General features: G+C 39.3%; 1 protein-coding gene, 1 non-coding gene and 1 pseudogene across 4 annotated transcripts; all 3 read left to right on the top strand.

Annotated features, from left to right (window-relative positions):
- Positions 1 to 17,701: 17,701 nt before the first annotated feature.
- Positions 17,702 to 17,774, top strand: TRNAG-CCC (transfer RNA glycine (anticodon CCC)). The gene has a single exon. It is a non-coding gene; the product is annotated as a tRNA-Gly (tRNA).
- Positions 17,775 to 63,320: 45,546 nt separating this feature from the next.
- Positions 63,321 to 286,127, top strand: UNC79 (unc-79 subunit of NALCN channel complex). 3 transcript variants are annotated; one of them, XM_055417627.2, is made up of 52 exons: positions 63,321 to 63,423; positions 64,306 to 64,426; positions 73,074 to 73,378; positions 77,336 to 77,506; positions 86,706 to 86,798; positions 96,252 to 96,307; positions 96,980 to 97,109; positions 119,997 to 120,061; positions 125,381 to 125,469; positions 126,089 to 126,129; positions 128,680 to 128,708; positions 134,875 to 135,104; positions 136,971 to 137,142; positions 138,676 to 138,906; positions 153,010 to 153,200; positions 153,891 to 154,014; positions 154,473 to 154,613; positions 157,111 to 157,332; positions 159,308 to 159,535; positions 163,800 to 163,941; positions 169,463 to 169,542; positions 169,627 to 169,775; positions 174,344 to 174,501; positions 178,186 to 178,367; positions 180,431 to 180,632; positions 181,275 to 181,454; positions 182,870 to 182,935; positions 191,986 to 192,272; positions 195,998 to 196,180; positions 196,720 to 196,882; positions 199,385 to 199,534; positions 200,117 to 201,334; positions 209,752 to 209,859; positions 213,453 to 213,569; positions 216,150 to 216,233; positions 221,224 to 221,326; positions 223,471 to 223,611; positions 228,639 to 228,677; positions 232,559 to 232,671; positions 232,760 to 232,845; positions 233,950 to 234,123; positions 237,106 to 237,174; positions 242,327 to 242,437; positions 248,421 to 248,525; positions 256,515 to 256,592; positions 261,719 to 261,808; positions 264,439 to 264,614; positions 265,792 to 265,978; positions 267,712 to 267,909; positions 269,703 to 269,780; positions 283,593 to 283,634; positions 285,262 to 286,127. In XM_055417627.2, the coding sequence occupies exons 1-52, from the start codon at positions 63,321 to 63,323 to the stop codon at positions 285,460 to 285,462; spliced, it is 8,202 nt and encodes a 2,733-aa protein (XP_055273602.2). In that variant the 3' UTR covers positions 285,463 to 286,127. The 3 variants fall into 3 exon arrangements, with proteins under 3 accessions (XP_055273602.2, XP_088685900.1, XP_088685899.1); XM_088829774.1 differs by lacking the exons at positions 63,321 to 63,423; positions 64,306 to 64,426; positions 73,074 to 73,378; positions 182,870 to 182,935 and having other exon boundaries at positions 77,404 to 77,506; XM_088829773.1 differs by lacking the exons at positions 63,321 to 63,423; positions 64,306 to 64,426; positions 73,074 to 73,378; positions 182,870 to 182,935; positions 199,385 to 199,534 and having other exon boundaries at positions 77,419 to 77,506.
- LOC148774493 (NADH dehydrogenase [ubiquinone] 1 beta subcomplex subunit 2, mitochondrial pseudogene) lies at positions 171,263 to 171,695 on the top strand (annotated as a pseudogene).
- Positions 286,128 to 288,358: the final 2,231 nt, after the last annotated feature.

Genomic DNA, 288,358 nt, shown 5'->3' with positions numbered 1-288,358 from the left:
GGATGTGAGAGTTGGACCATAAAGAAGGCTGAGTCCTGAAGAACTGATGCTTTTGAAATGTGGTGTTGGAGAAGACTCTTGAGAGTCTCTTGGACTGCAAAGAGATCCAACCAGTCAATCCTAAATGAAGTCAACCCTGAATGTTCATTGGAAGGACTGATGCTAAAGCTGAAGCTGCAATACTTTGGCCACCTGATGCAAGAAGCTGACTCATTGGAGAAGACCCTGATGCTGGGAAAGATTGAGGGCAGGAGGAGAAGGGGGGTGATAGAGGATGACATGGTTGGATGACATCACCAACTCAATGGACAAGAGATTGAGCAAGCTCCAGGATAGGGTGATGGACAGGGATGCCTGGGATTCTGCAGTCCATGGGGTCACAAATAGTTGGACATGACTGAGTGACTGAACAACAATAAATTGTTATATTAAATAAAGGAAATGTGTGTGTGTGTGTGAAACAGGAATCTTAGTAAAACAGTTACCTTTAACAGTTATCTTGGAAAAGCTGAATTAGTAGCCCTTAGATAGAATGGGAACCATTCTGACAGGCTGAAATAGAACATGGAGTGAGAAGGTCCTTCACAGTCCTGGCAGTTTTAGGAACATTCAGACCAAATTCTGTGAATAGCTGTGTGGTTGCCTATCATTAATATAAGTCAGGTAAATGTCAAGGCTGTATATTGTCACCTTGCTTATTTAACTTATATGCAGAGTACATCATGAGGAACGCTGGGCTGGAAGAAGCACAAGCTGGAATCAAGATTGCCGGGAGAAATATCAATAACCTCAGATATGCAGATGACACCACCCTTATGGCAGAAAGTGAAGAGGAACTCAAAGGCCTCTTGATGAAAGTGAAAGAGGAGAGTGAAAAGGTTGGCTTGAAGCTCAACATTCAGAAAACAAAGATCATGGCATCTGGTCCCATCACTTCATGGGAAATAGATGGAAAAACAGTGGAAACAGTGTCAGACTTTGTTTTTTTGGGCTCCAAAATCACTGCAGATGCTGATTGCAGCCATGAAATTAAAAGACGCTTGCTCCTTGGAAGGAAAGTTATGACCAACCTTGATAGTATATTAAAAAGCAGAGACATTACTTTGCCAACCAAGGTCCGTCTAGTCAAGGCAATGGTTTTTCCCGTGGTCATGTATGGATGTGAGAGTTGGACTGTGAAGAAAGCTGATCGCCGAAGAATCGATGCTTTTGAACTGTGGTGTTGGAGAAGACTCTTGAGAGTCCCTTATTCTGCAAGGAGATCCAAGCAGTCCATTCTAAAGGAGATCAATCCTGGATGTTCATTGGAGGGACTGATGCTAAAGCTGAAACTGCAATACTTTGGCCACCTCATGCGACGAGTTGACTCACTGGAAAAGACTCTGATGCTGGGAAAGGTTGGGGGCGGGAGGAGAAGGGGACGACGGAGAATGAGATGGCTGGATGGCATCACCGACTCTGTGGACATGAGTTTGAGTGAACTCCGGGAGTTGGTGATGGACAGGGAGGCCTGGCGTGCTGTGATTCATGGGGTCGCAGAGAGTCGGACACGACTGAGCGACTGAACTGAACTGAACTGAACCCTCCTTTCTTATTTATGTTTCCTTTCTCCTCTCTTTTTATGATTAAGTGGCTGATTCTTCTACTTTTTTATTTACATTTCTGTGGGGGAGATCTTTTGGGGAGTAACTTCTTGCACTCTTTCAGCAGAGGCTATTTGGGGTCAGTTTACCAGAGAAGAAACTGTGAGGGTATCAGGCACAATGGTTGACAGATTAAATACTTAGAGAAATTTAGTATGCCCAAGGTCAAGCAGTGGCAGAGCCTGGATTTGAATGACAATTTATCTCTAAGTTTATATTCTTTATACTGTTCTTGTGGGCAAGACTTTGTTTTAGGCTTGATATGGCTATGTAAATAACCCCTGTTCACAAAGAGCTGACAGTAAGTAGATAAATGTGGTATAAGTTAGCAGATAAGTGCCGTATGAATGGTACAGGCAGAGCATCCTGGGAGTCAGATGAAGGAGAAATTTCTCTGAATAAGTGTTGAGGATTTATGGCTGAAGTAGCAATTGAGCAGAAAAAAGGTAGATTTTTAAAGGAAAGAATGTAGAGAAATGAATTCCAGGCAAAGGAAATGACATAAGTAGAGACTTAATGATGAGGAAGTTGAAAGGATAGGTTTGACTATAGGAGTGGGTACTGGAATCGATGGTACATACTACTGCAGGATGATTCATATGGCTAGATTAGAGTGGAGTGAGATTGACACTAGGGGAACTACTCAGGGAGGAGTTTTAGTAATTCAGATGTGAGATAGAGAAGAGATAAATTAGCCTTATAGCAAAAAGTATGGAAAGAAAGAATTGAGTTCAAGGACAGGTCTGAAAGAGAAATGGTAAAATTTGAAACCTGTATTAGTTTACTACTACTATCAGTTCTGAGTGGCTTCAGTTCAGTTCAGTTTCAGTCGCTCAGTCGTGTCCGACTCTCCGCAACCCCATGAATCACAGCACGCCAGGCCTCCCTGTCCATTTCCCAATACCATTGTATCAGAAATTAGGATTTCCACATATGCATTGAGGAGGGAGGGGGACACAACACAGTATGCAGCAAAGCCTGATTAGGTTATATGGATGAGAATACTGGAGAGTAAAACACCACTGAGATTTCAAGTCTGGATAACAGTGAGACTAATGGCCTCAGAAAGAGGCGCTGATTGGTGTAGGAAAATAATGCATGATTGATGTATATTGAGTTTAAGGTATTAATTGTACAGTCAAAATACCATCTATCAAACAGTTAAAAATAAGAGCTTGAATCTTGGTAGACGAGTTGGGACACAAAAATTAAAGAATTGAGAATCTTTAACATGTAAGTTGTAGTTGAAGCATGGGAATAGACAGTATATCTAAAGAAGAAAGATTTAGAGGAAAGATAAGAATTCCAAGGCTGAAGCTTTGAGAAATAACTCATATTTTGGGGGAGTGATTCAGAAGATGAAGGAAGGGTCAAATGGAATAGACAGATACTACTCATTCAAGATGGCAGTATGTACGTGTATTGGGCCTAGACTCAAAGTAATGACAGATAGGACATGGCTGAGTTCAAAACAAGATAAAAATCAATTTGTATTGGAAAGTGAGCAGAAATTGCAAATTTGTGAGTAGGATTGATGTTAGAAACATGCTGTACTCCAGACTGGAAGTAGGTAATGATATTTAGAATTTAGCTCCTGTAGGGTAGTGGGGGTTAAAGTGTTCCCTGTAGGACAGGAACTAGAACCACACAGCATACTAAAAAGCAGAGACATCGCTTTGACGACAAACATCTGTATAGTCAAAGCTGTGGTTTTTCAAGTAGTCATGTCCGGGTGTGAGAGTTGGACCGTAAAGAAAGCTAAGCGTTGATGAATGATGCTTGGATGCTTGTTGTCCAAGAGTCCCTTGGACAGTAAGGAGATCAAACTAGTCAATTGTAAAGGAAATCAATCCTAAATATTCACTGGAAGGACTGATGCTGAAGTTGAAGCTCCAGTGATTTGGCCACCTGATGTGAAGAGCTGACTCACTGGAAAAGACCCTGAGGCTGGGAAAGATTGAAGGCAGGAGGAGACGGGGATGACAGGGGATGAGATGGTTGGATGGCATTACTGATTCAATGGACATGAGTTTGAGCAAACTTTGAGAGACAGTGCAGGACAAGGAAACGTGCTGCAGTCCATGGGGTCACAAAGAGTTGGACACGACTGAGTGACTGAACAATAGCATATAGCATATGGAGCTATCCTATCTAAAATTTACCCTGTCCAAAATTCCAAGTTCTTTGAACATTTCCTATCTCTTTCCCTTGTTTAGTGTTTTTTTCTATTGTATAATTATCAGTACCTAATAAGCTCAACACGGGGTCGCAAAGAGTCGGACACGACTGAGCGACTGAACAGAACGTAACGGAATAAGCTCAACATTCAGAAAACGAAGATCATGGCATCTGGTCCCATCACTTCATGAGAAGTAGATGGGGAAACAGGGGAAACAGTGTCAGACTTTATTTTTTTGGGCTCCAAAATCACTGCGGATGCTGATTGCAGCCATGAAATTAAAAGATGCTTACTCCTTGGAAGGAAAGTTATTACCAGCCTATTAAAAAGCAGAGACATTACTTTGCGAACAAAGGTCCGTCTAGTCAAGGCTATGGTTTTTCCTGTGGTCATGTATGGATGTGAGAGTTGGACTGTGAAGAAAGCTGATCGCCAAAGAATTGATGCTTTTGAACTGTGGTGCTGGAGAAGACTCTTGAGAGTCCCTTGGACTGCAAGGAAATCCAACCAATCCATTCTAAAGGAGATCAGTCCTGAGTGTTCATTGGAAGGACTGATGCTGAAGCGGAAACTCCAATACTTTGGCCACCTCATGCGACGAGTTGACTCACTGGAAAAGAGTCTGATGCTGGGAGGGATTGGGGTGGGAGGAGACGGAGACGACAGAGAATGAGATGGCTGGCTGGCATCACCGACTCGATGGACATGAGTTTGAGTGAACTCCAGGAGTTGGTGATGGACAGGGAGGCCTGGCATGCTGTGGTTCATGGGGTCGCAAAGAGTTGAACACGACTAAGTGACTGAACTGAACTGAAATATACTATTTATTTTGCTTATTTAATTTTGGGGAGGATTGTCTTCCCGACTATGATACTGGCTCCATGAAAGCAGAGGTTTGTGTCATACATGTTCATGACAGTATCCCCAGTGCCTACAACAGTGTTTGGCATATGATAGGTACTTAGTAAGTATCTGTTGAATCAATAAATAAACAGTATAAAAATATGAGTGTTTGATTAACCACAAATGAGGTTATGTTTTTTGGGGGTTTCTAGTGAATCTAAAATGCTTTTTTATTAAAAATAAAATATTACCATAAATATGACAAATTAAGATTTGATGGCAGTGAAAGTGAAAGTCACTCAATCGTGTTCGACTGTTTGCGACCCCATGGACTTTACAGTCCGTGGAATTCTCCAGGCCACAACACTGGAGTGGGTAGCCTTTCCCTTCTCTAGGTATCTTCCCAACCCAGGGATCGAACCCAGGTCTCATGCATTGCAAGTGGATTCTTTACCAGCTAAGCCACTGATAGTAGTGGGCAGAGGGAAAATTAATGTTTATGGCACTAATTTTCTTTATATTTCTTTGTTGAGAATACTTCATTAAACAATACCAGCACCAAAAAGCTTGGAGAAGATTTTCAGAGCATTATAGCACTGAACTTAAGGGAAAAAGGAGTTTCAAAAATGAATAGGTAGATATTTGATATGTGGAATTAGTCACCAAGAGATAAGATAATTGTAATTGACTATTAGGAAATTATTAGTGACTACTGAAAGAACCTGTTTCAGCAAGGAGATGATAATGGATTGGATGCTAAGAAAATGGAGGCAGTGGGTGGGAAAATGGAGATCACTTATTCAGTGATGACAAGTACACTGTTTCCAGGGTGTAAAATTTATTCATGTCTGTGAGCACAATGGAACAATCTACTGAAAAAAATATAGACTTAAAATGCTGGAAAGAGAGGATGATTAATGGCAGCATTTATAATTAGAGGTATAGATTAAGAAGAAAAGGGCACTTCACCTGGCAATGTAGAGGGTCACTACTTTTGAAATAGAAGAAAAGAAAGAGAGAAAGGTTAATATTGATAAGTGGAGACAAGGAAATATGAAGGAGTTCATATTTGTTTCTTTGAGGCAGTAAGTCAGGCCATCTGACTAAGGGATATGGTTCACTTTAGTGAATTAGCCCAATGGACATGTTAGGAGTCTGAACTTGTAGAAGCCTAGGTTGATAATTAGGCTATCAGTAGCATGAATGATAGGAGAAGGCAATGGCACCCCACTCCTGTACTCTTGCCTGGAAAATCCCTTGGACAGAGGAGCCTGGTGGGCTGCAGTCCATGGGGTCACACAGAGTCGGACATGACTGAGCAACTTCACTTTCACTTTTTACTTTCATGCATTGGAGAAGGAAATGGCAACCCACTCCAGTGTTCTTGCCTGGAGAATCCCAGGGATGGGGGAGCCTGGTGGGCTACTGTCTATGGGGTCGCACAGAGTCGGACACGACTGAAGCGACTTAGCAGCAGCAGCAGCAGCAACATGGATGATTAACTGAAGCAACAGATACTAAGAAAAGGTGACAAGAATACACAGAAGAACTATACAAAAAGATCTTAATGATTCAGATAACCATGATGGTGTGATCACTCACCTAGAGCCAGACATCCTGGAGTCTGAAGTCAAGAGGGCTTTAGGGAGCATCACTACAAACAAAGCTAGTGGAGGTCATAGAATTCCAGCTAAGCTATTTTCCAAACCTAAAAGATGATGCTGTGAATTGCTGCACTCAATATGCCAGCACATTTGGAAAACTCAGCAGTGGCCACAGGACTGGAAAAGGTCAGTTTTATTCCAATACTTAAACTGATGCTAAAGCTGAAACTGCAATACTTTGGCCACCTCTTGCAACGAGCTGACTCACTGGAAAAGAGTCTGATGCTGGGAAGGATTGGGGGCAGGAGGAGAAGGGGACGACAGAGAATGAGATGGCTGGATGGCATCACCGACTCGATGGACATGAGTTTGAGTGAACTCCGGGAGTTGGTGATGGACAGGGAGGCCTGGCGTTTTGTGATTCATGGGGTCGCAAAGAGTCGGACACAACTGAGCGACTGAATTGAACTGAACTGAACTGAAAGACAATGCCAAAGGATGTTTAAACTACTGCATAATTGCACTCAACTCACATGCTAGCAAAGTAATGCTCAAAATTTTCCAAGCGAGGCTTCAACAGTACATGAACTGAAAATTTCCAGATGTTCAAGTTGGATTTAGAAAAGGCAGAGGAAGCAGAGATCAAATTGTCAACATCCGCTGGATCACAGAAAAAGCAAGAGAGTTCCAGAACAACATCTACTTCTACTTTATTGACTAATTTACTGACTATGAGTCTTTGACTGCATGCTTCTGCTGCTGCTGCTGCTAAGTCGCTTTAGTCGTGTCCGACTCCGTGCGACCCCATAGACGGCAGCTGAACAGGCTCCACCGTCCCTGGGATTCTCCAGGCAAGAACACAGGAATGGGTTGCCATTTCCTTCTCCAACGTGTGAAAGTGAAAAGTGAAAGTGAAGTCACTCAGTCGTGTCCAACTAGTAGCGACCCCATGGACTGCAGCCCACCAGGCTCCTCTGTCCATGCGATTTTCTAGGCAAGAGTACTGGAGTGGCTTGCCATTGCCTTCTCCAGCTTTAACTGCATGGATCACAACAAACAGTGGAAAATTCTTGAAGAGTTGGGAATACTAGACCACCTGACCTGCCTCTTGAGAAATCTGTATGCAGGTCAAGAAGCAATAGTTAGAACCGGACATGGAACAACAGACTGGTTCAAAGTCAGAAAAGGAGTACGTCAAGGCTGTATATTGTCACCCTGCTTATTTAACTTATATGCAGAGTACACCATGAGAAATGCTGGGCTGGATGAAGCACAAGCTGGAATCAAGATTGTTGGGAGAAATATCAATAACCTCAGATATTCAGATGACACCACCCTTATGGCAAAACGTGAAGAAGAGCTAAAGAACCTCTTGATGAAAGTGAAAGAGGAGAGTGAAAAAGTTGGCTGAAAACTCAACATTCAGAAGACTAAGATCATGGCATCCGGTAGCATCCATGGCAGATAGATGGGGAAACAATGGAAACAGTGACAGACTTTATTTTTTCAGGCTCCCAAATCACTGTAGATGGTGACTGCAGCCACAAAATTAAAAGACACTTGTTCCTTGGAATAAAAGTTATGACCAACCTAGACAGCGTATTAAAAATCAAAGACATTGCTTTGCTGACAAAGGTCCATTTAATCAAAGCTGTGGTTTTTCCAGTAGTCATGTATGGATGTGAGAGTTGGACCATAAAGAGGGCTGAGCATGGAAGAATTGATGCTTTTGAACTGTGGTGTTGGAGAACACTCTTGAGAGTCCCCTGGACTGCAAGGAGATCCAACCAGTCAATCCTAAAGGAAATCAGTCCTGAATATTCATTGGCCACCTGATGCAAGAAACTGACTCATTGGAAAAGACCCTGACTCTGGGAAAGACTGAAGGCAGGAGAAGGGGACGACAGAGGATGAGATGGTTGGATGGCATCACTGACTTGATGGACATGAGTTTGAGCAAGCTCTAGGAGTTGGTGATGGACAGGGAAGCCTGGCATGCTACAGTCCATGGGGTTGCAAGAAGTTAGACATGACTGAGCAACTGAACTGATTGAACATGGATGATTTAAGACTTTGAGGGGTCTGAAGCAGCTGAAATTAACCTTAATGAAATGGGTGTGCTTGAGTGGCTTGGACAGTAATGCAGAAAAAAAAAAGCAAACACTCATATGTGCCAGTGATTCTTCTAGGTTATCCTATATCATTTAACAGCATAGATTGTTCTTGATCCTTTGTTTTTAAAATTTTATTGACGTGTAGGTGATTTACAGTGTTGTGTTTAATTTCTGCTATACAGTAAAGTGATTCAGTTATAAATTGTTTTCAATTATGGTTTATCACAGGATTCAGTTATATATTCTTTTCCATTATGGTTTATCACAGGATATTGAATAGAGTTCCCTGTGCTATACAGGCTATACAGTAGGACTTTATGGTTTATCTATCCTACATATAACAGTTTGCATCTGCTAATCCCAAACTCCCAATCCTTCCTTCTCCCACCCTCTGCCCTCTTAGTGATCACAAGTCTATTCTCTATATCTAAGTCTGCTTTTGTTTTGTAGATATGGTCATCCGTGTCATATAGTCGATTCCACACATATGTGATATCATATGAAATTGTCTCTTTCTGACTTACTTCACTTAGTGTGACAATCTCTAGGTCCATCCATGTTGCTGCAAATGGCATTATTTCATTCTTCCTTATGACTGAGTAATATTCCATTTTGTATGTATATATCCCTCATCTTCTTTATCCATTCATCTGTCAGTGGACATTTAGGTCGTTTCCATTTAGATTGTTGTAAATAGTGTTGCTATGAACATAGGGGTGCATATATCTTTTTGAATTATAGTTTTGTCTATTACGTGCATTCATTTAATCTAAATAACAACCTTTGATGTAGCTCTGTTATTATGTGTATTTTGCAGGTGAGGAAATTGAGATATGGGGAAGTAACTTGTTCAAGGTCACACCCAGGCAGAGCTGGAATTCAAAACCAAGCTGCCTGACTCAACCTGTTCCCCTTAACAATATTATACTTTCTCAATGGGGCAGTAGAAAGTTTAATAGAGATGGGGAAACCAGATCACCTTACCTGTCTCCTGAGAAACCTGTTTGTGGGTCAAGAAGCAGCAGTTAGAACTGGACATGGAACAATGGACTGGTTCCAGATTGGCAGTAAATCAAAGCAGTATATTGTCACCCTGCCTATTTAACTATTATGCAGAGTACATCACGTGAAATGCTGGGCTGGATGAAGCACAAGCTGGAATCAAGATTGCTGGGAGAAATAGCAATAACCTCAGATATGCAGATGATACCAATCCAATGGCGGAAAGTGAAGAGGAACTAAAGAGCTTCTTGATGAGGATGAAATAAGAGAGTGAAAAAGCTGGCTTAAAACAACATTCAAAAAACTAGTATCATGGCGTCCCGGCCTATCACTTCATGGCAAATAGAAGGGGGAAAGTTGGAAGCAGTAATAGATTTTATTTTCCTAGGTTCCAAAATCACTGTGGACAGTGACTGCAGCCATGAAATTAAAATGATTGCTCCTCAGAAGGAAAGCTATGACTAACCTAGACAGTATATTAAAAAGCAGAGACATCACTTTGCCTACAAAGGTTCCCATAGTCAAAGTATGGGTTTGTTATCCATTATTAAGACTTTGGCTTTTACTCTGAATGAGATGGGAAGCTGTTGTGGAGTTCTGTGCTGAGAAACAGGATGTTCTGTCTTAGGTTTTAATTGGACTACTTAGGAAACTTGAAAATCACGGATGGGGGACTAGGGAGGATTTCATACAAAGAGTCAGGTGAAAGATTATGTTGGCTTGGGTCAGACCAGGAGTTACTTCAGGCCACTTGTGGTTTGAAAAGCTCTAAACACACAATAGCATATGCTGAGTAGACAGTAGTGGACCAAGTGTGGAATGAAAGGAATAATCTGGGCTGGAGGTAAACACAGGGAACTGTTACCAGGAAGATTGTATTCAAAGCCCAAAATGTGTTTACTGAATGACTCAAGGTTGTTGAGGAAGAGCTTTTTATTGAAAAACAAATGTGAATGGTAAAATGTTAGAGCTTTTCAAGAACTAGAGGGAGAATTCTCAGCCTAGGCAGAGAATGTAGAACCCTTGGAATATCACCCAACCAGGACCCTAGCCTGAAGGTAGATATTACAGACATGGCTATGGAGTAGATGTTTCTTTGCTCCTGCCCGCCAACAAAGTCATATATTGAAATCCTAGTCCCTGAGAAGGACGTGCACTTTTGGGAAATGGATTGGGACTGGCCCACAGAGCTCCCTTGCCCCTTCTGCCATGTGAAGTCACATCAAAAAGGCACGGGTTGTGAACCAAGAAGTGGGTTCCTTACCAGATACCACATCTGCTAGTGCCATGATCTTTAGTTTCTCTTAAGTGTCAAAAGATTTCTTTTGAATATTTTGTCCATATCGTATGTAATTTAACACTCTTTTACCTAAACTAAGAATTTTTGAGATGGAAAAACATTGATTTAGTCACCACAGTGATCAGTATTAAAAATAATTGGTCAGTTCTCTCAGTTCTGTTCCCAAAGCTTTTGCTAAACCAACTTAGCTAACACTAGCTATTGAAATTATTTGAATTAAGAATCGTCATTTGATTGGCACTTGTACAGTACTTTCATTTTAAAAGGACTTGGACATCCATTATATCATTTGACCCACCCACTAACTCTTTCTGTGACTGTAGGTTTTATTGTTCCCATTTTACAGAAGAAGCAACTGAGGCTTAGTGAGATTAGGATTAGTTCTAGAATGAGTAAGTGTCTTGAATCTGATGAGTCTTGAATCTGATTCTTCCTGACTCCAAGTCCAGACTCAGTGTCTTTCCACACTGTACTTGTGTATTTAAGTATTTTCCTATTAATATGCTTAAAGCGTGTTTCCATCGCCTTCTTTTTCTATAGGTTTTGTTTAGTTTCCCAGCAGAGGGTCTTCCTAAGAGGAAGAGGGTGCCTGTCTCCCTCCTGGGTGGTTGCATGGGCGAACAGCTGGTTCCTCCTGTTTCCAATCTTGCATTTCCCTTTTCTGTGGTCCTTTCAGCCACTCACCGTCGGAGGAAATCTCCTCCTTCCCTAAACCCGACTTCTAAAGTCTTCTCACAGCCCCCTGGCATTGGGACCTCCCATGTTAATCACCCGCAGGAGAGCCCATCTGAGAGGGGAGACAGAGGGCACGGACCGCAGCACGCCGGGAAGCCATGCTGAGGGTTACTTCTGCATTTCCTTCCTCGCGGTCCTCAGGAGCATCCTCGCCACCCTCCGGCCCCGGTTCTCTCCAGCCCGCCCCGGATCCGCCTCCCTCTCCTTCCTCTAGGAGGCTGAGACCAAGCGTGGGACGCACCTGTGTCCCTCTCCGGTCACCCCGTTGAGGCATCGGGGGCTACTCCCGAAGCAGGATTTACAGGCCCGGAAAACGCCAATGGGAGATCCAAATGGTCGGGGACTCCGGCACTTTAAGAGGCTTTTCTCTGGGAAACACCCGTCCCCTCCGTGCGCCTTATGAATGGAAATACTCCTCCCCCGGTCGAGCCCATTTTCCCCATTTCACCAGGAGCCGCAGCTTGCTCTCTTCTTTCGGTCTCCCCGCCCACATCAACGCGGGCAGCTCCAGGAGGGGACGGACAGGAAGCCTTTGGCCGCCTATTAAATCCCACCCATTTCTCCGGGGGCGATTTCCTAACCTTCCGGGACCGAATTCTGCAATTTGATGTGCGTTTTGTCCGAATGGTAGCGACACGGGCCTAAGGGAGGGGGAAAGCGAGGGGGTGGGGGGTGGGGGGTATGCGCTCTTTTCCTCGCAACATCGCTGGCGGAGCGAGGGAGCTCACACGACACAGATTTTGGGGCAAAGCCTTTCCATCTGGACAGCACCATGTCCACCAAAGCGGAGCAGTGTAAGTAGCAGCCGGCCCGGCGTTCCGGCCCGGCCTCCGGCTGGGAGCTATTGCAGTTGCGGCGTTTGCGGCTGCTGGGAGACCTTGGCATCGTGCTGGTGCGGGGGTGGGGGCTGAGGTTGGGGCGGGTGGGGGGGGTGGGGGGTGCAAGAGAAGGTGGGGGAGGGTGGACGTTAATGGGAACGCGGCGCTGTCCCCGGTGCTGAAAAATTATGCGGGCTTCCTCGGCTGGTGGTGGGGTTTCGCAAGACTGAAAGACCCTGCGAAATGAAATTAAAATGGGGTCATTCTTGAGGAAAAGAGGCCTCGTATCTTTCAGATAAACATTTCAGTATCTGTTGTTGGAGTGGGGGAAGGGGGGCAGCGGCAAATCAGGGGCGGGGAACTGTCAGTGCAACCAAAGCCTGCTTGGCCTTCTGAGCATGCCCAGTTCTCGTTGCTGGAGCCATAGGGGAGTTTGAGTCTGCAGTTTCCACTTTGGGTTGGAGAGGCTAAAAGGCAGAGAAGGGGGAGGAAGCCGAAAGCCAGCAGAATTCTGGATTCAGTGTGAGAAAAAAATCAACAATATCAGCACTAATGCTGAAACTAACCCCAACCTTATGTTAAAGCAAGAGTCAGTGCTGGCAAGAAAGTGAAAGGGGCTCTGGGAAAATGATCAAATTATTTTTCCAAAGAGGTTTCTTTTGTAGGGCAGCTCACACAAACTATAACAAATAGCAGGGGGATTTTAGTTGTCCCAGTCATGACTGGCTGTGTGGTTGGAAACAACCTGCTAACTCCTTGTGGACAGAGGAAGTTTCTAATCTGTTTCCTATAGCTTCTCTTATTGCAGTGCACATTAGTAGGCCTTTGGTATGTACTTGGCAGGTTGATTATCATGTAACCTTTTCCTGAGTGCACTTGAAGGATTCAGGAACTTAAACTTCTATAAATAAAAGGTGTTTTTACTAAGCAATGCTTTTGAAATTTTAACAAATGTACCAAAACCTGTTCATGGAATTGACTCTTGTTTCTTTCAAAGCAGTACACAGTTATGTTGCTAATGCTGTTACTGCTTAAAAGTCTTTTAAATTCTTTGGAATGACTATTAAAACCATTTTGTGAAATGCTGAAAACAGTAGTCTCAGTATTTTGGGGCAGTAGCTTATGCTTGATAAAATTTAGTGTGTCACTTATTCACCAGGTAGATTAAATTAACTGAAGACTCAAAGAATTCCCAGATCGATGGTTCATTAGAGATCCTTTATGTTCACCTACCATCTAGTGCGTGTACCTTTATATAAATTTTTGTATGTTTATTTTTGGATCCTCATTCTGCTGTTTACTATTTGACCTTGGGCAAAATAATTGACTTCTTTGAACTTTATTTCCTCATCTGTAAACCTGGGGTAATAATGCCAATGGGATTGTTGTGATTATAAATGAGAAAATATGTATAAATGTTGAGTGGTGAGTCAAGCATATAGCAAGTACTCAATAAATGATAGTTATGATACTGACAGATGTTCCCCACTTATTAGTCCATCTCTTCTAAATCATTAGGAAGTTCTTTTGTGACTTTTTTTGACCTATTTTGACAAGTTAAATCTAAACCTCAAAGACAAATTTTGCGCCTACAGAGGTTTTTGAAAAAATTGGATGCATTATATCTTGAGTAATGGTAACATAGTTGGAATTGGTGCAGAACTTCCCATGTGAGACTATCACTCCCTTGAAAATTTTATTTTAGTACCTGTAATTTGCTTTTATAGTTACATATTATATAAGTAATATCAGGTGAAAGCCAGTGAGTATCACTGTCTCTTCCTTGTTGTATTTTCAGATGCACTGGATTCTTTGTCTTGTCTCTTTCCTGGGCAGTTAATGCCAAGATGAATATAGTTTGTATTTGACTTGGTTGTGTAGTGCACATAGTATGTAGTTTAGGTAATTTAGAATTTTTGTAAAATCAGATTTTTTTTTTCCATCAGTAGATGATAGTAAGGATGCCATATTTGAAGTTAGAACATGTGGATTTGAATTTTTCATGCTCTTCTGATTAACTGTGAGACACAATTAACTGGGCAATTAACCTAATAGTTTTGTGCCTCAAAGTTTCCATCTGTGAAGTAAGGAGTAAGTAGGAGTAGCAACTATCTTTGTTAGCTGTTAGCATTTTGGAGGGCAAAGGAGGTAATATGAGAGTAGGCTGTGAAGAGGATTAAGATGCTCTGGGTGTTTTTAGGTATCTTTATTCAGGGTGAAGGGAAGTTAAGAATCTCTTTCTGTCTCTCTTACATGTACTAACATGGATGAGTTGACACTCTAGTGCACATTAGATACCTGACAATAGAGCAGACACACGGAAGGCTGTGTGGTTGCTGTTTGCAAAGGGTGACTACTTTTTAACAAAGAAGTTGCAAATCTGTGATATATTATTCTTGGACTCAGTAGGAGTATGGCTAGGAGGAAGGGGAAAGAGCCCAGAGGGCCATGAGATTTTTCTCTCCGTTGGATATGAAGACCACCGGAACGAGAATAAGTTCATTTCTTTTCTGCATTCAGAAGCATGCACAGTACCACTTGCCTAAGGACCAAGGGTGAATGGAGGCTTAATGCAGTGTCAAAATATTATTTCTGTTATTTTTCTTCCTGCGCCTTCTTGATGTAGGTAGAGGTTTCTTTGGTACAGGAAGTAGACATAGTTTGGTTGAGCTATCAAGAGGAAGTACTTGCATTTCAACCAAACAAATTACGTGACTTACCTTTGAAATGTAATGTATCCCAGATGTGTGAAAGATGATTTTATTTTTATGTAGCAGCATTTTCTTTCATAAAATTACTAATAATGATCAAAGAGAGGCTAGGTATAATTAAGACATAGTTTGGGGCCTGTTTTTATACATTCAATTGGTTTCCTATGCTTTGTGCAGAACATCATAACAGAAGGTGAAAGCTGCCTAGCAATTTCCAGGCAACTGCACAGAGTTACAACTTTTTTCCTCCAAATGCTGTGTTTTGTTTTGTTTGTTTGTTTTAACGTGAAACTTCATTATAGTGAAAATGTTTATGTGGCTGATATAGAATGATAAAAATAAGAATTTGTAGTTCTTTTATTTGGGATTCTAAAGAAGAGAAAGAGGAATCCACTTCCCTACCCCCCAGTTTCTCCTGTCTTTTAAGAGTTAAAATTTCCCAATCTGGAACTTTGGGTGTGCTCTTTCAAGAAAAGCTTGCTTTTGATAACAGCAGAAGTGAAAAGAGTCGGGATTGTAGAGTCAGACTGCTGCTTGGGTTTAAATCCTAGTTCTGCTTCTTAAATTCTCTGTGACCTTGGACAAGTTAACTTAACCTCTCTAAACCTCAACTGCATTATTCATAAAATGGGGATAGTCATAATTGTTATGAGGTGACCCATGAAAAGTGCATAGGACAGAATCTTGATACACAATAAATCAGTAAATGTTTGTGTTCATGCTCAGTTGCTCAGTTGTCCGACTCTGCAACCCATGGACCGCAGCCTGCCAGGTTTCTCTGTCCGTGAGATTTTTCAGGCAAGAATACTGGAGTGGTTTGCCATTTCTTCTTCCAGGGGATCTTCCAACCATAATAAATATTAGCTATTAATATTATTATCATCAAGTATAAAACCTTGTGCTTACTGCTAAAATAAGGATAATTATAATGTTTGTCTCTAGCCCCCCAGAGTGCAGCAGAAAAAAAGAATAGCCATTGTTTAAATGGTTTATAGCCTATTAACTATTTTTTATTCTCCTTTCTTTGTCTCCAGATCTCTTTTATAGCACTCATCCTAATCCATTTTGAATGGGAGGGAATCTCTGCATGACACTTCCTTGACTTGATATATCTAGCAGAGAACTAACTGATCATCTATACAGAACATTTCTAAGGCATGAATTGCCTATCCATCACCTTTTTTATTATGATGATAGTGTAGCATCTGGTTACATAAATCACGTACATAAATATCCATCAGAACATTTGTCAAGTTTGGAAATTAACCTGCTGATACTTTGTGTATAAACTTACTATAATAATTACAAAAATATGAATGTGTGCCATTTTTAATGTGTTTACCCTATTCAACATATTTATCCTGATAACTAAAAATTACATCAAAACAAACATTTTAAGAGTATAGCTAATTAGCACTATGATTTGAAGTTGAACTTGCCCCATCCTTTACATATTTAAGGGTTATGCTTGGAGAAATCAAAAGACAGTTTTATTTATTTTTATTACATTATTTGATAATATGACTAAAATATAAAAACACTTCTTTAAATAGCACTGCAACCTGTGCCATTTAGAAGTCTTTGCACAACTTTGCTAACTTCTTATAGAGGGAACTCTAGTTTTATTCACATGTGTAAAAATTAGAGTGTGGCTGTTAACCATGTATGTGGTTGCAAAAAGAGCACCTGATTTTCAGCTCTGATTTCTCTTCATGGTTTGACACTAGCTTTTCTATTTCCTATTTAATCTCTCCCCTTCTTCTTTGCTGATCGTTCCTGTTCAGATTTTTTTCTTAGGGCTACCTTTCTTCTCATATTTTTTAAAAAAAATTTATTTATTTATTTATTTAGACATATGGGCTTTCTCTAGTTGTCGTGTGCTGGCTTGTCATTGCAGTGACTTCTCTTGTTGCGGAACATGGGCTCTAGGCATGTGGCTTTAGTGGTGGTGGCTCGTCGGGTCTAGTAGTTGTGGTGTGTAGGCTTAGTTGCCTGGCAGCACGTGGGATCTTCCCTGCCAAAGGATCCAGTCCGTGTCCCCTGCACTGGTGGGTGGATTCTTATCCACTGGATCATCGGGGAAGTCCTCTTCTCCTTATCTTTAAAAACAGGGTTCTGTCATTAGTCTTGTTTTTCTTTTTCAAATCCCATGGATTCTTTCTCTCCTTCACTCTTGAGGTACCAACTCTCACTTCTATGTGATGACACTCAAATTCAGTTTTCTAGTCTAAATGTGTTTCTTGGCCCCTGTCCATATTCAAGCATCCTACAGGGAACTCAAACCCATGTGCATTGTCTTTGGTCCTAAACTTGTAATTCTCTCCTATCGTACTCATTTTGGTGAATGGCACTATGATCTACGCATTCACCTAAGTCAAAAAATTGGGAGTCTTCCTAAACTTCCCCTTGTGTGTGTGTGTGGTCAGTGTGACTGTTTGCAACCCTATGGACTGTAGTCCACCAGGCTCCTCTATCCATGGGATTTTTCAGGCGGGCATACTGGAGTGGGTTGCTGTTTCCTTCTCCAGGGGATCATCCTGACCCAGAGATCGAACCCAGTGTCTCTTGCATCTCCTGCATTGACAGGCGGATTTTTTACCACTAGCACCACATAGATGATATTATGTTCATATCTATGTCATAAGCATGTAAATCGTTGCCTAGGGCACAGGGTTGCACAAAAACTGTTTCTTGAATAAGTAAAAATGGTTGAAGGTGAGGTAAGTGTCTTCTACAAAGGATTACAGGGACTTCCCTGGTGGTCCAGTGGCTAAGACTCTGTACTCCCAATGCAGAGGGTCTGGGTTCGATCCCTGGTCAGGGAACTAGATCCCACATGTAGCAACTAAGAGTTCACATACTGCAACTAAGACGCAGTGCAGCCAAATAAATAAATATTGTTTTTAGAAAAAAGGATTGAATAATTACGTTTCTGGATGTCACTCATTTGAAGATTTCATATTTTCGTTAATGTGAGGTTCCATATTATATACAATTTTCACATGCTTTTCAAATGGATTTACAAGTAATTAAAAATACAGTTATCAAAAGTACTTAAAACATATTTGCTCTATCAAATTTTATAGTATTTCATAACAACTGATACTTTTCCTGAATGTTCATTGTATTTTTGGTTCTTTCTCCTAGCTAAAGTTTTCTGTTAATATATTCAACTTAATAATTATGATTCGTAATTGGTAGGCTATCTTATCACACAGCAGCTTTTTTTTTTAAGATAAAGTGACAATACACCTGAAGTCAGGGACTCTTCATGTTGTAACTTGGATCCTTTGATAACATATCTGTTCAAGTTTTATGTGTTGATTACTCAATCAATAAAAAGGTTTAAGCTGGGATTTTCATCTTACAGTATTATTATGTTGGAAATTCATGTGCATTTATTTCTCATATTCTGAAAAGATATTAGTATCTCAGCATAAATGAACACATACATTGGCTTAGAAATGAAATGTTTATTGCATCAAAAGCTACCTTAAACAGAAATGTATACTTATCAATAAGCTCATTTCCTGTAGTATGGAAATCTCAACCATTTCATTTAGAATTTTTAGCTTTTTTTTTCAATCTATACATTCCATTTCTGTCTGGTTTTTCTCTCCTTTTAGACGTTTCTCAAAAGGACAACACTTCTAAACAGCATATAGTTTATCATGCGTGTCTCATTTCCTGTTTAATGTGGGATTAAAATTGGAGGGAAATCAGCCTTTTAGAGTGTATTTCTTCATTGGTCTCAGAAACTTGATCTGACACTAGGACAAAACCTAAAGAATGTGTGTATCTGTTTGTAGACATAGGTAATTATATATGTGTGTGTTTATATACCTACATATTTATATATATAATGCTATTTGCATTTTAAGAAGAAATGAGCTTGACAGGGAGGCCTGGCGTGCTGAGGTTCATGGGGTCACAAAGAGTTGGACATGACTGAGTGACTGAACTGAACTGAACTGAGCTTGCCTCAGAAGTGACAACAGATAATTCCTAATCATATAACCAGTTTGTCTTGTCAGAGTTCCATGTATTTGAATCTTATGATCTCTAGAAAGGAGAGTTTAGATGTCTGTTGTTTGTGCCTATTACGTATTAAGCACTTTGACATATATTAGTGTAATTCATTCTCACAATAGTTTTGAGAGTCAAATGTTACTGTATTAGTGCTCTGGTTTTATGTCTTAAATATTCCTCAGCTCCTTCACTTCCTATTAATTCTTACTGTCACCATCGTAATTATGGGATTCATCATTTCTCTATTATTGCAGCCTTTTAATTTATCTCCCCTTGTCTGCTTTTGTCCTCATCAAATCTATCCTCACATAGTTCCCTTAGTAATCCATTCGAAATACAGAAGCTTCCATGTCATTCTCATCATTCTTTTCTTTAAAACCCTTTAGTTGCTTCCTGTCATGTTTTACCCATGTTAGAGCCCCACCTTATTGGGAGTTGGGAGCTCTTCCTAGATGTTAGACTGTATACTATATGTGTAGAATTTTTGTTGTTTTTCAGTTGTTAAGTCATGTCTGACTCTTTGCAACCTCATGGACTGCAGCACACTAGGTTCTTCTGTCCTTCTCTGTCTCCTGGAGTTTTCTCAAACTCATGTCCGTTGAGTCAGTGATGTTATCCAGCCATCATCCTCTGCCACCCCCTTCTCCTTTTGCCTTCAATCTTTCCCAGCATCAGGGTTTTTTTCGATGAGTCAGCTCTTTGCATCAGGTGGCCAACGTATATGTAGAATAATTGCTCAATAACATTGGGTGATAACATGACTTAATTTTGAGGCACTTTTTACATTACATTTAAAAATGCATTCCAGATGCTTCTCATTTCCTCCTTTAAATGTGACATCTGAAAAAGACTCAATACCTTATACATACCTTCGCTAGTGCAGAGCTGTTGTTCAGTCATGTTGGACTCTTTGCAACCCCATGGACTGCAGCACCCCAGGCTTCCCTATTCTTTACCATCTCCTGGATTTTGCTCAAACTTATGTCCATTGAGTCAGTGAAGCCATCCAATGATTCATTCTCTGTCATCCCCTTCTCTTCCTGCCTTCAATCTTTCTCAGCATCAGGGATCTTTTCCAATGAGTCGGTTCTTGGCATCAGGTGGCCAAAGTATTGGAGCTTCAGCTTCAGCATCAGTCTTTCCAATGAATATTCAGGGTTGATTTCCTTTAAGATTGACTGTTGAGCTCCTTGCTGTCCAAGGGACTTTCAAGAGTCTTCTCCAGCACCACAGTTTGAAGGCATCAATTCTTCGGTGCTCAGCCTTTTTTATTGTCCAGCTTTTACATCCATACATGACTACTGAAAAAAATCATAGCTTTGAATATACAAATGTTTGTAGGCAAAGTAATGTCTCTGCTTTTTAATATGCTGTCTAGGTTTGTCGTTACTTTTCTTCCAAGGAGCTATATTTCAAAATGTAAGGATCTCTTAGCTTTATGTATTATAATGTCGAGCCTCTGGTCTGCTGAAACTACCAGATCTTTTCCATAAGAATACCTGTTAAGCCTGTTTTCCTTCATTCTCCATCATGCAGTAGGAAGATACAGAACTTGGCTTAACCCTGGATTAGTTTCCTAGGGCTGCTGTAACAAATTACCACCAACTGGGTGGATTTAAACAAGGGTAATTTATTCTGTCACAGTTGTGGAGGCAGTTGCTAAATTGTGTCCAACTCTTTGTGACCCCATGGACTGCGGTACTCAAGGCTTCCCTGTCCTTCACTGTCTTCTGAAGTTTGCTCAAACTTCAAGTTCGTTGAGTCAGTGATGCCATCCCACCATCTCATCCTCTGTCGTCCCCTTCTCCTCCTGCCTTCAATCTTTCCCAGCATCAGGGTCTTTTCCAGTGAGTCAGCTCTTCGCATCAGGTGGCCAAAGTATGACAGCTTCAGCATCAGTCCTTCCAATGAATATTCAGAGTTAATCTCCTTGAGGATCGACTGGTTTGAACTCCTTGCTGTCCAAGGAACTTGCCAGAGTCTTCTCCAGTTCGAAAGCATCAATTTGTTGGCACTCAGCCTTCTTTATGGTCCAACTCTCACATCTTTACATGATTACTGGGCTGAAAGTCCAAAGTAAAGGTGCTGGCAAAGCCTTGTTTCCTCTGCAGGCCTTCCTTGCCTCTTTTCAACCTTCCGGTGATTGCTGGGGACCCTTGGTATTCCTTGGCTTGTGCTACATCACTCTAATCTCTGCCTCTGTCTTCCCAGGGCCCATGTGATCTCTGTGTCTGTGTACCCTTCTCTTTTCTCTTATAAATGCCCCATTCATTGGATTTCGTTCAGTTCGGTTCAGTCGCTCAGTCATGTTCAATTCTTTGCGGCCCCATGTACTGCCAGGCTTCCCTGTCCATCACCAAATCCCGGAACTTGCTCAAACTCACGTCCATCGAGTCAGTGATGCCATTCCACCATGTCATCCTCTGTTATCGGTTTCTCCTCCCTCCTTCAATCTTTCCCAGCATCAGGGTCTTTTCTAATGAGTCAGTTCTTCCCATCAGGTGGCCAAATTATTGGAGTTTCAGCTTCCACATCAGTCCTTCCAATGAATATTCATTGGATTGATTTCCTTTAGGATGGACTGGTTTGATCTCCTTGTAGTCCAAGGGACTCTCAAGAGTCTTCTCCAATACCACAGTTCAAAAACATCAATTCTTCCATGCTCAGCCTTCTTTATGGTCCAATTCTCACATCCATACATGACTACTGGAAAAACCATAGCTTTGACTAGACAGACCTTTGTTGGCAAAGTAGTGTCTCTGCTTTTTAATATGCTGTCTAGATTTGTCATAACTTTTCTTCCAAGGAGCAGGTTTCTTTTAATTTTGTGGCTGCAGTCACCATCTGCAGTGATTTTGGAGCCCAAAAAATTAAGTCTGTCACTGTTTCCCCTGTTTCCCCATCTATTTGCCATGAAGTGATGGGACTGGATGCCATGATCTTAGTTTTCTGAATGTTGAGTTTCAAGCCAGCTTTTTCACTCTCCTCTTTCACTTTCATCAAGAGGCTCTTTAGTTCTTCTTTGTTTTCTGCCATAAGAGTGGTGTCATCTCCATATCTGAAGCTATTGATATTTCTCCTGGCAATCTTGATTCCAGCTTGTGCTTCATCCAGCCTGGCCTTTCTCATGATGTACTCTGCGTATAAGTTAAATAAGCAGGATGACAATATACAGCCTTGATGTACTCCTTTCCTGATTTGGAACCAGTCTGTTGTTCCACGTACTGTTCTAACTGTTGCTTCCTGACCTGCATACAGATTTCTCAAGAGGCAGGTATTCCCATCTCTTTAAGAATTTTCCACAGTTTGTTGTAATCCACACAGTCAAAGGCTTTATGTAGTCTATGAATCAGAAGTAAATGTTGTTCTGGAACTCTCTTGCTTTTTCTATGTTCCAGTGGATGTTGGCAATTTGATGTCTGGTTCCTCTGACTTTTCTAAATCCATCTTGAACATCTGAAAGTTCCCAGTTCACGTATGTACTGTTGAAGCCTGGCTTGGAGAATTTTGAGCATAACTTTGCTAGCGTGTGGGCTTCCCCTGTAGCTCATATGGTAAAGAGTCTGCCCGCAGTGTGGGAGACCTGGGTTCAATCCCTGGGTGGTATGATTCCCTGGAGAAGAAAATGGCTACCCATTCCAGTATTTTGGCTGGGAAATTCCATGGACAGAGGAGCCTGGCAGGCTATAGTCCATGGGATTGCAAAGAGTCAGAAATGACTGAGTGACTTCACTTGCTAGTGTGTGAGATGAGTCCAACTTTGTGGTAATTTGAACATTCTTTGGCATTGCCTTTCCTTGGAACTGGAATGAAAACTGACCTTTACCAGTCCTATGACCACTGCTGAGTTTTCCAAATTTGCTGGCATTTTGAGTGCAGCACTTTCACAACATCATCTTTTAAGATTTGAAATAGCTCAACTGGAATTTCATCACCTCCACTAGCTTTGTTTGTAGTGATGCTTCCTATGGCTCACTTGACTTCGCATTCCAGGATGTCTGGCTCTAGGTGAGTGAGCACACAGTTGTGGTTATTTGGGTCATGAAGATCTTTTTCATATAGTTCTTCTGTGTATTCTTGCCACCTCTTCTTTATATCTTCTGTTCTGTTAGGTCCATACCATTTCTGTCCTTTACTGAGCCCATCTTTGCATGAAATGTTCCCTTGGTATCTCTAATTTTCTTGAAGAGATCTCTAGTCTTTCCCATTCTATTATTTCCCTCTATTTCTTTGCTTTGGTTGCTGAGGAAGGCTTTCTTATCTCTCCCTGCTATTCTTTTGAACTCTGATTTCAGATGGGTATCTTTCCTTTTCTCCTTTGCCTTTAGCTCCTCTTCTTTTTGCAGCTATTCTCAGACAATCATTTTGCTGTTTTGGATTTCTTTTTCTTTGGAATGGTCTTGATCACTGCCTCCTGTACAATGTCACAGTTTGGTTAGTTTTCTGTGATTGTGGTTTTTATTCTTTCTGCCCTCTCATGGATAAGATGATTGGATTTAGGGCCCAGCTGAAACCAGTTTTACCTCATTTTAATCTGTTTATATCTACAAGGACCTTATTTCCAAATAAGTTGCCAGTTATGGGTATCAGGGCTTAAGACTTGAACATAGTATTTTTGGGACACAGTTCAAGCCACTACAGACTGTTGAATTTCATCTCTTTAGTGTCATCTCATTGTTGTGCCTGATTTTATCATTCAGCATAATAACCATTCCTTCATTAGTTTTGCATCAGTTACCGAAGTGACATGCATCCCTAAATAAAATACCTCCCCCAGTGTTGGTCGAGAGTCTTCTCCAGCACCACAGTTGAAGAGCATCAATTCTTCGGCGATCAGCTTTCTTCACAGTCCAACTCTCACATCCATACATGACCACGGGAAAAACCATACCCTTGAGTAGACAGACCTTTGTTGGCAAAGTAATGTCTCTGCTTTTTAAGATGCTATCTAGGTTGGTCATAACTTTCCTTCCAAAGAGTAAGCGTCTTTTAATTTCATGGCTGCAATCTGCATCTTCAGTGATTTTGGAACCCCCCAAAATAAAGTCTGACACTGTTTCCACTGTTTCCCCATCTATTTTTCATGAAGTGATGGGACCAGATGCCATGATCTTTGTTTTCTGGATGTTGAGCTTCAAGCCAACTTTTTCACTCTCCTCTTTCACTTTCATCAAGAGGTTTTTGAGTTTCTCTTCACTTTCTGCCATAAGGGTGGTGTCATCTGCATATCTGAGGTTATTGATATTTCTCCAGGCAATCTTGATTCCAGCTTGTGCTTCTTCCAGCCCAGCGTTCCTCATGATGTACTCTGCATATAAGTTAAATAAGCAGGGAGTCCCTTGGACTACAAGGAGATCCAACCAGTCCATTCTAAAGGAGATCATTCCTGGGTGTTCATTGGAAGGACTGATGCTAAAGCTGAAACTCCAATACTTTGGCCACCTGATGCAAAGAGTTGACTCACTGGAAAAGACTCTGATGCTGGGAGGGATTGGGGGCAGGAGGAGAAGGGGACAACAGAGGATGAGATGGCTGGATGGCATCACCGACTTGATGGATATGAGTGAGGCCTGGCGTGCTGTGATTCATGGGGTCGCAAAGAGTCGGACACGACTGAGCGACTGAACTGAACTGAATTGAATGTTGATCGGGAGAAAAGATGTAAAAAAGGCCTGTGATATGCCATTAAATAGCTTGTTTTGAGTGACTTTTGCACCATTAATCAATACGTCTGAAATAAGACAGTTTCATCAACTACAGTGCATTCTACTGTGGTACTACCCAATTGTATTTCATCAAGTTGTCCGTTTTCTCTCTTTTTCTCTCTCTTTTTTTTGGGCATAGCCTAGAGACAAAAGGGATTTCAGTTCCATCCAGGGATAGAAACAGTACCCCTTGCACTGGGCACTTGGAGTTTTAACCACTGGACTGCCAGGGAGGTCCCAGCTTGTCCATTCTCTTAGTCAAGAAATATTTTTTGAGTGTCTGCAATGTGTCGGGCTCTGTACCAGGCTCTAGAGGAGTTTACAGTTTGAGTTCACTTTCAGTTCAGTTCAGTAGCTCAGTCGTGTCTGACTCTTTGTGACCCATGGACTGCAGCACGCCAGGCTTCCCTGTCCATCACCAACTCCTGGATCTTGCTCAAACTCATGTCCATCGAGTCAGTGATGCCATCTAACCACCTCATCTTCTGTCATCCCCTTCTCCTCCTGCCTTCAGTCTTTCCCAGCATCAGGGTCTTTTCCAATGAGTCCATTCTTCATATCAGGTGGCTGAAGTATTGGAGTTTCAACTTCAGCAATCAGTCCTTCCAATGAATATTCAGGACTGATTTTTTTTTTTTAGGGTTGATTGGCTTGATCTCCTTGCAGTTTAAGGGACTCTCAAGAGTTTTCTCCAATACCATAATTCAAAAGCATTGATTCTTTGGTGCTCAGCTTTCTTTATAATCCAACTCTCACATCCATTTATGACTACTAGAAAAACCATAGCTTTGACTAGATTGACCTTTATGGGCAAAGCAATGTCTCTGCTTTTTAATATGCTGTCTAGGTTGGTCATAGCTTTTCTTCCAAGGAGCAAGCATCTTTTAATTTCATAGCTGCAGTCACCATCTGTAGTGATTTTGGAGCTCCCCAAAATAAAGTCTCTCACTTTCCCTTGTTTCCCCATCTATTTGCCATGAAGTGATAGGACTGGATGCCATGATCTTAGTTTTCTGAATGTTGAGTTTTAAGCCAACTTTTTCACTCTCTTCTTTCACTTTTATCAAGAGGCTTTTTAGTTCTTCTTCGCTTTCTGCCATAAGGGTGGTGTCATCTGCATATCTGAAGTTACTGATATTTCTTCTGGCAATCTTGATTCTAGCCCAATCTTATGCTTCCTCCAGCCCAGCATTTCTCATGGTATACTCTGCATAGAAGCGAAATAAGCAGGGTGACAATACGCACCCCTGACGTACTCCTTTCCTGATTTGGAGCTAGTCCATTGTTCCATGTCCAGTTCTAACTGTTGCTTCTTGACTTGCATACAGATTTCTCAGGAGGCAGATAGGTGGTCTGGTATTTTTTGAAGAATTTTCCACAGTTTGTTGTGAACCACAGAGTCAAAGGCTTTGGTGTAGTCAGTGAAGTTGAAGTAGATGTTTTTCTGGAACTGTCTTGTTTTTCTGTGATCCAGCAGATGTTGGCAATTTGATCCCTGGTTCCTCTGCCTTTTCTAAATCCAGCTTGCACATCTGGAAGTTCATGGTTCATGTACTGTTGAAGCCTGGCTTGGAGAGTTTTGAGCATTACTTTGCTGGCATGTGAGGTAAGTACAATTGTGCGGTGGTTTGAGCATTCTTTGGCATTGCCTTTCTTTGGGATTGGAATGAAAACTGCCCTCTTCCAGTCCTGTTGCCACTGCTGAGTTTTCCAAATGTGCTGGCATACTGAGTGCAGCACTTTCACAGCATCATCTTTTAGGATTTGAAATAGCTCAACTGGGATTCCATCTCCTCCACTAGCTTTGTTCATAGTGTTGCTTCCTAAGGCCCATTTGACTTCACATTCCGGGATGTCTGGCTCTAGGTGAGTGATCACACCATTGTGCTTATGTGGGTCGTGAAGATCTTTTTTGTATAGTTCTTCTGTGTATTCTTGCCATCTCTTCTTAATATCTTTGGTTTCTGTTAGGTCCATACCATTTCTGTCCTTTATTGTGAGTTCACTTTACTGAGATGTATATATTCTTCCTTTAGCTTTCCTTTGTTACTCTGTCCAGATTCCCCCAAAGAAATAAGACACTGAAGTGAACTTGGCATGACTTACTCACTGAGAGCCAGTCCTTGCTCTTTATGATCCTTGCTATACTCTCTCTCTTTTTTAGACTGTAGGCTAAATTTGTTTTTGTAGAGTATTGTACTGGAATCTCTTTTTCCTGATTCAACATTGTTTTTATTTTCCAAATTTTTCTGGCTATTATTTTTTATTCTTTCAAACTAATTTTATAATCAAGTTGCATAGCTCCAGAAAATTCTTGATGACATTTTTGAGTATCACTTTAAATTTATAAAATAACTTGGGGAAAACTGACATCTTCAGGATATTGAGTTTTACTGTCTAGGAACATGGTATGTCTTTTTATTTGTTTTCAAGTTTTTTTGGGTGGCTTTTCAAAAGGTGCTTTAGAAAGGGTGTTTTTCTTGTTAAGCTTATGCTTAGCATTTTTTGAATATTTTTTTCTATCATAATTGAGGTTTGTCTTCTATATTTTTGTGTTTGTACATGAATGCTATTAATTTCTGTATGCCAATTTTATAACCCTACTTTACCAAATTATTTTATTTTTGTACTTGTTTTTCCGTCTATTCTTTGGGTTTTCAAAATATAATTATATAATCTAGAAATAGAAAATAAATTTACTCTTTTCTATCCAATTTTTTATCTCTATTTACTTTCTATTTTATAATTACATTGGCAAATATTTCCAACACTACTTTAAATATAGCATAGAGAGTGAGTATTGTGTTGTTTTGAGTCTTAGTAGGAAAACCACTAATTTCTCTATTATGATTTTTGGAGGTGTCGAGGTAACATATTAAGGTATTAAGGAAGTGCCCATCAATTTTTGTTTCATTGAGTTAAAAAAACTTGAGTGGTGTTGAATTTTGTCAAGTTCATTTTATCTATGGAGACTATATGACTTCTGTTCATTAATATGCTGGATTGGAGTTTATCATGTTTTATTTAATAATTTTTGCATTGATATTTGTAAGTTAGATTGGCCCATTGTTTTTTGGAGGGATAGGGTGGGGAGTGATTCTAGTCTGTTTCTGGGAACAATGTTATACTCACTACATAAAATGGGTTTGGAAAGTTTCCTTTTTTTCCGTTATGCTCTGGAATAATTAAAGTAACACTGGAAGTTTTCTGATCTTTCGTTCCCATGTGAAATCATCTGGCCTAGTGTTTTTTTTTATAGTGAGACTTTTTAACTTCTTCCTTTATTTTCTTTATGATCTTTATTCTATTTAGACTTTCTGTTTCTACTGGGGTCAATTTTGGTAAGTTTTATTTCTCTAAAATTTTTTCGATTTCATCTAAGTTTTCAACTTTGTTTGCATAGAAGTAAGAAAAAGAATCCTTTAGAAAATTTTTAATTTCCTGTTTTGATGTTTTATTTTTTCATTGTCATTTCTGATGTTGTGTACTTAATGTTGTGTATTTTGTTTTTTCTCTCCCAAATCCCCACGCCCCTTTTTTTTTCCTGTATATTTAATTAGTGGTTTGTCTATTGTGTTAATTTTTTTCTAAGGAACCAGTTTTGGAATTATTTATTATTTCTGCTGCTTTTTTAGAGTTTATTTTCTCCTTTTATTATTAATTCTCTTTTCCACAAACATCTTTTTTTTTTCTTACTTTTTGTATTGGGTGTTTAATATTTTTCATATAGGCATTTCATGTCATATGTTTTCTTTGACATTTCATTTAGGTGTAGCCTACAGATTCTGATAATATCAGGGTTTTATTATTACTTTCACAAAGTCCTGCAGTTTAATTTTGTATTTTGCCTTTGACTCAAGTGTTGTTTAAAAGTGTGCTTGTAAATTTTCATGTGGAAGGGCATATTTGTTTTTTATTTCGTATGTATGTTTCTGTTTCTTTTTAAAATTGAGGTTATAATTAAAATGTAACATTAGTTTAAGTTGTACAACATAATTCAGTATTTGTGTGTAGACACTTCCCTGCAGTCCAGTGATTAGGACCCTATGCTTCCAATGCAGGGGGTGCAGGTTTGATCCCTGGTCAAGGAATTAAGATCCTGCATGCTGTGCAGTAGGGCCAAAAAAAAAAAATCAAGAAAATATTTGTGTATATTGCAAATGATTACTGTAGTAAGTCTAATTAACATCTTTTTATTTTGGCATTGATTTCGACTTTTATTGCATTATAGTGTGAGGATGGTGTTTGCATTATTTCTATTCTTTGGAGATTATTGAGCTTTTCTCTGTGGCATACGATTATCAGTTTTTGTGAATGTTCCACGTGTACTTGAAAAGAAATTGTAATCGCTATTATTGGGGTTCAAAATTTGATATAGATCTCAAAGATCCACCTGACCTATGTTGCTTTGGTCTTCTATATCCTTATTAATTTTTAGTCAGTTCAGTCTTGGATTTTGAGATGTATGTTAAATCTCCTAACATTATTGTGTTACTGCCTATTTCTCCTTGAATTTCCTGTAGGTTTCAGCTTATTGAAAGTTATTGCTGTGTTATTGGGTGCATAAATATTAATGACCGTAATATCCTCATTGTGAATTGTAACTTTAAGCATTATGCAGTGGCCTTTTTAAAATACATTGTAATGGTTTTTGGTCTCACTTCCACCTTGTCAGGTATCAAGATTAAGACCCCTGTTTTCTTTTTATTTGTGTTTGCCTGGTACATCTTTCTCCATCCTTTTATTTTTAACTCTTTTGAATCTCTTTGTTTTAGGTGTATCTCTTGTTTTCTGCATAGTGTTGGATTTTGATTCATTAGCCTTTTCTTTCAATAGGGGAGTTAAGCCCATTTCCATCTACTGATATGATTAATATGTTTGACATCATTTCCCTATCAAGTTGGTTTTTTTTGTCTTTTGTATCTACGCGTTTTCATTAATCTGTTAGTTTTATCTGTTTGTTTGTCCTATTGGTTAACTATATATTTAATACTAATACTTTTATATAATACCATTAATATACTTCCTTTTGGGCTTATTGGTTCCCTGCATTGAACAATATTGAAATTATCTTGTAACCTCTTCTCCCTTTCTCCTCTATTCCAGTATCTGATCTAAAGCAATATCCTATTATTTCCAGTTAACATCTAATGGACAGTCATATCTACATGCACTCCTTATTCTCTTTTCCCCAATTTTTGATCATTTATACTTGTCTACCAGCTTCCCTGGTGACTCAGATGGTATCTGCCTGCAACGCTGAGACCCATGTTCAATCCCTGTGTTGTGAAGATCCACTGGAGAAGGGAATGGCAACCCACTCCAGTATTCTTGCCTGGAAAATTCCATGGACAGGGGAGCCTGGCAGGCTATATCCATGGGGTTGCAAAGAGTTGGACATGACTGAGGGACTAATACACACACACACATACTTGTCTACTATATTCTCTCTTTTGTGACCATGGGTTAATTTTGTTCTATAGGAATATTTATATTTAGTGCTCACCAATCATTCTTACATTACTGTCTCTCAGTCTTTGGTTGTCTGAATGTTTTTTTCCTACTATTAATAAATTCTTTAGTAAGGGTTCACAGGATCAATGTACTATGAGTTTCAGTAAGTTTATTTTTTGTTTGCTGCTTTGTACTTGGAGGCCAGCTTGGGTAGATGTAAAATCCTTGATTAATATTTCTCTTCCTTTAGTGTCTTAAATTTGTCACATCATGTTCTTTGTTCATCTAACTCAGTGAAACTGTGAGCTGTGCCATGTAGGGCCACTGAAGATGGACAGGTCACAGTGGAGAGTTCTGACAAAACGTGATCCACTGGAGAAGGGAATGGCAAACCCCTTCAGTATTCTTGCCTTGAGAACTGCAGGAACAGTATGAAAGGCAAAATGATAGGACACTGAAAGATGAACTCCCCAGGTCAGTAGGTGCCCAATATGCTACTGGAGATCAGTGGAGAAGTAACTCCAGAAAGAATGAAGAGATGGAGCCAAGGCAAAAACAACACCCAATTGTGCATGTGACAGGTGATGAAAGTAAAGTCTGATGCTATAAAGAGCAAAATTGCACAGGAACCTGGAATGTTAGGTCCGTGAATCAAGGCAAATTGGAAGTGGTCAAACAGGAGATGGTAAGAGTAAACATCAACATTTTAGGAATCAGCAAACTAAAATGGACTGGAATGGGTGAATTTAACTCAGATGACAACTATATCTACTGCTGTTGGCAAGAATCCCTTAGAAGGAATGGAGTAGCCATCATAGTCAACGAAAGAGTCTGAAATGCAGTACTTGGATGCAATCTCAAAATGACCGAATAATCTCTGTTTGTTTCCAAGGAAAACCATTCAATATCACAGTAATCCAAGCCTATGTACTCACCATAATGCTTTAAGAAGCTGAAGATGAACGGTTCTATGAAGACCTACAAGACCTTCTAGAACTAACACCCAAAAAAGATGTCCTCTTCATTATAGGGGATTGGAATGCAGAAGTAGGAAGTTAAGAGCTACCTGGAGTAACAGGCAAATGTGGCCTTAGAGTACAAAAGGAAGCAGATCAAAGGCTAAAAGAGTTTTGCCAAAGAATGCATTGGTCATAGCAAACACCCTCTTCCAGCAACACGAAGAGAAGACTCCACACATGGACATCACCAGATGGTCAATACCAAAATCAGATTGATTCTAATTTTTGCAGCCAAAGATGGAAAAGCTCTATACAGTCAGCAAAAACAAGACTGTAGCTGACTATGGCTCAGATCATCAACTCATTGCCAAATTCAGACTTAAACTGAAGAAGTAGTTCTAGTAGAAAACCACTAGACCATTCAGGCATGACCTAAATCAAATCCCTTACGATTATGCAGTGGAAGTGACAAATAGATTCAAGGGATTAGATCTGATAGACAGAATTGCTGAAGAACTATGGACGGGGGTTCATGACATTGTACAGGAGGCAGTGATCAAGACCATCCCCAAGAAAAAGAAATGCAAAAAGGTAAAATGGTTGTCCAAGGAGGCCTTACAAAAAAGATTCAAAAGGCAAAGGAGAAAAGGAAAGATATACCCATTTGGATGCAAAGAATAGCAAGGAGAGATAAGAAAGCCTTCCTCAGTGATCAATGGAAAGAAATAGAGGAAAACAATAGAATGGGAAACACTAGAGACCTCTTCAAGAAAATTAGAGATACCAAAGGAACATTTCATGCAAAGATGGGCACAATAAAGGACAGAAACATTATGGACCTTACAGAAGACATTAAGAAGAGGTGGCAAGAATACACAGAAGAACTGTACAAAAAAAGGTCTTCATGACCCAGATAACCATAATGGTGTGATCACTCACCTAGAGCCAGATGTCCTGGAATGTGAAGTCAAGTGGGCCTTAGGAAGCAACACTACAAACAAAGCTAGTAGAGGTGATGGAATTCCAGTTGAGCTGTTTCAAATCCTAAAAGATGATGCTGTGAAACTGCTGCACTCAGTATGCCAGCAAATTTGGAAAAGTCAGCAGTGGCCACAGGACTGGAAAAGGTCAGTTTTCATTCCAATCCCAAAGAAAGGCAATGCCAAAGAATGTTCAAACTATCGCACAATTTCACTCAACTCACACGCTAGCAAAGTAATGCTCAAAATTCTCCAAGCGAGGCTTCAACAGAACATGAACCGTGAACTTTCAGATGTTCAATCTGGATTTAGAAAAGGCAGAAAAACCAGGGATCAAATTGCCAACATCCATTGGATCATCAAAAAAGCAAGAGAGTTCCAGAAAAGAATCTTTTTCTGCTTTATTGACTATGCCAAAGCGTTTGACTGTGTGGATCACAACAAACTGTGGAAGATTCTTCAAGAGATGGGAATACCAGACCACCTGACCTGCCTCTTGAGAAATCTGTATGCAGGTCAGGAAGCAACAGTTAGAACTGGACATGGAAGAATGGACTGGTTCCAAATCAGGAAAGGAGTACATCAAGGCTGTATATTGTCACCGTGCTTATTTAACTTATATGCAGAGTACACCATGAGAAATGTTGGGCTGGAGGAAGCACAAGCTGGCATCAAGATTGCTGGGAGAAATATCAATAACCTCAGATATGCAGATGACTCCACCCTTATAGCAGAAAATGAAGAAGAACTAAAGAGCCTCTTGATGAAGGTGAAAGAGGAGAGTGAAAAAGTTGGCTTGAAACTAAAGCATTCAGGAAACTAAGATCATGGCCTCCAGTCCTATCACTTCATGGCAAATAGATGGGGAAACAGTGGAAACAGTGACAGACTTAATTTTTGGGGGTTCCAAAATCACTGCAGATTGTGACTGCAGCCACGAAATTAAAAGACGCTTGCTCCTTGGAAGATAAGTTGTGACCAACCTAGACAGCATATTAAAAAGCAGAGACATAATTTTGCCAAAAAAGGTGTGTCTAGCCAAAGCTATGGTTTTTCCAGTGGTCATGTTTGGTTGTGAGAGTTGGACTATAAAGAAAACTGAGTGCCGAAGAATTGATGCTTTTGAACTGTGGTGTTGGAGAAGACTGTTGAGAATCCCTTGGACTGCACAGAGATCAAACCAGTCCATCCTAAAGGAAATCAATCCTGAATATTCATTGGAAGGAGTGATGCTGAAGCCGAAACTCCAGTACTTTGGCCACCTAATGGGAAGAACTGACTCACTGGAAAAGAACTGGATGTTGGGAAAAATTAAAGGTGGGAGGAGAAGGGGACGACAGAGGATGAGATGGTTGAATGGTGTCACTGACTCGATGGACTTGTGTTTGAGTAAGTTCCAGGAGTTGGTGATGGACAGGGAAGCCTGGTTTGCTGCAGTCCATGTGGTCACAAAGAGTGGGACATGACTTGCAACTGAACTAATGTTCTTTGGGTATTAAGGGAAATTGGTTGAAAAGTCAGGGGACAATCTTGTTTTCTTTCTCTTATTGGTGTCTTAGCCTTTTTGCATGGTTGTCCAAATGATGTTTTATTTTCTTTTTAAAGTAATTTAAACTGTAATATGATTCAGTGTTGGTCATGCTGAAATGGTTGTGCTGAAACATGATGTATAAATTTGAGATTTTTTGTCTTAATTTTAGGAATGTGTTCTGAAATTATAGAGTATAATTTAATATTTATTTTGGCTTATCATTTGACATTCCTTGTGATTCCTGTCATATGTGTGCTTTTGCTTATCTTCTGTATGGATCACTTTCTATTGGAAGTTTTAAAAATGTCTCTCTGCATTTCTTTTGAGGTTTTAGAGAGTCACCCATGCGGTGTATCTTTATTAGTCTTTATATGAACTAACCTATTCATGGTGATTCCACATGCATATATATTTATTTAGCTCTTAAGTTGAAATGTCAAATATAAATAAAATTGACAGTATTTAGTTGAATATTATTGCCTTACTTTTCATAAACCCAAGCTTATTCACTATAAGTAAGTACAAGTGGCTATATCATTCTGTCTTCTAATGTAGCATGCCCAAGTATCTCCATATTCTAGTATGTGTTATTTTATCCTCTTTTTGTTTATTATGGAAATAGTTACATATAATAAAATTCTGTTTTCAGGAAAAAAAACTGTTTTCAAAGCACAGATCAATGACTTTTTTTAAGCAGATAGAATTGTGTAAGCATCACCTTAAACAGTGTATTGAGTAGTTCTCTTACCTGAAGAAGATTCCTTTGTGCCCCTTTGCTCTTGATTTCCTTCTACTCCTAACTCCAGGCAGCCATTGATTTGCTTTCCATCACTATAGATGGAAAGGCATCACTATAGATGTCTTTTCTAGAATTTCATATAAATGGAATCATTCAGTACATAGTCTTTCAGTTTTAGCATAATATTTTTGAGATTCACTAATGCTGTTGTGTGTATTTATATATATATATATATATATGCCCTATAGTGTTCCATGATATGTATATATTATCTGGGTTGTTTTCAGTTTTTGGCCATTATGAAAAATGCTGCTAAAATTTCTGCAGACATGTTTTCAAGGGGACATATGTTTTTATTTGTCTAGGGTGAATACCCAGCAATGGAATGGCTTGGCCACTTGTATTTAGTGTTATAGTGTATTGCCATATTGTTTTGCAAAGTGGTTGTAACATCTTGCGTTTCCACCAGCAATGTAGGAGATAGTTCCAGCTGTCCCGTGTTGCATTCTCACCAACACTTGGTACTGACAGTGTTTTTTACTTTAGTCATTCCAGCGTGTGTGCAGTTGTATTTCACTGTAGTTTTAATTAGCATTTCTCCAAGGACTAGCAATGTTAAGCACATTTTCGTGTTCTTATTGTATATCTTTTGGGAAATGTTTGTTCCAATATTTTGTCCATTTTTTTATTAGCTTTTTTTTGGTTGTCTTATTGAGTTCTGAGTTCTTTATGTATTCTGAATAGCAGGTTTTTGTTGTGAAAAATTTTGCTTCTGCTCTGTGTATTACCTTTGTGTTTTCTTAATAATCACTTTTGAGAAGTGAAACTTTTAAACCATGAAGTCCATTTTATTATTTTTTTCTTTTATTATTTGTGTTCTTGGTCTCCTATTTAAACGATGTTCGCCTGACAACAATGTAAAGATTTACTTCTAGAAATGTAACAGTTTTATCTCTAACATTTAGGTCAGTGAACACTTTTTTAAAAAAAATTTATTTAGCTGTGCCAGGTCTTAGTTGTGACATGTGGCATCTTAGTTTTGGCAAATAAACTCTTATTGCAACATGCAGGATCTAGTCCCTGAACAGGGCTCAAACCCAGGTCCCCTGCATTGGGAATGAGGAGTCTTAGCCTCTGGAACACCAGGGAAGACCCTCAGTGAACATTTTTGAGTCACTTTTTATGTATGGTATGAGGAATTCTCCAAGCCAGGCTTCAGCAATATGTGAACCATGAACTTCCAAATGTTCAAGATGTTTTAGAAAAGGCAGAGGAACCAAAGATCAAATTGCCAACATCTGCTGGATCATCAAAAAAGCAAGAGAGTTCCAGAAAGACATCTATTTCTGCTTCATTGACTATGCCCAAGCCTTTGACTGTGTGGATCATAACAAACTGTGGAAAATTCTTCAAGAGATGGGAATACCAGACCACCTGACCTGCCTCTTAAGAAATCTGTATGAAGGTCAGGAAGCAACAGTTAGAACTGGACATGGAACAACAGACTGGTTCCAAATAGGAAAAGGAGTACATCAAGGCTGTATATTGTCACCCTGCTTATTTAACTTATATGCAGAGTACATGAGAAATGCTGGGCTGGAAGAAGCACAAGCTGGAATCAAGATTGCTGGGAGAAATATCAGTAACCTCAGATATGCAGATGACACCACCCTTATGGAGAAAGTGAAGAAGAACTAAAGAACATCTTGGTGAAAGTGAAAGAGGAGAGTGAAAAAGTTGGCTTAAAGATCAACATTCAGAAAACTAAGATCATGGCATCCAGTCCTATAACTTCATGGCAAATAGATGGGAAAACAATGCAAACAGTGACAGACTATGTTTTCTCGGGCTCCAAAATCACTGCAGATGGTGACTGCAGCCACAAAATTAAAAGACACCTCTTTCTTGGAAGAAAAGCTATGACAAATCTAGACAACATATTAAAAAACAGAGACATTACTTTGCCAACAAAGGTCTGTCTAGACAAGTCTATGGTTTTTCCAATAGTCATGTATGGATGTGAGAGTTGGACTATAAAGAAAGCTGAGCTCTGAAGAATTGGTGCTTTTGAACTGTGGTGTTGGAGAAGACTCTTGAGAGTCCCTTGGACTGCAAGGAGATCCAATCACCCCATCCTAAAGGAGATCAGTCCTGGGTGTTCATTGGAAGGACTGATGTTGAAGCTGAAACTCCAATACTTTGGCCACCTGATGGGACGAGCTGACTCATTTGAAAAGACCCTTGATGCTGGGAAAGATTGAGGGCAGGAGGAGAAGGGGACGACAGAGGATGAGATGGTTGGATGGCATCACTGAATCAATGGACACGGGTTTGGAGTTGTTGATGGACAGGGAGGCCTGGCGTGCTGCGGTTCATGGGGTTGCAAAGAGTCGGACGCGACTGAGTGAGTAAACTGAACTGAAGGCTTGAAGTTTATTATTTCCATATATAATGTCGTTGTTTCAGCGCATTTCTTACAAATCTATCTTGTCTCCAGTGAATTACTTTGGTACCTTTGTTGAAGATCAATTGACCATATATATGTCTAGCTATCTCTGGACTCTATTCTGTTTATCCATCTATATGTCTATCTTTATGCCAGTGACATACTGTTTTTATTTTGTAATTTTTTCGTAAGTCTTGAAATCAAGTAGTATAAGTCTTCCAACTTTGCTCTTATTTTTAAAAATCATTTTAGCTATTTTAGGTTCTTTTTTTAATATAAATTTTAAGATTAACTTGTCACTTTATTCAAAATAAGCTTGTTTGTATTTTGGTCTATAGATTAATTTGAGGAGGATTACTGTCTTAACAACATAGAGTCTTTGCTCATTCTTGGAATGATATATGTGTATACTTATTTAGATATTGTTTACTTCCCCTTTGTAATAGCTTGTAGTTGTCACAGCATTCACTGCTAAACTTATTTCCTCATTCATTTTTGTGAATGAAGTTGTTTTTCAAATTTCATTTTCTTATTATTTTGTGTTAGTATAGAGAAATCGGCTTCCCTGGTGACTCAGATGGTAAAGAAAGAATATGCCTGCAATGCAGGAGACACTGGTTTGATCCCTGGGTTGGGAAGATCCCCTGGAATAGGAAATGGTTACCCACTCCAGTATTCTTGTCTGGCAAATCCCACGGACAGAGGAGCGTCGTGGGCTATGGTCCATAGGATCACGAAGTGTCGGACATGCCTGAGCAACACTTTCAGTATAAAAAAGATACAATAGATTTTTGTATGTTGACCCCATATTCTGCTCTCTTGCAATGTTCACTTATTAGTTTAGTCTAATTCTTAGGGATTATTTAAAGTGTTCAGCACACATGTTGTGTTCTTGGTCTTATGTAGAAAGCCTGAGCCTTTCAAAATATTAAACCAACCGTTCATCCTTTGAAATAAACTATATTTGGTCATAATGTATATCCTTTTAATATTTTGTTGGATTCTATTTGCTATTTTTTTTTCTGCCTGTGGTGCACAGCTTTGGGATCTCAGTTACCTGATCAAGGATTAAACCCAAGCCATGACTATGAAAGCAAAAAATCCTAACCACTAGATAAAGGAAACTACTTATTTGCTAATATTTTGTTAAGGATTTTTGTGTCTGTGCTCATGAGAGATGTTGGTCTGCCGTTTTATTTTCTTGTAATATCTTTGTCTGGTTTTTGGATCAGGGTAAAATTGACCTCAAAATGAGTTAGGAAGTATTCCTTTTTTCTACATTTTCTGAGTTTGTATAGAGTTGATATTCATTTTTCCTTAAATTTTTGATAAAATTGACCTTTGAAGATTTCTTTTTCTTTTTTAAAAAAAGCTTTAAATTTTAAATTGTATTTATCTAATTGATATAGAACTCTTTGAGGTTTTTTTTTTGTTGTTATTGCTTTAATTTATTCTTAGTCACTTTTGTTATTGGTGTCTTTTGAGAATTTGTCCATTTTGACCACTTGCCAAATTTGTTCAGTTGTCCATTTATTGTCATAAATTTGTTTGTAATAATCCCGTATTATCCTTTTTTGTACCTCTATAATCTGTTTCTGTGTCTCTCTTTTATTTCTGATATTGATATTTTACATCCCTCTATTTTTTCCTTGATCTGTCTGATAAGAAGTTTATCAGTTTTATTGATCTTCTCAGTGACCTAGCATTTGATTTTGATTATTTTCTGTTTTCTATTTTATTGATTTCTGCCACTATCTGAACTGTTTCCCTCCTCCTTTGGTTTGCTTTAGATTTAAATTGCTCTTCTTTTTCTATCTTCTTAAAGTGAAAATTTATTGATTAAGGCCTTTCTTATTTATGAATATTGGCACAAGGCCATAAATTTCCATGTAAGCCCTATTTTAGCTGCGCTCCATAAATTTTGATAGGTTCTATTTTTGTTATAGTTCAGTTCAAAATATTCTCTAATTTAGCTTGTAAGTTTTTTCACTGACCCAAAGTTTCTTTAGAAGTGTATTATTTCCAAATGTTTGGAAATATTTGGATCATCTTACTTATTGTTTTTGATTTCTAACTTAATTCAACTTTTGTCAGAGAACATATTCTGTATGCTTCAATATTTTGACATTAATTGAGATATGTTTTGTGGCCCGGAATAATGCCTAGACTGATACATTTTCAATAAGCACTTGAGAAGAATGTATATTCTGCAGTTGTTTGATGATGTGTTCAAATCTTCCATGTCCTTGCTGTTTTTTTGTCTCTTTTTCTGTCAGTTGCTGACAAAAGCATACTGCAGTTTCTAATTGACTATGATTATGGAACTCTCTATTTTTCCCTATAAAACTGTCATATTTTGCTTCTTGTGTTTTGAAGTTCTGATACTTGGGTCCTACTCAATTATGATTGTTATGTTTCACTGTTGAATCATCTATTTTAACATGATGAAGTGTTTTTTTCTATTCTTATTAATATAGGATAGATTTGTTTTAGAATCCATTTTATCTAATATTAATGCTATTCCAGGCTGCTTTTGTTTACTGTTTGTGTGGCATATATTTTCTACCCCATTTCCTTTTAATCTTTTATAATTTCCTGTTGACTTCCTAGCAACTATAATGTACATCTTTAATTTTCACAGTTAACTTATCGTTAATAACGTACTACTACTACTAAGTTGCTTCAGTTGTGTCCAACCTTGTGTGACCCCATAGACGGTAGCCCACCAGGCTCCCCTGTCCCTGGGATTCTCCAGGCAAGAACACTGGAGTGGGTTGCTATTTCCTTCTCCAATGCATGAAAGTGAAAAATGAAAGTGAAGTCGCTCAGTTGTGTCCAGCGACCCCATGGACTGCAGCCTACCAGGCTCCTCCGTCCATGGGATTTTCCAGGCAAAACTACTGGAGTGGGTTGCCATTGCCTTCTCCGAATAACGTACTACTTTATTTTAAATACAGAAATCTTTCAGCCTTGTACTCTCATATCTTGATTTTATAGAGATATTGTATGTTACATACAACACAGGACATTGTTATGACTTTTAAAGTTGTATGATTAATAAGGAAATTAAGAGCAAAAAGAAAATATAGTTTTTTATATTTACCAATAGAGTTGCCATTTCTGATGCTCTTCATTCTTTCCTGAGGATCGAACTTTCTATCTGATATCTTTTATCTTCAGCCCCAAAATTGCAATTGGAGAGCTGCTTATGGCCAAATTTCTTAGATTTCTTTGGTCTGAAAATGTCTTTGTTTTGCTTTTGTTTTTAAATAGTATTTTTTCTGAATATAGAATTCTGATTTGACAGCTTTTCTTTTTCTTTCAGTACCTTAAATTTACTAGTCCATCTGGCCTTCATGGTTTCAGAGGGGAATTCAGCCATGGGTTCTATTATGCCCATAATATGTATATAATATATTGTTTTTCTTGCTGCTTTCAAGATATACTGTTTATCTTTGATTCCAATAGTTTGATTATCATATTGGCTTCTACTTGCATAGGATGCTAGATTTTATTTTGCTTGATGTTTGCTTATCTCTCTGTTTGAAAATTTCTGTCTTTTATCAAATTTGGATATCTTTGGCCATTATTTCTTTAAATATTTTTCTGCTCCATTCTTTCCATTCTCATTTTCTGATATTCCAATTGTTTAGTCGCTAAACAAGAAGATGTTTGCATTTTTGGCAGGAAAGCTATAACAAACCTAGACAGTGTGTTGAAAAGCAGAGACATTACTCTGTTGACAAAGGTCCATATAGTCAAGGCTATAGTCTTCCCAGTGGTCACGTACTGTTGTGAGAGCTGTACCATAAAGAAGGTGGAGTACCGAAGGGAAATTGATGCCTTCAAACTGTGATGCTGAAGAAATCCTGAGAGTCCCTTGGATAGTAAGGAGATCAAACCAGTCAATCCTAAAGGAAATCACTCCTGAATATTCATTGGAAGGACTGATGCTGAAGCTGACTCATTGGAAAAGTCCCTGATGCTGGGAAAGATTGAGGGTAGAAGGAGAAGAGGGCGTCGGAGGATGAGATGACTGGATAGCATCACTGATGTAGTGGACATGAACTTGGGCAAGCTTTGAGAGATGGTGAGGGACAGGGAGGCCTGACATGCTGCAGTTCATGGGGTTGCAAAGAGTTGGACAGCACTGGGCAACTGAACAACAAGTTGCTGAATTGTGTACAACTGTTCTGTGACCCCATGGATTGTAGCCTGCCAGGCTGCTCTGTCCATGGAATTTCCCAGGCAAGTATACTGGAGTCATTTGCCATTTCCTTCTGCAGGGGATTTTTTTGACCTATGGGTTGAACCTTCATCACCTTCTCTAGCAGGCAGAATTTTTTGCCACTTAGCCACTAGGGAAGCCCGATATTCCAATTGTTGTTTAGTTGCTAAGTTGTGACCAACTCTTTGCAACCCCAAGGACTATAGCCTTCCAGGCTCCTCTATCTGTGAGATTTCCCAGGCAAGAATACTGGAGTGGGTTGCCACTTCCTTCTCCAAGGTATCTTCCCAACCCAAGGATGAAACCCTTGTCTTCTGCATTGCCACAAGGATTCTTTACCATTGAGCTACCAGGGAAGCCCATTCCAGTTACAAAGCCTTAATTTTACTGTTTGATCTTTTGAACTGTGGTGTTGGAGAAGACTCTTGAGAGTCCCTTGGACTGCAAGGAGATCCAACCAGTCCATTCTAAAGGAGATCAATCCTGAGTGTTCATTGGAAGGACTGATGCTGAAGCTGAAACTCTAATACTTTGGCCACCTCATGCGATGAGTTGACTGATTGGAAAAGACTCTGATGCTGGGAAGGATTGGGGGCGGGAGGAGAAGGGGATGACAGAGAATGAGATGGCTGGATGGCATCACCGACTCGATGGACATGAGTTTGAGTGAACTCCGGGAGTTAGTGATGGACAGGGAGGCCTGGTGTGCTGTGATTCATGGGGTCGCAGAGTCGGACATGACTGAGTGACTGAACTGAACTGAACTGAACTGAACAGGTGTGTAGGCTCAGTTCATTTTGTTTTTACAGTCTTTTCTCTGTTCTTTTCCTTCGATACTTTCTATCGCTGTATTATCAAGTTAATGTCCTCTTCCTTCTGCCACGTCCATTTGGCTGTTAAGTCCATCAGGTGAATTTCTTTTTTTATTTTTGGCCGTGCCACATGGCATATGGGATCTTATTTCCTCGACCAGGGATTGAACCCATGCTGCTTGCAGTGGAAGCACAGTCTCAACCACTGGACTGCCAGGGAAGTCTCTGAGTGAATTTTTTATTTCAGAAATTATATTTTTCAGTTCTAAAATTTCTATGTTTTTCTTTTTACTATTTTAATTTTTCTGCTGCGACTTCTTATTTCTCTGATGAGAGCTTCATAAATTAAAAGTATGTTTTGTTTTACTTCATTAAAGATAGTTATAGTAGCTATATGTACCTTGTCTCTTTTTCCAACCTCTGTTTCATGTAGTGATCAAACTAGACTAATTTTCTTTTCCTCTGAGAATGTGTTTTATTTTCTTGATTCTTCATGAAAGTCACTCAGTTGTGTCTGACTCTTTGCAACCCCATGGACTATATAGTCCATGAAATTCTCCAGGCCAGAATACTGGAGTGGGTAGCCTTCCCCGTCTCCAGGGGATCTTCCCAATCCAGGGATTGAACCCAGGTCTCCTGCATTGCAGGCAGATTCTTTACCAGCTGAGCCACAAGAGAAGACCAAGATTACTGGAGTGGGTAGTCTATCCTTTCTCCAGGGGATCTTCCTGACTCAGGGATTGAACCCGGGTCTTCTGCATTGCAGGTGGATTCTTTACCAACGAAGCTATTAGGGAAGCCCTATGATTCTTCATATGTTGGGTAATTTTTTATTGTATCCTGGACATTATGAATGCTAAGTTGTGAAGACTCTGGATTCTGTTATTTCCCACTGACAAATAGTTTTTCCGGTGTTTTAGTGAGTCATTTTCTTGGCAGGACTTGAACTGTAAAACTCTGTTGCTTATGCAGTAACTCCTTACTCTGCTCCGATCTTTTGCCTTTCACAGGATGACTTTGAGTCTGTTTTGTACTCTGTGGTTCAGGGTTCAGTCTGGGAGGTAGATTCCCCTACTCTCTTTCACATTCACGGTTTGCCAGCTTTTCTTTTCTGTTTCCCCAGGCTAGAAAGCTTGTGGAGTTTTTACGCTTGTTCTCGCCACTGTGCATATTTCATGGGCAGCGGTTAGCCCCAGGCCCGTGGAGATGGAAACTTGCTGGTATAGTTGTCTGTCTTCCATCTTCCTTAGTAGCTGTAATGTCCCCATTGGAGTCCATCTGCTTCTGTTCTCTCTTCTGTAGCTTCAGGTGGTTACTTTCTCATTATGTCCAATTTTCTTAGTTGTTTTCTGTAAGAGGAAGAGGGATTAATGGTAGAGGTTTGTTTTATCACAATGCAAAGTCTCTTCATTTCTTTTTAATTTTTAAGAGTTCCCTCTTCCTATGTTTTTTCTTAAGCATTATCTGTTGTGTTTATTACTCCTAGGTTTCTACTGATTTAGTCTGCATTTAAAAACTATTTTGTCTTTTACTTCTAATTCTCTCGAGTTCTTTTACCTGGCTCTTCACAATCTCTTTTTTCTCTCATTACCTAATTTTAGTGTGTTAATAACATAGTTTTGATCATTTTCTTTGCTTAAAATTTTTTTTTAAATTGGAGTACAGTTAATTTACAATGTTGTATTACTTTCTGCTGTACAAACAATTGAATCAGTTTCACATATACATACATCAATCATTTCCTTAATTTCTTTTAGCTTGTTTGGAAATATTGGGTTACAGTTTCATCTGCTCAGTGCATGTGCATCTGCTTCTTATTCTCTTTCTCTTGTGATAAATTCACATGGAATTTTCTTTTGCTCATTTTTAAAGAAAAATAGTTTTTCTATTGATACGGTTTTAAAGACAGGGGTGGTTCTGGATAACTTTAGGGCACCTCTTCTATTTTTATTTTTTATTTTCTGATCAAAGTGTTAAAAAATATACCTGTGTATTTTTTGAGATCTATTTCCTTTGGTTTTCTTTCCCGTTTTAATTTGGACTCTTTTCCTCCTTTGTGTCTAATATCCTGACACGGTTCAACTGGGATTCTATTCCCAGCAGTTTCTTCTGAGCACAGAGCTTTATTTTGAGGGTAGGCTTGGTGTGTTCGTTTTTAGAATTGAGAGTCTGCTCCATCACTCTCAGATCTTTTCATCTGAAGAGCTCCCTCCTTGCTTTACTTCTATTTTCAGATTGGGACCTCACAGTTTTCAGTGAGTGCATATGGGTGATTCGGGTGTTTTCCAGACCAGAGGACCATCAGAGGCCCAACTGTCTTCCTTATGTATCTTTCATCATGAATGCTGATGCTGTGATGTGCAGCTACCAGATGATTGTCCCTATCCACTCATAATTGGTTTACTGGGCTGCCTTGTCACTAATTTTGTTGTAGATTTGTAGATATTGTTAGCCTGTCTTTGGGTTTTTTCACCCTCATTGACCTGTCTGTTTTCATTGGAGGGGCTTTGGATGATTCAAAACTTACGCTGTTGCCACTGATCTCTTTCTGGAATCCTCCTCATTTAGCATATTTAACCTGACTCTTTTAAAAACCCTGTTCTCTGGTATTTAAGATCCATTTCTTGAATAAATGGCTGCTGCCTTTAGAACCAGGCTTGTGATTGCTCACCCACTCTCTACATCTGTGTCAAGGTGAAGTCACAGCAGACAGCAGTCCCTTTAGTCCTTTCTTCTTTTCTTTTTTCTGTTACCATTAAGAGGAGGTGACCAAAACAGATACCAAGGGAGCATCTCATGCAAAGATGGACACAATAAAGGACACAAATGATATGGACCTAACAGAAGCAGAAGATATTAAGAAGAGGTGGCAAGAATACACAGAAGAACTATATAAAAAAGATCTTCACGACCCAGATAATCACAATGGGGTGATCACTCACCTAGAGTCAGACATCTTGGAATGCGAAGTCAAGTGGGCCTTAGGAAGCAACACTACAAAGCTAGTAGAGGTGATGGAATTCCAGTTGAGCTGTTTCAAATCCTAAAAGATGATGCTGTGAAAGTGCTGCACTCATGCCAGCAAATTTGGAAAAGTCAGCAGTGGCACAGGACTGGAAAAGGTCAGTTTTCATTCCAATCCCAAAGAAAGGCAATGCCAAAGAATGCTCAAAGAACCACACAATTACACACATCTCACACACTAGTAAAGTAATGCTCCAAATTCTCCAAGCCAGGCTTCAACGGTACATGAATCATGAACTTCCAGATGTTCAAGCTGGATTTAGAAAAGGCAGAGGAACCAGGAATCAAATTGCCAACATCTGCTGGATCATAGAGAAAGCAAGAGAGTTCCAGAAAAACATCCATTTCTGCTTCACTGACTATGCCAAAGCCCTTGACTGTGTGGATCAGAACAAACTGTGGAAAACTCTTCAAGAGATGGGAATACCAGACCACCTGATCTGCCTCTTGAGAAATCTGTATGCAGGTTAGGAAGCAACAGTTAGAACTGGACATGGAACAACAGACTGGTTCCAAATTGGGAAAGGAGTATGTCAAGGTTGTATATTGTCACCCTGCTTATTTAACTTATATGCAGAGTACATCATGAGAAACGCTGGGCTGGATGAAGCACAAGCTGGAGTCAAGATTGCTGGGAGAAATATCAGTAACCTCAGATACGCAGATGATACCACCCTTATGGCAGAAAGCGAAGAAGAAGAAAAGAGCCTCTTGATGAAAGTGAAAGAGGAGAGTGAAAAAGCTGGCTTGAAACTCAACATTCAGAAAACTAAAATCATGGCATCTGGTTCCATCACTTCATGGCAAATAGATGGGGAAACAGTGGAAACAGTGACAGACTTAATTTTTTGGGCTCCAGAATCACTGCAGATGGTGACTGCAGCCATGAAATTAAAAGATGCTTGCTCCTTGGAAGATAAGTTGTGACCAACCTAGACAGCATATTAAAAATCAGAGACATTGCTTTGCCCATAAAGGTCCGTGTAGTCAAAGTTATGGTTTTTCCAGTAGTCATGTATGGATGTGAGAGTTGGACCATAAAGAAAGCTGAGCACCGAAGAATTGATGCTTTTGAACTGTGGTATTGGAGAAGACTCTTGAGAGTCCCTTGGATTGTAAGTAGATCCAGCCAGTCCATCCTGGAGGAAATCAGTCCTGAATATTCATTGGAAGGAGTTATGCTAAATCTGAAACTCCAATACTTTGGCCACCTGATGTGAAGAACTGAGTCATTTGAAAGGACCCGGATGTTGGGAAAAATTAAAGGTGGGAGGAGAAGGGGACGACAGAGGATGAGATGGTTGAATGGCATCACTGACTCGATGAACATGAGTTTGAGTAAGCTCTGGGATTTGGTGATGGACAGGGAAGCCTGGCGTGCTGCAGTCCATGGGGTTGCAAAGAGTCAGACATGAATGAGCGACTGAACTGAACCAAACTGAGCTGACAAAAATCTGTAAATATGGGGGCCTCCTGATCAATGACAATATTGAACTTTCCTTATCCCACTAGGCTTAGGCTTGCTGTTCAGTTTTGTGAAATGAAAAATCTATGTTTATATACACCATATACATGCTCAGGGGATAAAACTATAAAGAAATGCAAAGGAATGATTCAGAAAAGTAAAAGTATTTACCTTCATGGTGAGTGAGAAGGATGAAAATATAGATAGCTGTAAGATTCAGGAAATGTTCATTTAATCGGAGTGGTGGGTACATGAGTGTGCATTTATTGTTGTTTTAAAATCTGTATATATAAATTTATGTCCATTTTCATAACATCAAGATAATCTACACGGAATCTCTGGAATACAGTCTGAGTTCAATATCCTTCTACCCCTATTCAGAGTTTCTTTTGGGGACATCACTGAGCAAGGTCAGGAGTGAGTCGAGAAAAAGAAGTGTTCACCAGAGTTGGGGATTTTGTTGGATGCAGAAATGTGAGCCAGGTACTGGACCTCTGGCAAAAATATAATTTGTGAGGGAGTTGCTCTGTATTTTCTGCTTAAATTCAGCATGACCAACCCCTAGATCTTAGATGCAGGTCAAAGAACCTTTCTTTGGTAGCAAAAACAGTGTTTTTAGCTGTTCTAGGAGACTGTGGAAGAGAGTAGGCTCTTCGCTGGCTCAAGAACAAAGAAGAATCTGAGGCACACTCACGCAGGCCTTCTGCCTGGGTTGAAACCAGTACATAAGGTGAGGGGCTCTTTGTGATGACAGCCTTCAACACTCTGTGTTGGACCACAGTGCTCTGGCTTGGTTGCCCTGGATGCCTGATGTATAGTTGGGTCTTTCCAGGAGAAAGAATGAATGGGAAATACATGTTTTGAAACTGTGAATTGGAAGGACTGAAGCTGAAACTCCAATACTTTGGCCACCTTATGCAAAGAACTGACTCGTTGGAAAAGACCCTGATGCTGGGAAAGATTGAAGGAAGGAGGAGAATGGGACGACAGAGGATGAGCTGGTTGGATGGGATCACCGACTCGATGGATATGAGCTTGAGCAACTCTGGGAGTTGGTGATGGACAGGGAAGCCTGGCGTGCTGCAGTCCATGGGGCTGCAAAGAGTTGGACAATACTGAGCGACTGGGCTGAACTAAACTGAAGCATATCTTTATTTTTGATTTATAGTCGACCTGAATATTGAGTAATTTATTGAGAATAATTTTTTTCTCAGAGTTTTAAAGGTGTTGCTCCATTATTGTCTTGATTCAAATGTTGCTTTTGAGAAGTCCAAAACTCCTGATCTTTCCTAGGTGATATAACTTAAAAAAATCTCCAGAGGCATGTGGAACTTTGTTTGTCCTCAGTTTCTGACATGTTCATAAAAAGACGTGCTTTATTCTATATATTCACTTTGATGTATGTTTTTAATCTGGCATTTTCTAAATTTTTAAAAATTAATTTTGTTAATTTTTTAGCCCTTCCGGTTTTGCTATTTTTTCCCCCTCAAGTTCCTTTTATTCTCATGTTGGATCTCTGGATTGATCATTTCTCTCTTACTTTGTCTCTGTATTTTTGCTGAACTTTGGGAAATTTCCTCAACTGCATCTTCTCCCCTAGTATTGAGTATTGATTATTTATTTCTGGGATCATGTTTTTAATTTGTAAGAGCTCTTTTCTGTTTTTTGTTCTCTGTATATTGCTTTTTTAACAGCACCTCAATATTCATCTGTGGTAGAGTTTGTCATATTCTGATATTAATAACAGGTTTTTAAAAAAGGTTTTCTTCTCCTACATAGATTCTTTTTCTCTGAGTTGATTTTTCTGTTTCTTCAGTTTGTCTTCCATGCTAGAGGCTTTCTTTCTGATGGCTGGCCATCCTTTGCTATCTATTCATTGATTACAGGTTGGGACTGAGGAGCTGACCTGAGCATGTCGTTGGGCCCTTTATTGGGGAAACCCCTTTTGTCACTGTCTGTCTGTAGTTCTTTCCTCTTTGACTGGTCAGAGTCACAGAAGGAAGGAGTGAAAAAGAGGCTTCTAATCTCCAGCTTGAAGAGTAAGAGTCTAGCTGCTAGCTGTGTGTGGGGAGAGGGGGCAGAGGTTGGCTTATTCACCGTTCAGTATTCACACTTAATATAGGCACCAGTTCCTCTTGTTTAAGTGAGTTACCCTGGTCTTCAGCTGTGTTTGGTTTCTTCCATTTCTGAGACCCTCTGGTATATGTTCTCTTTAGGCAGTAAACTTAAGAAGATCTGCTAAGTTGGTGAGAGGTAGGGAGAGAATTTAGGGATCTAACTGTTTTGTAAACAGCTTTCAACCAGTTCCTCTTTTTTTTTTCCCTTTTCTTTTGGCTGTGTGTGCAGCATGTGGGATCCTAATACCCCAACCAGGTATAAAACGCATGCCCCCTGTATCGGGAACTCAGAGTCTTAACCACTGGACTGTCAGGGAAACCCCTGAATCCCCACCTTTTAAAGTTCCTATTCCTGTACCCCCCACCCCATCCACTCCCAGTTCCAGAGCTAACTAGAGCTGACAGTTCCATGACTTGAGAATCCTAAGAGGCACATTGTCGTTTCTCAGCTTTCCTCACTGCAGGCCTGGGCTTTGATTTTTTTTCCATCTGCCAAGTCAATGGCTGCTTGTCTATTGGTTTTCAAGCTTCCAAAATTATGTTGCGGTGTGTCTTTTTACCTCTTGTCCCTTTTTTCTTGTGTTAAAACAATTCTTCTACTGTAGTTTGGTAGCATTTCAGATGTGCATGATTTAGATGTTTGTATTCGCTTTTGTAGTCTTTTTTTTTTTTTTTAATGCACCACAAGGCATGCAGAATCTTATTTCCTCCACTAGCGATTGAACCTTATTCCAGCACCAGAAATGCAGAGTCTTAACCACTGGACCATCAAGGAAGTCCTTCACTGTTGTAAACTTAAGCTAGAAGCTTTCTCCCACTTTTTCATGTCTATTGTCTTCTCATTCTTTATGTCTTAAATATAATCTCTTCTGAGAGGTCTTCTGAAACCACCATGGGGGCATTCCTTATCCTTTTATTTTTTCTCTGTTTTAGCTCCATCTCTTTATTAGACCTTTAAAGATATTTTTTATACTTTCAATTCATCTTTCACTCTTTACCATAAGCAACATCGAGGGCTGTAGCTTTTTTAAATTTTTATTTTTTAGCTTTTTCATACACTGATACACACTCAGTATTTGGCACATAGTTCAGTAAGAGAAGGGGACAACAGAGGATGAGACGGTTGGATGGCATCACCGATTCAATGGACATGGGTTTGGGTAGACTCCGGCAGCTGGTGATGGACAGGGAGGCGTGCTGCGGTTTATGGGGTTACAAAGAGTCAGACACGACTGAGCGACTGAACTGAACTATCTGCTGAATGAGTGAAAGGACAAGGTATACGTAGGGCTGAATTTTTAAACTTGATAGCAATGTTCTCAGTTTTTACATATGTAGGAAAAGAGCAGGGAAATAAAATAGCTCCTACCTCACTGGATTGTTGGGAGACTTACAAATACTAAGAGGAGAAAGTGGTTAGAACAGTGCCTTGCACATAGAAAATACCACATAAATTTTGTGTTTTTTTTCCCAAGGTTTTCCATCTATTTTATTTTTTTTCAAAAACAATTTTAGGAATCTTTACTTAAAAATAACCTTATCTTAAAATGGAGTAACTTTGGTTTTACGAGCAGCAAGCAAAGTACAGAAGCAAAAATGCATTACAGGAGCATTAAGTTCTACATTAGGTCACAGCATCTAATCTGAAATCACACCCGTAATATCATTTTTCAGGATATCTGGGAAATAGTTATTTCCCAGGATGTCTGAGCCACAGCTACTCTATTTTGACTTTTAATTGTAAAAAAAAAATTTTTTTTTAATAGCCAAAGCAGATTTCACCATTAATGACGTCAGTGTTTTTCTAGGTATGAGAAGAGGCAAGAATTGGAACTCATAAAACCTTTTTCTGAAAAGATCTAACTATCTGAAGGCCTGTTCTGCTAGTTTTTTGTTTTTTTTTCTTCAGAGCACAGAGTGCCTCATTCCTGATTTTCACCCTGAACTTCTTTCAGGGGGTGTTGAAGGTCAGCAGCTTGCAATGGTCATGATGTAATCTTTGTAGAGGCAGCTGGCAAGTACCAACTTCCAGTCAGCAGGGTCCCTTCATAGCCACATATCTGACCATGTGACACCATTTCATGGCCATTGTGTCCCACGGTGCTGGGAAGGCTCATTCCCAGGTCTAGGGAAGTGATGGGCCACTCAGTGTGCTAAAATTGGACCAGGCCTTGCAAGTAGCAAAAGTCTCTGGACCACTGTCTTACTAGCCTCCTGGTCCAGGAAAATATTTCCTCTTGTTGCTTCTTCCCATACCCAGAGTCACATTATTATAATTATTGATCTCATATGGAACTGTCAGTTCAGCATTATATCACAGGCTCAGTGAAACAAGTGACATAGAAAATAATATAGCCATAGCTAGCAGTTATTAGTCAAATAAGAATTATAAGTCAAGAACTTTCATTAGATAAAGCCTGGTACACCCCAAGTCACCTGACTTCATTCGTTAAATGATTATAGTCTGGTGTTAATCTCCTGGTTGTACATTATGGAGCATCCGACCTTTATCTGAAGATTGGTTACTGAGATAAGCCTTAGAAACTAACCTAGAGTGTCCTTTTTAATAACTTAATTAAATCTTTTAGCAGTATCACGTAACAAGGAACTGTCTCAGCAGTGAATCTTAGTAAACACTGCTGCTGCTGCTGCTAAGTCACTTCAGTTGTGCCCAACTCTGTGTGACCCCATAGATGGAAGCCCACCAGTCTCCCCCATCCCTGGGATTCTTCAGGCAAGAACACTGGAGTGGGTTGCCATTTCCTTCTCCAGTTAGTAAACACTAGACATTAACAAAACTAGAAACTTAATTTAACAATTTACAAAACTTAATATTCCATGATTTTTCATTATGGAGGCCCTGTAGCCAGGGAGGCTTTAACCCATCAAATAAAAAATGAGGTTTGTCAGGGAGCTGGGAAAAGCCAAGCAGCCATCTTGGATTTCCCATAGCCCTGACTCTGATTTCCAGCTATTGTTTTTAATTTTCCAGTTTAGAAGCAGACTGTTGCCATGGTTTAAGGACATTAGGATGGCACAAGTCTAACAGAGTGTTTGTATAAGCAGAATGAGCTTTTATATGTCTACAAACCCGACAATTGGATGAATTTCTAAAACTAGCATAGGATCAGGCCTATGGTAGAAAAGCATTTGATTTATATGCAGAGGGCTAAGAAGTCAAGAAAACATTATAAATGATCATACGAATCAGGTCCAGCATCTTGGGCAAGCTGTCTACCTCTGATGTCGTCGTCTTCTCATCCTGGTGTAGTGTAGTTTCTTCTGAAAAAAGTCCTTCCATCCAGGTTGGAGACAGTCCTTTAAATTATGTCCTTCTTTTAATTTTTTTTAGTCCTGGTTGCAGGTCACGAGGCATCTGATCTTCATCCAAAGATAGATCACTGAGATAAACTTCAGAAACAAACTTAGGGTGTTCTTTAAGAATTCAATTAAATTTTACATTAATATCACATAACAGCAAGGAACTAGCCAAGAAATGAGTCTTACTACCTCCATTGGTAGACCGCCATCAACAAACTGGGATTTACCATTTATTGAAACATCATTTTCTCCCTAAAATCACCCTCATTTTTACCAAATATAAACAAATTAAGACTTGTTTAAAAAATAGATCTGTTCTCAATAAACTTGACCTGATTATTTATATAACCATAGACCCCCTCTTTTTTTTTGAGTCTTAAAAAAAAGAGTCTCTAAAGAGTTATCAATTTGTATTTAAATGTTGTTTTATGATGGACTGAATTATTCTTTTCTTTAAGGTATTTTTAAAATTGATTTTAATTGGAGGGTAATTGCTTTACCATGTGGTGTTGGTTTCTGCCATACAACAACGTGAATCAGCCATAAATATACATGTGTTCCCTCCCTATTGATGAATTATTCTTGAGTATTGTGTAGTATGTTCTGAGTCATAGCACATCTGAATTTTAACTCCAGGTTGATCATGAATCTCAATTTAGGTTGTAACACTATCATGGAAGAGAATGTACTTTACCATGAAGGTAGGAGCCCAGGTATTTTAAAGGGTTTGTCCATGTAGCCAGACACTTAAATTTCAGGATACTTCTGTCTATACTTCAGGTTCTTGTTTAGGCAGTTCTGGGGTATCTGCATCTTCTAAAGGAGTGTAATATATTTTTGGTACAATCATTTTTTAAAAAATAGAGCCACATTGATTGGATAGGTGGTTGATAATTCACTTTGATGTAAAAACTTAAAGAATGATTCATGTCATCAACTACAGCATATCTCTGAAATTATTTAATTTCTACCCAATAACTCCTTAGTTCCTGAAAAATTTGTAATTATAAAGAGCTCAATACAATTTAGCAACGAGAGTTAAAATATTCTTTGGTTTTCTTCTCCTTAATCCCTATGTCTAGATTTATACTTCCTTGAGAAAATCAGTAATACTCTTGTTCCTCTCTGTCCTTGCAATTTCAAGTACAGTACTCAGATGTCTCATCACATCAGGAAAAAAGTACAGGCTTATGAGTCCCTCTGTGGTTTGGGTGGGAAGTGCTTAAAATTTGGCCTCTTGATTCTTCAATTTCAAAATCTTGATCTGAGGAAGCTACCCAGTAAACTTCTAAAAAACAAGCTTCTGTCACCTAACCTGATTGTATTAAAATAAAATAGAGATTCATATTCCATTTCAAATGTTACTAATATCCAACAAGCACTCAACTTCAAGAAGATTCACCACCTTTGTCACTTTCTCCATCACAATGTGAAATAAATTTCTTCCACCGTTCCTAGCACAAGCTCTCCTGATCAACAGTGCAATAGGAACCAAACAGCAATCAATCTTCTCTTTCCACTTGAATAAATTATTTTTCCCCTTTTCTTTATTTCCAGTGCCCCATTTCTGACAAATGAATTGTTTCCATGTTAAGGTGTTTTCCAGTTGGCAAGTGGTCAGGTCCTACTAATTCATGCCTGAAAACCTTTGATGATTTTATATACCTATGTGGGTTTTTACAAATATGCTAAAAAATGTATGGTGGGCCACAACTTTTTCAACTGTTTCTCTTTATAGGTGACATGTAAGTGCTCTATTATTTGCCTCCTCTGTGACCTTGGGCAATTTATTTACCCTCTCTAAGCCTTGGTTTTCTCACTGATAGTATGGGAATAATAATGATAACAAAAGAACTATTATTTTTATATTTACTGGCACAAAGTAAACCATCAGAATTTAGAATTATTATTGTGACTGTGACCCAGAGGATGAAGATTACATCTTTTTTTAATCACTGATTTACCCATGCCACAAGGTGCCTGGCACAAAAGGGTGTGTTCAATCAACAATTTCTGATAAATGACTAAAAACATTAGTATCTTTCCCTTCACCTTTGCTGCTTAATTTTTGCTTAATGTCTAAAATTCCTTAGAACACCTGTTTTTCACAAGTTAACTGCTCAAAAAAATGTAACAAATAATGCATGTGGAAATGCTTTGAAAAATGTAACTGGCTAACAAATGTGATTGATGATGATGGTGGTGGTGCTGGTGGTGCTGGAATCACTTGCCTGAGAATGGGAGTGTTTGCTGATCTCTCCTGTCTCCTGAAAGTGCCAGATAAAGTTTGCCTCCCAGAACTAAAACTGACTGAAGATTATACATGTAAGTATAATAATATTTGGAAGAATTAACAATGAGATTTGTAATATGTGACATCCTTTTGCTTTTGAGGGGAGAGTTGACTGTTTTGGCTCTCAAAATATGTGTGTCCTTTCCCGATCACCCTTTGTTTCTTTTATGAAGCTTTGCTTTCAGTTCAAGAGGATGACCTTCCTTAAAGAAGGAGGATCATCCTTTGATCATGGATTTGCAAAGAACTCTGATTCCTCGTTAGAACTCCCAAGCCATGTGCTGTTGCATTGTTCTTCCCACGTCTCCATTTCTGAATATGTTTATTATTAGCTGTATATATTCTTTAAAAAAGATGAGTTTCTGGATATAGAACCGGATTTCAGTACCAACTGCAGTTATTATATTGTCTGTGTATGTAGATGTGTGTGGATGTGTATAGGGGATTATGCTTGATTTTGTTGATGAAAGATCACTTCTGTATTTTCCTTACTCTATAGATCATTCTGTTTTGAGAGACAGAGTATTGGCTTGGGAAGGGGGATGGAGAAGGATCTCACATGTAACTGCTAATTTTAGTAGCAATTTATTATCTACTATGTGCTAGTCATTGTGCTAAGTAGTTTATATATGTAATATTTAAAAATCTTGTATCAACCCTGTGAGAGCTATCATTATCCCCATTTTATAGGTTAGGAAATTGAGGCTCAGAGTCTTAGAGGAGGCAGTGAATTAGTAATTATAGCATTTAGTAATGAGTGCTATCACAGAGGGAAGCCCTGTGTGCTGTGAAAGTGCCAATAAGATCATTTAATGCATCTTGTGGTAGGGAGGGTTAGTTATCTACAGCAGAAATGGTTATAGTTGATATTTGGAATTCTTGGGAGGTGGTCAGTCAGGGAAGCATGGGTTGCATTTCTGTAGAGAGAATAGCATGTGAAAACCCATGACAGGATGAGAGCATCGTGAGTTGGAGTTTTTGCACGTCAGTATGGCTGAAGTATGGTATATAGGGAAGAGATGGAAGATGAAGCTTGACAGATGAGTAGGAATCGATTCACTCTGTACTCTATGTGCTAAGTTAATTATCTGGATTTCAGCTAGCAGGAAACGAGGAAGATTTTGCATGTTGGAAAGATCACTCTGTCATGTTAAAAAAGGATCAGAAAAGAATCAGTCTAGATATGATGGCAGTAATCTAAGAAAGAAATATTCAGGCTTGAATTCAGGTGAGGTAGTCTAGATCAAGAAGAGAGTTGATTTTAGAGATTATTTCTAGACAGAACCAATTGGGTTAAGGAGTTGAATCTATTGGACACAAGAAACACCTTGAGAGGCACAAAAATAGTAAGTTAAGACAGATCTGTAGAGTGATTAACGAGAGTTTCTGATTCCTTACTGATCCTCTAATCATGAGAAGAAATGAAAAAGGAACCAGGCATAATTTTTACTTTAACCATTGAGGTGAATATTTATAGCAATCCAAATTTGTGAAGTGTGTCCAAATACTCTGTATTTATACCTGTCATTTTTCAATGAAAGGTGAAACTGAAAAGAAGAGAATTAGTTTCAAAGGAAGCAATGACATCAAATCTATAAAGTCTTAGACTTTATGTAATGGAAGAGAAAATCAATGAAAAATAAGATGAAATTAGAATATATGCTTTCAGATGTACAACATAAATAATCAACTTTTGCAAAGAATGTGGATGTATTTAATTTCTCATTTGACAAAAACAGAACAAGACAAAAAAGCAAACAAGAACCCCTGAAGTTCAGAGATATTAAATGGTTGATTGAGGTCACACCTAGCTGTAGGTGAGAATTCACTGCATCCTAGAGCTTTCTGCTGGACACTGCGATGATTTCACCTCATGTACCCAGCATGTTTGGGGTCCAAGTCATGAAGACTAAAATAAGTGGCCTCTTTGAAGAAAAGAAATGAGTAAATACTGCCAAAACAGGCAAGAATCTATGAAAATCTTTGGAATATATGAAGTGAAATGATTATTTGGAGTTCTATGAAATGAAAAATGAGGGGAAAATAAATCAGGAAGTTGTGTTCTTTATTATTTACATGTTGTACAAAGTTTTTTCTGGAACTTGTTTATTTGTATGTGGGAGACGTGGGTTTGATCCTTGGGTTGGGAAGATCTCCTGGTGGAGGGCATGGCAACCAACTCCAGTATTCTTGCCTGGAGAATCCCCATGGACAGAGGAGCTTGGTGGGCTAAAGTCCATGGGGTTGCAAAGAGTTGGACATGACTGAGCAACTAAGCACAGCACATAAATGATACTAGAATTTTAAGGAATTTATTTAGAGGATATTGATATAATATAGCTGATATTTAAAATTTTAACTCCTTTCAACCCTGTGTTAAGGTGACCATTTTTTGTGCCCAGAGTTGTGATAAGTTCTAAGGGCATTACAAATGATATATATATAAAAGAGAGTTATGTCCTCAACAATCTCAAGGGAAACTAGATGTGCAAACATGAAACTAATTTAGAACCATCCAGAACAGTTTATTACCAGTGATAATATAATAAAGTGGCAAAACTTTTGAGGCAGACAATGAGTGCTTTGAGTCGTCAGGAAAGGAAGGAAGTGTCGGAGTCAGTTAGAAGGCGTCTTAAATGGAATGATTCTTAAGATGGGTCTTCAAGAATTAAAGGGATTTAGTTTTTCAAGGAGAAAAGTCTGGGACTAGTGAAGTAAGCAAGTTTCACTTTATGTTTCCTAAAAAAATAAACAGATTTAATCTAATATTTCATCTATTCACTCTAGTATAACTTAAATACTGGAAACAAATGTCAAACAATAAAATAGGACAAGTGTCAAAATTCATGCCCTATCATATTTAATAATTAAGCATCATTAAACTAGTAAAAATAATAAAGGAACAATGTGACATGGTGGGGAAGCCTGACTTGCAACCAGTTAAACTCTTAATTCTACTACTTACTGTCTCAGTGGTAAAGAACCCATCTGCCAGCGCAGGAAATGCAGGAGACATGGGTTTGATCCCTAGGTCTGGAAGATCATCCGGAGGAGGAAATGGCAACCCACTCCAGTATTCCTGCCTGGGAAATTTCATGGACAGAGGAGCCTGGCGGTCTATAATCCACAGGGTCACAAAAGAGTCAAACACGACTTAGCAACTAAACAACAAGATACACATATAGTTCATTTCAGTTGCTCAGTCGTGTGCGACTCTTTGCCACCCCATTGACTGCAGCACGCCAGGCTTCCCTGTCCATCACCAACTCCCGGAGCTTGCTCAAACTCATGTTCATTGAGTTGGTGATGCCAGCCAACCATCTCATCCTCTGTCGTCCGTCCCCTTCTCCTTCTGCTTTCAATCTTTCCCAGCATCAGGGTCTTTTCCAGTGAGTCGGTTCTTCACATCAGGTGGCCAAAGTATTGGAGCTTCAGCTTCAGCATCAGTCCTTCCAATGAATATTCAGGATTGATTTCCTTTAGGATTGACTGTTTGGATCTCCTTGCAGTCCAAGGGACTCTCAAGTTTTTGCCAACACCACAATTCAAAAGCATCAACACATATACTATTGGTATGTAAAGAGATACTGTCTTTCTGAAGGGCAATGTCTCAATTCTTACATAAAACTTTAAAATGAGTATTTCTTGTTTGACTTGGCAATTCCACAGTTAAAAACTTATTCTAAGGAAAAAAGATGTGTGTACATATTTAAAAATATATTCTTTGCAGTATTGAATAGAATAGTAAAAATAACCCCATATTTCACAAATAGATGATTGGTAAATTATGGTTCACTTACATGAAGGACAATTATAAAGCTATTAAAATGCTGATGTAGAAATGTATTTCTGATATAGAAAGTAAGGAAAGAAGATTCTAAAACTATATCCAGTATAACTTCATTTTTGTAAGTGTATGTTTATGCAGAGAAAATTTTCTGTAAGCATAATATACCCAAACTGTTATCTGTGGTTATCTCTGAATAGTGGGCCATTAGGTGATTTTTATCTTCTTCATTGTACTTACCCAAATCTTTTACTTTTATGGTAATAAGCATAGATAATTAAAAATTTAAAAGTATGAATGGATCATTACTTAAAATGCTTAGAGACATAGAAAAATGATTAAGATTTAAAGAAAAACATGTTATTTATTTTTGTTATTTTTATATCTATCCCTAAAATGAATGACTGAATTTTGCTTCTGTGGCTTTTTTTTTTCAAAATGTAGCACTTTGCAAGGTGTTAGGTACAGGATGAATAGTGAAGAAGCAGACAGCAGAGATTAGACCCGTGTTTGCCTGGATGAAAATCAGCACTGTTTAGGCTCCCCTTTCTTGTTTTCTTCATTTTCATCACTGCTTTAACTGTTGGCTTCCTTGGCTATTTTCATAAAGAAACAAAGTTTAACTCAGCCTCTGCAAACAGCCATTTTGTGCCTCCCTCTTGCTCTTCCTTTCATTCTTACTAGCATCCAGCACATTCAGCACCCACTAGTTACTAGTCACTGGGCACATACAATGGTGAACAAGAGACATAGTTCTTGGAGTCTACTGTCCATTTGGGAGAGATAGTCAAGATAGTCAGCAGTCACCCAAATAATTAAATATTTAAGCATTGTACTAACTACTGAGAAAAAAATAAGGTATTGTGAGAGAGGAAAATGAGGGTAGAGTAGAGGGAATCAGTTTCCACACAAGATCTTCATAGGTAAGTGACATTTAAAGTCAGCCTTGAAGCATAAGAAGATGTTAGACAAAATGTGGAAGGAAAACCATGGTAGGTAGAGGGTTAGGGTTAGATTGTAAAGACTTTCAGGCAAAAAATAGCTTTGTGTGTTAAAAAAGCTGGCGTGCGGGGATGACCCAGAGGGAGGATAAAGGGAAGAGGGAGGTGGGAGGGGAGTTCAGGAGGGGGAACTTATGTACACCAGGGGCGAATTCATGTCAATGTATGGCAAAACCAACCAATATAATATTGTAAAATAATTTGCCTCCAATAAAAAATAAATTAATTAATTAAAAAAAATCAAAATAGAAAAAAAGATTAAAAAAAAAAAAACTGGGGCAAAAGTCAGTATGCCTGGCCTTTGTGGTATGACAGGCTGGAAGATAAAAAAGGGCCTGGTTAAGGACTTTGGATTTTATTCTGAGGGCAATGGACAGCCACTGAGGGATTTGCATGAAGCAGTTTATAGTTTTTAAAATAACTCTTTGGCTCCTCAGAGGAAAAAGAACTGGAGAGAGGCAAGAAACAGAAAGGTGAATAAGGAAGCTTTGAGAATTGATCAGGAGATGATGGTGCCCAGTGATGATAGTGAAGATAAAGAACAGAAGACAGATGGAGGTGTATTTTAGTAGTAACTTTGACAGGACTTAGTGACAGATTGATTAGGAGCAGGGGATAGGGAATAGGAGCTGTTGATTACAGTTTGCTGGGGTGACTTGGTGGATTACATGGATGGTGGTGGAAGAGATAAGGGTTCCGTGTTGGATGTTTTTACTGTGCAGTATCTGTAAGAGAAATTGAATAGATAAGATCTATTACTCAGAAGAATGACCTATCTGGGATGGAGATATGCTTTTAAGAGTCATTGGTACAGACAGTGCTTTAAGACCTTTGGATGGAGGGAATTGTGGAGAGAATATTGAGAGAGGAACAGAGAATCTGAGTCCTGAGACATTCTAACATTTCAACATCAAGTAATAGGGCAGGTGGCAGGAGGAAGACGAAGAGAGTGTGGTTGTCACGGAAACCAATGGGAGATTTTCCGGGAAGGAGGCATTGGCTGAATGTGCTGGAAGGGCTAGTTAAAGGGCGATTGGGAAAGGAGGGAGATGGGAGGGAGGCTCGAGAGGGAGGGGACGCGTGTGTACCTATGGCTGATTCACGGTGATGTTTGGCAGAAACCAACAGAATTCTGTAAAGCAGTTATCCTTCAACTAAAAAATAAGTAAATAAATAAAAAAGAAAGTGCCCGTTGGATTTGGCAACATGGAGGCTCTAGATGTTGGTGGGAAAAGCAGATTCAGTGCAGTGGCACAGGTGCAAGCCAGACTGGAGTGGGTAGAAGTAGGAACCGAAAGCGCTGGAGAGGTGAGAGAGTGTACACAGCTCTTTATCATCTTGGTTCTGACGTGAGGCCAGCAGCTGGGGGGGATGGTCAAGTCAAGAGAGAGTTGTTTGGTTTCCCTGTGACAAGGGAGATTTTAGAGTTTACGTGAATGGTTATTGAAATGATTTAGTAGGGAGAACTGATGAGTGGAGGACACGCGTGGTGGGACTGATGCTTGACATACTGTATGTTGGATGTGCACTAGAGTCACTCTGCTAAGTTACCAACATAGTAAGTGATTGAAGTTGGTATGATTATTCCCATTTTACAGATGAGGAAACTGGGATTGAGTAGAGCGAGAACCAAATTCTTAGTCCAGAACTGTTTGATTTCAGAGCTCAGACTCTTAGCATTTACCTTTGCTCTAAGAGGTGCACAGCCTCCGGATCTAATGCCTGATGATCTGAGGTGGAGCTGATGTAATCATTATAGAAATAAAGTGCACAATAAATGTAACTCACTTGAATTATCCCGAAACCATCCCCCCAGCCCTGGTCCATGGAAAAATTGTCTTCCATGACCAGTCCCTGGTGCTAAAAAGGTTTGGGACCGCTGCTCTTAGAGGACTTCCTCTAACATGGTATTTTAGTCAACTTGCCAGGGCTGTCATAACAAAGCATCACAGACAGGATGGTATGCATGACAGAAATTAATTTTCTTGCCTCCTGGAGGCCAGAAGTCCAAGACCAAGGTGTTGGCAGGTTTGGTTTCTCCTGAGGACTGTCTCCTTGGCTTGCAAACGGCTGTCTTTTCGCTGTGTCCTCATGTGGCCCTTTCTCCGTGCACACACATATCTGGTGTCTCTCCTGGGCTCTCATCTCTTCTTCTTATAAAGACACCAGTCAGCCTGGATGAGAGCCCACATTAAGAAACTCATTTTAATTTAATTACCTCTTTAAAGGCCTTATTTCCAAGTACAGTGACATTCTGAGATTAGGACTTCAACATGTGAATTCTGGGAGACAAAATTCCATCCAAAGCAGATGGCTTCTGTTTTCTTAAAGTGTAAGGAAAAGAGTGGGCCTGGGGGATAGTTTTGAAAAGCGTGGAGAGGGATGAAATAGTGATTGAAGAGGGTGGAAGGGGAAGCTTTCTAGAGAAATGTAACCCCAGGGTCAGGTGAGACTAGAGATGATTTGTTTACATCCAGCCAACCCAATTATCTAAGATTCTGCAGCGATATTCAGGCACACAGGTGGAATAAAGTATATGAAATCTGAGCTGCCACATGGCTACCATGATTTCAGCCAAGTGGCCATCTTTTGTGTGCACAGTTTAAACCCAAATGAGTTTCACTTACATTCTGAGCACAATTACAAATTGCTGTATGTCAGGGACCTTTCTGGCTGTTCTCAAATAGTAGAAAACATGAAAGTTAAATAAATCTATGATTGCTAGGATTTTGTTGCATTCATGAATTAGCAAATTAGCTTGAACATTTTTCCAACCAGTTCTGTTAAAAAAAATTGCCTTTAATGATTACTCATCATTATTTTTGTTCTTTCTCTCCCCCTTCTTTCTTCCTTTTTTCCCCATCTTCACTCATCAATTTATTGACTACCTACTAGTTGTCTGGCACTAGGGGTAAAAAGAGTCCATAATCTAGTGTGGGAGACTATATATGCAATAGAACCCCAAGTGATAGTGCTATTATTAAAATAATAATTCATTTGTCCATTTAACCTGCAAATACATTGAGTGTCTGTTAAGTGCCAAGCAGTGTGTTAGGCTTGGGATAGAGACATGAGTAAAATATAATTTTTACTGTCAATAAATTTACAACCTGATATAGAAAAATAAACAGGTAAGTAAACAAAAGCAATGCAATGAAATGCTTGTAAAATGTTAAAAGATCTCAAAGAAGGGAGTGACTCTGTCTGTGCATTCCTTTGCATGTTTGGTTACTCATTGAAAAGAGTCATTGCTGCATTTTAATGAAAGGAACTGTAAAAAGCATATTCATTCATTTCACATTTTTGAATGCTGGCTGTCATTGTGTAGTGAAAGTTTTGTAGTCCCTGAATAACAAGCAAGCTTTGAGTTGGGAGATCTATGACTTTTCTCCTCATTTAGCTTATTGTCCCAAACCTGCACTATCAACACCTTTTTAAGGTGACAGAATGATTAATGGTATTCCTGAAATACTCGGCAGAAACCTGCTGAATGTTAAGACTTGATAAAAGTCACAGTAGCAAAGCGTTACTGTGATGGTGGGTGTGGAGAAAGCATCCACTGGCCTCGCAAATGTCTGATTCTTGAAACTCAGAACTGTGTATTAATGTAGGGGTTCCTGTAATTTTTTTAAAAAAAGATGATGAAAAGATGATGATCAAAAACACTGAGAAGAAAATGGATTTTTGTAAATTATGTAATTGAAACCTTTCCACTATCATCTATTTTTACTGTATTGCAGGAGAAAAATTTTACAACGAAACACTTATTGGGGTTAATTGAGACGATGGAAATAAACTTGTTGCTTTTTTCAGAGGTGATGTGTTATATAAACTCAAGGTGCTATTATCTGCAATGTAGACAATTTTGTGGAAAAATGCTAACCATATTATGGAAATAGTGCAGATAGGCGAAGGAAGAAAAGGCAAATCTGATAAATGGGATATATGAGGTTAGAATGAATGATTAATCTAACAACAGCTAAAGATTGCTTTGATGTCATGCAATGAACACCCACAATCTGCATATCGACTTCATTCCAGATGGTGTTCTAGAGTATGTCATAGTGGAAAGAGCCTTGGATGGAGTCAGGGTCTATAAGTTCTAGTTTAGCTCAGCTGCTAACTACCAATGTGCCTTGTTTTCCCACCTTTAACATGGTTACGGGCAAACATCTCTAAGATCCTTCTAGTTCTATTTCATCATTCTGTGATTCTACATCCCATGCCTATCAAAAGCATTTTGACTTTCTTCAAGTTGCTTAAGCCAGCATTTCAGTTAGAATGCATCCAGGAGCTTGTTTCCATGGGCTGTTGGGAACAGCAAGGCCTTGCTTCTCCAGCACTTGATATGTCTTCTGTTAACCGCTGACAGTGAGCCATACCACCTAAAAGGCTCCTTGGGTAGCCTTAAAGATTGAAAGGACAAATGGACAGTGTTGAGAGCTCTGTGGAAGAGGAGACCTGAGAGACGTTGATCATCATGGCCCCTTGGGATTTGCAAAGAGGAATGACTAGAACTGGGCCATTCACTGCAGCCAGGTCAAAGGTCAGGTCAGGAATATGGACAATGCTGATGACTCCAGGTAGGTCTAGGAGGGTAAATAAGCCTATTTAGTCCCTCCTGAGTCTTGAGAAGATCTGGGCTGCCAAGCTCAGAAAACTATTAGGAAGTCTCCTGATCCATGAAATTCCTTGGAAGAAAAATGTGACATTCCTTTTTTGTAATTTATTATCATCCAATTATTGTATTCTTACTAGTACTGACCATGTTAATCTACTTTAACAATTCTCACAGTTCAAGCATTGCTACACACTTTATGATCACTTATTGAGTTATAAGTCTGGTTTCGATTGATGGTATTATGCAGTAGATTTCCTATGTTTTAGGATTTTTAGTGTTGTTCAAAGACATTTGAGTTTTCTCTAGTTTTAGTTAAGTATAATTCTTGGGCTTCCCGGGCAGCTCAGCTGATAAAGAATCCACCTGCAATGCAGGAGACCCCAGTTCAATTCCTGGGAAGTTCCCTTGGAGAAGGGATAGGCTACCCACTCCAGTATTCATGGGCTTCCCTGGTGGCTCAGATGGTAAAGAATCCACCTGCAGTGTGGGAGACCTTCTTCAATGTGAGAGAACTTGTCTGGTGGCAGAGATATATATCCACTATTATTTTGCTAATAATAGGCTAATGGGGATGATTATAAGATGATTTGGAGTACTGCCTTTCTTAGTTATAAAAAGTAATGGCTAATTTGTGAATAGAATGTTAAGCCAGATAACTAAAAATAATTTTGTGTGCTGAATACAATTACAAGTAATTAAAGGGCTTTTATAACTGTCTCCATTATAGAATTCCAGTAAAAAATTTACATATTTTTGTTAAGATACTGATTAAATTCCTGTGCTGCCTGCCTAATACATATTACAAGATGATTCTTCTTCTTCTTCTTTGTTTGCTTTTATCTAGTTGCTTCCAAGATCCGGTACTTACAGGAATATCATAACCGGGTCCTCCACAACATTTATCCTGTACCTTCAGGAACAGATATTGCAAACACCCTGAAATACTTTTCTCAGACCTTGTTAAGGTAAGCTTTAAAATATCCTGTACTTTGAAAGAATTATTAGGTAGTTCTGCTGAATTGATTGGGACTTAAATTTTTACTGAACTGAAAGTTTTAAAGGGCTTTATGTTTTCTAGTGCTCTGCCAGAAGAGTCTGAACTCAAGCTTTCTGGGTGTGTATATAGCAGATGAGATCAGAGGCCTAAGTGAAATAAATGGCTACTGCCTGTTTTCCTCAGTTGAACATCTTTTCAAGAGATTCACATGGTGATGAAAGTTATGTTTGGCACTAATATAGAGTGGAATTAAAAGGAGAACCTATATTGCTTATAATGAAGAACAGAAAACACTAATGGTCTTATAGAAAATCAGAATTATGAAGCATTTTAAGTTCATTAGCAGTATTTCCTGTTTCTCAGAGTATAATTTATGATGATACAATTATTTTTAATCCGTGTAACACTTCAAGTGTTCAATATGCTTTACAATCTACATGAAGGACAGGAACAAAACCATGGCAGCCCCTTTTCTATTGTCTGCTTTGACTATAGGGACAGGAGGAACCCATCTGCCTCACAGTTCTTAATAGGGAAACAACAAAACAACAATGGCTAGTCATGTCCAACTTTTTGGGACCCTGTGGACTGTACCCTGCCAGGCACCTCTGTCCGTGCAGTTCTCTAGGCAAGGATACTGGAGTGGGTTGCCATTCTGTCCTCCAGGGGATCCTACTGACCCAGGGATAGAACCAGGTCTCCCACATTGTGGGCAGATTCTTTACCATCTGAGCCACCAGGGAAGCCGGGGAAATACTAGGGAAAACAGGCAGGCAAAGGTGAGCCTTCCAGGTAAAGACTTAATTGCTGGGGACATAACATCGAAGAGATGAGAGCATATTTCACTTTCCATTAGATCCTAAGGCTTGGTTTCTTTCGTTATTATGATCTTCATGCTCCAAATCTGATTTGGGAAATGTTTCTTTCAGTTCTATTAAGAGCAAAAGTTTTGTAGGACATGTATTAAGGGAAGACTACCATCTCAGAAAGGCCATCATGGCACTGGACTTCCCAGCAGTCGAGGCTTTGCCACAGGGGGCTGAGAAGGTTGCGGGAGTGGGGGTGGTGGTGGGAATGAACACTGTAGAAAGAAGCCTTACTAGGTCAAGTCAGCTTCTAGTCTTCAGTGCCACAATCTCTGTGTTCTTCTTTGAAATGTCTCTTCTTTAGAATCCTTAGTGTCCCTGTTCTGTGTCAAACGGATTCTGTTTATCAGATTTGTAGATTTCTTACTTGCATAGTAAGTTTAGGACCTTGTTACAGAACATTTCTCTTCCAATGTCTGTGTAGTAATTAGCTCAGTTTTCACAGTAATAATCAGGCAAGGTTGTGCACCAAAGCATCTGATTCTGTTCTCTTAAATTCTCCTTTTGTCTTTGAGGCCAGGGTTCTCAATGAGAAACACTTTCCTTTATCACAAATTATGAAAGCTCTCTAAGTGAGAGACACTTTTCAGTAGGAAGCAAATTCTGAATTCCATTTGCAAAGAAACTGTGACATCCTAGTTGGCACTTCAAAGCTTGCTGCTTAGGTCTTAGTCATGATGCCAAAAAATTAAGAAATTTAACATATTGAAGTCATTTTGCAAGACATGAGGATTCCATTTTCTTGAGTAAGGGATGATTAGAATATGATCATGGATGGTAACATTTTAATGGTGAAGCTGGTGTTAAAACAGTTTGTTCAAGAGGCTATTGAAAAAGATTCGATAAAATTGAGTCCCTCAAAGGGAGACAACATTAACAATCACTACAAATGGTAGTACTAATCCATTAGCTCTTATTATTATAGCTGTATTTATATAGCTATTATTATCACAGCAGTATTATAATACACAATAGTAATTATATGTTAAGCACTGTTCTAAGCACTTTGGGGCTCCAAAATCACTGTGGATGCTGATTGCAGCCATGAAATTAAAAGACGCTTACTCCTTGCAAGGAAAGTTATGACCAACCTAGACAGCATATTAAAAAGCAGAGACATTACTTTGCCAACAAAGGTCCGTCTAGTCAAGGCTATGGTTTTTCCCGTGGTCATGTATGGATGTGAGAGTTGGACTGTGAAGAAAGCTGATCGCTGAAGAATTGATGCTTTTGAACTGTGGTGTTGGAGAATACTCTTGAGAGTCCCTTGGACTGCAAGGAAATCCAACCAGTCCATCCTAAAGGAGATCAGTCCTGGGTACTCTTTGGAAGGACTGATGCTAAAGCTGAAACTCCAATACTTTGGCCACCTCATGCAAAGAGTTGACTCACTGGAAAAGACTCTGATGCTGGGAGGGATTGGGGGCAGGAGGAGAAGGGGACAACAGAGAATGAGATGGCTGTATGGCATCACCGACTCGAGGGACATGAGTTTGAGTGGACTCTGGGAGTTGGTAATGAACAGGGAGGCCTGGCGTGCTGTGATTCATGGGGTCGCAAAGAGTCAGACATGACTGAGCGACTGAACTGAACTGAACTGAAGCACTTTACATCTCATTTCAGTTCAGTTCAGTCGCTCAGTCGTGTCCCACTCTTTGCGACCCCATGAATCACAGCACGCCAGGCCTCCCTGTCCATCACCAACTCCCGGAGTTCACTCAAACTCATATCCATCAAGCTGGTGATGCCATCTCATTTAACCCCTCATAATAATTCTATGAAAGAAGTATACTATTATACCCATTCTACATATAATGACATAGTGGTTAAATAAATTGCTCCAAGTTACATATCTGGTGAACACTGGAACCAGGATTTGACCCTGGGACTCCTAAGCCTCAGTACACGCTTTGAACAGTTAGGCTATGCTTCTTCTCCTTATTATTGCTAACTATCATATTCTAGTGGTACTTCTTTTAGTAAAAACTTAGTTTGGCCTTTGGGAATGCTGGCATCCATTCAGTTCAGTTCAGTTCAGTCGCTCAGTCGTGTCTGACTCTTTGCGACCCCATGAACCGCAGCACGCCAGGTCTCCCTGTCCATCACCAACTCCCGGAGTCCACCCAAACCCATGTCCATCGAGTTGGTGATGCCATCCAACCATCTCATCCTCTGTCATCCCCTTCTCCTCCTGCCCTCAATCTTTCCCAGCATCAGGGTCTTTTCAAATGAGTCGGCTCTTCTCATCAGGTGGCCAAAGTATTAGAGTTGCAAGTTCAACATCAGTCCTTCCAATGAACACCCGGGACTGATCTCCTTTAGGATGGACTGGTTGGATCTCTTTGCAGTCCGAGGGACTCTCAAAAGTCTTTTCCAGCACCACAGTTCAAAAGCATCAATTCTTCGGAGCTCAGCTTTCTTTATAGTCCAACTCTCACATCCATACATGATTACTAGAAAAACTATAGCCTTGACTAAATGGAACTTTAGGTTGGTCATAGGTTTTCTTCCAAGGAGCAAGCATCTTTTAATTTCATGGGTGCAGTCACCATCTGCAGTGATTTTTGGAGCCCAAGAAAATAAAGACTGTCACTGCTTCCATTGTTTCCCCACCTATTAGCCATGAAGTGACGGGACCAAATGCATGATCTTAGTTTTTTGAACGTTGAGTTTTAAGCCAGCTTTTTCATTCTCGTCTTTCAGCTTAGTCAAAAAGGCTCGTTAGTTTGTCTTCACTTTCTGCTATAAGGGTGGTGTCATCTACATATCTGAGGTTGATGTTTCTCCCCGCAATCTTGATTCCAGTTTGTGCTTCATCCAGTTCGGCATTTCTCATGGTGTACTCTGCATATAAGTTAAAAAAGCAGGGTGACAATATACAGCCTTCACATACTCCTTTCCCAATTTGGAACCAGTCTGTTGTTCCATGTCTGGTTCTATTGTTTCTTGACCTGCATACAACCTCAGTTTTTAAAAAATTTTCATGTCTTTTGTTTACTTCCCAATATTTCCAGTAATACAGAATTTACAACTGTTATTCTATGTACTAGACCAAATTATGATCATTTTCACTGTTGGTTTATATGTCCATAATAATCATACATATTATCCTATGTAAAAATCATTATAAAATTCTTTATTTTACTTATACTATTAGAAAGTTCAAGACAAATAAGACAGTCTAAGTGTTTCGTATCCAAGATTCTTTGACAGTAATGTTCTCTACTTACAAAGAAGGTTATTTCCTTTGCATTTTATGTATTTAATACATATATTCAGAAATATTTGATATTTCTTGCTTTTAGAATTCAGATTCTTTATAAGAAACAAGAAAACATTAAGGGTGAATTCTCACAGTAACCTTCTGTTTTTCTATTTGGGTTTTCTCAATGAAGTTAAAATATGCAACCTGAAGTTCCAGCAGCATCAGAATTGCATTTTTAGAGTAACAGTCCTTTGATATTCATGAGTGCACATAACTCTCTGTGATTTCAGTAGAGTTTTGTACATATTTTCAAAGGCAGAGATTAAGCTCAATGTTTACCTTCAGTTAATTTAATCCATAGGAGAGGAGAGATTATATGTGGAGAAATGTGCAGACCCTAATTGACTATATCAGCAGTTGAACAGTCCACATAGGTCCACTTAGTTCATAATTGAACTCATATTAGAGTTCATGGAGGTTCCCCAAACTGTAGGGGAGCGGAAGGCAATTCCTCTATATTACCCAGCTTGCTAGCCCTTAAGCCTGGAGCAATGTTCCTTTCTTAGAAGGGAATCAGTTTTTGTTGAATTGAATTGACTTTAGTTCAAGTTTCATCCATCACAGGAACTCTTCTAGAGCATTTACTTAATCTAGCAGTGACCAGGGGTCCTGGGTAAGATTTTGTGTGAGTGTTGAGTTGTCCTCATTTTAATTCAGTAGGGATCTAAGTGTGGAAATGGACACACAGTTTATACATAACTTCAGAGTTTAGTTTTTTTTTGTTTGCTTTTAGCTTTAGAAGCTAGTTTAGAAACTAGTTTCATCTAGTTTAATGCTCCTCATCACTACATAAGAATCTGCCCATTTTATATTAGAAGCCCTCTGGGACCATATTTTAAACATCTAAGGCCTTCTGTAGGGATCTTGCTTTTTGACTGGTAGAGCATTTAAAAGCTTCCTTCTCGTCTTCCTATTTCAAATATTCTTTTAGAATTCCTTCCCCTAGATCATTCTTCTGGTGTCATTCAAGCTGCTAGCGCACACATCTTTAAAAAAAATCATTATGTTTGGGGCAATCTCTTGCTGTCAGCTCTTTAGAAAATCTTTAAAAGGGATTCTAGTTTCAGTTCAATAATCATAACTGAATTCTAATATCTAATAGTTTAGGAACAACATGCTACTGCTGCTGCTGCTAAGTCGCTTCAGTCGTGTCTGACTGTGCGACCCCACAGATGGCAGCCCACCAGGCTCCCCTGCCCCTGGGATTGTCCAGGCAAGAACACTGGAGTGGGTTGCCATTTCCTTCTCCAATGCATGAAAGTGAAAAGTGAATGTGAAGTCGCTCAGTCGTGTCCGACTTTTAGTGACCCCATGGACTGCAGCCTACCAGGCTCCTCCATCCATGGGATTTTCCAGGCAAGAGTACTGGAGTGAGTTGCCATTGCCTTCTCCGAGGAACAACATATAGACCTTCAAATGAATGATTTATAATCCACAGAGTAGCTTTAGAGCATATATAGCATGATCCAGTAAATTTTGTGATGTGAATAGATCTAATTCAAATGTCAAAATTCATAGTCTTACAGAAAGTTTGGGCCTCCCTGATTGCTCGGTTGGTAAAGAATCCGCCTGCAGTTCAGGAGATCCCAGTTCAATTCCTGGGTCGTGAAGATCTGCTGGAGAAGAGATAGGCTACCCACTCCAGTGTTCTTGGGCATAGAAAGTTTATTTATTTATTTTCTGTGCTATAAATACCTCAGGGCAACTTCACATCTTTCCCCAAACTACAGAGTTCTTCTCTTGGTTTCTCTTATGTTGGAAGTATATGCTTGATAATGAGGATCTCAAGAGTGAAGCGGAAAGGTGAAAAGTTGTCTGCTGGGTCAAACTCTTCTGAGCAGGGCATTCTTAATTCTTAATATTCTTTTGGTTGGGTGTACAGGCCTCTGGGAAAGAATCTCAGATGGGGAAGATGGTTTTATAATTCCCAAGTTAGACAGTTTGGTTGGGGAAATAAGTTTTTTTCTTTTTTTTCTGAGTAAACTTCACAAAATATCATGAAATCACAATGCATTGTACATTTATTCATAAGCCCTTCTTAAGTTTTTCCACAAATGAAAGCATTTCCTTACATTGAAACATGAATGGTAATTTAAAACTGGTTTCATGGATAACTCATCTTCAGCCATTTTTTTCCCTCAACCTCACCTACTTATTAAATTTAAAGGCAGTGAGAGAGAAATTTACTGTTTCAGTGCTGACCTTTTCCCTCCCTGCATATTATGAAGTTAGTGCTGCTCTCATTTTTGGGAACCATGCATATACAGGAAGGGAAAAATATCAATGTAGAACTTCCAAAGTTGATGTGACTAGTGTTTGTTAAATTATATCAAACTTTGGAAAAATACTACTGTACATTTGAAAAAAAAATGTGTTATATTTCCCCCACCAAGGAAAAGTTTGATGAGAACAAGGTACTTGATTTGAAAAAAAGCGTTCATGTATGCTGTACAACTAATTTTATTCTATAAGGCAAAATACTATTTTTTATGCCACTTCTGTAAGAGCCACATCTTGTAATTTTGGAAGGATGCTGGTAGTAGGCTGATTTAGGGTTGAAGTTTGGTAAATAATATTTCTGACTTATTTCCATTGTTATTTTAAGGAAATTTTCAGTGGGAAAAATCCTATAGGGTTAAAACAGATTTTTGATGAGTGGGTTTATCAAGAATTTAACATTTAAAGGTGGTACTTTTAGGAGTAATTGAGTTTTATGACAAAAATCTAAAATCTAGTGGAAAATCTGATTGTATTTATGATAGATGTAGGCAGACAGGGGTAACTGGAATGTTGATATTATCCCATTGTAAAGTGTAAGACTACAGAGTTAAATACATCACACACAAAAAAGGTATATTAAATCCCTTTAAAAATAAAAAAAAATTACTCTAAATCTTAAGCTACTTATTGCTAAGAAGTATAACATAACTATTCTGAAATTATTTTTATTATTATTAATTGTTTTTTCCCTGGACATTGGGTAACAGAAGACAAAGGAAATCGAGGTAAATTAGGCACATGGAAAATAAAAAGCATGTAGTCATTTTTCTTACATTGTAACATATTTTGCACTAAGAATAAATAAAAATAAATGTAAATTTGAAATAGCAAGCATGCTTGACACTAACCAATTCTTCACACTACTGTAAAACTGTAAATGTAATATCATTAACTAAGAACGTAGTAATGTTTGATGCACATAGAATAAGTGTAAAATATGTAATGAAACATTTTTAAATTGGTATCTGTTTTGATTAACATAGAAGTATACTCTATCAAAGCACTTTGTAAGTGCAGCAGATATTATCATTATAATGTGTAGCTACTGTCTTTAATGATTAAATAGTATAGCCTAATTTAAAAAACCTAAACATTTGCCTAAGCAATCATTTCTTCTATTTTTAAATTAACAACTTTTCTGCTTTATTGCTTTTCCTGAAAGGTTTTTATTTAAAAATTAATGCTAAAAGAAAGCCAGTTTTTTTTAAGAATTTCTTTTTATTCCCATTAAACATTTTTTAACTTTGTAAATTATCTTTCCTTTAGTTTTTAGTGAGTTTTGTTGAATAATAACGTAAGTAGCAGCAGAAATATATGAGATCTTATTGTATGATGTGCAGCTATATGACAGATACTGCTTGCTTAATCTTTAGAATTTTGAAGGTAACTATTTAATAAACCACTGTTCGTATTCATAAAATAAAATGTTTCCTCCCCAACATGCAAAATTTAAAAAACACACATAAATAACCATTATCATTAGTTCACAAACATATGCTACGGACCATCTACTCTATATTATTTTATAGCTTTTCCAATGTAGTTTAGCTAACATTTTAGAAATATGTATTATTTCTAAATTCATATGCCTGTTTAAACTTCATTATCTCAAATGATACTGACAGAATGTCATGAAACAGTATCATAATATACATATAGACATTATTTTGATGCAATAAACATGTGATTTTTAAGACTTTCTTAATAAACACACATGTTTATTCTTTGCTAAAACATGTTTCTTCAAGTGCCATACCTATATTTTGCAGGTTTTTACTTACCTGATTATGACAGTCTTGCTGAAAACTTCCTTTGCTTTGAAAGCTCCTTTTAATTAGGAATAAAAGCCCTGACTCGTTAAAGCTATGATTTTTCCTTCCAGGAAACCCCCTCCTTCATCAAATCGATAAACTGTAAAACATGGGTTTGGCACTGAAACATGCATTTTTATATTTTTGCTCCTTACTAACCAGATAACACATGAGATGCAATGCAACTTCCACAAAATAAATCTTTCATTATTGGTATCTCTGAGTACGAAAATATGTGACCTGCATTAGATTTGTAGATGCTGCTGGTGTGGCAATTGCATCTTATGTGGGATGTATCTGGTGTTTTATTATTTGTTTTAGAGTGTCATTTCAATGTAATGTGCTGTTCTTTGTGTCTTTGTTGTCTCTTTTTTTTCTTTGTCCCCCCAACAGCATTTTGTCCCGCACAGGGAAGAAGGAAAACCAAGATGCCTCCAATTTGACAGTGCCCATGACCATGTGTCTTTTTCCTGTGCCATTCCCACTCACCCCATCTCTAAGACCGCAGGTCAGTTCCATCAACCCTACTGTTACTCGCTCCCTCCTTTACAGCGTCCTGCGAGATGCACCCTCTGAACGTGGCCTGCAAAGTCGTGATGCTCACTTGTCAGACTACCCTTCTTTGGACTATCAAGGCCTCTACGTGACTTTGGTGACTCTCCTGGATCTAGTTCCTTTACTACAGCATGGCCAACATGGTGAGCATTTAATCAAAACTTTTGAAAATATACATGTACGCTTATGGATACTGGAGACCCTTGCTGTTACTATAGTACATTGCCTGAAAGGTCTTTGTGTGGCTCTAAAGCCTTTCTTACACTGAAACTTAATTATGGTTTCTATCATTTGTTCTGTCATTTTTTGCTGTTTTGTGGGCAGAGGGATGTTATCCAAGTGGGTCTGCATTGAAGGCAATGGGCTTGAGAAAGGAGGAAAACTATAAAAGGAGCTTTCTTATTCACCGCAACCTGCTTATCAGGGAGACTGGTTGAAATTATGGTTTGGGGGTTGTTTTAAAACTAGTCCACCCCCAGAAAAATGTAAGAGGTGGAGCTTGAAGGACAGGTCAAGTCTACTAACTAATTCTGTAATTTTGGGGAGCAAATCACAGAGTCACCCTGGGACTCATTTTTCCTGTCTCCTAACCCAGGAGGCTAGATAAGAAGAAATCTCTAGGAACTTTTCCAAATTTAACTATCGGTGGTTTTTAGAAAATGTTGACCACATGGTACAGTGTATAGTGGTGCTGTATGCTGTGTATAGTATATGCATGCTGTGTATGGTATATATTATACATGTATTAGTGATGCTTTATGACAGAAGCCCAAGAGCATGCTTCTTTGCTTGACTTTTCCCCTTTCTGCAGTCTTTAGTCAATTTCATTAGCTTGCATGCTTACCAGATTCTTCTAACCCATAAAAAGGAGCTCAGTAATATCTGCTTAAGTATTAAATATAGTAAGTCCTCTACATATGAATTAGTTATGTTCTATGAGCACATCATAAGTCCAACAGTTAATGTAGGTACCCAACTAACAGAGTCATAGCTATATAGTGCTGTACTATAATAAGTTTATAATACTTTTCACATAAATAATACATAAAAAACAAACACACAGATATAAAGAAAGCATTTTAAATCTTATTAAACAGTACCTTGAAAAGTACAGTAGTACAGTACCACAGCTGGCATACAGGGGCACATTCACATATTTGAAAATTTGTAACCTGAAAGTTTGTATGTAGGGGACTTACTGTATTATATGTGGGAGAAAAAAGGATTTTTTTTTTTTTTTAGCAAATGAGCTTTTAATACATCAGTTGTCTTAACTTTAAAAGCACTGATAATTTGGTCCATGGAGGTATGATAACTAAAGTTTGACTGCACAAAAAGTTGAAATTCGGGAAATGGGTTGGTGGCGGTGGGGGTTATTTTGTCTTTTAGTTATGGCTAACCCTCCTAAGAGAATGCTCAATGGTTTATTTAGTAAGATGTGTTCTTAAACAAACATTTAAAATCTGCTTTTAAAAAAATGGTGAAATGATTATTGATTTTTTATATTTGCGTTCTGTATTACAGTGAATATAAAAAAATGTAGAAACTTGTGAGTTTGTTTATTGTACAATTTTGCTGCTGTTTTAAGCCTAGTCACTTTTGTTGTGATCCTATCCCAGCTGAGAACTTTAAGGTGATGTCTCTCTGAATATAATATTGCTGGAGCTTACTGTGGTGATGAACTTGCCAGTGTGACTGCCTCTCTGACCCTGGGATGGGCCACTTGTTAGGGCTGCTTGATTAAGATAAAAGCATTCTGTTTGGTATCTTACAGCCCATCTAACTGCAATTCATGTGTAAATTGTGACAATTTCAGGGAAGATGATTTATGTTTTTACTCTTATATGCACAGCTTTTTTGTGACCTTGCTCTTTCTTGTTATCTATGGGCTGTGTTCTTATTCTGCGTAACAGATCTTAGAAGGTAGGAAAAACTCACTAGTCCATCCCTTAGAAGTTCATAAAACAGTACAACACTGCTTTGGTCGATGTGAACAACATCAGAATTTCCAAGGAAGCTGGAAGCAGGGAATTCTGGTTCCCGACCTGAACCTTTTGAACACGAATGACTGAGGGGTGGGTCCTGAGGATCTAAAATTTTAAGTAGCTCTCTGGGTGGCTTTTCTGTTCCCTGAGTTGGAGAACCCTTGCCTTCAGGGCTGGAGGCTGTGTCCTCATGTGGGCCAGTGTAGTGTCCCCAGCAGAACTGCATTTCTGTTGTGGTTCAGCTGCTTACTCTCCCGTGATCTTGGGCAAACACTTCCATTCTCAGGCCTCAGCCTCCTCATATGAAAATTATTCCGGGGGGCTTCAGGCTCCTTTCTGTGCCCGTGTTCTGTAACTGGGCTAACATGCAGCTGAGGTGTCTGTTGTGCATAGCCGCAATCAATTCTTAGCAAAACACTTGTGAATTTTCTTTTTTCATCCGTTTGAGCCCAAGGTCGACTGACCCTCACCTCCCAGTGTGCAGTGTGTCTCTCTGCTGTCAGTCGAGGGTGCAAATTAATTCTAATGATAATCAGAAATAACATCAAAATAGCAATCAGAATAGCACTAAGAAGCTCAGTCTGCTACCAGACAAAGAAATCTAATAATTTCTTTTATAAAGGATATGAAAATAATCAAAGTTTTCATTGTCAAGACTTTTGGCTGATGACGTGAGATGCAGAAATCTGAAAATATATACTCATATACTCAGTGTGATGTGATTTTTTCTACTTCCATTCTAAAGCTAAATAGTTATGATTTTTGAATGTCTTCTATTTTTACTCCTTGTGCAGGTAATAATAATAGAAACAATATTCATATTCATAGTAATGGCTGGTACTTGTGGAGCACACATTGTGTGCTATGTTAGGTACTTTATGTTTTGTTCATTTAAACCTCCTAACAGCCCTAATGAAGTGAGGTAGGTATTGTTCCTATCACTTACAAATGTTGATAGAAGCATTACTACTAGGGGGCACGTCCTTCTGTGATATTTGATAACTAAATGCACAGGGTCGTGCGGTATTAGTTTACAGCTTCCTTTCCTTGGTGTATCTTGAATCTGCCACTGTGCTGGAAGATGCCAATTACCTCATTGCCTGAGACTTCAGATGTAGGAAGATTGTTCAGTTGATGGAGCAGAAATAGCCTGGTTTTATTTCCAGCCTTGCCCTTGAGTTTTCTGAAACTTCCCGTGAGAAAATAATTTAACATCTTTGTGCCACGGTTATCTTGTATAAAATGTAATGGAGGTAAGAATGCTGGAGGGATTTCAGGATTCGTTATCACGTGAAAGTGCTTTTGATTTATGAAATCAGGGAGTAATATGACTGAAGATGGATAAAGTGTTGAGAAAAAGCTCATGTCATCGATATGGGTGACCTTTGAATAACTCAAGGAATTAGAGGCACTGACCACCTTCCCCCACCCTCACCCCGCAAACGGTAAAAAATCAGGAATCTCTGCTGCTGTTTTTGCCTCAAAAACAAAAGATTTGATAAATAACTCACCCAAGGGCTGGGAGCTTAAATGGTTTGGATAGACTCAAGACTCAAATCCTGTTTCTTTGGGTTCCATATGTTGTGATCTCTAATTGACTACAAACTTCCTCCTACACTTAGTTTAAAGATCTGTAAAATGAAGATGAAAAAATAGTCAAAAGTGTTAGTTGCTTGGTTGCGTCTGACTCTTTGCAACCCCATGGAACTGTAGCCCCCCAGGCTCCTCTGTTCATGGAATTCTCTAGGCGAGAATACTGGAGTCGGTATCCATTCCTTCCTCCGGGGATCTTCCCGACCCAAGGTTTGAACCCAAGTGCCCTACATTGCAGGTGGATTCTTTCCCATCTGAGCTACAGATACTATAATTATTGAAAAAAAAATCCATTTACAAAAATAGACCCAACACAGTTCAAACCTGTGTTGTTCACAAGTCAACTGTATTTATATTTTTTAATTCTATCATTCATCAAATACTGTGCAGGTACTGTATAGAACTCTAAAAAGAAGGGAGTGATAGTTGCTTATAATTTAAACCAGTTCATAAAAGCTTAAAATGTAAAGTGTTGTTAAATGCAGGATATTCAATGACTGATTACTTGATTTTGTTTTGTAGACCTTGGACAGTCAATCTTTTATACAACTACATGTTTGCTCCCCTTTCTCAATGATGATATTCTGAGTACTTTGCCCTACACGATGATATCAACCTTAGCTACCTTTCCTCCGTTTCTGCACAAGGATATTATTGAATATCTTAGCACATCTTTTCTACCAATGGCTATACGTAAGTTCAATCTTACCTAATACTAGATTATTTTTATGTGTTGTATGATGAATGAATGGAAATTGCTTTTGCTGTTTTAGGTTTGTAGATTTTCAAGATTATAATATAATCACTGCTGCATACATGTGCTTTGATTAAAATTCAGTCACTTAGCATGAATAGTATGGTTAACATCAAAGACATGAAAAGACAATAATACCTTAGAATTATTTTATGCACATAGTTTGATCTTATAGGATAGGAAGAAAAAACGAGTCAAAGCACAGTCTACATTTCCTACATATAAATTAGAGTATTTTTTGCAGCTTTAGGAAAAAAGATGGAGCAAAATATTGTCTGGGACGTAGAAATTCTTTTGCATCTGAAGGCAGCAGGGTGTGCTGGGAAGAACAATGGATAGAGTCAGGGTATCCAGATATTCTGTAGTCTCACTTCTGTCTGTAATCTGCTCTGTGAGATTGGGCAGCTCATATAGTTAAACCTCATCTCCAGGATGATGATAGTATCAGCTTTCCCTCGCAAGAGTGTTGTGATGACAAAGTGAGTCAAAGTTTATGAGAACACTTTGAAAAAAGCAAAAGCTTTTGACTCATGTGCCAGGTACTATTATGAACATGGATTCAATTTGAATTCTGCTTCATTTTTATAAACTTAATTCTGTGGGCTTGTTATCCAGATGTGATAACAGAGAGAAAAAAAGAAGTTGAGTTGTGATTTTTATGATCAAAATCCTTCTAAAGTATTTTTTAAAGAAATAGGTGATTAGTTAATCTATGATTCAGTGGATAATCTGGAAAGATTATGGGTTTAGAAATCAAACAGATGTAGATTCAAATCACAGCTATGCTACCAACTGGCTGTATGAGCTTAGGCAAGTCACCTAACCTTTCTGTTTGTAAAGTGAGAGTAGTGATAATACTGCCTCATAAGGTCCTTGTGACAATTGAGATGATTGGCTGGAACGTTGGTAGGGTGCTGGCATAATGCCTAGTGTTCAGTAAGTGTTGGTTAACTTCTCTCCCTCTCTCAACTCTCATTCTATAATAATGCCTGTGTTGGTCACATTCAATTCCTAGAGATCATTTTTTTACTGTTTTAATGTTATGCACTTAACGACTGTATTAAAGTTGTCGCTTTGTAATAACAATTGGTAAACAAATGTACCTTTGAGCCACATTTACTTATTTTACACTTGAGTTTAATTTTAGCTGTGGAATTGTAATTTTCATGTCTTTAAAACAGAGTCTAACTTCTGCTTAAATTATATAGCTATTAAAGATGAGCAGACTGATTATACTGTCCAAGTAATAGAATATTTAATTCTGTTTTAGACTATTTAATTTAGTTCTCCGTTTTCATTCTGTGGAAGTCTGTTGACAAGTACTCATGGATACAGCCTTAGAATTGTGTAGTTGTATTTTTTTTTAGAAGTATGTGGACAGTTAAACTTAAGTCTATAGAGACTTTAAAAAGAAAAGAATAGCAGGTGGGTCTGTATCTTTCTGAGTGTAACTCACTATATCCTTCCTTCTTAGAAATAATAATTTGGGAAGAAGTACTACATATATCAGGCCCTTGGGGTTATACTTGGGAGTGACTGAGCATCTGACAACTGGCAACTTGTTTCTTCATCCTAGATTATTAGTTTCTACTTGATTAGAAATGTACTCTAAACATAGCCTGTAGTCACTTTGGAATCCTTACTTATTTAAATGTGTGAGCCTTGGCAACTGAGGAAAACAAAATAGTAAGTTGAGTTTATAAAATCTGTGTGAAAATTGTAATGCTTGTTAGTGAAGTAGCTTGGTATTTATTTAAAGGGTAGGGACAAATCATTTCTGTCTCTGGGACCCTATTTTTCTTTAACTGTGAAGAAGAGGTTTAGAAAAAATGTTCCATCTCTAAGGTTATTTCTAGCTTAATTATTCTGGTTAAATAGCATCAATCTTTTTTTATGTAAGGGGCGTATCTTCCTTCAGTGCAATCGCTGATCTGGTTCATTTATTTGGTTGCTCTGGTTTTAGTCTCTTAGTTTTGACTGGTTCATTTCTTGTCACCATTCCTGGGATTCAACAGTAGCCAATCTTTGTCATCCTTAAATCTTTGAGAATAAGTTGTGGTACTTACCTTTAGAGCCAAATTCTGTTAAATGATTCAAGAGTTTCTTTTGTCCTTATTTTTTCCCAGAGTAGATAAAAAGGACACAGATCCAAAGATGGAGGGAATTGGGTTCCAGATTAATCATGTCAAACTGAATTGATGTGAGAATGTGTGTCTGTTGCTTGCATCCATGTTATGTTGGTTTTATTTTGGGAAGTTGTTTCCGTGTTCAAAATTTCTGACCAGAACTAGAGGGGAGCATTTAATTTCTATGGTAATATTTTTATTTCAGACCTGAGATAAAGGACATTGCATTTTCTGAGTACTTGATAAAGTCTTTAAGACAAAAAAGCTTTTATCTCTTTGGTATGGTATTTGCAAGGTCAAATGTAATACACGGACAGTTATTCAGGTGTTAAATAATTATATCATTAAGGACTTAGGAGATGAAAGTCTGAACTCTCAAGTAGACCTAATGAGGTATTGCAGCTCTTTCAGCTGAAAAGCCCTGTATGTATATCAGTTTAATCTATTACGCCATTTTTGTCAATAAACCAAATACTGTGCTTTTATTTTAAATAATTCCTTTGAGGTGCTGCAAAGTGTAATTTATTACAAAGATTTCTTTGACATAACCTTTTTTGTTCATGCCTTGTATATAGATTAAGATATATATTGGTAAATATATATCTTGTATATATATGTGCATATATTGTATATACAAATGTATATACATTATTGTATACACACACACATATATATTTATATATATTAAGATATACTTGTTGTTATTGTATATATATTAAGATATATATATCTTGTCTATATATTAAGATACACTTGTTTTTATTCCATATGTGTGCAGTAGGCTTTGTGTAATATATATATAAATATAAAGGAATTATTAAGAATTGAGAAAGTTATTTGCGTTTCACCATGGAAATCTCTCTTTTTCCACGAAGGTTCTGTGATTGTGCACCAAACTGAAGTTTGGATGTTGGCAGAGAAAAGGAAAAGAGGTCCGAAATGAACATTATTTGATGTAGCATACATTATTTTAAAGCAAATAATAAAGCTGAACAATTAAATCTGTGAAAGATCCTTCTAGTGGTATCTTGGTATCCTGAACTGTAGTCTTATCTAGTTTCTTTTCCAACTTTAATTTCCTCAAAAGTCACTTACCCTTAGGCAACAAAGGTTCATTTAGATCTTTGCATGGAATTAAAAGCAACTGTATGATTTAATTGAATATCTGTGTCTAAGCCTTTGGCCCTGCATCATTTTTTTGTTCTACTGCTACTACAGAGGTTGCATGTTATGTTCAATGATCTTCCAAATACTAATAAGTAAATATAATAGAAAAAAACACAGTAAAATACCAATGTAAGATATTAATGAATTTAAGTAGTATTTTATATATAAAGTCTGTTTTACTAGCTAATGACTGTTTTTGTAAGGTAGATATTACTATACTTTTTTGTTGTTCAGTCACTATGTCATGTCCCACTCTCTGTGACCCCATGGACTGCAGGATGCCAGGCTTCCCTGTCCTCTACTATCTCCCGGAGTTTGCTCAAACTCATGCCCTTTGAGTTGGTGATGCTATCTAACCATCTCATCCTCTGTCGTCCCTTCTCCTTTTGCCTTCAATCTTTCCCAGCCTCAAGGTCTTTTCTAGTGAGTTGGCTCTTCACATCAGGTGGCCAAAGTATTGGAGTTTCAGCTTCAGCATCAGTCCTTCCAATGAATATTCAAGGTTGATTTCCTTCAGGATTGACTGGTTTGATCTCCATGCAGTTCAAGGGACTCTCAAGAGTCTTCTCCAACCAAAATTCAAAAGCATCAATTGTATATAATAGTATACTTTAGAAGTTTTAATATTGAATTATGAGAAATATTTTAGGATAGGAATCCAGATGCACTGAATTGTAGTCCTTTGATTGTTGGCGGATCTCACAATCTTATCTAACTTTAGTTTCTTTAGCTGTGCTGCTGCTGCTGCTTAGTCACTTCAGTCGTGTCCGACTCTATGCGACCCCACAGACGGCAGCCCACCAGGCTCCCCCGTCCCTGGGATTCTCCAGGCAAAAACACTTGTGAATAATCATAACTTTCCTTGTCTGCATCACGGTGTTTGTTGTGAAGGCCATGGCATAACGTATGAGAATGGTCTTTGAATGTTGTCGGACGTTATACCAGTTTATAACAGTCCAAAGCACACAGTCAAATGACAGACATGTCAAATCTCATTGCAACCCTTTCCAATATACTGCTTGAAATTACATGGTGACCTGAAATTTCATCATCTTAAATATTGCTTGAAATAAGGGACGATCTGCTGGGGCTTGGGAATTTTTCCTGAGAATGTGTCATATAATAACAGTAATTGTTATACCAGGTTTTGATCTCATAGAACCTGAAAGAACACCCCTTCAGTGTTGATGGGCAATCCTGTCTCTATGATTTTTTATTTATCTACCAACCTTAGCATATATTTTAGTGCTGCATAGACTTCAGGGTCATGGTATCTTTTGTTGAACCGATGTGACCTGACAGCACAGGTATCTTATGCTCAAACCCTGTCTCATGGAGCACAGTTACCTCTGCTTACACAAACAGAGGCCACTTGCTAATCCAGGCCGCACAGGAAATGGTTCTGTCATATAGCAGAACTGGCATCAGAATGGTTTTTTTCTTCCCAGGTGATTCCCTTCCCTGTACCTCTTATAAAGATAGACAGCATCCAATAACTTCTGAGCTGGTCTCCCAGCCTCTACTCTTAGCCCTCCCAGAGCCTGCTCTCCACCAAAAAGCCAGAGCTATCCTCCAAACATGGAAATCAAATTATGTCATTTCCTTCTTGAAAACAACTAGTAGCTTCCCATCACTCCTGCAAATCAAATTCAGAGCCTCTGCCTTGCTATCTGGCCCCAGCTTATCTTACTACTTCATCCCTTGCCTCTGCTAGCGTTCACTCTGCTGGGCTCATATTGGCCTTGCTGCAGTTTCATGAAGGCACAAGGTTTTGCTTTTGCTCCAGGCTTTTTTCCTCTATCTCACAAGCCCTTCTTGCAGATGGTCACATGATTTGCTTGCTCACTCTCTTCAAGTCTCAGCTCCAGTATTGTGGCTTCCCAAAGGCCCGTCTTTACCTTCAAGCTCAAACAGGACCCTCCATCATTTCCCACCTATTCCCTTTGTATTTCTTCACATGTATTTGTTTCCTTTTCCTCTAGAATAGCAACATAACTGTCTACAGTCATGGAAAGGTTATATAAAATTCTGTGCTATTCAATAGAATAGCCACTAGCCACATGTGGGAACTGAGCACTTTCTAATGAGACAGAGGGATGAATTTTTAATTTAGCTTACTTTTTCAGATATTTAGTTTTTATTTATGGCTGTGCTGGGTCTTTGTTGCTGCACGTGGGCCTTCTCTAGTTGCAGAGAGCGGGGGCTACTCTTCTCTGTGGTACGCTGGCTTCTCATTGCAGGGGCTTCTCTTGTTGCTGGGCAAGCGCCCAGCAGCTGTGGCTTGTGGGCTCCAGAGCACAGGCTCAGTTGTTGTGGCTCATGGGCTTAGTTGCTCCACGGCATGTGGAATCTTCCCGGACCAGGGATCAAACCCATGTCCGCTGCGTTGGCAGGTAGATTCTTACCACTATGCCTACCTTTCCTTTTAATTAGTTTAAATTTAACCACATGTGGCTACTATATTGTACAGCACAATTCTAGCATTTAAGCTTCATAAAGATAAAGAATTGCCTGTCTTATACACAGCTGTGTCCCAGCATCTAGAATAATGCCTCATATGTAGGAGATACTGAAAAATTACTGTGTGACTGAGTAAGTGACTAGAGCATTAGCTATGAAGTCAAGTGACTTAGGCCATAGTCCTAATAATTAGATTGGTATTCTTGTGCATAATTTGATTTCTGTTTTATAAAATGGCTTTCCTCTATACTCTTTTTTTTTTTGCTGAGACTTATATAAGAGCTATTTCTGATAATGTGTTAGGAATTATAAAATGCAGGAACAGATTAAGAAATTGTTGTTGTTCATAGAAGGAGGGCATGATATAATAATTGTTTTGGTAGTGCTAAGAGAATCAGGTCTTAAGAGGAATAGGTGTTAAGACTTAACTGTATTTCCTGAGCACAATATTTCATGTAAAATTTCCTTATTTTGATTATTTCTCTAGTTCCTTCCATTGTATGTAGCTTTAACCTTATACATCCTCATGAGGACAAGCTGCATGTCTGTTTGCGTCATGCCTTTTTAGCTAGATTCAATAAATGATGTGTGCCTCTGCATGTTTATTAAATTGGAATTGTGGTGACTTTGTTCACTCCATTAGAAGGCTAAGAAATTGCAAGGCACAGTCTGTTTAAAGAAGTGCTGGAGTTGGTTTCAGAGGGCTTGAGTCAGGGGAACACTCTTGGCTTTGGTGCTGACCTTTCTTGAGGGAGAGCATGGATTTGTAGGGGTGAGGAGGGACATCCAAAAGTCACCAAGCCATTTGGACTGTTCTCCAAATGACCTTCACCTAAACCATCCGAGATATTTGGGCATCTCTCCCACTGCGCCTCCAGGCACAGTGATTCTCAACCTCCCGTAACAGTAGTTTTCACTTTTAAGAAACACTTCTAATTTAAGTTTGAAATGAATTTAAACAAAGGTGAAACACTTGTCCCCAAAGGAATGGATATAGTATACATATAATTATTTTTCCTTGCCTATGTCGAAGGCTACACTTTCTTTTGCTTTTCTCCCCTTTAACCAAATAACCCAAGGGTGTGCAATTATTCCTCCCACATCTGGACACCTTATTAAATATTTCCTTTCTTTTTTTCCCATGTTTTATTTATTTAAAATTTTTGGCTGCACACTGCGACATATGGTATCTTAGTTCCCCAACCAAGGAATGAAACTGCATCCCCTGCATTGGAAGGCAGAGTCTTAACCACTGAACTGCCCCGAAAGTATTTTCTTTCTTATTCTTATCCCTCTAGTAGTGCTTCTCAAATGTAGCTCCAAGGTCCACTTGGTTAGAATCATTTGGTGTCTTTATTAAACACAGCTTTCCTGCTTCCCAACTGAGTTAAACTCTCTAGATATGGGTCCCCTGAAGCTGAATATGAACAAATATTAGTATCAGCCATTCAGTCGTGTCCAACTCTTTGTGACCCTATGGACTGTAGCCCTCCAGGCTCCTCTGTCCATGGGATTCTCTAGGTAAGAATACTGGAGTGGGTTGTCATGTCCTCCTCCAGGGGATCTTCCCCCAGGGATTGAACCTGAGTCTCCTGCATTGCAGGCAGATTCTTCACCATCTGAGCAGGGAAGCCTAATTTGAACAAGCTCCTTGGCTAAAGTCTGAATTTGGCCCAAAGAATTTTTTCCTTGATTAATCATACTTAGTTCATCAGCTATAACATCTAAGAGCAGTGAACTGATCTTCATATCTTTGTATAAAAGTATTAATACTTATTTATATTGTATAACCAAGCTAATTTATGTTGCTGAATATTACTGGCTTGGTGGGTTTAGCAGCAGCTCAGCAGTAAGTGATTAATAAAAACCAACTCAGGTAAATGGGACTTAATTATAGATCTATTTTATTTGTTTGTGTATTTCTGTAAAGCTGTTGTAATGGCCACAGTGTCCATTGTGGCTTACATTTTTTAAATGTAAAATAAAGAGAATCATGTTAAATTTTTTTGGTCTTCTTCATTATATGATAAACCTCTTTTAGTGCTTTAATACTTCTTTTATATGTGTGTTTTATTCTTATTCTTTTTGGCTGTAGGTGAGATATTATTCCTACATATTGCACTTCAATGTTTTAAAATAAGACAGATTTTAGGGCTCTCTGCTTTTTTCTTGTTGTCTGTGTTGGTGGTCTTCTGCAGTATGTGTTGGAAATTGAGAGTTGACTTTATGAGGGTGTTTATTCACTATCTACTCTTGTGTTTGTGCTTTCCTGACAATTTGCCACAGGAGCCCAACTATAAGGCAAGGTTTCTGCTATTTCTGCAATTACCCCAGAAAAAGAATTCTATTTTCTATTTGAGTCCTTGTAAAGTTTCTCTATTGTGGGCCCTCTCTGTTACTGTGTTTAGAATAATAAAGTACACTGGAGACAACATGTTACCTCGAATGACCTCCACCAGAGCTAGTTCTGGATGCTTATAGAGGTTACCTGATACACTCATTAAAAAAGAGAGATTTGAAACAGTGTTGGATGTCTTCGTAAACAGGCCACTTAAAGATGTCTTAAAAGCAATATGTAAGTGGTTATCACATAGCATTCACAATTTTACTGCTATAAGATGAATTTTAAAGACTCCAACTGACCTTGTGATTGAATACTGTGGGACAGGATAAAATGTTCAGCAACAGCATTATTCACAGATTCAAAAAGTGCTTTATTTCAAACAACTCAGGTGGATATGAAAATGGTAAGCTCTGGAAAAGTAAAAGAGTGATTGTTATGGCGATTAAGCTGCTGCTGCTGAAGTTACATGTGAAGGTTTGAATAAAATTGTTTAATGAAAAGTGAGTTGAAAATAATTTTTAAATTAATATACTGTTTTTTATTATGCATGATTTAAAATTTGTGTTTCTTACTAAGTCAATATAGTGCCCATTATAGGTAGACTCTTTCATCTGCATCTCTTAATACATTCAAGTCGTGTTAAAAAACCTTTTATTTTTACTTTCTTATAAAAACTTCAACATGTGTTGTATTGGGATGCATGGAGGATTTTGTTTTTTCTTTCTTTTCTACCTAGATAAAAACATATTGGAAACAGAGATCACATCTAAGTAAAATTCTGATATAACTATTACAATACATTCTGGCATTATTCCTGCTCCTTGAAGATTCTCACTAAATATGCCTATGATAAAGACTATGGTAGTGTTTGTATGCCAGGACAAATTTTGTGATTTTATTTATGCAAAACTTCTGTTGATTTTTTTCAAGTTTCTTTTCAGCTCTCATGCCCTATGCAAAGTAGCAACAAAATATATAAATAAACATAAATATACAAATATATATATAAATTGTGTCTAATCAAAATAATTTTGGTTTCAGTGGGTTCCTCAAGGAGAGAAGGCGTCCCTGCCCATGTTAATCTCTCTGCATCATCCATGCTAATGATTGCAATGCAGTATACGTCCAACCCAGGTAAGTGGGAATTTGGATGATTTATTAATTCCAAGACCAATAATTGAATAAGATATCAAATAGGCAAACTAGAAATTCTTAGGAGATTTTCTTTTGGTGAATAGACAACTGGAGTTGTGTTAGAAAATAGATTTCAAAATTGAAATAAGTTTTACTTGCCTCTGGCTGTTAGTACTAATCCTATTGGCTAGTGATATTTTTAGAATATTTGAGAACAGTTTTAGAACACGGACTGGAAATGGCTTGAATATAAGTATATAGAAATAATTCAGTTATTGAAATAAAAATAAAATAATAATAAGAAAATAAAATCAATCACCTGCAATTCTAACAACTAAAGATGACCACTGTGAATGTTTTATGAATTTGCTACTGTAATACCACATGAATATCCTTGCACATAAATCTTTTATTATATTTGTGACTGTTTTCTTAGAGTAAGTTCATAAAAGAGGGATTAATGGGTTGAAGGGCTTGAAAAAATTTTCAATATTCCCACTAATTATGTATGAAAGTATACTGTACTGTTATTGAGTGCTATAACATTTGTGTAGAGATGACTAGATAAAAAACAGTATCTCATTTTGATTTGTGTTTCTTCGATTACTAGTAATGTTAAACAGATTTAATCTGATATACTTTGCTTGATTTCCATTTATCAGTGTCACTGCAGATGAACTTTGGGAAACTAACCTAAAAGGGGGCTGACTGTTGGAGTCACATGCTAAGACATGATCTCAATTTTTATTTTCATTAGGCAAGTAGACAAATTTGGTGGCCCTGTTTTTGACCTTCTACATAATTACATAATTACCTTCTACATAATTACATAATGAGTAATAATTGAGTTTTTGACTCAGGATGAGGAAACCAATTTTTTAAAAAATTTCAAAATCTTAATGTTTCTTAATCTGGAATATCATCCTTCAAATATGAAATCCCTTATGATGATTATATGAGTTTAATTAAAATATATATTTGGAGGAAGTTACATCTTATATCTCTCTTTGGCTTAAAGGATCCTCATAATATCATTTATATGTATTAGAATATAATGAATCTATATGCGGGGATGACTCAGAGGGAGGATAAAGGGAGGAGGGAGGTGAGAGGGGGGTTCAGGAGGGGGAACTCATGTACACCTGGGACGAATTCATGTCAATGTATGGCAAAACCAACCAATATAATATTGTAAAATAAAAAAAAATAAATTAAAAAAGAAAAAGAAAGTTAAAAAAAAAAAGAATATAATGAATCTAGTTTGTTAAAGTCTCTAGTTAGTTATCTAAGTCTCTGAGAATCTAGTTAGTTAACTAAACTCTCTACATCAGGCTTTGGTCCTAATTTCCACGTTGGGAGGCAGTTTAGCAGGGCGGGTAGAATCATGTGCTTTGAGGTTAAGGGTATGAGAGTTCACATCTGAGCTCAGCACAAATTGCCAGTTAGCTTAACCATGAGCAAGTTCTTTAACTTCCCTAAAACTAAGTTTTATCATTTCTAAAATGGAAATAATTCTTCCTGCAGTAACTTCAAATGTTGTTGTAAGGATTTAATGGCTTAGGTCTGTGTGAAGTGCTTCCTCAGCATAGTGACTTGGCACATCATGAACACTGCTCAGTAAATGGAATCATGGATCTCTACAATCTGCCACTGTCTTCTTGGAGTTGAATGTTTCACTGGGAAACCACTGCTATCAAATAGTGTTACTTCTGTTATTTCTAAATCTGCGTCTTCATCTGTTCATGGGGGGACATGTATAGCCAGCTATTCTATGCTAAGAATGACATGTGGGACAGCAAGTTAATCTGGTAATGGGGGAAACGGAAGAAGTGAGGTGCTGTCCACTAGGGGGCTGTCTGTGACCAAGTGGGTAGGACATTATTATCCTTTGAACTTTTATTGGGGGAGATAGCCAGTGGAAGCTCGATCCTTGTAGCTGACGGTATATCAGGGATAGAGCCGAGTTCTTGCTCAGGTACCTGGAATTCATTGTGTAACTCCTTTGTACATTGCTCTGTGCTCAGCACTGTGAAAACCACCCTGAAATATAAGACATGGTGCTTGCTATGGAGCTTATGTCTAAGATAAGGGGAGATTAGGAAGATTAGGCTTATTCACATAAATGATTAATTTACAGTATAAAGTAGTATGTAAAAAGTACCAAATAAATTCTACGGATACTGTTAATTCATCACAGGAGAGAACTGTCTGGGTTGAAATGATCAGGAGAGGCTTTGTGCCACTTGATCAAAGTATGGGTCTTAAAATCGGATAGAATTTTGATTGACAGGGTAAGTGGGAAATTCTGGGAGAGGAGGCAGTTTAAATAAAGGGACTTTCTGGCTTTGTTCATGGATAGTCAGTGGCCTCCTCTGAACAAGGTTCGTGTAGCAAACACAAGGAGAAGAGCAGACCCTGTGGAAGAGAAAGTACCCCAGAGCAGAGAAAGCAGTTGTGGCGTCACACAGTTCCAATCTAGAGGACCGTTTATAAACTCAACAAGCAGTTACTGAGTGTCTGCTCGGTGCAACCCCTCCTCTCTCTTCGTGAAGCTTATCGTGTGGCGGAGGGAGAAAACATTAACCAAATAATTACACAAGCAAGTGTCCAGTTTCGATTGTGACAAGTGCTTTGAATGATGTACATTGTGCTATGATGAGACACTATAATAGGGGATTTTTCTTTTATTGAAGAGATTAGGGAGAGCTTTTCTGGGAGTATAACCTTTGGTCTGAGGACTGATGGATGAGTAGAATTAACAAGTCCTATCAGGGAGTGGAGGTTTCCAGGCAGAGGGATCTCATGTGTCAGAAGGGAAACTTGCAAGTAGGTAGGACTGACAGGTCACTGTAGCTGGAGCTCAGAGTGAGGGTTGCCTGGTGTGAGATGAGACTGTAGACATCCACAGGTCAGAACACGCAGATGTTGTGGGCTCTGGGAGTCCTGCGCTCATCCTAAGTCTAATGGGGAGGTACTGAAAGACTTTTGAGTATTTGTGTGTGTGTGACACTGGGGTTTCCCAGGTGGCTCAGTGATAAAGAATCTGCCTGCCAATGCAGGAGACGCCGGTTAAATCCCTGGGTTACAAAGATAACCTGGAGGAGGTAATAGCAACCCACTCCAGTAGTCTTGTCTGGAGAATCTCATGGGCAGAGGTGCCTGGTGGGCTACAGTCCATAGGGTCACACAGAGTCAGACATGACTGAGCGACTGACCGTGTACGCATATATGTGTCACCCTAGCTGCAGCTTAGAATGGAATAAAAGGAGCCAGAGTGGATACAGATTGACCCATGAGGAGGCCATTGCATTTGTCTATACATGTAAATGGAGAAGGCAATGGCAAGCCACTCCAGTACTCTTGACTAGAAAATCCCATGGATGGAGGAGCCTGGTGGGCTGCAGTCCATGAGGTCACTGGGGGTCGGACACGGCTGGGTGACTTCACTTTCACTTTTCACTTTCACACTTCACTTTCACACATTGGAGAAGGAAATGGCAACCCACTCCAGTGTTCTTGCCTGGAGAATCCCAGGGATGGGGAAGCCTGTGGGCTTCCGTCTATGGGGTCACACAGAGTCAGACATGACTGAAGTAACTTAGCAGTAGCAGCATACATGTAAAAGTCAGGGTTGATTGAGGCCAAGGAAAGTGGATATATCTGAGAGCTATTCAGGAAGTAAAAATTGTTAGGGTTTGGTGACATATTGGATATCCCTGAGAAAGAAGACCCTGGAAGAGAAAGACCAGGCTTCTAAGGGAAGATCGTGAGGTCTGTTTTGGACATGTATGTTCAAGGTGTCTTTAAAATATATGAGAGAAGATGATATACCTTGGACTAATACATTGTTGTATGTCAATTATATCTCAATAACACTGGGGGAAAAACCTACACATAACCTCAGTAATAATTCTCTGTATCTTATAAAATTGGAATTGGTCAAACAGGAAATGGCAAGAGTGAACATCGATAGTTTAGGAATCAATGAACTAAAGTGGACAGAAACGGGTGAATTTAATTCAGATGGCTATTATACCTACTACTGTGGGCAAGAATCCCTTAGAAGAAATGGAGTACCCCTCACTGTTAACAAAAGAGTCTGAAATGCATTACTTGGGTGCAGTCTCAAAAACTGCAGAATGATCTCAGTTCACTTCCAAGGAAAACCATTCAATATCACAGTAATTGAAGTCTTTGCCCCAAGCACTAATCCTGAAGAAGCTGAAGTTGAATGATTCTATGAAGACCTATGAGACTTTGTAGAACTAACACCAAATAAAGGCGTCCTTTTCATCATAGGGGACTGCAATGCAAAAGAAAAGTCAAGAGATATCTGGATTAACAGGCAAGTTTGGCCTTGGAGTACAAAACGAAGCAGGGCAAAGGATAACAGAGTTTTACAAAGAGAATGCTCTGGTCATAGCAAAAACTCTCTTCCAACAACACAAGAGAAGACTTTACACATGGACATCACCAGGTGGTCAGTACCAAAATCAGATTGATTATATTATTTGCAGCTGAAGATGGAGAAACTCTATACAGTCAGCAAAAACAAGACTGGGAGCTGACTGTGGCTCAGATCATGAACTCCTTATTGCAAAATTCAGAATTAAATTGAAGAAAGTAGGGGAAACCACTTAGACCATTCAGGTATGACCTAAATCAAATCCCTGATGATTATACAGTGGAAGTGACAAATAGATTCAAGGGTTTAAATCTGATAGACAGAGTGCCAAAAGAACTATGGACGGAGGTTCATGACATTGTACAGGAGGTGGTGATCAAAACCATCCCTAAGAAAGAGAAATGCAAAAAGGCAAAATGGTTGTCTGAGGAGGCCTTACAAATAGTGGAGAAAAGAAGCGAAGTGAAAGACCAAGGAGACAAGGAAAGATATACCCGTTTGAATGCAGAGTTCCAGAGAAGAGCACAGAGAGATAAAAGCCTTCTTAAATGAACATTACAAAGAAATAGAGGAAAACAATAGAATAGGGAGAGATCTCGCCAAGATCTCTTCAAGAAAATTAGAGATACCAAGGGAAAATTTCATGCAAATGGGCACAATAAAGGACAGAAATGGTATGGACCTAACAGAGGCAGACGAGATTAAGAAGAGGTGGCAAGAATACACAGAAGAACTATACAAGAAAGATCTTAGTGACCTGGATAACCACAGTAGTATGATCACTCACCTAGAGCTAGACATCCTGGAGTGTGAATTCAGGTGGGCCTTAGGAAGCATTACTATGAAGAAAGCTAGTAGAGGTGATGGAAATCCTTCTGAGCTATTTCAAATCCTAAAAAATGCTGGTGCTAAAGTGTTGCACTCAATATGGCAGTGAATTTGGAAACCTCAGTAGTGGCCACAGGACTGGAAAAGGTCAGTTTTCATTCTAATGCCAAAGAATGTTCAAACTACTGCACAGTTGCACTCATTTCACATACCAGCAAGGTAATGCTGAAAATCCTTCAAGCTAGGCTTCAACAGTATGTGAACTGAGAACTTCCAAATGTACAAGCTGGATTTAGAAAAGACAGAAGAGTTCAGTTCAGTTGCTCTGTCGTGTCTGACTCTTTGTGACCTCATGGACTGCAGCATACGAGGCTTTCCTGTCCATCACCAGCTCTAGGAGCTTGCATCTTTAAATTTCATTTCATGAAATTCATTAAAAATAGTTTAATTTCATGGCTGCAGTCACCATCTACAGTGGTTTTGGAGCCTGAGTCTGTCACTGTTTTCATTGTTTCCCCATCTATTTGACATGAAGTGATGGGATTGGATGCCAAGACCTTAGTTTTTTGAATGTTGAGTTTTAAGTCAGATTTTCCACTCTCTTCTTTCACTTTCATCAAGAGATTCTTTAGTTCCTCTTCATTTTTTGCCATAAGGGTGGTGTCATCTGCGTACTGAGGTTCTTGATATTTCTCCCAGCAATCTTGATTCCAGCTTGTGCTTAATCCTGCCTGGCGTTTCAGATGATGTATTCAGCATAGAAGTTAAAAAAGCAAGTGACAATGTATAGCCTTGACATACTCCTTTCCCAATTTGGAACCAGTCTATTGTTCCATGTCCAGTTATACCTGTTGCTTCTTGACCTGCATACAGGTTTTTCAGGAGGCAGGTAAGGTGGTCTGGTGTTCCTGTCTTGTTAAGAATTTTCCACAGTTTGTTGTGATCCACACGGTCAAAGGCTTTGGTGTAGTCAGTAAAGCAGAAGTAGATGTTTTTCTGGAACTCGCTTGCTTTTTTGATGATCCAACAGATGTTGGCAATTTGATCTCTGGTTTCTCTGACTTTTCTAAATCCAGCTGTACATTTGGAAGTTCTTGGTTCATGTTCTGTTGAAACCTTGCTTGGAGGATTTTGGCCATTACTTTGCTAGCATGTGAATTGAGTGCAATTGTGTGGTAGTTTGAATATTCTTTGGCATTGCCCTTCTTTGGTATTGGAATGAAAACTGACCTTTTCCAGTCTTGTGGCCACTGTTGAGTTTTCCAAACTTGTTGGCATATGGAGTGCAGAGTACATCATATGAAACGCTGCACTGGATGAAGCTGAAGCTGGAAATAAGATTGTCGGGAGAAATATCAATAACCTCAGATATGCGATGACACCATCATTATGGAAGAAAATGAAGAGGAATTGAAGAACCTGTTCATTAAGGTGAGAGAGGAGAGTGAAAAATCTGCCTTAAAACTCAACATTCAAAAAACTAAGATCATTGTATTCAGTCCCCTCAGTTCTTGGAAAATAGATGGGAAAAAAATGGCTTAATTTTCTTGGACTCCAAAATCACTGTGAATGGTGACTGCAGCCATGAAATTAAAAGATGTTTGTTCTTGGAAGAAAGGCTATGACAAACCTAGACAGCATATTAAAAAGCAGAGACATCACTTTGTTGACAAAGGTCCATCTAGTCAAAGCTATGGTTTTTCCAGTAGTCATGTCCAGATGTGAGAGTTGGGCCATAAAGAAGGCTGAGTGCCAAAGAATTGATGCTTTTGAACTGTGGTGTTGGAGAAAACTCTTGAGAGTCCCTTGGATAGCAAGGATATCAAACCAGTCAATCCTAAAGAAAATCAACCCTGAATTCCATTGGAAGGACTGATGTTGAAGTTCCAATACTTTGGCCACCTGATGCAAAGAACCAACTCCTTGGAAAAGACCTTGATGCTGGGAAAGATTGAGGGCAGGAGGGCAATAGAGGATGAGATGGTTGGATGGCATCACTGAGTCAATTAACATGAGTTTGAACAAACTCCAGGATACAGTGAAGGACAGGAAAGTCTGACATGCTGCAGTCCCTGCGGTTACAATCATTCGGCCATGACTGAGAAACTGACAACAGCAAAACAGAAAAATACAAATAGATCAGCTTCCTTCAGAAAAAAAGAGGTAATAGTAATTAAGAAGTTGTATTATGAGTCTTTAACCCAGTACAGAATTCTGGGCTAGAAGTAATGAACTTTGAGCCCTCATGTTCAATGCTATTCACTGAGTTGTATATAGATGGTAAGTCAAGTTGTACAGTCATACCTTCTTTTACTATGTTGCACAGATCTTGTGTTTTTTTACGAAGTGAAGTTTTGTAGCATCTCTGCATTGTCAAATGATGGTTAGAATTTTTAAGCAATGAAATATTTTTCAATTGAGGTGTGTTCATTGTTTTTTTTTTGTAGATATTATGCTATTGCACCCTTAAGAGACTATAGTATAGTGCAACCGTAACTTGTATATGCCTGAAGAAACCAAAGAAATTTATGATTCACATTATTGCAGTATTTGGTGTGATTTGTAATGGGACTTGTAGTATTTCTGAGGCATTGCTGTATATGAGTGTGACATTGATCATGAGACAGCATAGAATGAAAAGTAGATTTTATTTATGATCAGACTTTCAGGAGCTCCAGCAGATACTGGCCCAATGGAAGAGGAGGAGCTTGCCAAGGAGACAGAGAGCTGTTTGGCTGACTAATAGAGGCTTTAAGCTATAAAAATGTTTGTTGTATACTTAATAGGAAGTCTTGGATATAGCCGTATCAGGGGTCTGAGATGCCATCTTTGGGTTTCTCTGAATTTCTTCTCATGTTTGCAAGATATGTCACAGTGGAGGTTATTATATTCTTACATGCATGCGTACTCAGTCACAAAGTCGTGCTGACTCTTTACGACCCCATGGACTGTAGCCTGCCAGGCTCCTCTGTCCATGGAGTTCTCCAGGCAAGAATACTGCAGTGGTTTGCCATTTCCTTCTCCAGGAGATCTTCCCGACTCAAGGATCAAACCCATGTCTCCTGCATTGCAGGAGGATTCTTTACCACTAAGCCACCCAGGAAGGCCATATTCTTAAACAACCATATCTAAAAATTGGGGTTCAAAAATATATCCAATCAAATCCTATCAAAAATAGGATCAGTCAGGATGATTAGAGAAAGGTCTTCTGATGTGCCTCTTTCCTTTTGTCAAAGAGGAAAAATGAGTCTCAGAAGCTCCCCAGCAGATTCTATTAGGTCTTGCTGGCCAGCACTGAGTCATGTGGCCTTCCCAGCTGCAACAGAATCTGGCAAATTGTCCTGCTTTGCAGTCTGTGTACTGGGAGCTGAACAAGGAAGAAAGGGTTGCTTACAGCAGTTGAGTAGCAACAGCACTGCCTGCCACAGGTAACAGGAGAGGGTCAGTCATAAAGTCAAGGAAAGATGGTGTTCAGCAGTACTGAATGTTGATGAAGGTCAAATGAGAAGTGGACTGAAAGCTCTCCATGGAGTTGAACGACTCAGAGGTCATTGGTGACTAAAGGGAGACCAGCTTCAGTGCCGTGATAACGTTGGAAGATAGGTTAGGGAAGATATCAAATAGATATCTAACTAGGGTGAAAATATCTTTCTTCCACAAGTAAACATAGGCAAATCAAAGAAGCTTGCTGTTGCATAGCTTTTAAGGATTCCTCAACTAGATGAATTGGTGCTAAAAGACCTCCTTTCTAATCTGTCTGTCCTTGCTATCTATCCAAACTTGGGCAAGATAGAAAACCAAACCTCAGTTCTCTAGCTACAACATGGTGGTTATGAAATACATAATGTTTAAAGCTCTTAAGCTCAATACCTGGCACAAAATGAACACTCAATTAATGTGAACTTTTACTATGATTAAGCAATTTTTTTATCTGTGTCATTCTTGATTACATTAATGTAAGTTTGTATTATAAAAGTATGGTTACCAGGGAGTTAATATTTCCTATGCTAATAAGATAAATAAAATACTTTTCCAGGATCTTGAAATAAAACTTGATAAAGTCAAAGGTTTATATGATTTTTGATATGTATGAATTCATGAAAATAAGCAATTTCTAATTTAATGATTAGAGTGAAGAGTCCTACTAATATAGTTTATTACACAGGATCTTTTCTCTGGTGTTTACACTTCATATACCAATTATATTTTCTTCCTTTCAGTGTATCATTGTCAATTATTGGAATGCCTCATGAAATATAAACAGGAAGTCTGGAAAGTAAGTTTGGGACCATGTTAAACTCATAGTCACAAATTGAATTTATATAATAGAGTAAAAGTTGTTTGCATATTAAAACTATTGTTTAGGTCAAATTTATTGATGTCTTATTATCTTGGTGTGGTAGAAATTATAATTCTTTCCTTACTGGTTAATTATTTATCATTTAGAGAAGAAATGAGACTTGAAGAACAGAGTGACTTGACAGAAGCAGTAATTGGATATCTCTCATTTGTGGAATTTAGCAAACACTGTACTATGTGACAGTTTTATTTAATTTGAAAGGTTGCTTGGGAAACTTTCTTCTTTCAAATAGATGTGAATTATTAAAAAATATGTTTACGGAAATGTTTTTAAAAATGTAGTGTTTGGCAAACTGGCTTTATACTGTTCTAAAACCTTCCCCATTATTCTGAATAGAAAAGAATTTGTTAAGAGATAGTGTACATCTGAACACTATCAGGGCTGGCTTATTTACAACACCAATGAAAATAATAAAAAGAATATTCTAATGTGACGTAATCTACAAAGGCCACGTAGATGATGAAGTTCCAGGGAAATTAACCACCTCAATCCCTCCACTAGAATTTTCACTGCTTTGGTAATATTGAATGAGCTACCTTTATTTTTATTTGATGATGTTGGTGAAAACATGCTTCTTGTTTCCTTTAGGATCTTTTGTATGTGATAGCCTATGGGCCTTCACAAGTGAAACCTCCAGCTGTGCAAATGCTGTTCCATTACTGGCCCAATTTAAAACCTCCAGGGGCAATAAGCGAGTACAGGGGCTTGCAGTACACAGGTAAGAGAAGACGAGCTCTGTGTGCCCCATCTTTATTTCTCCTGTGCCATATTTCGCTCACTTACTTATTTTATTTAAATACTGTTAGATTATATTTACTGTACCCTTAGATATTGTTATAAATCCATTCTGAAACTAGGTGGTATAAAAATAAATTAATTAAAATTAATTTCAGATCTTTTATGACATCATAGCAAATTGCGTTAAGTTTCAGCCCCATTTGCTATACACTGGCCTCTGGTTTTACCGTTGCTGATCACATTGATCACCGTAAAGGTTTGAGCAGTTAGTAATGCTGCAGATGGGCTCAGATTTAGCAGGGTCCCTAGCGGCTGATTCTGCTCTAGTGAGAAGACTTGGCGTGCTTTCAGCATTACAAATTCAGGCACTAAGTAAAAATTAAATGACCCTAAAAGCCTAGTTGGACATGAAGAGTCAACCACTGGTGAATACTGGTATAATTAATAAACAGCAAGTGAACACTGAGTTTATTGTGAAGACATACATTTACCAAAAATGAAATGAACTAGCCCCTGTATCATTAACGTTTATATGTTATAAAATCAAAGAAGCAGTACATGGCTAATAGCATTTCTGATGCCCCTGTCTACCCTCTCACCCCCACTTAATTATATACATATTCTTATGAAAATGTAACAGGTAAATATTTTGGCCCAGCTTTTATTCAAGGTGTGGTGGGACTGTATTCTGATGTTATAAGAATGTACTTCTTTCTTGGCATTACTCAACTTTCTGAAAGTGATTTGAGGTGGTTCAAAGGGGATTTAACTTAATGCAGATGTCTGTTTTATGTTTCTGATTAAAGCCAAGTGTTAGAGATATTGACAGTCCTTGGTAAGCTTATTCTATACTTGGAACAAATATTAGCCTTAGTGATAACAATGGTATTAATGGAAATGATGAAGGTAGAAAGTAAGAAATTTAAAAAAATGGAAATTGGTATTATTTATGTTTTATATCATTAATGGTAGAGGATGTTTAAGTGTTGCTAAGTGGATAATTTGAGTGTAAAGGCAAGAATTTGGAAACACTCATAAAAGGTGAAATGACTGAAAAATTTGACACCAGTCAGTTATCAATATATCCCAGAAATAAGCATTTATGTGATGTATGAATAGGTAGCTAGTATCATATGAAGCTGATTTATTTGGTAAATATTTGAGAATACTGTATGAAAGGGAAAGCATGTGGCAGGAACTATATATTGACAATAGACGAATTGACACAAAACCAGACCTCATGGAGCTTAATGCAGTTTAGATATGGAGATTCATATATTTGTTCAGCAAATATTTGTGGGGCATCTACTACTAACCAGACATTCTAGGCACTGGTGGTACAGGTATTTAAAAAAAACAGGCTGAAACATTGGCCTGGGCATTCCAATTGTGGTGGAAAGACCACAAAACCACCTTACAGTGTAAGAAGCACAGTGCTGTGCTGTGCTCAGTTGCTCAGTCGTGTCTGACTCTTTGTGACCCTGTGGACTGTAGCCCACCATGCTTCTCTGTCCATGGGGATTCTCCAGGCAAGAGTACTGGAGTGGGTTGCCTTGTCCTCCTCCAGGGGGTCTTCCCAACCCAGGTATCAAACCCAGGTCTCCTACATTGCAGGCGTATTCTTTATCATCTAAGCCACCAGAGCAAGTATAGAGAGCTGTGGGAACACACAGGAAGGGCCTCTGACCTCACGCCAGTGGTGGGTTAATTTGGAGAAGGTTAAATTTCAAGGAAGGTTCTGAAGTGTGTGACGTGTAAGCTAATACCTGAAAGTTATGCACACAATAGATAGAGTCATAAGGGGAGTGAATCATGAATGGATAAAATGTGAGTTTGAAGCAGAAGGAACTTCATGGATTCAGACTTGGAGGCCAGAAATAGCACAATTGTATTTGCTGCTGCTGCTGCTGCTAAGTCACTTCAGTCGTGTCCGACTCTGTGTGACCCCATAGACGGAAGCCCACCAGGCTCCCCCGTCCCTGGGATTCTCCAGGCAAGAACACTGGAGTGGGTTGCCATTTCCTTCTCCAATGTGTGAAAGTGAAAAGTGAAAGTGAAGTCGCTCAGTCGTGTCCGACCGCTAGCGACCCCAAGGACTGCAGCCTACCAGGCTCCTCCATCCATGGGATTTTCTAGGCAAGAGTACTGGAGTGGCTTGCCATTGCCTTAGGAACTGGAAAAACTCTTATGTAGCCAGGTAGTGGAGGGGCAGGAGGAGACTAGCTGGGAGAGAAGCAGAAAGCCTGATGGCCTATGAAGGAGTTTGGATTTTATCCTAGCAGCAAAGTGAAACCATGGACAGGTTTTAAATGGAGAAACTACATGATGAGATTTGCCCGTTCAGGGCACCTGCTGCTGCTGCTGCTGCTAAGTCACTTCAGTCGTGTCCGACTCTGTGTGACCCCATAGATGGCAGCCCACCAGGCTCCCCCGTCCCTGGGATTCTCCAGGCAAGAACACTGGAGTGGGTTGCCATTTCCTTCTCCAGTGTGTGAAAGTGAAAAGTGAAAGTGAAGTCGCTTCCACCCCACAAAGTGCCCACCAATTCCATTTACCCCGTGACCACACCCTGTTGGAAGGGCCAGCCAAAGGTGTCTCCCCGGAATAGCTCAGTCTGTGCTTACTGAGACCAAAGAGACTCTTTCATCTCTTCTTGGCATTTCTGAACAAGATGTTTCCGTCTACAGGGATTCATTCTTCAATCCATTCTTGTATTCCATCCTTGCCATATGTCATTATGTGCTTGCTACCTGCCACCCTTCATCCAGGGAAGCAGATGTCTTGGAACTCCCATGCTAGTGGAGCATGGCATTCTGTGCTGGAAATAAGAGATCATGGAAAAAGTTCAATCATTCTGTTCTATGTATTACAGTTTATCGAGCGCTGGCTGTTTGTCAGACATTGGTCCAGCTGCTAAGTATCTCATTTAATATTTTAGCCTGCTCTTAACTGAACAGAATATGTGGACCAAGCACCATCTTTAGTTTTACAGACAGTTTTTTCAATTTATTCTCACAAAAATCTTGGGAGGTATATTTTCTTATTTTAATGTTACAGATCAAGAGTGGGACAGAGTTTAAGTAACATCACTAAACTCACACAGATAATAAAAGAGCACAGCTTGAGTTTGATCCTAGATCATCTTAATTAAAAACCTATATTTTTCTGTTCAATTCAGTTCTGTAAATAAACTTTAACTGGAGCACTGGAAATTTTCCGCAATTCTTCCTGCAAAGAAATATGCACTAAAGGGTATCATCAGTATTTAGATGGCTTTACAACCTTAAATATTCTCCATAATAAAAATTATGTGGAGATAGAATTTTATGGACTCAAAGATTGACTGCTTTCTTAGGGACTGGCAACATTGTATGTCTTCCCAGTGATGTGTTTCCTTTTTAAGACGTAAATTTAATATTTTTGTAAAAGAAAGATTTGTTTTTAGAAAAATTATAGAAATATGAAAGAGAGAAAAAAAATATTACCAAGAAATGACCATTGTTAACAGTTTGGTTTATTTCCCTCCGGTTTTTGTGATGTACCTTTTAAAATAAAATAGATTATATTGTATATAATTATACAAAGTTACCTCTCCCCTTTCATTATGACGTTTTTCAAATACAGAAAAGTTTAGAGACTCACACTATGAGCACACATATAGCCACCTAGATTTAATCATTGTTACTCATTTTAACTGGGCATTTGTTTATATTTAATGTATTGATTGCTTTTAAAGGATCGAAACGTGGGAATATTACAGCTCATATGAAGAAGATCAAATAGTGAGGATTTGGTAATCTACAATGTTTGCTTCTTTTGAGTTTATTAGTATTTATCACAAACAAAAAATTACCCCCATTATTTTGGTCATTAAATACAAGTCTTAATGATGCAAAAATTACAGGTTTCTTGGCAATGAAATCGCCATTGTATTGTTCTGTAAAGCTCTGCTTCTCTGGGGAGAAAGAACCTATTTAGCAATCTTCTTGCTACAATATGCCAACTAATACATGATTTAGCCTTTGTTAGCAAAGGTGAGTACCAGCTACTGTGTAGTTTCCACCTGAATTACAGGACGAAAGTGTGGCACAAATACATTTCTAAGACCGAGATTGTGGCAGAAGTAGATGAAGTGCTACTAACTGAAGAGTGCTGCGAGGTTAGACTTTGGCCTAGCCCACCAAATATCTGATTCTACATTAATACAGTTGGATTTTTGAATTGTATAGAAGTTTAAAATACATGAAAGCCTACCAATCCTTTTATGTCATAACTTCCTCCTCATTGAGTTCTTATTTATTTTCTTATTATATTGATTTTATCTCTACATAACTTAAAATGCTTTAAGCCATTTTATTGGTGTGTTATACACACATAAAGTAATACAGATTTTAAGTATATATGGAACATCTACCACCACGTTTACCATGATGATTGCCTTTCCTTCTGTCCCACAGTTAACCACTAGCCTTGTTTCCAACATCAGAGATTATTTTTGCCTATTTGTGAACTTTATATAAATGGAATGTGCACACATCATTTGTATACACACGTATGTGTGCTGCTTTGTTCATGGGTTGAGCATAACTGTACTTTGTTCATTTTTTTCTATATACATATTTTACCAAATGTATGTACTACAGTTTGTGTATTGGTTTTCCTATTGATTTATATTTGGGTTATTCCCATGTTTTGGCTCTTATAAATAATGCTGCTGTGAACATTCTTCCGCATATCTTTTGAGTATACACATGCATACAATTCTGTTATATATGCCTAGAGTGGAAGTACTGGATCAGAGGGTGTGAATCTATCCAGTTTTAATGGACAATAATAAAATTTTATATCCTTTAGTGCAGATCTTTTTACCTCATAATTGTTGATCTCTTCTTTGTCCCTCCCTGCCTTCCTCTTCCTCTCTTCCTCCTTCAAGTTTTGCTAAGTTGAAGAGTTTGTCAAGTTAAATATACACAAACACATACCTAAGCAACTAAAATTTTCATTGATAATTGCCTTGAATCCAGATCATTTTGGGAAACTGGCACCTTTGTAGTATTGAATCTTCCAAACCAAAGCATAATATCTTTCTTCAATTAGTTAGGCTTTCTTTAGTTTCCCTCAATGCTGTTTTCTAGTTTTTGTGTAGATGTCTTGCCTACGACTCGTGTAGTATGTTACTAGGTATTTATCTTTTGATGTTATTATCAATGATAAATATTTTAGAAATTACATTTTCTAACCCTTTCTGCTAAGATGTAGATGTGCAATTCTAGTGTGAAAATGAAAGTGTTAGTCACTCAGTTGTGTCTGACTCTTTGCAACCCCATAGACTGTAGCCCGCCAGGCTCCTCTGCCCATGGGATTTCCCAGGCAAGAATACTGGAGTGGGTTGCCATTTCCTTCTCCAGGGCATCTTCCCAACTCAGGGATCGAACCTGGGTCTCCTGCACTGCGGACAGATTCTTTACTATCTGAGCCACCAGGGTATACTGATCTTATATTTGGCCACCTTGATAAATGCACTTTTTAATTCTAATAATATATTTGCAGACACTTTTTGTAAGTGCGGACACTTTTAAAATTTTTTTCATGTGTAAAGCTATATTATTGTTGAATGATAACAGTTTAGGGCTTCCCAGATGGCCCTAGTGGTAAAGAACCTGGCTGCCAATGCGGGATACTCAGGTTCGATCCCTTGAGGAAGGCACGACAGCCCACTCCAATATTCTTATCTGGGGAATCCCATGGACAGGAGAGTCTGGCAGGTTACAGTCCATAGGGTTGCAAAGAATCGGACATGAATGAAGTGACTTAGCACAAGCACAAGATGACAGTTTAATGTCTCCTTTTCAATCCTTATGCCTTTTGTGTCTCTTGCCTTGTACTGGCTAAAACCTCCTATGCTATGCTGAGTTCTAAGTTCCTTGAGGTTTCTTCTTTGACCCATGCGTCATTTAGAAGAATGATAATTTCTAATCATAAGGAGATTTTTGTAGCGAAGTTTTGTATTGATTTATAGCTTGATTCCTCTGTAGTCAGACAACATACTTCGTATTATTTCATTACTTTGACAATTTTAACACTCTCTTTGGGGTAAGTTTATGGTCATTTTTGTAAATGTTCCTGTGTATTTAAAAAAAACATGTATTTAGCTATTGTTTGGTACTGTGTTCTATGTGTGTCAATTAAATAAATATTTTTATTGTATAGTTCAAATGTTCTAAATCCTTATTGCGTTTTTGTATATTTCTTCCATCAGTTACCAAGAGTAGAATGTTAAACTCTCCCACGATGACTCTGGATTTGTATATTCCTCCTTGTAGTTGTCAATATTTGCTGTATAAATTTGGGAGCTGTATTATTAGATGCATGCAAATTTAGAATACAGTATCTTCCTGGTGGGGCTTCCCTGGTGGCTCAGTGGTAAAAAAAATTGCCAGCAATGCAGGAGACACAGGAGATGGGGGTTCAATCCCTGGGTTGAGAAGGTCTCCTGGAGGAAGGTATAGCAACCCACTCTAGTATTCTTGCCTGGAGAATCCCATGGACAAAGGAGCCTGCTGGGCTACAGTCCATAGGGTCACAACGAGTTGGACACGACTGAAGTGACTGAGCACACACACACATCTCCTTGGTGAACTGAAACTTACCACATGTCTTTATTACTAGTAATGCCCTTTTGTCTGTTGAAAGGTACTTTGTTTTACTCTAACATATCTACACCAGCTTTCAAGAGTGCATGTGTGGTATTTTCCGATGTTTCATGTGTGTCTTGTAAGTAGCATATAGTTCTAGTTTTTAAACTCAGTTTTCATGATCTTTGCCTTTTAATTGAAGCATTTTGTCCACATATATGTAATATAATTACTATTTGATTTGATTTTAAATCAAATTAAGCTCCTGTCAGTTGCTTCATTTACAAATAATTTCTCCCATTCTGTAGATTTGCTTTTCATTTTGTTAACGGCTTCCTTTGTTGTGCAAATACTTGCATATTTGATTAGGTCCTGTTTGTTTATTTATTTTCCTTTCTTTTGCCTTGGCAGACAACCTAAGAAAATACTGCTATGATTTGTGTCAGAGAATATTTTGCCTATGTTCTCTTCTAGGAGTTTTATGGTGTTATGTCTTACATTTAAGTCTTTTAAAGAAATAGTTATTTATTTATGTGGCTGCATTGGGTTTTAGTTGCAGTATGTGAACTCTTTTAGTTGTAGCATGCAGGATCTATTAGTTGCAGCATGCAAAATCCTTAGTTGCAACATAGGAACTCTTCATTGCGGCATGTTTGATCTAGTTCCCTGATTAGGGATCAAGCTTGGGCTCCCTGCATTGGGAGCGTGGAGTCTTAGTCACTAGTAGGACCACCAGGGTAATCCCTATGTTTAAGTCTTTAAGTCATTTTGAGTTTATTATTTTGTATGGTGTGAGTGTTCTAACTTCATTGATTTACATGTGAGTGTCCAGCTTTTCCAACACAGCTTGAAGAGACTGTCTTTTCTCCATGGTATATTCTTGCCTCCTTTATTGAAGATTCATTGACCATTGGTGTGTGGATTTATTTTGGGGCTCTGTATTCCATTCCAGTGACCTGTATGTCTATTGTGCCAAAGCCATGCTGTTTTGATTAATGTCACTTTGTAGTATTGTCTGAAGTCTGAAAGGGTTATATCTCCAGCTTTGTTCTCTTTTTTTAGGATTACTTTGGCAATTCTGGGTCTTTTTGTGGTTCTGTATAAGTTTTAGGATTATTTGTTCTAGTTCTGTGAAAAAGTCATGAGTAATTTGATAGGGTTCACATTATATCTGTAAATTGTTTTGGGGTAGTGTGGCCATTTTAACTGTATTAATTCTTCCAATTCAAGAGCATGGGATATCTTTCCATTTCCTTAAATCATCTTCAGTTTCCTTTATCAATGTTTTATAGTTCTCAGTGTATACATCTTAAATCTGCTTGGTTAGGTTTATTCCTAGGTATTTTTTTAAATGTGATTTAAATGGTTTTTTTGTTTTTTTACTTTCTCCTTCTGATAGTTCATTGTTAATGTAAAGAAAGGCAAAAACTTTCTGTATAATAATCTTGTATCCTGCTACCTTGCTGAATTTTTCAGTTCTAATAGTTTTTGTGTGGAGTTTTTAGGGTTTTCTTTATAGAGAATCATGTCATATGCATATGAGACAATTTTACCTCTTCCCTTCTGATTTGGATACCTTTTACTTTTCTCTTGTCTGATTGCTGTGGCTAGAACTTTAAATACTATGTTGAATAGAAGTGATGAGAGCGAGCATTCTTGTCTTGTTCCAGAATTTAGGGAGAAGTCTTTTAGCTTTTTATCAATGAGTATTATGGCTGTGGATTTGTCATAAGTGACTTTTATTATATTGAGATATGTTCCCTCTATACTCACTTTGGGAACAGGTTTTATCATGAATGGAAGTTGAATCTTATCAAATGCAGTTTCTGCATCTATTGCGATAATCATGTGCTGTTTTTCTTTTGTCAGTGTGATGTATCATGTTGATTGCCTTGCAAGTGCTGAACCACCCTTGAGACCCTGGAATGACTCCAACTTGATAATGGTGTATAATCCTTTTTATACGTTCTTGCATTAGTTTGCTAATATTTTGTTGAGGATTTTTGCATCTATATTCATCAAAGATATTGGCCAATAATTTTCTTTTTTTGTAGTGTCCTTGGTTTTGGTATCAGAGGTGATGGTGGCTTCATAGAGTGATTTTGGGAGTGTTCCCCCCTCTTCAGTCTTTTGAGAGTTTGAGAAGGATAGGTATAATTCTTCTTTGTATGTTTGATAGAATTCCCCAGTAAAGCCACCTCATCCTGAACTTTTGTTTGCAGAGAGTTTTTTTCTAAAATTATGGATTCTGTTTTACTTCTGGTGGTCAGTTTATTCAAATTATATTTCTTCTTGATTCAGTTTTGGCAGGCTGTATGTTTCTAGAAACTTGTCCATTTCACCTGGGTTGTCTATGTTATTGGCATAAAAGTGTTCATAGTGCTTTCTTGATTTTTTTTTTGTATTTTTGTGGAATTGGTTATTATTTCTCCTCTTTTATTTCTTATTTTGTTTATTTGAGTCCTCTTCCTTTTCTTCTTGGTGAGCCTGGCCAGAGGGTTTTTTTTATTTTGTTTATACTTTCAAAAAATTAGTTCTTTGATATTTTTCTATTATAAAAAAACTCTTATTTATTTCCTCTCTGATCTTTATTATTTAATTTCTTCTGCTTACTTTAGGTTTTGTTTGTTCTTTTAATTTTTTTAGGTGGTAGTTTAGATTGTTTATTCAGGATTTTTCTTGTTTTTTGGAGAAAGGCCTATAGCACTAAGAAATTCCCTCTTAGGACTGCTTTTGCTGCATCCCATAGATTTTTCTTTTTAAGTTTAATATTTATTTTACTAACTTTTAAAAATTGATTGAGGTATAATTGGTTTACAGTGTTGTGTTAGTTTTTGCTATGCAGCAAAGTGATTCAGTTTTACGTACACGTATTCTTTTGTTGTATCTCACCTATTTCACGTCTTTCAGTTTTCATTGTTGTTTTCCTCGGGCATTTTTAAATTTCCTCTTTAAATCATTGTTTACGCATTGGTTTTTGAGTAGCAGATTGTTTAGTCTCCATGTAATTGTTTTGTCTTTTCATACTGATCATGGGATTCTCAAGGCAAGAATACTGAAGTGGTTTGCTATTCCCTTCTCCAGTGGACCCCGTTTTGTTTGAACTCTCCATCATGACCTGTCCGTCTTGGGTGGCCCTACATGGCATGGCTCATAGTTTCATTGAGTTAGACAAGGCTGTGATCCATGTGATCAGTTTGGTTGGTTTTCTGTGATTGTGACTTTCACTCTGATGGATAAGGATAAGGGGCTTATTGGAAACTTCCTGATGGGAGAGACTGACTGTGGGGGAAACTGGGTCTTGTTCTGATGGGCGGAGCCATGCTCAGTAAATCTTTAATCCAATTTTCATTTGATGGGCGGGGCTGTGTTCCCTCCCTGTTGTTTGGCCTGAGGCCAAAGTATGGTAGAGGTAATAAACTGTGGAAAATTCTGAAAGAGATGGGAATACCAGACCACCTGACCTGCCTCTTGAGAAACTTGTATGCAGGTCAGGAAGCAACAGTCAGAACTGTACATGGAACAACAGACTGGTTCCAAATAGGAAAAGGAGTACGTCAAGGCTGTATATTGTCACCTTGCTTATTTAACTTATATGCAGAGTACATCATGAGGAATGCTGGGCTGGAAGAAGCACAAGCTGGAATCAAGATTGCCGGGAGAAATATCTATAACCTCAGATATGCAGATGACACTACCCTTATGGCAGAAAGTGAAGAGGAACTCAAAAGCCTCTTGATGAAAGTGAAAGAGGAGAGTGAAAAGGTTGGCTTGAAGCTCAACATTCAGAAAACAAAGATCATGGCATCTGGTCTCATCACTTTATGGGAAATAGATGGAAAAACAGTGGAAACGGTGTCAGACTATTTTTTTGGGCTCCAAAGTCACTGCAGATGCTGATTGCAGCCATGAAATTAAAAGACGCTTGCTCCTTGGAAGGAAAGTTATGACCAACCTTGATAGTATATTAAAAAGCAGAGACATTACTTTGCCAACCAAGGTCCATCTAGTCAAGGCTATGGTTTTTCCCGTGGTCATGTATGTATGTGAGAGTTGGACTGTGAAGAAAGCTGATCACCGAAGAATTGATGCTTTTGAACTGTGGTGTTGGAGAAGACTCTTGAGAGTCCCTTGGACTGCAAAATCAAACCAGTCAATCTTAATGGAAATCAGGCCTGAAAATTCATTGGAAGGACTGATGCTAAAGCTGAAGCTCCAATATCTTGGCCACTTGATGTGAAGAACTGACTCATTGGAAAAGACCCTGATCTTGGGAAAGATTGAAGGCAGGAGGAGAAGGGGACGACAGGATGAGATGGTTGGATGGCATCACCAACTTGATGGACATGAGTTTGAGCAAGCTCCGGGAGTTAGCCTGGCTTGCTGCAGTCCATGGGGTCGCAAAGAGTTGACTGAGCGATTGAACTGAACTGAGTTGTTTTTTCCCTCATTTCTCTTTCTGTGGTTGACTTCTAGTTTCATGCCAAGTTGTTGCTCTTTTGAAGATTAAATTGCCCCTTTTTTTTTCTTTTGAAAAATTTTTCATTTTTTTTTCTATTTGATTGAAATTTTCCTTTTTTTCCAGTTTTATTGAGAAATAACATACATCACTGTGTAAGTTTATGGTGTACAGCCTGATGATTTGATTTGCATACATTGTGAAATAATCACTGCAATAAGTTTGGTGCCCATCATCCCATATATCAACACAAAGAAGAGAAAGGAAAAAAACATTTTCTCCATGTGGTGAGAACTCAGGATTTACTCTCTTAATAACTTTCCTTTATATCATACAGCAGTGTTAGTTATAATCTTCATGTTGTACCTCACCTCCTAGTAATTATTTTTCTTTTAACTGGAAATTTGAACTCACAACTTTTATCTGTTGATGGGCTCTTGTGTTGCTCACATGTCATGGCTATCATAAGTAATGGTACCGTGAACATGGGGGTGCAGATATCCTTTCAAGTTACTATTTTCATTTCCTTTGGACATATTTCCAGAAGTGGAAATGGTAGTTCTATTTTTAATTTTTTGAGTATTCCTTTTACTGTTTTACATAATGGCTGTTACTAATTTACAATAGTTCAGAAAATTTCCACATTTCTTATCTCTTGGATTTTGGATGATGGTCATTCTAACAGGTGTGAGGTAGTATTTCATTGTGGTTTTTAATTTGCGTTTCCCTAATGATTAGTGGTGTTGAGAATCTTTTCATGTACCTATTGGCTTTTTGCATATCTTCTTTGGAAAATATCTATTTAGGTCCTTTGCTTATTTTTGTACTGTTTTCTTCTTTTTCTTTACTATGGAGCTATATGAATTCTTTATCTATTTTGGATGCTAGCTACTTATTGGATATATGGTTTAGAAATATTTATTGCCATTCCATAGGTAGCTTTTCATTTTGTTGAAGGTTTCTTTGACTGCGTGAAAGCTTTTCAGTTTGGTGTAGTCCCACTTACTTATTTTTGATTTTATTGTTTATGCTTAGGTGTCATGTTAAAAGATAATCAAACACATGTGAAGGAGCTTTATTCTTATGTTTTCATGGTTTCAGGACTTACATTTAAATCTTTAATTCATTTTGAGTTAATTTTTTGTGAGTAATACAGGATAAGGGTCCAGTTTTATTTTTTTTTTACATGTGAATATCCAGTTACTGAAGAGACTGTCTTTTCTCCATTGAGATTCCTGGCTCCCTTGTCAAATACTAATTGACTGTATATGCTTTGGTTTAGTTCTGGGCTGTCAGTTCTGTTCCATTGGTTATAGATCTGTTTCTATGTTGGTATCATACTATTTTGATTATTATAGCTTAAAAGTATAGCTTAAAATCAAGGAATGTGATGCCTCATGCTTTGTTCTTTTTCAGAATTTCTTTGACTATTTGAGGTCTTTTGTGGTTCCTTATAAATTTTAAGAATTTTTTTACATCTATAAAATATGTCATTTTAATATTGATAGGAATTGCATTGAATCTATACATGAATTTTGGTAGTATTGAAATTTTAACACTATTAACTCTTCCTCTTCATTAACATGGGATACCTTTTCATTTATTTATGTTTTTTTGATTTCTTTCAACAATGTCTTATGGTTTTCAGACTGGAGGTCCTTCCCTTGCTTGGTTAAGTTTATTCCTAAGTATTTTATAATTTTTGATGCTATTGTAAATGCAGTTGATTTATTTCTTTTTCACAAAATGCATTGTTAGTGTACAGAAATACTACTAATTTTTGTATCTCAATTTTGTATCTTGCAACTTAACAGAATTCATTGATGAGATGTAAGTTTTCTTGTTGTGTCTTTAGGATTTTCTGTTTATATTATAATATCATCTGGAAATAGAAGCAAGCTTACATCTTCCTTTTCAATTCTCATACCTTTTATTTTTCTTGCCTAATTGCTCTAGCTGGGGCTTTCAGTACTATGTTGAATAGGGGTGGTGAGAGTGGGTACTTTGTCTTGATCCTGAACTTAGAGGAAAAGCTTTCAACCTTCCACCACTGAGTATGATGTTAGCTGTGGACTTGTTATATATGGCCTTTATTAATGATGAGATATTTTCCTTCTATGCCTGATTTGTTAAGTTTTTTTTTATCAAGAACAGATATTGAATTTTGTCATATGCCTTTTCTGCTTCTGTTGAGGCAATCATGATTTTTTTCTTTCACTCTGCTAATGCAACGTATCATATTTATTGATTTGTGTTTGTTGAACTATTATTTTTACATCCTAGTGATAAATCCCACTTGACCTTTGTAAATGATTCTTTTCATGTGCTGCTGAATTCAGTTTGCTGGTATTTTATTGTGAATTTTTATATCTATATTCATCATAGAGATTGGCTTTTACTTTTTTAGCACTGACCTATCTGTGGGCTCCTAAATTCCTCGTGTGTTCACCAAAGTTACTTACTTTGGCTATATTGGAAATACAGTGCATCTCGAGCACTATGTGACCTCTAAAATCACTGTTCAGCTTTTAGCCATTAAGCTTGTGTTCTCTGCTAGTCCTTGTAGAGCTTTTCTGTGAGCCCGAGAAGTTTAGGATTGAGCCAAGGACCTGAGGCGCACCCTTACACAGATTTATGGGACCTGTTCTCTGGCACTCCCTGTTGTTCTTACTTTACTCAATTTCCAGTTGCCTTAGCAATTCTTCACTGTGATGTTTCCTCTACTCACTGAAAATGCTAATTACTTATTGGACTCCACTTCTTTTTGCTGCAGTTTGGAAATATTCCCAGACAGAAAACCAAAGTGAATGTAGAACTTAATCTGTGTGTTCTTCCTTTTTCAAAAGATTGCAATCTTGTGTTAAAATCTATACCCAGTGTTGGAAATGAGTTGCTTTATACATTTTTTTCCCATTGAAGGATAAGTCTATATATTATTAAAATATCATGGTTGTAATCGGAAGTTCCCTTATTTCTTCAACAATGGCTTATACCATATTCTCATCTTTCTTTCTGGAATTCCAGTGACACATATGTTAGATCTTCTGTCCTATGTCGTCTGTGGATATTTCTTGCATTCTCCTTTCCTGTTTCATCTTTCTGTGCTTCATTCAGAATCTCTTTGCCTGATTATTTTTCTCCTCGTTAGTTGTTTAGCTTCCCAAATGTAGTCTTCATTTTGTTAATTATGTTTTTAAGTTCTAGAATTTCCATTTGGTGCTTTAAAAGTTCCAATTATTTGATTATAATCTCTAATTTGTCTTACTTTATAGCATGTATTAACCATATTTATTTTAAAGTCTGTTTCTGATAACTCAGTATTCTAGGTCTCTGGAGGCTCTGATTCTGTTGAATTTCTTTTGCTTTCTTTTTATTTTATGTTCTTAAAAAATAATTGTGTGCAGGATATTAGACAGAAAAACTATAGAGTTAATTTGAGGTTTAGGATTAAATTATATTTCTTCAGAAAGTATTTATGTTTGCTTCTGGAAGGAAACTGTAGACATTGGTAACCCAGGTCACTTTAATGAAGCTCAGGAAAAAAAAACTCTACGGTAAATTCTTGAGACGATGTGAAGCTGATCTTCAGTCCCTGTGAGGGTTGGTCTATTTCTGTTTCCCCTTTACTCCTAGGGTGTGACTTTTTGGGACCTCTACCCGCAGCCCAGGGTGATTTTTAGGTTTCCCATTCTTTGGTGGCCAACCAGTTCCAAATTTAGTTCTCTTGTGTCAGAGAGTCTGTTGAAATTGGCTCATGTTGCAGAATTGGCAGAAAGAGAAATAGGCAAAGGAGAAAGAGTGGACTCAAATGCCAGGTGCATCTTCTGGCAATCCCTTCTTCTTTTGGATCATGGCCCCAAAATTCTCCCATAAAATTCTCTGGGTTCATTTGTTTTTGCATTTAATTGTGTCCGGTTTTCTAAGTATTCTCAGTAGGAGAATCGGCTTGAATTAATTTGTCTATCATTTCTGGGGAAATAGAACTCAGAATTTTTTTTCGGTAATATTTTCAGTGGTGGAATGTATATATTTTTCAAGCTCAGGTATATTTAAGAGTGTCTTTCTATTTCATCATAAAAAAAACCTCTGCTTCACTGTGAAAAATATGTAAAAATTGCTTCACTGGTTTCTGGCATTCGGAGTTACAGAAGACAAGCCTTAAACCAGTGATTTTGTCTGTTATAGGAGTTACTTTTGTTGTTCTTAATTCATGGAGACTTATCTATTTAAAAAAATAGCTTTTAAAAATATTGCTATATAAATATCTTCTAATTAATTTGTCATGGCTTTTTTTTCCAAGGAGCAAGCATCTTTTAATTTCATTGCTCAGTTACCATATGCAGTGACTTTTGAGCCCAAGAAAATAAAAACTGTCACTGTTTCCATTTTAACCCCATCTATTTGCCATGAAGTGAGGGGACCGGATGGCATGATGTTAGTTTCTTAGAATATTGAGTTTTAAGTCAGCTTTTTCATTCTCCTCACTTATCTTCATCAAGAGGCTCTTTAGTTCCCCTCTTGCTTTCTGCCATTAGAGTGGTGTAATCTGTATTTTTGAGGTTATTGATATTTCTCCTGGCAATCAAAATTTTAGCTTGTGCTTCATCCAGCCCAGCATTTTGCATGATGTACTCTGCATTTAAGGTAAATAAGCAAAGTGATAACATACAGCCTTGACATACTCTTATCCCAATTTTGAACCAGTCTACTGTTTCATGTAGGTTCTAACTGTTGCTTCTTGACCTGCTTATAGGTCTCTCAGGAGGCAGGTAGGGTGGTCTGGTATTCCCATCCCTTTCAGAATTTTTCACAGTTTGCTGTGATCCACAGAGTCAAAAGTTATAGCATAGTCAATGAAGCAGAATAGATGTTTTTCTGGAGTTCCCTTGCTTTTTCTATGATCCAGTAGATGTCTGCAATTTGATTCCTGGTTCCTCTGCCTTTTCTAAATCCAGTTTGTACATCTGGAAGTTCTCAGTTCACACACTGTTGAAGTCTAGTTTGAAGGATTTTGAGCATTACCTTGCTAGTATGTGAAATGAGCACCATTGTATGGTAGTTTGAACATTCCCTGGCATTGCCTTTCTTTGGGATTGGAATGAAAACTGACCTTTTCCCATCCTGTGGCCACTGCTGAGTTTTCCAAATTTGCTGGCATATTGAGTACAACACTTTCACAGCATCGTCTCTTAGGATCTGAAATAGTTCAGCTGGAATTTCATCACCTCCACTAGCTTTGTTCATAGTAATGCTTCTTAAGGCCCACTTGACTTCACAGCCAAGATTGATCTCCTTTAGAATGGACTGGTTGGATCTCCTTGTAGTCCAAGGTACTCTCAAGAGTCTTCTCCAGCACCACAGTTCAAAAGCATCAATTCTTCGGCGCTCAGCTTTCTTCACAGTCCAACTCTCACATCCATACATGACCACTGGAAAAACCATAGCCTTGACTAGATGGACCTTTGTTGGCAAAGTAATGTCTCTGCTTTTTAATATACTATCAAGGTTGGTCATAACTTTCCTTCCAAGGAGTAAGCGTCTTTTAATTTCATGGCTGCAATCAGCATCCGCAGTGATTTTGGAGCCCCCAAAAATAAAGTCTGACACAGTTTCCACCGTTTCCACTGTTTCCCCTGTTTCGACTGTTTCTCCATCTATTTCCCATGAAGTGATGATCAATCCTGGGTGTTCATTGGAAGGACTGATGCTAAAGCTGAAACTCCAATACTTTGGCCACCTCATGCGACGAGTTGACTCACTGGAAAAGACTCTGATGCTGGGAAGAATTGGGGGCGGGAGGAGAAGGGGACGACAGAGAATGAGATGGCTGGATGGCATCACCGACTCGATGGACATGAGTTTGAGTGAACTCCGGGAGTTGGTGATAGACAGGGAGGCCTGGCGTGCTGTGATTCATGGGGTCGCAGGGAGTCAGACATGACTGAGCGACTGAACTGAACTGAACTGAATAGAGATATAATTTACTTTTGTGTATTGACTTTACATCCTTCAACCTTGCTTAAATTCACTAATTTTTTGTAGCTTATTTCTAAGTTTCTTAAGATTTTCTGTATACGTGATTTACTTTCTTGCAAATAAAGATTTTTTTTTCCTTCTAATTTGTAGGTTTGTCTGCCTGCCTACTGGCCTGGTTCCCTCCGTCTTTCTCTTTCCCTACCTTCCTTTCTTTCCCCTCCTTCCTTTCTTTCCCCACTTGCTTTCTTATTTTCTTTTTCTCGTTGCACTGGCTCTTATTTCCAGTTTATTGAATAGAAGTGCTGAGCATGGATTTCTTTGTTTTTCCCCTTCATTTGTGGCAGGAAAGTGTTCAGGCTTTCACTGTTAAACATGATGTTAGCTGTAGGTTTTTCACAGATGCTTTTTATCATGTTGAGGAATTCCCCATCTATTCATAGTTTGTTGAGAATTTTTATTGTGAATGAATGTTCAGTTCAATTCAGTTCAGTCGCTCAGTCGTGTCCGACTCTCCGTGACCCCATGAATCACAGCACGCCAGGCCTCCCTGTCCATCACCAACTCCCGGAGTTCACTCAAACTCATGTCCACAGAGTCGGTGATGCCATCCAGCCATCTCATTCTCTGTCGTCCCCTTCTCCTCCCGCCCCCAACCTTTCCCAGCGTCAGAGTTTTTTCCAGTGAGTCAACTCATCTCATGAGGTGGCCAAAGTCAGTCCTTCCAATGAACACCTAGGATTGATCTCCTTTAGAATGGACTGGTTGGATCTCCTTGCAGTCCAAGGGACTCTCAAGAGTCTTCTCCAACACCATAGTTCAAAAGCATCAATTCTTCGGCGATCAGCTTTCTTCACAGTCAAACTCTCACATCCATACATGACCACTGGAAAAACCATAGCCTTGACTAGACGGACCTTTGTTGGCAAAGTAATGTCTCTGCTTTTTAATATACTATCAAGGTTGGTCATAACTTTCCTTCTAAGGAGTAAGTGTCTTTTAATTTCATGGCTGCAGTCAGCATCTGCAGTGATTTTGGAGCCCAAAAAAATAAAGTCTGACACCGTTTCCACTGTTTTTCCATCTATTTCCCATGAAGTGATGGGACCAGATGCCATGATCTTTGTTTTCTGAATGTTGAGCTTCAAGCCAACCTTTTCACTCTCCTCTTTCACTTTCATCAAGAGGCTTTTGAGTTAGTTTTGGTCAAATGTGATTTCTCCTATTAAATAATCATATGATTTCCTCACTTAATTCCATTAATAAGGTGAATTACGTTGATGTACTTTGCAGTGTTAAACCAACCTTGCATTCCTGGGATACGTTCCACTTTTCAGCTGTATTATCCTGCTAGACTTAATTGCTAATTTTTTTGCTAAGTGTTCTTGCTCCTGCATTTATGAGGGATATTGATCTACTTTTCTTTTGTTGTAATGTTTTCATCTAGTTTTGTTTACAAAGTAATGCTGGCTTTATAAAATAAGTTGGAAATTGTTTCCTCTTTTATTTTCTGAGTTTTTGGAAGATTTGTATGATTTATTCCTTTAATAGTTAATAGTGAATTCATCTGGTAAATCCCTCTGGTCTTGAGGTTTTCTTTGTGGGCAAGTTTTACATTATGAATTCAATTGAATAGAATGGGGCATTTAACTATCTACTTTTTATTGAGTTGAATTTTGTAATTTCATAACTGTGCTTTTTGATGAATGTGAGCATTTCATCCAACTTATGTAATTTATTGGCATGTGTCTAGTGTCTGCAGTGATGTCCTACCTTTCATTCCTAACATTGATAGTTTGCTTCTTTATATTTGTTAATTCATCAGTCTGCCTAGGGGCTTATCAATTTTATTGAACTTTCCAAAATAACCCACAGCATTTGTTTCATGATTTTCTGTTGGTTTTTTGTTCTCAGTTTTATTGATATGTACTTCTGTCTTTATTATTTTCTTCCTTCTACTAACATTGGATTGAATTTGTTCTTTTTGGATATTATTAAATAGAAGTAGCAATCATTTATTTTGGACCTTTAAAATTTTTCAGTGCAAGAATTTAAAAGTGAAAGTTCCTTTTAAGCATTGCTTTAATTGCAGCCTACAAATTCAAAATGCTGTGGTTTCATTGTATTTCAGAAACGAATATTTTCTAATATTCCTTGTAATTTTTCTTTGATTTATGGATTGATTAGAAGTAAGCTTTTTTAAATGTACAAATATTTGGTTATATTGTAGATATCTTTTTGTTATTTGTTTCTAGTTTAATTCTATTGAGGTGAGAGAACATAGTTTATTCTATTACTCCGTTTAAATTGCTGAGGCTTACTTTATGGATGAGAATACTGGCTTAGCAAATGCTGCCTGTGCCCTTAGTACGTCTCCTAGACACCGTATCTGTTCCACTTGTTGAGTGGGGGATTCTATCATTAAGTCAAGTTGTTGAGAATGTTGTTCAAGTCTTCTATTTTTATTGATTATTTTGGTCTGCTTTTATCCATTACTGAGAGAGGATTGTTGAAATTTACAACACTAATTATGGACTTATTTCTCCTCTAAGTTCTGTCAGTTTTGCTTTATGTAATTTGAAACTCTGTCATTAGATACACTCATATTTATGGTTGTTTTGTTATCTTGATGAATTGACATTTTCATCATTGTGAAATATCCTTCTTTGTTCCTAGTAATATTCTTTGTCTTGGAGTCTACTTGTCTGATATTTATATAGACATTCCAGCTTTATTATGATTAGCATTTGAATTATAACAGTTTTTCTCTTATCTACTTTTAACTTATCTCTTTTTATATTTCAAGTGTGTTTCTCTTAGGCAGCATATATTTGGGTCATGCTTTTTGAGAAATTTAAATCCTATTTGACAATCTTTGTCTTTTAATGTATTTATTGTTTAGGCTATTTATACTTAATGAAAGTTACAGATATTATTAGGCTTCTGTCTGTTATCTTGTGCTTGTTTTCTATTTGTCGCATGTATTCTTTGTTCCTTTTGGATATCTTGCCTTCTTTTGGATTAGTTTTTACTGTTTCACTTTTCTCTCTTTGAATTGTTAGCTACAGCTTTTTTTAAAAAAAAATTACTCTACAATTCTTCAATTGCAATATGCACCTTTAACTTCTTAGTCTACCTTCAAATAATATTATACTAGTTTACATGTAATATAAAAACCCTGTGCACTTTCATTTCCTCCTTCCCATCCTTTTAGTTTCTTATCAAATATTTTGTTTTTAAGTTGCTAAGTTGTGTCCAGCTCTTTGCAACCCCATGGACTGCAGCATGCCAGGCTTCTCTATCCTTCACTATCACCCAGAGGTTGCTCAAACTCATGTCCATTGAGTTGATGATGTCATCCAAACATATCATCCTCTGTCACCCCCTTCTCCTTCTGCCCTCAATTTTTCCCAACATCAAGGTCTTTCCCAATGAGTTGGCTCTTCACATCACGTGGTCAAAGTATTGGCGCTTCAGCTTCAGCACCAGTCTTTCCAATGAATATTCGGTTTTGATTTCCTTTAAGATTGACTGGTTTGATCTCCTTATTGTCCAAGGGACTCTCAAGAGTCTTCTCCAGTACCACAATTTGAAAGCATCAATTCTTCAGTGCTTTGCCTTCTTTATGGTTCAACTCTCACATCCATACATGACTACTGGAAAAACCATAGCTTTGCCTATACAGACTTTGTCAGCAAAGTGTTGTGTCTGCATTTTAGTACACTGTCTAGGTTTGCTATAGCTTTTCTTCCACGGAGCAAGTGTCTTTTAATTTCATGGCTGCAGTCACCATCTGCAGTGATTTTGGAGCTCAAGAAAATAAAATATGCCACTGTTTCCACTTTTCCTCCATCTATTTGCCATGAAATGATGGGACCAGATGCCATGATCTTATTTTTTGAATGTTGAGTTTTCAGCCAGCTTTTTCACTCTCCTCTTTCACCCTCATCAAGTGGCTCATTAGTTCCTCTTTACTTTCTGCCATTCAGTTCTGTTCAATTGCTCAGTCGTGTCCGACTCTTTGCAAACCCATGGACTACAGGATGCCAGGCTTCCCTGTCCATCACCAACTCCTGGAGCTTATTCAAACTCATGTCCATTGAGTCGGTGATGCCATCCAACCTCATCCTCTGCCGTCCCCTTCTCCCGCCTTCAATCTTTCCCAGCATCAGGGTCTTTTCTAATGACTCAGTTCTTTGCATCAGGTGGCCAAAGTATTGCAGCTTCAGCTTCCACATCAGTCCTTCCAATGAATATTCAGGACTGATTTCCTTTACGACTGACTGGTTTGATCTCCTTGCAGTCCAAGAGACTCTCAAGAGTCTTCTCCAATGCCACAGTTCAAAAGCATCAATTCTTTGGTGCTCAGCTTTCTTCACAGTCCAACTCTCACATCCATACATGACTACTGGAAAAACCGTAGCTTTGACTAGACAGACCTTTGTTGGCAAAGTAATGTCTCTGCTTTTTAATATGCTGTCTAGGTTGGTCATAGCTTTTCTTCCAAGGAGCATGACTGAAGTCACCATCTGCAGGGATTTTGGAGCACAAGAAAATAAAGTCTGACACCGTTTCCATTGTTTCCCCGTCTATTTTGCCATGAAGTGATGGGACCAGATGCCATGATCTTAGTTGTCTGAATGTTGAGTTTAAGCCAGATTTTTCACTCTTCTCTTTAACTTTCATCAAGAAGCTCTTTAGTTCCTCAGTGATTTCCGCCATTAGAGTAGTATCTGCACATCTGAGGTTTAGAATATGGCAATTTAGAAAATTGTCCTACTTTCAAACATTTAATCCTATTACTTTTTATGCTGGAATATTATTAACTAAGTGCTTTGGGCTATGGAATATTCTGGATGATGATAAGTAATTGTAATTCTCGTTCTGATCTGTCTCAGTTCACTTGGTTCTCGTCTTTACTCTGTGTGTATACTGTGTTGAGGAGTTGGGTATTAACAAATTAGCAGAGGTTTAGACTGTGGGTAATGTGTGTGGGTCAGTACGATCCCTGGGTTGGGAAGATCCCCTGGAGGGCATGACAATCCACTCTGTATTTTTGCCTGGAGAATCCCATAGGACAGAGGGGCCTGGTGGGCTATGGTCCATAGGGTCGCAAAGAGCTGGGCATGACTAAAGTGATGTAGCAAGTACAACATATGAAAGAGGTGCATTGCATGTGGGCAAGAAACTCATCTTTTCAGTCTCCACAATTGATGGGGATGGGGTGGGAAATGGAATGGTGACATAACCACTTATAGCAGTTATTATGAATCTGAAAACTTCTTGGTGCCCCAAATTTAGGCTGTTTAGCCTAGTATGCTATACTGAAAAGAACAGGGTTTTGAGAACCAAGAGATATGTGTTCTAGTTGCAGCTTGTCACTTACTAACTCTGTGACCATAGGAACCTAACCTTTTAAATTTTATCTTACACATAAAGTGAGGTTAATAATCTGCTGTATTTATCCCACAGAGTTATTTGGAGGATCAAGTGAAACCATAAATATAAAAACTTCTAAAAATTTACTAGGCTTATCATCATGAAGTAATATTATGATTTTTGGGTATGCCACCTTACACTAGCTTTTCTTCCCCATGGGAAAATGGATGGAGTTGTGATGTTTTTACTAAATTAGAAAATACTTCATAGATTAAAAAAAATAATTATTTTAGAAAACCTGGTGATGGTTCTATTTAGGAAAAGGAAAAGTAATGAAAAAAAAATTTTTTTTTTACTTGTTTTCACTAGGGCACAAATACTTTCAGTGAGAAATACTCATCAGCTATGCTTTGCTTTACAGCTTGGAACCCCATCCACTGCCAGCACATCGAATGCCACAATGCAATTAACAAACCAGCTGTGAAGGTACTGTTTTATTAGACCTGGGGCAATACTGTATTGTCAGTAGTCAAATTATCAGGAGCAAATTCTTAAATGAAAGGGAGCTTGCATCCTTCTCTGTAAAGCAGAAGCCTGTTCTCTGTGGTAATCTCAGAGTAGTGTACTCTGCTTTGATCTAACTGTATTTTGGTGGGTTGGTTCAAGACAGAGCAATGCATAGTGGTGTCTGCAAATTTGTCTCTGAGTTCATAGCTAAGTGCTGTTGGAAACTGGCATAGTTACCAGAATGATCCTGGTGAAACACTTACATAGTCCTTGACTGATTTCTATTTGGGCTAATAAACTCAAAGAGATGTACTTTGCCCTGTTTTCATGTGTTTGCTACAAATTATGGAGGGGGGCCCCTTAGTGTATTATTATGTGAATTCAAAATTTTTTAAAAAATAAGGACAAAAATAGAAAATTTGTGAAGTCTGAGCTCGATTCACAAATGCGACTTTTGTTGAAATGACTGAAAGGTTGTTGGATAGCAAACACATAGTAAATTACAGTAGAGGTAAGGGAACAGTAGTTTAGAAAGGTCAAGTAACTCTCCTAAGGTCACACAGCCTGAACCAGGTACCTTGACTCTCAGCCTTATTCTTTTTCTACCACATCAAATTGGTTCTGCCCTGTTACGACCCTGAATCTTTGAAGTTGAATATTAAGAAAAATGATCACATTACTTAACAAAATTATTTATGGTGTATTTGTCAGATACAACACTTGAATAGTGTGTCTGGATTTGCAGAGATTAATTTTTATATTATGACAAGTGGGAATTAGGCCAAGTGACTAAAGTTCAAGTTACTTTTTGGAACCTATTGTCATTGGAGTTTGCCTCCCTTGTTCTATAGATAGGTAGATAGGTAGACTGTGAAGATTACAAAATAATAGAAAAATAATATTATCATTTTATAGAAACAGAGTAGAAAAGGTAAAATGAGATATAAAAAGTATGAATGGAACCACAAAAATATAAATGAAATAAAATGTGTTTCATATACCAAAAGTGGAAAAGGGGTGCCAGTCATCACATTGTCATCTAGACATATTTTACCAACAAAGAACATCTTTGTGTTATTATGCTTTATCTTTTCTTTTGATAAAAGCAAATTGGATGAATTTATGCTTCCTGGTGGCTCAGACATTAAAGAATCTGCGTGCAGTGCTGGAGACTCAGGTTTGAGTCCTGGGTTGGGAGGATCCCCTGGAGAAGGGCATGGCAACCCACTCCAGTATTCTTGCCTGGAGAATCCCATGGACACAGAAACCTGGCAGGCTCCAGTCCCTGGGGTTGCAAAGAGTCGGACACAGCTGAGTGACTCACGCTTTCATGCTGAGAAAGCAGGTGAGGCTAACCCAGCAATGGCAGCACAGTCCTCTCCCATTCTACTGTGTGCACCCTCCCGTGAACGTCCGTGGACGTTTGGGGTTCACGGGTACTTTCTGGTGTGAGGACATTTTGAGCTAAACACAGGTGAGTTCGAATGTTATTCACAGAGTTCAGCTTAATTCTTCACAATGATGAGACTTTCACGGTTCCCCTGGTTTCTATATCTGTCTTTTCTTCTTTCTGCCTGAGTCACAATGCCCTCTTTTGGTTTACCCAGACATCAGCAGAAAACCTGTCGAATTTTCCAGTTATTTTTACTTGATTTTATGTCAGGCTGCATTCTGATTAGAAATGGATTTTGGCTTCCTTCCCACAGAAATCATCATGAATTAGAAGTTCTCCCTATCTTCTAGGCAAACAGTCCAGTCCTCTCCTCTGGACCAGCTTCACTTTTCTCGCAGGCCGTTCCGTATAGCCAGTCCTCCAAAATAAGCCAAACCCTTCTACCTTCTGTCATTTTTTAAATGGAGGTAAAATTCACATAGCATAAAACTAACTGTTTTAAAGTGGACAATTCAGTGGCATTTATCACATTCACAATATTATGCAACCGCCACCTCTATCTAGTTCTAAAATGTTTTTCTCATCCCCAAAAGTTTACTTGCTCAACCCATTTTCCTAAAGAACTTCCTTTTGCATTTTTGCTCTACACTTCCCAGAGAGGTAATATTCTTACTGACGCTTCCTGTGCTGGGGCTGGTTTTACCACAGGTCTGGCTCAGGGTTGCTCTTTCTTTATGATACGCTGCTGCTGCTGCTGCCAAGTCATGTCAGTCGTGTCCGACTCTGTGCGACCCCATAGACGGAAGCCCACCAGGCTCCCCCGTCCCTGGGATTCTCCAGGCAAGAACACCGGAGTGGGTTGCCATTTCCTTCTCCAATGCAGGAAAGTGAAAGTGAAGTTACTCAGTCGCGTCCGACCCTGTTTACTATATGAGCACTCCCCAAAGGCATGGAGATATGAGCGTAGGACAATAGATCAAGTTACCCCAAATTCAAATATTTATAGAGTGATGTTAAATGAGAAGGAAATTATGAAATTACATAGTATGATGCCTATTTAGCTTAAAAATTAGGTATAAGGATTTTATATTCACATTCACAGTGAAAGCCAACTGATAATGCTCATTAAAATGTTACTAGTGACTGCATTGAGATGGAGGGTTAATGAGTTATTTAAATTTTCTTGTTTCTCTTTTCTCCATTTTCTGAAGCCTCTGCCTTGGGCATGTATTATATTTATAGACAGAAAATAACTATTTTTAAATGTAACAGATCAGTCAGATATGAACATATTAATATGGTTGTAAACTGACCTGTTCAAAGTAGAATGGGATTGACAGTACTAGCCACAAATCTAGTTATGGGTTATGTTAATTCATTTAACATGTCAGAGATCAACTAGCTAATCACTATTAACTATTTATGGTTATAACATCCTAGGAGTTTTTTGGGGGGAGTGGAATGAAAAAATATCTTTACCTAACAGAAGTATCAATGACACAATACAAATGACAGTAAATTAACTATACTGAAGAACAGGTTCATATAGGGTGCATGGGAAAACCTGGGGGAAAATGGATTTATCTTCACAAAAAACCCAGTATCTCCATAACAGAGAGGCATAACACTAGGCAGTAATTGTTATCAAATTAAACTTGGGTTGCCCCACCTGCACGCAGTAAAGCTAAAACTACTGATACCAGTTTGTGGTGAAGGCAAGTGCAGCATTTATTGTGATGTGCTATACAAATAGTCTGGGACAGGTAGTGCTGAAACAGCAAAGCATTTTCAAAGGCCAAGTGAGGTGAGGGAGCTGGAGGCGGTCTCAGGGTCTGTGGTCAGCTCGAGCACAGTTCTCCGACTGGTTGAAGGTGAGGTAACACAGCGGTGTCATAGGGGTTAACATTATCAGTCCTTAGGCACAGTATGTCTGGGGCTACATACTCATGATCATCAAATAAATTTCTTCCATTTGGTGGTGGTTTTAGTATCTATAAAACAACCTGAGAAATGTTCATCAGATACTGTTATCTGGGTAACTTCAGAGAGGAGCTACAGCAGAAGCCTGGGGGAAGTGTCTGTCTCCGGAAGGCCCCATCACGTCCTGCTTGGTTACATAATAGTGGAAGTTGTTCAGTCATGTCCGACTCTGTGACCCCCATGGACTATACAGTCCATGAAATTCTCCAGGCCAGAATACTGGAGTGGGGATCTTCCTTTTTCTTCTCCAGGGAATCTTCTCAACCCAGGGATTGAACCCAGATCTCCCACATTGCAGGCGGATTCTTTACCAGCTGAGCCACCAGGGAAGCCTGGTTACATAATAATTTGCCAAATAGAAAAATATTATCTACTTTTTTTTGCAGTAGGTTCCAAAAAAGTAAGAACAAGAGCCGAAAGTTATGATAGATTCTAAAATGAAAGTATGTTGGAAATATAGTCTATTATATCACACTCTGCTTTTTGGTTTTACTTGGTCCTACTTGAAATATCACCTTGTGATAATTACCTTACACAGGAGTCAGCAATGGCTATGGCTATGGCTCTCAGTCAAATCTGGCCTGCTGCCTATTTTTGCAAATAAAGTTTTATTGGAACACAGCTATGCTTATTTGCTTATTCATTGTCTCTGGCTGCTATTATGCTACAACAGCAGGGTTGAGTAGTTGTGACAGAGAATATATGACCCACAAAACTTGAAATATTTACCCTTTGACCATTTGCAGAAAGTTTGCCAGTCCCTGATTTGACTCGCCAAAAAGTGGTTATTCGTTGCATCAAAGGAAGCATGAATCTTACCTAAGGAAAATTTTCACACTGGGCCTTTAGCACCAGGGAATATATAATTTACAGACTTTGATGGTATAATTATTTAAATTTAGAAATTCTAACTCTTGCTTCCCCAACCGTTGAAACCCCTAAGGGTTTTAACTTTAAATGACAAGCTCTTTGGGTTATAAGTTCAGTTCACTTGTCCCCTTAAATCGGTAAAATAAATAAATAAATAAAAGGCAACAAAAGCTAAAGAAAAGGCAGAGTGAAGTTTTAGAAGAATTTGTGTCCTAGGCGTGTTAACTACATACTTAGCTATAGCATGGATTGATTATTTCTTGAAGGGCAGGAACAGAATTCAAAATTTCTTTGGTAAGTCATAAACATTTAGACTGATGCAAAGTACTAAATCCAGTTAGTCATCGAATATTTTGTCTATTCGATTTAAAACCTCCAAGTGTTTGAAATATCCTAGTGATCACTTAACATTAACACTTTTCATCTTTGTACTTAGGCTAATGAAAACAGCCATAGATAACTGAACAGAATACTGCACAGTTAAGCAAACTACAGATCATATGTGGACAAAAAAAAAAACCCAAAACTTGAAAGTGAAAGTTGGATATTTAGATTTTAGATTCCCAAGTAAGAAAAGGGAATCACTTAATGTTAGATTTAATGCTAAATTTTCTGAATGAGGTCTATTGAGAAGCAAAATTCTCTACTGCCAGCATTTTGCCAACTGTTATGATTTTTAAATCTCAATAATGCATTTTCCTTTTCCCAAAGAGAGATTACTGTGTTTACCACATTAAAGAAGGAATTACTGTGTGAGTAATACGGAAGCAATTTGAACAGCCACCGAATGAGATGATTTTTTATCTTTGTAGAATGAGGGTGGATTTCTTGACACTACTTGTTACTTGCATTGCAAATAACAGGAGAAATGAAAAACCACACTAGTCACATTTAAATCGCCATATTGGAAAAACACTTAGGTTGAATGGGTTTTACTAAAAAACGTTTATTCTTCTTTGCTTTCAAAAATCTTTTATTGAAACATTTGTGTCCTTGACATAGGGGACGTGATAAACAGGGCAAGAGAGTTCATTCTGTCTTTTCCTGTGTTTCAGATGTGTATAGACCCCTCCTTGTCTGTAGCTTTGGGTGATAAACCACCCCCGTTGTATCTCTGTGAAGAATGCAGCCAGCGGATTGCAGGGTAGGTGCAAGAAAAGGCAATCTAATAGGGCGACACTGAGAAGAATAATCACTTTGTCTTATATTGATTATGTTACCCTCATTTCCCATTATCCTTTCTGTTTTTTAAAGGTTAGCATATCAGGTATTTAATATATAGCAAACTTTCATTTGAAAAGACGTCAGCTTTGAAATGTTTCAGTATTTCTCTCCATGTGACAAAAGAAAGCAATTCCACTTAATAAACAGCTCCAGTTTTCAAATGACCCTGTTAAAAAGGCCACAGTGAAAAAGAAAAGAAAGCTGTGGTTTTCAAACGTGACATAAAATTCATATGGGTTTTCTATGCTTGTTAGTTTCACAGACTCACACTCAGCTTTCTACAAATCATGCTGTATTTTGGCTGACCTAATTAGCATCTGGAAAATATCATTTAAAGATAACTGAATATGATGAAATGCCTATAATTTATAATTTAGCTGGAATGCATTAAACATTTAAAAAGCTTATTAGGATAGTGCTCTTAATTACGTGTCCTTTCTATTAGAAGTGTTTTAAGAACAGCATGCAGCCTATAAACATTCATGTGGAAGGGTAACATTGCAGAAAGGCTCAAAAATGGATTCTGTTGTTCTTTATAGGGACCACAGTGAATGGCTGATTGATGTTCTTCTGCCGCAAGGTATGGTTTACTTCAGGAAGGATGAATAACGAGGAATTGTGACAGATGATACAGTTGATTTGTCTCCTTTTGTACTGTTTTTTTATTTTATAAAGACAGCAACCAAAGTATTATTTGCTATGAATATTCATTTATATGAAGCATTGTTTCAATGTTTTGGTTGTAATATACCCACACATGAATATTAAGGGAAGAAGTATCACTTCTACCAAAATTAAGGGTAGGTGTTGGAATTGGGATTCTGTATGTCCAAAGCTGAATTCTGTCTTAAGGGATTTTCTGTGTATATAATAGGTGTTGCCAATGATATGCTTGCTGTGCCAGGTCAGAAAGAGAATAAAGAACATCAGTGAGAAGAGCATTGAATAATGGGTCTTTCTTTTGCCACTGTTACTAGCTCTGTGTTTTTAGGGAAAATCATTCAATCATTTTGAGTATCAGTTTCTCCTTCAGTAAAATGGGGATAAATAAATATATCTGGCCCATCTCAGTGAAAAGATGAGATTGTAATGTTTGTAGTTTGTTAGAGTTCTGAAAGCTATGCCTGGTAAGCTGGCAGGTCAAAGATAGAACATTTCTCTACATATGGGGAGGCAGATATTCCAGTCACCTAACTGCAGGCTGAAATGACCCCGAAAATACTTAGGAAAGCAGAGGAAAGAAGAAAGGTGGAAAAAGCTGGGGGCATACTGAGTATAGATCAGGCACACAGGAGGAACTTGATCTATAACTTCAGAGGTAGATAATAGAAGAACTTACGTGAAAGAATTTACATGTAAACACTTTATGTTAACTAAATTCAGTTTTTTTTTTTAAAAAAAACTAAGGGACTTTGCTTGATGATAATTATACACCATTTCCTTATAGTTTAACTCAATATTAGGTTATCTCAACCTCAAGAAATAAATTATTTAATGAGTGCTCAGCATTTGTAAAATGGATCAATAATGTCAGCTCTATATCCTTCAAAGAGACATTTAAAAAATTTACATAAGAATATCTGTAAAAAGATTTGGGTTTACATGGGTAAAGGTAACTTTTTCCCTCTTAAATTAGGCTACCTTGCAAGTGAACTTTCAGTGCTCTGAGGTAAAACCCATAGTCAGGTTCTAAATTACATTTTAAATACAGTTAAGTCCCCTACATACAACCCTTCCAGTTGTGAACTTTCAGAGATGCAAACGTGTGTTCACATGTCTGATCTCATAAGTTAGTTCACATGTCTGGAATGTCTGGGGTGTGTGCATCCTCCACAAGTGATTGTTTTTTGTGTACTTCATTGTATAGTACTGTATTATATAGAGTACAGTAGTACAGTATCTTTATTTCAAGCCCAGAATGTCTGGAAGCAAGCATAAAAGCAGTGGTATATATAGCCAATTGTGTTAGTTGGGTACCTAGGCTAACTTTGTTGCACGTGATGAGCAAATCGACTTACAAATGCACTCTTAGACTGAAATGTGCTTGTATGTAGGGGACTTACTGTGTAGATATGTTTCTGAATTCTGGTCATCTCCAGATGATATTCATCTGTTGAAGAAAATTGATAATAACTTTTCATTACTTATCCAGAGAGATGACCCACTAACCTCAGCTTAAGATAAATGCTAGGATATCAAACTGTTAAATAACCATTAATTAGACAAAATCTGTTTTAAAAGCTGAGTTGTAATCTCATTGATTTGACATTCACTAATGCATAATTTCCAGATGGAGTTTGGGAGACATTTACCTTCGATTTTGTTAGTAAGTTGTGCTATAGACTATTAGCAATGGTTTAATTTATTTTTTGAGCACTTACTATTTCAGGGGACATGTTAATAGATTCTTAGAAAAATTATTTTCAAGTTTTATCAACCACCAGTTTTCTTGGAGATAATTGGTATGCCTACTAAAAAGAGTTTAATCCATTTATTAAACTTAATCCTGAAACATAAAGGTAGTTTGACAGCCTTACTCCAACTGACCTATCCATGGGTTTGAAAGATGTTTTCTCTTAATAAGCCTGCAGCTGGTTTTGCACTAGTTAAGGACTGATGTTAGTTGATAGTTTGAGTCTAATTAATTTAAGTTATTAAGTTTTTTTTCTACCGTTCTGGTATAGCAAATCATCTCCATGGCGAAACTCTTTAGTATATCACATCAGCTCAGTGTTATAGCATCATGGAAGATCAGTAGACAGGGAACCCAGAGACACTTCCGGATTGATTGGTCTCTACCATTGATAGCTCATATGATCCTGAAGAACCCCTATAACCCTCAATTTTGTTCTCTGTCAAATGCCTGGGTGAGATTACAATTATTTGATCTGAATTCTAAGTCATATGTGAGAAGGCCGAATTATTTCTAAAATAGGTGAAGTATTTGAGGCACGCAGGTATTTAATCTCATTAAGAATGAGTAGATGACAATTCATGAGACAAAGGAGAAAGCTGTTTTGGCAAATCTGGAGGTTGTGTTACTAAGCTTGTTTTTACTCCGCTTCATGGCTGCCCTTATTTAAAATGGGCTCTCTTTTTTGTTGATATTTTGTGTACCTTCCCCTTACAGCTGAAATATCTGCTATATGTCAGAAGAAGGTAAGAGCAAACCATCTATGTGGTGCGGCATGATTTGCTGTGTTTGTATGTAAATTCATTCATTGACATCTGTCTGATTTCTGCACCATGGTTTCCCAGTATGTTCGTGTCGCTGTATTTGTGAAGGGGGAAAGGAAATTATTCAGCATGCAAGATTGCTGTGTCTCGATGGTCTCTATTTCCATTTCTGCTTCTGCTTACCCATCATATGCACAGTGTTTTTGAAAAATAATATGAAATAAAAGCATATGTGTTACTCTGGGGTAGAAATCTGAATACAAAAGTGACTGACAGTGCAACTTAATTTTGGTAAATGATGATCTTGTTTGCTAAAAATCTTTATTGTTTGGAAGTGCAAGTGGTCCAACACTTGTGTGTCAAAAATATAACCAGACCAAATATATATGGAAAATACATATTTATATGTGAGGTGAATGATATCTTTACTTAAAGATTCTTCCTTCAATTAGCCACTGTTCATGACACTTTCACTGAACTGTTTCCATCTTCTTTTCTTGCTCTAGTTGTTTGAGAAATACAAGAGAAGGTAGCATGATGTCATACAAAGAACTCTGGACTGGTTGATTGAGATACTTGGATTCTGGTCAGCTGTCTTCCCATCTAGCTATGAGACCATGTACATGTCATTTAAACTTTTTAGGAGTTGATTATGAGTGGATACCTTTGGAGGACTGTTTCAGTTTTCTATTGCCATGTAATGAACTATCCGAAAATGTATTAACTTATAACAGCAAACATTTGTTTGATCACAATTTTGTGGATCAGCAGCCCTGCCTACGCTCACCTAGACTGTTCTTTTGATAAACTCCTCTAGGCTCACTCAGGTATTTGCAGTCAGTTAGTGGGTTTGCTGGCAATTGGCTGGTCCCAGACGACTTCACTCACACGTCTGGAGCCTCAACTGGGATGGCTGGAATGGTTGGGATGACTGGGGTGTCTGGCGCTCTCTCTTTCCATTAGGTGTCTCATCTTCCAGGAGGCTAGGCTGGATTTGTTCTCAAGGTATGAGTGTTTTGAGAAAGTGAGAGAGGAGGCTGCAAGGCCGTTTGAGACTGAAGTTCAGTGGTAGCACAGCATCACTTCTGCTGCATTCCATTGATCAAAGCAAGTCCAAAGCACAGCCCAGTTTAAACAAGTGGGCAAATAGACTCCTCCTCTTTTAGAGAAGGAGCAGCAAGAATTTTGTGACCATATTTAATCTACCACAATTCACCTTCTGGACATAATTACTTACATTCTTTCTATATGACAAATATTCTTACCACCTTGCAAGACCTGCAAAAGTCTAACCCACTTATGGCTTCAGGCTTAAAGTCCATTGTCTTGTGATCTGCATTTGGTCTGCTCACTGATGAAACCCTTCAGGTACAAATTTTCTTGAACCAGAGACTGGTGAATTAAAAAGCAAATTATGTGCCCTCTACATACCCAACACGAAATGGTGAGATAGGGATCGGATGACAGCGATAGACCTCTGTTCAAAAAGAGGAAGGGCAAGCAGATAGCTGTTACTAGTCTATAGCAACTCCAGCCATGAACATGTCAGCAGTTCTTCTGTCTCCAGGGGTAGCAAATGTGCCTTGATTAGGGTCTGATTTTGCTTCCTTGGAGTAGTTTCCTAATTCATTTCTGTCCTGGGATCTTTCCTCCACTCTCTAAGACATGTTTCCTTTTCAATAAGAAATAGCCCATGTTGCAACTGAGTAACTCCCTCAGTTTTCCTCCTGCATGTAGAAATGGGGTTCAATAGACCTCTTTTTGTGTCACACTGTGTGTGTCCCTTTTAGTCTGCTGGTGGTGCTTTTACTAGTATGTCTTTCTTTAAAACTTTGCGGATTTTCTATGAATCTCATTGGAGTTCAGTGCCCTCAAAGCCACATCTGTAATTCTTTTTGAGACAGTTTCTTTTATATTGTGGGCATTTCAGGCTGCCCTTAATCTTATTAGAAGCTATGTTCTAACAGAGATGCTCAACTGGGCATCACCTTGTATCTTTCGGAAGTTTTAACAAAGGATCATAGTCATTCACCATACTTTTGATTTCATTTTTATCCTGAGGCTATTTCCTACTTTGAGAATCTTTTACAAGCTGGAGAGACTAGGATGAGAAACAGTTTTATTTTCTAAATTGACATTTCCTGGCTCTGGTGATATACCTAGCATATTTGATACCCACAATGGATCATTTTTTAACACTCTTCTCATTTATGTGACAAAATTATTTTCAGCAATAAGCTTAAAATTAGCACGTTTTATTACTTATTCTTTAATAAATGTATTTTATATGAAAGTTCATTTTGAGAACTTTTATTCGGTTCATAATAGATCAGAATGTTCCAAGCTTGCTTTGGGCAAAGCTTGTGTCTTTACCTCTTTCAGTACTAGATATTTCTACATTTGAATTGTAGGTTTGAAATAAATGTCAAGATTGTATCCAATACATTGTAAATCAACTATATTACAGTAAAAAAAGATTATGTCAAATAAGCATCAAGAGACAGACTTTTCTTAATTTCATTTTTGTTATTCTATGACACCACTTGGAATTATTTATTTATGCTTAAAATTCTAAGCAGTAAGGATTTCTCTGGTGGTGCAGTGGATAAGAATGCACCTGCCAATGCAGGGGACATGGGTTCGATCCCTGGTCTGGGAAGATTCCACATGCCATGGAGCAACTAAGTCCGTGTACCATAGTTACTGCAACTGCTGTAGCTTCTTAACAATAGAAGCCACTACAATGAGAAGCCCACATACTGCAACTAGAGAAAGCCTGCACAAAGCAACGAAGACCCAGTGTAGCCAATAAATAAATAAAATTATGAAAAAAAATTCCAAGCAGTGAAACAGAGTGGTTTGAGTGAACATATGAAAACATAGCCAGCTGAATCTGAACTCAAGACAAATCTCTCTGGTTTACTTTTGAAATGAATGCATGCAGCTGAGTTCACAGGGTTGAGGACTATCTGTGGCTTGGAAATATATTATCCCATCTCATCCTTTGTCATCCCCTTCTCCTCTTGCCTTCTGTCTTTCCCAACATCAGGGTCTTTTCCAATGAGTTGACTCTTTGCATCAGGTGGCCAAAGTATTGGAGCTTCAGCTTCAGCATTAGTCCTTCTAATGAATATTCAAGATTTGTTTCCTTTAGGATTGACTGGTTTGATCTCCTTGCTGTCCAAGGAACTCTCAAGAATCTTCTCCAACACCACAGCTCAAAAACATCAATTCTTCGGTGTTCGGCCTTCTTTATTGTCCAACTCTCACTTCAACTAAAAAACAAACAAAAAAAATTGAAAAAACTTAGTAGGAACCATAGGAATTGTTTAGGACTTTGACCAACCAAAGGTTATTTAGGGGCAAAGTATTTTATCACTGATATTATTTAGAATTGATAGTACGTGGTGATAAAGGAGGTTAGGTTGACTTTCAGTTTATATTCCAGATACTAATGTGTGCAGTATATCCAGATACTACCTAAGGAATCACTCAAAATGTAGCAGCATGAAACAACAACCATTTAATTATGCTTTTAAATTCTGAGGGTCAGGGATTTGGGCAGGGCACAGTCCACAGTCTGTCTCTACTTGATGTTATTTGGGGCCTCATCTGGGAAAACTAGCAGCTTCCCAGGTGGCTTATTGGTAAAAAACCCACCTGCCATTGCAGGATACGTGGTTTGGAAGGTCTCCTGGAGGAGAAAATGGCAACCCACTCCAGTATTCTTGCCTGAGAAATCCCATGGACAGAGGAGCCTGGTGGACTACAGTCCATGGGGTCACAAAGAGTTAGACACGACTTAGTGACTGATCATGCATGCACGCACTGGGGAGACTTGAATAGCTAGGGGCTGAAATTATCTATTGGCATATGTTAGGGCTCTGGGATGGCATGACTTGAAGGCTGGGCTTAGCCAGCCCTGTTGAGTAGAGACTTACTGCCTCTCCATATGTCTGGGCCATGACAGAATCCTAAGAAGAGTATCCTGATGAGGAAGCTTCTGAAGAGAGAACTTTCTTAGACTGCAAGATGTCTTTTTAGAAGCAGCCTGTCTTTTTAGAAATTGCCTTGGGGGTCATATGAGTATCACTGTGCCGTGTTTTCTCGGTTCAAGCTGGCACAGCCCATCTAGGTTTCAAGGCACATGGAAGCCTATCTGAGGAACCAAACCCAAAGAGCCTCAACCACCACTGGACTTTATTTAAATGAGACCGCCTTGAACCTCCCACCAGGAATCTGCATGTGGAAAGAAAGTAAATAATTTGTGACCAGGAAATAGGAGATTGTAGGCCTTAAACATCAGGACTTTATTATAGCTAATAGCTACCCACTAAACCCACCTGTTCTGTCTGTTAGTTGTTCAGTCCTGTCTGGCTCTTTGCGACCCCAAGGACTGTAGCCCTCCAGGCTCTTTTGTTCATGGGATTTTCCAGGCAAGAATACTGGAGTGGGTTGCGTTTCTTTCTCCACACTAAACCCATATCCACATTCCATTGTTTCTGTAACAGTGGGAGTCCCAGGGTAACAAAGACTAATTACAATCAAAAGGAAGAAATAAACACTAACAATATACTCTGATGCTAGTGATGTGGTTTGGTTTGGAGAAGTCCCAAACTGGTAAGGATTCACTTGCTTCCAGAATGAAACTTAGCATGTGAAAGAGAAAGAAAGAACACAAAGCACGAACTATACCTCACTTGGAGAAGTCAGGACTGACGTGGATATTGAAGAAGACGTAGGCCTCGGTGCAGAAGAAATACGTTGTATTTTAACAAATAATTTATAAAACATTAATAAAAGGGAAAAAAGATCATAAAAATTTAAACTTGTTTTTATGATTTATTGACCTGAGTCCTGTTCAGAAAATGAGATTTCCCAGCACTTGTATCCAAAGCCTTGTGCTAAAATTGAAGTGGAACAAGCCTTACTTTAAAATGATTTTTCCGATAGGCAATTCAACACATGGTCAATGTCTGGATGTAGTTTTCATAGTTGCTTTTTTCTTTCTTCTGTTTCCCCAAGATATCTGTCATGGAAGGTTCTCCAATCTTCTCCCAGCCCTGAGTTCATAATGGCTTAGGGTATTATTTCTCTGATTTCATATTTTTAAAGAAAATGTTATTGGATAATAGTTGATTTACAATGTTCTGTTAGTTTCATGTGGACATCCAAGTGATTCAGTTATACATATACATATAATCATATTCTTTTTCAGTGTTTTCCATCTTAATAAGCTCTATCAAAAGGGTGAAATGCTCTCTGACACAAGCTATTGCGTATGTGGTGGTGGCATCTCTCACTTTTATGGAGAGGTCATGGATATTTCCTGATTGCTCCTCAAGTTACTTGATGTGAGCATGGGCGCTGCCTTGCCCCTCTGCTTCTTGTCAGGGCAGCTCTGATAATAAACTCCCCTGAACTCTGGATCTCTCTTTTACACTGCACCATTTTTCACACTTCATCTGTTGATTCTTTTTCTGTAGCTGATGTTCAACAGCTGTGTCTATGAATGATTATTACTGTGCTTTGATGTTCCCGTGTTATCAACTGACATATTCTTTAGGTCTAAGCTCTGGCGGGGATGGGCAGGCCAGCTTCTGGTTCATCAGCTGAGCACAGCACAGCTTCCTACCTGTCCTTGAATGTCCTCAAGGACAGATGAGCTTCAATGGAAATGTGGTCTTTAGGAGATGGATAAAAGAATTTTGAAAGTTTATTTTAGGGTTTAAAATTGTTTGTTTCCTGCCCTGATGTGCTGTGCTATGCTTTCTCTGGACCACAGTTTTCTTTTTTTTTTTTCATACTTCTGCTGAAAACTCTTGAAACACTAACTTGAAATAATCTAGGAAGCCCACCATACCCCATGCTACATGGCTGAGGTCACTTTATAGAGGACTTTTTAACACAGTTTTATTCGTATTTAGAGAGTTTCTACCACTCAACATGAATAGAAACCACTTCTCACCTTAATTTTTAACTATGACTGAAATCTAACTGGTTAGAGATAAGCTGCATTTTGGAAACTAGTGACACTTCAGGGAAGTCCTGCCTCTTCTAGTGGCCCTAGAAATTTCCATTTGTTCCAATTATTAGCCCAATTTACCTCAGTGGTGAATTTTAATTGATTTCACTCTTCTCATTCTAGAACTGCAGTTCCCATGTTAGAAGAGCTGTGGTCACCTGCTTTTCAGCAGGGTGCTGTGGTCGTCACGGAAACAGGCCTGTTCGGTACTGCAAAAGATGCCACTCAAATCACCACAGTAATGAAGTGGGGGCCGCCTCAGAGACCCACCTCTATCAAACCTCTCCTCCACCCATCAACACCCGGGAATGTGGCGCTGAGGAACTTGTCTGTGCCGTGGAGGCCGTGATTAGGTAACAGGGTTGTTAGTAGCTTTCCCTGAAAACTCTACCTTCTCTCTGAGCCACCCTTTCCCCATTGAGATGTGCACATTTAATTCAACTTCAAGAGCCCTCAGCCAGACAGCTCACTTTCCACAATGTTGCAGTGATGATGTTTTAATTCACTCATTTAACACATATTTTTATGGAATGCCAGTTATGTGCCAGGCATGTGGTAGGCACTGGAAGACAGAAGAAAGTGAAATATGGTCTCTGCCTTCAAGTTACCCATGGTGGGGTGGTCTGTAAAAATAGAAGCACGAGTTTGCCAGCCAAAGTGGTGAGCAGTGACAACACAGAGATGGGACTCCCAGGGAGTGGAGAGGGGGCGCCAGTCAGAGAGAAGGGGCGGGGCAGAGGTGTCCCAGGCTTGACTGCAGCAGCACAGGATGCGAGAGCTCTAGGTGACTCGGTACTGGAGTAAACCAGCAGGCTGTGGAGTAAGAGGGACCAGATCCTGCAGGCAGCTGGCTTTTTCGATCACATGAAAAAAGGGAGCTTTACAAGTGGTAACCCCAGATTTGTTCTCTTTTTGTTTTCTATTCACTGAGACAAGATTTTTAAAGATAAAGAAACAATATTAGAGTGCATGTTTTAAAGATAAGGACTGTCTTCTGTTTCTCTTATCCCAGTGGCCGACACATGTGGAAGTGCAATAAATGTTTGCTAAATAAAACAATGCAGACAGTTTGGAAAGAGAAAAAAACAACCATACTGCTGTCATCATCCTCAGTTTTTTTTTTTTTGCATATGGTCTTCTAGTTTTATTCAAATGCTTGTTTTACTTATATAACTTCAATCACAGTGTATCCACATTCTTTTTGATATAACATTATACCATTAGCTCCTCTCCACATTGTGTAGTTTCCACATTTATCATTTTTAGTGGGTACATAATATTTATCTAGATTATTTTCCTCCACCATTAGACACTTCAATTTCTTCCATTATTTTTACTGCTATAAATAACTCTGATAACTATTTTGTGTATAGTGCCAGTCCTGTATTTTTTATTTATTTAGGGTAGATGACCAGATGTGGCTGACTGGGTCAAAGGGTATGAATATTTTAAGGACACTTGATACATTACCAAACTGATTTTCAAAGGGTGTATGTGAATTTCATACTATACATCATGATAGTTTTTGCTATTCCCTTGCCAACATTGTGTATTATTTTTTAAAATTGTCATCTTCTTAGAAAATTGAAAAAGGAATCTTTTTTGTTCACTGTCAGGTCTTTGAATTCCAGATAGTAAGTGTTTTTCCATTTGAGTATCAGTTCCTCAAACTGTCCTTGATCATGCATTTGATGTCCACATAGCTTCATATGGGACTTCCCTTGTGGCCCAGCTGGTCAAGAATCCGCCTGCAATGCAGGAGACCTGGGTTCGATCCCTGGGTTGGGAAGATCCCCTGGAGAAGAGAAAGGCTACTCACTCCAGTATTCTGGCCTGGAGAATTCTGTGGACTGTATAGTCTATCAGGTTGCCAAGAATCTGGCATGACTGAGTGACTTTCGCTTTCACTTTTTTCTTTCATAGCTTCATATTAGATATAGGAGAAGCATTGGCTTCTAGTGGGATGATTGGTGAACTTGAAGCCAGAAGGCATCAGTTCTGGTTGATTCTTATTGGTTGGAGGAAGTAGCCTCTTCGTGCCTCAGTTTATACATCTTTGAGATGGGGATGGAATAATAAATAACAAGGATGTGAGGCTCCTTCCAATTTAAAGAACAATGACTGATGCTTGAAAACTCGTGAAGTAATTGCTCTGAATAGGGTCGTAATCTTGAGTGTGCTTTTGGGCAGTCTCACTTGAAATCTCTCCTCTTCTGCAGCTTGTTGAAAGAAGCCGAGTTCCATGCTGAGCAGCGGGAACATGAGCTGAATCGCCGGCGGCAGCTGGGCCTCTCCTCTTCGCACCATTCCCTGGATAACGCTGACTTTGACAACAAGGATGATGATAAACACGACCAGCGGCTACTCAGTCAATTTGGAATATGGTTCTTAGTAAGAAAAGAAATTAACTAATCTCCAATATCTTATGTTTTATTCCAACGTTGCCCTGATGATGAGTTTCTTCTGTTCTTTTTAGGGAAGTAAATAGTAAATGGTGAAAAATTAACTTAGTATTCACCACCACCAGTGTGTGTGTGCTCAGTCAGGGACTCCCCCAGGGACTGTAGCCCACCAGTCTCCTCTATCCGTAGAATTTTCCTGGCAAGAATACTGGAGTGGATTACCATTTCCTCCTCCAGGGGATCTTCCTGAGTCAGGGATCAAACCCCATGTCTCTTGTGTCTCTTGCACTGGCAGGCAGATTCTTTACCACTGCGCCCTCTGAGAAGCCAACCTTAGCATAGGAAGTCTATACTCTAGGACAGTGACTGCACATTGGATTTACCCATGAAGGCTTTTAAAAAATGTCATTGCCCAGATTCTATCCCAGAATCTTGGGAACTTTTTAAAAAGATCCCTTGTTGATTCTGATGAATAGACAGGTGTTGGAACCTTTTGTGCCAGATTCTAAACTGTTGGAAATGCACATTTTGACAAGAAACAAGTGGGTAAGTTGCTAGATTATATTGTGAAATATTGGATTCAGTATAATTTATAGATCATTCACCTCCACCTGATGTAATATTTTGTTTGCAAGTTCAGTTACTGTGGATCTTTTTGTGTATTTATGGCAAGTCTGCAACATAGCCAGAAAAATTATTGCCAAACTGGTGCAGGGAATTTGACTTCTGTTGACTGAGTCAACTGAAGTATTCATTCAGGAAAGATCAAACATACAGATCCAAAGTTCCAAGAATGCTGAATTTGACAGTTCTGCAGAGAAGCAGACTTTTGTTTTTGCCCATTGGAGAAATAGATTAAGTCTCCACAGTGATATATCTCTTTTATGCTTTCATATATTTTTTGCTTTGTTTTGCTTTATCAAATTGGAGCTTAATTATTGATTTTGCATGTCTTGCTCCTAGAACTTATTATCTAATGACAAACTGACTACTGTTGTGAACTCATTGAGGCAAAGATAATGTGTTATTTATTTTTTATATTCCTGAACCCTACTTCAGTGATTAATAAAAGATTAATGAATAAATGGTGAACAGTTTTGAAAAGTCTATTTATAATGTGGTGAACTGAGGGGTGGTGCTCCAAGGTTTCAAAATTATTACTGCTAGGAAATTGTTGGTAAATCTGATCATTTTGGAACTGAAATATATATAGATTATTTTTGCACTGAAGATATTTATGAAATTTCATTTTGTAGACTTAACTTTTTAAAAGTATTTACCTGGTACAGAATATATAATTGATTTCTTTTAGGTGAAAAGCTTATTGGGAGGTTCTGTCTTGAGGGGAAGTTGTTGCAGTCGTCTCTCTGTAGAGAAGAACACAGTTTCCAGGATAAGTGGTCCTCCATCATTTATTTGTGACTGCCTATTTCAGTGGATTATCAGGGACATCTTTTTTTTTTTGGTCTTTAAACAAACATATTATGTACTGAGACTGAAGGAGAATCTAATCTATTTCCAGGTGAGCCTCTGTACACCCAGTGAGAATACTCCTACGGAAAGCTTGGCCAGGCTTGTGGCCATGGTATTTCAGTGGTTTCACTCCACAGCATATATGATGGATGATGAAGTTGGAAGTTTGGTAGAAAAGCTAAAGCCTCAGTTTGTCACCAAGTGGTTGAAGACAGTTTGTGATGTTCGCTTTGATGTCATGGTCATGTGCCTTCTTCCCAAACCAATGGAGTTTGCCCGGGTAAGTGGAGGCTGTCAGTAAAAAAAAAAAAAAAAAAAATAATAATAATCAATAATTGATCTAGGAAAGAAATGGAGAGGAGGATGCATACATGTCTATGTATGAATGAGTCCCTTTGCTGGTCACCTGAAACTATCTAACTAACTAAATGAACAACATTGTTAATTAGCTATACCCCAATAAAAAAATGAAAAGTTTAAAAAAAAAGAAAGGTGAAATATTATTTGAGCCAACCTGAGGATTATAACCCAAGAGATAGTCTTTCAGAAATCTCTGAGGATGGTTCCGCCCTTTGGAGGCCAGAACACAGATATGTAAAATTTTGAGACAAAGGGTTTTAAGTCAAGTGATGTATTATTGACAGTTAACACAATCCAGATCTACACGTACTGAGTGAGCAGTGCTGCTGTTGATGGGATTGCAAAGAGTCGGGCACGACTGAGCGACTGAACTGAACTGAACTGAGTGGGTCATGGGTCATCATGGCTTCTTACAAGATAAGAAAGAAAGTTATTTCCCAATCAGTTGTGACGCTTGATGCAATTAAGAAGGAATGTTATCTCCTAAGGAAGTCTGGTTAATGCAGTTGCACAATATGTACTAAAGGGGAAGGAGGAGGCCTAAATGGGCAGAGAAGAATTTTGATGTTTAAAATTTTCTTGTCCTGCTATAAAATACTCATCTTTTTTCATCAAGACCTACAGCTTGGACCTTATTGGAGAGGAGGACTTGGGGAGAAGCACTGTTGTTACTGAAAACCCTGGGTGTTGAGCTAAAAGATACAACCAAGGCAAAGATCTCGAGAAGGAAGGATTTCTTAATACTTGCAGCAAGTAAGGAGAACATCAGGGATCTTTCCAAGGCAGTATCTCTCAACAGCAAAACTGGAGACCTTTTAGGCTAAGCATATATGCATATTCATGAAGGGGCTTGAGCAGAGGAGAATTCAGCATAGAACTGGGGCAAAGATGGACAGAGTCTAAGCTTTAGTTGATTAAGTCAAGAGGGTCAGAAAAGGTCAACACTATCATTCCTTAGATTCTGACCAGTTGGGGGTCTTGGCATGTCCTGACCATCCTCCACCTGGGTGGGGGCCTTGCTTCCTGCAGAACTCAAAAGTATGTATCAGACTGTGATGTAGATTCCTTGAAGAGGAACTAGGACTCTTTTATTGCTAGACTGTTGTTTCTTGACTGATTTTCCTTTTATTACTGTCCTTAGAATTGTTGATTACTGAGACCTGTTCAAGGGCAAGCATTGTGAACAGGCTTAGATCACAAAATGGCTTAGGTGAAAGTGGCTTCTCTTCTCTCAAGAAAACCATGCCTGGTTCTCTTTCTCCGTAGCTTTACCCTGTCTGCTGACACTACCTGAGCTACTAGAGTGTTATCCGTGTCTGTAGAAGAGGAACAACTCTCTTTAATTTAGTCAATAGAGGCAAATGAGTTTAGTAACTACATTTTAGCTGATATGCTGTTTTGATGTTAGTTTGAGATGGGGAAGAACGGCAAGATGAATGTGTGACATATCTTTAAAAACTTTAAGGGATTATTCTTTCCTGACATTGCTGAATATTTTAACTAACAAACAGGAAATAAAAAAGCCTTTCCATGAGGTTGCTAGAGCTCAGCCTTTTTCTTGTTTGGGGAAAGGCTAACATTTGACTAGGAGCAGTTTCTGTGGTTTCACGTATATATCTAGGGATGAATGGTCCCTGCCCTCTCATGTGGAACGCCCAAAAGATTTAAGGTGAAAGTGAAAGTTGCTCAATCGTGTCCAACTGTTTGGGACCTCACGGACTATACAGTCCATGGAATTCTCCAGGCCATTCTCCAGGGATCTTCTCAACCCAGGGATCGAACCCAGGTCTCCTGCATTGCAGGTGGATTCTTTACCAGCTGAGCCACAAAGGAACTGCCCAAATGCTCCTTTTCTTCTGGCTCTAGGACAGATTTCTCTGTGCTTGTTCTCTTGCTTCTGCCTTATTGGATCACAGGTTTCAGATGCACAGCTGCTAAGACTTCATATTATCATTCATGTCTAACCCAGCAAGACGGATATCTAGAATCAGTTTCTGCCAGTAAGACATTAAATTTATTTCAAGATATTTTCTTTTATTTTTACTTATGATTTTTGGTTTTGCAGTCAGTGAAATCTTGAGGCAGTTTTCAGTTTAAATAAGAATTTTAAGAAGAAAACATAACACATACCTTCTAAAGAGTAGGTTTTATTAGATTTCCAGGAGTCAGAGCATTCTGTGCATTTATCAAGATACACTTCCTTCTTCTTTGGTGCCACCTACTGACTCATATATAAAATCATATTTTTGCATAATGGAAATTCCCCATTTCCTGGCATTCTTTGACTGTGTTGATATGTTTTCAATTATTGTTTCTTTTGGAATAGTAAAGAATTAGTGTGATATGATTCTGAAAAGAGCTTCCCAGGCAGTGCTAGTGGTAAAGAATGCCTGCCAATGTAGGCATTGATCCCTGAGTCAGGAAAATCACCTGAAGAAGGAAATAGCAACCCACTCCAGTATCCTTGCCTGGAACCCCATGAATTCTGAAAAATAAGAGGAAATGATTATATTGGGAGGAAAACTTTTCCTCTTCCAACTTGGCTCCAGCAGTTGGGAGCCTGCATGTAATTGGCAAGAGACATATTAACAAGAATTTCCAGACTTTCAAGCTGGATTTAGAAAAGGCAGAGGAACCAGAGATCAAATTGCCAACATCCACTGGATCATACAAAAAGCAAGAGAGCTCCAGAAAAACACCTACTTCTGCTTCATTGACTATGCCAAAGCCTTTGACTGTATGGATCACAACAAACTATGGAAAATTCTTAAAGAGATGGGAATTCCAGACCACCTTACCTGCATTCTGAGAAATTTATATGTTGGTCAAAAAGCAACAGTTAGAACCAGACGTGGAAAAACAGACTGGTTCCAGACTGGGAAAGGAGTACGTCAAAGCTGTGTGTTGTCACCCTGCTTATTTAACTTAAATGCAGAGCACATCATGTGAAATGCGGACTGGATGAAGCACAAGCTGGAATCAAGATTACCAGGAGAAATATCAATAATATGAGATATGCAATGACATCACCTTTACGGTAGAAAGCGAAGAGGAACTGAAGAGCCTCTTGATGAAAGTGAAAGAAGGGAGTGAAAAAGCTGGCTTAAGACTCAACATTCAGTAAACTAAGATCATGGCATCTGGTCCCATCACTTCATGGCAAATAGATTGGGAAACAATGGAAATGGTAACAGACTTAATTTTTTGGGCAAAATCACTGCAGATGGTTCTACAGCCATGACATTAAAAGATACTTGCTCCTTGGGATAAAAGCTACGACAAACCTGGACAGCATATTAAAAAGCAGAGACACTACTTTTCCAACAAAGGTCCGTCTAGTTAAAGCTATGGTTTTTCCAGCAGTCATGTATGGATGTGAGAGTTGGAGTATAAAGAACGCTGAGCACCAAAGAACTGATGCTTTTGAACTGTGGTGTTGGAGAAGACTCTCAAGAGTCCATTGGACTGCATGGATATCAAGCCAGTCAATCATAAAGGAAATCAGTCCTGAATATTCATTGGAAGGACTGATGCTGAAGCTGAAGCTGCAATACTTTGGCCACCTGATGTGAGGAACTGACTCATTGGAAAAGACCCTGATGCTGGGAAAGACTGAAGGTGGGAGGAGAAGGGGACAAAAGAGGATGAGATGGTTGGATGGCATCATTGACTTGACGGACATGAGTTTGAGCAAGCTTTGGGAGTTGGTGATGGACAGGGAAGCCTGGGATGCTGCAGTCCATGGGGTCACAAAGAGTCAGACATGACTAATTGACAGAACTGACTTGGTATTAACAAGAGGAGAAACAAAGTTTATTTACATTTACACACAGAAGTACTCATTGATGGGAAGCTTTTTTCAATAATCAGAGATAAAAAGTTTATATACCAAACTTCTAGAGTGTGAGGGGCATTTGTGAGGAGGCTTGAAGGGGAAGATAGGGAAAGTTCTTTTGGGTGTTTTGATGCTAATGGAAATGGGCAGCCTTTCTCCAAGCCAGCTGAATTCATAAGAACTCCCTTTGGAGGGGCTTAATATAAGCCATATTTTCTGGAGGCCCTGGTTTAGTCAGATAAAGGAAGTTCACATAAGATTTCTCTCTGCATCTTCTTTAGTGCAAATGTTTCCATTTAATATAATCTTTATACCGACTCTGGGGGTCTGAGCGCCTCCCCACATTTCTCCCATCTGTAACGTCCCTAGAAGTTTCACACAAAAAGGGATCTAGGTTGATTGACTCGTAGAGAAGATTTGGGTTAGGAACTGCTAGGTAAGATATATGCAAAAGAGGAAAAGAACATAAATTAGAATAAGGAAATAGAAAACAAAGATTAGTGGTTAGAGTAGACTATAAACCTAGTTTCTATGGCCTAAGGAAAACAGTCAAGATTTCTAGATGCTGGGCTTGAAGCATCTTCAGATGATGATAAGTTGATCAGTGTCACTGTCATGGTTATTTTCTAGAGCAGAGCCTGGAAGATGTGGATGTTTGGTGAACCTCCTGAGTGGCCTAAACTGTTGAAGCAAGAAGTCTTTTGAAGTTTATATCAAGTTGCCTGCTTTAACTTGCTGGGCTTTGGGACAAGACAGCCTAGAGTCTCAGTAAGGATCTGGGCAGTCAGGTTTTAGTTCTCAGTGACACCAAGTCAGGAAGGTAGGAAAAACAATTGGGAACATTAGTTACTCACAAAGTGTGCAAGATGGCAGGATCCAGTTTATAAAGAGGTGAAAAATAGCTTGGTGAACAGGACTAGATCTGATAACCCACAGGTGTAAGTATAGTTTTCTATTGAAACAAACAATTTATTAATTTTCCCAGTTTTGACCAAAGATAATTAAAGTAAGATATTCTGTTCACAAAGTAAGTCTAGTCTCATTAAATTTGGCCTGATTATTTACATACAACAGAAGTGGTATTTGCCACATGGGCCTTCAAGAGTTTGTTTTGCTGCAAGTTTTTTTGAGACTCTCAGATTGGACTTTTAAAGGCCTTTCCATGCTGAGACGCCAAGCCAAGAATTTGTCTTATTTATCTGCAGTATTTGTAGATTTGGGTGAATTTTTCTTTTTGAGATCCCTCGAATGCTCTAAGGTTTCTGGGTCTGTCAGGAAATGACTTTTCTTATTTTCTTGTAGACTGGGGATATCAAAAGTAAAGTAGCAGGCTGGTTTTTCCAAGAGGGCTTTATAAGCATGGGCTTCATAATGTCCACCTCAATTCTTTAAAGCTGTCTGGTCATATTTGATTCTTTGTGTATCTTTCTCAAACATGTTTCAGTCAAAGCCTTGATAACATTACCAATTTTTCCTATTATGTCCAGTTACAAAGAGAACAGATTTTTATTAAGTTTGTGTAAATAAATATGCATGTGTGCTAAGCCTCTTCAGTCATGTCTGACTTTGTGTGACTCTATAGACTGTAGCCACCCAGGTTCCTTTGTCCATGGGATTCTCCAGACAAGAATACTGGAGTAGGGCTTCCCTGGTGGCTCAGATGGTAAAGAATCTGCCTGCAATGCAGGAGACCCAGGTTCGATCCCTGCATTAGGAAGATCCCCTGGAAGAGGAAATGGCAACACACTCCAGTATTCTTGCCTGGAGAATCCCTTGGACAGAGGAGCCTGGCAGTCTGTGGTCAACAGGGTTGCAAAGAGTTGGAAGCGACTTAGCACAGTGCATATGTATAACTGATTCACTTTGCTATATAGCAGAAACCAATACAACATTGTAAATCGACTATACTTCAATAAAAATTAATTAAAAAAGTAAAATGGCTGTGATTAAAGATCTGATGAGAGTAACTGAAATTATGATGTTAAAATTATTCCATTATTGTCTACTGTCAGGCAAAGCAGCATAAAAATATAATCATGAACACAAAGGGCATATAATTTTTACAAATTCCATATAATTTCTGAAATATTTATGTTAAAAATATATACCTGTACAGATATAAACAAGAGAGGGTTAAGGCATCTCTTCTTATTTGCCAATGCTTTTCATGCAGTTCAACATATCAAACAGACCTAATTAGTTTAACATCTCTTTTTACTAGGAGAGAAGAATCCTTTGAGATTTTCTGAAAACTGTCTCAGCAGTCTCAAAGTCAATTTGAGATCAAGATTTTATTTAGGATTTGATTTTGGAAAGCAAAATATCTAAAGCTGTCAAAAAGTCAAAAGGTTTGAATACTCAATTAATCAGGATGATACATTGCTATGAAATAATACTTAGTTATCCATTCAACCAAACTGGCAATTCAAATTTCAAAAACAAATATGAAATCTAATGTGATAATTTTAAAACTTAGCTTTTTTAACATTGCAAAGACTTGGTTCTCTTAGATAATTGAGGACACGATGAAGATGTGTGCCCATCTCCCCTCTAACCATCCCCAACAGATCCTATATAATTTTCTATTTTCACTCATATTCTGCCCTGCACTTTCCTCTTTCTCACCTGGATAACCTTTATACAACCTCTAAACAACTACTTTAGGACAGAATTACTCTTTCTTTCCTTAACAAAAAACACATCCTATATTCCTCGAATATTCTGCATACGAAGGTTTTTTCCTTCACCCTTATTATTTCTAGAAGTTTCATTTATATATTGATTATAATTTTCAACACTTAATGATCTTTGTTTTTCAAAGACCAGGAGGTAAACAACAGTGAATTACTCGTCACATACCAGCATTTTGTAGCAAAGTTTATGATTATACAATTTTTGTTTTATACTATTATAGTTTTATGATTATACTATTATGCTCAGTGCTGATAACTTCTATCATAACTTCTACTGGATATGCTTCTCCATAGTGTAATTTCTCAGCATGTCAAAATGAACATATTTATTAGCAGATCCAAATAATTTTAGCATCTCTGTAAAAATAAGAAGCCAAAAGTAGATAAAATTAAACTTATTTAGAAATGATCTGGATATTCAATGAATATCTCTCATGTAACAATATAAATTTAATTTCAGGTTATGAAAAAGATTTTGGAAACTAATTCTAAGATGATATGTCATAAAACACAATTACTGTTGAGATAAAGCTTGTCATAATAATTTAATTTGATGAAAATGAAATCCGTCTTATTAAACACCTAGTAAATATAATATTACCTTATTTGACTAGTAAACCCATGTAGCATAAAAACTGTGTTCATATCATACTCAGTGCTGGTAACTCAGAAGATGCAGCTGTTTTTATCAAACCAACAATATTAAAATAGTCTTATTTATCAAAGATTTACACAAACTGTTACAGAACTCAGATTTGGCTGATCGCCATTTAAAAACAACACTCGAGAGGCAAGTGTTGGTGGAAAGGAAAAATTGCTTTAATCAGAAAAGCCAGCAGTCTGGGGAGAAATCAACTTCATTTCTCAATACCAAATTGTTGGAAGATTCTCCTCAGGCATGACAGTTTTTTAAATTTAATTTTTTAATTGAAGTATAGTTGATTTATAATGTCATGGCAATCTCTGCTCTATAGCAAAGTGACTCAGTTATACACACGTGAACATTCTTTTTTTTTAATATTCTTTTGCATTATGGTTTATTATAAGATATTGAATATAGTTCTCTGTGTTATACAGTAGGACCTTGTGGTTTATCCACCCTATATATAAAATACTTTACATCTACTATTCCCAAACTCCCTGTCCTTCTCGTCCCCACCTCCCTTGGCAACCACAAGTCTGTTCTCTATATCTGTGAGTCTATTTCTGATTTGTAGATAGGTTCATTTGTGCCATGTTTCCATATTTGAGATTTCACGCATGTGATGTCATACGGTATTTGTCTTTCACTTTCTGATTTACTTCACTTAGCATGATAATCTGTAGTTGCATCCATGTTGCTACAAATGGTATCATTTCTTTTTTTATGGCTGAGTAGTATTCCATTGTGGGCTTCCCTGGTGACTCAGTCGGTAAAGAATCTTCCTGCAATGCAGGAGACCCTGATTCAATCCCTGGGTCTGAAAGATCCCCTGGAGAAGGAAATGGCAACCCACTCCAGTACTGTTGCCTGGGAAATCCCATGGACAGAGGAGCCTGCAGACACAAAGAGTTGGGCACGACTTAGCAAGTAAACCACCACCACCAGTATTCCTTTGTATCTATGTAACACATCTTAATCCATTCACCTATTGATGAATGTTTGGTTGCTTCCATGTTTTGGCTATTGTGAGTAGTGCTGTTGTGAATATAGGGGTGCATATATCTTCTTGAATTACAGTTTTGTCTGAGTATATGTCCAGGAATAGGATTGCTGGACCATATGGTAATTTTATTTTTAGTTTTTTGAAAAACCTCCATACTGTTTTCCACAGTGGTTGAACCACCTTACATTCCCACCAACAGAGTAGGAGGGTTCCCTTTTCTTCACACCCACTTCAGCATTTGTTATTTGTAGACTTTGGATGATGGCTGTTCTGACTGGTGTTAGGTGGGACCAGCCATGACAATTTTTAAAGGGAAAAAGGGGAGGGAATCTCAGTGGATGATCAAGGCAGGAGATTGGGTTCTGCATCATTCTCCATTGGGTGCTGACTGGCTGACTCTCTCTTTAGATGGTATATTGCTTATGTGATCTGCCTGTAGGATCTACCTTGGGGGCTGCTGGTAGTAGAAAGCTAGTCATTTTTTAACTACTTAACTCTGCATTCTTACTTTTAATCTGGGAAAAGAATCAACAGGTTAGACAAAGCATGGTGTACCCTCAGGAAAGCATTAAGCCAGGTATTTGGTTAAATTGATGCATGATCTCATTCGTAAAACAAATAGGCAAACAGGAAAGGGCCAAAAAGCTGCTTACAAATCCCCACTTGTCCAGCATCATTTCATATCTATGGCATTAGGGGGAAAAGTCCATCTTCTATAACTTCTTCCTGCTGACATAGGGTTTTAGGAATATTTAATTTTATAAGCTTTTAGTTTTCTAGAAAGCTTATTGAGAATAGAAATCTTTTAAGGAATTTAATAAATTAATTTGGCAAAACCATCCAGAGGAAGAAAATAGTGTATATACATACCATATATATAAAAACATATACATAAGGGACCCAGGTACATAAGGGCTTCCTTGGTGGCTCAGATGATAAAGAGTCCACCTGCAATGCAAGAGACCTGGGTTTGAGCCCTGGGTTGGGAAAATCCCCTGGAGAAGGGAATGACAACCGACTCCAGTATTCTTTCCTGGAAAATTCCATGGACAGAGGACCTACCTGGTGGGCAACAGTCCATGGGACCTCAGAGTTGGACACGACTGAGCGACTAACACTTACTTACAAATACAGACATTATAGCAAAGACTATCACAGTAATACAAAGCTCATTAGTAAATTTAAGAGCTTGTTTTCGTCTTGGCCTTACTTTTTTCAAATTATGTTTCTAGAAGATGGAACAAATTGTTAGCTTCATATGAAGGATAAAACTTGTAATCAGTATTTGTAGGGGAGACCCTTAAGAGCTTTTTTATTTGCCCTGATATGTATTCTTATGGAGTCTGTGATTCAACCTCAGATAGTTGTTTCAGTTGACTAAGAAGTTACTTTTTAAAGGCTGGAGAGTGCTAAGGAAAAAGGCATTGGGGGTTTATTAAGAGGAGTGTTAATTGATACGTATCAGGAGGAGAAATAAATCTCTCTTATTTTATGACAAGAGGCAATAGTACAAGTAAAAGCAAGGCATCTCTTGGGCTGAGAGCCACATTTATGTCCTTGAATGTTTTCATTTATAGAAATGATTCTCAGATCCTTGAGAAGATGGTGCTGAATGGTAGAAGATTAAGTCTCAGAGAGGGAGAGAAAAGATGCAAGTTTGTAAAATAACAATCTAAGGATATTTCAAGGACATGTTTGTCTATTAAAAGGTTTTGGATGGGACAAACAGATTCTTCTGGTAGCACTGAGATTTTACAGGTATTTTGAGGGAGGAGATTTATGGGGTGGAAAAATTATTATGTTGAGAATCTGAAGTTTTTAACAGGTCCAAGTCGAGGCCTCAGTTGAGAAGAGGGCTCAAAGGAGCTTGTCTGAGGAAGCTGAAGCCTAAGGCAATTACTATTTAAGTGTTTTTTCTTAAGGGCAGGACAGTCCCTTTTCCTTGTTCTGACTTTTTATAATATCTGTAAGCATCTTGAGATGAATAGGGAAGGCTTTGGGACTGGTAAGAAAGATAGATGAGCTTTGGGATTCTTCTAGAATCACAGTTACGTTTTTGTAAATACTCAATTAGTAAGGCAAAGCCATTTATTTTTAATTCTTCAAAGCATTAGATGACAGCCTCAATAATAACATTAAGGAGCTGGCCTGCCCACCCAACTCCATTACTTTGAATTAACTTCTTTTATATCAGAGACAAGATTTTCAGCTAAATTGGAAAAGACTCCTATGAACTGAGATTTGCAAATTTAGAGCTGTGTGCCTTTGTAATATTTTTTATAAACTGTGTGACAAAGGTTTTAGACTATTCCTCTGAGTAGATTGTTTTATTTTCGCCCAATTAAACTTCTGAGGGAAGGCCTTTATAATATCTCTTAACCAGGCTCTGAATGTCAACCTCCAGCTGGGTCATTTGTAGGAGGGACATGGTAGAGGGGGATTTATGGTGGGTGTGGATTTTAATTTTCTTTCTAAATCTGATTTCTGTTCTTGAATTATGTTAAGGGAGTCTTTTAGGCTAGCTGTGACTTTTTGTGTGTGTGTGTGTGCTTCTGTCAGTTTGGTCCTCCCATAGTTGATAAGAGAACGTTTTTTTAGGGTGAGAGCTGTCTAAAATCTTCTTAAATATAAAAACTTTTCCAAATCAAAAGATCCATTGTCTTGTCACTGACAACTTAGGATCTTCATAGGTATATCTGTTTCAAAATGTGATTCAAAACCAATAGGCCTTTGTATGACTTAAGTATAAATTAAACAGTCAAAGGGACCTCAGTAATGATACATCCAACAATCTCAGCATTATCAGTGTTAGCTCTTCTGAGTCTATGTACCTAACAACAACAACAATCTCAGAAATACAGTCACTTCCTGAAAATATCTAGTCAGTCATCTAGGATGTTGGCCAACATGATACTAAATAGATATTTGAAATTTAAATGGAATTGATTTGTTTTAATGATGTGGAATTCTAGATATAAAAATTTAATACTGAAAATTGAATTAATTTAAAGTAAGATAGTTTTTGGACAATTAATCTATGACCAAGGTGGCAAGAATATACAATGGGGAAGAGACAGCCTATTCAATAAATGATATTGGGAACACTGGGCAATTACATGCAAAAGAATCAAATTGGACTACTTTCTCATACTGTATACAAAAATAAGTTTACAATGGATTAAAGACTTAAATGTAAAAGCTGAAACCATAAAATGTCTAAAAGAAATCATAGGTAGTATGCTTTTTGATATCAGTCTTAATACTATTTTTTAGATATGTCCCCTTAAGCAAGGGAAACAAAAGCAAAAATAAGCACATGGGGCTACATCAAACTAAAAAGCTTTTGCTCAGCAAAGGAAACTTTCACAAAAGGAAGAGGCCACATACTGAATGGGAGAAGATATTTGTAAATGATATATCTGATAGAGAGTTAATATCCAAAATACACAAAGAACTCATACATGAACATAAGAAAATCTGATTAAAATTGACCAGACATTTTTCAATGTCTGACAACTTAGGATCTTCATAGATCCTGAATAGACATTTTTTCAAAGAAGACATACAAATGGCCAGCAGAAACATGGAAAAACACTCAATATCACTAATGATCAGGGAAGTGCAAATCAAAACCACAATGAGATATCACCTTATACTGTCAGAATGGCTGTTACCAAAAAGATGACAAACAGCAAGTGCTGATGAGGATGTGGAGAAAAGGAAACTTTTGTACCCTGTCTATGGGAATGTAAATTGATGCATCCACTATGGAAAACAGTGTGGAGATTCCTCGAAAAACTTTAAAATAGAACTATCACATGATTCAGCAACTCCACTGTTGGCCATTTTGCCCAAAGAAAGCAAAAACACTAATTAGAATAGATATATGCACCCCTATATTAATGGCAGCATTATTTACAATAGACAAGACATGGAAGCAACCTAAGTGTCCATTGATAGATGAATGTATAAAAATGTGGTACATATATGATGGAATATTACTCAACCATAAAAAAGAATGAAAAAGAATGTTGCCTTTTGTGACAACATGGATAAACCTACAGAACATTATACTAACTGAAATAAGTCAAAGAAAGACAAATACTGAATGATTTCACTTATATGTGGAGCCTAAAAAATAAAGAATAAACATAACAAAACAGAGACAGAGTTGTAGATACAAAGAAGAAACAGTGTTTTCCAGAGGGGAGGAGGTTTTGGGGGAAGAGAGAAATAGGTGAGGAAGTTTAAGAGGTATAAACTTCCAGTTGCAAAATAAGTGAGTCACAGATACGAAATGTACAGTAGGGGGAATAGAGTCAGTAACTATGTAATATCTTTATATGGTGACATGATAACTAGATTTATTGTGGTGATCATTTTGAAATGTAGAGAAATATCAAATCACTATGGAAAGATTGAGGGCAGCGGGGAAGGGGACGACGGAGGATGATTGGATGGCATCACCAAATCAATGGACATGAGTTTGGGTAGGCTCCGAAAGTTGGTGATGAACAGGGAGGCCTGGTGTGCTACAGTTCATGGGGTCACAAAGAGTCGGACACAACTGAGCGACTGAACTGTACTGATGGAACTAACATGGTGCTATAGGCCAATCATACTTCAAAAAGGAACAAACCAACACATAGAAAAAGAGATCATATTTATAGTCACCAGAGGTGGGGGTCGGGGAAAGGGGAATTAGATGAAGGCAGTCAAAAGGTACAAAATTTCAGTTATAATACTAGGATATAATGTAAATTATATAATTAACATTGCTGTTTATGTCAAAGTTAAGAGAGTACATTTTAAGAGTTCTCACCACAAGGTAAAAATACCTTTCTATTTCTTTTATTTTGTATCTACATGAGGTGATGTACTTAGTCACTCAGTCGTGTCCAACTCTTTGTGACCCCATGGACTGTAGCCTGCCAGGCTCCTCTGTCCATGGGGATTCTCCAGGCAAGAATACTGGAGTGGGTTGCCATGCCTTCCTCCAGGGACGGATGTTCACTATATCTACGGTAGTAATCGTTTCATGATGTATGTAAGTCAAATCATTATGCTATACACCTTAAACTTATACACTGCTGTATGTCAATCATAACTCAGTAAAACTGCAAGGGGAAAATAATGTAGTTCACCCCCAATTTTGTGTAAAGATCTAGGACAAGTCAACCCTTTGTTACTTTCATACATACAATAGTAATATATATTTATCTAAAATCAGAATTACAAACGGAACCTCAAGTTGTGATTTTAAGATTTTCTGCCTTAGAAAATTAATATCCTGTCTTAATTAGTAAAAAAAAAATACCATTTAAAAAAAAATTCATGGATTCAACCAGCTTGAGAACATTCTTAGGAAAAAAACTGTGACAGAATATGCAGTCTAGGAAAAAAGAGTACTCTCTGCCACTTCATTTTCCATTAAGAAAAGTCTTCAGTACAAAGTGTATGGTAGTAGAAATCTATGTTCCTTTGAAACGCAGGTATAATTGCACATATTTGCAGGGATTTGTCACACCTTAGAAATAAAGCTTCATTGTTCTAGGAGTAAATTTTTGGAATTTTAATGCACATACGGTTTGGAAAATCGTTTTGTGGAATAGTTCACATTCAGTCTCTGGTCAGTATTTGAATCTGTTTGCAGCTGTTTTCTTTTTGGAAACTAAGGGATCTTGGTGGTTTGTAGTTTTTTCACAAACCTCACTCAATATACTTGGCACAGGTTTCAGATATAATGGATTGTGGTCTTTCTCTGTACACATTTCATTTAGTATTTCCTTGGGTATAAATGTAACGAGTAATTTTGTTCTTTTACCCTGTGGCTGTGGAAATCCCATCAGGTTGGTGGATACTGGGATAAATCCTGTAGCACAGTGACTCAGCTGAAGGAAGGTCTCAACCGAATCCTCTGCCTGATCCCCTACAATGTGATCAGTCAGTCCGTGTGGGAGTGCATCATGCCGGAATGGCTAGAAGCCATCAGAACAGAAGTCCCAGATAATCAGTTAAAAGAATTCAGGGAAGTATTAAGGTGGGTAAGTAGTTTAATGAAGCCACCGTAGTTATAATGATATCTAGCATTTATGAAGCATGTACTGTGTGCCAGGCACTGTGCTAAGCATTTTATATAATCTCATAGAATTTTTGCAAGCCTATTGAGAAATTTGAATGTTCAAGTTGAAGTTTTTGTTGCTATTGTTGTTCAGTCACTTAGCTGCGTCTGACTTGGCAAGCCCGTGGGGTCGGACATGACTGAGCGACTAAACAACAATTGCTGTAAATTGTGCCAAGATAATCTATAATTGTTCAGAAAGGATTTTGTTCTGATGGGATCATAAATAGATATTGTTTGTTTACAAATAAAATATATAATAAAAACATTGTTTATCTTCAAATATAATTATGATTGGGATAAAGTTGGAAAAGTACAAAGGGACATGTTTTAAGATGCTGAGGAGTAACTCTAGTTTCTTAAAAAATGCAATTCCTGCTACTAAACCCAATATGAATACGAACACTAATGTTATTAACAACCATAGGGATTATTCATATCTGTTCTAAGGACATAAGCTATTACAGTAAAATGAAACATGCTAATAACAGTTCAGAACTCAGACTAATCTAAAATGTTTGGTTCCCCAAATAAGATATAGTTGGGAAGATGACAGTAAACCCTGATATATGCCCATGGGTCATTTACTTTTGTTGCTTTGCTTTCCAGCAAAATGTTTGACATTGAGCTTTGCCCTCTACCTTTTTCAATGGAAGAGATGTTTGGCTTTATTAGTTGTCGGTTCACAGGATACCCTTCCTCTGTGCAGGAACAAGCTTTACTTTGGCTTCATGTAAGTGAATCATACTTTTGATCATTTTGGGCAATAACTTTTAGCTTATGAACTTTAGCTCCTCAGGTAGGGCAGCAGGGAGTTATTGCAAAGAATCTGTAAATCTGTATGTTTGTTAATTGCAGATTGGTTGCAGATTATACTAGTTCAGGAGAAAAGCAATGAACCAAGGCAACGAGAATGACGTGGAAAGAAGGGGACAGTCAGGAGATACTTTATTAGAAGTTTCATTAGAAAGAACATGGCAATTTATCCAATGTGGGAGGGTGGAGGAGTGGGAATATTTGATGATAGCTTTGAAGTTTTTAGTGTGAAAAATTGAGGACAACTGCAGACAGAATATGTGAGGCTAATGTCCTTATGTTCAATCGGTCACTTTAGGAAAAAGTGTTAAATGTAGTTTTTTTTTGAGTTTTAAAGTTTATGTTTTGGGGGGACATATGCCTTTTTTTCCCCAGGTATTATCGGAGTTAGACATCATGGTTCCACTTCAGCTATTAATCAGTATGTTTTCTGATGGAGTTAATTCTGTCAAAGAACTGGCAAATCAAAGAAAATCAAGAGTCAGTGAACTGGCAGGGAACCTTGCAGCTCGAAGGGTAATTATTGCCGTAATTTTCTTTGTCTTACTTGTTAAGATTTTGAAAACTCTTGTCAATTATAGTGGGCCTTAAAGTGGCATCATCATGAACTGCTCTGGAAATGCCTTTTCATCCTATCCCACCCACTCTATTAACCTTTTAAGCACATTGAATAACAGAAAACATCGATCTAAGAGATATTTGATATATTCTATAATCAGTTACTGAGTCTTCATTTTCCTTTGAGTTTTTCTCCTACACATTTCTGTTAGCTATCTCTCCCTTTGATAAACCAAAACAAAGTAGCTTGTGGGGATACTACTCCTTTTTTTTTTTTTGGTTTTCTGGTGAAGAAGAATTCTTTCCAGGTACTGGGCAGATCAGTGCTTTACTTTGGGAATGAGGAGTTTGGATGTTGTTGTTTGTATGTGTTTTTTTCTGCTATGTTTTGGGAAAAAATGATCAACTAGTGGAGACTGTGAGTGATACTGTCACTGTGAACTAACTGAGCCCATCTTATTGATCCCTTTGTGCCTTTGAGGTTGAGAGAAGTCAGTATAGTCTGGTCTGAAGCATATGGAAGCTGTTGGATGTTTATGATAACTTTTCTATGGAGGACCTGATAAAGTTTCTGTTCTTGTACTGACATCCCCAGACCATGATCAGCTTTAGAGAGGCTGACTGTCAGCTAGTGGTGGGTGAGGACTGTTCTGGTTCTCTAGTCCTATCTAGCCTCTCCAAAACATCTTCCCTGCTGTATACCACAACCCTCCAGTCATTCTTCCTGCTATCTAGGGATTAGAGATCATAACAAAATCATGGGATCATAAATTGTATTTAGTACTTTTTAAAATTTTTTACAATTTTTAAAAAGTTTAAATTTACTTTTATTTCTAAAAAATTGTTTTAGTCTCTTAATAGTCAGTAATCAAGGAAAGTCATGATGCTCACAAGAGCCATACAGAGAATTTACATCTATATGTGACGTTTATGTGCATGTGTGCCAAGTTGTTTCAGTTGTATCTAACTCTTAGTGACCCTATTGGACTGTAGCCTGTCAGGCTCCTCTGTCCATGGGATTCTCCAGGCAAGAATTAATGATATTTTATAATACCACCATGCTCATAGGATTCATGCTTTTAAAATGCTTTTTTTTTAAAAAAAAAATTCATTATTTCTTTTGTCATGTGCCTCATAGGAACCAGCTGCCCAATATTTATATTTTATTTCTTTCTTTGGTAACCTTTAATATTACAGTACATGATTAGCACTTTATACTGTGTAGTGTAGTCACATGTAATGACATCACATGTGAAGATATGTGAGGACTGTGTGAGGCAGTTGGAAAGAACTCATTATCCTCATTTTACAACTACTTAACCTGAGGTTCAGTGAACTGAAGCGATTTGCCATAGATAACACTATCATGATCCAGGTATTCTGATTCTTAATGGGATACTCTTCTTTTTTACTTTAAATATGGTGTTCAAGGAGCTTTCTGATTATTAGAGAGATTTTAAAGAGAGAAAATATGACTTGAGAATGCTGTACAGGTATGTCAGTCAGGGTCCTGCTACAGAATTTACCCCAGATGTTTAATGAAGAGTCTTTAATGGATACTTGGCCTATAGAGTTATGGGAAAGGTTAAGGGGGCAAAAGGGTCAGTGAGATACCCAGAGGCCAGCGGCAGTTCACTAGGAAGCCTTTATATACCTGTGGCTGAAGGAACAAGGGAAAGTGTTCCTGGGCCTTTTGGCAGCTGAAATTATAGGGAAAGGCTGGCTAGAGGAACTGGAGAGGATGGAGATACTGCAGAAATGTAGCATCACGGGAGCCAGGCAGTGAGAGAAATACTCCTGCCTCTCTCTTTGCTCGCTTCAGGTCTTCTGCTGGTGCCTCTCATTGACTGAACCCAACTGGAAGCCATCCAGCAAGAGGGCCAGAAGAGACTCAGTTCTTGGCATCCTTGGGCATAGAACAAGACAGAAAAGGGTAGTGAGGGCCTTTTGTGAGGGAAGAGTTGGTTCGCAAATGGAAAATAACTGCTTCAATAGGCTTGATGTATTGTTGTCTCATGGTAGTGTAGTAATTATTATTGTCAGAGACCATTCTTCTTTTACCAGTCAATCTGAGATTCTGTGCTAATGATTATAAAATTGGTTTGCAATGCTTTACTTCTGGAGGTTGTCATCGTTCAGGTTATGGTTTTAGATAGATGCAGACAATTTAGTTTAGTTGGAAATGTTGGTGGGATGAAAAATATAATGGCAAAGAGGCTGCCTTCATTCTTCAGGGTGATGATGTGTCATTTACCTGACAGAAAGTTTGGATGATTTTATTTCTTATTTTTATGTTTTGAGAAGATGCATGGGATTTGGAGGTAGTAATCCCATTGGCTAAAGAAGGAAATCAGTGTGACAGCTGGGAATTTCTTCCGCAGCATCCTCAAGTATTTTGTACAGCCATTTAAGTTTCTTTGAGTTCACTTATATGCGTTAATTTTCTTTTTTCTAGGTGAGTGTTGCCTCTGATCCTGGTCGACGAGTTCAGCACAATATGCTGAGTCCATTTCATAGTCCTTTTCAGAGTCCATTTCGGAGTCCTATGCGTAGTCCATTTCGTAGTCCTTTCAAGAATTTTGGACACCAAGGAGGAAGGACTATTGACTTTGATTGTGAAGATGATGAAATGAATCTAAATTGTTTCATCCTCATGTTTGATCTTCTCCTGAAGCAGGTAGCTGAAGCATGAACTTCCTTTAGTTCAGAGGTGAAGAATGAGGGGAAGCACTGTATAGTGATTCTTTCTTTGTGTTGGGCATCTTCACACTTATTGAAATGATGCAGTATTACTCAGGAGATTTCCCAAACTTCTATGGGGATTTTCTAAAGAGCCTGAAAAATACTTGTATGAATATCTGCAATGATATTGACATATGAGAGTGGTATGAGTTTTAGCATTGTTAGAATCAATTCTGTTGAAAAAACGTGATGAACAAACTGGGTAATTCTATTTTGGGGAAGAGCAAGGTATAACTCTATAGTGATGGGCTGATTTTAATATAAATTGATTTTTGAAGCTAATTTTAACAGGGAAGTTTAGAAAAGGCTTTGGCCATGGAACATTTCTTCTTAAATTTTTATTTTGAAACAATTTGAGACTTGCAGAAAAGTTGAAAGAATAGTACAAAAAATTCTCAAGTACTTTCTCCCAAATTCTCTGAATGTTAACATTGATCACATTTATTTCTCTTCTCTCTCTCTTAGTCTATATATGTATGTGTTAATTATAGAATTTTTTAATGAACCATTTGAAAGTAAGTTGAACACAGGATATGCCTTTATCCTTAAATCCTTTAGAGTGTTATTTTCTAAAAAATGGCATTCTTTTACAGAACCACATACAGTTGTCAAAATCAGGAAATTAATATTGTTATAATACTATTATCTATTATCAAGCTTATAGAAATTATTCATTAAAATTGACATAATAGTCATATCATCTTTATAGCAAAAGAAAAAAGTGATTTTTGATTGAGGACTAAATCTAGCATCATTCATTGCAATGATTTGTCCTGACCCTTTAGTCTTCTTTATTTCAGGACAGTTCTTCAGCCTTTATCTGTCATATTCTTGACATTTCTGAAGAGTACAGTCCAGTTATTTTATAGAATATTTCTCAATATGAGTTTGATGTTTCCTTATGAATCAATTTGGGTTCAGCTCATTTGTCAGTCATACTACAGATTTGATTTTATGTTTACAGTGTCTGATATCAGGAGGCACATGACATGATAATGTCCCATTTCAGGTGGTGATAACTTGGTCAGTGTGATTTCTGCCAGATTTCTCCACTACAAAGTCACTACTTACCCCTTTGTAATTAGTAACTAACTTATAGAAAGCTACTTTAAGTCCAATTTCCCATTTCTCATCAGGCTTTCACCTAGTTTTAGCATCCATGGGTGATTTATTTCTGAATCAATTTTTATTATGATGGTTACCAAATGATAATTTGCCAATCCCATCATTTCTTCTAATTTATTAGCTGGAATTCTACTGAAGAAGTAGGTTCCCCCTCTCTCCTATTTATATATTGATATTTATTTGTTTAATCTACTTATATCCAAGTATACTCATGAATTCTTATTTTGTTCAGTGAGCTAAAATCCATTACTATAATTATTTATTTTGAGACCCATATTTGGCCAATGGGTGGCCCTTCAAATTGGTTTCTGTGTTCTTTTGACATACACCCATCATTCTGTGAACACTTCCTTAATGTCTTGCATGTTAAAATGTTCCAGGCTCATTTTACATTTTTCCTGGAATCAGCCATTTCTCCCAGGAGTTCTGGTCCCTTTAGTGGATAAAGGTATTTAGAAACCAAGATCTGGACATTGGGTGAGGAGCAGCATTTTTTAAATGTATAACATCTCACAAAGTGATGGGTTTAAAAAAGTACCCTCTTTTAAATGTCTTACATGAATTAAAGCATAACTTCCATTACTTGGTATTGTGTATATATTCTTTTTAGAAGAGTCCATGGAAAGCAATGTATATTTATGGTCTGTAAGCTGTGTTATCTTTAAATAATATTGTCATCAGTTAGTGAAAATTATCCCCAATTAGAGTGCCAATAGAATATTGAACAAAAGGATCAAACTCCTCCTTCTTTTTTTTTTTTTTTGGCCTTTTCTTTGATCTTTCAGATGGAGTTGCAAGATGATGGGATCACAATGGGTTTTGAGCACAGCTTATCAAAGGACATTATTTCCATTATAAACAATGTCTTCCAAGCCCCCTGGGGGGGCTCCCACACCTGCCAAAAGGAAGAAAAAGCAATTGAGTGTAATTTATGTCAATCTAGTATTCTCTGCTATCAGCTTGCTTGTGAACTCCTGGAGAGACTGGCTCCCAAAGAAGAAAGCCGACTGGTGGTAAGCAGTTGAAGAAAGGAGATGATCCACGAATAATAGTAGTTAAGACTGCCGTAGGTGGTGGAATGAGTCTTCCATCTTATGCTCCATGCTGGGTGACATGTACAATTGTGTTAAAAGAAAGTTTTCCTGTTCCTTTCATCAACTCAGGCTCCTGGTAATAGATATGAAATGGAGCTACCTGACACAGAAATCTTGAGTTAGAATTCTTGAATCTTGAGTTATGGTTGTAACATATTTATTCATACAGTTTTCATATAACGCATTACTGGTATTCTTTTTTTCTATCCTGGCAACAATTTAATATTTTAAGTTAATTTTCACTGGACTAAAGTTGCTTTACAATGTTGTGTTAGTTTCTACTGTATAGCAAAATGAATTTTACTGGTATTCTCAAAATAATTTTATCACAACGTTTTGTTACAAAGTTTAGATAACAGTGAATACTACAAAATATACACATCAAATATTGAGTAGGTAGATTGGAGGTAGACATGAAAATTCCTGAGTAACCTAGTGTGTAAAGCTCACTGACTCTATCAACAACCAATAAAGTTTTCATTTTCTGCTTTTTAAGAAAATTGTTTAAATAGGGAATAGCTGCTGCTGCTGCTAATCGCCTCAGTCGTGTCCGACTCTGTGTGACCCCATAGACTGCAGCCCACCAGGCTCCCCCGTCCCTGGGATTCTCCAGGCAAGAACACTGGAGTGGGTTGCCATTTCCCTCTCCAATGCGTGAAAGTGAAACGTGAAAGTGAGGTCGCTCAGTCATGTCCGACTGAGTGACCCCATGGACTGCAGCCTACCAGGCTCCTCCATCCATAGGATTTTCTAGGCAAGAGTACTGGAGTGGGTTGCCATTGCCTTCTCCGAGGGAATAGCTAATATATGCCATAAATTAGCTACTTCACATATTAGTTATTCCCTGTTTGGGCTATTTACCATCTTAAATACACACATCACCACCCTCATACCATCATAGATAGATGAACCTGAGTCATTCGAGCCAGTGTTCCACATCTTCTCTGTTTCTTCCCTTAGTGTTTGTCTAGGTAGAAAGTGACTTCATTAAAAAAAAATCTTGTGAGGTCTAGTATACATGCAGTAAAGTGTTTCTTCAGTTTTTAAATACCTTTCAGCCCATGTAACTCATTAGTCTTACTTGTCACAATGTACTATTCCTGCGATATGGTCTTGTAAACTCATTGGGAATATAGTTTATTTCTATTACCTACAACAGTCACAGTAATAGATGGTTTGAGAACATCATCTAACTTAGCGTCTAGTCAGGAAGATGTTTAAGTAAGTGAAACACCGTGAGACAGACTGATGAGCATAAAGAGAGAGCTCTGAGAAGGAGGTAGCTATGAGAGAACAGAAAAGGGCTGAGTCCAGGTCAGACGTGTGTTAGAGGTGGGCAAGGTCTTCCCAGAGGAGATGGCTTCTCAGTGCCTCTATGAAGGAAGAGCGGAGTTAATGAAATGATGGTGATAGGAAAGAAGGACTTTTGAGACCTAGGAAGCTCTCTGCTTAAATGATACAGAGGAAAGAGGATGATGATTTACTCAGGAAACTGTGTGTAGGTCGTTGTTGATAGAGCAGAGAGAAAGATAGAAAAGGAGAGAAAGGTAGGGTCCATTTTATAATCACATTTATTAAAGGCTCTGTCTGCTAGCCTAAGAAGTATGGATTTTATCTCAGTGACAATGAGGGAATCCTGAAGAATTTTAATCAGGGTGCTGCTATAATTTCATGAATTTGAGAAATTCTGCCAGTGGAGGAGAGAGATAAGAGGATTTGGATACCCAAAACAGGAATCTAGCCAGAAGATTAATTGGTCACTCAGGGAAGAAACAGGGCAGCCTGAACTAAGGTAGTGATGGCGGTGATGAAGAGAAGTCATGGGACTGATGGATTTTTAGACAAGAGAATTGACAGCACTTGGTGTTTAGTTAGTGTTTTTTTTTTTTTTTTTGTCTGTGTTGTGCAGCATGTAGGATTTAGTTCCCTGACTAGGGATTGAACCTGTGTGCGCTGTAGTGCAAGTGCAGAGTCTTGACCACTGGACTGCCAGGGAAGTCCCTGGTTAGTGTTTAGAGTTGGAAAAATTGAGGATAAATCCATGTTTTGTGGTCTGGGAACTGATGATATTGACATTTACAGAGAATTAGAGGTGAGTTACTGGGTATATGCAGAAGAACCAATATGCACCATATCGAATTTCATGGAACTCAGTTTGTAATTTGACTTAACATCTTATTCATGGGTGACCTAGGCACAGGGCCTGTCTCATCAAAATTAAAGCTGGCAAGGATAGTCTTCAGAACCTTCCCAGACACCATTTTAGCTCTGATTTTTTCTTCTTTTGTATCCCAAAAGAATACAAAATGCTTGAGCATTTGAGCTGGCAAATGCTTGCTTTGAGCTGGCAGTCAAGTAATTCTTCAGATTTTTACCTATGAAAGTATTAAATAAAGAAGATATTTAAAAAATTTATTTTTAAAAAGTTTTAAGTTTTATTTTATATTGGAGTATAGTTGATTTACAGCATTGTTTAGTTTCAAGTGTACAGCAAAGTGATTAAATTATGCATATACATATAACCATTCTTTTTCAGATTCTTTTCCCATACAGGTTGTTATAGAATACTGAGTTCCCTGTGCTATACAGTAGGTCCTTATTGATTATCTATTTTATATATAGTGCAACTGAAGCAACTTAGCAGCAGCAGCAGTGTGTATGTGTAATCCCAAACTCCCCCAAACCTTTCCCCTAAAACAGGATGATTTTAAAAGAGGATATTTGAAGGTGAAACTTCAAAGAAAGAATAAAACTGGGATAGGAGGATAACTAGAGATGGATATTTTAAATAGTAGCCGTACCTAGCATGTACTCTCTCTCTCTTTCATTTCAAATCTCTTCCACTAATTTTTCAGCTTGTTATATATCTGTATATAGATATATAGATGTGGTGTTAAGTATATTCACACTGTTGTACAGCCTATCTTTATAATATTTTTATCTTGCAAAACAGAAACTCTATACCCATCAAACAATAATGCTCATTCCTCCTTCCCCTTAACTCTGGAGAATACCATTTTACTTTCTGTTTCTACGACTTAGACTCCTATAGATACCTCATATGAGTGGAATCATACAATATTTTTCCTTTTATGACCAGCTTATTTCGCTTAGCATAATGTCTTCATGCTCAAGTGCTCGGTTGCATCCCACTCTCTGTGATCCCATGGACTGTAGCCCGTCAGGCTCCTCTGTCCATGGGATTTCCCAGGCAAGAATACTGGAGTGGGTTGACATTTCCTACTCCAGGGGATCTTCCCAACCTATGTATCAAATCCACGTCTCTTGTGTCTCCTGCATTGACAGGTGGATTCTTTACCACTTGGGCCACTTGGGAAGCCTGGCATAATGTCCTCAAGGTCCATTCATATTGTATTGTGTGTCAGAATTTCTTTCCTTTATAAGGGTGAATAATATTCCATTGTATATATTTGCTACATTTTGCCTATTTGTTCATCTGTTGATGAACACTTGGGTTGCCATACCTAGCTCTCTTTAACTCGCATGTTATAGAAATGTCTTGCTCTGAAAAATTTGACTTCCCCAAGGCACCAGTATGTATATCCAAATATGTTGATGTGAAGGTTTCCCAGGTGGTGTAGTGGTAAAGAATTTTTCTGTCAATGCAGGAAACACAAGAAATGCAGGTTCAACCGCTGAATTGAGAAGATCCCCTGGAGTAGGAAATGGCAACCCATTCCAGTATTCTAGCCTGGGAAATCCCATGGACAGAGAGAGGAGCCTGGCTGGCTACAGTCCATGGGGTCACAGAGAGTCAGACATGACTGAGCACACACACACACATTGATGTGAACCCTTATTATTCTCTGCTAATTAAGTACTGTTAGTGAACAAAATGAGCATGGGTTGGAATTACTAGGCAATTGAGACAATCACAGGAATTAAAGCAGAGGTGAGAAAGCAAGCCTAGGAAGTTCAACAGTGTTTTTAAGATTTTTTTTTCCATACGTATCTTAAGCTAATGAAAATGTTTCAGAAAACAGCTGATCTAAATGTCCTTTAACCATTATGCCAATAACCGTTAAGGAGGCAGTGCCTTTGCTCCCCCAGGTTTCAGCACGGGGCCTGGGACCAGCAGGTGCTCACCTATCTTTGTTGAACTAAGAGGGACTTCACATCCCCAAAGGGCTGCTCATCTGGCTGCTTGTCATGTCTATTTCAGGAGCCCACAGACAGCCTTGAAGATAGCCTCCTTTCCTCCAGACCAGAGTTTGTTATCGGCCCCGAAGGTGAGGAGGAGGAGAATCCCACGAACAAGCATGAGGAGAACCCTGGCACCTGCCCCGAGCCCATGGAGCATGCTGGTAGGTGGACTGTGGCTTGTGGGGAGGAATGGGCACACCCTACCCAGTCTACACTAACATTCAGGACCTGGGTTGCTTAGACTTCTCTAGACTTGGGCAAGTTCAGACTGCTGCACATGAACCATTTCTTTCAAGATGATGAAGTGAACAGATCCAGGGCGTGCTTCTAGTAGAGCAGAAGTCCCTGAGCATGTTTCTGGCAATAGGAGCTTGTGAGCGACAAAAACCCACCCTGTCAGTGAAGACAGCATCTCCACATTGAACCGTGTTCCATGAATCGGGTTCTCTACGGAGAAGTAGCTGTGAACTAAGGTTGAAGGGCCAAACTCTGGGAGATAGTGAAGGACAGGGAAGCCTGGTGTGCTACAGTCCATGGGGTCACAAAGAGTCAGTCATGACTGAGCGACTAAACAACAGCAGCCAAGTGGAGGGTGCCAGCACTCTTGAGAGCTACTCAGGTCATTTGGCCAAAGCACAGTGCTTTTGGATAGAGGTGGCCAAAGCTGCGCCCCAGGGCTTTGGCTGGTACCTTGGATGGGCTCATTGTGAGAAGCTGTACAAGTCATATTCTAAGGCTACTTGGTTGGCTCTGCTCAGAGCTGGGAAGAGGTATGACCTCATTCTAGTTTGCTTAAAGGCTCTGTGTAGGCTAATTGGGAGCAGCAAGATGGCAGGAATAGGCCCACATGAAATCATCTCCAGCTCTTCAAACTCTGAAGGGGTTTCAGAAATTTAGGGTGTGACTTCACATGCCTCTGGCAAAGCCTGGTTTCTGGATCTGCACTGTGGCACTCTGAATTTGTATGCTTCCACAATCTTGAACTGTAGGTATAACTGGCCCCTGGGGGACCCGCTCCCCAGAACCAAAGTTTGGGAAGCATCACCCCTTCAGTGAACAGCAAACATTAAATAACTATTTTGTGGGGCTCCTTTTCAGCTCATGGGGCATCTGATCAGACCAGGGTAACTACATTGTTAGTACAAACTGCTTGGTTGGAACTCATTGCTTCAGCATGAACTGTATAAAGAGTTAGTTGAGGGTGAATATATTGACTTCCCGGGTGGCTAAAGTGGTAAAGAACCCACCTGCCAATGCATGAGACGTGGGCTTGATCCCTGGGTTGGAAAGATCCCCTGGAGGATGAAATGGTAACCCACCCCCAGTTTTCTTGCTTGGAGAATCCCAGGAACAGACTGGCAGGCTACAGTCCATGGGGTTGCAAAGAGTCAGACACGACTGGCGCACACACACACACAAACAGAATGTTGACTCACACTGTTTAGAGCCATTGACATTTAGATGAGGGAACACCTGAGATCACCTGCTTCATTGGTTCTCCGGGTGTACTGGAGGTTGTACGTCTCTGTGTTTTCTTTTGACTGTCCTTAACTGGGGCGGCAGTCGGTGAGAAGATGTGGGCAAAGGATGAGAAGATCCAGGCTCCCCACCCTGCTTCATCCAGGGTGCTCCGTCTTGTGCTATTTCATATGTCGGAGCTCTAAGTACGATTCTGCTTCAACAAAGGATTTCACGGAAAGAGCTTTGAAACCTGCCGATCTCGGTCAGCCTTCTCACTTCGTGGATGAGGAAAGTACATCCAGGACAGTTGAGCATCTTGCTCGTGGTCATGCAGCTCATGTTGTTCACTCCTGATTTATACTTTATGCTTAACATGATTCCAAAATGTACTGGAGTGTCAGGGTCATCTGAGGAGTTGAAACACAAACCCAGTGAAATGAGCTCCACCTGCTCACCCTTGATCCTGGGTATACCTGGGGTGGGAGACTGGAAATTGGTAACCCAAATACTGTGCAACTAGTTAGTGTCAGGGGTGGGACTAGAACCCATGTCTCTGGGTTTACTTAGATTTACTAATTATTTGCCAAGACTGAGGCCCAAGGCCATGTTTCTATCAGGAATTAATGCCTAAGGAAAGCATGGATTTCACTTATTTTTTTTTCTCTGAAAGCCACATAGTGGATTTAGTCTTTTATTAAAAATTAATTTATTTATTTTAATCGGAGGGTAATTTTTACAATATTGTGGTTTTTGCCATACATCGACATGAATCAGCCATGGGTATTCATGTGTCCTGCCATCCTGAACCTCCCTCCCATCACCCTCCCCACCCCATCCCTCTGGGTGTCCCAGAGCACCAGCTTTGAGCACTCTGCTTCATGCATCAAACTTGTACTGGTCATCTGTTTTGCATATGGTAATATTCATGTTTCAATGCTATTCTCTCATATCGTCCCACCCTGGCCTTCTTCCACATAGGCTAAAAGTCTGTTCTTTACATCTGTATCTCTTTTGCTGTGTTGCCTATAGGGTCGTCATTACCATCTTTCTAAATTCCTTACATGTGCATTAATATGCTGTATTGGTGTTTCTCTTTCTGACTTATTTCACTCTGTATAATAGGCTCCAGTTTCATCCACCTCATTAGAACTGACTCAAATGTGTTCTTTTTTTTTTCAATAGCTGAGTAATATTCCATTGTGTATATGTACCACAGCTTCCTTATCCATTTGTCTGCTGATGGACATCTAGGTTGCTTCCATGTCCTAACTGCTGTAAACAGTGCTGCGATGAACACTGGGGTACATGTGTCTCTTTCAATTCTGGTTTCCTTGGTGTGTATGCCCAGCAGTGGGATTCCTGGGTAGTATGGAAGTTCTATTTCTAGTTCCAGTTTTTAAAGGAATTCCACACTGTTCTCCATAGTGGCTGTACTAGTTTGCATTCCCACCAACAGTGTACGAAGTTTCCCTTTTCTCTATACCCTCTCCAGCATTTATTGTTTGTAGACTTTGTGATGGCAGCCATTCTGGCCGGCATGAGTTGGTACCTCATTGTGATTTTGATTTGCATTTCTCTGATAATGAGTGATGTTGAGCATCTTTTCATGTGTTTGTTAGCCATCTGTATGTCTTATTTGGAGAAATGTCTGTTTAGTTCTTTGGCTCATTTTTTTTATTGGGTTGTTTATTTTTCTGCAGTTGAGCTGCAGGAGCTGCTTATATATTTTGGAGATTAATTCTTTGTCAGTTGCTTCATTTGCTATTATTTTCTCCCATTCTGAAGGCTGCCTTTTCACTTTGCATATGGTTTCCTTCATTGTACAAAAGCTTTTAAGTTTAATTAGGTCCCATTTGTTTATTTTTGTTTTTATTTCCATTACTCTGGGAGGTAAGTCATAGAGGAATCTTGCTGTGATTTATGTCCGAGTATTCTGCCTATGTTTTCCTCTAAGAGTATTATAGTTTCTGGTCTTACATTTAGACCTTTAATCCATTTTGAGTTTATTTTTGTGTATGGTGTTAGGGAGTGTTCTAGTTTCATTCTTTCACAGGTGGTTGACCAGTTTTCCCAGCACCACTTGCTAAAGATATTGTCTTTTCTTCATTGTATATTTTTGCCTCCTTTGTCAAAGATAAGGTGTCCATCAGTTCAGTTCAGTTCAGTTCAGTCGCTCAGTCGTGTCCGACTCTTTGCGACCCCATGAATCACAGCACGCCAGGCCTCCCTGTCCATCACCAACTCCAGGAGTTCACTCAAACTCATGTCCATCGAGTCGGTGATGCTATCCAGTCATCTCATTCTCTGTCGTCCCTGTCTCCTCCCACCCCCAATCCCTCCTAGCATCAGACTCTTTTCCAGTGAGTCAACTCGTCGCATGAGGTGGCCTGTGTGGATTTATCTCTGGGCTTTCTATTTTGTTCCATTGATCTATATTTCTGTCTTTGTGCCAGTACCATACTGTCTTGATGACTGTAGCTTTGTAGTACAGTCTTAAGTCTGGCAGGTTGATGGATTTCACTAATGATCTAATACCTGTACTCTTTCTATGTAAATAGATTTCTTAAACCCAACATAGCGCACAAATCAATTAACTGCTATTTGAACAATGGTTAAAATCAAGCAATTGATTTTTATAAATTACACTTCCCTTGTGCTTAATTGTTTATAAGCTCCACTTACCTAAACATTTGCTCTATTCATCTCCCCCAAATACTACTTCAGGCTCTGGTCACAGTTTCTGGTCTATTTTTCTCTCTCACTCTCTGCTGTTTGCAGGACACAGTTATAACTTGTCTCCTCAGGGAAGAGGAATTGTTTTCCAAGACCGGCCTTCCCTGCTGCCGAGCACCCTGGTCCTGCTTCTGCTTCGTGGGTCTTCAGGCAGGGTTCTTTAGCTCTTCTGTCAGAGATTAGAGGAATGCTCTATTGATATATGTTCAGTGGTTTCCTCCTCTTTCTAGAATATTTCCTGTTTCCTGTTTTGTGGCCTTGCACCTATTTCTTACAGTAGTCAGATAAGTCCTCCTTTAAAAATATTTTTATGCTAGACAAAGATGGTTTGATTCTCAGTGTCTCTCATCCTAGGAATTGCCAAAACTTATAATAGTGCTTTGAAAACATTTTACACTAGTTTCGACATTTGAGAATTAACTTGTGAATTCTTTTCTCTGGCATGCCTCGTTTACAATATACCTTCCTCAAGCCACCCCCACACCCCCAACTATAGAGCAAAGGTCTTTTTAGAGATCTTCACAAGAAGATAAAACCATGAATAGTTCTCATTTAAATATGCTCAAGTCTTTAAAAGTATCATTTTTTTGCAAGAGTAAGTCCTGTGCATGTGTGAAAAGGATACATGTGAATCCTGGGGTAAATCCTTAGGTGTTAATACAACTTGCATATGTCTCTTTGAAAGTGAAAAAGAAAGTGAAAGTGTTAGTTGCTCAGTCACTCAGTCATGTCCGACTGTTTCTGACCCCAAGGACTGTGTAGCCCATCAGGTCCCCTGTCCATGAAATTCTCCAGAAAGAATTCTGGTATGGGTAGCCATTCCCTTCTCCAGGGGATCTTCCTGAGACAGGAATCAAACCCTGCTTGCACTGCAAGCAGATTCTTTATCATCTGAGCTTCCAGGGAAGCCCACATCTCTCTTTAATACCTGCATTCCCCAGTGGCTCAGATGGTAAAGAATCTGCCTCCAATGCAGGAGACCCGGGTTTGATCCCTGGCTTAGGAAGATCCCCTGGAGAAGGAAATGGCAATCCACTCCAGTATTCTTGCCTGGGAAATTCCATGGAGAGGAGCCTGGCAGGCTACAGTCCATGGGGTCATAAAGAGTCAGACATGACTGAACGATTAACATTTTCACACTATACTATCTCCCTTTCAAATAGGAAGGCAAACATAGCTAGGCCCCTCCAGGTATGAGCAGAACTAGGTGCCCACAGGAGCATAGGGCTGGGCTGGGATTGCTTCAGGAAATGAAAGATATCTGAATACACAGTGGAAGTTGGAAGCTAAGGATCCTAAATCTAGCTTTCCTGCACTTGCATTATGGGAAGTATATATGCTTACTTGGAGAGCAAAGAAACACTTTACATGAATACTTTTTAATATATTCTATTTCTATATTTACTTCTCTTCATTTTGTGGTCTTGATAATTCATGAATGATGGGGAAAAGAATTGTGCTAACTTGTGTGTAATTATTTCTTCCTAGCAATAAAGAATGATACTGAAAGAAAGTTTTGCTCCCAGCAGCTTCCGGTAACATTGAGACTAATATACACCATTTTCCAGGTATATTTTTTGAGATGTTTGAATATTTTATTTGGTAGCATTGCCATTTGCGATAACTCAGTAAACATGTGATTCTTTGCATAGGAAATGGCTAAGTTTGAAGAGCCAGACATTCTTTTTAACATGCTCAATTGCCTGAAGATCCTCTGTCTACATGGAGAGTGTTTGTACATTGCTAGAAAAGATCATCCTCAATTTTTAGCCTATATTCAGGATCATATGCTGATTGCAAGGTATGTCTTCCTAATAGTGTTTTTGTCTGTTTCTATTTTAGATTTCATCTGTGAAAATCAGTGTCAGAATAAGACTTATCAACTCATTGGGTTATTTCTCTTAGTCAGGACAGACTAATTTGCCTATAGGAACTACTTTGATTTCTTTTATATAGTCTAATTTTTTAAGTATATCAATATGAGGAATAGTAATTTGCTAGATTATGTAGAAGTAGAAAAGGTAAAATAAGGATTATTTTATGTGTTTTAATTGTTAGATGACTTAAGAATATAGTGTATGCTAGAAAAATGTCAATTGGTATAAGTTAATAGATACCAAATACAACTGAGTAAGACTCAACATCTTACTTGAAGTAGAACTGGTAATAAGCATCTAAATCTCTCCATATATTGTCTGAAAAGTTATTTTTTAGAGATTGCTGAAGCATTTTGAGAAAAAATGAAATATTGTCCTAGATTTACTAATGATTTTCTTCCTGACAACCTTAAACTACCTGTTACAGTGTTCTTGGAAATAAGTCAAAAAAATATTATTCTCATTTATATGTAAGCAAATGAGATAATTAAAAAACAAAAGTTTGGTTCAGGTTAACTTGGCTTCCCAGGTGGCTCAGAGGTAAAGAATCCACCTGCCAGTATAGGAGACACAGGTTGGATCCCTGGATCAAGAAGATCCCCTGGAGAAGGAAATGGCAGCCTACTCCAGTATTTCTGCCTGGAGAATCTCATGGGCAGAGGAGCCTGGAGGGCTACCGTCCAGAGGGTTGCACAAAGTTAGACACAACTTAAGTGACTTAGAATGGAAAGCGAGGCTGGAGGTTGGGACGCAAGAGTGAAAGGCCTTTGAAAATAGAGGCTTTGTTGTTGTTTGAAGTCATGCCTGACTCTTTACAACCTCATGGACTGTAGCCTGCCAGGCTCCTTTGCCTATGGGATTTCCCAGGCAAGAATACTCAAGTGGGTTGCTATTTCCTTCTCCAGGGGCTCTTCCTGCATTGTGTCTCCTGCACTGGTAGGTGGATTCTTTACCACTGATCCACCAGGGAAGCCCAATGTTTATGTTTGTTGATATAATTATAATAATATAGACATGTCATGGTGGCTCAAATGGTAAAGAATCTGCCTGTAATGTGGGAGACCAGGTTCAATCCCTGAGTTGGGAAGAAGGGAATGGCAACCCACTCCAGTATTCTTGCCTGGAGAATCCCCATGGGCCGAGGAGCCTGGCAGGCTACAGTTCATTGGGTTGCAAAGAGTTGGACATAACTGAGTGACTACACTATGACTACTACTTAATTAATGGTCTTTGGAGATCTATGGAAGATTTTGAAACAATGAACAGGGTCAGAATTGTACTTTCATAGCATGAGTATGAAGAAAAGGGGCTTCCCTGGTAGCTCAGACGGTAAAGAATCCACCTGCAATGCAGGAGACCTGGGTTCAATCCCTGGGTTGGGGGTGCAGCCTGGGCAATGGCCAGGCTAACGATGGCTGGCATGTTGGCTCTAAAGCGACTGGCGCCTTTTGCTCACGTTGGAGGCCACCTCTTCAGAGGCCACTGTGCACAGGCGGCTGGAGCTGGTGGCATCCGTTGGGCTGGCTGAGGTGCGCACATCCAGCCCCGGTACAGACAGTTCCCGCAGCTGACCAGATCCCAGGTGATCCAGGCCTAGTTCTTCAGTGCGACCATGTGGTTCTGGATTCTCTGGAGCTTCTGGCACGACTCAGATGCTGTGCTGGGTCACTTTCCTTATCCCGACCCTTGCCAGTGGACAGATGAGGAATTGGGTATCCCTCCGGATGATGAAGACTGAAAACGGAGGCTCAGCTCTTGCCAAATGGGTTCACCCCATGTTTCTTGTTATGTTTAACATTTGTCTGTAAACATGTTTTGACTTTGCACCTATGATGGTTCCGAAGAAGCAGTGCATTTTATTAAAAAAAAAAAAATCCCTGGAGGAGGGCATGGCAACCCACTCCAGTATTCTTGCCTGGAGAATCCCATGGACAGAGGAGCCTGGTGGGCTACAGTCCACGGGGTCACAAAGAGTCAGACGTGACTGAGTGACTAAGCACAGCACAGCACATGACGAAAAGAGACCACTGGGGACCGTCCGCATTTGAGGGGAAGCGAAGAGCTTGCAAAGGCTTTGGGAATGTTAAGATACAATACAGAACTTCCTTCTGAAAAGTTTGTTTGAAGAAGAAGGAACGATCAGACACTTAAGAGGGGAAAAGAAGTGGATGTCAAGTGTTCTTTGAATAGAGAAGTTTGGAACATTTATGGTCCATAGAAAGGAGTAGAGGAAAGGGAGTAGTTGGTGGAGCCAAGTCCTGGAAGGCAGGATCAAGAACACGGGTGGGGAGAAAGAGGAGGGATGCCTTTTCCTTTGAAAGGAGATGCATTTTTAGGAAAAGGAAAAGTGCCAAGGGGATCATAACAAGTAACTGGAATAGTAACAAGTAACTTAAGAATAGTAGATGCTGATGTCTTCCTCTGAGAGGGAGGGGGAAATAAAGATTGAGTTGGGAGCTTGAAGAACATGGAAAAAAGTATGGAACAGGTTACATGAGGGAAGCAGTAAGGCATCAGCAAGAAATCATCAAAGAAGCACTAGCCTTGGGGCCTTGCCGAGGTGAGCTGGCACCTAACTGGGATGGCCCACGCATGTAGGAATTTGTGGTGTTTTTTCACCAGTACTCTGGGGCCTGAAAGTGGATAAAAGTAGGCAATGGGTTTATTCAGGAGTGGGGATTAGTGCTTTGATTATGGGGGAAGGTCAGAGGGATGAGGAATTCCAGAGGATCAAAATGGTTGATTCTGGGATCCCGTCTAAAACTGGAGGCAAGCGAAGCCAAAAGAGGTTTGACGTTTGGGGGAAGAGTATAGAAAAGAGGGGAAAATAGCCTAAGTCAGGATCAGAGGTGGGACCTGAATGTTCTCAGCCTTCCAGAGGGCAGGTCAGTGGCTCATCCAATAGAGCAAGATAAAGGCCACTGTGACCGAGGAAGAGGTGGACCTGTGACACCATGGCTGGATTCACTAGAGACATTGGCAGAGGCTTGAATGAGGAGGAAGACTAGAAGGGACCATATTCACCAGGGAAGGGAGAGGGGACAGGGCCCTGTGAGTAGATGGCATGGGTTTCAAAAGAAAGAGTTTGGTAAGAGAAGGCCTGGAGGAAGCCGTGGGAAGCAAGGATTGTGTGGAGCTAGTGAAAACTAGGGTGAAGACTCATAGAGAGGTTAAGGGGAAATTGTGTTACCAGCAAGATGTCAGGTTTCAGCTAAGATGGAGGGGGAAATATACTAATTTCCTAGGCTGCCCTAAGAAATGACCACAAACTGAGTGGCAAAAAAATTTATATTCTTGCTTGGAAGTCAAATGTCATTTTGATTCTGGTATTAACTTTAGAGCCAAATAGGAACCAAAATGAAAAGAAACAAAAGTCATACTTTAGATAATTGAATAAAAAATTTGAAAATATTATTACTAAAAATATACCTTCAGAATTATTCTGGTGTATATTGATAGGGACTAAGCTTTAACTTGCTAAGGTGCATTTTTGAGCAGTATTGGTCTGATTTTAGGGATGGCAAGTATTCCTAAGATGTTACCGAGGATACCTCTCCCTTTCTGTTTGTTTTCTCTCTCTCTTCCCCCACCCTTTTCTCCCTCCCTCCCCATTGCTTAGCCTCCTTCCCTCTGTGTTGGCTTCTTCTCAGCAGGCTGCCCCTGTGGGGTGGGACAGGGTGGCCAGCAGCGCTAGAGCCACATCTCACTTCTTTCTTGAGATTTCAGAATACATACCAAAGCCTGGAAAAGGATGCTCGCATTCCCATGCTGGGGCACATGCCCACCCCTGGACTAATCACTCTGTTTATTACTTGAAGTACTGATCAGTCTGGGCTTTGTGTTCACTCTTAGGATAGAGAAGATGGGGGAACTTGATTAACAACCCTGCCAGTTGGTGCAGAGGCTGTTCTTAATAGGAAAAGAGTTGTCTGCTAGAATAAGAATAAAAGGATGCTAGACAAACAAAAGCAGTAAAATTATCCAGGTGTTCACTTTAAGAGCATTTTAAAAAATCACTTATCACCACATCATCTTAACATAGCTAATATCAGTTATTATTTAACAGTCATTGTCCATTTATGTACCTGGATTTATAATATACAGTTTAAAACTTTATGTTAAAATGCAATGTTAACTGGTAGCGTTTTTATGTGTTCTTATTTAAAAGTAATTTCTTTAAAAAAAATTAACATAGGAAACGGCGTCCCTGGCAGTTCAGTGATTAAGGCTCCACCTTCCAATGTGGGGGTTGAGGGTTCAATCCCTGGTCGGGGAACTAAAATCCTACATGCTGCAGAATGCAGCCAAACATTTAAAAAGAATTAACATAGAAAAAGAGCATAGAAACAGTGGATCAGAGGTTTATAGTCTTGTGAATGAGCATCCCTACCAGCCATCTGTTAACGACACTTCCCATAAATTAAGATAATAAGATTTATTTCTAGAAAGTTTGTTGTAACTGTAACCACTTTGCTTTTCCTTGATTCCCCAGCCTGTGGAGAGTCGTCAAATCTGAATTCTCCCAGCTGTCTTCACTGGCAGTTCCTCTCCTTCTTCACGCTTTGTCACTTCCTCATGGTGCTGACATCTTCTGGACAATCATCAATGGCAATTTCAACAGCAAAGACTGGAAGATGAGGTTTGAAGCAGGTACCTCTGTAGTAGCTTAAAAATTCTCTCTGGTTCACAAGGTAAACCAGATGTCCAGTCATGATACCTCTTTCTGGCCCTTCCTTTTCCTCCCTTCTTTTTAGAAGGTGTTGTCCTGCTTGCTAGTGTTCTTTGCTGGCTCTACTTGATTGAGCTTCCTTGATGATAGAGTTTTTCAGAATGGTCCTTAGGTAGGTTGACTCTGTCTAGGTTTGTCTAAGATGGCCCCAGTGCATGCCTGTTGTCCAGAGGTGCTTATTAATTGTACCCTCGTTTACTGTCAGGGGGTCCTGGTGTGCATGGTAGTCAGCCTAATAGGTTACTTGCAATGGAATACCTGGAAATGGCTGCTTAAAATGCAGATTACTGGGCCTCTTCCTAGACCTACTGCATCAGAATTATAGGAGGTGAGGCCAGAAATCTATATTTCTAACAAGTTCTCTCCAGGTAATTCAATGAAGTTTGAGAAGCTCTGCTATTGTACTCGTGCCATTGAAACATCAGGGACCAAGTCTGCAGAGATGCTTGTAATTCCTAGTGCTTACAATGGCAGGTTCCTAGAGGAACATGGTATGGAATGAACATGGGTGTGCCTTAGTCTTATATCTGCTGGCCTCACTATCACTCTAATCTGCAGGTACTCCCACTCTCAAGGGGTAGCAACCAGGTAGGCACACAGCAGTGTGCCTGATCAGAATGGTTCGGTATATTTTAGTGTCTCAGAAATTTTGCAGAGAAATGGAAGTTCCATCAGGTGAGTTAATTACTATACCTTGAGTTTAGTTCCCTATCATCTGATCACCTCAAGGAATTCTTGCTTTTAATGTCCCATGAATCCCAGGGCTGGTTTATTTATGTGACAGCACATGATGTTGTATGAAATTAGAGTAAAACTTTCTAGCAAAAGACTGCATGGTATTGACAACATTTTATAGACATTTGAATACAAACAAAGCAGATAAATGTCTGATTATGTTGCTTTTCTACTCAAAAAAATTTAATAGGTCTTTAGATGCCTAGAAAATAAAGTTCAGAGTCCTTAAACTGACATTCAAAGATTCCCATGGTCTAACTGCAAGGGTTTGCAGCCTTATTTCTTGCTTTTCTTTCTACATATACCACTGCTATTTCTCCATTGCTTTTTGCTTTTCTTCATCCATGTGTTGACCATTCTGTGCTCTCCATCTGAAGTCCTCTTCCATTCAAGTTCAGTTCAGTTCAGTCGTGTCTGACTCTTTGTGACCTGATGGACTGCAGCATGCCAGGCTTCTCTGTGCATCACCAATTCCTGAAGCTTGCTCAAACTTGTGTCCATCGAGTCGGTGATGCCATCCAACCATCTCATCATCTGTCGTCCCCTTTTCTTCCTGCCTTCAATCTTTCCCAACATCAGGGTCTTTTCTAATGAATCTTTCTTCCATTCAAGGTCCCATTCAAATGCCACCTCCATTTCATGAGTCTTCAAATGCCCCCGTTGAGTTTCACTTTCTCTGTTTGTTCAATGGAAAGTCATTTCTTTATCCCCTAATCTCCCGTAGCATTTTATTTCTACCTCATTAATGGCAGTTCCAGCCTTTTATATTACATTTCTGTTATAATTGCACTTGTGTTATCTCTTTTAGTTGACTTGACTTTGAAGTCAAGATCTGAGAGTCATTCACATAATTAGTCTACTTGAGAAATCATAACAGAATGCCATAGACTGGGTGGCTTAAACAACAGAAATTTATTTCTCATCATTCTGGAGGCTGGGAAGTTCAAGATCAAGGCTCCAGCTTATTGGTTTCCTTTGTGAGGGCTCTGTTCCTATCTTGTAGATGACCGCCTTCTTGCTGTATCTTTACATGGTGGAGAGAGAGAGAACTCTGGTCTCCCTTCTTCTTGTAAGTTCACAAATCCCATAATAGGGAGCCTACCCTCATGATGTCATCTAAACCTAATTACCTCCCAAAGTTCCACCTCCAAATGCCATTACATTGATAATTAAGGCTCCAACATATCAGTTTTTGGAGGGGACACATTCAGTCTGAAACAGTTCATTTTTCCATTTACTTCCGTCTCCCCCAAGTACTTGGAATGATCTCTTTTGTTATTGCTCTTCAGTCGCTCAGTCATGTCTGACTCTTTACAACCCCATGGACTGTAGCACACCAGGCTTCCCTGTCCATCACCGACTCCCAGAGCCTACTCAAACTCATGTCCATTGAGTTGGTGAGGCCATCCAACCGTCTCATCCTCTGTCATCCCTTCTCCTCCTGCTTTCAAGCTTTCCCAGCATTAGAGCCTTTTCTAATGAGTTGGCACTTTGCATCAGGTGGCCAAAGTATTGGAGCTTCAGCTTCAGCATCAGTCCTTCCAGTGAATATTCAAGACTGATTTCCTTTAGGATGGACTGGTTGCATCTCCTTGCAGTCCAAGGGACTCTCAAGAGTCTTCTCCAACACTGCAGTTCGAAAGCATCAATTCTTCGGCGCTCAGCCTTCTTTATGGTCCAGCTCTCACATCTGTACATGACTACTGGAAAAACCATAGCTTTGGCTATGAGGACCTCTGTCCACAAAGTAATGTCTCTGCTTTTTATATATAAAATATTTATAGGTATATTTTATATAATAAAAGCAGAATGATCTCTTAGTTTTATATATACATATATATATAAAATAAATGAATTTGTAAATTTATTGAATAAGTACTATATGTACTAGGTACTATGGGAGTAACAAAAATAGGATGTGAACAGATTCCTGCTCTTAAGAGGCTCCTAATTTAATTGATGTGACCAAATATAAGCATGTAAGAGGTGAAGAAACTATAAAGGTACAAATATAACTCAAGATCACAACAGGAAATATGTCATATAGCTATATATGAATACACAAATGCCATAGGTAAGTGAGTTGTAATTTTGCAGGTGTTCATGGGTTGGAAAGGACATTCTAGAAAGTCAGATTGACTTTACAGAATAGTAGAGTTTCAGCAGCAAACTCTTTAAGGATGATAGAGCGTCAATAAGTGGAAAAGAATAGAAGGAATATTCTCTCTAGGCTGCTGGGACAGCTTAAATAAAGACCTGAAATGTCTTTGCATGGAACTATATTGCTTTACTAGCTACTCTAACTTTTATAAAGCTATGTTTAAAGAGTGGCTGGAATAATTCAACATAGATTTGCAGAATAATTAGAACTCTATCAAGTAAGGGTGCATCTATTTCATGGAAGAAATATGTGGCTTCTGTAGCCCCAGGAAGTGGTTGTCGTATCACTTCATGACATACTAAGAACCTAGAGCTAGCCCTGGCAGGCACGTCCCACCTCCCTGTGTGGTCTGCAGAGCCTCTGTAAAACATACCTGCAGAATCTCTGTAGAATGGACAAAGAAATGAACATGGAGGCATTCTGAAGAGCTTGAAATATGATTGGAAGTTCAACAAAAGTAGAGAGCATTAAAGAAAAAACACCCAGAACTCAGTCAAGGCTGCCTGGCAGAAAACTACTGCACTGAGTGGAAATGCTCTCTGCCACACAGATAAAGCAGAACACTCCAGAAAGGTGGCATTGAAACTTCCTCTTGGTATTTAAGATCAGTGTGAGGGCACCCAGAACTAACTTTTTCCTCTGTGGATTCATTTCTCAGACTGTCTAAATAAATGTCATTTTTTGTTGTTGTGCGACTTTGATATTGCAGTGGAAAAAGTGGCTGTAATTTGTAGATTTCTGGATATTCACTCAGTGACCAAAAACCACCTACTGAAATACTCCCTGGCACACGCCTTCTGCTGCTTCCTGACAGCCGTGGAGGACGTCAACCCAGCTGTGGCTACGAGGGCCGGTCTCCTGCTTGACACCATAAAGAGGCCAGCACTGCAGGTGATGTCCCTGCCCTGTGATATGCATTGTCTGCTCTGCAAATGGCGCTCTGCTCTTCTGTACCAACTCACTGAGTCATTTGTCACATAACACACACAAAATGCTGCTGCTGCTGATAACACCAGAAAGTTTTTTTTCTGCTCGTAGAAGGACTTTGAGAGATATTTACTCATTGGTGACAACTTTACTTCTTAATATAATATCAATACAACTTCATAATAACAACTTTATTCCATCCTTGTATAGCACATTATCCTTTCTTAAGTGATATCCTGCATTTTCCCCTTTGATTCTTATAAACCCCTGTGATAACTGATAGATAGACTATTCATTATCATGGCCATTGAATCCAGGAAATGAACCTGAGGTCACTGTCCTGGGTCATAACTGTAGATTTCTTGATTGTCATGAGGCTATGCAACTTAGCATTTCACATTTTGTGTGCTAACAGTCTGTGCACTGTGTATTTTTCCACATTCTGTACTATTAAAAGTTTCAGTGCTGTATTTCTGCATGTCTCTCTCCAAATTCTCAAAGAACATGTGTCTAAGGAAGTCTTTACTAATCTCAGCTTCTAATTTCAACACTGGAAATTTTAAAATGGGAACAGCATCCCAGAACCACAGCATATTAACAGATCTCTTGTTTTGTTTGTTGATTCTTTCTTTTCAGTTTCTGTCCCCATGCTGCTATCGTTTCTGCCAGATGCAGTGTTGTATAATTTTTTGTGTGTGGCAGACTTTTAAACTAGGAGGGTTTATTTTCTACCATTCAACTGACTCCAGGGTGGGAATAAGTGAAAAATGAAAGTGTTAGTCGCTCAGTCATGTCCAACTTTTTGCAACCCCATGAACTGCAGACTGCTAGGCTCCTCTGTCCATGGGATTTTCCAGACAAGAATACTGGAGTGGGTTGCCATTTCCTTCTCCAGGGTCTTCCCGGTCCAGGGATCGAACCCAGGTATCCTGCATTGCAGGGAGACTCTTTACCACCTGCATTACCAGGGAAGCCCCAGGGTGGGAAGTCCTCGTCATTAAAGCCAGATGCTAAGAGAAATCAGATGAATGATAATATAGATCAGAGCAAAATAAGAGAAGGTAAACATGCTGCTGAAACAAAATGCCACAAATTAACATCAGAGAGACATGAAATATGGGACCTGGAGAGAATTGTTTATCCGATTTGGCACCTTTATTTTATACTTGAAGAAAATGAAGTCTCAGAGAGATAATGTGGCTTTTTGAAGAACACAGAGTGAACTCAGGGGAGAACCAAGTTTAGACCCTCCAAAGTCCTGTTCTGCTGTTTTTCCACATTGGCATATTGTTATTATTAAAAGTAATAATAATGGGAAGAACCAAAATTTGTGAAACATGTATTGTATTTCCAGGGCAATGTATTAAAAATGTTCTATCATGCATTACCTCATTTAATCCTCACAATAACCTCTTGTGTGTTCCAAATTTACAGATAGAGAAGTTGAGAGTTAGAAAGGTTAAGTAACTTTGTCAGAGTCACATGGTTAGTAAGTGGAAGTGCATCTTCTTTTTGGTTGGAAAAAAAAAGTGTGGGAGAGGAGTTTCTCCTAATCATTGAATATTCCTTGAATTTTGACTTAGAAATTTGAGCTACCTGTATATTATTGATTTTTTCTGATACATTGTATAATAACCACTTAATCCATATACCCTAAAACCAATGTTTTTTTTTAATGCCTGTAGAGTCTATTAAGAGAATCATACTTCCAAAACTATATTTTAGAATACACATAGATAGTAGACAGTGAAAGTCACTTATAATGTTGAGTATTTGGAATAAGTGGTTATTATACAATGTATCAGAAAAATCAGTAATATACATGTAGCTCAAACTTCTAAGTCAAAATTCAAGGAATATTCAATGATTAGAAGAAACTTCTCTCCCACATTTTCCCCCTACCAAAAATCCAATCCAAGAAGATTTCAATTGAATCATTCTCTGTTATAAGTATGTATTGAGGAGGCTGCCTTATATCACTTTGCTTAGTGTATGTACATCTGACTTTTTTTTAACCTTTTTTCCAGGGTCTGTGTCTTTGTCTTGACTTCCAGTTTGATACTGTGGTTAAAGATCGACCCACAATATTGAGCAAGCTTTTACTCTTACATTTTCTCAAGCAAGATATTCCTGCTTTGAGTTGGGAGTTCTTTGTCAACAGATTTGAAACGCTTTCTTTGGAAGCTCAGCTACATTTGGATTGTAACAAAGAATTTCCTTTTCCTACAAGTAAGCAAAACAAAGAATTTGCTTTAAAAGTCAGTTCCGATTCCTGTGCTTGCTGGATAAGCTGGATTCTCTGCATGTAGTTTCATTTCCCATTATGGAAGCTACCTTGACTTCATGTACTCAGTTCATCAAATGTTTTTTGAATATCTACTGTGATACTCTGTAGGTTAACTATTTTCTCTCACTTCAACATCAAAATTCTCATTTATTTGAGGACCAATGAGAACCATTTGTGACTCTGTGTTCCTTAAATATTATTCAGTCATCTTGTTTATGTTGGTGAGCAACTTTGTGAGATTCATTTGCACTTTTTGTAAATTTATACTTCCTTGCTTAGTAATTAGTTACCCGCAGCTCTAAATAGATGGAGGAAAGACTTGGGTCACTCGACTATTTATCCAGTGATAACAAAATTAGATAATTTAACCTTACAGTTTAAACAGAAAAATGATAAGTGATAGTTGAAACAGTTAATAGTTACATTTTTTAAAATATAAATCTTATCATAGAGGGAGACAGATGAATGAGAAGTGTATCCATGGAAATGATTTTTGAAAATATACATAGGTGGATTATTTCAGAATAGTTGTATTTAACTTAGCTAGTTAAGGAAAATGATCACCTTTAATTCCTTTTGCAAAGCTATCACTGCTGTGAGGACCAATGTCGCTAACCTCAGTGATGCTGCGTTGTGGAAGATCAAGAGGGCTCGTTTTGCAAGGAACCGCCAGAAAAGCGTGCGTTCCCTCCGAGACAGCGTGAAAGGACCGGCGGAATCCAAGAGGGCGCTCTCCCTCCCCGAGACCCTAACCTCCAAAATCCGTTGAGTATCTTTTTCCATCCTCCCTTTAAATGTTTGATGTCTTTCTGAGGCTGACCTGTCTTGTTGAATGTTCACAGAGAGTAATGTACTTAGGAAACTGAGCTCCTTCAGTTGCATTGACCTTCACGTTCCCTAGAGGGTCCCCCCAGGTGTATCAATGCCCTGGATGGCTTTTCCCAGCTGCTGGTGAAGCAAAGCCCTGATCCAGCAGTGGATTGTTTTGAGACGTAGAAGGCAGAAAATCCACTGATGCATGGCATGAAATGCAGAAGCATTTGTTCCTCAGTCCTAGAATATGAAGGTTTCCACCACTAGTATCGTAACCTAAGAGCTTCCTGGATGAAACTCTGACAAGACCCATGGCAACTAAGAGGGGAGAGTGGAAATTTGGAATGCATGACAAAGGCAGCCAGCCAGCAGACTCCCAGAAAACCAATAATAATGGTGTTTTCAGAAAAAGAAAAAACCAGGCTGAGGAGAAGTTGAATTTCTGCCCAACTTCACCAGATAATTTGTAAATAAAAATAAACATTATTGTCATCTAAAAAAAAAGACCATATATTATTGTTTTCCAAAGGTCTTTCTTTATATAGCAGTTTTAAAGAAGACAAAAAATTATCAAATAACTAGATGAATTGTAACGATTAGCAATAGCTCACGAATGACAAATAATTAAAAATCATAATTGTCATCATATTAGTGAATGTGCATTAAATGTAACATTTATGAAGTGATTTAATGTTTAAATAACTGTCGTGAAGTTAATAACACCATAAAACATATTTTTTATCCTGTCAGAAGCTGAAATGTTTGCTTTTTCATTGACATTTCTTAGAAGACAGCTTTATGTGACATAACCATTTTTAATCATAAATATGATTTTATTTTGTTTATTGCATTTTCTCTATTTTATGACAAGCTATGGAAATGTGATATTTTGAACTTTGGAAGAGTCATTGAAAGCCTTTAAACAATCAGTATCTCAGCTTTTCAGGGAGCAAAGATAATAAGAGTTGGCCATCTAAGAATAACCTCTAGCAGTATCAGGGCCAGGTGAAACTGCATCAGATCCTAGAAAGCAGTACTTAAATAAATCACAATTTCTATGTGAGTTTCCCAGCTCTTTTATTTAACTGGTCAGTTGGGACCTAAAGTTTATCTATTGATATTTCTTGTTCATTGATTCACATGACAGTTTTTGAAGGATAAGAATTGAAGTCACGTTGAAGGATGTTCTTTAGATTCAAAGAAAACCACAAAACTTTTAGGATGTAAACCTCTTATCTGTGATGTTAATTACAAATAAGAAAGCAAAACTTGCTCCTGCTATCCAGTGCAGTTAGCGCTGAGTATGTTTTCTAGGCTCAAGTTGTTTTTAATGCTTATTTAAATAGAGTTGTTGTTGATTTTTAAGCTGTGAGGTTGACCAGGCATGAGCAGTCTGCTCCAGCTCTCGGTGGGACACCCGAACAGATGCCAGGTGGGTACTTCTGACGTTGAAGGGCCGTGTGCAAGTGTCTATCACAGGTGGACAAGGTAAAACATGAGGTGTCTCTACCTGGACCTGAGTGATGCAATTATGATTGGAAAGCTTGAAGGGTTTCACCCCAGATGCTCAAGTGTGTGAGTCCCTGACATGCAATTCTTTCAGTTTTCAAATTGGCAGATGACTTTTAATCCTGTTAACTTATGGTCCAGTAAGAAGCATCCTGTTACCCAAGTGTGCACTTTTCCCCCCGAGAGCCAGTATGAATAGAACGATGCATAGCACTTATATTTGTATGTGTTTTTACACATAGAAATATTACTTTCATATATATCTGCTCTAGGCAAAACATTTCATTTACATTTTAAAAGGTTATACATTTAAGCCACCGTCATTCACTCATCCCCTTAGCCATTTCTGATTCTTTGCAACTCTCACGTGCATTTCTGTCTCTCAGAGAAAAGAGGATTTCCATTCTTTAGAGGATCATATTCAGCTTGATATCAAGTATCCTTTGATATTTTGATAGATTAGTTTATCATAAAGTATCTTTAGGATTGAAGGTATGCTGGCAAAGCTACTACAGACCGAATCTTATCTACACACTTGATGCTGTGCTTGTTGGGAAAATTGTGGAGATTCTGAGTACCTGCCTATTTGTCCAAAACAAACCTGGTTAACTACCACCTATGTATCATGCTATACAATGTCTGGTTTTTCATCTAAGAATAGTTTTAAAATAAACTTTTCAGAATGGTACCGATACTCTCAGAAGGAAAATTTCAAGTAAGGGGACATTCAAGAATGTGTTCTAAAGGGACTTCCCTGGTGATCCAGTGGTTAAGAAACCACCTGCCAATGCAGGGGGCATGGGTTTGATCTCTGGTCTGGAGAGATCCCACAGGTGGCGGGGTAGCTCAGCCTGTGTGCCTCAGTTCCTGAAGCCCGGGCATTCTAGAGCCGGGGCTAATGCAGCACAAGGAGCCACCACAGCGAGAAGTCTGCATGTCACAACGAAGAGTAGCCCCCGCTCACTGCCACTAGAGAAAGCCCTTGCCTGGCAATGAAGACCCACTGCAGCCAAAAAATAAATAAATAAATTTATTAAAACAATAATCTGCTAGAAAGAGAGTCAGTAAGGGGTGGGAGAGGAGAAGAGAGAGAGCCCCTAATATTAGGAATGCAAATGGTAGATGTTTGTCAAAGTGTATTTTCTCTTTTAAAACTGATGCGATAAAAGGGACAGCAGACACATTGCAGAGTCCCTCTACTCTGTTTTTTTGTTTTGTTTTGGGCTGTGGTGGGTCTTCATTGCAGTTCATGGGCTGTTCGTTGTGGAGCATGGGCTTTAGAGTGCACAGGCTCTTTAGCTGAGGCGCTCCGGCTCAATTGCCCCACAACATGTGGGATCTTATTTCCCTGACCATGGATTGAACCCTCATCCCCTGCATTGGAAGGCAAATTCTTAATCACTGGACTACCAGGGAAGGCCCCCTCTCTCTACTTTGTTTTGAGCATCACTCAGGCCTCAAATGTGATGAGGTTTTTTGTTTTTTTTTTAAGAATAAAAATAAGAATTTCTGACCCTGTGTGTCTTTAAAAATATGAAAATCATCCATTTCCTCTTCAGTTAAGTCTTTTTGAGATTATTTCTTATGCAATTTCATAAATTATCTTTATCTCACCATATCTTTTCATGTTAAGGATTAGTTGAAAAGTTATTCTTTATTATCACCCATTTAAACAATCCTATCTGGAGAAGGAAATGGCAACCCACTCCGGTATTCTTGCCTAGAGAATCCCGTGGACAGAGGAGCCTGGTGGGCTACTGTCCATAGGGTTGCACAAAGTCGAACATGACTGAAGCGACTTAGCGTGCATACAAACAATCCTATTATAGGAGTCCTCTCACATGTCTTTGGAAAAACATACACAGATGTATCTTGAAGTTAAGAAAAGCTTTTAGGTGTCTAATTGTCCCACCAAAAGTGATCAGATGGAAAAAGGGCAGATGACAGCATTGTTTAAATTAAATAAAAAGCTGAAGCTTCTGGAGAGGTAATTATATGACACCACCATCAGCAAAACTTGCTTAGATTTAGAAACAGATGGCTCAGCTTATAAGGCAATTTCAAACTAGTTTTTCATTTTTGCATTATTATTTACTGAACACTGAGTGTTTTACCTTGGAAGCAAAGACGCTCCAGGATAATCATAAGATTGTACAGGGTGGTTTAAGATAGTAATTAAATAGAAACCAAGGACCTTGCTGTTTAAGGAACATACTTTTGTTTGGAACGAGTAATGAGCTCCTCTGTGCAAGACCTCTTATTGATTAGGCCCGAAATAAGGCAGATGTCCTTTAATTATGCAGCAAGACTTAATTTTAGTTGATGTTTATGTCGAAACTTTTGGCACTGGATATACAGTTCATGACTCTCTGATCTTAGCCTTTATATATTGCCCATAGCAAATTTTGCAACAGAAACATGCTTGTAGAGAGGGGAAACTCTGCAAGTCTACCAGAGTTGCGTTCAGTTCAGTTCAGTCGCTCAGTCGTGTCCGACTGTCCGCGACCCCATGAATCACAGCACGCCAGGCCTCCCTCTGTGACTTTTTTTTGAGTTAATAATCTTTTTTTTATTTTATTTTTAATTGGAGGATAATTGCTTTACAAATTTGTATTGGTTTCTGCTGTACAATAACATGAGTCAGTCATAAGTATATATATATTTATCTCAAAGACCTCTGTGCATATAAGTAAAATTAATAGACTGTCATAGCTGAAACATTAGAGATATGTTAAGATTCTCATTTTCTAGAAGAGGAAACTGAAGCTTCCAGAAAGGAACAAGTTTCACAAGCTTGTTGATGACAGATCTGGGTCTCAAGCCCACATGTCTTGATTTGTCTTGCAAGATATGTATGGTAGTGCTAGCAGGAAGGAGCTTAGCACCTTCATTTAATACTAACTGATGAAATACACAATTTCACGTGCTAATCGGAAGTTGGTATAATTATAAATTATATATAAGCTGTTTTTTCACTGATGCTGTGAGAACCAGGAATTCTTTGCTTTTGGTGATTCAGAACACCTTTTGAATAGTAATTGAATATAATGCACCAGTTACTGTAGGTTATAATTGGGCAATACTGAAATGGTATCAACCCCATGGGAAACTTAATTGTATCTTGTTCTCATCCCCTGGAATGAGTAATTAAATAATAGTAGGTATATAATTAAATAATAGTAGGTATATAATCGGAGAAGGCAATGGCAGGCCACTCCAGTACTCTTGCCTAGAAAATCCCATGGATGGTGGAGCCTGGTAGGCTGCAGTCCGTGGGGTCGCTACGAGTCAGACATGACCGAGTGACTTCACTTTCACTTTCACACATTGGAGAAGGAAATGGCAACCCACTCCAGTGTTCTTGCCTGGAGAATCCCAGGGACGGGGGAGCCTGGTGGGCTTCCGTCTATGGGGTCACACAGAGTCGGACACGACTGAAGTGACTTAGCAGCAGCAGCAGCAGCAGGTATATAATGTTAATAAGACTCTTGAGAGTCCCTTGGAATGCAAGGAGATCCAACCAGTCCATTCTAAAGGAGATCAATCCTGGGTGTTCATTGGAAGGACTGATGCTAAAGCTGAAACTCCAATACTTTGGCCACCTCATGCGTCGAGTTGACTCACTGGAAAAGAGTCTGATGCTAGGAAGGATTGGGGGTGGGAGGAGACGGGGACGACAGAGAATGAGATGGCTGGATGGCATCACCGACTTGATGGACATGAGTTTGAGTGAACTCCGGGAGTTGGTGATGGACAGGGAGGCCTGGCGTGCTGTGATTCACGGGGTCGCAAAGAGTTGGACACAACTGAGCGACTGAACTGAACTGAATGTTAATAATAAAAACAGCAAGAACATTTATATATGGAGCATACCTCTTTATAAAGAGTGTTTTTAATACAAATGATCTAATTTCAATTTCACAACAATTCTGTATATGCATATTTTTTCCACTTTATATACAGACAGGAAAACTGAGGTCATGAAGGGCTAAGTAATTCTGCTTGCCTGATTTGCTCAAGGTCACATGTAACTAATTAGTTAGAGACTTGAGTCCGGGAGACTTGATCTGCTTTTCTTTCCACTATAGCTACCTCTCAATGAGTTCGTCTTAGGGTATTCCTGTCTTAGGGGGCATGAGGACACCAGTCTTGTCAGGGAGCTAACCTAGGCATTCAGGCCCGCTACAGTGTGATGTAAGCCCATGGTGTCCAGACCAAAGGATCTTCCTGAATAAGATTCACAAATTGGTCTGAAGAGCCAATCTAATCCCTAAAGGGACATGGATATTTTCAATTCTACTCCAGCCTAAAGAGAAATCTTAAGATACCTTGGTCTGAATTTATATCAACAAGAGAATGTACTTAATACTGGGTATCATAGGTAAAACTCTTGTGTTCTGCCTCCCTCTTAGTGTTCAGCCTAGAATTCCAACTAACTTCTCTTGAGGCTCTTTCTTTTTTTTCTAGAGGTGGTTAACAGTTCATGTTTTCACTAACTTGCAAAATTGGGATCTTCCCGACCCAGGGATCAAACCCGGGTCTCTTGCATTAGAATTTAATTGTTTATATAGGAATGCCCCTGTCTGAAATGATAGTTTTGGAAATGAGAGTTTCTATTGAACAAAGCATTATTGGGCACTTGCTGTACTAGGAGGAATATAAAGATACATCAGAAATTTTTATACTGTCCACTTGCTTATAGTCAAGTAAGAGAGATTAAAGTATGAACATAAGTGAACTCTCATCTCCAGAGAAAGTGATAGTACTCCAGGTTCATTCATGTCAATTGCAGTGGGAGGAGAGCTGGACGCAACAGGGAAGGTCTCGTGGACAGGTGACTTCTCAGTCAGGCTGAGACAGGTGGATAGGAGGTAAATCATGGTGATAGATGTGGGATAGAGGCAGGGATGGGAAGCATACGAGGCTTTGCAGTTAGCATCTGGCCCCATCTTTCCAGCCCTTCTGTGGCTTTGTGCATACACAACAGAACTGCTGTGAGGGAGATCATTGTGGTAGTGTAGTTAGAACTACCAACATAGTGCAGACTTGTTTATGGTGCTCGCTTGTTGGTTTCTCTGGACCAAATGCAGAGTAAGCTCATGGAAACCTCCTTCCACTACCTAATTGTCACTTGTTGGCTGGTCATTTGTTGGAGGGGTCAGTGAGTTGACTTACACAGAGGAACGTTCTCTATTTCCTTACCTACTTCCTTGCTGTTTGGGGACTTCATCCATTTTTCTCCCACGTAGAAAAGATCTGAAATATTTACTTAAATTCAGTACACTTAAACATTTACAAGTAATGAACATCTACTATATGTCAATCACTGCCCCCTATTCTGTGAGAGGTGTAAAATTTGGATAAGACATAGCACTTGCCTTTGAGGAGTCTTTATGCTTCCCTCCTTTCTTGTTTTTAGAGATTTATAGAATTTAGGGATCACAGTTGCTGAGAGGAGGGTGGGCATGTTAATAAGAAGGGCTCCTGGGGGCCACATTCATGGGATAAAATTGGGGGTGGGGGTGGAGGGCCACCTTGCAAGGTGAATAGAGCACCATGAGATAGGCACCAAGGTACAAAAGGCTGGCTCTGAGATCCAGAAGCAGCCCAGTGTTTATGTAAGGATGCTGAGCTTCTGCGATGGAGCAGTAGGAGATGTTTGGAAAGCAGATACTGATCCTGCCTGGTTTCAGATCTTATAAGTAAATAGAATTGTATTCTACTGTGTCATTTCACTCAGCTGTGCCATGCTGTGGACAGATCATGACGGGCCCAGTCCATGTTGAAGTTAGGCTAGGAATCGTCCTGCCCCCACGACAATAAAGATGTTTACAGCTTTCTTTGCAAAAATGCGAAAATAAAATCTTTTAACATGTTCAATCTCTATAGTTAAAACATATATAAGAATTTCATAGACTAGAATTCAAAAGTAAATGTGTTCATTGTCACACTTTAGAGAAAATATTATAGGCATTTAGTTTTAAAATGGAAATTTTATATCCTTTATAGATACCTAAACCAGTAATATTGTCTTTATCAATAAAGAAAGTTTCAGCTTTCCTAACCTCATTTTTCTTAGGGGTTTGATTAACTTTTCTTAATGAAGAGTGGTGCCAATCACATTCTTAACAGTCCTTTAAAAGAAAGACAATATACAAAGTACAGACTTTCAAAGCCCTCACTTGGAGGAGTGAATTATTGGAATTAAAAGAGATTTTTTTTCACTTTATGAGAAAAGTTCCATTAACCAGTTCTTTAATACACTTAATGGTTTGTTACACTTAATGGTTTGTTAAAGATCACTCATTACTCAGGGAAAGCAAAAAGTCACAACCTTAAAGCTAAGCATTGCAGATCAATGAAGATCAATCTAAAATGAAGATAGGGCCTTTGTGAAATGATACTTAGTCACTGGGAAAATATGATTTGATTTAAATCATTAAAGTGACACACTTTGAAAATGATTGTCTACTTGTGGTGGGGCAAAGAGATTTGAAATCTTTAAAGTTGAAGTCTGATGGTTTATTTTCTATACTTGAGGTGATAGAAGGAAATGGGGAGTCCATGACCTAGCTGAGCCTTGTCTGGAGCTCCCTTTCTTCTGTTTGAATTCCCTGGACTCTCAGGGCTAGACAGCAGAGGTGCATCTCTTTCTTGAATGCTACTCAGTTCTATTTTTAACTTTGGGGCTTTGGAGTCTAGCCAGTTTGGACTTGGAGGTGGCCGAGCAGAACTGAGTGATGTCATACTCTCCTAAACCTTGCCCCCCAGAGCTAAGATGAATTGAGGAATGAAGCTATAGCATCATAACAGCCATCACTTACTGCTACAATGGCATTGAACCCTGCAGGGAACCTAGATTCTCACACTTGTCAGGTTTTTGGCCCAGACTTGCCCAAAGCAATAACCTCCTTCTAGTTGTAAAGTAATAGTACTCTGAAGAAAAAAAAATCAAGATTAAATATTTTTCAATGCTGAAAAGATAGTTCTCTAAACTTTTAAAATGAGGATTTGGTCTGATCTTCTATTTCAAACATTTAATTATAATATACATCAGTGCTTTGTATTTATGACCTTTCATGAAATAGGATGTTCCACATGAATTGATTTTTTTTTCTGGTGTCTCATGCCTGCCTAATATATTAACAACTGACTGACTATTCCTGCAAGTGAAACAGCATCATAAACAAATCTTTAGGTTTTATTTGAATAATTTTTGATGAAAAACGTCTCTAAAGTACACTGCACATATTTATTCCTTCATGAACAGACTATGAGACAGAAAATGTTGTTAATGTCCAAGGGTTATAGTGAAGTTTGTTAGGTGATTTCCCCTGTATTAGACGTTCTTAGACTTAGTTGATTCTGTGACCTTTTCACTCATTGCCAAGATCCCATCTTAGGGTATCACTTTTGAGCAGATCAACATTCTTCTGATCATCTGGGGGAAGACTAGACAACCAAGCACATAAACTGTACTATGTGCAGTTTCAAATTAGTAAATTTGGAATTTGACGTTACCTCAGAGAAAGTGTTTAGGCTCCAGACAACTAATTTCTGTGGTCCCCAGAAAACATTCCTTCTATCTTGTTTCTCTGGGTTGATCCTGGAAGACAGATTGTTTGACAGATTAGTTGAGAAATTAAAGAATATGATTGACTACCTAGCTCTTTGTTGTATCCTGCATGCTGTCATTTAAATGGATAGAATCAAAGTTAATGATTTGTAACCAAAGCTTGTCATCATTTAGAATGTTTTCTCTCAGAATGGGAGATGGGAATGATGTGTGCTGGTCTAACCCACCAGGCAAAAACTTTGTTTCCAATCCGGAAATTCTCATGTAAGGAAGGAGATGAATGCAGAGGGTATTTTGAATAAGGCCCCAAATATAAATATAGGAGAGCAAATCTCATTTTTCCTTCCCTCAAAGTCCTAAACTAAAGGGCAGAAAACAAGGGGAGACAGGGTATAACATGTCAGGGACCTGTTCGGATGTGATTATTTGTTAAGTTAAAAGTAATGTAGTGGCTAAGGTATTTTTTCTTTGCACGTGAACTTTCAGCTCACCTTCATGTGGCGTTTTTCTGTTTTTCAAAGTTCATGCTTCTTTCTTTCTGTCTGTGCCCTCCCCCGCCCTTGTGTGTTTCTCATTACATCCAGCAGGGCTAATAATTTGCTATTTTTAATTTTGAATGTGTAATTAAAAGAGTACACATTGCTGTTATCTCAGGATTTGGAGAAGGAAAAATTTTTTTTGGCCTCAGTTGATTTTTGAACATAACTGAATTGAGATAATAATTTAAACCAAGTAACCCAATGGATGTTTTAGTTGCTCAGCAGATTTGGTGAATATTATTTTGTGGTTATTCTTACCTATTTATTTTACAAAGCTGGAAGGAAAATGTCTCTTTATTAAGATAAAACTTTGCCAAGGTATTTAAAAGTTCTCTAAATTCAAATTTTGTGTAGGCATTTGTCTTGCTGTTTGAAGATAACTTTGCTTTCTAGTGCCATGTTTTTATTTGCATTCCCTTATTCTTCCCAGATGGCACTAGTGGTAAAGAACCTGCCTGTCAAAGCAGGAGATATTAAGAGACCTGGGGTTCAATCCCTGGGTGGGGAAGATCCCCTTGAGGAGGGCATGGCAACCCACTCCAGTATTCTTGCCTGGAGAATCCCATGGACAGAGGAGCCTGGTGGGCTACAGTCCATGGGATCGCATAGAGTCCAACACGACTGAAGCGACTTGGCACACACGCATTTTTCCCAAATTGGTTGTTGATACAACAACATAACTTCCATCCTGGGAGCAGCGCTTTGCTTAGCAGGCCATATTATGTCTGAGTTTGTCTAGAACAGACCTTTAAATATTTTGAGGCAGCAGATAAAGTGGTGCTTTATCGATAAGTGAAATTTGACTGTAAACTTATTTGTGGGCTAGCCACCCACTGATGGCCTTTCTTGTACTGACAGGACAACAGTCCCCTGAGAATGACAACACCATCAAGGACCTGCTCCCTGAAGATGCTGGAATCGACCACCAGACAGTGCACCAGCTGATTACAGTGCTCATGAAGTTCATGGCCAAGGATGAGAGCAGCGCCGAGTCAGACATCAGCAGCGCCAAGGCCTTCAACACGGTCAAGCGGCACCTGTACGTCTTACTCGGCTATGACCAGCAGGAAGGTTGCTTCATGATCGCACCTCAAAAAATGCGCCTGTCAACTTGCTTTAATGCATTTATTGCAGGAATTGCCCAGGTAAGTGGAAGCTTTCATGAATCATGCCATTAGGCTTTTAGTACAAACGAGTCATTAAATTCCATTCAGCCAACATTGGTTGAGTGTAAAGTTTTGCGCAAGTTACTTTATTGTGTTAGTCATTCAGTTGTGTCTGACTCTTTTGCGACCCTGTGGGCTGTCGCCCTGCCAGGCTCCTCTGTCCATAGTAGCCATTTCCTTCTCCAGGGGATCTTCCCGACCCAGGGATTGAACCTGTATCTCCTGCATTGCAGATGGATTCTTTACATTCTGAGCCACCAGGGAAGCCCAGGGGTGTATAGAAGACATCAGCAGCCTGATAACATAAAGGGAGTTGGGGATTTACAGGGGGTGCGGAGGGAAGTATACATAAAACTTAGCATTTAAGAATTAAAAAAAAAAATTGTTTATTTATTCTTGGCTCCATTGCTGTATGTAGGATTTCTCTAGTTGTGGTGAGCCCGGGCTGCTATTTGTTGCAGTGCACGGGTTTCTCATTTTGGTGCCCTCTGTTGTTGTGGGCACAGGCTCTAGAGTGTGGGCTCAGTAGTTGTGGCACATGGGCTTAGCCACTCCATGACATGTGAGATCTTCCTGGGCCAGGGATCGAACCTGTGTCCCCTGCATTGGCAGACAGATTTTTAACCACTAGACCACCAGGGAAGTCCAACACTTAGCATTTCAGTCATTTTCAAACGTACTATTCAGTTGCAGTAAGTATATTCACATTCTTACGTAACCATCACCACTTTCATCTCTAAAACTTTTTCATCATCCTAAACTGAAACTCTATGCATTAAATAGTAAAGGAGTGTGGAATTTTTGTTTGTAGGTTTTTTTTTTTAATCCTTTATGTTTTTTGGTTTCAAGTGGAGACTTGAGTTAATTATTCAACTTACTTCATATCATATTATCATCATTTGCATTTTTCATGTTTCTTTGCTACTCCTAACTGCTGTGTTATATACCATGGTGTATATTTCTCATGGTTTAACTATCCATTCCCTCAGTAATGGACACTCATATTGCTCCCAACTCCTCACCCTCTCACACAGATCAGTAGTAACCATTCTGTACAGTCCAGTGTTAGTTGCTCAGTTGTGCCTGACTCTTTGCAACCCCATGGACTGTAACCCACCAGGCTCCTCTGTCCATGGAATTCTCCAGGCAAGAATACTGGAGTGGGTAGCCATTCCCTTTTCCAGGGTATCTTCCCAACCCAGGGATTGAACTGGGGTCTCCTGCATTGCAGGCAGATTCTTTACTGTCTGAGTCATCAGGGAAACCCCAACCATTCTGTACATGCAGCCTTATTCAACATGTGAGAATTCTTTTGGGATATGGATCCAGGAGCAGAATTAATAGACCATCGGATATACATGGACTTCCCAGGTGACTCAGAAGGTAAAGAATCTGTCTGCAATGCAGGAGACCCAGGCGTCCCCTGGGCATCCCTTAGATGCTCTGGATAAGGGAATGGCTACCCATTCCAGTAGTGTTGCCTGGAGAATCCCATGACAGAGGAGTCTGGAGGGCTCTAGTCCATGGGTCACAAAGAGTTGGACATGACTGAGTGCCTTTGATACTTCAGGTGTATATATATGCCAATTTGACCAGTGCTACAAATCTAACTTTCCAAAATGGCCACCCTAATCTGCAAAGGGTGTAGAACTTGGGGATAGAGAGAAATGGATATGAGTTTCAGCTCTGCCACTGTTATTAAAACTGTTATGGCCTTTAGCATCCTTGCTTGTTTGCTCATTGGTAATAAATTTTTGAGGGAAAGATTAGAGTCAACATATTGAAAATCACCTTCATTAGTGCCTGTCGCATGGAAGGAACTCATGATCATAGCTGTTACCATTTAGCTCAAGCAGATCGTTAATATAGTGAACCCAGAGAAGCAATGTGGGAGCAAGATGCACGTCTCCTGCTGGTGCTGATAACCAGATGAGTCATCACGGAGACTCACCTGTCTGTGATAGAGACAGAAGACACCGCTTCAGAGAGCAAACTTCACTACCCTCCCTCCCTCCATTCTCTCTTTCTGTATTCACATTATGTGTATTTATTTTCAAACTATAAGCAAAAAATTAAAATGTAAATCCCCAGGAAGCCCATGACAAAATAAGTTACTAACATTTTGGTATATGTCGATGGCTCCAGGTTTACATACATTCCTATATACATACATACATACATAGGTGTGTACATGTATAGTTAGCTTTCAATTTACCATCTGTGTGATAAGTAGAATAAAAATCTAGGCTGCCCTCCCCTAGCACATTCTGTAACTCATGTTTCAAGGTCATTAGTAGTAGCAGTGTTAGTTGCTCAGTCATGTCCGACTCTTTGTGACCCCATGGACTGTCGCCTGTTGGGTTCCTTTGTGCATGAAATTCTCCAGGTAAGAATACTAGAGAGGATAGCCATTCCCTTCTCCAGGGGAACTTCCCAACCCAGGGATTGAGCCCAGGTCTCCTGCATTGCAGGCAGAGTCTTTACCATTTGAGCTACAGAGAAGCTCTAATAAAAGCTATCTGCTTTTTCCTGCTTCTGAATACATGTTGCTGAATTGCTCTTGTCCTCAACTACGTGTATATATGCACATATTTTTTATAACAATGGGATCATTTATACATACTGAAAATATATATATATATGTGCCTGAATGTGTGCATGTATATGCATATATATGTATATACATACGTATGTCTGGGCTTCCCTGGTGGCTCAGTTGGTAAAGAATCTGCCTGCAATGCAGGAGACCTGGGTTTGATCCCTTGGTCAAAAAGATCCCCTGGAGAAGGAAATTGCAAACCACTCCAGTATACTTGCCTGGGAAATTCCGTGTCTCTTTTAAGCCTAAAATTTGTTCTGAAGCTCATATCATGTAAATAAATTTGTACAGTATTCCATTTAATGTCTATAGAGTATTCTGTTGTTATATAAACAATCTTTTGTTTTACTAATTCCATATTGTTGAATATGGAGGTCATTTGCAAATTTTGGAGTGGCTATAATGCTGGTTATCTTTATGCATGCATCTGGAAATGCCTGTCTGATTTATTTCCTTAGGATATGTTTAATTGCTGTTTAGAGGCTATGTGCTTTTTCCTGCTTCTGAATACATGTTGCTGAATTGCTCTCCTGAAACGTTTGAGAAATACTCTTACCAGTGGTGTCTGAGAATGCCTGTTTTCCTCACATAATTACCGACTCTACATGCTTTCATTGATTCTAGGTAATAGTTTAATATGACTTCCCAGGTGGCCTAGTGGTAAAGAATCCACCTGTGCGCTGAGTTGGGACGATCCCCTGCAGGAGAAGTACAGCAACCTGCTCCAGCAGCCTTGCCTGGAAAATCCCATGGATGGAGGAGCCTGGCTGGCTACAGTTTACGGGGTCTTAAAGAGTTGGACATGACTGAAGCCACTCAGCATGCACACAATAGTTTAATAGGACATTTTCAAAGAGGAAATTTATTTTCAGCATATAATTAAGTAGATAAATAATTAGTTCAGTAGATAAAATGAAGTTACAAGTTTTTAAATGTCTTGTGAGGTTGGACTTTTGTCCCTTTGTGGATACTGGCCATTATTAATAATATTTTGTGAGAGACATGTTAAATATTTTGCTCATGTTTTGATGGTTCACAGTTTTCCTTTTGGCCTATAAATAATCTTTACAGTCTTCCTTCAGTTGTTAATGTTTTTCTGTTTCAGGTTATGGACTATAACATTAATTTGGGAAAACACCTTCTCCCCTTGGTGGTTCAGGTGCTCAAATACTGCTCTTGTCCTCAACTCCGGCATTATTTCCAACAGCCACCTCGTTGTTCCCTCTGGTCCCTAAAGCCTCACATCCGGCAGATGTGGTTGAAGGCCTTGCTTGTCATTCTTTACAAGGTGAGTTGCTGTAGTCAATCTTTTCTTGGGTGGAACAGTTCTTTTAGAGAACATTTAAGAGATCTAAGCTTAAAATTTTGTAAGATAGTAATTTGACCTTCAGGGGAAGATTCATGATGTGCAACTAGTGTTTAGAAGTGAAGAACTTTTGGAATGAAAATAGAAATGTAGACCATGCCAGTATATACTCTAAAATGTTTAAAGCCAAGTACAATGAACATAGATCCGTAATCTCTGTTTATGCTCAGAACCTCATATTTTATCTGTGTATTAATTATTACATCAGAAAACAAGAAAACTATTTAAAATTGTACTCCTGTATTATGTTTATGCCAGCTCATTTTCTTGAAATGAATTAAAACTTACAAACTGGCATGCATTGCCATCCATAATTTGGTGCAAGAGGGTAAGACCATGGTAAGAATTGATGTCTCTTCTTACCCTGAAGAGACTGAGAAAAATAGCTGGCAAGATCAAGTGGAGAAACTTACCCTTGAAAATAACTGTTTGTATTTTTCTCCCTCCATGTCATTGAGCAGTATCCATACCGAGACTGTGATATCAGCAAGGTCCTTCTGCATCTGATTCACATAACAGTCAATACACTCAATGCACAGTATCATAGCTGCAAGCCCCATGCCACGGCAGGACCTTTGTACAGTGACAACAGTAACATAAGCAGATACAGCGAAAAAGAAAAAGGTACTTTACATGTCTCAATTCTATCCCAAACTCAGCTTGCATACGTAATACGTTTCTGGACAGTGTTTTCCTTAGACCGTAGAGGAGCACTCCCAGGTACTATTCTGGAGTAGAAAAAAAAATGACCTTCTGCTTCATTAATTCTCCAAATTTCCCATGAATGTTGCTGCTTCCCTTTTTTTAAAATGAGCACTCAAGAGAAATAATCGATATGCTTCTAAATCTCCTTTCATGAGAAACCATGTTTTGCAAAAAAAAAGAAAAATTGTTTGCTGTCTGGTTAAGGAGACTTTGTAAACCTTTTCCTTCGTATTGGAAACATCTTGCTTTGGGCCGTGAAATGATTCTTGGCTGGTACTCAGTGGTGTCATGATCCTGTCCAACTCTGGTTTGCTTCTGACCTTGTGATTAGATTTGAATGAAGTCTAAATGTGCTGAAGTGGTCTTTCCTAGCCTCCTTATTCAATAAGAATTAATTTAAGGCACCTGAAGTCAAATGATTTGCATAGGTTTAAATTATTTCTAGTATCAACAATTTTTTGTATTGATAGCTTTTCTACAAAGGAGGCAGCAGAATGAAACTTTAGCTAGAGTAAACTTCCAGCCTGGATATTTTCAGGTGAGAACTGTAGAGCCAAGATATGTGTTTTTAGTGTCTGTTGCAGGGTGACTAGACTCATGAAAGATGACATCATCTCATCCAGTTCTGGGGGAAAGTCAAGTGCCCCATGACTCTGAGTAGTGTTAATAGATTCTTTTTTGGTAGAACTGCTCTGCAGATGTCTGAATAGGATGGATTAGAGCCAGTGTTCTATTGTTCATTTATTACCAAAAAGTTCAAGACTCTAGGTTGGCCAGAGATGGGACTGAGAGAAAGTTCTTTAAGTTCTGATACCATTCAGATCCTTCCTGAAGAATATCTTGTCTACCATCTTAGGTCCTAGTTTCTGGGAAATGGGACAGACTCAGTTAAACTATAGATGTCATCAGTGTGGGCTCAGTACTTGGGCCAATCCCAGATGAACATTTCTGGGTGAGAGGAGCCATGCTGAAGTCTTCCCTGTCACTCTCATTCAATCCATTTGGAGAATTATCATTGATACAAAGTTATGTAAGGGAAGTTGCATAACTCTTGCTCCAAAAAAGCTGTATTTTTCAAAGGAGAGTATTTTTAAAAACGTAATAAATAAAACAGAATGTTTTATTGACAGGCTTCCTCATCATTGCAGAAGTTCAATAGAGTTTTGTATCCATTTTGATCATTAACGCTTATATTTTTTCATTTGACCAAAAGATTATTTTGATTACTTTGTCTAGCATCTGCTGTTCAAATTTCATTTATTTATAGAATCTTGTGTTTTAAGACAGAATCGGTCCTTAAAACTTAACTCTAAGCTTGTACTCCCCTTATACTCAGAGAATCTTAAATAATCACAATCATACCTGAACCTCATTTTGTCATACAGGTAGATATAAATGTAGGCCAAACACTGTGATTTCAATGATGTTGAACTTGAATAGTAGGTTAATTCCATTACTGTGGTGTTAATGCATTTATGTAGCCTCTTCTCTTGCTGTTTTGTACATGGCTTTGGCCTTTTCAAAGGATAAAAGAAGAAAATTTATTAAGGGAATTTTGTGGGTTGCAATATAACAACATTTTCCTCATTTATGTGTTTTGGGGTTTCTCTTTGATTTAAAAGTGGCCAAATGGGGGTAGAAAAGGACACAGAAACAAGCTTGCTTGGACTCTTAGTAACCAGTTTGTTTACAGAGCCTTAGGACCATAACAGTCAAAGATTCCTTCTGGGATTCATAAAAGCTGCCCATGGCAAACTAGAGAAGAGTCTTACTTTAGTGGAGATGTTATTTTCTGTTTTCTTTTTCCTTTGTTTCCTCTTTCAGTCCATAATCATTTGTGAAGCTTTTGAGATGACCAGTGGCTTTTCTAAGCTTTTTCTGTGTGTCATGTGTTTCATTATCAAGTGTAGAGTACAGTATTTTGCATTCACAAAGTATAAGGTGCATGTACTGTTAGGCTGTGTCTATGCCAGTTCTCAGATCCCAGGAAGGCATGTATTTGTGGAAGGGGCAAGATCTACTCATTTTGTTTAATTTTCCTTTGCCAAATTAGCCTGAAAATTTACCCAAAGCAGGCACGTTTCAGGAGTGTCCCAGATTCCTGACCTGTATTGGTTATCTGGTTGTTAAGTGCATTGAAAAAGTTCCCCATGAAGGCTCTATTGGAAGACTGAGATGCCTCTTATGAAAATGCTGCCCTTTGTGACATGGAAATTGAGGGGCGAACTTATAACAGTTTGTTCTGCTCAACTTATGAATAATTTGACACCTGAATGAAATGCCCGGCTGGGCTAGACTTGGGCTGCTGCAGGAACCACCCCAGACTGTGTTCCATGATGCTTTCGTTGAAATGCTTGTGTAGACACAGCCTAAGAGAGAATAACCTCTTAAGTGTAATTTTGACTTTCTCTCCCCAATTAGAAGAAGATAGTGTTTTTGATGAATCTGATATTCATGATACACCTACTGGACCCTGCAATAAAGAGTCTCAAACTTTTTTTGCAAGATTGAAAAGGATAGGCGGCAGCAAAATGGTGAAATATCAGCCGGTTGAGATGAATGTTCAGAGAAGTATGAATTTTTTCCTCTTAGTAATTTTATGCAGAAATGTTGTACTCTACCATTTGTTTGGGGTGAAATCTTAATTTTATTATGTTACTACACATTTTAATACTGTTGATTTTATATATATGTATGCATAACCAGTATATATATATACACACTTATATATATACGTGAATTGACAGATACATCATTAGCGTCATGATTGTCTTAGAGGGCCATTGCTTGATTTGATTTGTTGCGAAATGTTTGCTTCCCTTCCACACAATTTGAATTCAGTTTTCTAGATCGACCTCAGCCAAAAGCGATCCCCTCTCCAGCACACAAATGAATAGAGCTGAGGGATTATCCTGAAGCCTGATTTTGGAACTAAGATCTTAAACTGCCATTTGGGGGTTCTTTCATTCCAAAGTTTTCTGGTTTTTGAAATTAGAATGAACCTGATGAAAACTTGGCTAGAAAGTCAGTTTTCCCTTTTGGTGGAGCTGAGGTTGTGATTATTATTGATGTCAATTGTATGCCCAAGTATGAGGGGAAAAGAAAGTTGAAATCTCCAAGTAAAATAGTACTAGCTTTTTCTGTTTTAATCAGGTGAAATAGAACTGGCTGAATATAGAGACACGAGTGCATTACAAGACAACATCCTACACTGCGTGAGAGAAGAAAGCATTCAGAAAAAGAAGCTGCGCTCTTTAAAACAAAAATCTCTTGATATAGGAAATGCAGACTCCCTCTTATTCACGTTAGACGAGCACCGTAGGAAGTCCTGCATAGACCGCTGTGATGTAGACAAGCCTTCTGCCCAAGCTGCTTACTTTACGCAAAGGCAGCATGACCACGGACGGTCTAGACAGAGTTCCGCTACAAGGCCCGACAATGCCGACATCCCCGAGAACCTAGCGGTGGGAAGTTTTCAAGAATCTCGGAGGCCGGTGATACCAGAAGTTAGGTTAAATTGCATGGAGGCATTTGAGGTGAAAGTTGATTCCCCAATAAAGCCTGCCCCCAAAGAGGATTTAGATCTGATTGACTTGTCCTCAGATTCAACATCTGGGCCTGAGAAGCGCTCTATGCTCTCAATGTCGGATAGCGACTCTCTCGTGTTTGAACCTCTTCCCCCTCTGCGAATAGTAGAGAGTGATGAAGAGGAGACCATGGACCAAGGGAACGAGGGTGCCACTGGTCAGAACGCTGCCTCTTCTCCCTCCGTCCCCAGACATCCCTCTGTCCTCAGCCTCAGTACAACGCCCCTCGTGCAAGTAAGCGTGGAGGATTGTTCCAAAGACTTTTCTTCTAAGGACTCAGGAAATAACCCGTCTGCTGGTGACAAGGACGCCTCTCTCATAGCTCTGGAAGACCCCACAGACTCTGAAGAGTTGGTCAAGCCCGAGGAGCTGCAGGAGTTTTCCTGTGGCAGCCCACTCACGCTGAAGCAAAAGCGAGACCTCCTTCAGAAGTCGTTTGCCCTCCCCGAGACGTCACTGGACGATAACGCTGAGCCCAGCACTGAGGAGGAGAAGCCCGGTGGGCTGATGCCAAGTTCAGGGGCAAAAACTGTCCTCCTCAAGGTCCCTGAAGATTCGGAGAACCCAATGGAGGGTGAGAAGCCCGACGCCCTCGCTGAATCAGACACAGAACAGAACCCCGAGAGGAAGGCAGAGGAGGAGGGAGCCGAGGAGTCGGAATTTAAGATTCAGATTGTCCCCCGGCAGAGGAAACAGAGGAAGATTGCGGTCAGTGCCATCCAGAGAGAGTACCTTGACATTTCCTTCAACATTCTAGACAAACTGGGTGATCAGAAAGATCCAGGTGAGCGCCTCCTTCTTTCTCCCAGCCTATGTTCAAGTGTGTGCCTCTTACTTGTGAGGGTCTTGGCACTGAGTATGCATCAGACTCTCAGCCTTAAAATGTCAGGGGATGACGTTATCATTGCTTTATTATCACTCTGAACCCTTTCTGCTTACTGCAGCGTGTTGGATTCAGATGTGGTTCTGTTGGCTCCATAAATGTTTTAATATTGGTTGTTCCTCAACCCTGCAGTTAATTCTTGATCACCTTTGGCAACAAGAGGCAATGATAAATTAATATCAAGACATTCCAAATACCATTTTTGTTTTCCTCAAACAACAAAAGTCATTAATTGAACTCTTTTTGCTTTCTTTTTTCCCTTGCTATATACTTCAGTGAATTATGATACAGACCAAAGGAGGAACAAACAGGAAGGGGTAAAATAAAGAGTACTTGGAATGATTGAGAATTGATTGTATAATCATTTAGGGTCTATAGCTGATTACATATTCTAACCAAATAGCATCAGCCTGGCAGACATGGTGTGCCCTTGGGAATCAAGATGAGCCCAGTTACATCCCACCCTAATCCATGGTCACCAGTTGATGGTAAAACTGCCAGAGACTTGTGTTTCCTTGGAGGCACTGATTCTAAGAGGGATTAACTTGAAAAAGTGACAAGCCGATAGTCTGCCTCATCCTAAAACACAGTCCTTTGCTCTGTTATCATAATACTGATCAGGGTGTTTCTTAATTTCTCAGCTCATATCTTTAAAAAAAATAGAATGGGAATCTTCAGAAAAAATAGGAATTGGTCTGGGATGATTATTTTAGTAGATTCATAGACTGAAAGACATTGGGCAGTGACAAAAATCTTGGGGACCTCTAATCAGCCCTCATTTCCTGCAAGAGGACACTGGCACGGAGGAGGTGATGTGCCCTGCTCTGGGTCATCCATTACTTCTCCTCTACTCCACAATAAAAGCAGCTCCCAAGAGAACAGACTTGGCCTTTTTATTTGCTCCAGGCATTTCCTGAGGTTTCTAGCAGTTCTCTGCCTCACAAGACAGAGCTGTGTAATCTCAAAGGTGCCCTGTAAAAATCTGTTGAATGAACATGAATGTAGTTGGAAAAGGTCATGCTCCAGTAAGGCAGCAGGGGAAGAAAAAGATTCTCATGATAACAAGAAAGTTTAAGAGTGTTTCTAAGGAAACTGGGACACCTTTTTATTATTTGGAGCCAAGAAAATTTTTGCATGTAGATGGAGGAAAGCACTGACCTATTATAGAAACTATGGAGGTCAATAGGTGGATATATAAGGAACCTTATAAGGTCTATGAGGGCATTGCAACCCACTCCAGTATTCTTGCCTGGAGAATCCCCATGGACAGAGGAGCCTGGTGGGCTACAGTCCATGGGGTTGCAAAGGGTTGAACACAACTGAGTGATTAAACACATAAGGTCTATAGATGGGTGTATAAGAAACCATTTAAGGTCTATAGCATGGGTATTTAAGAAACTATATGAGGTCTCCTGGGTGGATATATATGATATATAGGCTGTATATAGGTTGCCGTATGTTTGTTTGCATGTGTCTGTGTGTTGCCTTCTTTATTCATCCTTAGGCCAGATTGTTCCCCAGGCTGCCAGGGAGGAGATTGGAATTATATTAATATGTTACCAGAATAGGAAGGAAAGTATCTGACAATTATGATGACATGTATTTCAAGTTTTCATAGTATAGATTATACTATCATAATAATTTTATATCTGTATAGTGTCCCACGTCCCTACAGACATACAGATCACCCCTTCCTTGCTGGGGGTTGGAAGGAGGTTCACGTGCTCAGAGTAAGACTCAGGCTCCCCCAGGCCTTCTTGCCTCTATCAGTGGTAGTCAAGGGAGACCAGACTCACAGCCTTCCCGTTGCAAATCACCTTGAGGCTATCAGGTCTCATGACATTGTGTACTTTCCCTCTGTTCATGTCAGTCCCTGCAAGAAGCCCCAAATCTCCCTTTTTCTCTCTCTCACTCCAGTTTCCATGAGGCATGTCCTGTCCAGCACTTTTCTTCCATCTTATCCCAACTCCTGAAACTTTTCCTCCATCACAAATGCATCGTGCTTCATGAGCAAAATCCATTGTATGCTCTCTCCGCTGTTTCCTTTACCTTCCTAGTCAAATGAAAGTCCAGCTCTTCCCTGAAGATACTATGTCCGTAGGCTAGGGCCAAGGTGTGGACACCTTCCTTGCTCATCATTTCCCCTTTCAGACTATTTCCACAGGGGTCTCTAAAAACACTCCACTCTGAATCTCACATTATTTACCCCGACTTTCTCATTGATTGACAATTTTAACACTGGGCTCATTTTTACTCTTTCCTAAACTGTTCCTGTCTTAATTCTCATTGATTTCAATATTAGTACAGATAGTACAGAGTCTTAGTACAGTGTCTTCTGACACTCTGGCTTCTCAGCCCCTTGAATTCATCTTCTCCAGAGACTGTTTTTCATCTTCCACCATTGCTCATTTACTCATTCCCATGATCATATCTCAGAACTTGTTATTATCAGTAGCTGCAGACTGTCCGTGATGTCAGTCCAGTGTCTCCCATTCTCTGATTGTCATTTCCTTTCTCTGGATAGCACTGTATTGATCCCGTTGCCTTTCACTATCCCTCCCCTACTTCATGTCTTTTCTTCTCGAGTCGATTATTATAATCCCTCCCTTCCTCCATCATCCCTGACCTTTGCTTTTTTCAGACTTTCTTGGCTAAACACTGCTGCTGCTGCTGCTGCTAAGTTGCTGCAGCCGTGTCCGACTCTGTGAGACCCCATCGACGGCAACCCACAAGACTTCCCTGTCCCTGGGCTAAACACAACCCTTGTCAAATCTGTCTTTCCATCTACCAGCACCTGTACCTATCAGATGAGAGTGACTGGAGAAAAACATGTCATAGTATTGACTGATCTCATTTTAAATTCATGACTACAAACATCAACTAGGGCCTTCAAGCTACTCGGCAATCACACTGTATATCCCTCCCTTATGTTTCCATCCTCCTGACTATTTCATAGCTACTTTTCCTTTCAAGATTTCAGTGTCTCTTCCTATTTGACCTAATCAGGAGAGATTTCCACATCTTCCTCCCCCATTATCTGCCTCCCTTCTGTCGTCTGCACTCATATATCTGGCCTTCCTAGCTATAGGTGAACTGTGTTTTGGTCTGAAGTCAGCCTTTCTGCATGTGGATGCAATTCCATCTCGTTTACTTACTCAAGAATGTAGGCCTGGAAATTATTCCCTGTTGCTCTTTCCCTCAGTTTTTTTTAAGAGACATTTGTCTTGAGAATTACAAACATCGTCTCATTCATCTCTCTTAGGAAAAACTTCTGATCCCAATTCTCCCAATTGTTATTTTATTTTGCTTCCCCCCTTTTAGCAAAACTTTCCCCCCCCTTTTTTTACTGAAGTAAAATTGATACACAATATTATATTAATTTCAGGTGTACAGCATAGCAATTTGACATTTACATGGTACTTTACAAAATGATCACCATGATAAATTTAGTTACCATCTGTCACCATTTACAGTAAAACAATATTGTTGACTATATTCCCTATTCTGTATATTATCCTGTGACTCATTTTTATCACTGAAGTCTGTGCCTCTTAATCCTCTTTACTTATTTTGTCCATACCTCCAATCCCCCAGAGAGTGGCAACCACCAGTTTGTTCCCCGTATCTGTGAACCTGTTTGTTTTATTTATTTTGTTTTTAAGACTCCACATATAGGTGAAATCATATAGTATTTGTTTTTCTCTGTCTGATTTACTTCACTTAGCATAATACTCTCTGAGTCAGTGTGAGTGAAAGTTGCTCAGTCATGTCCGACTCTTTGAAACCCCATGGACTGTAGCCCTCCAGGCTCCTCTGTCCATGGAATTCTTTGGGCAAGAACGCTGGAGTGGGTTGCCATTTATTTCTCCAGGGGGATCTTCCCCACCCAGGTATTGAACCCCAGTCTCCTGCATTGCAGGCAGACTCTTTACCATCTGAGCCCCCAGGGAAGTCCCATAATACCCTCTAGGTTTTGGCATAGTTTAAAAGGAGTTATATATAATATCACTATCGCCAGCTTAATTCCTATGAAGCTTCCAGAGTTCTCTCAGATGTCACTTGTCAGGGTCACCTGTGGCCTCCACTGCTAAATCCAATGGTCAGTTCTTGGCGTTACCTTCTGACTCAGTAGTTCACAGCTTTCCTCACTCTCGTTTCACTTGGCTTTTGGATACACGCTCTCTTGGTTTTCTGCATATTCAGTGGTCATTTCTTCTCAATCTGCTTTTTCGATTCCTCCTTATCACCCTAATGAGGGAACTGCCTGGGGTCTTTGTCTTGGTCCTTTTCTCAGTCCTGTCTACACTGGTATGGTGATCTCATCTCATCTAGTCTTATGGTTTTCCATATTTTCTGTATGCTGAGATAACTCCGTTAGGCACCTGCTGCTGGAATAATGCTGCGTAACAAATAACCATACAAATACCAGCAACATTTAACAATAAGCATTTCTTCAATTCAAGGGCTATTGATTATCTGTGAATCAGCGAACCTAAGCTGGACTGGGTGGCCAGCCTCCTCCTGGGACCCTTGAAGGCTGGAAATATTTTTCTTATGGTAATGGAAGAGGCTTGAGAGCAAGCCCAATTGCATAAGAGCTCTCTAAACCTTTGGTTGTATTATCCCCTGCACACATTCCATGAGTTCTAAACAAATCACCTGGATGGACCAAAGTCAAGAGGAGAAATATATTCTGCCTCTTCAATGGGAGGAACTTCTAAGTTACAGGGCAGAGGTAATTGACTCAGAGAGGAGTGAATTGGGGCCATATCTGCCAAATATTGCATGAGACATACTCATACTCAAAAAATGATCTGTTGTTTATCTAAAATTAAATTTTAACTGGGTGTCCTCTCTTATCTGGCCACCTTAATCTACCTTGTAAAATCTACCCAGAATCTGGCCGTTTTTCACTGTCTCCCCTGCTTCCACCTTGGTCTGAGCCATTAACATCTCTTACTGCTATAGCTTCCTAACTGGGCTCCTGCCTTCTTCCCTTATTGCCTTCGTATCTTCTCAACACAGCAACTACAGTGATCCTTAAAAACATGAAATCTCATGTTTTTACTCTGTTTTTACAGAGTAAAAAGTAAATTTTTTACCTTTACTTTGCTTAAAACCCTCCATTGGCTCTCATTTCTATCATAGTAGAAATTCAGGTCCTTTAAATGTCTGGAATCTTGTGTGTCCTAATTCTCATTAGTTATCTGACTTCATTTTTGCATGATTCTCTCCACATTTCTTTTATTCAGCCCCAGTGGCTCCTGCCATTTATTGAACATTCCTTTTATTTTCCTATCTTGAGGCTTTTACACTGGCTGATCCCTCAGCCTGAAACTGTTTTCTCTAGATACCTGAGACTGCCTGGCTCTTTCTCTCATTTTGCTTAATTCTCTGATCAAACATCAGGTTCCCAATGAGGTCTTGATCTCGCCCTTCCATCCCTACCTGGCATCTTAGAATCACTTTCTCTTCTACAAAGACTTACTCTCCTAACATATAATAATTTATTTACTTTTATATGTGTTAATTATTGTCTGTTTTCCCCACTAAAATGAAAGTTCCAAAGGCAAGGAATTTTCTATGGTTTGTTCTTTGATTATATCCCAAGTGCCTAGTAGAGTGCTGGCAAATATTTGATGAATGAATGAATCAATAATATGATATTTTATTCACATCAGTATGAAAAATTGAATAGAAAAATTTTCAGCTAAGTGTATAGCTCTATTCAAATATTTGTTGTCAAATTATGTATAGATGAAAGGCTTTATAAAAGCCTGAAGAGGACTGACTTTTGGTCAGTCCCATAATGATTTAAGACTGAGCAAAAATTTCCCGGCCCAAAGAATCTTCATACACTGATTATTAATAACTGTCTTACAGTAATAACACTTCTTTGAAATTAAAGATACCAATGATTTTAATAAGCATATCCAAACTCTGAAAGTCTCAATAACATATCAAAGAATTCTTGCCTTTAAGCTTTCTCATTCTGCATCACTGGTAAGATTATTGTGCTGTGTGTGTGTGTGTGTGTGTGTGCTCAATTGTGTCCAATTCTTTGCGACTCCATGGACTGTGGCCTGCCAGGCTCCTTTGTGCGTGGAATTTTCCAGGCAAGGATACTGGAGTGGGTTGCCATTTCCTTTCCCAGGGGATCTTCCTGATTCAGGGATCGAACCCGTATCTCTTGCATATTCTGCATCAGCAGGCAGATTCTTTACCCCTGTGCCACCTGGGAAGCTACTCTTACTGTTATTATTTATGGCATGGTAGCAGCAAATATAAAACAGAGACAAATAAGAGAGGTAATTGTGCTTGTTTTTAACTAGTGGCTTGTGGAGAATACCTAGGAGAAAAATAATAACCTAATCTTTAATATCTTAATGACTAAGGAATTTAAAATGAGTAGTAATTTTATACTTTATTAGGAGAGTTTGGGAAGCATTGTAACAATTATACTTTTTTGTTATCAAGAAATTTCTTATCTGACAATCATATCTATTCAGAAAGACCTCTGAGAATGAAAAATAGATGTTCCCAAATCGATGCTTAAAAGCTTTTCTCCTCAGCCCCCACCTAGGATGTATTTTACTTTCATTTCCGACAGTTTAATAATCACCCAATCGAACCGCATCTGCATGCTTACATTGTGTGTGTGTGTGAATGTATGGTGACTTGCTCTGGGGCAAGAAAAAACAACTGATAATATATTGCAGAGGAAGAGACAGTTGTCATGAAGCTTATGAATTTGAGGTCTTGGGAAAGGTTGGGGGCGGGAGGAGAAGGGGACGACGGAGAATGAGATGGCTGGATGGCATCACCGACTCTGTGGACATGAGTTTGAGTGTACTCCAGGAGTTGGTGATGGACAGGGAGGCCTGGCGTGCTGTGATTCATGGGGTCGCGGAGAGTCGGACACGACTGAGCGACTGAACTGAACTGAACTGAACTGAGGGTGGACATGTTGTAATCATGGAAACCCTAGTGGTAATTACAGACTGCTCGTTGAGTTCAATATATAGAGAGTATTGCTTAAGATGGCAAGGAGGCTTATAAAGAATTTTAGGGGCCACTCCAGTACTCTTGCCTAGAAAATCCCATGGGAGCCTGGTAGGCTGCAGTCCGTGGGGTCGCTAAGGGTCAGACATGACTGAGCGAATTCACTTTCACTTTCACACATTGGAGAAGGAAATGGCAACCCACTCCAGTGTTCTTGCCTGGAGAATCCCAGGGACGGGGGAGCCAGGTGGGCTTCTGTCTATGGGGTCACACAGAGTCGGACACGACTGAAGTGACTTAGCAGCAGCAGCAGCAGCAGGGGTTTGCTGTCATAAACTATTGAACTTTTCAAAAACTTTAAAGAATCATCTTCACCTAGAATAATGTGGGACAGCTTGTTTCTCATTATGCACGGATGAAAAAGACAGTATTATTTTGTAGAAAATATTTCAGCTTAGATCCATTTGTCAACAGCAGAAACAAATGATGCAGTCTGTTTCTTGCTCAACTAATAGAATATAATAAAATTTTATTTTATTTTCCAACAAAATAGAAAAATCTGAGTTAATAGTAAGTAATCATTCCGATTTAGACACAGTCCCTGTTCTTAAATTACTTATGGTTTAGCAGAGGTTCAGTTCAGTTCAGTTCAGTTCAGTCGCTCAGTCGTGTCCGACTCTCCGCGACCCCATGAATCACAGCATGCCAGGCCTCCCTGTCCATCACCAACTCCCGGAGTTCACTCAAACTCATATGGACAGGTAAATAGACACTTGCATTTTAGTGTGTTAATTTTGGTAAAGGTTAGGACAGGGTACTCTGGGATTACATAAGAGGGTCACATGATCCAGTTTTTTGTTTGAATGCGGAGGTGGGGATCCTGGTTGCCCTTTTGGAGGAGGAATTATCTGTACAAATTGAGATGTAAGTGATAAGTAGGAAACTGCCAGACGAAGGTGAAGTGGTAGCATGAAACAGGTAGATTACCTGTGTCTTTGGGATTTGTATGAAAAGAAATCCAGTTCTTGAAAGGTGCAGGAATATGTGATGAGAACGTGCCAAGCCCTAGCTTTGTAATAGTGCTGTTATTAATCTCTGAGAGGCATATTGACACATGCAGAGTGTAACGTGGAAGCAGCTCTCCGTGGAACTTTGAAGCCAGTGTGTATGAGGTTCCAGTAAAGTCATTAGTAGGGCCAGAAAGTGTTTAATGATTTCAATGGGAGTATTGGGCAAGAGGGGAGAATATATGGAAAAGGTTCCTGAACTTGCTTTTAATCAGTGTCCTGAATCCTACATAATATTTTTGTTGGTAGATCCTGCTACTAAAGGACTTTCAACTTTGGAAATGCCACGAGAATCCTCGTCTGCCCCTACACTGGAAGCAGGCGTGCCAGAGACAAGCAGCCATTCCTCAATATCAAGTAAGGTTTCCTTTGATGATCGTTTCACTTGTCCATCGATTGTAGAACATTATCTGCTGCCTTGTTTTCAATTTCACAGTCTTGGTATTGTTTTTTTCTTTAATGTTCGTGTTAGCTTCCTAGGTAATGCTATGTTGTGTGTTCTCAGAGACTATGAAATAGAGGCCCGCTTTTGTCAGCATCTCAAGTGTTTAATAAATCAGTATGGTTAATGATAGGCCAAGAATCCTAATTTGTTATGGAATAATCACTGCATTTCATAATTCAGTAAAATAAGTATTATATATGACTGGATTAAACATAAGACATGGAACTGGTTTTGGGACAAGTGAAAAACACCATCTGTGACAGAATTTTTACATGAAACACCTTTGTTTAATTTGAATCACCTCCATCATTGACAAAAATTTTCTCTAAGTTGTCATCAAATAAATGTATCAGATATATCATGATTCCAAATTTATTTCTGAATGTAGCCCTCTAGGATCAGAAAATTACATTGGCTTGAAACTTTACTGGAGGCAACTATTTTGAAACTGCCCTGTGTGGTTGGGTCCTAGATTTTTCCCATGAGGAGCTTGCATTCTATTGATGTTTGAAAATAAGGGTGTCTACCTGGCTCAATGGAGTCAATTAAGAGATTTTAGCATGGGAAATTCTCAGAGATACAAAGATACAAACAGACCTGTAATTTCCGCAGACCCTTGTCACATGTGCCAGTATATTTTGTGTTCCGTGTGGATGCTGCCTCGAGGCTAGTGAATTTTCATTTGACCATCTTTTGAAATAAAGATGATCTTGAAAATCACATGAAGAAATTAAATGTCGGACTGGTAGTATGAACAGCATCATCTTCATCATTCATTTATTCATGCTTTCACTCATTCAGCAACTATTTATTAAGAGTTTGCTGAGTGCCAGGCATGATGTTTGGCACTGGTGATCAAAGGCGAATAAATAAGATATAACTTGTTCTCCAAGCATTTACAGACATAAATAGTAATAATAGCTACCAATTACCATGTTCCAGGCACTGTGCTGCATGGTTTATACACATTGTTAGTCTATTAAGTCCTCCCTTTGGTACTGTATGACAGACAGTATTGACCCAGTTTTATAGACTAGGAAACAGAGGTTCAGAGAGGCTAAGTGACTTGTCTAAATTTGCACAGCTATTAAGTGATAGAGATAGGAATTGATGCTAGGTCTGTTTGCTTTTTCAAGTTCATGGTATTTTTTAGTATGGAACACAGCTTAGAGCTTCCCTGGTGGCTTAGTTGGTAAAGAATCTTTCTGCAATGCAGGAGACCTGGTTTTTCCTGGGTCAGGAAGATCCCCTGGAGAAGGAAATGCCAACCCTCTCCAGTATTTCTTGCCTGGGAAATTCCATGGACAGAGGAGCCTGGCGGGCTACAGTCCATGCGGTCGTAAAGAGTTGGACACAACTTAGCGACTAAACCGTCACCACCTCTGCCTTAGAATAATTTAAATTCAGTTTAATAGAGATTATAGAAATTCTAAGAAAGTGTTTCCAAGTAACATTTATTTTCCCTTTTGATAGCAAAGACAAATGGCTCATTCTGAACCTAATTGTTCTTATTTATCACACACACAAAAAATCTGTTTTAAAGCATGATAAAATGCCCATTTTTAAGTCCACATATTAAAATCATGAAAATGTATGATTTTCCTAATTTGCAAGAGTCATCTACAAAGAGATAGTGAACTATGTAGTCAGAATTCCAAGTTGAGTACGATTGAGTCAAGATGACTAACTCAATTTGACTTCAGTGCTAAATGTATCACAAAATAAATGTGTCAAATAAATCATGACCCAAAATCATGATTGAATCTAGACCTTTGGGATTTAGTATAATGCATCATTAGATTTCCACCTTTCTCCTCTTCTCCATTAAAAGCATGTGTTGGATACACACCAGCTTTTGATGGTGTGCTCTTGGAAGACAATACCAGGTGCTTTACACACTGTGCTAAACATTAAGAATTTTTACTCTCAGGGAATTCTTCTGTCTTAAAACAACTGATAATTGGAGAAATTATTCTATCATTAGAGGTTTTTAATCTTTCTTTGATTTTGTCTGATAGATGTTAATTTTTAAATTTGGTAAATCTTCTCAAAGATTTCCACTTTTGAATTTTACATGAAATTTGTTAAATTTTCTGAAAGATTGCTGCCTTTGAATTTTACCTGAAGCTGCATTTTCAAGTGAATCATGAAGCTGTAAAATTTACCAGTCAACCACAAGAATCAGATTTTTCATATTACTTTGAATAGTCATTTCCATGAATTCAGTTAACATGGAGTCCAAGACACAAGAATTCCCATCACACCCCTCTCTTTTGCTCAGTTTATCAGCTGATTATTTTGTAGCTAAACATGTCATAACCACCATGAATGAAGCAGCATGCTAATTACATTAAAAATAATGTCATAATTGAGTTCCCATCACACTAAGTTTCTGTCTTGGTACCATGAGTGTGAAACCTGTATGCAACATGTAAGGCTTTCTAAGGGCCATTACAGACTTCTTGGTTTCTACTATCCTCTTCTTGACCATATACACTTTAGAGCTTTGGTTTCTGAAATTGTCCTTATAAGAAAGTAAATAACCCCAAATTCTCAAATATCTAGTTGTTTGGGATCATGTAGAAAAGGTCTGTCAGGTATACCCTTCCTTTCTCACTGGGTTGCTGACAGGTATTGGTGGGACCACTTGAAGAGGGAAAGAAGGGTAGGAGACAAATTGCTTTCTCACTCAGCAGTCTATTGGCAGAAGTGCTTTTCACTGTTTTTCTGGTTAGAAAATGCTTAATGTACTTGACATATCAATCATGGGATATCTGTCAATGTCTAATTGCAAGATAAAAATGTTACCACTATTTCATTTAAAACAAAGACGCGTACTAGAATATGCTTGTGGAATGTTATTGGATTCACATTTTTCAAACAGTAAGCAGAGGCTTATATAGGGATTGAAAACAGCATTGATTTTGGAGTCAACACGTTTTGATTTTATGACTTCATTAACTCGTTGGTTCCAAGTAACAATTTCATTTGCTTCAATTTCTCTCTAAAAATTGGGGTTGATGTGTGTCATTCTACTCCAAAATATACATGTACAAATACACACACACACACACACACCCCCTCACACAGGACCTCAGGGGGATATCAGGAGACTGAAACTGTGTATGCACGAGCTCCATTAACGAAAGTTAAGCTATACATTATTTACAGAAGTAGTAGTATCTGTCTTGAATCTTTTGGGGAACAAGAAAGAGTATATAAATTAAGAAGCAAATGAAAATATTACACTGTTGTAACTGGGGTAAATATTTACAGGCTACAGATGAGTGCTCATAGCCACTCTTTCTTTCTTTCTTGAGTAAAGAAAGGCACCAAGAATAGCATAGTGCCTTAGTTTTTCATCTGAACAGAAGCATACAACTTACTAAATGATTATAAATAGCGGATGAAGGTTCAATTAAGATTCTGTATGGCTGTGTAGAGCCTTTGTGTGCTGTGCAAATTTATTCCCCTTAGTAATCATCTCCTAATTTCCTCCATATAGCTCAGTATAGGCAGATGAAAAGGGGATCCCTGGGAGCTCTGACAATGAGCCAGTTAATGAAGCGACAGCTGGAACATCAGTCTAGCGCCCCCCATAACATCAGCAACTGGGACACTGGTGGGTCAAGCTTTTCTTCTTGTTTTACCTCTCAGATTAGGGAATGCCATTTTCTCTGTGTCCCCTCTGCTTCCTTGGGAAGGAATAGATTTTCTCTTGTATTCCGTGGTTCAAACATTTTTTAAAAAACCTAAGGTAATTAATAAGTCTATTTAAACTTTCTGAGTATTTAAGAGCCACAGGTTCTTCCATCTAAGCTGGTCCAACTCTTTTATTTTTTTTCCTCTAAGACTCAGATTCCAGATAATTTTAGGTCATTTCTTTGGGGGTTAAATGATGTAAATGCATAAAGGAGAGTATGAAACTATGATTTCATGTTGCAAATCAGAAAACAAAACACCAGCTTATCAATATTCTCTGTTTTATAAGTGATGATGTATCAAAAATAAGGGACTATTGATAGTAATGGTCACAGTCATAACCAATGTCAGCTCAGTGACGTCGTGATCTGCGGGTAGGTTTGGGAATATGAGCTCTGTGTTTTAGTTAGCAGGGTCACCAGGTTGCAGCTGCACACCCTCATGCTCATACGATGGAACTGCCTCTAACCTCAATTTTAAAGTAAGAATTGACTGCCATGACATGTCTATTTTAAACATGATCACCCTGCATTTTCTGAACTTTGTTACCATGTTCTGCACACCTACTACTTCCTCGAGCCAGTAGTACTGCCGCAATTTTGCTCTTTTGAGTGCGTGCCTTTACTTTTTCTCTTATTTTAATTAAATGGGTCATTTGATTACAAGATTGTATTTGTGAAAGCCTATCACAAGATGCACACACTATGAAAATGTCAGGATTTACTAGTGTGGTATGCTCTGGGGGCCAACACTTGGATAGGACTATTTTCAAATCTTGGTTAGTACTTTCTACAGTTATGTGAAATTATTTTAATAGCCTTCCTTATGACCAGGAATGGCAATGTCCACAAGACCAAAATATTAAGATACTGTTAATTTCTCATAGTCATAATATCTACATAGAGATTTAATCTTCTTTTCCCCCACTCTGCTTTAAAAGAAAAGGAAGGAGAGAGAGAAGTAATCTAGATAACTAACTCTCACACACCATACCTGATCTTATATTTAACGGATAATTTCAACTCTCCTGGCCTTTCTAAGGTTCTTAACATTTGAAAGGTATCTTGTTTTATCTTCCTTTTAGTGATGTGTGGCAGTAAATAAAGAAATGATCAAAAGCTGGTGGGTTAAGGCAGACAAGGAGGAAGACACTGAGCTTTGAGAGTTTGCTGGGTTTGCTTTCACACCAGAGAGGACCTTGTTTCTCTCTTTACTGAGCTGATGCTATGTGAGGAACTGACAATGGAAACATTGATTTGGTTCATTCTCTGGTAACTGAACACCCGTCTTTTGTTAGGTGCACCTGAGGCCCTGGAGAGTTTTTTTATTATGCTATTACTGTTCTCTGTAACGAGCTCAGCCTAAGCTAACCATTGTAGATTCTGACTATAATTACAGCCTGGAGTGGTTGACTCTGCAGAGTTATAAACAGGCAAATAGATCTCAAATTCTGTTCCAAATTTTAATCTAGAAAAAAATCTACATGATGCCAAATAACCCATTTAACTGGATTTTTCACTTTTCAACCAAACTGCAGCCTTGTTCATATCATTCTGATTTCTCATTTAATACTTGCCATTGACATGCTGTATGAATTTCTTTCATCTGAGTTTTCCTTCCATCCTCCAAGTTGATTCGCTAGTCACCAAGTCCTCCTGGAGCTTCATCTCAATATTCTCGCTTTTATTAGTATCATAAAAAGTTCTCCCCAGATCCAAGACCAGAGGAGAGTCAGTGAGTGTGGAGTTTCATGTTAGGTGGCATGTCACTGTATACCACATACAGTGTCATGTTGATTCAGTGACTTGCTAGTCTCCAAAAGAACACATCTGGTCCTGCAGACACACTGAGAAAGGCAGCCTAAAGCCTGGGTCATGATCAACTTACAGCAATATGCACCTGCTCATTCACGGAGTACCTGCCACTTCTCCACCCACGCACATCTGATGGCTTGCTTCTTTGCCTCATCCTTCACCTGAAACAGATGTCCCTGGAGTGCTGCTCCTCCGTCTGCCCCTGTCCCCTTATTCCTGTTCCCCAGCCCTCAGTCAGATGCCTCTCATCTCCTTGCTACCAGTTCCACGTGTTTTCTGGATGATCTATCTGGTCATTGCCGCAAATGATCATTTACGTTTTTATTGATTTGCATATAACATTTTTTTCATGGCTGTGACATTGGCCTTTCATTTTTTTTTTCATTTCATATCAAGAGATATGGGACTTGAGCTTTTTGGGAATGGAGATTAGAGAATCTGGACTTTGGGGGGATGGTTTCGGGTGCTCTCCTGCTTTCAGCCGCATTTCATGCACCTGAATGGCAGGTTTATAGGGAAAGCCCAGGCAACCCTATGCTAAAATCTAGAATGTTTCCTATAAATGTTAATAAGCAACACTATCAGTCACCAAAGATGGCCCCAAGAGATTATTGGTTAAATTCATTGTATTGTGAATTGTGTGCAGTTGACCACATTGAAGACTGAAATGTTCTGTTTATCCACAGAACAGATACAGCCCGGGAAACGCCAATGTAATGTGCCAATGTGCCTAAATCCTGACCTGGAGGGACAGCCGTTGAGAATGAGAGGTGAGCTGTGTCACAAATCTGACTATAAGAGTGAAAGGAACTGTATATGTCAGTCACCTAGTTACCTAGCAGGGGCTGAAATCTCTTCTTCAGCAGCTCCGTGAAGAGGACTCAACCTTTGCTCAAACTCTTCCACGACTTAGGAGTGAGTGTATGACATCCCATCTTTGAACATGACTGACAAAAATCTCTTCTTCATAGTGAAGTTTTAAACCTTGGGGCCACACAAAGCAAGTCTAGACTTTCTCATTTAACTTTTCAGACATTTGAAGAAAGTCACCAGTTGCTTATTTCCTCAGTTTTTTCTAGACCACACAGCTCTGGGTCCTTTGGTATCTACTTCTCTGAGCATGTTCATCTTGTCTATGTTCCTTCTAGATTATTGAGATCATAGATGGACAGCTTCTTTTCAGCTATCTGAAACCAAGCAAAATAAATACTTGACTTTATGCTGATTGGAGGAGCAAGCTGAGAATAAATCTATGCTAAGATAATCAGAATATTAAAAAAATTTTTTTGGCCATGCTGCGAGGCATGTGGGATCTTAGTTCCTTGACTAGGGATCGAACCTGTATTCCCTGTTTTGGAAGCATGGCATCTTAACCACTAGATCGCCAGGGAAGTCCAGAATATGTATTTTTAAAATTCATCTTATGTCTAGTTAATCGTTACTTTTGTTCTTTTTTGTCTTTAAATTTAGAAGGCAGGTTAACCTATCATTGGTGAAAACCAGAAAGCAAAAAAGAATTATGACCACATATCTTAACTAATTCCATAAATCAAGCAGACCTATTGTTTTTGGACCGTATCACTTCTGATTCTCCTTAGGAATTAGTGAGGAGACACTTAACTCTGGCTTTGGATAAGGTTTATTTGGCAATGAGTAACAGTTGTATCGGGCTTCCCTGGTGGCTCAGAGGTTAACGCATCTGTCTCCAATGCGGGAGACCCGGGTTCGATCCCTGAGTCGGGAAGATCCCCTGGAGAAGGAAATGGTAACCCACTCCAGTATTCTTGCCTGGAGAATCCCATGGATGGAGAAGCCTTGGTAGGCTACAGTCCATGGGGTCGCAAAGAGTCAGACACGACTGAGCGACTGAACAGAACAGAACAGTTGTATCCCTTATATCCAATGAGATGAGACTTCTCATTCATGGGCCTAGGGAAACCTTTAAAAAATTTTTTTTTTAATTGGTGGAAAATCGTTTTACCATGTTGTATTGGTTTCTGCCATACAACAACATGAATCACTCATAAATATGTGTGTGTGTGTGTGTGTGTGTGTATCTCCCCTTCTTCTTGAGTCCCCCTCCCCTCCGCTCCTCATCCTGCCTTTCCAGGTCATCACAGAGCGCCAGGCTAGGCTCCCTGTGTTACACAACAAGTTCCCACTGGCTATCTATTTACACATGATAGTGTGTATATGTCAATGCTACTTTCTCGATTCATCCCACCCTCACCTTCCCCTTCTGAGTCCACAAGTCTGTTCTCTACTAGGTTCACCAGTACCATTTTTCTAGGTCCCATATATATGCATTAGTATATGATACTTGTGTTTCTCTTTCTCACTTACTCCACTCTATAAGAGGCTCTAGGTTCATCCTCCTCACTACAGCTGACTCAAATTCGTTCTCCTTCATGGCTGAGTGATAGTCCATAGTAGATGTGTCACATCTTCCTTATCCCTTCATCTCTCAGTGGACATCTAGGCTGCTTCCGTGTCCTGGCTGTTGTAAATGTTGCTGCAATGAACACTGGGGTACATGTGTCTTTTAGAATTGTGATTTTCTTAGGGTATATGGCCAGTAGTGGGATTGCTGGGTCATATGGTAGATTTATTCCTGTTTTTCTTTTAAGGAATCTCCATACTGTTTTCCATAATGGGAAAAAATAATTGCAAATGAAGCAATTGACAAAGAATTAATCTCTAATACATATAAATAGCTCATGCAGCTCAATATCAGAAATAATCTGATCAAAAAATGGGCAGAAAACCTTAACAGACATTTCTCCAAAGATGATATCCAGCTGGCCAATAGATACATAAAAAGATGCTCATTATTAGAAAAATGCAAGTCAAAACTATAATGAAGTATTGCCTCACACCAGTCAGAATGGCCATCATTGAAAAAGTCTACGAACGATAAATGCTGGAGATGATGTGCAGAAAAGGGAAAGCTTTTATGAGCAGAAGCCAGGGATGCTGAACAAACTCTGGTGCTTGGTCATGATCTAGGGATGCAGTCAGTAGAAGCAAAAGTGGAATGAGGTAATGAGAACAAGGACAGAAAGTCTGTTTCTTGGTGAACTGAAAAATCCACTGATAACCGGGGGGCTGAGGTGTGCATGTACATTTTGAGTCACACCAACACCTTTATACTTTCTCTAAGACTCCCAAAGGGACTTTTGTCAAACTATCCGACTTTGAAGGTCGGCTTTGGAGGAGGTCTCCTCTCTCTCTTTTTTTTTTTTGAGGTCTTTTTAAAATGTTTTCTTTATTATGGTGAAAGTCACATAATTGAAAACATACTATTTTAACCATATTTAACTGCACAGTTCAGTGGCACTGCATACATTCACATTGTTGTGCAGCCCTCTCCATCATTCATCTCCTAAAATGAGACTCTGTCCCTATTAAACACTAAGTCTCCATGCCTCTACCCCCACCCCTGGCCCCTGGCATCTATTAATGTACTTTCTGACTCTGTGAACTTGACTATTCTAGGTATCTTATGTACGTAGAACCAAATGGTACTTGTCTGCACCTAGTGTATATTGGAATGCATTTTTAATACATGTCCTACAAACATGTAGTAGGAGGTTTCCTCTTCATTCAAGTTTCTAACAACCTTCTATGTCTGTTCCCTAATTCCATGTAGAGTACGCTTTGGATATTCAGTAGATGAACAGTAGTGGTAGTATCAGAAGTGTTGCTAACAACTGGGGATAATGAACTCCCTTTAATAATGCAGACTTTGTTGTGACTCGGTTATAACAAAAGGAAGCTGAGCTCAATGGCTTCCTTTTTGCATTGCCCACCTGCAAATATTAGTCTTTTCTGCCTTACCGTAGGCAGTATTTAGAAATCCATTGATTCAGCTAATATTGCCATAGAGGGGCCAATATCTCATAACCTATCTGCTTTTATAAATGACTGTCATAAATATTGCATTTTACATTCTGTGTTGACGTATGGAAAAATAAATTCACAATGCTATTGTCAAAAATATCTGTTCGTTGGCATTTGTCTTGGGTAATGATTGGTTTGAAACCTCCCAAATGACTTTGCTTCCCTCTCTTTTTTTTTTGACTTGCATTGTGATTTCTGTGTAAGTAATAGCAATTGTCAAGAATCTTCTGAAACCCTTGACTCAGAGTGGTTTTTTTTTTTAATCAATTTCTTACGTTTCTGGTAAGACTGCATATGTATCACCATGTATCTCGTGGGCTGAGTTTCCCCACTTTTAGCACAGACATTTTGGCACCTGGTAGATGTGGAGTGTCAGTGTTCAAGAAATGTGGAGTACTAGATTTGAACCTTCTGTGTTTTGGTTTCTTGAAGGAACTTCATTCTATTTACCTAACTGTTTTAATAATCAATCACATCTTCTTTTATCTTGGCCCAGTTCTTGCCTTTTCTATTATTAATCAATTTATACTTTTGCTTATAATAACTATGTTGCTTTCATTCAAAGCATCATCCTTATGAAAAAGCTGAAGACCTTTGTTAATGATACAATTGGGCACACTTAGGAAAGTCTGTTCAAAGAAGGCACTGGCAACCCACTCTAGTACTCTTGCCTGGAAAATCCTGTGGACGGAGGAGCCTGGTAGGCTGCAGTCCATGGGGTCGCTAAGAGTCGGACATGACTGAGCGACTTCACTCTCACTTTTCACTTTCATGCATTGGAGAAGGAAATGGCAACCCACTCCAGTGTTCTTGCCTGGAGAATCCCAGGGACGGGGGAGCCTGGTGGGCTGCCATCTATGGGGTCACACAGAGTCAGACACGACTGAGGCGACTTAGCAGCAGCAGCAGCAGCAGGAAAGTCTGTTAGATCAGAGAGAGCTGATAATTACAGTAGCAAAAGTCAGATTCCATTTTGGATCTTCAGAAGTGACATAAAGATATTTTCAGATAATTTCCTTTGCCATTGGGGTCCGAAGGTCTCCTTATGAACAAATTTTGTAGCCTTTGATCAGACGAGGGAGTCTGTATGAAGCATCTTGACCCTTCAGAGGCTTTGATATTATTTTTTGTCTCCCTAAGGTTAAAGCACCTTGCCCACTTGCTGAAGTTTCCTTTGGATAACGATTCTCTGAATCATTTGTTGTTGTTGTTCAGTGGCTCAGTCATGTCTGACTCTTTTATGACCCCGTGGACTGCAGCCCGCCAGGCTCCTCTGTCCATGGATTCTCCAGGAAAGAATACTGGAGTGGGTTGCCGTTTCCTCCTCCAGGGGATCTTCCTGCCCCAGAGATCAAACCCACGTCTCTTATGTCTCCTGCATTGGCAGGTGGGTTCTTTACCACTAGCACCACCTCTTGCTGCCGCTAAGTCACTTCAGTCGTGTCCGACTCTGTGCGACCCCAGAGATGGCAGCCCACCAGGCTCCCCCTTCCCTGGGATTCTCCAGGCAAGAACACTGGAGTGGGTTGCCATTTCCTTCTCCAATGCGTGAAAGTGAAAAGTAAATGTGAAGTCGTGTCCGACTCTTAGTGACCCCATGGACTGCAGCCTACCAGGCTCCTCCATCATGGGATTTTCTAGGCAAGAGTACTGGGAAACCCTTAAAATGATATAAGCCAAAACAAATCACTGTCTTTCTTGAATGTGTTTCACTCTTGATGGTTTTTCACAATGAAATTGGGCTGTGCCTGTCACATCCTGTGAAGGGGATCTTGGCAGGATTTCTAAGAGGAGGAGAGTGCTTTTCCAGGCTCTGAGCATCGTGCGTTTATTCACCGGTTGTCTTTACTGTTTATCCAGGGGCCACTAAATCCAGCCTGCTGTCAGCACCCAGCATCGTGAGTATGTTTGTGCCTGCGCCTGAAGAATTCACAGACGAGCAGCCGACGGTGATGACAGACAAGTAAACCCACAGTTATTTTCTTCACTGTTTACAGAATTTGAGAGTTGGCTCTCCACGGGTGTGAGAAAATATCAGAGGAGCATGCTATGCTTTTAAGTCATAATTTGTTCTTCAAATGGCTGTAGCCGTGAGTGTCGTTATTTTAGAAATGCAGTATTGTATGAGCAGCTTTTGTTTATGCCAAGACATTTTTCTTTTTTTTTAATTTGTGTTTATGCAAATGATGTCCACTTACCGATTATTCCTAGTAGCAACTTCACACCCATAAAATCCCCCAACCAGAGATTCTAAATTGTTAGGGTGGGACTCAGTTTGAGGCTTGATTCTTTTTCCCATCCTGCTGGCAAGATCCATTCTCTGAATCTCACATTGGCTATGTTGCCTCTTGTTTGTCTGCCTTCAGGATCCCCAGATTTCTTACAAAATCCAAGCCTTTTCCTTATTGTAAAAGTCCCTTCAGGTTGTGAACGTATGGACTTAACCACTCCTCACCAGGAACTCTTCTCTCTCCTCCACAAATTCATAGGTGCCCTTCTCTCTGAAATTTCTCTGCCTGGTGAACTCCTGCTCATACATCAAACTCCAGCTTAAGGCAAAGTTTCTCTGATTTCACAAGGCAGAATGCATTATGCCATTCTCCAAGTTTCCATAGTATTTGATACGTCTCTCTATTCTACCCCTTGGCACACTGTATTTTAATTGTTTAGTTGTTTATACACATGTTTTGTAATAGATTGTGAGTTCCTTAGCGACTTGGACTCCTTCCTCTATATCTTGTAGTCTGAGCTCCCTGTACATTGCCTGGCACATAAACGTTGTTCAGTAAGTTTGATAAAGAACAAGACTTGTAGGATTTCAAGCTTGGAGAGCTCTCTCTTGGGCTGAGGAGGCTTCCTGGTAAAGGTGAGCCAAGTGACAAATTGAGTAAGTTTGCAATATAAAGGGAGGAAGGTGAGGTTGGAGGAGGTGGCGTGAGGATCTTGCAGCTGGTCACAGATGGCCATCATTACTGTAGAAGGGAAGGGCCTATCTCAAACAGCTGCCTTAGAATGTCCACATGGGGAGCACCTACTTGCTTGTGAAGGGCTCTTCTTAGCTCCTTTGGTATAATTTCCTCATTTTTGTGTCCTCCTCCAAGTCTCAATCTTTCCTAATTGTCTTCCCGGTTGCCTTTGTTGGGGGAACTCGATTCATTGGGTTCCATAACAGCTTATGGAAAAATACGAACAAACTTTTGAGCCAATCTGATATCTATTTTTTAGTTACAAAAGTGAACTTTGTATTTTAAAAAAGTCAATTTGTAAGGAATGATAGATATATATATAGTGTATATATATATATACACACACACAGGCACACACACAGGCACACACACACATATTTTAGAAAGTTTTCAGATAGAAAGTCACAGTAGTAATCATAGTTCTGCTCCCTTTGCTTTTCCTCGTCGACTTCCCTTCACTTTATAAAGCTGCCCAGCCACAGCTGAAAAAGAGAGCTCTGCTTTCATTGAGACGAGATTGACTGAACCTACCTTAGATACTGTGAAGAGCAACAAGTTGGAAGTTCCTTAAGAACAAGGGCCATTGTGTTTTTATAGACTATACTCAGTAGGTGGTGAGTTCATAAAACTGATCTGAGTGAGGTTTTCTATAGGGTTCTATTGACTGTTCTTTCACGCACAAATAGGACATTTTTAGATCTGAAAGTTTAGGAAGACTTCCATTTGTGTCTAGACGTTTTTCACTTTTAATTTCAACCAATGGAAAAAAAATCTGTTTATTGATTATCCCTGGCAATAATTTCACAAGTGTAAAATCCCTCAACCAGAAACCTCAAATTATTAGTCCAATTGGTGCTTCTTGTAAAAGGGATCAATAATGCTTGTATAGACCAGATAGCTATGAGTTGAAAGACTGTTTTCAGTGATCAGAGGAAGCTTCACGGTCTCTTCTGTGTGTGCTACTTCTGTGTCTAAGGTGAGACTAGTGTTCGAGTGTCCTATTTATTATTAAAAAGGGACCACTGACCTCCTTTTGGGGATTTTTCCAACACTCAACAGAAAAAAAAAAATGGCTATATGCACTTATATCTTGAAACGATTGTCAGCTCTCATGGAAAGCATTCCTCCGTTTTCTTTGCAGATGCCATGACTGTGGGGCCATTCTTGAAGAGTACGATGAGGAAACCCTGGGGCTGGCGATTGTGGTCCTCTCCACATTCATCCACTTAAGCCCAGACTTGGCAGCCCCCTTGTTGCTGGACATCATGCAGTCTGTGGGAAGGTGAATGTCAGCTTCTGTTTTGATTGGTAGAAAGGAGCCTGACTCAGCCTATTAACCGTCAGTTCAAGGTGAAACATACTGCCAAGTCGCTTCAGTTGTGTCCGACTCTGTGCGATCCCATAGACAGCAGCCCACCAGGTTCCCCCGTCCCTGGGATTCTCCAGGCAAGAACACTGGAGTGGGTTGCCATTTCCTTCTCCAATGCATGAAAGGGAAAAGGGAAAGTGAAGTTGCTCAGTTGTGTCCGACTCTTCACGACCCCATGGACTGCAGCCTACTAGACTCCTCCGTCCATGGGATTTTCCAGGCAAGAGTACTGGAGTGGGTCGCCAGTGCCTTCTCCGTTTGTAACCTTACAGATGCTTAATATCTGTGGGATCAACTCAGACTAATTACACAAACCAAATGGACCAAATTTTTGGTTGAACTCTACAGCTGTGTAGGGTCACAAGTCACAGTGATAGAGTGGAGCTAGAGGAAGCTGCGCTGAGAAGACCCTACTGGTTCCCTGTTCCCTGTTACTGTGTGAGCCGTGTGTGCTACAGCACTCAGAACTGTGAATTCCTCACACTACACACTTTGTAACTTTTAGATATTATTACCTCTGTTTGTCGGTTTTAAGACGGGCTCTCTGGGCACTTTGTAATCTGGGGGTGGCTCACTTCATTATGCAACTTGGGGCACTGTCATAAGAAGGGATAAATGAAGTATAGCAGTTTTATACTTCTGACTCAGGAAAGGAAGGACGCACACATTTGGGGAATAGAGTCTTCAGCCTGACCGATTAAAACTTAGCTGCTCAGAGAATTTTCATGTTAAGAAAATTCCATTTAGTACATAGGACATTAGAAGGAAAGTGCTATATTTGATGGAAGTAGAGTTCAAATTCAGTAACAAATTGTAGTTCTAGCATACACAACGTACAGGAGAGGACGGTATTAGATTCCACATGAATGTACTGGGGCTTCCTTGGTGGTTCAGCAGTAAAAACATTTGCCTGCAATGCAGGAGATGTGGCAGGAGTCATGGGTTCAATGCCTGGGTTGGACGATCCTCTGGAAAAGGAAATGGTAACCCACTACAGTATTCTTGCCTGGAAAACCCCATGGTCAGAAAAGCCTTTTGGGCTATAGTCCATGGGGTCAAAAAGAGTCAGACATGACTTAGTGACTAAACAACAACAACAAATGAATATCATGTCCAGTCTGTGCTAGCAGAGAGCTGGGTCTTTAGGCTGCAGGCATGACACCTACCTAACTCTTGCCTTTAAGTGCTTTGTGGCTTAGTTGTTGAAGAGGACCGTGATGTGTGGAAAACCTGAGTAGCCATAAAAGATGGAACGTCATTAAGAGCTGTGGTGAGTGTGTGTGCTGAGTGCTATGGGAGTTCAGGATGGAAATGATTTCTTAGGGAAAAGTCTCTATGAAGGAGGTTGGAGAAAAAACTGGATTCTACAGATTGCTGGTAATTTTTTAAATAAAAGTTTTAAAAAATGTCTGTGTCTTTGTTGCTGCACGTGGGGGCTTCTCATTGTGGTGGCTCCTCTGGATGCAGAGCACAGACTCTAGGGCAGAGGCTCAGTAGTTGCGGTACGTGGGTGGAGTTGCCCCGCGGCAGGTGGTTATATTCCCGGACCAGGAATTGAACCCATGTCTCCTGCATTGCAAGACAGACTCTCAACTACTGGACCACAAGGGAAGCCTCTAATTCCTGGTATTTGATGGAGGAAAGAGAATAAATATTAATAGAGCTAAAAGTTAATCTTTTTAATGAAAAAAAAAGATGATGTCAAGTTAAAGACAAACAGGGAAGCGTTAAAATCCCCTTAGATGTGTATATTTTGTGCTGTGCTTAGTCACTCCGTTGTGTCCAACTCTTTGCCACCCCATGGACTGTAACCCACCAGGCTCCTCTGCCATGGGGATTCTCTAGGCAAGAACAGTAGAGTGGGTTGCCATGCCCTCCTACAGGGGATCTTCCCAGCCCAGGAACCAAACCATGAGCCACCAGGGAAGCCCAAGAATACTGGAGTGGGTAGCCTATCCCTTCTCCAGGGGATCTTCCCAACCCAGGAATCAAACCAGGGTCTCCTGCATTGTAGCAGATTCTTTACTAGCTAAGCTACCAGGGAATACCTTAAGAGTATATAATCAGAGATGGTGTAACTATTCCACCTCTAATACTTAGAAATAGCCAATGTGTAAAGTAAGTGATGAACACAGAGAGATAAGAAAAGATGAATTATTTCATTTAAGCCCTTGATTTTAACCTAATCTTAATAAACATGGAATAAATGTTATACCAGCTACGAGCAAGACTTGTGAAATTGGAAGTTTTTATTAATGCACGGTCATAATTCCTATTATTAATACTTTTCAGTTTTAGAACAGACAGAATTATTGCTCTGGTCTTCTACTATCTCCTTGAAATAGCTGATCTGTTATTATAATAGATACATAGAGGGGTTTTTATTTTGTTTTTGTTAGTTTTAACATAAGAGAGAATAAACTATGTTCAAGCATTGCCAACCGTTAGGATGGAAACACACGAACTTTGAAGAAAAGAAAACAGTGCAGATATATTTTTAGATACCTAAGTGTACAAATGGTGGTCCAGTGGTTAATCATCCACTTCGCTGCAAGGGGCATGTCTTCCATCTCTGTTCGGGGGACTAAGATCCCAAATGCTTCAAGGCATGGCCAAAAACACCCCCAGCCAAAACAAAAAAATTAAATCTCTACCTCCTTTGGACAGGCAAGCAAGAGACAGGGAGAGCATTAAAGCAAGCTGCCATGATTCTTAGCAGCTAGAACTACCGATAAAGCAGATTGAGTAGTCACCTGGTTTAGGGTTTCCTAGCATGCCTCAATTCCGAATGAGGTAATGTGGATTTATGAACACTTAATTTATTTATTTTAGTCCCACAGGAACTATTTCCAACATGTTCTAAGAGTGTGTATGTTCAGCACATCCCTTTTATCACACAAGACTTTCTATATGATTTCATTTTTTTGCTCTCTACTTAGATCCCGCTTAATCTACTCACCCCCTTTTCTAGATGTAGCTTTCAAGATCACATTGACTACACCCTTCTTTACTATTTATTTCATTTGCTAGTGCTTACCTATTCACTGTAGTGTCATTAGTATGAAAGAGCCAACTGGGAATGGTGTCTGGTGTTACTAGTGCTGGACCCTCTGTTCGTTTCCAAATGCAGTCTGGATTCGATTCACTGTTACGGTCTTAAATAAATAAAACTGTAGCATTCTCCATGTTTGTTTCTTCAGTATCTTACTTATCAAGACATGTTTTACTAAACCCATCAATTTAGTACACTCTTTTTCTTTCTGTACATCTAGAGTATTTCCATTTATATAGAACCATGTAATTGGGACTTCCCAGGTGGTGCTAGTGGTAAAGAACCCATCTGCCAATGCAGGAGACATAAAAGACTCAGGTTTGATCCCTGGGTGGGAAAGATCCCCTAGTGGAGGGCATGGCCACCCACTCCAGTATTCTTGCCTGGAGAATCCCATGGACAGAGACAATCTGTAGGGTCATGAAGAGTCGGACACGACTGAAGCAACTTAGCATATTGATTGTTGCTGCTGCTAAGTCCGACCCTGTGCAACTCCATAGACGGCAGCCCACCAGGCTTCCCCATCCCTGGGATTCTCCAGGCAAGAACAGTGGAGTGGATTGCCATTTCCTTCTCCAATGCATGAAAGTGAAAAGTGAAAGTGAAGTCGCTCAGTTGTGTTCGACTCCTAGCGACCCCATGGACTGCAGCCTACCAGGCTTCTCCGTCCTTGGGATTTTCCAGGCAAGAGTACTGGAGTGGGTTGCCATTGCCTTCTCCATTAGCATATTGATTACTTAACCTAAAAAATTTCTCTTCCCAGTATGTCATTTCAACTTAACAGTTAGGTGACAAATTCCTTTATTACACATTTTACTATCTTCTAGAGGTTTCTGTAGTTTGTGGCTTATTTGTGGTTAGGTTTCAGAAGTTAAATAAAAAAGAAATGAATTTTTTAAATTAATTTTTGTTGGAGAATAGTTGCTTTATAATGTTGATTTAAAGTTTCTGCTGTATAGCCAAGTGAATCAATTATACAAAGAAATGAATTTTGAGTAGAGTTAAAATGGAGATTGGGTTTCCCTGTCATAGCTCAGTTGGTAAACAGTCCGCCTGCAATGCAGGAGACCCCAGTTCGATCCGTGGGTTGGGAATATCCACTGCAGAAAGGATAGGCTACCCATTCCAGTATTCTTGTGCTTTCCTTGTGGCTCAGCGGGTAAAGAATATGCCTGCAATGTGGGAGACCTGGGTGCAATCCCTGGGTTGGGAAGATCCCCTGGGGAAGGGAAAGGCTACCCACTCCAGTAAATTTTGGCCTGGAGAATTCCATGGACTGTATAATCCATGGGGTCACAAAGAGTGGGACACGACTTAGCAACTTTCACTTTCAGTATAGGGATGGACTAGGTCAAACAGATGACAGAACACCTGTTAGATTTGGTTCAAAGGACATGCTTGTAGATCGGGTGGGTGATAGTCAGCTAACTCAACTGTGTGCCTCACCCCCAGAAATATCTGATTTGATGTAGAAAACAGAGTTCAGAAACTGGATTAAGTTGAACCTGGAGACTGACCCCTGAGTGGGTCTTCTGTCCCTGCTCAAGGGAATTGTCAATGGTTTTACATATCCCCCATCTAAATGAGGGGCTGCAGTGGGGCATACAGTACTCTTGTTCTCTTCCGTTTAGTCGCTCAGTCGCGTCCGACTCTTTGCGACCCCATGGACTGTAGCCTACCAAAGGGTTCTCCATCCATGGGATTCTCCAGGCAAGAATACTGGAGTGGGTTACCATTTCCTTCTCCAGGGGATCTTCCCGACCCAGGGATCGAACCCGGGTCTCCCACATTGGGGGCAGACGCTTTAACCTCTGAGCCCAGGGAAGCCCTCTTGTATTTCATCATAAAAGCATGACATTCATGTGACTCTGTTTACTTTATTTCCTAGATTGGCCTCCAGCATGACTTTTTCTAATCAAGCAGAAAGGTAAGCTCTTTAAGTGAGTCAAATCTCACTTTCTTTTTGTCCTTTGGGCATGTTCATCCATTTCTAAGACACAAGTGTGTTTACCGTGAGATGAATATTGTTACGTTCAGTTGCAACTCCAGAGAGCACACATTCATTTTGCATTCACACCTTCATTTATTCACTCATTTTAGTCAACAAATACTTCTAAATCCACTCCGTATCAGGCAGCATGCTAGATACTTAGGTTTCCACTGGGGCCAAAACTGACATGATTCCTGCCTTTGGGGGGTTAAAGTCTATCTGGGAGGCAAACATGAATTAAATATTTGCGTGAGTTTATGATTGTAGACTGCTAAATACTATGAACAGAAAGAATATTAAGACTTGTATGTGCCTGTGTGCACACATGCTAAGTTGCTTCAGTCATGTCCGACTCTTTGCAACCCTATATCCATAAGGTAGCCCACCAAGCTCCTGTGTCCATGGGATTCTCCAGGCAAGAATACTGGAGTGAGTTGCCATGCCCTCCTCCAGGGCATCTTCCCACCCAGGGATCAAACCTGCTTCCTTTATATCATGTCTCCTGAATTGGCAGGCAGGTTCTTCACCACTAAAAGTGAAATGAAAGTGAAAGTTGCTCAGTCATGTCCAGCTCTTTGCGACTCCATGGACCATACTGTACATGGAATTCTCCAGCCAGAATACTGGAGTGGGTAGCCTATCCTTTCTCCAGCAGATCTTCCCAACCCAGGGATCGAACTGGGGTCTTCTGCACTGCAGGTGGATTCTTACCCAGCTGAGCTACCAGGGGAGACCAGATTCTTTACTTCTAGTGCTCCCTATTCAGCAACTATTTATGGAGTGACTGCTAGCAACTGAGGATGCCCTAGAGAAAAAAAGAGCAAATCCTGGCTCTCGTGAAACTTAGATGCTAGTTGAGGAGGCAGACAATGAGCTAATTAACAAGAAAGCTGATAATTTAATATCATTGAGTACTAAATTCTATGAAAAATAATCAAGAAAGCCCAGGAGATAGAGAGGGGTGGGGGTGGTATTTTAGATATAGCAGCTTTTCTGAGCAAATGATGCTGAAATAAAACTTAAGATAGTAGGAGAGTGCTCCACGTGGCAGTTTGTAGAAGAATGTTCCTGGTGGAGGAAGCAGCACCTGCACATGCCCACTTAACCCAAGGGCTCCCAGTGGCTCAGTGGTGAAGAGTCTCACTGCCACTGCAGGCTATTCAGGGGACGCGTTTTTGACCCCTGGGTTGGGAAGATCCCCTGGAGTAGGAAATGGCAATCCCACTCCAGTATTCTTGCCCGGAGAATCCCATGGACAGAGGAACCTGGCAAGCTACAGTCCAAGGGGTCTCAAAGAGCTGACACGACTTAGTGACTAAACGACAGCAAAATTTCCAGGTTCTTGGTCTTTTTCACTGATCCGTACGTTATGCTGTCACCACGCTGTGTTGGTTACAGTGTAGAGTAAGTCGTGAAGTCAGATAGGTATGAATCTTTCAACTTGGGACGTCCTTTTCAAGAAGATGAGTTTGGATATTCTAGATTCTTTATGTTTCCATGTCCATTTTAGAATAAGCTTTTCATTCTGGGGAGAAAAAGCCTGCTAGGACTGTATTCAAACTATAAGTCAATCTGGGGATAAATGACACTATGAAAATATTGTCTTTTAATTCATGAACATACTGTATAGCCTCATTTCTTTGTCTCTCTCAGCAGTGTTTGTGGCTTTCACTGTAGAGATCGTGCATAACTTCTGTTAAATTTACTACCAGGAATTTTGTTTTTTCAAAGCCAGTGTAAACAGAATTAAAATTTCTTTTTCATTTTCTTACTTTCTGCTGCTGATATACAAATATACTATTTTTTTAACACTGTACTGTAGTAAACTAAGTTCACTTAGTTGTAATAGCTGCTTTTTAGATTCCTGGAAATGTAAATGTATTTGTATGTAAAAAATCATGTCATCTGTAAATAGTGACAGATTTACCCCTTTCTGATTTTTTATACCTTTTTTTGTTATCCTGTTGCAATGACTAGGACCTCCAGTACAATAATACAGATGTGAGTGAGCATCCTTGCCTTGTTCCTAATCTGACAAGAAAAGCATTTATTATTTCACAATTAATTATGTTTACTATAGGTTTTTATAAGTGCCCTTACCCGAACAGGATGATTCCTTCCATTTCTAGTTTTCTGAGAATTTTTTTTACCATGAATGCATGTTGAATTTTGCCAAAGACACTTAAATAATGTTATGTGTTTTGCACTTTTTTCTTTAAGATATTAAATTCCATTAATTGAGTTTTGAATACCAAGTCATTCTTACATTCTTGGGATAAATTATTTGGTCATGGTCATCCATTCTTCTTACGTACAGTTGGATTCAATGTCCATGAAGACTGTTGGTTTGTCCTTTTTATTTCTTTTATGTTCCTTCTTGGTTTTCTTTCTGTTTTATTTGTAATGCTTTATCTGATTTTAGCTTTAGGGCTTTGCTAGCCTCATAAAATAAACTGGGAAGGGTTTCCTCCTCTAATTTTTGAAAGAGTTTGTGAAAACTTGGTGTCATTTCTTCCTGAAGAATGTTTTTGACCTATAAGTTTGAACCAGCATATCAGGGTAGACAGGCAGAAAGAACAATTTAGGTAAGAGGGACTTTTTATGAGTTAGCTGTCTGGGCTCTTTGATTTCCTCTTTCTTCCTTTCAGCCACTCAGCCAGAATCACCTCTGATTCTGATACTTTGTGAGATTTTTGATGTTTTGATCTCATTTATTTATTTTTGGCCACACCATGCAGCATGTGGGGCTTCCCCAGTGGCTCAGACAGTAAAGAATCTGCCTGCAATGGAGGAGACAGGGGTTCGATTCCTGGGTCAGGAAGATCCCTTGGAGAAGAAAATGGCTACCCACTCCAGTATTTTTGCCTGGAGAATCCTATGGACAGAGGAAACCGGTGGGCTACAGTCCATGGGATCGCAGAGTTGGACGTGACTGAGCGACGTGCAGCATGTGAAATCTTAGTTCCCTGGCCAGGGGTTGAATCTGTGCTCCCTGCAGTGGAAGCACAGAGTCTTAACTCCTGGACTTTCAGGAAAGTCCCTTTTCTGATACTTTGGTCTAAGGGAAGAGGGAACATAATCATCTCTTGCCTCCCTGTTTTGACATGCAGAGGTGGTGCAGAGGGTAAAGGGAAAAACTGGATACATCAAAGTCCTAAGTTTTTACAAGTACCATATGAGAGGCCCCAAGAAAATGTGCCTGCTCTTCGAATAGGAATGAACATCTCTCTCCCTGCATTCTTCCTTGGAGGTGCTCACTCTCATAGCCAACGACACTTTGTGGGAGGATCTTACTGATAATCCCCATCCCGAATTCTAGTCCTGTCTCTGCCACCCTCTGGACTTGTAACCTTTGTTGTGGTTCAGCCACCAAGTCATATCCAATTCTTTGCGACCCCATGGACTCCAGGCTCCGCTGTCCTCCATTCTGTCCTGGAGTTGGCTCAAATTGGTGTCCACTGAGTCAGTGATGCTAGCTAACCATCTCATCCTCTGCCACCCCCTTCTCCTTTTGCCTTCCATCTTTTCCAGCATCAGGGTCTTTGCAGGTCACCTTTTCTCTCTGGACCTGGGAACCCTCATCAGCACAGCAGGGTGGCTGGAGTTAGTCTGAGCATTACCTGGTTCCCTCTTTCTAAAAGCTTATTGTTAATAACGATTCCATGTGACTGGAATATTTCATCTCATTAATGCAAGTGGCAATGAGTTATTCTGTAAGAGGACGGTTGTGCATGTGAATGAATAAGTAAATAAGGGATCTGAACTCACGTTCAATGCTCCAAGATTCCTTGCTCTTTTCTCTCCCTGCTCAACCCCAGCATGATGGTCCCCGGCAATGCAGCTGGGGTGGCCAAGCAGTTCCTGCGCTGTATCTTCCATCAGCTGGCTCCCAATGGCATCTTCCCACAGCTGTTCCAGAGCACCATCAAAGGTAATTCATTCACAGGGGAGGCTGACACCACAGACGTGGCTAGTCGCTGAAACGTGAATGCTGCTAAATCTGACCATTGACTTTCCAGATGGGACTTTTTTACGGACCTTGGCCACATCTCTGATGGACTTCAATGAGCTGAGCTCTATTGCTGCTCTCAGCCAGCTCTTGGAGGTAGGTTTGCCTTGTCGACACTCTAAGCCCTTGCTGAAATCACTTCTGAGAAAGAAATTTCATTTAATTTAAATATTAAAAATTTAAATATTAAATTAGATGCTGAATAAAGATAAAAATGGTCAGTGCATAGAATAGTCATTTGGACACTGCTGTTTAGTATGGATGTACTTAAAGCTTCTGGACTCCTCCACTAAGGGGTGGATGCCAGCCTCTGAGCACTCACTTTCAGCTTTCCAAATGTGTGGCGGATAAAGCCATGTGCATTACATTATGTGACTTTAGATTCAGATTTCAGCTTCACAGCTTTGTTTATCTCAGGATCTGGGTTCAAAGTCTGCCTGTTTTCTGTATCTCAAGACTTGAAGTCAGTTCTTACCTCCGCAGCTTATTCCTTGTATCTCTTAACTCGGAGTCTGTCTCTCTTCCTCTACTTATTAACTTTCAGTTAACTTGGATGGTTGGCAGCTTGCCGTGGGGACTTTGCTGTTCCTATAATGTGTGTGTTAATCACTCAGTCATGTCTGACTCTTTGTGACCCCATGGACTGTAGCTCTCCAAGCTCTTCCGTCCTTGGAACTTTCCAGGCAAGGATACTGGGTTGCCATTCCCTTCTCCAGGGGATCTTCCCAACCCTGGGATTGAATCTGGGTCTCCCACATTGCAAGTAGATTCTTTACTGTCTGAGCCACCAGGGAAATTTTTTAAGAGAATGGGCAAGTTTCCTGAAATTCAAATTTGGAGTAAGAACAGCCGTGGAGAGTTTGTATGTGTGTTAATTGCTGCTGGTAGAGATACTAGCAAGCATCATTCATTCTGTCTTCTGAACACCTGACCGTGCCAATTGTAGATCCTGGAAAGATATTTCCAATTTCCTGCTCATGTTTCACCTTTTCTCACTGAGTAAAAAATCACAATTCCCCCTACCCCCAAGTTTCTGTAGATTAGTCCATTTTTCTCTATACTCCTGCCAGGTACAAAGCTTACACACAACACATGCTTTTAATGTGAGTATATGATTTTTAAAAAACTGATCTTCACCAAACAGCTGTCTGAATTCGCATACCATTTCAGCAGTTGATAGCCTATGTTTTTGTGTTTTAGGGTCTAAATAACAAAAAGAATTTACCAGCAGGGGGTGCTATGATACGCTGTTTGGAAAACATTGCTACCTTCATGGAAGCTTTGCCCATGGATTCTCCTAGTAGCCTCTGGACCACGATCAGCAATCAGTTTCAGACATTTTTTGCCAAGCTGCCTTGTGTTTTACCTCTGAAGGTAAGCTGAACCCAGGATTTCATTTTAAATCACTTCCTTACTGTTTGCAGACCACCTGGTCTAGGAAGATTTAATGTTTTGTAAATGGCTAGAAGGAATCTTTATTAGCCACAGAGTAGAAAGTGTTACTGAGATTTTCTCTCCAAATGTTGCAGAATGACAGTAATATTCAGTGGGAATTCTGACTTAGTGATTTCATGTTTCCAGTTGATTGAAAAATAAAAAGTTCAAGAAGACATTAGTAGATTGTGTTTATCTAGAAAATGTTCTCAAATGGATATTAAATAAATTTGTAAGTAAATAGTTTCATCTGAAAGGAGACCAGGCATATAATGTCAAGCTTCAATTTTAGAGAATTATCTAAGATTTTGTGTTTGTTAATAAAGTACTTGCAAGACCAAGATGATATTTCTGTTTGATGGCTTTATGCCCGTCCCCACCCTCACTCCCTACCCAGTTCCATGCCACCCTCCAAGAATACCACACAATTATCTAGCTGGAAATCTGGTAGCCTAAGGAACATTTTCAACATGAGCCCATTCAATGCAAACACAGAATCGTATACTGTTAAAACTGGAAGAGACCTATAAACACCATCCTTTTTGATACTCCCATTTTTCAGACGGAGAACTGCGAATTCAGAGAGATAGTGGCAGTGAAAAGATCAGAACTCAAGTCTTCTGACTAGTGTCCTTTCTACTAGTGGACTCTTAGAGTCATTCTCAGACAAGAGTGATTTGAAGGCATTCAGGTCTCCAAAGCAGGGAGAAAAGAGGTGGCTGGTAGTGACCAACATTATGGCTTTGAACCTCATGGGTTCCACAAGCTTTTTGTGCTTTATCCAGATCACAGAATGAAAATATTCAACTCACAACAAAATAAATCACTTATTGATCTGCCAAGTGAAGTTCCATGTTGGCAGCACCACTTCTGAAATGAGTATTACATATATGGAACATGTCTTTTTTTTTTAAATCCAACCATCTCTGATAATACATTTTTTTTAATTGGTAGATTTGGAAAATATGACCTTCAATAATGCCTGTAAGGATGATAATTCAGGGACCCTTAGCTTGGTGTGTTCTGCTTTTTGAGTCTGAAATTACTGTGAAAATCAGGAATACTGAGATCTTTAGCATCTCTCATGTTCTTTGCGGAGAAGGCAATGGCAAGCCACTCCAGTACTCTTGCCTAGAGATTCCCATGGACGGAGGAGCCTGGTAGGCTGCAGTCCATGGGGTCGCTATGAGTCAGACACGACTGGGCGACTTCACTTTCACTTTTCCCTTTCATGCATTGGAGAAGGAAATGGCAACCCACTCCATTGTTCTTGCCTGGAGAATCCCAGGGACGGGGGAGCCTGGTGGGCTGCCATCTATGGGGTTGCACAGAGTCGGGCACGACTGAAGCAACTCAGCAGCAGCAGCAGCAGCATATTCTTTGATCCTTGTCTATCCAGAAATCTGAAGTAGTTGAATAAATCCAGGCAAAGAGGATGAATACCTTGAGACTATGTATGTATATAGCTACTGTACAGATACACTTAGGAATACAAGTGCATGCATTTTAACAAGACCACACGGATCCTCTCTAGGACCAGAGAGCCGGTCAGGGCCATTCATTGATTAAGAGCCACACACTGGTGGAGAAGAGGTGAGGGTCAGGCATGGCAAATTTGTAAGCTTAATTTATAGCAGTCAGCCCTGTCCAAAGGGACCCTGACTGCAAGGTAAACGAGTAGAGTGGCGTGAGATGAGAAGGAGGATTGAGATTCTTGAGAACTAGAAATCTCATCCTTTCCAACGGGATCAGCTGCCACTGGATTCCAATTAGCTGTTATTTGAGAGTGCCTTCCTCGTGTTGCTCATCTCCCCACGTTTTCCAGGATATTTCCTGACTTCCTTCATGGCTCACTATGGGGACCTGATGAGCAGCTGCTTTTCAGCCCCTGGTCTAAAGTAATGTAAATGTCACATCAACTCCTATCTATGGGTACTGAGCAGATTAAATAGAGCGATGATTTTCTTAGAAGGTTCTTGTGAAATGCTTTCAGAATTTATCTAAAAACTCACCCTGCTGGATTCTATCTGGGCACTTCCTCTGACCATCCTGTTTTGTATTTAATCTCTGGGGAAAAGATTAAGCCATTGAGAGACTTTCTGTAGTTTTCTCATCAATTTAGAGAAGTGGATTTCAAACTTCAGTGTGTATCAGGGTCCCTGACAGACTTGCTAAAAGTCTAATTCCTGGGCCTTATTTCTGAGAACTTCTAGTTCAGTAGGGTTGTGACCTGAGGGTTTGCATTCCAACTAGTTTCCAGGTAATACAGATGCTGCTAGTCCACGCATCACACTTGAAGAATGTTTATCCTATCTTAAAGCACTTAATATTCTACACAACTGCAGAGATATGCTGTTGCAATAGCATTAACCATGTTGAGTAATATCATTGCTTATTCTTGCTGTAACATTTTCCCCCAGTCCCTAAACATATTATTTAAAAAGTACATTTTGATGTGGAATTGTGCCAAAATACAGTGCTGCTTGATTTGTGAGGCATGGTTTTCGTTTGTAGAAATTTTACTGCTTTCCCCCAGGTTTTTGTCATGTCTTTTAGTAGCAGAAAAAGGACAGATTAAACATTCTTTATTTGGATTAATAACTCTAATGATTTTAAATTGATCTAAATAGGTTTTTTATTTCAACATGGCCTTTCACAAATTACTCTTCCTCTTTAGAACTGGGCACATTTAATATCAATTAATATGTTTAATTGTTTAACTGTTTAATGAATGGCTTAATTAAATTTTTTAAAGCTAAGAATTCTTTTTTTTCCCCAACATGAATGTATGACATGGAAACCTGTAAGAAGGCAGATATATTTCAGATATTTTTCCTAACATAAATTTGCTTGGAGAAAATATATGAAGCAGAAGATGTATTGAGAAGAGTACTGACTTTTGTTTTTTTTATCGGTTCACAGTGTTCTTTAGACTCCAGTTTGAGAATTATGATTTGCCTCTTGAAGATACCCTCTACCAATGCCACAAGGGTATGTATGTTTCAGAAAAACATAGCTAGTTGGTTATGCAGTTATTTTTTTAATTGCTTTTTATTGGAGTATAGTTGCTTTCCAAGGTTGTGTTAGTTTCTGCTGCACAGCAAAGTGAATCAACTATGCAAAAACGTATATCCCCTCTTTTCTGGATTTCCTTCCCATTTAGGTCACCATAGCACATTGAGTCCTGGAGAAGGAAATGGCAGCCCACTCCAGTATTCTTGCCTGGAGAATCCTGTGGATGGAGGAGCCTGGTGGGCTGCTGTTCATAGAGTTGTACAAAGTCGGACACGACTGAGGCGACTTAGCATGCATGCATGCATTGGAGAAGGAAATGGCAACCCACTTCAGTATTCTTGCCTGGAGAATCCCAGGGACAGAGGAGCCTGGTGGGCTGCTGTCTGTGGGGTTGCACGGAGTCGGACACAACTGAAGCAACTTAGCAACAGCATCAGCAGCACATTGAGTCTAATTCCCTGAGCTATGCAGTAGGTTCTCATTAGTTATCTATTTTATACATAGTATCAAAAGTATCAGTATCCCAATCTCCCAATTCATCCCCACTCTCCTTTCCCCCTTGGTATTCAGTTGTTTTTTAACCCCACAACCACAGGCATGTAATAATACTGAAGAGATAATTCAGTTCAGTTCAGTCGCTCAATCGTGTCCGACTCTTTGCGACCCCATGAATCACAGCACGCCAGGCTTCCCTGTCCATCACCAACTCCCGGAGTTTGCCCAAACTCATGTGCATCGAGTCAGTGATGCCATCCAGCCATCTCATCCTCTTCTCCTCCTGCCCCAACCCTCCCAGTCTTTTCCGATGAAGCAGCTTTTCGCATGAGGTGGCTAAAGTATTGGAATTTCAGCCTCAGCATCAGTCCTTCCAATGAACACCCGGGACTGATTTCCTTTAGGATGGACTGGTTGGATCTCCTTGCAGTCCAAGGGACTCTCAAGAGTCTTCTCCAACTCCACAGTTCAAAAGCATCAATTCTTCGGCGCTCAGCTTTCTTCACAGTCCAACTCTCACATCCATACATGACCTCTGGAAAAACCATAGCCTTGACTAGATGGACCTTTGTTGACAAAGTAATATCTCTGCTTTTTAATATGCTTTCTAGGTTGGTCATATGAAGAGATAGTTATCACATACTAAATGCTTCACCTTCAACCTTTGAAAGTGCTTAATATGAAAAAACTCTAATAGATCACAATATCATTGGTCCTCTTAGTCCTGGGCCATGTCCACCAGTTCATCCCCAATACCATTATCTAGATGGTCCTTCCAAACACAGATCTCTTTGCATGGGTTCCTTGCTTAAAATCCTTGATAACTTCTCCTTTAAGATAATGTCTTGATTCCTTAATGGAGCATGCAAGAAGGTACTTCATTAATTTGCAAGCCTACCTTTCCAGTTTAGTCTTTGGCTAAAGGAGATCAGTCCTGGGTGTTCATTGGGAAGAATGATGTTGAAGCTGAGACTCCAGTACTTTGGCCACCTGATGCGAAGAGCTGACTCATTTGAAAAGACCCTGATGCTGGGACAGATTGAGGGCAGGAGGAGAAGGGGACGACAGAGGATGAGATGGTTGGATGGCATCACTGACTCGATGGACATGGGTTTGGGTGAACTCCGGGAGATGGTAATGGACAGGGAAGCCTGGCATGCTGCGGTTCATGGGGTTGCAGAGAGTCAGACACGACTGAGCGACTGAGCTGAACTGAACTTGTCCCATCCCCATGCTTCCTGTGTACTCTCAGAAGCACTATCATCATCAACATCAAAACAACAACTACTGTTGGTTGAGCACTTACCATTTGGCAGACATTGTGCTAATTGCTATACATTTATCATCTTATTCAATTTCATACTTCCTTGCCTTTACTTAGGCTATTTCCTTTGCCTGAAATGCTTTATACCCTTATTGGAGACTAAACTCCTTGTCATTCTTCAACATGAGAATTTGAATTCCATTCCAATTTTAAAATGGAAAGCTCAGGGCTTCCGTTATAGCTCAGTTGGTAAAGAATCCACCTACAATGCAGGAGACCCTGGTTCGGTTCCTGGGTTGGGAAGATCTGCTGGAGAAGGGATAAGCGACCCACTCCAGTATTCTTGGGCTTCTCTTGTGGTTCAGCTGGTAAAGAATCTGCGTGCAATGAGGGAGACCTGAGTTTGATCCCTGAGTTAGGAAGATACCCTGGAGAACGGAAAGGCTACCCACTCCAGTTGGTCTGGAGAATTCCATGGACTATACAGTCCATGGGGTTGCAAAAAGTTGGACACGACTGAGCGACTTTCGCTTTCACCAGTTTTAAAAAGGCTCATGTTCTCTGTAGCAGCTTTGTTAGATCCACACTCTGTCAGATCCACAGTACCTGATAGAGCTCTCTGTATTAGCAGCTATCCTGTCATCTCCCCGGTGAGCCTGTGAGCTTTACAAAGTCCAGCACTATGTCTTATTCACTTTTGTATTCCTGGCTACATTTCCAGGCTGTGTTATATTCAGTAATGCAATAGTTTATATTGCAATGGATTGTAGTTACTAGAAGTACCAAGTAGTTACTGCTGCTGCTGCTAAGTCATTTCAGTCGTGTCCGACTCTGTGCGACCCCATAGACGGCAGCCCACCAGGCTCCCCCGTCCCTGGGATTCTCCAGGCAAGAACACTGGAGTGGGTTGCCATTTCCTTCTCCAATGCATGAAAGGGAAAAGGGAAAGTGAAGTCGCTCAGTCGTGTTCGACTCTTAGCGACCCCATGAACTACAGCGTACCAGGCTCCTCCGTCCATGGGATTTTCCAGGCAAGAGTATTGGAGTAGGTTGCCAGTGTGTACCAAGAAGGCACATCCTTTGTAACTTTTTACCTTGACTTTGCTTGCATAGACTCATGGAAAACTGCAAAGATATTATTTAGTCTAATCTGTTCATTTAGAGATAAGGAAATAGGATCAGAGAAATGAAGTGTCTTGACCAAGGTCACATAGCTGGTTAATGGAAGATTTGAGACTTGAATCTAGGTTCTTTGATTTCAAGTTTTTTGTCTGTAGTACTGTACTGCTCCATTACCATGCTGCTTTACTAGATAAAAGAGCAAGTTTCTATATAGGTTCAATCCAGGTTTTTTCTTTATTTTTTAACCCATAAGGATGTATTATGTATCAGCACAGACATATTTCTCTCCCCAGTCATCCATTATTAGTGTTTCAAGGCAACAACATTTATACAGAGCAAAGAATACTGAATTGATAGTACTGTTTTAAAGAGTGTCTTTAAGGTTTTCTGTATGGAAAGCACTACATGGTTCCTTTGGGTAATAGAGGTAGCAAACATAATTCCTATCCTCAGGGGCAGCTAACATGTAATGAATTCGTTTTTGTATCCATAAGGGAAAGAACCCCAAAATGCACAATATCTTTGATATGGTCATTCTTTTCCTCAGAATCTATTCTAAAGAAGCAAGTGCAAATTTCATGCAAAAATATATTTATTGAGATCTTTTTGTATAATAAAATCTGACTTGTGGCCATTAAGATGGATCTATATGAAGAATTAAATAGCATTGGAAATGTCAGATATTACTATCTTAACAAAATGTGTTATTATATCTGTGCAAGATTTCAACTGAGTAAACTGGTGTGTAAAGAAGAAGAGAAATATATAAAAATGTTATGATGGGAATATGGAGGACTTATTTCCTTATCTTTACTTTTCTACAGATCCTCCTTTTGCACACTGAGCATGTGTTACTTTTATAATCCAGACAGTTAGGACCATAGAGGTTGAGAATTAGTGGAAATCGCAGTATGGAAGTCCTTTGGAGTCCAATTAAAATCCTGTCTTCCCTTTAGAGCAGTTCTCTCCCTGGAAGATTGCCCCAGAATTTGAGTTTGAATTCCATTCAATAGCTGTATGGCCTTAGGCAACTTACTTGCCTACTTAACTGCCTCAGCAGCAGAATGGGGATATTAAAGCTTCAGAGATGTGCAGATCATAACTAACAGTGATGAGAGGCTTAATGTTGCCAAGTGCTTTACGTGCATCATCTCCTTTAATTTTCACAACAATATTGAGATGGAGGTCATTGTTATCCTCATTTTACGTGGGCGAAAATAAAGTCTAGAGATGTTAAATCACATATTCAAAGTCACAGAGAGCTAAAGTTTGCTCTCTGTGTAAAATTCTAGAGAGTGTGTCATTAATTATTATAATACACTGTCTCCCCAGGATTTTTTATAAGAATTTTATAAATGATTGATGAGATAAATGATATAAAAACATCTAACTCTGCCTGATACTTAGTAGGTACTCAAGAAATGTTTCCAAATGATTTAAGAAAGCATATTGATCTATAACTGACTCTTTATGGGTCGGATTCAGAAGGCAAAGTGAAAAATGACAGTGCTTTCCTGGTAAACATTGGTAGGAATCTGGGTCCTGATGAGTTTTATTAAGGTAATAGTCCTTTGGTACTTACATGCAAGGGTGGTTTTTGCTACTTAACTGAGATGACAGATTTCTAGAGGAGCTAGGTCTGATGAGCTAGGGCTTCCCTGATAACTTACATGGTAAAGAATCTGCCAGCAGTGCTGAAGACCATGGTTTGATCCCTGGGTCAGGAAGAACCCCTGGAGAAGGGAATGGCTACCCACTCCAATATTCTTGCCTGGAGAATCCCATGAACAGAGAAGCCTGGCGGTCTACAATCCATGGGGTCGCAAAGAGTTGGACATGACTGAGCAACTTTCATTTCACTTTGCTTAGGTCTGATTAACTCATAAATGCCTAAAGATTCAGAGAAATAGAACGGTAGAGCCTCGCACAGACATCACAGAGTCTTGATTGCTTGGGGGTGGGTATGAGGATAAGATTAGAGTTAAGTTGGTTTATAAGTGATGCCACTTGGAAAGATGGATTTTTTTTTGAGCAATATGTTATTTGAGCTATTAAATCATGTTCTTTGAGCTACTGATTGAAGATTCAGTTCTTGTTAGACCAACCAATTTGCTATAGTAGCCACCTGGCAACAGATTTTAAATTAAAGAATGATCCCCATTAGTTAAAGTGTCATTAGACTTTAATTCCTTTTTTTTCTCATGAAAGAAGCAGCAATAGATTTTTTTGGCCCTAATCTCATTGCAGAGTTTGTTGGAACCATTTTCAAAACTGCTCAGTTTTGTAATTCAGAATGCCGTCTTCACGTTGGCCTACCTGGTGGAGGTGTGTGGCTTATGTTACCGAGCTTTCACTAAGGTAAGGTTGCATGTTTGTGTGTGTCCTGGGAAACTGAAAACTGGTAGAAACATATTCTTTTCAATCAGTATCAAATCCCTCTTAGGTGAGTTACCTCAATATAGTTTAAAATTAATAATTCTACTGAGGTCTAATAAAAATCATTAGAAGGAAACACTTTGTACACACAAATATATAACCTACATGTTAAATATGCAAATTTGGAGAACTGAGGGTCAGACAGTTTACAGGAGAAGAGGTGTTTAGAATTAAATGAAGTAATGGTCTAAATGACCTCTAATGTCTTTTTCAAGTTCACCATTCCATGATTAGTGGGCAAGTCATCAGCACATATCAGTTTTAAGAAAAATATCAGCTTATTATTTGTAAAAGCCAGTAGAGAGCTCCTTAATTCTCATCATTTGTCTGTCTCCCCAGTTCTGGGTTGTTGGTCTCTGAGATTGTAATCTCATCTTTTGTCATCTTGCTTTGATAATGGTTTCTCTATTGCATTATCTTTAGTATCCCCTGCCCCACTACTGAGGAAGTGGAAAAGTACTGCTTGCCCAATGTGTATAGCAGCCTTGTTGGTGCTGGAAAAGCAGAGGGCAGGGCAAATAGACAGCGTGTCTGTCCTTAGAACAAAGTGTCAATGTTATTTCTCTGACTTCCAGATTATCCAGGTTTATTTTCAGTGGGGTTTCTGTTTCTGCTGTTCCCTCTTAAACATTCAGAATACTCCTTTATTCGTGTTGTCCACTTCTACTGTCTACCTTTATTTTCTCATAAAAATATAATTTCATATCAATATTTCATCCTATTTAAAATACTCATTTCCTTTCTTACCATCGTGTGGCCATTCCACCATGTTAAGTGTTTTGTGATAATCTTCTGTTTAATCTTGCTGACTGTAAACTATTTATTACTCTGCCTGGAGCAATATGTTTTCTAACTACCGAAATAATCAATATTTTTTTCTTCTTTCAAAGTCTTCCTGAAAAATAGCTTTTCTTTTTTTTTCACTTAAGAAAATATATTTGTAAGACAGCAGCAAATACAGTGAAAAGATATTCTATTTTTAGAAGTCACTTTATTTCTTAATTTTCTTTATGTTTGATTTGTTTAAATTACATATGTATATTTAGAGGAAGAACCATAATGAGTTTGTACTTTCCATGTTGTTGTGTACTGTAAGTGTTGGTTATAGCAGACCTTCCACTATTTTCAATTCAAGATATTCTTGGTTTTGAATATTCATCTTGCATTTTATCTCCTCAAAATCTGTCGTGACTTTCGTGGCCAGTCATTCCCTGTTGTCACCTATCCTTCATTCTGCAATCAAATGACTGTTAGTTGTAGACGCTTTGATCTAGGGTGTTCCCACCTTCCTCATAGATAACGAGAAACTATAAGAAATAGTTAAAGAAATAGCAGTATCTAACTGAGTCTTTTCCCTTATTTAATCAAAAGAAACGGCATGGAAAGGTAAGTGCTTTGGAGACTTTTCTACTAGGCATTCAGGCAGTCTTGATAACTTGACAGCTGTCCCACTTAAAATGCTGGAAGTGCTGAATAAAATGTAACAACAACAACAACATAAATGATGTTATTTTGAGAGAGGGATAACTTAGGTATGGCTCTGGGTTTTTTTTCTTTTTGCAGCCTGAGGCAGTTGTAAAATATAATGTGGCTTTTTACAACTGTGTATTCTATAGTATTTTTTCATTTGGTGAAATTTTAACTGTTAATGTTTTTGGCATTGTGCTTTGTACCATTTATTAAATAAAAATTTTTTTAAAATGTCATAAACATGATTTTAAATATATAGCTAATTTTATCAGAATGAAAGGGGCAAAAATGAAGAGAGAATTGAGAATCCGAGTGATAAGTATATAAACTGATATTGTAATAGTCTTGGGTTAAGGAAATTGACTGTCTTGGTAAACTTAGTGGCTTGAATTTTTTGTTTTTAATTGAAATATAGTTGATGTTGGGCTTCCCTGGTGACTCAGTGGTAAATAATCTGCCTGCAATGCAAGAGACCTAGGTTCCATCCCTGGGTCGGGAAGATCCCCTGAAGAAGGGAATGGCAACCCAGTCCAGTATTCTTGCTTGAGACTCCCAAGGCAGGCTACAGTCCATGGAGTCACAGAGTTGGACACAACTAAGCTACTAATACTTATCTATACTTTTATATCAAGAGAGTTCAAGAGCTGAAGAATATAAAGGGACAGTCTAGCCAGTGCATTTGAAATCTTGGAAAATGAGGATAATTTTCTAGAAAATTATAATATATAACAATAAAAAAAGATAGCTAAACTTACATAATGAAAAAATTGACTTGGTGGTTGAAAACCATTCCATTGAAAAAAAATTATTTATGTGTTTGGTTGCACTGGGTCTTGGTTGTGGCATGTGGGATCTAGTTCCCTGACGAGGGAGCAAACCCAGCTCCCCTGTACTGGGACACAGAGTCTTATCCACTGAACCACCAGGGAAGTCCCAAACCATTCCAATTTTAAGGGCAACTTCTATTCTTCTATTAAGCATTTGAGATTGAGCTCTACTTTATGCAAACTAATACAGAGAATAGGAAAAGGGGAACAATTCCCAACATATTTTATGAACCTCAGTAGAACCTCAATGCCAATCAGACAAGGGCAATAGGAAAAAGGAAAATTATAGGCCAGTTATACTTCAAAGATGCAAAAATTCTGAATGAATAATCCCAAATTAATGCACTAAAAACAAAGTCTCACATTCAGCCACAAAAAAGAATAGAATTTTGCCATTTGCAGCAACATGGATGGACTTGGAGGGCATTATATTAAGTAAAGAAAGTCAGACAGAGAAAGACAAATACTGTACAATATCACTTATATGTGGAATGTAAAAATATAATAAAAAAGAAGCAGACTCAGATACAGAGAGCAAACGAGGGTTATAGTTGGGAGAGGAAAACAAGGAGGGACTGTATAGTGGTAGGGGATTAAGACAGACTATTATGTATAAAATAAACTAGGAGGATGTATTGCACAACATGGGGAGTATGTGAAATATTTTATGATAACTATAAATGGAGTGAAAGTGTTAATTGCTCAGTCGTGTCTGACTCTTCATGACCCCATGGACTGTAGACCACCCACCAGGCATCTCCATCCGTGGACTTCTCCAGGCAAGAATACTGGGATGGGTAGCCACTCCCTTCTCCAGGGGATCTTCCCGTCCCAGGGATCAAACCCGTGCCTCCTGCATTGCAGGTGGATTCTTTACCGTGTGAGCCACCAGGGAAGCCTGTAAATGGAAATGGCCACCCACTCCAGTATTCTTGCCTGGAGGATCCCATAGACAGAGGAGCCTGCAGAGAGTCAGATACGACTGAAGTGACTTAGCAGCAGCAGCAGGAGATAGAAAAGAAGCATTCTATATAATTCAGCATCCATTTATGATAAATCTTGTCAAACTAGGAGCAGGAGGGAACTTCCTTAACTTATAAAGGGTGTCTGCCAGAGATCTCTAGGAAATATTATATTTATGGTGAAATGCCAGCAATAGTCCCTTTAAAATCACAAGTAAGACAAGAATGACCATTATCATGGCTTCTCTTTGTTATGGTACTGGAGGTCCTTCAGTAAGACAGGAGGAATAAATCAAAGTATAAGGATTAGGAAGAAAAAAGCTCTAACTTTTCATAGACGATGTGATTACAAATGAACTGAAGAGAGCTTATCTATAGACACCTTTTTTAACTTTTATAAGAGAGTTCAGCAAGGATGCTAGATACAAATGAATACTCAGAAATCATCTACCTTTAATATTCAGCTATTAATACAAATGATTATAAGATATACTTTAAAATATAATTTATTGTGGCAACAAAAATTAAATCTAACCAAAATATCCAAGAACTTTTTGGAGGTAACCAGAACATTTTATTAACTCTAGATAAATGGAGACAGATCTCATGTTCATGAATGAGGACCCAGCATAAGAAAGACAACTAATTCTTACAAAATAACCTATAAATTTAGTGTAATTCCAATAAAAATCCTTGACTTTCCCTCCTGTTCATGAGGGACTAGATAATTTGAATCTATCCTCCCACTTAATTTTAAAAGTTTCTTTAAAATATTTTCTGAAAACTTTAAAAAATCATCAAAATACTAACCAGACATAGAAGAATTACTAAGCTAAGGTCTTAGAGAACACAGAAATGCAGAGATGTAAGCCTGGCACTGAAGACCTTTTTTGCCCTGGGAGTGTTTGCCTATCTGAGGGATGTGACAATTCTGAAAGATCCAGGAGGCAAGGAGAAAAAAGTCAGAATCTAGGAACTTCTAAGATTGGGGACTCTGTCTGATTCTGCACTGCCCTTACTTTTTCATTAGGACCACTAAATAAAGATAATCTAGAAGTAAACTCGGAGAAGGCAATGGCAAGCCACTCCAGTAGTCTTGCCTAGAAAATCCCATGGATGGAGGAGCCTGGTAGGCTGCAGTCCGTGGGGTCGCTAAGGGTCGGACACGACTGAGCGACTTCACTTTCACTTTTCACTTTCACACATTGGAGAAGGAAATGGCAACCCACTCCAGTGTTCTTGCCTGGAGAATCCCAGGGACGGGGGAGCCTGATGGGCTTCTGTCTGTGGGGTCGCACAGAGTCGGACACGACTGGAGTGACTTAGCAGTAGCAGAAGTAAACTTGTCCTCACATGGACATAGACCCATGTCAAGACTTTTGGTGGCCCAAGATAAGATATTTCAAGGCTTGCTGTGTGTATGAAGGTAATACCCTGGACCACGAGTGCCTCCAGTACCTGGTGAAAAACAAACAGAAAGCTTTTTGGAGGAAGATAGCATTCGAGGCCTCAAATTATTTCTAAAAATAATTTTAAAATAAAGCATGCACCGTGCAAAGGTAACCAGACACATGAGGGGGCAAGACACCATAAATGAGAATGAGAAGAAAGAAAAGACAGTGGATTCAGACCCACAGGGTCTCCAGGAAGTTGGTGATGATCAGGAAAGGACACACGGGGGACTTTTAAGGTGCTTGTGATGTACTGTTGCCCCGGGTGATGATTTCATTTGTGTTCAATCTGTACTAATCCATCTGTTTCCATATGTGTGCTATATTTGACAATTTTTAAAGGCTTACAAAATTGAAAATATTCTAGCATCCCATTATTGAGGACAGATCAATGAATTTTGGTGTGTTCATACAATAAAATATCATTAAGCTATTTAGTTAAAAGAATGAGAATTCTCAATAGGGACTAATTTTAAAAATGTAATGTGGTAGAAAAATTGTAAGTTTCAGAAAGATACACACTGTAGGAAATAAAAAGACATGCAAAAATAATATTAAATGTTACAATGGTGGCAAAGATATGTAGTAAAGGTGTTAAAATATACAAGAAATAATAAGTACCAGATATAAAATAGTGGCTATTTTAAGGAAGGGAAAAATGAAAAGAGAGAACTGTGTAGGTAGTAGCTTCAACTATTTCTGTGACGCTTGACTTATGATGAAAAATGTTAAAAGATGGATAATAGGTACAAGATATATTCCATCTATTTTTCTGTATACTTGAAATGGTTCACTTAAAAAGTAAGTTTCTTTAGAGAGGATATGAGACCCTTTCAACAGTCTTAAATGTTTCTAAATTATTTTCTATTGAAAAAATTCTTCTAGATTTTTTAGTTTCTACATTCTTGGACGTATCCTTTACAAGTAAGAATCAAATCCTATAGTCTCAGTATTTAAGAGATAGCCAATCTTTTTCTTATCTATTAAATTATGTGTTCTCAGTGCTTCACTAAACTCATTACAAATACAAAAATGCCTGTTTTCATTTGAGTTTATTTCTTCAGGACAGTTCATTATGCATTTTTAAGCAGTGTTTTTTATTTCTGATCTGTGAATCTTTTGGAAGCTCTTTTGACATATATCTCTTGTAATTGAATTTTCAGAAGTCACTTACCTTCTTTTTTGTTTTATTTAGGAACGGGATAAATTCTACTTGTCTCGTAGTGTTGTTCTAGAACTCCTGCAGGCCCTGAAGCTCAAATCTCCTTTACCAGATACAAACCTCCTTCTGCTTGTCCAGGTAGGCTTATGCCTCATTTATAACACTTTGCATGAAATTCACTCAATGTTTAGAAAATTTAAGGAAGGTATGGGACATATGCATAAATTAAATGTCTCTGCCCAGAAATGAGAAATATCTTATATGAGCCATGATCTATCTATTACAATGTACTTGGCACTTCCACTGGCTAGCAAAAGACCCCAAAAAAGGGTATTTATTTTGTTCCCACTGTGGAATTAGTTCTGTGAGAGACATAAGAAGAAGAATGAAACAATAATCTGTTCTCGAGAAATTTATAGTCCAGGAGGTTGGAGCAATAGATCATTAATGGCTACTAGAGGTGAGGTGGGTCTAATGAAGCCAAAAATGGGAGAAGAGGCTAAGATCTGATTGCAGTGTAATATGAGTATGGGTGGGTCACCAAATCTCTGTGAAGCAGAAGGGAAAGTAAGGGTGGACCCAGCAAGATGTGGGCAAATGGCAGGACAGACTGAGTCCAACCAGGGAGGGAGGTGGGTGTAAAGAACCAACACTCATAGGAACACTGAGGCAGGTTGTGGGGGGAGCTTGAATACATACCAGGCAGGCTCGAGAGAACTTGCAAAGATGAATGCTTTGAGTTGGGGCGCTGCAGCTCTCATCCCTGGCATCCTTAGCTCAACGTCTTAGGTGAGACTGTGATTAGTGCCATGAATGAGAAAGAGAGGTAGGTAGATAAAGTCCTAGGGGAAATTGAGAGCAGGAGGCATCCTGTCTTGCATGGTGTGAAATTAAGGAAGACTTCATGAAGAAAGTGGCATTTGCAGTTGAACTGGGTCACAAAGGACTGGTGGGTGCAGATAAAACTCTTTGCCTGGGGTTGGAGTTCAGAACTAGAGGCTGACTGTCTTTAAGCAATAAAGAGAGGCTTCAGCAGAAAGATGGTATAAATTTAGGAATAACCACATAAGGTAACCTGAGACCCTGTGTCTTACCCCAAAGGTTCAGGCTAGTTAAGGTCTTTATCTTAAGCTACAGCTGGGGTCGGAGTCATATTCAGACTGCTTTTGTGCAAAGTCCCCAGGAACTGTGTCAGAGCCGTTTCAGTTCTCCCTGTTCGGCATTATCACCAGACCCTGAGTCTGAACCTACAAGGTTGAGGTTAAATGACTGAAGGAAAATAGGAGCTTGATATCAAGGAACTGGACAGATTTCCCTGAATCTTAGGTACCTTGGGTGCAATTTAGAAAGATGAGAGAAAAGGGAATATTAATGGAGCACCTATTATGTGCCAGACAATATGCTGGGGCTTTATATACCCCGTCCCTTATCCTTACAACCATGTGAGGAATTGGTTTTGTATCACGGATGAGGAGACTGAGGCTCAGAAATCACACAAAATCACCCAGCTGGCATAAATAGCATGAACATCTGACCACAGGGTCTAATCAGCAATTAATAATCCAGTAGTCATGTATGGATATGAGAGTTGGACCATAAAGAAGGCTTTAATGAAGAATTAATGCTTTCAAATTGTGGTGCTGGAGAAGACTCTTGAGAGTTCCTTGGACAGCAAGGAGATCAAACCAGTCAATCCTAGAGGAAATCAACCCTGAATATTCATTGGAAGGAGTGATGCTGAAGCTGAAGCTCCAATAACTTTGGCTACCTGATGCGAATCGCTGACTCATTGGTAAAGACCCTGATGCTGGGAAAGATTGAAGCCAGGAGGAGAAAGGGGAGACAGAGGATGAGATGGTTGGATGGCATCACCAGCTCAATGAACATGAGCTTGAGCAAACTCTGGGAGATAGTGAAGGACAGGGAAGCCTGACCTGCTGCAGTCCATGGGGTCGCAAAGAGTTCAGCATGACTTAGCAACTGAACAACAATCACAACAGGGTCTAGTCAGTACAGAGCCTAGCCTAGTTAGGCTCTGTCCATCCCCTGCCTGGATTACCATAATGGTGCTTAGCTTTTTGCATGGTCCTCATTTCTCTCTACGTCAATCCAGTCTTCTAACCTGTGACTGCCTAGAGGAATTTTGCTAAAGCTCTGCTTTTTATCAGATCACTCTGTGCATCAAAAACCTCCAGTGACCCTGAAGAACCTAAATTGTCAAGGTCTTCCATCATCTGGCCATATTTGATTATTCAGCATTATTTCCCATTACAAATGCTTATTGGCCATCTGTCTTGGGCCAGGTTCTGGGGATATAGAGATAGAAAGACATAGGCACTATCCAGATAACATGCTAACCAGTACGCTGAAAGTCTGTACAGTATACGAACTACTGCAGAGGAGGGAGTGGCCAGCTCAGAGCGGGAGGTGGAGGAAGGCTTACTAAGCCGTTATGAGCCCTGACCTGGCCCAGGGGCTGGAAAAACAGAGATGAGTAAGTCATGGCGTCTTCTGGGAGTTTCCTGTCTGATAGGTGAAGTTGACATCTAAATAAACACTCTCGACATAGGGCAACGGGTCCAGTAGCGGTTGTGTGACTGAGTAAGGAAGTGGTGTCGGGAAGGGACTGTGTGTTTTTGAAGGATGTGCAGAAGTTTGGGGGTTTACCTGGGAGAAAAAGAGGAACACCCTTGTCTTTAACCATTTAGTATCCACTAACTGGTCCCTCCCCCCGCCCCACCTCATTCTACTAATCCTTGGGACAAAAAGTGAGTTTTTCTCAAAGGTTCAAAATATAATAAAAAAGTGGGTGTTCTTTCAGTGAAGAAGGGTCTTTAAAGAGCTTTCCCAGGCACTATGATGCTTTCAGAGAAGAGTGATGGCTGGATGGATGCTGGTATGACATAGTCGGAGTGAAATGGCTCCATTGTACCAAGATGCTGGACAGCCCAAGAGGAGACAGAAGCTGCACTCAACCAGGAAATATGTGTTTCCCCAAGGAGAGACAGGCCTGAGTCTCTTCCGGTGGGTTGCCATTGGCAAGTCCTGCCTACTCCCTCATCAACAGCAACACCACTTTTGAGTACAAGCAACTTGGATGCAATCTGACCATAAAGGTTAATAGGATCAGCACTGGTTTGGAGGAGAGGGCAGGTGAACCAGGCTTAGTGAAATAGCCCATGAGAGATTTAGGGCCAGCAGGGTGACAGTGTCTGGAAGTTACTTGCTTCTGATTGCGTTTAGGTTGGGGACCTGCCACCTTAAAGCAGCCTCGGTTCCCAGGCCCTGAAGGTGATGTCCTGTGGGTGTCAGAGGCTGTTCTCTTGGATGCTCTCAGCTTTAAGCAGCGCAGGTCTGTGTGGCTGATCTTGGGCTAGCACCTCACTCTTGACTGCAGCTGGGGACTGGGTTTTTCTGTGAAGCACATTCAGTTCAGTTCAGTCGCTCAGTCGTGTCCGACTCTTTGCGACCCCATGAATCACAGCACGCCAGGCCTCCCTGTCCATCACCAACTCCCGGAGTTCACTCAAACTCATATCCATCGAGTCGGTGATACCATCCAGCCATCTCATTCTCTGTCATCCCCATCTCCTCCCACCCCCAATCCCTCCCAGCATCAGACTCTTTTCCATTGAGTCAACTCGTTGCATGAGGTGGCCAAAGTATTGGAGTTTCAGTTAGCTGGCCATAATAAGCACTTGTCACAAGATAGCGAAAGAAGACTGACAGTTTAATTGCTCAGTACTTAAGGAAACCATGAAAACAGTGATTACTGCATCACAGCTAGGTGAATAAATAACAAAAAACAAATTATCTTTAGGAAGAAAGAAGGCAAGAAAAGTAAGTTCTGTGTATTTTGGATTCTCTCATGCCATTTCAAATGTGTACATTTTGTTTTTAAATTATAAATACATATTTGTCATTGAGTCATTATGTTAAATTTCAAAAATAAAACTGTAAAATTATTTAGATCAGAGAGATATCTGGGGGGATGTTTTGATATCACATCCATGAGAAACAGCCTTGTGAATAATCTCGGCCTTCTCCACCAAAAAGTATTAAACACCATGTCATTTTGAAGTAACGTGTCCTTGTTATATAAACTCTCAGAATGAAAATCATTTTAATTACTGAGAGAAATAAAAGTGAGGCATACCTTAAGCAAGAAAAAACAGAAATAGTTACCTTTCCTCCCTGTGGTTCCTGGCTAAATCATGGAGAAAAGGCCTCCATGGGGCCACTCACGGAATGAGGGAGAAGTATCTTTTGTCTCTCTACAGGAAGTGGTACACCTTTCCCTAGGGTTTCCCTCTTCCTTTTTCTCTTGCCCTTGACAAATGTTCAAGTAGATAGCAGAGGTGACAGCCTGTTCTCTGGTGGCTTCTCTTAAACCAGAGAGTTTAGCATGGAGTCAGAGAGAAGCTTTCCGCTTTTCTGATGGGCAGTGTCAGTTCCTGGCACCTGGAAGATCAGATTCACAGTACGGACAGAAAATGTGTCTGGGGCAGACGGTCTTTTCCTCCTTGGATATCATGACAAGCATCTCAGGGCACTGGAGGTGACTTTGTTTAACTGAAAATGCAACTTGGAAAAAGAAAAGAAAGTAACAGTTGGAAGGAAAAAGTCCTCTTGTGGGAAGGGGGAAGGGGAGGAATATATTAGAAGTTTAGGCCTGACATGTACACACTGCTAAATTTAAAATAGATAACCAACAAGGACCTGCTGTATAACACAGGAAACTCCACTTAATATTCTGTAGTAACCTAAACAGGAAAAGAATTGGAAAAAGATAGAAATTCACCTTGCTGTACACCTGAAACTAACATAAGATTGTTAATCCACTGTAGTTCAATATACATTTTTTATAAAAAGAATGATAAAGTCTTAAAGGTAAAGAAAAAGTCCCCTGGTGGTCCATCACGAGTGGCCTGTGTCCCATTAGTGAGAAGATTCAGTTGGTCAAACCTTGAATTTGTCATTCATTCTTTCACCCCACAGGGAACCTCTGGGATAGTCCCTCTACTACTCCTCTGATTAATACTTTAGTAGATAGATGGGTTCACAGAGAGGGGCCTGTTTATAATTCTTTTCATGGGTAAACCATACTTTTGTTATTTACTAAACACTCTGGCAGTAAGAGTGTCCCTTTAAAGGATAGTGGAACACTTGCCCAAGGGATGCAAGGTTATTCAAGTTCTAAACATTTCAAGGCAGAGACAGGTACCAATCTGGTTTTCGATCTCTAGAACTTCTTCCTAGAAGCCTGACACCTTGGGAAATCTCCCAGCCTGCTATATTATGTTTGCCCAGCCATCACTTCCACTATTTGTTTTAACTTGCTTATAAAATCGTGCATATTCTGTTGCTTCAGTTGTGTCCAAGTTTTTGCAACCCCACGGGCCGTAGCCCACTAGGCTTCTCTGTCCATGGGATTTTCTCGGCAAGAATACTGGATTCTTTACCGCTGAGCCATCTACGATGTAGGAGACACAGGAGACGCAGATTGGATCTCTGGGTTGGGAAGATCCCCCCGGAGGAGGAAATGGCAACCCACTCCACTATTGCCAGGAAAATCCCATGGACTGTGGTCCAAAGGGTCACAGAGTCAGCCATGACTGAGTGACTGAGCACACATAAAATCAGGGAGACCTGGGTTGGATCCCTGGATTGGGAAGATCCACTGCAGAAGGGAATGGCTACCCACTCCAACAGAATTGCCTGAAGAATTCCATGGACAGAGGAGCCTGGCAGGCTACAGTCCATGGGGTCACATGACTGAGCAACTGTCACTTTCACTTAAATATTCAAGTGGATATTTTTTTGAAAAGAAACAGAATCACGGAGACAGGAAAGAATTCTCCAAACAGTTTTCTATTGTTGAACATCAGGGCAGTGTTCTCCTTTTACACTTTGTACAGATACCCTGTCTTGTTTTAATTCAGATCTGTTGATGTTTTTGCTTTCACTTAGAACATTCTCTCTTCTGATGGTGTGCTATAGAAATTTTACATGGAATAGGATTTTATTGTTGTTCTCAAGATGGATTTGAGTTTTCATAATAGAGTAACTCATTGAAAGCCACCATAAAATCTATATAAGCTCCAAATTGAAAAGAATTTCCTCAGTTCTTATTATGTGTCAAGAGTAGACATTCTGCTGAAGTGCATGGAACACTCCCACAGTGTGGGACATACCTGCATATTCAAGCTGTGAGAAATCATGTGGGTGAAAGATTTTCTTTTAAAGATAGTTGAGTTGTGGGCTGGAGGACAAAGAAGCAGCAGAGCTATAGCTGTTGTTTTCAATTCCCAGTTACTACTTACCTGGGGATATTAGTATTAGTTGAGTTAGTAATAATCTGATCACTCTGGGGTGAAAGGTGGAAATACTATTTTGAGGATTATTTTGATAAAGATTTTTGTAATTACACTTAATGGGTATTGTGGGATTTTTTGTATTCTTTTGTATTCATTCGGGAGTGCATTTTTCAGTGGCATATTTCTGTCTTAAAGGATAGAATTCTTCCTTCTATAGCCATCATCCTCTTCCCCTCTGATTTAAGTTACATCTTTATATTTTGAACCACTCTCTAAAATCATAATGGAGTTTTTCAGTTGGCAGCTATATAAAATGAAGACAGAAAGCTTATTAAGATTTTAGTTGTACATCTTATGTAAAATTACACTGGATGAAAAGGCATTGATAAAAAATAATAGATGATTTTCAAGGCTTATATACTTTTATGCCTTTTAATACCCCAGACTCTCTGAGACACCTTTGTAATTTTAGAATTCTTTTTTTTTTATTAATCCTGACTTCTAAAATTAGCTATTAGCTGTCACAGATCAGATATTTGAATTTGGCCTCAAATATTTTAAAATTAATTTTTACTGGAGTCTAGTTGCTTTACAATGTCATATTAGTTTCTACTGTGTAGCAAAATGAATCATACGTATGTACATATATATCCCCTCCCTTTTGGACTTCCTTTCCATTCAGGTCACCACAGTGCATTAAGTAGAGTTCACTGTGCTATACGTAGTTTCTCAATATTTATCTATTTTATACATAATATGAATAGTGTATATGTGCCAGTCCCAATCTCCAAATTCCTCCCGCCACCTCTCTTCTTGACAGAGGATGAGATGTTTGAATGGCATCACTGACTCAATGTATATAAGTTTTAACAAACTCCGGGAGATAGTGAAGGACAGGGAAACCTGGTGTGCTACAGTCCATGAGGTCGCAGAGTCGGACACAACTGAGTAGCTGAACAACAACAAAACCGTTAATAAATAGTAGGTCATTGCCTTCACTGGGGAAACACCTATAAAAATCTGTAATGAAGCAGATTGTAATTTGGCAAATCCATCTTCGCCATGAACTTGAGTCATCCCTGATTAACCGTTTCATTTCACAAACTCTATTTTTTTAAAATTAATTTATTTATTGCTGAGCCCCTCCAAGGTGTCAGTCAGGAAGCCAATGCTGGAGGTGAAGTGCATCCCATCTGTGGTCTCAAAGAGCTTATAACCGGTTGAAAAATAGATGCGAAGATCATTGCAACCTGATGTGATGACTGTTGCAGTGGGAATGTGTGAAAGTTTTATGTGGGGGCCAGAGCACAAGTCAGGGGTCATTTTCAGCGCAGGTGTGAAGGAAGCGGGACGAGAAAGACCAGATACTGAGGGGTCTCGGAGGGAAATAAACAGGTATAATATTCACTCTGAGGTTGATTGTTTTTCTGTTATCATCGTGATATGACATAATGATAGAAGTCCAGAAAATCCACAAAAGATCAGAAACTGTCAACAAGTGCCAAAGAATAAATGACATGACTTCAGAGTAAATCTGACTGTATTGATATCTTTCCTTCCTTCCTTGACTGAATGTACCATTTCAGTGTTACACAACTGTCTGGGTAAAATGAGAATCTCTGTTAATCCCAGTACTATGATTCTGAATTTCTGGTAAGAGTGAACTTTCATGACTAGCAAGTCCCATATATCCAGAGGAGATTGTCACTAAAGTAAAGACTAGTGAATCTAAGCCAAGTTAATAAAATTACACATTCCCATTACTGTCCAAGTGCTCTTAAAAATAATTATCCTTTCAATTTCTTATTAGTTTATTTGTGCAGATGCTGGAACCAAACTAGCTGAGTCAACAATCCTGAGCAAGCAGATGATCGCCTCTGTACCTGGAGTAAGTCCTGAATGAGTTAATTGTCTGCATTTTCTGTTTCCTCTCATTTCCTCATTTGGCATAGAGGCATTTTTGGCCTGTGTCCTGGTTCACTTTTGATGGAACAAACACTGTAAAAATTGAAAACATTAGCATCTTGTTTAAAAGAGCACTGGTGAAAATTTAAATTAATCTCTGCCCCTGGAAACTTTTAATTCCAGGAAACAGGAGTAAAATTGAAGCATCCAGTTAAGGAAATAAATTATCAGACATACAAAATAGATTTAGTTAAAGTTCAGCTTTCCCCAAGTCAGTTTTCTTATACTGGCTCCTGTTAGCCAATTTGATTTAACTACTGCCAGAAAGAAATAAACATTGTAATACCTTGTTTTCCTTTATAATATTTCCTCTGAAAATTTAAAAAACTTCTGTTATCATTGACTAGTGAACTATTTGGTAAAATATGTTAAGATTCTCGTAGATGGGACTGGATATCAGAAACCACAATAACTTATTAAAGCAAGGTTATTGCAACAAACTAAGAAACTGTAGAGATTTAAATTGTTAGTTGAAAAAAGTCATTTAAATTTTCAACAAAAAAATTTTAATAAGATAAAGGGTCCCATAATCTTTTGCTCTAAAATAAGAACTCTATTGTTTTAGGAAAATTTCCCATGTTTTGATCTACTTCAGTATCATAATTTGCTTATTCCCATATTGTTGGATATTTATATATTGGATTGGCCGAAAAGTTCATTTGAGGTTTTCCTTCAGATGTTATGGAAAAACCTGAATAAACTTTTTGGCCAACCTGATACTTTCTAGTTCTTTGCTACTGTAGAATAACATAGTGTATAGCATATATACACAGATCCTCTTCATGTTTATTTTGAGTGATATTCTTGGATAAATTCCATCAGTGAGCAGGAATATTTTCATAGTACATATTCACAAGAAGTTTTTATTAATTTATATTTGTAAGTCTACCAGTTTTGCCCATAGAACACTAAACATTACTTCAATTCTTTTTTGATGTGGAGAAATATTATGAGAGAGGAAAAATAACAATCGTTCAACTCAGAGATAATTTTACTGCTAACATATTAATGAGTTTTCTTTCTTCTTTTTCTGTGTATATTTGTTTAAACATAGTTGAAACCATAGTTGAAATATAGACGCAGCTTTGGCTTCATATGTCTTAAGCATTTTCCCTAAAGTAATACTAGCTCATATGAATGCTCCATATAACACTAGTTGATAATATGGGTTTTGATTCACAACAGAGTTTGAGAACTGACATTTACTAGCTATGTGATCAACAAAGTTATTTAATCCATGATTCTTTGATTTATGTTATCTGTAGAATGGGCTATAACAGGGCCTAAGGTCTAGGTTGAGGATTGAATAAGATAATGCATGTAAAGCACATTAACATGGTGACAAACATATGTAAGTGCTGTGTGAACATTAACTATTGAAAATAATATTAATGGAGGTGGGGGGACAGGACTGTTATGTTTAAGGGCACAAACTTATAATGAGTAGTAAATAAGTCCTAGAGATATAACGCAAGTACAGTGAATATAGACTATAATATTGTATTATAATAATCAAACTTGCTAAAAAACTAAAAATTATTCCTACCAAATGGAAAAGATAATTAAGTAATGTGTTACAGTGCTTATTATCACTACAAGGGCAATCAGATTACAGTATGTAAGTGAATCAAATTGACATATTGTACACCTTAAATTTATACATAGTTATATGTCAAATATTTTTCAATAAAAAATAAAACACACCTAAAAGTTTAAAAAGTACTCAGCATTGTTGGATATTTTAGTTATTTTCAGTATTCTACAATTATAACTAATGTGTAATAAACATCTTTGTGCTTAAATCTTTGCTCATACTTTAGACTATTTTATATAATAGATTTCTGGTAGTAGAATTAATAGACCTTGAATTTTTTTTAAGGGTTCTTGATAATAGTTGGGGCAATGCAAGATGCTATGAGATAAAATCCCAGTTCTTAGCGACTTAGCTCAAAAAAGTTTATTGTTTGCTCATGCGAAGTTTAAAAGGGTGTCCTGATTAGTAAAGGGAGGAGGACTTTCACATGAATGCACAGAGGTCGGGTTTCTTCTGTCAGATGCCGTCCCCTGTAATCAGCTGGTGGTTGAGGAAAGAGGAGAGCTTACAGTACATGGAAGGTTTTCATGGATCAGGTCTAAAAGTGCTGCACATTTTTCCTACTCATGTTTCATTGCCTTGAACTCAGTCACATGGCCACACCTGAATGCAAAGGAGGATGGGAAATGTGGTCTAGTGCATCCTAGGGAAGAAGAAAAATGGTTCTGTGAGTAGCTGGCCAGTCTCTGCCCAGCAGTCACTGGTTTCCTCATTTAATTGTCTAAACTTCAATGTTTTCGACCTATGTGGTAGCTAAAAAATAATATCCCTAATATATAAAGGTTTATTGAAATCAACAAGTAAAAGACAAATATTCCAAAACAATAAAATGGCAAATTATAGGTCTACATATAGAACCCTTTCCAATGACCAATAAGCCACTCAGAATAAATCTTTTACCCTGACTAGCAATCAGGGAACTGTAAATTAATGTAAAGTATAAAATATTTAAAAATATAAAAATTAAAGCCATCTGGCATATCAACAAGTTTTTCCTAACAAACTCACTGATGATGAAGTAAAACAAGCATTCTTATAAGAAACTGGTGGTTAGTCAGTCTTGCTGAAGAACACTGTGACGATCTATTTCTAGGTACGTGTTTGAGAAAATAAATATAGAATTATCTATAAGCACATAAAGCAGTATTTAAAATAGCAAAAATATAGGAACAAAATTAATGTGCAATGTTAGGATATTATTTAAATAAAATAAGGTACATCCTCCCTGTTTGCTCAGTAGTAAAGAATCTGCCTGCAGTTCAAGAGACATGGGTTCGAATCCCTGGATTTGGAAGATCCCCTGGAGAAGGAAATAACAACCCACCTCATTATTCTTGTCTGGGAAATTCCACAGAGGAGCCTGGAGGGCTGCAGTCCATGGGATTGCTGAAGAGTTGGACACAACTTAATGACTAAGCAATAGTAACAGCCCACTATGTGGACCAAATCAAATTTAAGAATATTTAATTGGAAAATATTTATGATGGATTTAACTTAAAAGCAGATTAAAAAAAAATATTCTCAATCTTATAAATATTTTATATGTGTATATGCTATATGCATTAAAAATATTTGGAAGGAATTATAGCAGTGGCGAATTCAGAGGTGGAGAGCAGGAATTAGGATTATGGTGATTTTTCTTAATTTATATTTTCCAAGATTTCTGTATTGAACACGTGTTATATTTATAATTCAAGAACTGTAACTTTAGGATCAGATACAAGTTTTGAGGAAAAATTGGATATGAATCACTTCAATTCATGTTTTTGAGAGTTAGTGCATGTTTTCAACTCGTTCATCATTGGCTTTCCTGTTCAAATAAACATAGGTCTTCTGAAACAAGCTGAGCTTGTCTCTGTGCTTTTTTATTTTTAAAATAACATGCTAAGATTACACTTATGTTTTACAAAGTAAAAAAATTATGTGATTTATTTTGTAACTGGCTCACTGAAGTTATCCTGGCTAGAAAGTGTATTGTAAGACTTTTATTAGATGTAATTACTCTAGAGCAAAAGTAACTGGCAATAGTAAATTCTTTCCTCTCACATTTTTGAAATTCAAAGGTAAAAGACAAATATCGAATAATGCTCCAAGTAATTATTTTCTGTGACATTTGCCTAGTTGAAATGGTATAAAATATTGCCTATGAAAGAAACAAATCCCTTTCAGGAAATTCAGAAGCAGAGTATATGCTCTTATTTGCATGACATGTGAAAGGTCAGAGAAAATGGAATAAATCGGGGGGAGGAAGTCCTTTCCTGCACTCAGGGATTAATATTGCCAAAGCAGGAGCACAATAACCTTTTATAACTCCTTCACTTGATTTAAATTAAAAGAAGAAAACCTTAGAATATATGAAATGCTTGGAAAACACTCTGACAGAGCTGCCAGTGACCTTACTTTACTGTTTGTTATCCTGTCAGAGGGACTGACAGGCGTAACGTTCTAGAAGAGATAGAAGGTGATACAGTTCAGTGCTGTGCAGATTTACATGAATATGGGAAAATGAGAGCCACTGGGTGAGCGAGTTAAGTATGTAATGTTTCAGATTTTCCTGAAGAGACGAAGAAAGGCCTTAGCATGGTATTCAGATGGCTTCAAAGAGGGCCTGCTTTTGATCCACATTATATCCAGTCTCATGTATGGGTTCTCTGGTACAGCTTTGATGTAGCAGCCTGGCTGTCCATTTTCCTTTTCTGTGCATGTAATCCTAAATTCACTGCCTTGCCCTGAGAGAGCAGGTTTATTCCATTTAATAACCTGAAATGTGTTTTTTTTTCTTTAAGATTTCTCAAACACACTGCTAGAAGTGGGGAAGATGACCAGTTTGTTTCTCTAATTTTCCCTAGCAAGAATTTAACAATGATACATGCATCTACTTAATAGTGTACCTACTATATATAAGAAGTTGTAAGTGCTTGAACATAAGAATTTTTGAGTCTTTCAGCAGACACAATGTTTGTGTCCTTTTTTGCTTTTGACAGAGACAGATATCTAAGATTATGGTGGTAGAATTTAGTGGTACATATTTTATGTGTGTCTGAGATTCCCTAGAGCGATTAGGTGTTACTGCTGTTTTAAGGTGATTCATGTCATAAAGACTGATACTAGTGGCTTCGCACAGGCTATCTTTATATATCAGCCAGTTAACAAACAAGCAAACAAAAATCAGTTAAATCACCCAGTGGGAAAAAAGCACCCAGTGGGTAAACCCTGTCTCCCATAGGCTGCCCCTACTTCTTTGCTCTCCACCACAAATCTTTTTATTAATTGTTGTCCAAAGTGGAGGCAGTCAGAGACTATGGCTGAGAGGAACAGAGTCAGTCAGAGATCCAGAAAGTGAAACAACTCATTAGTAAACAGCGGGAAATCAGAGTCAGACAATCATTGCAGTCAGGACTAAAGAGCTGGCGTGACTCAGAGCACACGCCCAGCAGTGTCCTTGTGTGTTTCAGTGCGGGACGGCGGCCATGGAGTGCATGCGGCAGTACATCAGCGACGTGCTGGATTTCATGGCAGACATGCACACGCTGACCAAGCTGAAGGTAAGAAGGCTGCATGCCCTCATCTCTCAGGTGAGCGAGATGGAGAGGCATTCGTAGGGAATTCAGGCGGCCAGATGGAAATTTATCCTTACTTGGAGAGGTAGCAACAGCAGTGTTGAATGAGCCCACGTCCTGGGACTCTGAAGAACCAGGTTTGCCTCTGCAAAGAGGGGATGGAGAAAGGAAAAGATATTTCCACAGTGGTGTCAGTTCTGTGCATACCTTTATTCTTGCCCCATTTATTCAATTCTTACCAGGCCCCGTATTGTAAAATATTCCCATTTTATGAATGTAGACACTGAGGCCTGAGGTGGTACAGTCTTTTGCACAAGGTCACACTTCTGATAACTGATGGAAACAGGGGTGACCTGAGACTGTAGGGACCTCCTCCAATCCAGCCTCTTTTCACTGTACCACCCAGTGTCATTTAATTACCTTGAGCCTTAGTTTCCTCATTCGCAAAAGAGGTACAATGAACCCACCTAAATAAACCCAGCTTTGTTGACCACTACAAGATTTGGTGTGAAATAATGCATGTGAAGAGACTTCTGTAAACTTTAGTTTGTAGGAAATGTGTACACATTATGCAAACATAAGCTGTTTATGGTTTTTATCTGTATCAAAGCTATCTCCTTCCAGAAAATAATTAAAGACAAAGCAACATTTAATTTGCATAGGGACAAAATCCCAGTGAGGTTGTAGAGGTAATTGATTGCTTTGCAGGGTGGAATGAATTGCTGATGCCAGTCAACTTTCTTGCTGTGAGTCAACTAGGCAGCTAAAAGACTGATAGTCTGAGAGATTTGAGGAAGACCCAGGGAAAAGAGCAGAAGAAGATCCAAACATGGCCCAGTGAGCAGCCAGCCAGGTTGCAGTCTGGCACTAAATATGGCTTTTTGAGAAAGAGGAGCTGGTTGTCCCAGAAGTTTATCAGCTAAAACTACAGTCCTTTTAGCACCCAGCTCAGTTTCCAGACTGCTCAGTTGATCCAAATGTTTCTTGGGGGTAGGGATAGGTGGAGACTGAAACAAAAATTTAAACTGATGATTTCTCACAATATCCAAATCCATTCATTTCTGAGTAAGCGTCCCTAATGTTTGGTCATGCACAGTTTGCTGCTGCTGCTACTAAGTCACTTCAGTCGTGTCCGACTCCGTGAGACCCCATAGATGGAAGCCCACCAGGCCCCCCGCACCGGGATTCTCCAGGCAAGAACACTGGAGTGGGTTGCCATTTCCTTCTCCAATGTGTGAAAGTGAAAAATGAAAGTGAAGTCGCTCAGTCTTGTCCGACCCTTAGCGACCCCACGGACTGCAGCCTCCCAGGCTCCTCCATCCATGGGATTTTCTAGGCAAGAGTACTGGAGTGGCTTGCCATTGCCTTCTCCACATGCACGGGTTGCTGATTGCTAAACCTGGCTGCTCACACTGAGACAGTTTTGATGTCTGAAGAGGAAATATTATCTAAACAGTTTTATAGCCACCTTGCGGACACGACTGAGCAACTGAACTGAACTGAACAGAAAATACAGAGAAAAATATTAAGAAGGACCCATAATGACCAAATGGTTGGGGACTTCTGACCTTATCCAGCTCTTTGAATTTATATATTAGGGAAACAGATCAGAAAAGTCAAGTGGCAAGTGGCTTATCTAAGGTCATGTGAGTTTAGGACAGAACTGGGTCTAGAACCTACGTCTCATCTCCCAGTTCAGTGCACTTTCCACTAAGCCACACTGAGCAATGAAATTTTTCGGAATTAATTCACCAATATGTCTTGAGTAACATGCCTGACACCATTCTAGACGTTTAAGGATGTGGTGATGAGCAAAAACAGACGACAGCAGCCGCTCTCGTTTAATTTATAGTCTGACAATGATGGCCAATTTCATACAAACTAAAGTGAAATTGTGACTTTCACAATTGCTATGAAAAAGGGGTAGACAGTGGCATGAGAGCTTCTAATAGGGTGAAATGACCTAGCCAGGGAAGTTAGAAAGTCTCATAGAGGTCAGGCTTCCCAAGTGGCTCAGTAGTAAAGAATCCGCTGGCCAATACACGAGATGCAGGAGACGTGAGTTCAGTCCCTGGGTTGGGAATATCACCTGGAGGAGGAAATGGCTATCCACTCCAGTATTCTTTTCTGGAAAATCCCATGGACAGAGGAGCCTGGCAGGCTATAGAGTCCATGGATCGCAAAGAGTCAGACATGACTAAGCAACTGAGCACGCACGCATACAGAGGAAGTCAAGGAAAGCTTCCTTGAGGAGGTGACATCAGAGTTAAAATCTGAGTGACGAGTAGGGTTAACTAGGTAAAGAGAGGCAGAAACAATATTTCAGGCAGAGAAAACAGCATGAGTGAAGGCCAGTGATGGGGGCAGCATGGAGAGCCAGTGAAGCTGGACCACAAGGATGAAGGGATAAGGTGCAGAGGTCTGTAGTGTCTAGACTGTCTCAGGTTGTTTAGGCCATGATAAGAATTTTTTCCCTCTTTGTCGCGAAACCCCTAAAGAAGTTCAAATCAGTTTTACTCAGGTGTGGATACGACAACCTGATCTTTTTTAAAGAGTGTCCTGAAACGTCCCCGGGTACTTTGCCAAAATCACAAAAACACCACTTGGTTTTGTAGAGCCACATGAAGACATGTTCCCAGCCTCTGCATGAAGATACCTTCGGTGGACATCTCAAAGTCGGGCTGGCTCAGATTGCAGCCATGGAAATCTCCCGGGGCAACCACAGAGACAACAAAGCTGTGATCCGCTATCTGCCTTGGCTCTATCATCCCCCTTCTGCAATGCAGCAAGGGTAAGACCCTTATTATTCTGGCAACAAGGCAGGAAACATCCCTGAGCTTCCTGGGGCTCAGTAAGAGCTGCTGAATGCACTGAAGATCTAGAGGATAAATATGATTGGTTGGAAAGATGGGATTTGAAACCAATTTCCATACTTATTTGATGACCCAACAGCATTTTTTGAACACAAGTATTTCATGACATATGGGCTTCCCAAGTGGCTCAGTGGTGAAGAATCTACCTGCCAGTGCAGGAGACACAGGAGACTCAGGTTAGATCCCTGTATCGAGACGATCGCCTAGAGAAAGAAATGGCAACCTGCTCTAGTATTCTTGCCTGGTAAATTCCACGGACAGGGGAGCCTGGAGGGCTACAGTCCATGGGGTTGCAAAGAGTCAGACACACTTATCGACTGAGCACATTGACATGCCGCCAATAAAACTTGTGCTTGTACAAAAGCCTCAGTCCTTTTGATGGATGTTGAAAACTTGGAGCTTAGAACTACCACTTCAACTCGTAATTTCTACCAGTTAGGTACATTGATAGGTATTTATTTTAGCGCTTACATTGCTTCTGCCTTCAATGAGCTAGATTGTAGCTGGAACAGAATCTACAGCAGAGATGAAATAGAGTGCAAGGAAGTGTGAGCACCTGGCCCTGCCTGAAGGGAGGCTGAGAAGAGAGAGGTGCCCATGGACTAGTTCACTTGAGAACTCAGAGCAGGCTTGGCCTGCCATCTTCCAGGCCATCTTCCAGGCCAGAGGAAAGGTTTGAAGGTGGGATGGAGGGAGGGGGAGGGGGATGGAGGAGGAGAGAACAGGAAAACGTGTGGCTGTGTGTTTTAGCTCCTCTTCTATTCCTCCCCTTCTGGTGGGTATATCGAGAACTCTAATGAGAAGAAAGGAAAGAATTTAGAAAGAGAAACTAATCAGAAAGGCAGCCTGATTTATGGAAGAATGATATTTAATCCTGTGTCACCAAAGGCTGCTCTTTGCTCGAGAAGCTGAGCTCCAGGATTAGAGTGGGAAACAAGAAAAAAAGATTTATCACTTCATTGGCACTTTGTTGCTTTAGTGTTTTATTTTATGTAATTTCCTGCAAGGCCACACTTTTACACCCCTCCATCAGTGTTTGTTGAACAGCCAATGAAAGCCTAAAAACATGTCTAACACTTCCTTCCTCCCTAACAGACCGAAAGAATTCATCGAGTGTGTCTCCCACATCCGGCTCTTGTCCTGGCTGCTTCTGGGTGCCCTTACCCATAATGCGGTGTGTCCCAATGCCTCCTCTCCCTGCCTGCCCATACCTCTGGATGCAGGTTCCCATATTGCAGACCATCTTATTGTTATCCTGATTGGATTTCCAGAGCAATCAAAGGTAAGTGATTTCTGCAAGATTAAAGCCATATGCATCAAGATTGCTAATGGAAACCCTTATCGGCCAATTACATTTCTTCTGAGAAGAAAATGCACCTTATCACTTGCCCTCCTGTGGATGCTAGGAAAGCAACTTTGTGCTAATGCCTTATTTAAAGTTGTTTAAATTCCCAGACTATCTTCTCTTCCCCCTAAGTTGTTTTTCGGTTTACTTTTATGAAGATAAATTATAGAGGCAAGCAAGAGTTAGCTTCCTAGGCATTGCTGTCTCAAAATAATGAAGAGAAATAAAAGGCTCGAAATATAATAAAACTTCTGTGATCAGTTTTTATAAACAAATATGAAGTGGAAGGAAATTTAGTCTCTAATTTTTCATGCACTGTCTTTTCAACTCAAATCTCTAGAGATATATGAAGATACAAAATGAAATGAAATGAAAATAAGGCCAGTTGGGAACTCAGTAAATTATATATGGGAACCACTTACACAGAGGAACTTATAAATTGTAGAGACAGGTGGTGTGCTTAAGGGAATAAAGTAAATCCAAGGCTTAGCATCAATCATGAGCCTGTACAAGCAAACCAGACACACTAGTACTGCTCAGCTGTGAGGAGTCTAAGTCCCCTCACAGAGCCTAGGCCAGTTCTAGGAGCTCATGGCGGTTTTGAGAACAGCTGGGATTTAGGCTAGCTAGGGCAAGCTTCTCCAGCAATAGATTTTTTTTATTCTGCAATGAAATAGAGCACCCATCCAAATTACCTGAATGATGTTTACAAAAGGAAGTAGGCAGTCGGTTCCTAATATTTCAACACCATCTGGGTTTGATTCCTAATGATGGTACTTTGTAATTCTGTGACATTGAAAAGTTAAGTAACCTCTCTGAGCTCCAGGTTCTCAGCTGTAAAACAGATGAGATGGTGTGAGAATTATGAAGGTAAACTGTGACTCTTAAGCACAGTGTTCGGGGCATTGTATTGCTCCTTTAGCCAGTGCTTACTACTAGTTAGGAATCCTATCTCTGTTCCTGCTGCTACTGCTGTCATTACTGTGTGGGATAATTCTGAAGTGCTGGATGGTGCATCATTGTATATCACCTCATTTACCCCAAGCTACAACTCTCTGAGGTGGGTACCGTTGCCCCCACTTCACAGAGGGGCAGACACCCTAAAATGGTGGAATGATTGTTCTTTCTAATCTAGTTTAGGGATAGGAATGTCACTTTCATTAAAGGGCAAGGGGGTGGGTGTGGGGGTTCCCCGGGTGGCCCAGTGGTAAAGAATCTGCCTGCAATGCGGGAGATACAAGTTTGATCCCTGGTTCAGAAAGATCCCCTGGAGAAGGAAATGGTAACAACCCAGTCTAGTATTCTTGCCTGGAGAAGACATAGGAGCCTGGTGGGGCCATGGGGTCATGAGAGTTGGACACAACTGAGTGACTAAACCACCACCACCACCACCAAGGAGGTGGGCAGATTTATTCTGCAAACCAAGGTGCCTTCTCTCTGAAAAGATGCTTGGTCTCCAAACGCCCTCCCTCTGACTGAGTGAAGAGCAGACTGTTTGAAGGTGATGAATCAGGAGTTTGTATCTTGGAGACAGCTCCTCCAGCCTCAGATCACTTGAATCTCATGTCCTTTGGCTGTGCCCCTTTGAAGGCCAAAGTCATGCGGGGAGAGCTCCTCGGAGCACCACAGCCCACTGGAATGTAACAGTTCCCTGTTTGCTTCCTTTTCAGACCTCCGTGCTGCACATGTGTTCTCTTTTCCACGCATTTATCTTTGCTCAGCTCTGGACTGTATATTGTGAACAAAGTGCCGTAGCTACGAATGTCCAAAGTCAGAATGAATTCAGCTTCACAGCGATACTGACAGCATTAGAATTCTGGAGTAGGGTGACCCCCAGCATCCTTCAGCTGATGGCCCATAACAAAGTGGTGAGTTCACAGATGGGTTTCCCCTCTTGGATAGAATCTCAACATGTGTAAGCATTTCTTAGTCCTCACATTACATGCTTTTTAAAGACCTCAGTTGTAATAATATGTAATGGGTTGGTGAATTTTTATGTGAAAAACAGGATATTCTACATGCATAATAATTTTGATGAAAAACAAAGCCAACAAGTAAATTCAGTTAAAACAGTGTTTGTTTTCTCTGCCTAGTGGCAAAGGAAATGTATGTGAAACTTCTGTGTTTACAAGGTGTCTTTTTCTATAAAGTCAGAGAGTTAGGAAGGGGTTTTATATTATTTTTGGATTCTAAGACAGTTTGGGAAAACTATGGTCAATTAAGAGCAAACTGACTGTATGTGTTAATTCCACTTAGGGCAAAAAATCTGGAAAGAGTTTCACCTTTTTGAGTTGCCCTCCAAAGACCTAGGCTCCTTAGTCTTCAAACCCAGTTGCATTTTAATGTGGATGGTTTACCTTGTTGGGAAAGATCTGAGGTATGGCTAGCATGGGTCCATGTCATTGAACAAGCTTGGCTTAGTCCAGTGGAGTTAAGATTGAAGGGTATATGGGAGGAATTTCCAAAGGAGTCCTCTAGTTCAGTGTGCTGCTTTGGAGGAGGATTCTCAGCTGGGAAGGCAGCATCCAGTGTCTTGGTTATGGGCGCTTCATCAGTAGAATTCTTGTCTGTGAAGAGCAAAGGGCCTGGAAGAACACCATAATGATGATCCCAATGTGCCCAGAAACCCAACAGTTCACTGTCCACAAAGGCATTCTGGAATAGTTTTTGATTGAATAATTAGTCTCAGAAACATTATCTTTTAGTTATCATTGGAAAGGGGAATATCTTTTACTTTCAGTGAAGCACTTTCTTTAGAGAAGCAGATATTAAGCAGTCGTGTATGGAGGGAGGTATTTTAATTCAGCTTAAAGGAAATTTATGTGAAAACTTTAGGGTGTGCAAACCGTTCTGACCACCACATAGATAGTTATGTTTATTAGATGGCAGAGTTTGGGACTGAAGAAGCACGTGGAGGTCAAGTTTTCTATTCTGCTGTTTTACAGACAATGAAACTGAGACTTTAAATTCAAACTAGAGACTCAGGGTTTCCTTCTATTGTCACTAGTTTTTTTTGGTATCGTTAATACCTCTTCTCTAAATTTCCTTTAATATTCAAGTACTGGAAATGGATGTGTTACAGGTGAATCTTGTACAAATCATGTTACAAATGAATTTGAATTAATAAGCCAGTCTGGTAAAATCTCCCCTGGAGTGTTTAAAATCTAGTCATAGGGTTCTCTGATGAGGGATTATCATTTCTATTTTATTTTTGAACTGTTGTAAATATGGCTGCCTTGTTCCGTGGAGAACAAAGCCTCAAACACAGATGGTGCAATAAATTAAACAACCTCTCCAAGGGGCAAAACTGTGGCGAAAGCACCAAGATGGAGAAAAGGACCTACGCCCAGGAGTCCTGCAGCTGGAAATGAAGGAGGCAGAAGCCATTTATCCTCTGGTGTGAATCGCAGCGTGGTACAGATTAGTGCGGTCAATACCTGGATTCCGTTGGCAGCCCGAGTTAGATGAGCAAGGCATGACAATTGTAAAACCTCTGCAGCTTATAAAATCCAGTTTCTGGCTGGAGTTTTAGAGATGAATAAATACGATTCCTTGTGATCCTCTTTGGTTGTTGCGCAGAAAGTCCTCATGGGCACAGGGCATGGGTTTTTCTGTGGCTGCAGACTGGGAATGGAATTGATTTTCATATTTGTTGTTTCAGATGGTAGAAATGGTGTGTCTCCATGTGATTAGTTTAATGGAGGCATTGCAAGAATGCAATTCAACAATTTTTGTCAAGGTAGGAAATTCTTATGATTTTTATAGACCTTTACTTGCTTCTAAAAACAAATGTGGATTTATCTTGAATGTACCTTCTGAAGAGGAAAACTTGAATTTTCACATTCAAAGTTGAGGCTGGAGGAATCATATCACAACCTTCATCAAATAGTTATTGTGTAATTTTTGTTCGTGCTTCACCACTGTGACCAACTGTAGCTGGCTTAGATACGTTGTACCATGATTGCATGCCACACAAGTAATTAAAATATTACCAAAAATGTTGATCTGGAAACGACCCTGGAGTCATATAAATTGTTTGGTGGAGCCTCATCTTGCAAGATATCCAGAAAACCAAGGAAAATAGTCTGTCATTGTTTGACTTGTTAGCTGATGCTTTTCTCAAAGATAAATTAGTTTCTAATGTTACTATTCTAAATCATTGTACAGTGTATGTAAGCAATTCAAGTATTTGTTATTTATCCAGGAACATCAGAAACATCCTAGTGTGATAAAAAGATCAAAGAGCAAGGGAGAATGTGGTTTCTATTTCCCTTCTTTTTCCTTTCCCTCTCTCTCTCTCTATCTCACTGATTCTTTGCCCTTTCCTCTTCTTGTACCATTTTTGGCCTTCCATTTCTATATTCCGTTATCTCAGGCACCATCACCACCACCCTCACCCCCCACCATGGAGTGCATCAGCTTGGAACCTTGTAACTTCCTATTTTCGCTCTATGGTTGACTCCCTTCAATTAAGGACACTTGTCAAGTTAGCTCACACAGAGCTGTGAATTAACTGGATTATCTAGGTGAATCCTAGAGTCCCTAAATGCAATCAGTATATCCTTATAAGATGGATACACAGAAAAGAGGAGATGAAAAGTGGGACCATGACTTGGGATGATGTAGCCAAAGCCAAGGAAGGCCTGGGGCCACCAGCGGCTGGAAGGCACGTGGGACAGAATCACCTGAAGCATCTCTGGTTAGAGAATAGCCCAGCAACCACCTGGATTTTAGACTTCTTGTTTCCAGAACTGTGAGATTAAAAATTGCCGTTCTTGTAAGCCATCCAGTTTGTGGTAATTTATTATAGAGCCCTAGGAAACTAAGACCCTAACTCTGCTTCACTGAACTTTCTTTTAAAAACAAGATGCATGAGCAGCTCATTTTTAGGGAAAACTTGACTGTTACCAGAAAACTGCAAGGCAGTTGGTTCAAATGGAATAGATATGGCTTATCTAGCTTAACAGTCAATAGCAAACGTCAACATTATAAGAGAAACTATGTGACTGACACTTGGGTGATCATACCTGATTTTAGTTTTTACAGCTTTATTAAAGTATAATTTATAGACTGAACAGTATACACATTTAAAATGTACAATTTGGTATCTTTAAAACCGTCACCAAGGTCAAGGTAATGAATGTAGTCCTCACTCTCTGAAGTTTTCTCTTACGCATTTATGAGTCTCTGTTCCGCCACTTCCTGTACCCCTACCTCCTCATTCCCAGGCACCTTCTAATCTGCTTTCTGTCATAACAGCTTAGTTTCATGTTCTAGAATTTCATATAAATAGATTTATATAGTAGTTAAGCTTCTTTCTCCTTCTTTCATGCAGAATAATTATATTGCGATTAACCCATGTCACATGTATCAGTAGATTATTTATTTTAGGTCTGAGTGGTATCCATTATACGGATATAACACATTTCATTTATCCATTCATCAGTTAATGGACATCTGAGCTGTTTCCAAAAGTTTGAGGCTATTAAAAATAAAGCTTACTCATGAATACATGTACGTAAGTCTTTGCGTAGTCATAGGCTTTCGTGTGTGTTGGATAAATACTGAGGAGTTGAATTGCTGGGCCGTATGATATGTGTGTAATTTTTAGGGAAATTGGCAGACTGTTTTTCCAAAGTGATTGTACCCTGTTACATTCATACCAGCAGTATGCATGCAGTGCCTGTACATCTTCATCAACACTTAATGTGGCTAATCTTTAATTTTAGTCATTCTAAGAACTGTGTAATGGTGTCTGATCATGGTTTTAAATTGCATTTTCCTATTGGCAAATGATCCTTGACATCTCTTTGTGTGCTTATTTGCTACCCGTACATCTGCATGGTAAAATATCTTTTAAAATTATTTGCCCATTTTAAAAAAATCAAGTTGTTTTTTTTTCTTATTATTGTTTGGATACAAGTCTTTTATCAGATATGTCATTTGCAATGATTTTTTTCTGTGTTTGTCTTTTCATTGTCTTCACAGTGACTTTTGAAGAGCCGAGGGTCCTAATTTTGATGAAGTATCATTTATCAAATTCTTCTTTTATTAATTATGCTTTTGGTGGTGTATTTAAGAAAATCTTTGCCTAATCAAAGACAGTTTTGTTTGTGTTTTCTTCTAGGTATTATATATGTTTTCTTCTAGGTGTAAGTTTGTATTTATGATCCATTTTGAGTTAACTTTTGTATGTGTGTGGTTTGGATTGAGGTACTTTTTTATGTGTGTAGATATCCAGTTATTTCAAGATTGTTAAAAATTCTGTCCATTGAATTACATTTGCACTTTTGTCAAAAATCAATTGGCCATTTATATGTGTGGTTCTCTTTCTGGATGCTCAGTTCAGTTCTGTTGGTCTATTTGTCTCTCTTTGACCACACCGTCTGGGTTACTGTCGCTTTCTAATGCACCTTGAAATCATGCAGTGTCTGGCCTCTGAATTTCCACATCTGTTTCAAAGTTGTTCTGGCTATTCTAGGGCTTTTGCATTTCTCGATACCTTTTAAAATCAACTTGTCAATTATTACACATAGCCTCCTGGGAATGTGGGTTGCATTGAATGTATAGATCACTCGAAGGAGAATTGAGATATTAGCAATATTGAATATTCCAATCTATGAACAGAGTATATCACTCTATTTATGTCTGCATTGACTTTTCGCAGCAATATTTTATAATTTTACATATATGGACCTAGAGTATTTTGTTGAATTTATCCTTAAGTGTGTTATCCCTAGTAGTTCAGATGGTAAAGCATCTGCCTGCAATGCAGGAGACCTGGGTTCGATCCCTGGATTGGGAAGATCCCCTGGAGAAGGAAATGGCAACCCACTCCAGTGTTCTTGCCTGGAGAATCCCACGCACAGAAGAGCCTGGTGAGCTACAATCCATGGGGTCACGAAGAGTCAGACACGACTGAGCGACTAACACACGCACACACACAAGTGTGTAATAATTTTATAGTCTTATAAATAATATGTTATTGCATTAAAATTTTTATTTTATTGTTACTATTTAGAAATATAACTGATTTATACCTTATATCCTGCAACCTATTAAACTCATCTATTAGTTCTGGTAAACTCATCTATTAGTTTTCTTGAAGATTTCATTAGATTTTCTATTTAGACAATTATGTCATGTGCAAATAGAAGCAGTTTTCTTTCATTCTTTTGGATTTTTATAGTTTTCTTTTTCTTTTCCCTCTGCTAGGGCTAAATCCTCTAGGAAAAGTTGAATAGAAGCCATGATAGTTGAAAACCTTGTCTTGTTCCTAATCTTAGGAAGAAAGCATTCATTAAATATAAGTGTTAGCTGTTAGTTTTTCATAGATCCCTTTGTCAGATTGAGCAAGTGTCTCTTCTCTTCCTAGTCTGCTAAGAACTTTTGTCAGAAATAGATGTAGGCTTTGTCAAATGCTTTCTCTATGTTTATTGAGATGGTCATTGAATTTTTCTTTTTTGATTGTTTCAGGGATTGAGGTTTTGAATGTTAAACCAACCTTATATTCCTGGGACAAACCATTTGGTCTTGATGTATTGTTCTCTTATATATTGCTGAATTCTATTTGCTAACTCTTTAAAATAATTTTTTGCATCAGTGTTTATGAGGGATACTGGACTGTAATTTTCTTTCCTTGTAATAATTGTATTTTGATTTTTGTATCAGGGTAATGATGACCTTATAGCATAAATTGGAAAGTATTCCTTTTCTATTTTCTGGAAAAGTTTCTATAGGTTTGGTGTTATTTTTTTCCCTTAAGTATTTGGTCATATTCACCAGTGGAACTGCCTGGGCTTGGAATTGTCTTTGCAGGAGGGTGTTAAACCTCAATTTCTTTGACAGATATAGGGCTGTTTAAGTTATCTGCTTATTTGTGAGTGATCTTTGACAGTATGTACCTATCAAAGAATTTGTCCATTTCATCAAAATAGTTGATGTTATTGGCATGAACTTACTCAGAATATTCTCTTATTATACTTTTAATATTTGTAGGATGTGTTGTTATGCCACTCATTTCTGGTAATGGTGATTTGTTATCTCACTTTTTTTTCTGGTCAGTCTGAATAAAGGTTTATCAATTTTAGTGAGCTTTTGATTTAAAACAGTGACAACAGGAATCAGCTTTTGGTTAGTTTTCACTGATATTCTCTATAGTTTTTGTTTCATGGATTTCTGTTTTTATCATTTTCTTTCTTCTATTAGCTTTAAATTTCACTTGTTCTTCTTTTTCTTATCTCTTAAGGTTCACTGATTTGAGATTTTCATTCTTTTATAACAAGAGATTACGGCTATGAATTTCCATCTCAGTTCAGTTCAGTTCAGTTCAGTCGCTCAGTCGTGTCCGACTCTCCGCAACCCCATGAATCACAGCACGCCAGGCCTCCCTGTCCATCACCAACTCCCGGAGTACACTCAAACTCATGTCCACAGAGTCAGTGATGCCATCCAGCCATCTCATTCTCTGTCGTCCCCTTCTCCTCCCGCCCCCAACCTTTCCCAGCATCAGAGTCTTTTCCAGTGAGTCAACTCGTCGCATGAGGTGGCCAAAGTATTGGAGTTTCAGCTTTAGCATCAGTCCCTCCAATGAACATCCAGGATTGATCTCCTTTAGAATGGACTGGTTGGATCTCCTTGCAGTATAAGGGACTCTCAAGAGTCTTCTCCAACACCACAGTTCAAAAGCATCGATTCTTCGGCGATCAGCTTTCTTCACAGTCCAACTCTCACATCCATACATGACCACGGGAAAAACCATTGCCTTGACTAGACGGACCTTGGTTGGCAAAGTAATGTCTCTGCTTTTTAATATACTATCAAGGTTGGTCATAACTTTCCTTCCAAGGAGCAAGCGTCTTTTAATTTCATGGCTGCAATCAGCATCTGCAGTGATTTTGGAGCCCCAAAAAACAAAGTCTGACACTATTTCCACTGTTTTTCCATCTATTTCCCATGAAGTGATGGGACCAGATGCCATGATCTTTGTTTTCTGAATGTTGAGCTTCAAGCCAACCTTTTCACTCTCCTCTTTCACTTTCATCAAGAGGCCTTTGAGTTCCTCTTCACTTTCTGCCATAAGGGTGGTATCATCTGCATATCTGAGGTTATTGATATTTCTCCCGGCAATCTTGATTCCAGCTTGTGCTTCTTCCAGCCCAGCGTTCCTCATGATGTACTCTGCATATAAGTTAAATAAGCAAGGTGACAATATACAACCTTGACGTACACCTTTTCCTATTTGGAACCAGTCTGTTGTTCCATGTCCAGTTCTGACTGTTGCTTCCTGACCTGCATACAGGTTTCTCAAGAGGCAGGTCAGGTGGTCTGGGATTCCCATGTCTTTCAGAATGTTCCACAGTTTATTGTGATCCACACAGTCAAAGGCTTTGGCATAGTCAATGAAGCAGAAATAGATGTTTTTCTGAAACTCTCTTGCTTTCTCCATGATCCAGCGGATGTTGGCAATTTGATCTCTGGTGCCTCTGCCTTTTCTAAAACCTGCTTGAACATCTGGGAGTTCACGGTTTACATACTGCTGAAGCCTGGCTTGGAGAATTTTGAGCATGACTTTACTAGCGTGTGAGATGAGTGCAATTGTGCGGTAGTTTGAGCATTCTTTGGCATTGCCTTTCTTTGGGATTGGAATGAAGACTGACCTCTTCCAGTCCTGTGGCCACTGCTGAGTTTTCCAAATCTGCTGGCATATTGAGTGCAGCACTTTCACAGCATCATCTTTCAAGACTTGAAATAGCTCCACTGGAATTCCATCACCTCCACTAGCTTTGTTCGTAGTGATGCTTTCTAAGGCCCACTTGACTTCACATTCCAAGATGTCTGGCTCTAGGTCGGTGATCACATTATCGTGACTATCTTGGTCGTGAAGATCTTTTTTGTACAGTTCTTCTGTGTATTCCTGCCACCTCTTCTTAATATCTTCTGCTTCTGTTAGGTCCATACCATTTCTGTCCTTTATCGCGCCCATCTTTGCATGAAATGTTCCCTTGGAATCTCTAATTTTCTTGAAGAGGTCTCTTGTTTTTCCTATTCTGTTGTTTTCCTCTATTTCTTTGCATTGATCACTGAGGAAGGCTTTCTTATCTCTCCTTGCTATTCTTTGGAACTCTGCATTCAGATGCTTATATCTTTCCTTTTCTCCTTTGCTTTTTGCCTCTCTTCTTTTTACAGCTATTTGTAAGGCCTCCTCAGACAGCCATTTCGCTCTTTTGCATTTCTTTTCCATGGGGATGGTCTTGGTCCCTGTCTCCTGTACAATGTCACGAACCTCCGTCCAGAGTTCATCAGGCACTCTATCAATCAGATCTAGTGCCTTAAATGAAGCAGGGCAAAGGCTAATAGAGTTTTGTCAAGAGAATTTCCATCTAACCACTGGTTTAACCACATCCTACAATTTGGTAGTTGTGTTCTCATTTTTGTTCGGTTCAAAATACTTTCTAATTTCCCTTTTGGTTTCTTTTTGAATCCATTGCTTATTTCAGTTCAGTTCAGTTCAGTCGCTCAGTCGTGTCCGACTCTTTGCGACCCCATGAATCACAGCACGCCAGGCCTCCCTGTCCATCACCAACTCCCAGAGTTCACTCAAACTCATGTCCATCGAGTCGGTGATGCCATTCAGTCATCTCATTCTCTGTCGTCCCCTTCTCCTCCTGCCCCCAGTCCCTCCCAGCATCAGAGTCTGCTTAGTCTATCAATTATTGAGAAAGGGATATCGAAATATCTCCCTAATTTATCTTTTCAAATCTACCAGTTTTTGTTTCACATATTACATAGCTATTATTAGGTGCATAAATGTTTAGGATTGTTTTATCTTCTTAGTGAATTGAATTTATGAAATAGTTCTCTTTATTCTTAGTAATATCTTTGGTCATAATAGAGGAAGTCCAATTTTCTTTTGATGAGTGTTAGGACAGTGTATTTTTTTCTATCCTTTAACCTATTTGTGTCTTTATAGTTAAAGCATATTTCTTACAAGCAGCATAGGGTGTTGCACTTTTTAAAAATCCAATCTGACAATCTCTTTTAATTGGGTTTTTTGAAACCATTTTTACTTAATGTGTTTTGAGATATTATTTGGCTTAAAATGTCTTGTTATTTGTTTTCTATATTTCCCATGTGTTCTTTGTCCTTTATTCCCTCTTATTCTACCTTCTTTTTGACTGATTTTTTAATGATTAAATTTTGGATGTAATTTCCTCTTTTTGGTCTAGTTTCTTAAGGGGAAAGCTGAGGTCACTAATTTGAGCACCTTTTTCGATCCAGTTGTCAGTGTTTCGTGCTCTAAGTTTCCTCCTAAATACTGCTTTAGCTGCATTCCTCTGAATTTTTATATATTCTCATCTTCATTTGGTTCAAAATAATTTCTAATTTCCCTTTTGACATCTTTGACCCATGGGTAATTTAAGTGTGTTTTCCAGTTATCTTATTACTTATCTGTCTTAGCTGCTGTTGTCTTAGTGGTTGACTTAGAGTTAATAGTCTACATTTTTAACAACCCAATCTGCCTTCAAATGATAATGTACCACTTCATATATGTAATGAGAATGTACAACGGTACAGTTCCATTTTCACTCTTTGTGCTGTTACTGTCATCCATTTTACTCCTACATATGTTATAAAGCAAACCATGATTGTTTTTTGCTTGAAACAGTTACCTCTTAAAGCAATTTAAAATTTGTTTTATATTTATTTGTATGTGTAAGAATTGCCATATTTGCTCTTTTCAGTTTTATTTATTCCTTTCTATAGAATTAAACCTCCATCTTCCTTCTGCCCAAACGACTTTCTTTACTACTTCTTGTGTAGTTCTGCTGAAGCTTAATTCCTCCAACTTTTCTATATCTGAGTAAGTCTTTACTTGGCCTTCATTTTTGAAAGTATTTTCACTGGTTCTTGAGTTTAGGTTAAAGTTTTTTTTTCCTAGTATTTTAAAGATGCTATTCATCTACTGTCTTCTTGCTTCCATTATTTCTAAAAAGAAATCTTTGTCATTCTTATATATTTTTTTCTATATATAATATGTCTCTTTTCTTGGGCTGCTTTTAAGATTTTTTTTCCCTTTACCATTGTTGCTAAGCAACTTGAAGATGATATGCCTTGGTGTGGCTTTCTTCATGTTTCTTGAGCTTGCATTTGTTCAGTTTGAAAGAATATCAGCTATTGTGTCTGTAAGATTTTCTTCTAAACCTCTATTCAACATACTCAGTATTTCCTCTACCTTCTTGACTGTATTGAATACAGTTATAATAACTGTTTTAATGTCCTTATTCACCAGTTCTGTTATCTGTGTCACTTGAGGGTCTTTTCCAGTTGCCTGAGTTTTCTTCTCATTGTGGGACCCATTTCCCTGTTTCTTAGTATGTCTGGTAACTTCTTATTGGATTCTTGACATTTCAAATTTGACTTTGGGGTGCTATTTTTTATTCCTGTAAGTATTTTTTAAATTCCTATAAGTATTCTTAAGTATATTCTATGATATAGCTAAATTACTTAGAGTTCTATCCCTTTGAGACTTGATGTTAAGCTTTGTGCAGTGGGTTTGGGGCAGCAGTTTGTATAGGGTTACCATTTCTTCACTGTTCAGGTAATATCCTTTTGAGTACTCGGTGTTCTAATGATTTGCAAGAACAGAAATCTAATGATTTCCACTCTAACTAGTGGAAACACAAACTATTGCTATGTGACTACCAGGGATTTTTCCCTCTAATCTTTTTAGGTTATTTTTTCTTCAGCCTTGAATAGTTTTCCCACATGTGTATACTTGTCAGTGTTCAGCTAAAGACTCAGGGAAACCCTTCACAGGTCTTCAGAGAGTTAGTTTGTGTGCTGTCTCTCTGTCTCTCTGCACAGCTCTCTCCTTTCCACGACTCTGCCTTACAGACTTTCGCTCCCTTGGCCTTCCTAGTCTCCGAGCTCCATTTTCTCACCTCATGAGACTGCCAGACAGCCTGGGTTCCTCCTCCCTGTGCTGCTGCCTGACGATACTTTCTAGGCAGTGAGTTCGGATACTTGCAGGGCTCCCCTTGTTTGTCTGCTCTCCCTCAGTGATCGCCATCCTGCATTGTTGACAATTAATGTCTGAAAACCATTGTTTATCCTTCACCTGGAATTTTCATTTTGTTTTAGACAGGAGTGTAAATCTGGTCTTTGTTACTCCACGTTGGCTGAAAGAGGAAGTTCCAGGACTAATTTTAAGGACTAGAACAAGCATGGAATGGAATGAATATAATCCAACAGAATTAGAAATCTTCAATGTATCCTGTAGCATAAACAAAGATAAGAGGAAGACTATTACCTTTATTTTGGTGAAAAGCAACTTATCTTTTTAAAACATCCTTTGGTTTTCCAGATATTGTTTCTGGAGAACAACAACAACAACAACAACAAAAAAAACCCAACCAATTTTATTATAACATTACAGAGCCCAGAATAAATTCTGTCTAATTCTAACTGACAGCTTTGTAGGAGCCACTAGCATAAGGGCACTGAAATGAATCTTATTCAATAAAGTCAATTAGCATTCCTGAAATAGGATGACTGCTGGGTTGTGTAATGTTGCCCTTCACAATGAACTTTAACCTGATGCTTTCGGTTAGGCGATTCATAAATAACAGATCTGAAAGCCCTGTGCAAGTATGTTTAGAACCTTATGGTCACGTGTTACATCAATGGGGAAATAAGAGAGACACTTCTAAAATCATCCTCACTGTCCCCCTTGATACCCTCATGCAGACCCTTAGCCCCAGGGGCAGCCCTGAGAAAGACATCCACCCAGCAGCAGAGGACTCAGTGTTCCCTGGTCCTTAGTCCCTCAGGATTCTTAATAAGAGAGGTTAGTTCAGGTATTCCCCAAATATCAAGAGGCATGTGAGCTTGTTTCCATATTAAATGGGTCAAAAGACAATAAAAGTCTATAGGCTTAGGGCCCTCCAGGCTCATTTTTGCCCTGCAGATATTAGGGAGGAGGCAGTTAGACTAATTTATTTATTCCTGTTCAGGATGTCCACATGAGTCAGTCCTCTTATATGCCAGGGAGTACAGCCTTATCTGGCACCAACCTGTAATCCCACAATTTTATTATGAGGATTGAGGGCGGGGAGACAAGCGAGTGTGTTACTTTCTGAAAGTTTGGTCACAGCTATCAGAAGTCCAATCATAACTTCTGGGACACACCATACTTCATTTCTAAACACAGTAGTTACATTCCAGACAGAGACTTAAATGGCTGCAATATAAATACTATTTTTAGGAGTAAACATCAGTGAAGTCAAATTAGCAAGTTGTATGTACCTATAGAAGGTTGAAGGTTTCCCTGTGGCTCAGATAGTAAATAATCTGCCTGCAATGCGGGGGACCCAGGTTCAATCCCTGGATCAGGAAGATCCCTGGAGAAGGAAATGGCAACCCACTCCAGTATTCTTGCTTGGAGAATCCCTTGGACAGAGGAGCCTGGTGGGCTACAGTCCATGGTGTTGTAAAGAGTTGGACATGACTGAGTAAGTGACACTTCTGCTTTCATAGAAGGTTGAAAGCAGAAAAACAGCCAGATTCAGCCTTAGGAAAAGAAGCACAGAGAGGAAACATGACTTAACACTTGGCCAAGTTTATGTTTTAATGATTTGATGCATTAGATGAGACTAGCAGCTATAGCCATGACGCGTGAACAGAGAGGGCGTTTAACTGCTATCCCCCATCCCAGCAGGCTCTCCTCTTGGTTCTCTTGTTTTCTTCATTGCCTTGCTGTTCTCCACTTGGCCCAGGCTGACTTTTAACCTTGTCCTCAATCCAAAGAGCAAACTAGTCCTCAGACCCTCACAGGTTGTCCCTGGGGACAGCATCCTTCTCCAACCCAGAAGCCACACAGATCTTACCTGGACCATGGGGGCTGCCTTCACACTGGGCCCTGGGCTCCATTCTCCATGTCCTTCCTCTGGTCTCTAGACTGCTGCCACAGTGAGCTTGCTAGAGCACAGTTCTCATGGTGAATGAGGCTTTCTTCATCAGAAACTGTATTGAATTTGAAATAAGATCCAGACCATCCCAGATCATCTGTGGGTGGATGTGGAGAGGCCTCATCTTGCTCTTCTAAACTTTTTCATGGCCCTCTCCTAGGAACCTCACCCTTCAGCATCTCGTGAACCCCATTGCCTCCTCACCTCTTGGCATTCTCCTGCCTCTGGGCTTTGCTTCCCTTGTATCAATTTGCTAGGCTACTGGGTACTACAGACTGGATGACTTAAGTAACAGAAATATATTGTCTTATGGTTCTGGAGACAAAAAATTGTGAGATCAAGGTGATGCCAGGGCTGATTCCTTCTGAGGCTGTGAGGGAGCATCTGTCCCAGCCTCTCTCCTCACTCCTGGGGATTCGCTAGCCATCTTTCCTTGGCTTGTTGATCTCTGCTTTATCTTCACGTGGCATCCTCCCTGTGTGTGTGTCTTTGTCCAGATTTCCCCCTTTCTATAAGAATACTAGTCATAATCAGAGAAGGAGAAATATTGTATGACATTCCTTATATGTGGAATCTTAAATGATACAAATGAACTAACATCCAAAACAGAAAGAGACTCACAGATTTAGAGAATGAATTTATGGTTGCCCAGGGAATGGGTGGGACAGAGGGATAGTTAGCGTGTTTGGGATGGACATTACACACTGCTATATTTTAAATGAATAACCAACAAGTATCTACTGTAGAGCACAGGGAACTCTGCTCAGTGTTATGTGGCAGCCTCGATGGGAGGGGAGTTTGGGGGAGAATGGATATATGTATGGGTGAGTCCCTTTGCTGTTCACCGGAAACTATCACAACATTGTTAATCGGCTATGCCCGATACAAAATAAAAAGTTAAAAAAAATGAGATGCGTAAAAAAAGAATACTAGTCGTATTGAACTAGGATTCACCGCTACTCCAGGAATGACCTCATCTTAACTCACAGAATCTTCAATGACCCCGTTTCCAAATAAGATCACATTGGAGGCTGTGTGGGCTAAGACTACAACAGCTTCACGAGAGGACGCGATTCAGTCCACATCAGCTCTGCTCTATTGGAGGAGGGTCAGAAGAAGCATGGAGTGAAATGGCAGGATGCATTTGCGCTTGTTTCAAGACCTGGGCAGTCCTGAAAGAAGCTAGTATTTCCAGATGTGTTAGATCATCGCCTTCCTTTCCCACTGAACTAGAGTTCTGTGGCACACGCTTTGGGAAACACTGTGTTCTGTCTCTGACTTCAGGACTTATGAAGCCACCAATGTTGACTTGTGTTCAGAAGAGCTGAAGCGCAGTGAGAGACCAAAGCCGAGGAGAGCCGCTGCTGGAGGCACTGGGGCGGGGCACCTGTGACCTCCTAGGAAGGGCCTTGGGGCAAATCAGGGACAGTGAAGGGGCACGGAGGGTGCCCCAGATGCCTGGGGTTTGAGAGTCTCACTCTCAGCCAGAGCAGGGGCCTATTGCTCACCTGCCAGAGAACCCACGCTGTTGAAACCCCTGCCCCATCTCACCCTTGCTGTGTTTCACAAGCAACCTCAGGGCTTGTCTTTTTCTATCATTAAAGCATTTTAACTGCTTCTCAGTGATATTTTTTATTTTTGGAATATAATTGCTTTACAATGCTGTGTCAGTTTCTGCTGTACAATAAAGTGAATCAGCTGTAAGTATCCATAGATCCCCTCCCTCTTGAGCCTACTTCCCATCCCCCTACCTCTATGTCATCACAGAGCACCGAGCTGAGCTTTCTGTGCTATACAGCACCTTAATACTAGCCATCTATTTTACACATGGTAGTGTATGGAAGGATTTCCCTGGTGGCACAGTAGTAAGAAATCCACCTGCCAAGCAGAGGACCCAGGGTTTCATCCCTGGGTCGGGAAGATCCCCTGGAGAAGGAAACGGCAACCCACTCCAGTATTCTTGCCTAGAAAATCCCATGGACAGAGGAGCCTGGCAGAGGAGTCCATGGTGTCACAAACAGTCAGACATGACTTAGCAACTGAGCTCGAGTATATGAAAACAGAAATGTAGATCCATGGAACAAGATAGAAAGCCCAGAGGTAAACCCATGCACCTATGGCCACCTTGTCTTTGACAAATGAGGCAGGAGTACACAATGGTGTGAAGTAAGCCAGTGATACTGTCTTAACCACCACAGGCAGACAGCATCACCATGCTACTTGTAGACACAGTTCTAAAGATCCCATGGAGGAAATGCTATTTCAAGAAAGTGAGGATTTAATTAAATAAATGCACATTTAATTTCCCATGCTTGGTAGCTTTCAAGAGACAATCAGTCATTTACTCTGAAGTGTGTGGTTCAGGCACTCACGGGGCACTTATTAACCTCCAAATGCCACCAGCTCAGCGGGGTTTGGCCTCAGAGAGACAGTTGTCTGATAGCAGTAACTCTGCAGCTAGGGCCCACATCCTTTTGTGATGTTAAAGGGATTCTGTGCGCTCGCTCTGCCTTGCAGTAAGCGCGGCTTATGTGGGAGAATGCAGAACAGTCATAACGGGCCTTCTGTGTCTCTCCGTACAGCTCATACCTATGTGGTTGCCAATGATTCAGTCACATATCAAGGTAAGTCACCCCTGGGTGGCCTGGAAGCTCACTTCCCTCCAAAGAGCCTCGTTACATTCATAGGGCTCCACCATGCTCCTCTCACTACCTGTTCGTGGTCCCTGGGGGCTAGTAATGCAGGAGACCAGGTAAGGGGCTTGTGGCCGAGGTGACCGCAAGAGCCGATAGCCTACTACTCATCGCTGATGAAGGGAGAGGGGGAGGATCCCAGAGCTGGACGAGGCTCAGTTACTGACTGGATAGAAGACAGCTGAGAAGCGACTCTGCCTTCAGAGGATACCCTTGGCATCTGGTCCCAGGCATGTCCATGCTGTTTCCTGGCCGCAAAGTTTGACTTTTATGATGGGAAGAATTATATTAAGAAAAGATAGCATTGAGTGAATGATAGAATTGAACAAGAGGGGACTTGCCCAGGCCTCTGCCATTTTACATAAGAGGAAACATAGGATCAGAAAGAAGAGTAATTTGGACAGGTCCGCCAGCCAGGAAGCAGAAGACTGAATGTATTTCTCACTGCCAGGCCCCTTTGAGTGACACATTGTCACTGTGGGGCCAGACGTACTCCGTGGCTGGGAATGTAGTTACTGGGGCCTAGCATTAAGGTGGTGGCGCTAACCACCCACTCCATCCAAAACTGGGTCCTGTCTAACAGGCACTAGGAGTCTCACAGGAGAAGATGGAAGTCTTTTTGCTGGGTCTCCTCTCAGAGTTGGGATGGGATGCTCATGGAAGCAAAGGAAATGACTTCAGGGGGCCCAGACCGCAAGGGAGAAATATAGCTGCCAGCCGTAACCACAGGCTTTGAGTCCTCGTTCATGGCATTGCTGCTGTTGGTGGCCACCGGTAAGCCCAATGGCTTTGCTGAAAACCTCATTGGAACACTAGCTTCTATTGTGAAAACTGCTTAGACTTCCACCCCGAGGCATTCTGCACTGCCCTCCTCCCTGCGTGGTGGTCACCTGTGGCAATTTGACACGGCACACAGTGCTGAGAGGAGGCCAACAGAACTTGATGAAAGGCTAGGAAAGAGAAGAAAAGCTTATAACCTAGCTCCTTCCAGTGCATGAACTTGAGAACAGAAAGACTATAATCGTGATTAAAATGTCCCGAGCACTTACTGCGTGCCAAGTTCTGTTCTGGTCCCTGTTAACTCATTTATCCTTATAAAAACCCCATCAGGTGAGTATTAGAGTCCTACATTGTCCATGAGCAAATCCAAACACAGATCGTAAACTTCATTCCTTAAGTTGTTTACAGAGGAGGAGCCAGGATTTGAATCCAGGGAGCCTGGGAGCAAAGCCTGCAAGGACAGGTGCTCATAGTGAACAGCTCCTGGGGTCAAGTCTAGGTGTCAGCCCGTACGCTGGGGTTGCAGTGCATGAGTCTAGATGGGAAAGGCATCATTTGGGTAGATTTGGGCCAGGTGGGCTCTAAGGACATGGTACCAGCACACATCCCTTGCCCTGAGCGCTGCCACAGTTGAGAGCCGGCCTTCTTCAGGCCAGTCAGTCCCCATGCCACATGTAAGTTCCACCTGCAGGAGAAGTCCAGGCCAGCACTCCCTGGGTGGACGGGGAACATTAGGCGGAAAGAAACTAAACGGCCTGTTCTTGCCCTTTCTTGACAGCACTTATCTGCAGGACTCCAGCTTCGCCTCCAGGCCATTCAGAACAACGTGAACCACCACAGCCTCAGGACGCTGCCGGGCTCCGCCCAGAGCAGTGCCGGCCTGGCCGCCCTGCGCAAGTGGCTGCAGTGCGCCCAGTTCAAAATGGCGCAGGTGGAGATCCAGTCCTCAGAAGCAGCCTCGCAATTTTATCCTCTATGAGCGGACTCCACGGCTCTCAGTGTCAACACTCTGGTTTAGCAATAATGGGTTTCAAAACAAAACAATTCGATCCAAGCAGGTTGGGGAACATATTGGTACTGTACATTCTCTTTCTAGTTTAGTAAAAAGACGTGCAAAGGCCGGAGAGGGCCACAATGACGCTTTCTTGCTACACATTTCTGATGACTCCTTGGGCTATCTGATTAAGTGTTTCCTTACATTATTTTTTAAAAAACCAAATCATTTTTCTTTAACTAACTTCTATTTTTTTTAAGAAAAAACAAATAGACTGGTGGGCACTCACAGAAACGTTGTATAAGTCCCCCCTGTTGCTATTTTTGATGATAGAGAATAAATAGGGTTTTTGAAACCTTTGTAGTGTTTTTTCTTAAAATCCACTCTTGGCAATGCAATAAAAAAAAAAGGAAAAAAAAAAAACAAACGTCACCATAAGCCAGTGACACTTGACTGAAGCTTTTTTGTCATTATCCTGGGAAAAGTGGCAGCTTGCAAGGACCATTACAAAGTGCACTTAGAAATTAGGTGGTTAAACTGTGCCAATTGTTTTCTTTGTTTTCTAATGTCATTTTCCAGGACTGTCCAGTACGTTTTGATTATTTTTAAAACTAGGTTTTTCAGCTCATTCGTTCTAGGCTGTATTTTCTTGTATGCTTTATGATGACCACTTTAGTTTTGTGAATAATAAATTTTATTCTTTTGTTAATACTTGTATACAATTCAATTTAAAACTGTAGACTGCATACTGGACCATACGATTCCCCACGCTGGCACAGAACACTGCACCTGGAGCTACATTTCATAAAACAGAATTTTAATAGTGTAAGAGCACCAAGATTTATTAGCACTTATACTTAGCGTTTGACTGTGCATTCACAAATGATATTTCTCTTCTCTATCCCTGTAATGCACTGACTAAAAGAAGACTTAATATACATTTAAGCTGTATACTGACATGCTATTAAATGCATTTTTTATTATCTTTGTGAGCCTGGGGTTTTTTAAAATCAGTTTATAGAGCTAGGGTTTAGTTCCTGACAACCATTTCTTCTAAACTTTTAAAATGTATAACTTCTCTTAACAGTAAGTACAATTTTAAGAGGAGAAAGCTTTCTTTAAGATCATTTGGTGAGAGGAATACCCAATTTATTTGAAGTCCCTTCTCTTGGAGGAACTTTGAGGGCTTGAACTTTTTTTTTTACATTGGTTATGAAGAAGTTTCTCTTTTCTTCTGAGAAGTCTGATGTCTTAATGCTTCTCAGGGGGAAACAAGTCCTCAAATATTCAAGTATTTTGCAGGAGTTCTGGAAAGATAGAGTGTCAGATCTCCACCCTTTTGAAAACTTATGGGGAACAAATAGGCCCCTAGAATAAGTGTACAGAAATGATTATTCTTCATCTTTTGCTAACGAACTCTTGGAAAAGGCCTTTTCCAGTCAGAACTCTCCTCTGTCCCATTCGGGCTTGGTTATGCTTCTGTGCACATTATGTCTTGTATTATGAAACGTCGTGCATGTACTTAATCTCATGTGTAAACTGTGACAGCTTTGAGGATGTGTCCTGTCTATATCCCTAGGGTTTGGCATGTAGTACGTATTTAATTAATGTCTAGTGAATTGAATGGATTTGATTAAGCAGCAGGTCTTTCTTGAGCTACCCAGTGGGCTCAGCAAGGGCTAAATTGTGATTTTCTAATTTTTATGCAAGGATTCCTAGAGGGGGGTTACAGAAACAGGCCAGAGGAGGAGACCCTGGCTGCTTTCCCTGGGGTTTAACTGACTTCCTTTCGGGGCTCAGCTGTAGACCCTGCTCTTTAGTAGACCCGAGCCCACGCTGCCACAGGCAGCCCGGATCTTGGTGGCCCAGTCCTCCTAGAGTCATCCATGGCTACTTCTCCAACTCCATTTCCTTGAATGAACTGCCTCGATTTCCCTTATGTTCGCAAACCCCTACAATGGCTGGGAACGACTCCTTAACTCAGCCCTCTTAACTGCGTCCATTCTAATACTTCCTGCTCTCCAGACCTATTTCCCTCATACTGGTTACAACCTGGTGACTCGGTCCCACTTTGGTGGGTCTCTGTCCTTGCCCCTCAGAACTGTGTGGCTGACCCGAATACTGTCTCTGCTGGGACCCTGCCGCTTCTCCGGCTGATAGAGACCAGCAAGTTTCTTTGGCTTACACTCCCTCCTTCCCACTTCATTACCCAGAATCCCCATCTTTTTTTGTTATGTCGTGTTAATCTCTCCAACAAGTGGGACTCAGGTACTCGGAAGAAAAAAGCCAGGAAAAGAAAGGACAGATGGAAGTTTAGCAGGATTGGGTCCTTACAAGGAGAAGGAGAAGCCATTCACCTAGGTCAGGAGTCAGACAACTACAGCCCACACCTGTTTTTGTAAAAAACCTAATGAAACACAACCACTCCAGCTATTTGCATATTATCTGTGGCTGTGTTTGTGCTAGTACAACAGAACTGGAGGAGGGATCATGACAGAGGCCGAGCGGTCCTGAAAGCCTGAAATATTGACCATCCAACCCCTTTACAGAAAGTCTTCTGACCCCTGGCCTAGGTGAAGGCCACCGAGGAGCACTGAGTCAAACCCTTGCATGGGCGTATTTTCCCTAAAGCCTCAGGGTTTTTGAAATTGTATTATTAGTGTTTCCTCATCTGTGAAATGTGGACAATGACACATTCTACCTCATGGGGTTGTTGAGACGATGAAATAAAAGTGTGCAAGGAGAGAGCTTAGAGCAATGCCTGGCACATGGTAAGCACTCAATGCAAAGTTATGTGTTATTGTTTTCCATTCTCATGTTAAAGCCTGGAGAAGTAAGCCTGCTTGTCCAAGGTCTTACCGCTGGTAAGAGGCAGACTAGA

The sequence above is a fragment of the Moschus berezovskii genome, chromosome 21 (genome assembly GCF_049115385.1).
Source record: "Moschus berezovskii isolate FMDL1 chromosome 21, NW_MosBer_1.0, whole genome shotgun sequence".
Taxonomy (NCBI): Eukaryota; Metazoa; Chordata; class Mammalia; order Artiodactyla; family Moschidae; genus Moschus; species Moschus berezovskii.
The sequence above is the reverse complement of the archived record's forward strand: the minus strand, read 5'-3'. Positions and strand labels throughout refer to the sequence as shown.

Excerpts from the sequence above, each read along its gene's own strand:
- UNC79 (XM_055417627.2), top strand. The coding sequence starts at position 63,321 with ATGGCCCCTTGGGATTTGCAAAGAGGAATGACTAGAACTGGGCCATTC. Across the intron at positions 169,776-174,343 it reads GATCATATGCTGATTGCAAG|CCTGTGGAGAGTCGTCAAAT; the intron begins GTATGTCTTCCT and ends TTGATTCCCCAG. Across the intron at positions 196,181-196,719 it reads TGCTTGTCATTCTTTACAAG|TATCCATACCGAGACTGTGA; the intron begins GTGAGTTGCTGT and ends GTCATTGAGCAG.